This window comes from Podarcis melisellensis (genome assembly GCF_964234715.1).
Source record: "Podarcis melisellensis genome assembly, chromosome: 3".
NCBI classification, from domain to species: Eukaryota; Metazoa; Chordata; class Lepidosauria; order Squamata; family Lacertidae; genus Podarcis; species Podarcis melisellensis.
The window spans coordinates 79521653-79807745 of record NC_138530.1 but is presented as its reverse complement, the minus strand read 5'-3'; the positions used below and the strand labels follow the sequence as shown (position 1 = coordinate 79807745).

General features: G+C 42.3%; 11 protein-coding genes and 4 long non-coding RNA genes across 34 annotated transcripts; 8 read left to right on the top strand and 7 right to left on the bottom strand.

Moving 5' to 3' along the window:
* The first annotated feature begins 12260 nt into the window (after positions 1 to 12260).
* On the top strand, positions 12261 to 37540 carry HTR1E (5-hydroxytryptamine receptor 1E). Of its 2 annotated transcripts, none has more exons than XM_081905411.1 (2): positions 12261 to 13106; positions 34061 to 37540. In XM_081905411.1, exon 2 carries the CDS (start codon positions 34235 to 34237, stop codon positions 35327 to 35329), a length of 1095 nt encoding a protein of 364 aa, XP_081761537.1. In that variant the 5' UTR covers positions 12261 to 13106; positions 34061 to 34234; the 3' UTR covers positions 35330 to 37540. The 2 variants fall into 2 exon arrangements, with proteins under 2 accessions (XP_081761537.1, XP_081761538.1); XM_081905412.1 differs by lacking the exon at positions 12261 to 13106 and adding an exon at positions 13719 to 13824.
* Positions 37541 to 51166: 13626 nt separating this feature from the next.
* On the bottom strand, positions 51167 to 59814 carry CGA (glycoprotein hormones, alpha polypeptide). Its single transcript, XM_081905617.1, is given in 7 exon segments — positions 51167 to 51793; positions 52561 to 52751; positions 54604 to 54710; positions 57297 to 57322; positions 57325 to 57361; positions 57871 to 57908; positions 59590 to 59814. Coding segments are annotated over 7 exon segments (513 nt in total). The 5' UTR covers positions 59620 to 59814; the 3' UTR covers positions 51167 to 51709.
* Positions 59815 to 63516: 3702 nt separating this feature from the next.
* On the top strand, positions 63517 to 95664 carry ZNF292 (zinc finger protein 292). Of its 2 annotated transcripts, XM_081905594.1 has the most exons (9): positions 63898 to 63992; positions 67025 to 67140; positions 69344 to 69498; positions 70319 to 70397; positions 72347 to 72482; positions 81148 to 81350; positions 84599 to 84735; positions 85933 to 86074; positions 87593 to 95664. In XM_081905594.1, exons 5-9 carry the CDS (start codon positions 72347 to 72349, stop codon positions 94736 to 94738), a joined length of 7764 nt encoding a protein of 2587 aa, XP_081761720.1. In that variant the 5' UTR covers positions 63898 to 63992; positions 67025 to 67140; positions 69344 to 69498; positions 70319 to 70397; the 3' UTR covers positions 94739 to 95664. The 2 variants fall into 2 exon arrangements, with proteins under 2 accessions (XP_081761719.1, XP_081761720.1); XM_081905593.1 differs by lacking the exon at positions 67025 to 67140 and having other exon boundaries at positions 63517 to 63992.
* A 7731-nt stretch (positions 95665 to 103395) lies between these two features.
* Positions 103396 to 111685, bottom strand: GJB7 (gap junction protein beta 7). Its single transcript, XM_081905616.1, has 2 exons — positions 111534 to 111685; positions 103396 to 104526 (listed from the first exon to the last, which is right to left on the bottom strand). The coding sequence occupies exon 2, from the start codon at positions 104496 to 104498 to the stop codon at positions 103704 to 103706; it is 795 nt and encodes a 264-aa protein (XP_081761742.1). The 5' UTR covers positions 104499 to 104526; positions 111534 to 111685; the 3' UTR covers positions 103396 to 103703.
* Positions 103766 to 115262, top strand: LOC309366791. The gene is made up of 4 exons (XR_014166878.1): positions 103766 to 103902; positions 104371 to 104445; positions 113562 to 113691; positions 115045 to 115262. It is a non-coding gene; the product is annotated as an uncharacterized lncRNA (long non-coding RNA).
* Positions 115263 to 115282: 20 nt separating this feature from the next.
* On the top strand, positions 115283 to 127029 carry SMIM8 (small integral membrane protein 8). 6 transcript variants are annotated; one of them, XM_081905610.1, is made up of 5 exons: positions 117819 to 117995; positions 120875 to 120969; positions 124086 to 124193; positions 125430 to 125632; positions 126492 to 127029. In XM_081905610.1, exons 1-5 carry the CDS (start codon positions 117956 to 117958, stop codon positions 126910 to 126912), a joined length of 867 nt encoding a protein of 288 aa, XP_081761736.1. In that variant the 5' UTR covers positions 117819 to 117955; the 3' UTR covers positions 126913 to 127029. The 6 variants fall into 6 exon arrangements, with proteins under 6 accessions (XP_081761738.1, XP_081761740.1, XP_081761737.1 ...); XM_081905609.1 differs by lacking the exon at positions 117819 to 117995 and adding an exon at positions 118338 to 118996; XM_081905612.1 differs by lacking the exons at positions 124086 to 124193; positions 125430 to 125632; positions 126492 to 127029 and adding exons at positions 115283 to 115431; positions 116848 to 116989 and having other exon boundaries at positions 117807 to 117995; positions 120875 to 121357.
* LOC309366788 lies at positions 126630 to 129011 on the bottom strand. Of its 3 annotated transcripts, none has more exons than XR_014166869.1 (3): positions 128853 to 129011; positions 126866 to 126989; positions 126630 to 126768 (listed from the first exon to the last, which is right to left on the bottom strand). It is a non-coding gene; the product is annotated as an uncharacterized lncRNA (long non-coding RNA). The 3 variants fall into 3 exon arrangements; XR_014166870.1 differs by having other exon boundaries at positions 128814 to 129010; XR_014166871.1 differs by lacking the exon at positions 128853 to 129011 and adding an exon at positions 128743 to 128818.
* A 557-nt stretch (positions 129012 to 129568) lies between these two features.
* Positions 129569 to 138813, top strand: LOC309366782 (uncharacterized protein C6orf163 homolog). Of its 2 annotated transcripts, none has more exons than XM_081905608.1 (5): positions 129569 to 129768; positions 132662 to 132756; positions 135873 to 135980; positions 137214 to 137416; positions 138276 to 138813. In XM_081905608.1, the coding sequence occupies exons 1-5, from the start codon at positions 129729 to 129731 to the stop codon at positions 138694 to 138696; spliced, it is 867 nt and encodes a 288-aa protein (XP_081761734.1). In that variant the 5' UTR covers positions 129569 to 129728; the 3' UTR covers positions 138697 to 138813. The 2 variants fall into 2 exon arrangements, with proteins under 2 accessions (XP_081761734.1, XP_081761733.1); XM_081905607.1 differs by lacking the exon at positions 129569 to 129768 and adding an exon at positions 130126 to 130783.
* Positions 138414 to 140776, bottom strand: LOC309366790. 4 transcript variants are annotated; one of them, XR_014166874.1, is made up of 3 exons: positions 140637 to 140776; positions 138650 to 138773; positions 138414 to 138552 (listed from the first exon to the last, which is right to left on the bottom strand). It is a non-coding gene; the product is annotated as an uncharacterized lncRNA (long non-coding RNA). The 4 variants fall into 4 exon arrangements; XR_014166875.1 differs by having other exon boundaries at positions 140598 to 140704; XR_014166876.1 differs by having other exon boundaries at positions 138650 to 138770; positions 140598 to 140683.
* CFAP206 (cilia and flagella associated protein 206) lies at positions 140630 to 156866 on the top strand. 2 transcript variants are annotated; one of them, XM_081905604.1, is made up of 13 exons: positions 140630 to 140769; positions 142459 to 142567; positions 144073 to 144156; positions 145427 to 145517; positions 146293 to 146481; positions 147993 to 148151; positions 149032 to 149240; positions 150376 to 150495; positions 151410 to 151608; positions 153432 to 153572; positions 154354 to 154547; positions 155867 to 156010; positions 156597 to 156866. In XM_081905604.1, exons 2-13 carry the CDS (start codon positions 142460 to 142462, stop codon positions 156825 to 156827), a joined length of 1869 nt encoding a protein of 622 aa, XP_081761730.1. In that variant the 5' UTR covers positions 140630 to 140769; position 142459; the 3' UTR covers positions 156828 to 156866. The 2 variants fall into 2 exon arrangements, with proteins under 2 accessions (XP_081761730.1, XP_081761731.1); XM_081905605.1 differs by lacking the exon at positions 140630 to 140769 and adding an exon at positions 140859 to 140984.
* Positions 156867 to 157538: 672 nt separating this feature from the next.
* SLC35A1 (solute carrier family 35 member A1) lies at positions 157539 to 169753 on the top strand. 2 transcript variants are annotated; one of them, XM_081905586.1, is made up of 8 exons: positions 157539 to 157683; positions 160743 to 160920; positions 164037 to 164196; positions 165169 to 165321; positions 166084 to 166150; positions 167428 to 167604; positions 168834 to 168968; positions 169295 to 169753. In XM_081905586.1, exons 1-8 carry the CDS (start codon positions 157668 to 157670, stop codon positions 169423 to 169425), a joined length of 1017 nt encoding a protein of 338 aa, XP_081761712.1. In that variant the 5' UTR covers positions 157539 to 157667; the 3' UTR covers positions 169426 to 169753. The 2 variants fall into 2 exon arrangements, with proteins under 2 accessions (XP_081761712.1, XP_081761713.1); XM_081905587.1 differs by lacking the exon at positions 157539 to 157683 and adding an exon at positions 158207 to 158260.
* Positions 169754 to 171009: 1256 nt separating this feature from the next.
* Positions 171010 to 190697, bottom strand: RARS2 (arginyl-tRNA synthetase 2, mitochondrial). 2 transcript variants are annotated; one of them, XM_081905563.1, is made up of 20 exons: positions 190561 to 190697; positions 189972 to 190045; positions 189350 to 189455; positions 187603 to 187686; positions 186023 to 186120; positions 184921 to 184976; positions 183753 to 183836; positions 182776 to 182852; positions 181876 to 182031; positions 181558 to 181664; positions 180278 to 180364; positions 179566 to 179626; positions 178958 to 179034; positions 178253 to 178377; positions 177776 to 177843; positions 177579 to 177688; positions 177174 to 177272; positions 176007 to 176081; positions 173632 to 173695; positions 171010 to 171563 (listed from the first exon to the last, which is right to left on the bottom strand). In XM_081905563.1, exons 1-20 carry the CDS (start codon positions 190561 to 190563, stop codon positions 171477 to 171479), a joined length of 1698 nt encoding a protein of 565 aa, XP_081761689.1. In that variant the 5' UTR covers positions 190564 to 190697; the 3' UTR covers positions 171010 to 171476. The 2 variants fall into 2 exon arrangements, with proteins under 2 accessions (XP_081761689.1, XP_081761688.1); XM_081905562.1 differs by lacking the exon at positions 190561 to 190697 and adding an exon at positions 190315 to 190485.
* On the top strand, positions 190584 to 226803 carry ORC3 (origin recognition complex subunit 3). 4 transcript variants are annotated; one of them, XM_081905558.1, is made up of 20 exons: positions 190584 to 190707; positions 192085 to 192136; positions 194095 to 194192; positions 195675 to 195819; positions 199146 to 199250; positions 201164 to 201315; positions 201969 to 202105; positions 205699 to 205858; positions 206047 to 206160; positions 207063 to 207196; positions 209209 to 209272; positions 212141 to 212257; positions 214215 to 214294; positions 215587 to 215720; positions 218359 to 218438; positions 219699 to 219796; positions 221011 to 221152; positions 223669 to 223785; positions 225301 to 225374; positions 226445 to 226803. In XM_081905558.1, exons 1-20 carry the CDS (start codon positions 190684 to 190686, stop codon positions 226548 to 226550), a joined length of 2133 nt encoding a protein of 710 aa, XP_081761684.1. In that variant the 5' UTR covers positions 190584 to 190683; the 3' UTR covers positions 226551 to 226803. The 4 variants fall into 4 exon arrangements, with proteins under 4 accessions (XP_081761684.1, XP_081761683.1, XP_081761686.1 ...); XM_081905557.1 differs by having other exon boundaries at positions 218356 to 218438; XM_081905559.1 differs by lacking the exon at positions 190584 to 190707 and adding an exon at positions 190918 to 191192 and having other exon boundaries at positions 218356 to 218438.
* A 2056-nt stretch (positions 226804 to 228859) lies between these two features.
* Positions 228860 to 243107, bottom strand: AKIRIN2 (akirin 2). Its single transcript, XM_081905590.1, has 5 exons — positions 242408 to 243107; positions 231659 to 231799; positions 230788 to 230937; positions 229808 to 229879; positions 228860 to 229539 (listed from the first exon to the last, which is right to left on the bottom strand). The coding sequence occupies exons 1-5, from the start codon at positions 242613 to 242615 to the stop codon at positions 229529 to 229531; spliced, it is 582 nt and encodes a 193-aa protein (XP_081761716.1). The 5' UTR covers positions 242616 to 243107; the 3' UTR covers positions 228860 to 229528.
* A 13541-nt stretch (positions 243108 to 256648) lies between these two features.
* Positions 256649 to 262698, bottom strand: LOC309366774. The gene is made up of 3 exons (XR_014166867.1): positions 262617 to 262698; positions 260445 to 260607; positions 256649 to 257080 (listed from the first exon to the last, which is right to left on the bottom strand). It is a non-coding gene; the product is annotated as an uncharacterized lncRNA (long non-coding RNA).
* Between the last annotated feature and the right edge of the window lie 23395 nt (positions 262699 to 286093).

The following is a 286093-nucleotide window of genomic DNA, read 5'->3' as shown; positions in this document are numbered from 1 at the left end:
ATGTAATGCCTACTAGGGAGTAAACCCCATTGACTTCAGTGCATGACTGGGGTCCATGATGTTTTGAGTGTGTGCCTAAAATGTAACGTGCAAATGCAGCAAAGGTGCTGTGACAGACATCTTCTCCCCACTCAGTGGCAAACCTCAATGAAACATGTGTTTGCCCCTGAGACTATGTGTGATGCAGATAAAGGTATGTGATGGAGCTGCTGCTGAACACAGCATCCCTATATTGGACAGTCCCCTATCTGCCTGCAGGGCATTTCCAGACAACCTGTGTATTGATCATGCATGCTGATCTGTTTTCTAGGAGATTAAGTGACATTGGCTACATAACGAGCATTCATTCCAATTTGCTTGCAGGGAGTTTAGATGACGTGACCTCAAAGCAAGGGTTACACCTGCACATTCCAGGACTTTCCCCCTCTCTTTCCTCATCGCAAAAAATAAATAAATGATATTTTGTGGAAGCAGGTGTGTTGCACAAGAGCTGCAAATCAACTTTAATTGCACAGTCTGAGTTTGCTGGGATGTGGCTGAATCCCACCCACAGCTTGAAAACTGTAATATTTACATTTCTCTGCTCCCTCTCCCCATCACCGACTGCCACTAGTGGGTGTTAAGAAATGACATGGGTTTGCCAACATTATATTACTGGGCTATAGGAGTGGGAGAAGGACTCCCCACAGCACTGCCATCAGTAGTGGGTGGTGCCCATTGGGTCTGGTGGGGTGGAAAGCAGGAAGGCCCACAGTAAACAGAGCCAGAGCCAATGAGGTTGGTGAGGCAGTTCCCCATTTGCCTCCACTGACTGCCACTCTGCGCAGCAGTCCACCTCTGTTTAACAATATGCTTCTTTCATTTTCAGATCTTGGAGAGGAGAATGAGCATCTTCCTCAATGCCCTTCTGAAATGGAGCAGCCATTGTACAGTGGCACTGATGAATGAATGCTAAATGGAATTATTTTCTCATGGATGATGAGTTCACTGAAATGTAAGAATAACATTCAGCATTCACTATACACACGGAAACCCAAACAGCTTTGTTTCTGCAAACCTCAAGTGAGGAATTAGTGGAGGGGAAGGGACTTCCATGGATATTTGACGCTGAAAGCTGAGGAACACTGAATGCTGAAATGATGCATTGTTTGCTTAGCCTGCTAGTGTAGCCTATGCCAATTAGATTATGCAAGCTTAGCCATCCTTTGGCATTTCTAATGTCTGTAAGGCATATCCTAGGAAAGAAGATCCTCCAGGGAAGAAAAAAATTCAGTGATGCAAAAGGTACAGACAATATGGAGCACATTCATGCAACAGATGATAGCAACCATGTATTGGGGTATGTGCTCAAGCATGGCCTAAATATCCATTTTGAATTCTCCTTTGCAAATTTGATATGGTATGGTTGCAGTACTGCACAACACTTATCTGGAAGTAAGCCCAATTGAATATAATGGGTAAATGGACCTAGGATCAGGCTACCTACCACCACCACTGAACCAAAGGAAGTCAAAGGCTATTCTTCTGTGCCTCAGCTGAAAGAGGAACCAGAGCTAGTCATATGAATGGATAGGCAAATATGCCGGCTTCCATTTCTAGCAATTGCTCGTTTTTTCCTATCTTAAATTCACTTGTCCACATTTCCACATCAGTTTGTGACTGTTTTCTTTATAAAGAAGTCCTCGTGAAAATCCATCAGTATTTGATGGTGAATTGGTACCAAATATACACATTGTTGCAAAGCAATTTCCTTTAATATATACGTGCTATTTTCACGAATACACATTTTTATGCACGCTTTATCCTAGTATATAGGTTTTCTATGCACATTGAGGATTACACTGCAAAATTCGGAGAAGTACAAATTTCAAAAGGATAGCTGTGTTTTGGTTCACGTATTTTTTTGGAAAGTGAGATCAGGTAGATTTGCCTTCAAATGTGACCAGAATCAAATTTCTCCCAATCCCTCGTGGTATGGCCCGTGTTCTGCATGTAGGAGTTCCTGGGTTCAATCCCCAGTGTCAGATGGGTAGAACCACTATAAAGAATCCCTCTTGGCATTCAGCTCAACTCCTCCATTAAGAGTCTTGATAAAATGCTCTCCTTAACTTAGAGACCCTTGGTGAGAAAAAGAGGCCTTTAAACTCTTGAAAGACATCAGTCATCACATTTATTGCACCCAAGTGTCAAGGTGCAAGAGGCATTCACAATATATCATTTTCGTTAAATCTTCCTTATGCATTAAAGAATCATCTTAGAAGCTAATGCCCAATTAATACCTTGCTTAAAATGCCACCAAGAAATGAAAGCAGATCACTAATATTCCAACTGAGCAACAGTCATAGCTATTCATTATAATTAAACTTTCAAAATTATGAGCTGAAAGATATCAAAGTTTCATTCATTTTAATGTCAGTTTATCCACTAACCCAGAGCAGATGATGTTTTTAAATTTACAGGGTGGTGCTCACCTTGGGGCATCATTAAGGCAGATGAACATTCATCAAAGTGCACATGTCAGGGACACTGTGAACATTAGCTGTGAATATTAAATATAAGTACAGAGGTGAATTATTCGGAGGTGAGATTTTGTTGCTGTTTAGCAAATTCTATCATCAAATCCACAACACAGATAAGTTTGAAGTAAGGCTTGACTCAAGACATTTTGCCACCTGATTTAAAGGACAAGATGGCAACTCTCCATACCATTTGCAGAAGCCAATTAGATTGGCAGATGAGTCTTACTTTGACACTGGTGATAGGATGGCATCTTCTACCACACTAGGGGACAACAGCTTAGCTTGGGGGACTGCAGGGCAGATCATGTAGCACACATGGCTCTGTCCTCCAGTGCCTTGTCACTGGTCCCTGCCACTCAGCACCTGCTGCCCGAGGCAGCTACTTCACTCTACATAAAAGTAGGGCCAGTCCTGGCTGAAGTATTCAAACATAAGCAGACCAATAGCCATTGGCAAAACAGGTTGTAGGTAACAGTGGTTGTGTGCCAGGATAATTTCATAAACGCAGCTGTGGTGTGCAGGAGTTTAGAGAGAAGTGACATGGTTGGTGGGGGAGATATATACTGTTCCATAAGTTGGGGGGTATCTCCCCTCATCTCCTGACACACTGGTTTCCCTTGCCTGGCTGGAGCCTTTTCTCTCCACTAGATAGCTGTACAAAGAGACTCGCCCATCACTTTCAGAGAGAGATAAATTAACCTCATTCACATGAAACAATAAACCATGAGTTTGTGAAATAGAAATCTTTTGCATCTTTATCTTAGAATCGCAGAGTTGGAAGGTCATCTAGTCCAACCCTCTGCAGCCCAGGAATCTCAGCTAAAGCATCCGTGACAGGTGGCCATCCAACCTCTGCTTAGAAACCTCCAAGGAAGGAGAGCCCACCACCTCCTGAGGGAAACCATTCCACTATCGAACATCTCTTACTGTCAGAAGGTTTTCTTCACATTTAGTTGGAATCTCATTTCTTGTAACTTGAAGTCATTGGTTCGAATCCTACCCTCCAGAGCAGGAGAAAACAAGCTTGTTCCTCTTCTTGTAGATCTTTTAATATCTTATATACAGTATTTTATAAAATCATTAAACTTTTCTGTGTTCATAAAGCAAAATCCAGCTTGTGTTGTTTTATTTTTGGCTTCTGCTACCTCAACATCCTAATTATTATGCTACTGTAAGTATAGCTAAGGAGGGGATAGAAGTCCCATCTAAATTATAATCTTGTTTAGCCCTGAGGGACTCCCAGGAATTAGATATTTCATCCACAGTCAAGTGCGGAAGGAATTCAGGGGGGCAGAAGATACCCAGTAGTGCTGAAAACACCACAGTCTTCCATGGGGAGGATAAATATACAGAGCATTTAACTGAACTACTTCCATCAGTGGCAGTGAGATTATTAAACTATATCAGCACTGAGGAAATTGGGGTAAGGAGGATTTCTTTAAAAACCATTCTATCTGGAATTTCTCTCACTAGGTAAAACTGGACACATAAACCACATTTTACATATACAGTGGTACCTCAGTTTTTGAAAGTCTTGGAAGTAGAATGTTTCGGTTTTCTAACACTGAAAACCTGAGTTCAGTTTTCAAACACGCCTTGGAAGTTGAACAGAAAATGCTGATTCCATAGCTGTCAGCTATTGAGTTTTGGTTTTCGAACGTTTTGGAAGTCTAACGGTCTTCCAGAATGGATTATGTTCAAAAACCGAGGTACCATTGTATAGCATTTATGCATATTCTACCATGATTCCTATATGCTAATAGTTCTGAATGTGGCTTTGCTCTCTTTATAATTAGTGGTTAAAAGTGCATAAAGAATTTTGAGCGGCCATGATAGTTCACTAATATTCTCATTTATTGTTGAATTACAAAATGGTTATGTTTCATTGCTCAGGCACAGATTTCATTTGACATCCACATTCCAACAGAAGGCAGTGCTGCTTTTGCTCCTTAACAGAATAGGTAGCAAAATAAATTTCAAATGTCCTTCTGCTGTAACAGCATAAACTTGCAATGCAGCAGTCTTTGGGGCGGGGCTGGAGCGACTCCAGTGTCATGAAATAGCCCAGTTGGCACTCCAGAAACAAATAAATGAAATTTATAAATGAAACAAGGGTTGCAACCCAAGCAGCTAATTCACCTGGACCATCAACCTTCTGGTTAACATCCAGACACACTGGTCCGTTGTGCTATGGGTCTCTCAGTTACTACAGATCAGAGTGTAACACCCAACCCTAAAAACAAAGGCAATACACAGAGAAAAACCAGGTTGCAGTGATCACATCTTAGAATATTGCTTAAGGCTGCCAGTTCCTGGGGGAACAACAGTGGGAGAGGCCGTCGTGTCTTGCTTGTGAGCATCTTATAGGGATCTGGTTAGCCACTTCGAAGGCAACAAATGCGGGCCTAGATGGGCCCTTGGCCTCACCCATTGTGGGCCTCTTATTACATTATAATATTTTGGACTCTCACTTAATCACACAAGAGCCAGTGTGGTGTAGTGGTTAAGAGCAGTAGATTCGTAATCTGGGGAACCGGGTTCGCGTCCCCGCTCCTCCACATGCAGCTGCTGGGTGACCTTGGGCCAGTCACACTTCTCTGAAGTCTCTCAGCCTTACTCACCTCACAGAGTGTTTGTTGTGGGGGAGGAAGGGAAAGGAGAATGTTAGCCACTTTGAAACTCCTTTGGGTAGTGATAAAGCGGGATATCAAATCCAAACTCCTCCTCCTCCTCCTCTTCTTCTTTTTACCTGGGTGAGAAATTTTAACCACAAGACACAAGAGCAGAAGCAGAAGGACTTTGAAAGTCACTCACCCACTGTGATCTAGAGGAATCGCAGTGCTTGCACTATACACAGTATTGGAAGGGAATCGCTCGTCTCAGCATCCAGAACTTTCCACAAGCACAAAACTGGCTGGCTACGCAATGTTAAAGGAGAAGCTCAAAATGTGTTTTGCTCTGCTGTGAATCATCTAAACCTTGCCTAAATACCTCTCTTTAAAAGAGTGCCTTGTTCCCTTCATTCAAGCAGGGTTGTCTTGATTAGATCTTCCCTCTGCTACTATTTTTGAGGCTCAGTCATCACCTTATGATAAAAATAAAACTTAAAAATTTTCACTCTTGTAATGACTATATGTTTTTATCATCACACAGTTTGAGCATTTTGTCAAAATGACATCTCTGCAGAAATAAGTGACGGATGATGCTATCAAAACTGAATGGGGTTGTTTTTTCTCTTCATTTGAAATGCAGTTGTCGGAAGGTGCAAATCCATCTGATGCAGTGATTCTTATTTAAATAAGTAGGGGCTTTGCCACAGCTCATTCTGCATTCTAGCCCCCCTGCTATTCCCCATTATCCACCTAGAGTTTCCTCTTCCCACCCCATGCAGTGACTAAACTCTCTTTTCACCTTCCCAACCTCAGTCTGAAACTACTTCTATTTCATTCTGCAACATGAGGTTGCTCCCATTTTCACCTTCATGTCATCGGCTCCTCCCGCTCCTTTGGTGGAACCCTCTAGCCCACAAACCACAACCATCTCCTGCATCTTCCTCCTCCTGCATATTGGAACTGCCAAGAAGCCTTTCCCCCTTCCACCCAGTTATCAAGAGACCTTCTCCTCCTATTCTGCAGACCCTTCCATGCCGTGGCTTTATCTTCAAAATCAAAACCACCAGAATGCCTATGTTTTCCAATTGAAAAAACACTTATTAGAGAATTCTTTGACTTGTAATGCAAACTGACACGTGGTACAGTGTCCGCACTTTAAAAAAAACCTACTTTAAGAGTGAATGAACATGAATTATCTGCACCTGTTGCCTTAGTTAGTGTTCCCCCCTTATATTGTACTCAGACTTAGTGGTTTACCTCAACTGAGAAACTATTATGAATAAGTTCCATGTAGATGTTATATACAGTACCAGTATGTGCCTGGGCAGGCCAGGTCGTCCTCTGCTGGGATTGATTGACAAGGCATCTGACCCTCACCTGAATCTCATAGCTCTCCTGTAGCTGCCTCTGATTAGTTATCATTTAACCCTTGGGGAAAATAATTAGCATCGCACATCATGTGCCTGGAAGTTGCCGAACCAATTAACCAACTAGAAGGATTACTGTTAACAGCACCAGTTTTCCTCTAACTTGATATTGCTGGATAGTTTTGATGAACTGCAAAAGCATTTTTAGTTTGCTTTCTGTTGCCACCCTGGAACTTTTCTTTATTAGTGCCACTTTGTTTTGTACGATTCCTTGCAAATGAAGGGAAACAACTTTTCTGCTTGTATATGTTGATAATATAATTTTGGTTACTGAGGACAAACAAGATTGTACAAAAACAAGTTTGGGTGCAGGCCTGGCCAGGAATAGGTGCCCTGACTGTGATAAAGATGATCTGTGTGCTTGCTTGCTTGATTAACAGTTGGGAACTTCAAGGACCCTGCTGCTATTCTGGGCTTCTGGTGCACCAGGGTTTACACCAGCGTAATAGAGTTGGCCAGGATGCCAGAAGGGATACAATTTACAGCTTTCTCCATTATCTGCACAGCAGGGGGTATTCTGTCAACGGTGGAAGGCTGAGCTGAAGCGTTCCCTGCTGGTTACCTGCTTTCAGCAATAGGGGTCCCTGTTTGGTAGTACCCAATCGGTTAGCTGTCAAATTCTAGAGCTCCCTATTGGTGGCTCTTAGGTAATTCACAAAATACAGAGTCCATTCATAAAACACAGTGTTCATTCATAAAGCAGTAACATAAATCTCCATTGCTACATATTGGGTGTATATTTCAGCGGTTGAACGTACAATTTATGGCCATGCTATAGTGTAGTGCTTATGAGACTCTGAATAAAAGGTGGCTGGGCTCATTGTCTCGGGGTTTGGGGGGGAGAAGAGGTTACAAATCTGATTTCCAATAAGTGCCCCCCTTTCTTTCCATAACAAGTCCTTGAGTCTGTACTCTGAATAGTGACACCAGGGACTTAGAAGGTGCAGGGCTTGTCAGTCCAACCCCTGCACAGTCTCATCAGGGCTGACCTTAAGGCAATTGGGCCAAATTGGGCCCCGCGTGCTGCTCCTAAGGGGGCTCCTGCACCAGGGAAATCTAGATGGCTTTTATATATATCTATAAGATTTTGCAGACTTTGGCTGTGAACTGGGGCCCTACCAAAAAAAAAAGTTGCGCCCCACTGCTTCAAATTGGGCCCCACTGGCTAGCCCTGAGTCTAATAGTTGCTGGGCCTGAGTTGCCCTGCCCTTGCATGAAATCTTGGGTTTCCAATTTTGGGAGAGGGGAGACTGCGGCACTGGGGAGAGGGCAGGCTTGCAAGCAACCACATGCTGCAACCACAGGTGGGAGATGGAGGAGCAGGAGAAGCCGCCGATACCTTTTCCTCCCTATCTCATTGGGAGATCTGAAGGTACATGACTCTCCTCTAGCTTTCAACAGAGGAGGAGAACGTGTGGCCCTACAACTCCCATCATCCCTGACCATTGACCATGCAGACAGGAGCGGATGGGATTTGGAGTCCAACAATATCTGTTATTGTCATAGTGAGTAGTGGGCCCAGGTAAGCAAGCCAAAGGCACGAGTCCCATTTTGAAAATAGTGACTATGTGACCTTCGCTGAGAGCATTGCTATGGTGACTACAAAGCACAAGCAACAATTGCAACAAATGCTCTTAAAAGGCACTGTTTGGTGGTGGCTTTATTATTATTTTTAAATCGTGAGTACATAAAAGAAAAGGCACAGAACCCCCTCACTGAGCCCAGGGGTCCTTTCTCAGAAAGAAGTCGTGTGGAGCTCCACGGATAGGACTTCCAAGTAAGCTACGCATAGGATTGCAGTCAAAAGCAAACAAAGTACTCAGCATTTATAACCTGCATCCAGATGGCTTGCTCATGATACCGAATACTGCACAAAGCGATATTTTGATTGCAGAAACTATAGACTGCACAGACTACTTTCCGCCCACTTATTGACACAGGAAGTAAAAGCATTCCAAGCAGCTTGTTTTCAAGCTGCTAAGGGTTTTCTGGGAAGGTTTTAGATGAGGAAAATCTCCACTCTCAAGACTAGTCGAGTGATCATCCATGGACAACACTGGAGTGCAGTACAACAGGTTGGGACAAAGAGGGTGTAGCTAAGGAGGAGCCATGGCTCAGCAGCAGAGCCCCTGATCTGTGGGGTCCCAGGATCAATTCATGGCATCTCCACTTCACAAGGATCAGGCAGCAGGGAAAGAGAGCTCCCTGAGAGCTGCTGCCACTCTGAGTGGACAATAGTGGGCTGAATGGACCGATAGCGTGGATCTCACGCAGCTTCCCAGTTTATACCAAAATGCTTGCTTGCTTCTCATGTTCACATTGAGAGCCAATATAGCACAATGGCTATGAGACAGTTTATATGCCAAATCTACCACAAACTCCTCCAGAAAGCCACTGTTACTAGGCCCTTGCCTTGTTCTTCACTGCCTTAAAGATGAACCCGGGAATCTCCTGGGAGCATAATTAGCCCCCTCAACCCAGTAGTGAGCTCTGGCTTTTAATAAGAGTGCCAGTGGCTAAAGGTGGTTCCCTTCCTTGGTCCTGTTAGGGTGGTAAGAAATGAGTGTTTGGTTCAGCACCACAACGTCTCACCAGCCTACTCTGTGTTTCTCATTTCTCCCCACTTCCATGAACAGCAGTGGTGGCAAACCTGTGTGGCCGTCCAGTTGTTGTTGGACTACAATTCCCATCAGTCCCAGCCAGCAAGGTCAATGGCTGGGGATGATGGGTGTTGTCATCCAGCAATTGGATCTCTACCTCCTGCCCTGACCTGCCATGAAGCTGCCCTGTGTGGTCTAAGTAGATGCATTCTTGGCCAAAGCCAAATGACTCCAAGAAATCAGCAGAGCATCAAACTCTCCCTTTCCGGCTCCAATCAGGAGAAAGAAACAAGACTTTCTCCAATCAGGAGAAAGAAACAAGACTGGCTCCTCCTCCAGCAGGTCAGGTGAGTAAGTAGACTGCTGAGAGAGGGGCTTCCACATAATGCTAACCTGAAGCCTGCCTGCTGGCCAAGGGGTACAAAGCCACTGTGGGTGTGGCTCCACTGGCTACTCCTGGCACAGGGTGTGGGCCAAGTCACCCCCTGCAGGCAGCACCTTGAGGAGTGCTATTCACATCAGTCCAGTGCATCTCCTTCAGCTTGTGCTGAACTGAAGAACGACCATTCTTTTGGGGTTACTGGTCAAATGTGACTTCACAGTGTCTTAACGACACAATACATTTATTGAGGTCTCACAAAGAACAGTCCTCCGATGTCGCTGGATGCAATTTTTTGAAAATCAGGTTCTGTCTAAAACAGAAGCTGTTATCATATACCCTCCAACATTTCTCTGATGAAAATAGAGATGTCCCACTGCATAGTGATAATTTTACTATTTATACCCCACACATCTTATTGGGTTGTCCCAGTACTCCAGGCAGCTTCCAATGTATATAAAAACATAATAAAACTTTAAACATAAAAAAGCCCTTTCCTATACAGGATTACCTTCAGACAGCTCAGGGGTCAGATAATGCCATACACTCTAACATTTCTCCATTGAAAATAGGGACATCCTAACAGAAAGTGTGACATTCTGGGATCAAATCAGAAATGGATAGCTTCTCTAAATCAGGGGTGTCCCTGGAAAATAAGGATACTTGGAGAGTCTGTTATCAGGTATGCTATCCAAGTTGAAGAAAAAGTTCTACTCGGTCAACACACACAGTCCATGCCAGTAGCCGTGCCAGGGATGCTGAAATTGTACACAAAAGGGGAGGCCATCTTTAGGACATTTTGGCTCCTGGTCTGCTGCCATCAGAACTCCCCACAGATGTTCCAACAAATCCAGTGAAACACGCTCTGAATGCGGATTGGAGAAGCATCTCCACATTGTTGAAAATAATTTATCTGAATTGGTGTTCTGTCTGGTCATCGATTTCACATCACAAATTGGAATGTGTCATATGAGCTCAGCTCTTTAAACAAAACCCCTGAAAAACCCACCCTTTTTATCAAGCAGGGATTACAGTGGTCAAAAGCTCACTGTCATGCTGGTGTGTCACTTGCGAGAGAAGTACATTGCCGTCAACAGCTACTGCTTGGGAACATGTCAGGCCTTTGATGCAGAGCAGTGACAGCAACACGTCTCAGAAGTAGCGAGCTCTCAAGGGCAGAGTGATGGGTGGGGTCTGGAACGGAGATTCTTAAAAAGAATGTTTGAACTGGCAAGCCTGAAACAAGGCAAGAACAAACCTTACAATTAAATAAAAAACTTATTGCAATTTTTGACATTCTTGTTGGGATGAAAGTCGCATTTCATTTTTCCATATTACTTAGGGGTACTTAGAATTATTTTTTTGTCCTCACCTAACTCAGTGTTTGAGTGCAACTTCAGAGGTTGGGTTACCTCCGTGTATGTGAGGTGTTGGTTTGTACTTCACAGAAGGCATAAAGGTAAAGGGACCCCTGACCATTAGGTCCAGTCATGGCCGACTCTGGGGTTGCGGCGCTCATCTTGCTTTATTGGCCGAGGGAGCTGGTGTACAGCTTCCGGGTCATGTGGCCAACATGACTAAGCCGCTTCTGGGGAACCAGTGCAGCACACGGAAACGCCGTTTACCTTCCCACCAGAGGGGTACCTATTTATCTACTTGTACTTTGGCGTGCTTTCGAACTGCTAGGTTGGCAGGAGCAGGGACCGAGCAATGGGAGCTCACCCCGTCGCGGGGATTCGAACCGCTGACCTTCTGATCGGCAAGCCCTAGGCTCTGTGGTTTAACCCACATCGCGGATTAAACCATAGTTTAAAACTGACAAACTATGGCTTAAATTATGTACACATTAGTGGCTCAAAACACAGTATGGTTATTTCACACACACACACAACCACTGCATTTTCAGTTACATCTAGCTCAATGCTGTCTACACTGACTGGCAGCTGCTCTTCAAATATTGAAGCCAGAAATTGATTCTGAGAGAACTGTTGTGCAAAGCGTGTACTCTGACACTGAGCAATGCTCTCCATTTTTCTGACTCTGTGCTATAAGTTTCCATTATATAATTCTGTTATCTGATACACTAGACTCTGTATAACAACACGGAACTGAAAATCTTCCCTTAAGGAACACGGGGCCAAACATCTAACTGAAGTTTATTAATAAAAATGAGTGAAATGCCTGGGCATTTTTATTATTATTATTATTCACTACCTCCATGTGATTGGAGCCAGATTGTTAGGGCATAATAGAATCTGCATTCTGTACCTCTGGCATTTTGGCATGGAACTGAGAAATTTATGGTCATTATTGGGTAGATGTCACATGTTCCGTACCTTTGCTTTTGTTAGCATTCTTGCTCCAAGGATAATAACTCTGCAGGATTGTTTTGGAGACTATGGGTTCAAAATGATTTTGCATTTTGGAACTGGAGTTCACCATTGAGGCAATAATGAAAAAGCATAAGGATCCAAATTTGCAAGGGGGCTATTTGCATCCAGCAGGGCACTGTGAGTGTTCCATGCTGCTATAAATGTTGTCTAATCTGGAATCCATCACCTGTGAATGTTGATAAGGTGAGGCAGCAAATGGAAGAGAGCAGTTTTTAAATCAAGCGCACATGATAGGCAATGCAGCTCCCCACCCCCGGGAATGCAGAGAGAGAGAGAGAGAGAGAGAGAGAGAGAGAGAGAGAGAGAGAGAGAGAGAGAGAGAGAGAACATCTAATTTCCTTTAAAGACGTAGAGTAAGGCACAGTTGCCAAACCTGCTTTTGCAGGGGAAGGAGGGAACTAACGGTAAAGTAGTAAATATTTATGCAATTTGAATGTGTTCTAACTTCTAGCAGAGGACAGACCCGATCAACACGTGGCATAGGAGGGGCCTCCTCCGCACCCCCCTTCGTTCAAATCCAAGGCAGTTCACGGCGCAGGAGGAACGTGGGGCAGCAGTACTGATCAGTTGACACCACAGGAAGCGCTGCCGTGGACTTCAGTGCAAGGTGAGCTCCACTCCGCTTACGAGGTCTTCTGGAGGGGGTCTCCAATCATACCCTCCAGATGAAATGAGCCATACCGTCCAGTCTTCCTGTCTGCGGCGGCATTCGGTGGAAAGTGCTGCCCCCTAGCGCCCGCCGGCTGCAACTGGCCCAGACTTTCCAGGGCAGAGTTTTCCCTGGCCATATAAAACAGCCCAAGGCGGAGGAATCCGCGGAGCGAGGAGCGTCTTCTCCGTCCTCCTCCTGCGACCCCGCACCTGCCTCGCCGGCTCCTCCTTACTCCGCCTCCCGTTCCTTCTCCGTCGGCTGATCCCGCGCCAGGTTTTCACTCTCGCCTCGCAGCGCCCCTCTCTCCCTGTCTCTCTTCTCCCCATCCAAAGCGGATTTCGAAAGGCTGCCCGCAACAGGCGGAGGCGGGCTCCGCGCCCTGGACGGGTCCGGGAGGCGGCGGCGGCACATGGGGATGTGAGAGAGGGCGATGGCGAGGAGGAGGTGACTTTCCAGCTGCGCTCTGGATCCTGGGTCCTGTCGCCACCCGGAGCGCCCAGAGTGCCAAAGGCGGACTTCCCAAGGTGAGTGGCATAAGCCGAGGGCGAGGGAGGAGGAGGAGATTTGGGGAGGGGTCCTCAAAGGCGCTAGTCCTCAAGGCGCTCTCACCCGGAGTCCGTCCCAAGCAAGCAAATGGGGGGTGGGGAGGAAGCATGCATAGGATCGGGTTGCGGGAGCTATGAGCTAAGCCACCGGCTCGCGGTTCAAATCCAATCCCAGCCCCTCTTCTTTCTGCAATATAGTGTTCAAAGATGGGGGGGGCGAAGTGCTTTGGACCCCGTACACACTGGCTGTCCAGAACGTGTGCCTCATCCTGTCATACAAGTTCCCGACCCAATCGATGGATTTCTGACTTTGGCCGAGGTTTCCCGTCCTCCAAGATCCGTTGCTTCCCCTGACTTGGAGCATGTGCAGATATTTTTATTTTTATTTGGCCCTTGGCTCTCATGTGTGCATGAGGGCTGGGGGAACCTGTCTTGCTGGACTCCACATGTTGCCGGGCTCCAGTTCCCATCATTCCTGACCATTGGCCAGTCCACCATCCTCTGCCGGGCCAAGGGCTCCGCAGCTGGTGGCTGCAATTCAGAAAAGCGACCTTTCTAAAGCAGGAAAGGGGAAGAGCCCGTGGAAGTGGAGGAAACGGTTCTGCAGAAGCAGGCAGGCAGGGCAGCCGAATTCTGGCTCTCAGCAATAGGGGAAGCTTCCTAAGTGGTTTGACCATGGGCCAGGCTGCGTTGGAAGGTGGTAGGAATCCCTTCAGTATTGTATTTGTTTATTTATGTGAAATTGCTATCCCGCCCTTCCTCCCAAAGGTATTTAAAGAGGGGCTAGAAAACTAGCTCTCAGAGATGCTGCGGGCGGCTGCATCCTGCATTGCAGGTGAGCCCTGGGGCTGGGCTGGATGGCCTCCCAAAGTCTCCTCCAGCTCCATGATTCACTGAGTTAGTGTGGCCATTAAAGGAAGGACTTGGGCTCCCATGCAGTGAAATGAGCAAGAGCACCTCCAAACCCAGCAGGGCTGGCATATTACTGTACCACAGCTTTGAAGTCAGTGTAGTTATGCATAATTACTTTGGAAAGAGGATTGGGCAGGAGGGTTCAAAGACCTTTAAGTCCAGAGTTTAAGATGACCTAAATGTACCACTTCACTGTCATGGTTGTTGTCGTCGTTAAATTCTGTGATTGGGGATTGTGTTCGCTGTATGTAAAAGCGAAACGTCATTCAATGTAGACGGGGATTTATTATCTTTCTGGCCAAAAGGAAGCTGAACATAATACAAATCGGGGGAAGGGGTGGGGGTGGGGGTGGGGGATAGGCTCCTCTGTGTTCTCACAGCTGAGTCACTAGGCCAGGAAGCAATCAAAAGCAATATCTTCTCAATTTCAGCCAGCAATGCTACAAAGTGCCTAGTCGAGAGTGGAGCATCCGTCACCTCCTTAGATAATGCCAGAAGAGAGTTAGGCCACCTTGGAGGAGCCAGTGGGACTTCTTCAAAGTTTCTTTCACCTATTGATGAAGGAGGGGGCAGTTTATAGATTACATTGAAGCACCACCACTGGTCTCTTCCCAACTTCTGTTGTTCTTTCAAATATCTCCTTGGACATGACTTGCTTTGTGTACAAATCAATCAGCATCACTGTTTGCGTATAGCACCTCCCTCGTCCTATTCTGCAGTGGTCCGTCTAACTAGGAAGGCAAACTGTACCTGCAGGAAGTCCCACTGGAATCTAAGGAAATGCCTTGGGACTGTGAGGTGTGAATATCAGATTTTCCCTAGTTAAGTGGTAAAGCATCTCATTGTGTGCAGAAGGTCCTGGGTTCAAGCCGAAGTAGAACTGGGAGTTCTCCATTCTGAAATCCTGGAAAGTTGCTATCAGTCAGTGAAAACAGTACTGAGCGGGATAGACCCATGTGTAGGGCAGTGTTCCTATGTTCCTTTGGGAGAACCAATGTGGTGTAGCGGTTAACAGATAGGATGTGGGATACCAGGGTTCAGAAAATCCCTACACAAACCTCTGATAAATCACTGGGAATGTATTTATTTTATATATGTTTCTGTTGATACCCCACTTTGCTCCAAGAAGCCCAAATAAGTGTGTGTACTGTCTTCTTCACAACAACCCTGCAAGGTTGGCTGGTCTTCGAAAGAATGACTGGCCCAGTGGTCAGTTAGTGAGCTTCATGACTGAAGGGGGGGACTTCCCCAAGAGCACCCCAAGCCCTTGTTTGATACTCTAACCACACTCGCTTATGTGAATTCACCTTATTCCAGCAACATGTGTAACTGCTGCAGATTGAAAAGTGCAGATAGATGTAGATCTATATTCAGATGTTCATGCAGGCCCTGTCCAGAGGTGTCTTTTCTGAAGAAGATTAAGATACAGCTCCCCTTATAGTTCCACTCATTATTGCAGGTGGCAACAACTGGTTTGGGGCCAAGGATTGAGCAAGGTAGCATTCAGGATTTCTTACAGGTTGGCAAAGTGAAGCATATCATTGAATTTAGGTTGATTTCTAACTTTGTCAGTATGAAGCATGCATTTGGAAATGTTCCTATATCATACCACAAAAAGGCCGCCAGGAAACCGTCCCCTGTGAATGTGCAGTATTTCTTAAGGGCATGCTAGCCCACCATTCCTGGCCAACAGATGCTGGTAGTTTGGTTTCCCATGGACAGAACATGAAAGTCTGACTGTCGTCGCCACTAGGGACTAAGCTGTCATCAAGAACATTCAGACACTCCTCAGCTTCTCCAAGGAGCACTTCTGCAGTGTGGGTGTTGGCAGGGTTCCAGCCTTAGCCAAGCGAGGCAGCAGGCAGGCATTCAGCTTTAAGGTTATGGATGCTGAGAAGGTGGTTCTAGTGTTTTGCAGATGCTAGTTCCATTCATTGCACTGCAGAGCTGCATGGGGTGGAGGAAGAAGCCACTCTTTTCAGCCCAAACTTCACCTTAATTAGTGGAGACGCCAGAATCTTGCCTAGTCTGCTGATGCTACATAACTAAGGCTGCAATCCTAATCTCAATTACCTGGGTACAGGCCCCTACTGAGCACAGTGGGACTTACTTATGAGTAGACATGTTTAGGACTGTGCTGTTACTCTGTAAGTTAATATATATAGAGAGAGAGAGATGTGTGTGTGCGTGCATGAGTGCCAGCTAAAGGTAACATTTCCTATTTCTGATCACAAAGACTTCTAGTCTATAAAACCTTCTGCCACATGTTAATCTTCAGTGTCCTGCAGTCTGTATAGGCAGAGGCATGACATATAAATAAGAGACTCTGGGTAAAAATTATGCCAATGATGGCAGCTGCAGAATTAGTGAGCAGACACAAAGTTTTTTTAAAAAAATATAAATGTCTTCTAAACATAAAATATCCTAAGAAGCCTCTCTGCTGGAGAATATGAAGATATTTTTAAACCATCAGCTGTGCAATGGGTTCTAATTTATTTACCACCAGCAGCAGCAGCGCTTTTAAAAATCATTTTATCACTGGCAGCTACATACCTCGCTCTTCTTTCATCCACACGGTGTAATACCGTATTTTTCGCTCTATAAGACGCACCAGACCACAAGACGCACCTAGTTTTTGGAGGAGGAAAACAAGGGAAAAAAATATTCTGAATCTCAAAAGCCAGAACAGCAAGAGGGATCGCTGCACAGTGAAAGCAGCAATCCCTCTTGCTGTTCTGGCTTCTGTGATAGCTGCACAGCCTGCATTTGCTCCATAAGATACACACACATTTCCGCTTACTTTTTAGGAGGGAAAAGGTGAGTCTTATAGAGCAAAAAATACGGTAACTTCCAGAGTAAGCTGCCTGCATTTCCATCTGTTTCATTTTCCTTGGGTGGGGGAGCTTCGTAATATGCGTTCAGCTCTCCCTGAAGATGTCAAGGCAAAGTAAACTTATAGCTTTTAAACTAGAGGAGAACCTGAGGTGTGATTCCTCCCACTTTTAAAACGACCTATTTTCATCAAGTAAGGTCCGTATAGTTAAAGCTATGGTTTTCCCAGTAGTGATGTACAGAAGTGAGAGCTGGACCATAAAGAAGGCAGATCGCAGAAGAATTGATGCTTTTGAATTATGGTGCTGGAGGAGACTCTTGAGAGTCCCATGGACTGCAATAAGATCAAACCTATCCATTCTTAAGGAAATCAGCCCTGAGTGCTCACTGGAAGGACAGATCCTGAAGCTGAGACTCCAGTACTTTGGCCACCTCATGAGAAGAGAAGACTCCCTGGAAAAGACCCTGGTGTTGGGAAACATGGAGGGCACAAGGAGAAGGGGACGACGACAGAGGACGAGATGGTTGGATAGTGTTCTTGAAGCTACCAGCTTTGACCAAACTGTGGGAGGCAGTGGAAGACAGGAGTGCCTGGCATGCTCTGGTCCATGGGGTCACGAAGAGTCGGACACGACTAAATGACTAAACAACAACAACAATTTTCATCAAGTAAAGCCCATCAGTTTAGTCTCAGTAAATATGATTTCTTCAGCATCATAAGATATTCTGCATTCGTCTCAACGAGCATGTGGAATTATCCTGCCACTTTAAAAGTTCCCCAGTGGTAAATTCTTCTTGCAGGCGCTTCCAAGTACTACTTTCACCATCCCACATGTTACAGATGTAGTTGTTTTGTGCCTATTCATTTCTCAAAGTCTTCTACCTTTCACACTGAGTGTTGCATTAGCTTCGTAGAGGTTTCTTTTGTCCTCGAAAAAATAATGTAAGCACTTATAAAACAGCTCCTTGGAAAACAACTACAGTTTTTCGTAGACAAAGAGCAGAATACTAAGCACCGAGGAAAATCCGAAATGCTCTTGCTGCATCTTAATATTCTATATCTTCCATACCCTCCAACATTTCTCTGATGAAAATAGGGATGTCCTAAGGAAAAGCAGGACATTCCATTCCAGGGTCAAATCAGAAACTGGGATGGCTTCTGTAAATCCGGGATTGTCCCTGGAAAATAGGGACACGTGGAGGGTCTGGTGGTTCAATATACATTGAAACAGTGTAAAAAATAACTATATATCTTTTAGTTCAGGAAATAAGGTCCAAGAAGTCTCAGTTCTGCACACAAACCAAATAAGTAATTGCCAAGCTACCCATGCAGCTAGCACGATTTTATTTTTTTTAAGTAAGCTGCAAGCGTAGGAACGCAAACAGGATTTGGTCCCTGATAGCGTTGCCACCATTGTTCTGTACAAGACAGTGCGGGGGCTGCTGGGAGGCGATTTTTTTTTCATCTGGTGCTGAAGTAACTTCAAAGCAATCCATTACAATCTATTGCAGCCGAACAGAATGGCCCCTCTAGAATTTGTCATGCATGCACATGCATATACATGAATTTGTAAATCTGTCCATGCTTGGTTATCCAGATCTTAAATGCATGACCTTTCACACACCTTTTCAAACACATGCATTTGGAGAGGATGCCTACCATATTTTTTGCTCTATAAGACTCACTTTTTCCCTCCTAAAAAGTAAGGGGAAATGTGTGTGCGTCTTATGGAGTGAATGCAGGCTGCGCAGCTATCCCAGAAGCCAGAACAGCAAGAGGGATCGCTGCTTTCGCTGCACAGCGATCCCTCTTGCTGTTCTGGCTTCTGGGATTCAGAATATTTTTTTTCTTGTTTTCCTCCTCCAAAAACTAGGTGCGTCTTGTAGAGCGAAAAATACGGTAATTTAGCAGAGAGAGGGCGGGAGAGAGGGAGGGAGGAAGATGGAGAGAGAGAATACCTTAAATACAGGACAAAACTGTTTCTGTTAATGATATAGCATTCTACATTGAAATAAGGACATCCTGTATTATACAGGACAGGTGACTTTAACTTTCCCCCTTGCTGCGACCCCAGTTTAGGTTTGTCGTCTCGTGTTTTCTATTTGACACATACTATTTGACCATAAGTTGGTATGGCTCATGATTCTAGCATCTTTACTCGGATTATTCACTACTTTTATAATACTTCAATACTATTATTCAATACTATTGTAATACTTCTGTCCCACTTTTGAGTATTCAAAAGTGAAATCTCGACTTGGGGCAGTTTACAAAAGTAAAGTGCATTATTGTATTAGTTGTATTAGTTGGTGGTTTTAATACTTAAGTCATTAAATGTAGCCTTTGTTAACAGCAGTGGCACAACAAATATTAATTAGTTTGTTTAAATGAATAATTATAAACCACTGAGTCATTTTGTATAAAAAAGGCTATGTACAAAAAAGTAATTAAAATATCATAAAGCCATAAAATACAGATTAAATGACTGCCAGGGGCATGTCCACACTTGTCCCATGCCTAGAAAGTACAGATCTGAGCAGTTTCCTGCTTGTTCTGCACTCTCCATCCACAGGTCCAAGCAGTTCTGTCTTTGTCCCACCTCTTTCCCTTGGAAAACCTGCTCTTTAGCGATAAATTGGCAATCTGTGTAAAACCCAATTGTTGTTTGATCCGATTCAGTGCTAAAAATCTGGTTTCCCCAGGGGAAAGCAGTGGGGGCAAACCGAGGTGTCAATAAGCCCTGTTTCAAACTAATTCTCTAAACCTGCTTGGTAAAACAAGAATAAGCCCAAGACATGGTGAGCTCACAGAACTGGCAGAAGCAACCATGGTGGTGGTTTCTTGAGCGATGCAAGGTTATTCTAAGGCTGCAGGACCAGAGAAGAGCAAGGTCACCTTCCTACAGGACCTGTTACTATTCTGCAGCATGAAGGGTGGTTTGCGGCTGCTTTTTCTTTGAAATAGACACATTAATTGACTGATTAAGCAAGAGATCCACATGTCTGTCATGGATGCTTTAGCTGAGATTCCTGCATTGCAGGAGGGTTGGACTAGATGAACCTTGGATCCCTTCCAATTCTATGATTCTATGTAAAGAGTTGGGGGGGTCCATTCATCTGAAATCATTAGATCTTCACTGAACTCCTGTGACACAAAAGGCATCATCACTCGTAGGAGAACACTGAACTTCAGTGGGAATGTGAGCTACTATTGCCTTGGCAACCTGAAGGCTTTCAAGAGATTATAAATCAACATGACAACAGTTGTATCTTAATAGCATGACAGTGAAGGTTTTATAATAATTAAATCCAATTTTGTTTTCTTGGATGGAAAATGGCTCATTTGGTGGGTGGGGGGTGGATGTTGTCAACCTAGGCACTACAGATCCTCCTGGTGTCCCTATTTTCCAGTGACGGTCCCAGATTTGGGGGGACCAGTCTAGCTTCTCTAGGGAGGGAGTTCTGAAGTCTGGGGGCAGCCACTGAAAAGGCCCTCTCCCACATCCCTATGAAGCATGCCTGTGAGGGTGGTGGAACCAAGAGAAGGGCCTCCTCTGAAGATTTCAGAATCTGGGCAGTTCATATGAGGGAATATGATCTTTCAGAGAGCTCAGACATAAGCTAAGTAGAGCTTTATAGGTCATAACCAGCACTTTGAATTGTGTCCAGAAACAGACTGGTGGCCCATGGAACTGTTGAAGCAAGGGAGTTGTAGACTTTCTTCCTTGCTTGATTGGCAGCGCCTGCAAACCCTCTTTTGGTCTGCCCACATCTTTACCTGCTCCACACCTGACTTCAGGTGTGGGGCAGGTGAGCCTGGCTTGTCCAGAACAGCCTCACAGGCCAAATGGGAAAGGCAGGTAGATCAAATTAGGCTCAGAGACTGAAGATTCCCTTGCACTACTATATAAGAAGGGCCAAGATCTCCAGGTAGGGCTGAGGGAGATTTTGTGTCTCATACCTGGAGAACTGTTGCCAATCAGTTTAGACGGCACTGAAGTAGTTGAATTGTTGGTCTTACTTGGTACAGTGGTACCTCGGGTTACATCCGCTTCAGGTTACAGACTCCGCTAACCCAGAAATAGTACCCCGGGTTAAGAACTTTGCTTCAGGATGAGAACAGAAATCGTGCTCCGGCAGCGCAGTGGCAGCAGGAGGCCCCATTAACTAAAGTGGTGCTTCAGGTTAAGAACAGTTTCAGGTTAAGAATGGACCTCCGGAACGAATTAAGTACTTAAGCCGAGGTACCACTGTATAAAGTAGCTGCCTAAGTGCAAGGTCCAACAGGCTTGTATATCATAGCCATTTTAGTAGTCTTTGTTCCACAATTTTAACAAGTCCAAGATAACATCAATGATGTTCCCAGGAGCAGCTCTAGCTACAAGCATCCTTTAGGCATCAGAAACAGAGAGGAGTGAGCTACCTGATAGCCCCAACCTTTCATACAGATATTGTTTGCATTTGGCAAATAGTGCCCACCAGAAATGCAGATTTGAATAAAATATTGGGATGCAGGCAAGCCCGCACCACATAACCAATCACATGGTGCGGTACATGCACGCCATTTGAATGACAATGCCCATCAATTTGGGGGGGAGGGTAGCCCCCTCAAATATTATATTGGAGGGCCCAAATGGACCTCACCCCCTAGGAGTTGGCTCCTGTGAGGTCCACTGCCCTGAAGACATGAGCCAGTGGATTACTGGCAAGTCCTCATAAAAGGTGCAAGACAAAAGGCTTACAAGAAGCTGTTTAGATAAACTTTGCTAATTTGAGATTTCTGCTCTGCCTGCTAATTATTGTAATGGCTGCAGGAGGGATACCAATTACCACCTCTGCAGGCTACTTTGGCAGAAAATGGGGACATTTCTTCAGAGTGGTTCCCTGACGTGTAAGAGGTGGTACCACAATTAACTAGCAGGATATAAGGGGTGAAGGCAGAGGAAGCTTTGACTGTTTAGTGACAGACGCCGACTCACAAAGGAAACGAAACAGATATATATACAGACTGCTAGGATCCAACCATGTTGGCAGTGCGGCCAGCTCCTACTTTGGAATTTGAATCCTAGAGAAAATGGAAGGTAGCCAAGTCAAAGGAATTATGGCAATCATATCTCATGAATGTCCTAGTTTGTGAAAAGCCTTCGGATCAAGGAGCAGGCTCACTGACTTAGTGCTATGTTACATGCATCCCTTGGTATAATTGTCAGGGCTCAAGCCCTTCTAGCTATGCAAAGAATTCAGAACCATTGAAATATGCTTTTTAACCCCTTTACCTCTTTACTTCAACTAACCCTTTCTCTCTTGCTGCTTTCTGCCTTACTATCGTTACTCTCTTATATTTCTTTTCCCTTTCCTATGCTATAAGCTGGTGTTTGAAAGCAGTGGAATACCCAAGGTGTTTTGACCATTAGATTTTGCTTGGAGACAGAGGGTCTTCTTCTGGTCTACCAAAATCAAATCGCTGGCTGGCAGAGGCTGGAAGTTGATGGGGTCTCACTTCCACAGCCCCAGTGTTTGTGCCACTCAGGGCAGACGTTGAGGGAGGCAGAGGAAAATATCCATTCATTGTGCGGGCTCTCAGGTTGGTGCAGCAAAGAAGCCCAGATCAGATCCATTGGATGACAGTGTTTACACTGCCTTCCTGACACACACACACTCAACATCCCATTTCTGGGTTTCCCACTGGTTGCTGTAAGGGGGAACCTCACTGGATGCAACCACTACCTGCCTCCCATTTGGGCAGGTGCAATGAGGTGCTTGTCACTGGTGGGACTTCAATGCCACCAGCAGCGTGCCCTGATGGTGGAGTCTGGCAGAACCACCCCATCCAAACCCACTGCAGCGTGATGGATCAGGAGTTCAGATTGCTCTGCCCTGGTACTTTGGTTTAGTGATTCAGTTTATTTATTTATTTATTTAAAGCATTAAAAACAGGAACATGGAGAACCATCTTTTATTCCTTCCCTCCCCCATTTCTCATCCAGTCCCCCAAAGCTTCACGTTATTAATGTCTACAGTGTGGAAATTACTTTTCCCCCTCAGCCATGGTTCCACACAAAATAACTGGGGGCAATTCTCATCCAAATCATTTTCTTTTGGCTACCCAGGTGTAGCCAGTACAATGATCTCCAGATGTTGTTGGATTACAACTCCATCCAGCATGGCAAATGGTCAAGGATAACGGGAATTATAGCCTACAGTGATGGAAATTATAGTCCACATCGGCTACCATTTCGCTTAAAATTCAACACTGAAGGCCACTCAGCACGCTTCAATTTGACTGTCTAAACAGAAGATTTAAGTGTCAGCTGTCACGATACTTTCCTCCTGTGGAATGTTTCTTCCCCTTCTTCTCCTTGCTAAATCACACGCAGAGAGAAAGGGGCTGACATTTAGTAACTTGAGCTTATTATTAGGAATCTCCAGCTGCTGAAATCTGTGTGAAACATCATCCAGAGTCTGACAACCTGAAATACAAAAAGCCTCAAGGCAACAAGACAATTTTCTTTACTTTGTCACATCACTATGAGGAAATGATGGCATTAATGTAACCTTTTTCAAGGCAGCAATATTATTGAAGAAGTATATAACTGAGGCGAGCACTGGTGTTAAAAAGAAGGTCTCAGGGGCAAGAACTTTTCATTCAAGGAAGAAGAGATATTCATTTGTTCATCCATTCACCGTCTGAACAATTCCACCACTCACAATGTTAGCCTTAGCTGCCTTTAAGCATTTCTCTTGTTCTGGCATTGCTTTTTTTTTTAAGAGCTGGATTACACAATATGTTGTGGATACTCTGTGACACAAAGGTGAAGTTTTAATTCTCAGGAGAACTAATTACTTTAACTCATGCAATTGATAATTTTTCTATATTTCACTGAAAGAAGTCTTCCCAACTGCGTATCTCCTTAATATTAGTTGAAATTCAGGGGCTATTACTGAGGGCTAGAATCCATGTCTAGCATGGAGCCAAAGGAGGGAAGAACAAACTCGGGCTCCAAATTGTTAGGGTTATATTCTTATAATAACCAGCTGGGATGGGAACAGGCTGCTCACAGATCAGAAACAGGCCCTGGGAGTTCCTGAGAAATAGCTTGGTGTCCTGACATTTCCTGGAAGTGGCTTCAACATAGCCAGAGCTTATTGACCTTACAGAGTGGGGCCTCAGCCTTCTAAGGCCTGTTTGGAATCTGTTGGTTTCTTGTCACTTGTGTTAGTTGGGGTCTAGTTCAGGCTTCCTCAACCTCGGCCCTCCAGATGATTTTGGCCTACAACTCCCATGACCCCTAGCTAGCAGGACCAGTTGTCAGGGATTATGGGAATTGTAATCTCAAAACATCTGGAGGGCCAAGGTTGAGGAAGCCTGGTCTAGTTGATACTATCAAGGCCAGAGCAGATAGTATGGGTCTGAAAGAGTCAGTCGGGGTAAGGAGGGCTCACCAGTTGTTGAAAGCAGCAGTGACTTGAGATGGTGATTTCTCAGGAGAAACATCTGGCATACATGTGTTAACTCAGGATGCCCTCCAGATGTTGTTCAACTCCCATCATGCTTGACCATTGGCATGCTATCTGGGGCTGTTGGGAGTTGGAGTTCAACAACAGCTGGCCCAGAGGGTCATACTTATTGTGCAATCCTTGAGAATGTGTATTTTGCTGACAATGAAAGAAAACAGGCTTAATAGCTGAAAGTCTGGTCTGCAAATCAGGGGAGTCCTGCTATGAATAGCTTTCCACACTTGGCTGAATTGCGGAAGGCCTCTGAGGCACTAGAGAGGCAAAACACACGCCATGCTGAAGAGCCTGCCTTTTCTTCTGTTTTTCAGTCAGCTAATACAAAGATGGTCTTGTTACAGCATCCCTAGTGAAAGCCCTTTCTAAAGATTTTAAAAAGAAGTTTAATGAAGGTAAGGAAACAATGCAATGCAGGAAGGCAGCACATTCAAATTTTTATATTCATTGAGGAAATAATTGTCCACTGCCAGGAAATGAACAAGAATCCATTTTATAAAACATCTTTAGGCTGCAGTACTATACTCACCTAGGACTAATGTGACAGTAGAGATAGAGAAGGAATTCAGTTCACATTTAAAGGTGAACCTACTTACAGGTAATTCACACTTTATTAAACAATTTGAGTACCAAAATAAAGCCATCATTTGAAGTTCACACCTCTCTGAATTTTTCAATGCAGTCCTCCAGCCAGTGTTGACAGAGATGCATGTATTAAGGGGAAATCTGCATTAAAATGAATATATTCATTAGTATAAAACACAAAAATGCATTATATTAGTGGAAATTGGTTGCAAAAATATGTACGTTAGTCAAAACTGCATGAAAAAAATTGTTTATTACAGAAAATTCACACTAAAATGCCAGCAAATTTTCAAAGTAATGTGGAAACTGAATTTAAGAATGGGAAGCTGAGAGAACCGGAATTGACAGATCCATCTATTTCTATGTCCCATTGTACTTAATGAGGCTTAACATCTAGGTACAGTAGATGGGTAGAGGACTGCATTATACATTGGACAACTTTGAATTCTTACTGTCCGTAATCCTGCAAATAGCTTTTTAAAAATTACAAAACTTAAATTTCACATTAAACTGTACTCTCTGTCCTCACAAACACTAAGATCACTTTTTCCAACTACCCAAAGCTAGCTGAGGTATAGTTTTCCAAACCCACCCACCTTACCAAAATTCCTGGTTGACCCAAACATTATTATATATATGTAAGAAACTGTAACTTTTCCTCCTAGAGGAGTTGCTCCATCCCATTGCCCTTTTCTGAAGTTTTTCCAGCTCTACACTATATATATTTTTGAGGTGAGGGGACCAGAAAGGTACAAAATATTCCAAGTGTGGTTGCATCATCAATTTGTACAACAGCATTTAGATATTAGCAATTTTATTTCCAATTCATTCGTAGCATGGAATTCGCCTTTCTTTCACATGTTGGGTGCCCATACATACCGGGCTGAGGTAAGGTCCTTCTGTCAACAATAGCAGATCCTATAGCAGATCCTATAGCAGAGCAAATGAGACAAGGTGTAGTGATAAGACTGATGTAAGGCCACCTGATATTTTTGACCCATGAATGCAGAATGGTTTGCTAGGCAAAATTGGGGGGGGGGGTCCTTGGGAACTTGGTCATTGACAGAACTCGAGTCTCATTTTAAGGCCAGAGTGTGAGGTTTAGTTTCAAAGCGCATGTTCCTGTGACATTTCACAGTTCCTTGAGAGATGTGATTCACTAGCCCCCACAAGCCCCATGTGCAGCATGTATCCAGCACTAATAAGACAACTTGCTTTTCCTTGGGGCACAGAGTCACTCTTCTAAAAACAACCTACTCTTTGGCCTTCTTTGACTGGCTGCGAAAAGGAACTTGCTCAGTTTCTGCATTCTTGAAGATGACATTTAGCATGTCTAAGAAAATTTCGACTAAAGAAAGAGGGGGCTCATAATATACAGAAGAGGGCTGAAGTGATCTGGCATATCGAGGAACATTATTGGATTCGGGACAGTAGTTGTGAGCACACATGCGCGCGCACACACGGTAGATCTCAGAAGTTCCGGTACTCAGGAAGGTTGGGCTGAGCAGGACACACACATTTTTAACCTGTCCCCCCCCCCCCCGGAACTTGGAGCAGAAGACTTGTGTGTCAAACATTTTTTTAAAAGAAAATAGCTGCGCACACAGATAAACAAATGTATGCCTGTGATGGCCCTTAGGTTTCTGGGAATCGAGGTGGGTTAAGGAGTACTAATTTAGGGATGGGGACAACAGTACACAGGACAGATACCTCCTCTCACGTGCCTCCTATCAGCATGGATGGAAAAAGATTGAGACAGAGTTCAGTGTTTATGTGTGGGTGGACGTGCATGAAAGCACACATGGAAAAACGGGACCTGTGTAACCCATTTGTGCATCAACACTCAGGTGTGTACACAGCCATAGTCCCAGCTTATCCAGTTCTCTTTCTTTTTACTGAAAGAAAACAACAAGCTTCTGATCTTTGAACAGGGCAGGTATAAAAACTTTATAACAGAAGCAGACAGGGGCCTGGATTGTTTGTTTCCTTTTCCTCCCCCCCCCCAAAAAAAAACTGCACCAAGAGGTGTTGGGTTGGGAAGAGTGTTACCTATTTCACACTTATCCCTCCGCCAACATGTTATGACTGTTGGACGTACCTAAATTTTTGCATCAGCCCTATTGTATAGCTTTCACACGTATGCTCAAAAATGCACAAGCAAGCATTAAGAACAACAACAAAGGCAATATTCTGGCCATGTTAAGCACATTATGCCCCACTGGTCTCAATGGTGCTTAATTCTCATTTAATGGACCATAGGTTAAAAATCTGAACCCACTTACCTGGCAGTAAGTCCCATTAATCTCCATGGAACTTGCTTCTGAGTAGGCATGGGTGGAGCAGCACTGGAAAATGTACATCTCTGGGTTTGATAGGCATAAATTAACAAGTTAATAAAATTCCCAGTCCTCCTCACCTAGCCAGTCTCTAAAGATTCCCCCTTTAATGGCCATTTAAGCCATTGTGGACACAGTTAATCTTTCTTCTTCACTTCCTTCATTTTAACTAACACACACACACACACACACACACACACAACTTTTAGCTCAGCCTCCAAAGTGAAGGCTCAGGTAAGTTGATATCTGGGAACTGTATGGTTGACAAAGTGGTAGCTTGGAAGATTAACTGTTTCCAGAAGGACTTATTATTGCAGCAAGTTGCTTTCGGCTGTAAAGACCATGCCCATGATTTATTTGCTTGTTTGCACCATATTAAAAGGATGATTCATAATGTTTAACTTGCTAGAGGTGGTTGTGGCTAAAGGTTGCTGTGCTTTTCAAAAAATTAAGCACTTCTAGGAAAAGTGTCTGTACAGATTGTGCCATCTTACCGACAAGCCTGCTCATTGATCTGTGCTGGCTGTGAGCGGACTTGCAATGAAATTTGCTGTAACAAGAGAAAGTGGAAGAAGAAAAGTATAAATTCTTTATCCCCCCACCCCAATCTCACTGCTTCAGGACTGCTATTCGAACTCAGTTTGAGGCTACAGTTTCTGCTTGTCTTAGTTTTATGCTGTTCTGCCCATCCGTGTCATTTCTCTGAGTACAGTCGTTAATTTCTGAGGAGAGAATTGCCAGTGCTGAAACAATGTTTGGTGGAAGAGGTTGGCTGTAGATATTCTGGGGTGGTCCAAAGATGTCCTCTGGGAAACTTCAGAGGAGGTTTCCTACTGGTTCACATCTTCCAAGGCATTCAAAATAGATTCTGGGCATACAGAGATCCCATCCCCTAGCTTAAGCTCGAGCCATTTAGAGTCTAAATCAAATCCAAAGGAAGGCCATTGCCCCATTCAGTTTGGTGGTGATTAATAGCACAATCCTAGGCATGTTCACTCGGAAGTAAGTCCCAAATTCCATAGGGCTTATTCTCAGGCAAATAGCTTTTAGGTATATATTTATTCATTCCCAAAATTTCTAAGGACTATAGTCTTCCCAAGGTGGGTTACATTAATGCATTAATATATGTATTTTTAAAAAAACGATCCTCAAGGTTTCAAAACTGCCTCTGTAGGGAGACATGCTACAATATTGTGAAAGCAGAGTTGAAAATATCTCAGCTGAGAAGTAAACTTGCTTTCCTTGCAAATATGCAAAAAGTCATCCATGCGTTTTTGTTTGTTTTTTAAATGTTCATACAATTTTGGGGGTGCAACTGCAATCTGAAATTTGAGGTTGTGTAAGGCAGAGCCTACAGTTCAGCTGAGCTTTGTCATTATTTGCCCTCTCTGGTTTGATTACCGAGTTCTGTCTCCCTTTTGCACAGTCAGGACAAATAACGGCTGTTGGAGAGGGTTTTTTGCTTTTTTAACAAGCTTTTTTGGCGGGGAAACAGTCAGTGCAGAAAATGGAAGGGGACGCTTCAGTGGAATGACTAGGAATTAAATGTATGCATCTAGTTCCATGGGAAACAGGGGTGTATGGGTGTTTAGGGCATGTGACAGTGTGGATCTGGGCCTGCCCACTACTGGAACATAGTCTCTGAAAGCTTTCTGCCTGAGTAATGCAGTCCTTGGTTCTCAAAAGTTTCCCAAGCCTGGTCAACACCAATTGTCAGTGCTCTCCACAGTCTCAACCAGAGGTCTTTCCTGTTATATATTGAGGTTCTCACCCTGGCCACTAGGGGTATTGTGTATATAGTTTTCACTCAAGTCCACATCAGTTAATTTAGGCGGGAAACCCCGGGGTGTTGTAGTTACAGTGTTGACAACCGGCTGCCTATAAAAGCAGGCTGGCTGAGCTGTTCAGTTCAGTTCAATTCCAGCTTACTTGGAGAAATCTCTGTGTCGTCTGCTTTGTCAACCCGCTACTTGTTACTTCCCATTGCCTATTTCAAGATCGTTTTAACTGGAAGAACCTTCTCTATGCAATGCATTTGCTTTATCACTGAGGTATGGTCCTCCTGAGAGCTCACAAACAGGGCATAAAAATTATGGCTGCCACCACCACCCGGTCATTTGCCTCAGCACTTACTACACAGAGGTTTGAATGTGGACATTCCATTTAACAATCATAGCTCATAGCTATTGATTGATGTCTTTGTATATCAATATGTCTATTTTTAAGAGTCACTTAAGCTGCTAGGAAGCATAACCACAGTGAATGTTTTTTAATGGTTTCCTGCCACACATCTTATAGTTAGCACTTTGTGAGAGCTGAATTCCTGCTGGGAAGGGAGATAGGAAGAAGACCCCCACCTAACCCTCAATCAGCTGATCAGTGATGTCATACATGACAGTGCCAGGCATTGTTTTGGTAGTGCATACAATAGAAAGTGCAGAATCTCTGCATGTACATTCCACAGCTGCTAATACTGTCTGGGGTATCCTGCCTCCCACCTCCTCCTCCTCAGCTTTTGGGCTGCTCATGCTAATTTTTGCCACATAATTTCACATTCTGATGCAACAAGCAAGGATTCAGTTCACGAATCAAGCTGTCTTGACTTGGTTCTTTTTTGAAATACAGAATAACATGTAAATAAAATCAATACATTTAGAAAGCAGAAGCCAGAAGACCCCTTTTAACAGAAAAGTCATAACCAAGATGTAAATATTGACTAATGAAAAACAGTGTGTGCCTGGGGACCTTGAACTAATTTGGTACGATTAGCTCTAGGTTAATTCAGCTAGCATCATTTCCCTCAAAGCTGAATATGTCAGAAATAAGGATGAAAGGTTTTCTGTGAACGAAAACTCTGTGTGTTTGTGTGCAGTAGAACTCATAGAGCTCTAGATCTGAGTATTTAAATAATTATAATGCTACTGTTTTAATAGCCTCAAGTAACAAGGCAGAAGTTGGTTCCAATTTCTTTATTTTTTACCTCATTTACTGCATACTTCTCATTCAGTTCTTTGATTTTATTCAAAATATGGGTCACCCTGTATAGATTTTATAAGAACAGACAGCAGCAAGATTTTTAATCATGAGATTTAAATAGCGTGGGAGACAGAGCATGGGAAAATTGTTTAGGAAATGTAGGTCAGATTTGAGAAACATAGATGGTATTCACCTAAGTAATAAGTGTAAGTGAAAAGACTTCTGTTTGCACAACAGAACTTCTGTCCTGTCCTCCCCACATTCATGCCTCATGTGATCCTCAAATCTGCTCTAGAGGTTTGGTGGAACCCCCAGAACAGATGTAGGGGCTGCACAGGGGAAGAAGAAGGGTAGAAGTCCCATTGTGGAAGCACACAAGGAGCTACTTAGCACAACCCATAGCCAATTAAAGAACTTGAGAAAATCCACATTAAAAAAGAGTTTGTTACAAGATCAAGTAGTTCAGGACCATGGAGAGCAACCCAAATCAATATCTGAACCAGCCATCCACAATCTGGTGGCCTTCAGGTTTTGGGACTACAACTCCCATCAACCCAGCCCATTGTGGTCAATGGTCGGGGTGATGGGAGTTGTAGTTCAACAACATCTGTAGGGGAGCAATGCAGGAAAGTCCAATTTGAAGAACACAAGAGAAGACCCGTACCTCTTTTTATTTATTTCACAAAACTGTAAAAAAAAAAAAACCTCAAATTGGTTTACAAAGAGTAACTAAACATTATGTTAGCTGTGCCTTCAAATGCATGCTTTTAAAAAAAAAACATTGCCACTGTGGGGACCCGGTCCAGACTAGGAGTTCCTAATGTGGGGTGAGGAGGGTGGCATTCGAGTAAATGAGATTTTTCCCCCCAATGCAGATTGCAGGTGTGGGAATGCAATCCAGTTTGGGATCATAGCAGGGTACAAATGATTAAACCCCATCCGGCCACCCACACTAGACTCCCTGTCTGAATTAGGCCACCGCACTGTCATTTTGTGTTTTAAAAAGTTCCTGAACTTAAAAGTGCAGCTGCATAACTCATGTGATACTTGCTTTCCTCCTAAAAATCCAGAATTACATGTTTAAAGCAAATGCTTAGAAAAGTGGGCACGTAAGTAATATATTCAGTTGTCTATACAAGATCCATATTAGCCTACCAGCTGGAATGGTTCACCTATATCAATTACATAAAACACACAGAGGAATGATGTGTGACCATCAGGCAACCTTCTTTTCCTTTTCCAGATCTCAGTAGTGTTCAATGTGTAAAATATTCAGTGCTGGGAATCTATGCCCTCTGAACTGGAAGCCTTTTCCCATGACCCCAGATATATGTGTTGTTCTAACAACTCATATGTAGACGAAAAGCACTCTGCACCTGTTCAGAGGCACGATCCCATTCTATCAGTGTATATATTCAGAGAAAAAACACAATTAATGACTAATTTGGAAGACTGGGATCCCACCTTTTTAAAAAGATTCCTGCAGCCTATAACTGGTGAGTCACAGAAAATTAAGCAGTGAAGCTGGTTCTGCCTGCTGTTCTTCCTGTGACATATGGCACCATGTGACCAGAATATGTTCCTTAGGACGGGAACTAACCCCTTGGGAGTGTAAATTCCAATCTACTGTTGTAAAATACAAAATAGTAGGGTTCTAGAACATTTGCAGGGAAGAAAGGCGTATTGCTTTTCTTTAGAAAGAACTATTAATTAAAGTACACTACATGTTCCATTTTGTGTTTGACTCCTTAAAATGAACAAAATTCAGCGCTTCCTGGTTTGTGTGTGGGTAGACTACAAGCAACTCTCTGATTTAAGGTCTGACCCTCTGCACATTTCAAACATTCCCACACTTGGTCAAAGGCAATTTATCCTTTTTATTTATAAAATGTGATGTTTCCTAAAGACAGTGCTTCCCTGGGGGAAAAGCAGAACCATTCCAAATGTGCTGAACTTCAATGAATCTCAGAGGCTTCTGTTTTTTTTAACAGGATGCTCCTTGGGGAGTTCTTTGGTTTGCCTCCATTTTGCTTTGAATGCTTGTTGCATGGAACCTTTCTTTGGGGGAATATCTGAATCCACAACCTATAGAAATATTGCCATGTATCAGGACTTGGACGTGCCCTGACCCCAGAGCCTAGGAGTTGTCGGGTGGAAATTCAGTCCATGCACCACTGATATCTAACTCAGGCCAAAGGAAGGCACTGCGGGTCTGCCTGACCATCAATGAAATCTCCTAGCAGCTATAGGCCAGAGCAAGTCAGGTGATGTGTCCTGGCCTCATTGTGCTTTTTGGCCTTCAGGAGCTGCCTGTCTTCGTACCTCCACCCCCTAAGCACAAAGTTGTGCAAAGCCTGATATAATTATTTCCTTCACAGGAAGCATGTTGTTATTAATATAATAATATAGCCGTATTCAAATCTCTAAATGGCTGTCAAATGGAAGATGACGCAGGCTTTTTTTCTCCTGCTCTGAAGAGTAGGGCCCGAACTAACGGCTTCAAATTACAAGAAAGGAAATCCTGACTTAACATCAGGAAGACCTTTCTAACATAAATGAGACTCTCCACAAGCTGGCCTTTCATTTCTCTTGCAGCCCAACAAGTTCCTATATCTCAAGCTATAAAGAAGCTGAAAGTCTAAACATCTTGTTACAAATGATCATCCAAAGTCATGTACAAAGACTAATAGTGAGTGAAAGAATAGTTCTAAAAACATGATTAAAGCTCTAGTGCTTGTTAGTGAACTCTCACAGCAGTCGTCTGCATCCAACAAGGAAAGCAGCAAAGTCGCAGGCAAAAAAAGTACTTATGGCTGTGTGTGTTGCAAAGACTTACTCAGTGGGATGCATGGCACGTTCACAATAATTAGAGCACACCACATAAGCTCTGAAAAACAGGAATGGGCTGTGTACACAAAAATTTATTTTTGAGGTGAAAAATCATTAAAACTTTGCTTGACAGCATCTTATTATAAAGTCTGTATTTTTAGACTGTTCAAAAGATTGACACCTAAATGTGAAAATATGTTATGAAAAGCTAGCATGCATTAGCTTAAGTATGGCTTTTCTGAAACATTTTACCTCTTGAAGACACCACTTGAAGTAAGTCGATTAATTTGCTTGTATTACCACAAATTTTGTGTAGCCGTGAAGAATAAAGTTCATAATAATAATAATAATAATAATAATTTATTATTTGTACCCCGCCCATCTGGCTGGGTTTCCCCAGCCACTCTGGGCGGCTTCCAACAGAAATTCCAGAGTTCAGATTTGACTCTGCTATGAATGTATTAAACATCAGATTTATCTGAGACAGAACTTACTTACAAAAATCTCTAACACAACCTAAAGTTCTTAGGAGAAGCTTCCCATTTTATTTTATTTTATTATTTTTGGAATCCCTATTAAGGGTTTGTCATCATGCGAAGTTTGTTCTGAAGATACGTGAAGCAGTGCCTTTTCTGTTGTGGCACCCCGGTTGTGAAATGTGCTACTTACAGAATTCCACCTGTTTACATCACTCCTTAATTGTAGGTGACTAAGCAATCCTTTCTATTCCTTCTGCAGTGGGTCGCTAAGGAGGTCTTTGGTTGTTTCATAATTTAGTCTGGGTGTTCAATTTGTATCTTGTTTCAAATATTGCATTTTTTTAAAAAGAATCATTTTTTGCTGTTTTGGGTATTCTTTAAAACAAATAAAGAAAAGCCGTCTTTAATACTTTATAAATAAACCAATAAATTTGGAAGATCTGCTATTAAGAAACATCCTTTTATCTTCCAGGAGCAAGCAGCAAACTGGAGGGGAAAGCAAACTGGATCTGAGGGGAAATGTGACATTAGGATTTCGTATTCCAACGCCGAAGTATCCTTAGTGATCTTCCAGAATGGAGGAACTTTAAAGCTTGGCACTGCCAGGACCTAGGAGGCACCGAACAGTTTGTATTGGTCTGAAAAGATGAATCACACCAACTTCACACCAGAAGCCGACGTGGCTGCCCGATCCAAAACTATCACCGAAAACATGCTTATTACCGTGTCTCTGTCCATCATTACAACCTTGACAATGCTGCTGAACTCTTCCGTCATTTCGGCAATCTGCCTGACGAAGAAGCTGCACCAGCCTGCCAACTACTTGATCTGCTCGCTGGCTGTTACGGACCTGCTTGTCGCCGTTTTGGTCATGCCCTTGAGTATCACATACATCGTGATGGAACGGTGGACTTTGGGATACTTCCTGTGCGAGATATGGCTGAGCATAGACATGACCTGTTGCACGTGCTCGATCCTTCACCTTTGCGTCATCGCGCTGGATCGATACTGGGCGATTACAAATGCGATCGAGTACGCCAGGAAGAGGACGGCCAAGAGAGCTGGAGTTATGATTGGCACAGTGTGGACAATATCTACGTGCATCTCCATGCCTCCTTTGTTTTGGAGAAACCACAGCGCCGACACCAATTCCAGCGAGTGTCAGATTCAACACAACCACGTCATCTACACCATTTACTCTACGTTTGGGGCCTTTTATATCCCTTTGACCCTCATATTGATTCTCTATTACAGAATCTACCACGCGGCAAAGAGCCTTTACCAAAAACGAGGGTCGAGCCGGCACCTCAGCAGCAGGAGCACCGACAGCCAAAACTCATTTGCGAGTTGCAAGCTCACGCAGACCTTCTGCGTCTCAGACTTCTCCACATCAGACCCGACCACGGAATTTGATAGGATGCATGCTTCGGTGAGGACCTCCCCCTTTGACAACGACCTGGATTTGGTTGGAGACCGTCAACAGATTTCCAGTGTGAGGGAGCGAAAGGCTGCACGCATCCTGGGCCTCATTTTAGGCGCCTTCATTTTGTCTTGGCTGCCATTTTTTATCAAGGAGCTCGCTGTGGGCCTGCAGCTTAGCACCGTATCGGCGGAAGTGGCTCACTTTCTGACGTGGCTGGGTTATGTGAATTCTCTTATCAATCCTCTCTTGTACACTAGTTTTAATGAAGATTTTAAACTTGCCTTTAAAAAACTCATTAGATGCTGGGAACACTCTTAAAAATGATTATGGACAGCTACCATGTGACTTATTGGCCTTAAATATGAGCTGTGGGGGAGGGAGGGGATATCTGAAACTGGAAACCTGTTTGAGTTTGTTTATTTATTAGCTTCGTTTGGAGGTTTTTTGCTCATAAAAAAGGGCTTTGTTTTGCTTGTCTTTTTAACTTAATTGCTCCTTAGCTTGTAAATCTGTACTGCTGTTTTCTACCTCTCTGTACCATGAGCATATGAGTTTCTATACTATGAGTCTGAAATACATTTAATTACACAGGCCTCTTCCCCCCACACCGCTCTCTTATTTTAAGGCAACACATGCAAAATAAAGAGCCCTGTTCAAAAGTTGTATTGCTGCCACTTCTAATAAATGAATAGCCCTATCCCCCCTCCCAGGCACACTGACACTTCAGAATAGCAGCCGTTATTTACAACAGAGGGCCTAGTACACAGACCCACTCCTCGTTCTTGCTCAAACTAGCCTAGCCTGAATGTGATCTGGTGCCTCTCCCTGTAAACATTGGCTGACATGCCATGGGGGATGGGAATGAACCCACTTCTAAAGCACAGCTGTGCCTATGAGAGAGAATACCTTATAATTTCTTTCAAAAATTATAACTATACAGACAGGCATGCTGTATATGTGGTCATATCCAAAGCAGTCAGCCTCTTCGTGCAAAGACTTTCACCTGTGCAATGGAGCTTCCTGTCAGGACTGGCTCCAGGTTTTGGGGGGCCCTTAGCCCTCCTCTTCCTCTTTGACCCCCCTTTCCCTCTTGGCCCCAACCATGTGACCAAACTTTATACTGGCAGGAGAGAGTTTTAGGACACGATAACTGTACATTGATTAACATTTCCACATGCAGTGCTATTTTTCTAGAAAAAGAGGTGCCAACACTCACCCTGAATGCCTCGCTTGTTCTCTTAGAATGCCAATGGCACCTACCTGAGAGGTACCAGAACTTAGTTCTGGCGAGTTCCAGCAGAAAAAAGCCCTGTCTGCACAGAAATAAATCCCTCTGCATATCAAGGGCCTGAGGAGCAGGTACAAGATTGCAGCCAAAATTGGTTAGTCTTGCAGGTGCTAGGCAGGACTGTTCACAAGAAACCTAAAAAGCTTCTAGAGTATCCCCTCCACCCCAGGCTGTTCACTTCCACATCTTTTTTCAAGAATGTGAAGTAAGGTGAAAGGATATTAGTGGCTTAGGACCTCAAAGACCAGGGTCCAAATCGCCACTCAGTAATGAAGCTGACTGGGTAACCCAGGGCTAGTCAGTGTCTCTCAGCTGAGACCTCACAGGGTTGTTGCGAGAATCCAATAGGGGAAGAGAAGAAGCATGAATGCAACCTTGAGTTCCTTGGAGGAAAGTTGGGGCATCAGTATAATAAGAAGCAAATAAATAAGTCTGTCTCTACCCCGCAGGTCCCAAAAGCCTAATAATGGTCCCACTAAATCCAGTAAGGCCAAAACAAGCTGGGGATAATAATTTAATCCTAGAATTTAAAGAGACACGCCTTTGAAGAGATACACATAATTGGGCGCATAACAAGAAGAAACGAAACAGGTGAGTTCCCCCTGGCCCATGAGGCTCCAAACCAAGCATATTGCCTGCCAGTAAGCCTCATTCAACACAGTGGGAGTTACTTCTAATTCAATATGCATTGGATTATGTAATGATAGGTAGGTTTCACCTTAACAATGTCTTCTATGAAGTAGTGAACGCAGGGAGGAGAAAGAGTTGTTAACCAAGAATGCATGCATGCTTGTTTTCTCCCCAGCAAGTGAACCAACCGCTCTTCAGCTCTCTCCAATGGGTTAGGAGGAATACCTGGAAATGGGGGTTGATGCTGGAGGGCAAAAGTAGCAAAAGGTTGCTAATGGGGAAGAGGTGTAAGGCTGCTCAGATCAGCTTCCAGCTAACAGTCTGGCTCTCAGGTCATGCTGGTTTTCCAGCAGCAGCAGCATTTAGCAGGAATAAGTGCACGGCTTGTGTATGTCCCCCAGTAGCTGGAGGAACCCCTAGAACAGATTTGGGAAGTGTTAGGGCACACACTGAGAGGACATTCCATCATGCTGGCAAAAGTCTAGGGCAACTTTGTTGGATACAACCCATTATTGCTACATAGGGCTGATTTTTTAAATACTTCTATAAATGTATTTTGGGATCATTACTGAATACTTTAAAAATCCCAGTCATGGGAATTATAAAGCAGAAATTTGGGGGCAGCAGAAGCAACTTCCCATTTCTGTTTTGTAATCACCACAGCTTGGGTTTTCAACGTCTTCCAATAATGACCTTTTCCCTGAAGAATTACATGTCTCCTGCAGAATTAAGGAGCTGGTACACAGTAGTAAAAGGCCACGAGTGATCCTTACTCATTATGAGATATGCTACTGCAGGTTCAGAAATGGTGCTAATTGTTCTTTACAGCTGCTTCCACATCTGTGCTGGTTGCTACATAAACTGTAATATTCAGTACAACATAATCTTTGATCTCTCTCTCTCTGCCATCCGTACCTTCTTTCAAATTGTCAATTAGCATCAGACCTAAGGCTGTACATAATTAAAACAAAGAAGATGTTTATTCTTTGCCAGATGGCTTGAGATTACCCGATTGAAATATTTGTGAAGCACAAAGCCACATTTTCTAAACAGCATGACGAATGAAGATGCATGTGTCTTCCTAGCCGCTTCAATGCCAGCCAGGGATGAAAAGCAAAAGTGCTATTGAAGTATAATCTCAAAGGTTCTTAGCCAGATGTTTTCAGCAAAAGTGTCCCTCTGTCAATTTCTGCAAGTCCTGACTCAAAGGTAATAGCAGAATATCTACCTTTTGCTCACAATGGATTGGAGGGTGGCCTTGCAGCTGGGGGCGCAGCTATGTTGCTAACTTTACAACTGGGGACAATGTCTGACTTGGCACGTGAGGTTTGCACAAGAAGAGGTGAAACAGATTAGGCTCAAGGCAGAGTCACAGAATCACACAATTGTGGAGTTGCAAGGGACCACGAGAGTCATCTAGTCCAACCCCCTGCAATGCAGGAATATTTCACCCAACGTGGGGCTCGAACCCGTGAGCCTGAGATTAAGGGTCTCATGCCTTGACCCCTCTATCCAGGCTGCAACTTCTGACTGGCTCTCCTCTCATGCTTTTTTGTCTGGCTGACTGGCTGGCATGTGCCCTTGAACTGCGATCATAGGAGAGAGCAATGTAAGCTGGAATGTAGGCTACAGTACAAAGGTAAAACGCACACCTGTTACTCTCTTGCTTCTGGTCACAGACACCCAGGAAAGGACCATCTATTAGGCAATGTGAAGCCATTTGCTTCAGGCAGCAGATCTGACCCCTGTCCCAACCCCACCATTGCACTGCTGACTTGGTTTGCAGAAGGTGGCATTGTGGGGGTTATTGAGCAGCATCGGGGCACCTTGCCTACAGTGGCAAAGCATCTTTGGCTGAGCCTGCACCCACCAGTGGCATGCAGCCCCTTCCTGAAGGTTGTGCGGCCCTCAGGCTGACAAACACACCCACCGTGTGAAGCATCTGCGGCTAATGCCTCTTGGCTTAGCTTGTATTATTACAAGGGATGAAAATGAAAGCCAATACAGTGGTACCTCGGGTTACGTACTTAATTCGTTCCAGAGGTCCGTTCTTAACCTGAAACTATAAGAAAGAAGATTCCACCTAAACATTAGGAAGAACTTCCTGACAGTAAGAGCTGTTCGACCGTGGAATTTGCTGCCAAGGAGTGTGGTGGAGTCTCCTTCTTTGGAGGTCTTTAAGCAGAGGCTTGACAGCCATATGTCAGGAGTGCTCTGATGGTGTTTCCTGCTTGGCAGTGGGTTGGACTCGATGGCACTTGTGGTCTCTTCCAACTCTATGATTCAATGATTCTATGTTCTTAACCTGAAGCACCACTTTAGCTAATGGGGCCTCCTGCTGCCGCTGCGCCACCGGAGCACGATTTCTGTTCTCATCCTGAAGCAAAGTTCTTAACCCCAGGTAATATTTCTGGATTAGTGGAGTCTGTAACCTGAAGTGTATGTAACCTGAAGCATATGTAACCCAAGGTACCACTGTATGCAGTTCCATATCGGGACCAGGTTCCTGTAGCAATAAGAGATGCGTATCATTCCCAAGGTAAAGGAGTTCTGCCCTTGCCTGCATCTGACCAGCAGCTTCATACCTGAGGCTTTCAATTTTTCCCCTCTCTCCCCTAGTTACCTAGTCATTCCCCCCCTTTTTTTTTACTGCCTTCTGCTCCCATGCTTTTCACAGTAGCTTAATTTGCAAACATTTCCAGGTAATAATGCTTATCTCCATTCTGTTAAAAGCTTCACCAGTTGAGTTCTGCAGAATCGCTGGTGAAAGCCAGGCCAGGCTTTGCTTGGCTTGGCTTCTTCATTTGACAACCCAGCTATTAATTCAGTGTGGAGTATAGGTAGGGAGCTCCACATTATGTCAACAAGAAACATCAACATGCTTTAATGCGTTTGCAGACTGTGGCAATACCACGCCAGATCAATGGCTAAAGAAGTGATGGTACAAGAACCAACAACCACAGAGAAACGCAGTAGCTAACAGTGGAGGGCAGATGGGTCACTGCCTCATCAAGCTCAGTCTGCCCTCATCCAGCCCCCTACCCCCTGCCCCTCCCTGCCTTCTTACTCAGAACCAGGCCAAGGGGTCGTAATGCCTGTCTATCTTCTCCCTCAGTGTCTCCCTTGTAGAGCTCAGGAAGGAGGAGAATGGGGACAAAACTGGAATTGATTGGCTCTTTCTATCCTTAGCTCTAGCTCCACCTACTGTTTGTCTCCCTGCCTTCCTCCCTATCAGTTGCAATGGGTACTAGCCACCACTGTTAGCTATCTGAAAGCAACAGCACAGAAGAAGAAATTAAATCAGAGGAAAACATGGAATGCTATCTTCTTTCATTATTCTTAAAAGGGTTTTACAAGCCCAGAGAGCGACAGAGTTCAATTGTATAGATGACAATCAAGCTTTTGATACCTGCCCCCATCTCCATGGCATATAATGATAAGATAAAGAACTAGGGTTTTTCCCCCTTTAAAAAGGTGAATATATGAAAGAGGACGCTAACATGGAAAGAAGTGCTTCCATTTATTCCACCTTGAAGAGAGCCATTAACCCAATACAAATAGCATCCTCCATTAGTTCAGACTAAAGTGTTTATTGATGACACACCTTCAGAAGGTAATGAGAACAAGCGCCGGTCCTATTCAGTGAATGAGAGCAAACAATGGCAGCACCAGTTACTACTCAGAATCCGGTCAATTGAAATGTTGTGTTGATAACAATTAAGAGAGAATCAATGCATCCCTTACAGTTTGTAGCCATTAAACCCAGAATGCAACAGCTGGGATTTCTCCTTGGGGCTGCCTAAGCCATCTCCCATGAGTGGCCACAATTCACAGCAGCTGTTGCCAAGAAAATGATGTATGCAAAATCCTCCGAATTATATCCAGGCTGGTAGCTGGCCTGAGCTAGACATTCGGCAATGCATTGAGAACAAAGGAGAAGAAATGTGCTCCCTTCAGTAAAATGGAGAATTGCTCCACAAGAAGACCCCGTAAGTACTGAAACTGCAATAGAACCCCTTTGCCCAAACTGGTTAGCATCCCTGCAAGAAGCAGGAAACATGGATCCTTGGAAGCATCTGACTCCTTGGTTCACAGGTGGAGGTATGGAAAATGCATGCTTAAGCCGAGCTCCAGGGATTTCTCACAACCCCATGTTCATCCATGTCCTTATTTCAAACTGAAATCCAAGCAGGTGGATGAGACTGGCAGCATTTTGTCTGCACATACATGTGTTGGATGAGCAAGAAACATCATATTCGCTCATGCCCTGCTTGTGGGCTTCCCACAGGCATCTGGTTGAGCACTGTAAGAGCAGGATGGGCCCTTGGCCTGATCCAGCAGGCCCTTTTTAAGTTATTGTATGCCACAATTTGTACTCCCTAACTAGCTGTAGAGTAAGCCAGCGGCTTCATTTGGATGTTGAAAAGCATGGGGGAGAGGATGGAACCCTGATGCACCCCACAAGTGAGAGCCAAGGGGTCTGAACACTCATCCCCCAACAATACTTTCTAGACGTGCCCCAGGAGGAAGGAACAGAACCACTGTATAACAGTGCCCCCAGCTCCTCTAGACGGTACAGAAGGATGTTATGGCCGATGGTATCAAAGGCCATTGAGAGAGCCAGCAGAACTAGGAAACAGCTTTCACCTTTGTCCCTAGCCTGCCGGAGATCATTGGCCAGTGTGACCGAGGCAGTTTCGGTCCCATGATGAGGCCCAAATCCCAATTTGAAGGGACCCAAATGGTCCGCATCCTCCAGGTGTGCTTGGAGTTGTTCAGCAACCATCCACTCAATCACCTTGCCCAAGAATGGAAGATTTGAGACTGGGCGGTAGTTGGCCATATTGGCCGGGTCTAAAGATGTTTTTTTAAGAAGCAGTTTAATGACCGCCTCTTTGAGTGGGTCTGGGAAGGCTCCTTCACAGAGGGAAGCATTCACCACCCCACAGAGCCCATCGCCCAGCCCTTCCCGGCTTGCTTTTATCAGCCAGGATGGGCAAGGATCAAGGAGACAGGTGGTCAGTTTCACTTGTCCAAGCACCCTGTCCACATCCTTGGAGGTAACAGATTGGGATTGATTCCATGCAACTTGACTAGACAGGATTCTAGCATTCTCTTGCCCCGGCCCTGCTCCCATGGTGGAGTCTACCTGTTTCTGAATCTGAGCAACTTTATCTGCAAAAAACTTTGCAAAATTGTTGCAGGAGATCTTGGGGTCTTTACATGGCCCCGATGGCAAAGGTTGTTCTGTTAAATTGTGAACCACCTGAAAGAGTCTCCTGCTGCTGTTTTCTGCAGATGCAATAGAGGCAATGAAGAAGGTCCTCCTCACCATCGCTATCACCACTTGGTAGGCTCGACGTTGAGCTCTAACCCGTGTCCGGTTCGATTCAAAATGAGTTTTCCACCACCTGTGCTCTAGCCATCTCAGTGATTGTTTCATCACCCTCAGCTCCATGGAAACCACGGGGCTGTCCAGGCTCCATGCAATCGGAGAGGGCACTTCGGAGCCAGACAGTTGATAACTCTTATTAACTCTGCATTCCAGCGGGCCACCAGGGAATCAGCTGAAAGGCCATCAACATGGGATAAAGCATCCCCTACCACTCTCTGGAAACCATTTGTATCCATTAAGTGGCGGGGGCGGACCATCCGAATCGGTCCCACCTCCCTGCAGAGGGGAAGGGTCGCGGAGAAGTCCAGTTGCACCATCATCCCTATTGCACAGCCTTTTGGCTCTCTCCATCTGATGACCAAATGCAAAAGAGGACAGGGATCCCTTGCTTCCAACAGTGGCACGGAAGATAAAATTCCAGTAGGCACACCTGTCTCTTCCTTCCTGTCGCATGTAGCAACATTCCTGAACTGTGGAGCAACGGAGGTCATTGTGAAAGTGGCCCAATAGAGCTTCTTGATTTCAACCAACCAGCCAAAACTTTAGGCTGGCACAAATTATCACACAAAATGCTTCTTTTTAAAGCTTTGATTATTCCGGAAAGTGATCATTATCCCATTTCTACATATAAGGGAAAACATGAAAAGTTTGGGTGAAATGTCCTAACATCACATATAGCTAGGTGAAAATAGAAGATGGGGGAAACACATTAATTCCTTGCCCATGGCTCCCCCTACAGTCCAATTGAGGATGCTGCAAGTCATCGTCTCTACTGATCCTATCACACAAGAGCATTTTGTGGTTACAGTGCTTATTTGTGATGCTTGGAGGTTGGTTGTAACATAAATGTGATGAAACAATACAGCTTGGGACTTTTTCTGTGGCTTTATTTCCTATCAGGAACACATGAAACATAGTTTATATGTCCTTTTCTCTTCCTATGTAAGAGCCACTTAGAACCAAATCTTAAAACAGGTGGTGAACACATGTTCTGCTGACAGGCTAACAATTCTGCAAACCACTTTGAACTTGGCTCATGAATCAAATGCATGACCTTATGGCCCATTTCTGTGTAGTTCACTAACAGCAATAACATCCAGCTTCCCAAAGAGCCATACAGCAGAAGGAAAATCACTTTTTCCAGAAGAAGAAATGGTATCCGTGAATCACATTCTGTACCATTCTTTCCATTCATCATAATGTAATATATTAAGAAAAGAATTCAAGATGTAACTGCAATCACTTCACACACACACACACACACACACACACACACACACACATTTTAAAAGGAAAATAGCCTTGAAAGATTTCATAATGTGCCCCTGGAACTTAGATTTTTAAAATAATAAACAAAAGAACCTGAAGGATGAAACAGAGTGTAAACAAGAAATCTGATTGCACCTAGAGAGGTGTTGTGGGTTTTTTTTAAAAAAAATCTTTATTTCTATTGTGCTGAGCGGCTGCTGCAGTTTTTGCCACAATAACATTCTCTTTCTCCCTCACTGTCTTTCTTCTCAGTGCCATTGTGCAACCCAGCATGCCAAAAAGCACAGAATGTGTTCCTTGAAATAATGGAGAATGGTTAGAATGGTTACAAATGCAAAGAATATACCTGTTGTATGCTGAATATCACTAAGCCAACCAACCAGGAAGGCTGTAAAATATATGGATCCATCCTTTTGAGGAAGGACTTGTCAACCACGAGGAAACAATGGGTGAGATTATCATTAAGTCAGTCTCAGAGTAAAATCATGGAAGTCTTCAGTTCAGTGGGTATGCTCCAGGTATGACTGAGTCAGATACCACCCGATATATTTATTTGTTTTAATTGCATTGCTTATATCCCACATAATGGTGCCAAGTTCTCCAGGTGTCTTACAGCATAAAATGTATTCAGGTATAACAACAAAATAATAAAGTGCAATGCAGCATAAAAACTTGAGCAGCAGAGAGCAAAACACCCTATCAGATTTTAACAGCCAAAAACTCTTTAAAAGCTGGGATTAAAAGCAAAAGGTCCTTCTCTTCTAGAGCAGACGACAAAGTATGTTCAGGGGAGACTCTCTGGGGAGAGCATTCCACAATTAGTGTGCCACCATTAAAAAGGTCCTCTCAACAGTAGCCACCTGTCATACCTTACTTACAGAGACACCCAGAGAAGGGCCTCTAAAGATGATCTGAGGAACCAGGTAGGTACATATGGAAAGAGGCCATTTTGAAGCACTGGCACAATACAATCACCCAGTCCAGGAGCTTCTCTGCACCAGCATTACATGTCCTCAGACTCAAGTATTCCTTCCATGGAGGCTCCCTGGACTGACTCACATGTGAAGCACAGTGGTTTAGACCCAAACTAGTAAGTAAGCTGCACTTGGTTCCTTTTGAAATCACTGGGGCTTCCGTCAGGGCTAACAGGATTTCAACTGGACCTAATTGCAACTAACTTAGTCTGGATCTAACCCAGTATAAACATCCCACCCTACCTGCCCCACATTTGTAGCGGCTTCCATGTGGGAATTAGAGGGTTGTAACTATTCTGGTTGCACTAACACAGAAGGGACTAAATTTCCTGACCTTGTGTGTGCGTGGCTTACATTTTAAATTTACTGACACTTGCTGCCTTACACATTTTTCTTTCCCATTACAAAACCCAGAAACAATCATGAGTGTATTTGCTATTATTGATCAATGTTAACCATGTTCGCCCCAGATAAAATTAAGAACAGCTGATCCTTGTATCCTTCAATGATCTGGTCAATTCTTTATATGCTTGACACAGGGATGGATATCCCTGCTGCAGTTCTCATTAAATGCAACTTACTGCATGAGTCACGGCCATCTTGAGTCATATCTGCACTGTATGTTTTAAATGACATCACATCCACACCATACATTGAAGGCACTCTTGTTCCTCTTTAGAAGTCATGGCTTCCCTCCAAGAAACCTGGGAGCTGTAAGTTTGTGCTGAGAGTTGTTATGGATTTCCATGGCTACACAAGTACAGCCTGAAAACCTAAGATTCCACCCCACACCTCCAGAGGTTCCCAGAAGAGGTGTTCTCCATTTTGGCATAAGGCAAGAAGCACTTCAGAATGCCTTGCAAAAGGCTCCTTCAAAGCACCAAAGGAATGAAGTACCAATAAAAAGAAGGTGACAATGTGTATTCACTGACCAAAAATGCACCTGCAGAAGGCAGCTAATACACTGATGTGGCTCTGTGTATACATGCCCAAAGCTTGACCACATCGTCTCCAATTCTTAGTGGTTTGAGATGCAAAAATAATTCACAGATTGACTTGAAAGAAGCCTCAAATCTCCACAAGGAGATTTGGACTTTGGGGGGCTTTGTTGCGGAGAGAAGTAAACACACCTCCTTCTCCAGGGCTCCTTCTGTTACAGATGGTAGGCAAACAGAATGTCAAAACACACACGTTCTCATTCAATTTACTTTTTTAAAGGAGATTATTTAAGAACCGAATCTGTTGTCGATTTCACCACTAGATGGTGGTCTAAAACTAACAATGAGCCCTTCTGGTGGCAAGGAAAAAGACCCTCCACTGTAAGATGGATAAAATAGTTTTTGACTACTTTGATGCTCTCCGGGAATTGGGAAAGTGAATAGAACTGTTGTCATAAAGATGAACTTCACTGAACACATGGCAAGAGCATATAATGAAAAATTATTCATGTTCATTTTCTTTTAATAGTAATATCGGACTTCTTGCTGTTTATGTTTCGTTCTTTCATTTCTCTCTCTTTTCTTACTGAGTGTTTAAATGGTAGGATGGGAGCTTGCACTAAGTTCTGGATGAGGTTGCACTAAGATCAGGTACAGAGTCTTAGAATGGTATTAGGCTAAGGTGGTGGCCAGGATCGCTGTTAAGCAGCTTAGGTTGGTAAACCTATCCAGAGATGTCAGCCCTAGCTTCATTTCTACATATTTTGGTTATATCCAGACTAGATTACTGTGATTGCCATGAGACTGGCGTTGAAGATGAGCCAGAAACTGCAGTGGTTCAGAATGCAGCAGCAAGGATGCTGTTCTATTATACCATTTTTGTATTGGTTCCATGGTCTGCCTATTCCAGACTCAATTTAAAGTGCTGGTTTTACCATTTAAAACCCTAAACAGATTATTTGAAGGAGCACCTGCACCCACATGAACTTCTCCTAAGCTGAAATTGGCATCAGATGCCTTAGTCTTGGTCCTACCTGTAAGGCCGATGGGGATTATGAGCTCCTTTCTGGCTGGGCTCTTCTCCATGCTACATATGCCTGACTCATTTCATCTTTCCTCATAGGTAGGTCTGCAGACCTTCTGGACACAATCAAGTTTGTTGATATTGTACTATTGGCTTGGAATAAAACACTTGATTAGAGACCTGGCAGTTAAACTGACTGCTCAGACCTCCAAAACAGAATTGCTCTTTATAGGAACATTCCCAAGACAGCACATAAGACAAAACAGAACAAGATGATGAGAACCTCAGTTATGCACAAAGGATATGAAACAGCACCACCCTGTGCTAGGTGGTGTTACATATATAATCATTACAAATCTCCCCGCCTTTCTCTCTAAATTAAGCAGATAACTGCATTTTTATACGGTATATAATCTGCCAACCAGAAAGTTTATTATGTTTGTCTGCTCGCTGCAATTCCATTTTCAAAGGATAAGCATGTTTCACGGATAACTGAGATTGTGTTATCGGGCCATGCTATACCAGTACTGTCTGTTGAGGTTGTGTCATTTGCCAGTGGTATCATTTCAGAGTCATTAGAATTTCCTGGCAGTCCTTCTTCAAAGTCTGGACCCCCTTGAGAAGAAACAGGTTCTAGCTGCAGTATCTCCCCCAACACTTCCTTGGGGTTATCCTCTGGAGAATTTAGCTGACCCATGGCAATCAATTCACTTCCTTCTCTTTCAGTGTATCAGTTCTCTATGTTTACAAGGACTCATGAATGGCCTTTCTATAGTAGTAAGGATAAGTTGCTAAGTTTGTTAACCTCTGTATAACCCCCATCCCGCGGAGAAAGGCTTATCCTCTAAACATAGAACTCGTTTGAGCAGATGAACATAAAAACCTTTTTGGGTGGCAAAGAAAGGTTTGGATTCTTTCCTGATGGTTCTTCCAGTTGCAGAGCCGCACTTTCTTGCCTTCCTGGATGGCAACAACATAGGCTCTAGTTCCTGATTCTAGTCTCCTTGCCTTCCTGTGTTGCACCTTGCCTGACTTCCCTGTTAAATTGATCTTGGAGTGTTTTCTGACCTTTTTCCTGGATCACATTTGGACCTAGGCTGATTCTTTGAGCTTGGCATTAGTTTGTTTGGGCAGTACTGGATCTGCAACTGTATCTTCATTGGTGACTGATTTGGTGGAGGCTAAGATCTCCCGTAAAGGGACGCAGGTGGCGCTGTGGGTAAAAGCCTCAGCACCTAGGGCTTGCCAATCGAAAGGTCGGCGGTTCGAATCCCCGCGGCGGGGTGCGCTCCCGTTGCTCGGTCCCAGCGCCTGCCAACCTAGCAGTTCGAAAGCACCCTCGGGTGCAAGTAGATAAATAGGGACCGCTTTCTAGCGGGAAGGTAAACGCCGTTTCTGTGTGCAGCTCTGGCTCGCCAGAGCAGCGATGTCACGCTGGCCACGTGACCCGGAAGTGTCTTCGGACAGCGCTAGCCCCTGGCCTCTTGAGTGAGATGGGCGCACAACCCCAGAGTCTGGCAAGACTGGCCCGTACGGGCAGGGGTACCTTTACCTTTACCTTTAAGATCTCCCGTAGGGACACGTGTGGTGCTGTGGGTTAAACCACAGAGCCTAGGACTTGCCGATCAGAAGGTCGGCGGTTCAAATCTCCACGACGGGGTGAGCTCCCATTGCTTGGTCCCAGCTCCTGCCAACCTAGCAGTTCTAAAGCACATCAAAGTGCAAGTAGATAAATAGGTACTGCTCCGGCGGGAAGGTAAATGGTGTTTCTGTGCATTGCTCTGGTTCGCCAGAAGCGGCTTAGTCACGCTGGCCACATGACCCGGAAGCTGAACGCTGGCTACCTCGGCCAATAAAGCGAGATGAGCGCTGCAACTCCATAGTCGGCCACGACTGGACCTAATGGTCAGGGGTCCCTTTACCTTTACCTTTAAGGTCTCCCATAACTGGAACCTTAGCCACTGAGGGAATCCCCTGGTGCATGAAAGAACAGACGGTCGAGAAATTAAAACTGAGAAATAAGGGAGATGAAGACCATAAGGAACTCAAACAGTAAGGACGATGATTCTTTTCTTGTATATAGGTTAGCCTCAGAAGAAGGGCATCACATATTGAGAATGTGAACCACTGTTTTAGCTGGGAAGATAAGGATATTTTGCAGTGCTGTATTGGGAGAAGTGACTCATCCAGCCCTGACTGAAATTAGAGAGGAAAGAGGAGATAAGAATCAATGGCACAGCAAATGCCAAGGCTGTGTGCCTCATCATCATGGTGGCTGCTGAAGCTGTCAACAGGAAGGCGTGGGTGGCAGGACAAGTAGTTCAGCCTTGGACATGCTGAGTTTGAAATAATAATGAGACCTTCAGGTAGGTGACAGGTAAGTTGAGATGCAGAACTGGGCAGTAGCAAAGAGGTTCTGTGTTAGAGAGATATAGCTGGGTACAATCAGCAGATCCAAACCCTGAGGATAAAGCCAGTAAACTAGAAAAACAATATTATTACCGTATTTCTCGCCCTATAGGACACACTTTTTCCCCTCCAAAAATTAAGGGGAAATGTGTGTGCGTCCTATGGAGCGAATGCAGGCTCCTTGGCTTCAGCAATAACAACGCGAAGCCTCCGAAGCACAGAGGGAACGCTCCCTCCGCGCTGTTCTGGCTTCTGGGATACAATTTTTTTTTTCTTGTTTTCCTTCCTCCCCCCCCCCCCAAACTAGGTGCATCTTATCCTCTGGTGTGTCCTATAGAGTGTCCAAGCGGATGAGTTCCTTCCTCCCTGGGTTGAAAACTTGGATTTTTCATATGAGAAATGAGTTGTAAAATAAGTGAAGAACACAGGAACAGGAGTTAGGGGTAGTATAGCTTTTTAAGAGGGACGCGGGTGGCGCTGTGGTCTAAACCATTGAGCCTCTTGGGCTTGCTGATCGGAAGGTTGGTGGTTTGAATCCGTGCAACAGAGTGAGCTTCCATTGCTCTGTCCTAGCTACTGCCAACCTAGCAGTTCAAAAGCCTCTGGGACCATATAACACCGGTTCTGAGAGATCTGCATTGGCTCCCAGTATGTTTCCGAGCACAATTCAAAGTGTTGGTGTTGACCTTTAAAGCCCTAAATGGCCTCAGTCCTGTATATCTGAAGGAGCGTCTCCACCCCCATCGTTCAACCTGGACACTGAGATCCAGCACCGAGGGCCTTCTGGCGGTTCCCTCATTGCGAGAAGTGAGGTTATAGGGAACCAGGCAGAGGGCCTTCTTGGTAGTGGTGCCCACCCTGTGGAACGCCCTCCCTTCAGATGTGAAGGAAATAAGCAGCTACCTTATCTTTAAAAGACATCTGAAGGCACCCCTGTTCAGGGAAGTTTTTAATATTTAATGCTGTGTTGTTTTTAACACTTGATTGGGCGATGCCCATAGTGGCAGGGGAAACTCAGCCAGATGGGCGGGGTATAAATAATAAATTATTACTATATTATTATTATATAAATAGGTATGGCTGCGGCAGGAAAGTAAGCAGGGTTTCCGTGCGCTCTGGTTTCTGTCACGGTGTTCCGTTGCACCAGAAGTGGTTTAGTCAGGCTGGCCACATGACCTGGAAAGCTGTCTGTGGACAAATGCCAGCTCCCTCAGCCTGAAAGCGAGATAAGCGCCGCAAGCTCATAGTCGCCTTTGACTGGACTTAACCATCCAGGGGTCCTTTACCTTTACCTTTTTAAGAGGGATTATATAATATCCCTTTATCACACACATTTTATCACACTGTATATTTCAATGCAATAGAAGCAGTAATGTGTGGTGTTAGTTTCTCCCCATCTCTGTGCTTTTGTGGAAGCTTTATATCTTATACCCCAGGATTATGTTAAGAGAACAACAGGTTTGAATTTACAGCTACCTCTGCTGACCCAGTGTTTCAGTGTAGCAAGATGTAGTATGTGACAGGGGAGTTCTTAAATAGATCCCAGAATATAGCAGGACTGTTTGGGTAGCAAAGTCCATTATTTATTATTATTTTATTATTTATTAAATTTCCATGCCACCCTCCATAACGTAGTAACAAACAAAAACCATACCCTTCACCCCATTTTAAAAGGCCATAGCCTAGGAGAAGAATGTCTTTGCCTGATGCCCGAAGATATCTAACGAATGTGCCAGACGAGCCTCCCTGGAGACAGCACTCCACAAGATGGGAGCTACTGCAGAAAAGGCCCTTTGTGTTGCTTCCTTCTAGAACTTTCACGGAGGAGGAACACGAAGAAGAGCCTCAGATGATGATCACAGGGTCTGGGTCAGTTTGTTATAGGATACTGGAGGAGTGTCAAACATAATGTCCTGCGGTGCTATCATACCCTCAGGTTCCCTATAATTTCCCATGGAACCCCTACATCACTCATGGCAATTTGAAAACTGCTGAGGCCAATGGTTTTCCTAAGTCAGATGTGTTGGCATATGGGAATGTAACACAGGTATTTGCTGAGTATGGGTTTTGGCACTCTGGTCGATTTGAGATTTCCCTAGAGTCTTATTGCAGCATGAACTTTCATATACAACAACCTACTTTGTCAGGTGTAAGGTTCAAGCATCTGTTGAAAATATAAAATGTTTCTGAAATGGCAATACCCATACCCAAATTCAAAGTATAATTGGTTATAAGAGAAACTTGAAAATTATTATGAAGCTTCTTTTCAATTGACATTTTTTCAAGGGGTTGAGAATCATTCTTTTCTATGTCTAGCACTGAAACAATGTTATTCAGTTCTTCAACAGGGGAAGAAGATAATCCACAAGTCATAATATATTTAACTGGCTTTTTTAAAAAAGAAAAGAATGCAACATATTTCTCCACAGATGGAGTGAGAAATTATTTCAAATTAGTATAGCATCCTTTTTCTCGGAGAAGACAGTTATACATTAATTCACACCTTACGTACAAAATAAACAAGACTTTGGTTGTCATGCAAAATTCTATATTTGGTTTCTAAGAGAAATAATGAAACATATTTGTCAGTTTCACTCAATGTGTGATGAAGTAAAGAGGAAACATAACAGCAGGGAATATATCATAGTAGGTAATCTCAAAGCTTCCTTCTTTTCAATCAGAAAAGTTATGATCTTATACATGCAAATAATGCAAATAATGCAAATAAAATCAAATCATTCGTTGTCATCGGCGGTCCATTCATGAAGGTCTTAAGATTTATGATAGTAGCAAGTACTGCAGTGACAATCGGTGTGATTCTCTATCTTTGTGTGTTCATGATTTGGAATGGGAGCCTGGATAAAAGAAAAGAAAAAATAGAATTATACTTTCATTCATTGCAAAAATCAGACCCTTTTTGCAAAGAACACCTTAAAGCTTTATTTTCTCACTTAAAATAAAAGCTATGTGTTTATTATGCAATTTCTTCTTCTATATTGTGATTTGTTGTAGTGAAGTTTATGGTACTGTTTTAATTGTACACCATTTTGATACTTTCTCTCTCTCTCTCTATACATATATGAATAAATGTAAATAAAGAAACACCGAGAATTAAGTAGATAGAATCCTAAGGAACACCCCACCCCCAAATGCAATTAGTTCCATATGCTCAAAAAAGATTTTTCACTAGCATTTCTTGAACAGCAGCTGCTCATCTACAGGGCAAATACGTTGTAATGTAGTTGCAACACATTGCTAACTTAACCTTTGCAGAAATGAGGTTGAGGGTACATTCAAAAGCCAGCTACAAGATAATGTGAGGAATTTTCCTGTTCACCCACCCTTAATCTGGTTTGAATGTTGTGATACATATATTGCTCACTTGAATTATACAAGAGTTCAATGTCAATACCAATAGATCTGATATTGCTATATAAGGGTTGGAGCCATCTGGATTTATAAGAGACCTTAAGTAAGTCAGAGAGCAGACTGTGGACTTAGAAGAATGGAGTTGCAGCTTTCAGGCACAATCTTCAAGCATGCCTGAGGATTCCAATATTATTCCAGGGAGGAAGGGTAACAAACACATATTGCATAGGTAGGGGTTTAGTAGCCTCATTACCTGTTTGAAGGCTCTTGCCACACAGCATGTTGCTTCTGATGTGATGTTCTTTGGGACCGGCATTGTCTTCTTAGATCTCATGGGAGTGGGATAAGCCCTTGAGAAACAGCATCCTGCACACTGATAAATAGGTCGCCCATTGAACAGCTCCGTCATGCGTGCGTTCAAGATCAGTTTACATTCAGGGCAGCCTTTCAGATACACAGAAAAGAATATATTTAGATATTAGTGTTGTTCTTGGTTCTACTTGTACTTCACATTGCAACATACGACGGGCTGGGCTGCATTCCAATCTTGAGCTGAACTGGTAGGATGGGCTTCTCACTGTGTGCCATCAATTCATGAATGGCTAAACTCACATCTAACTTTGAAGACAAAATGGTCTACAGCAAGACATGGGAGCCTTCCAGATACTGATTGGACCACAATTCCCATAATCTCTTACCATCGGCCATGGTGGATGGGGCTGTTGGGAACTGGATCCCAACAAGTCCTCCAGGCCCTAGTCTACAGGAAATAAGATAAACTTTCTGATCTGATCTTGGCCCTCTTTCTATCAAATGTTTTGGAACTAGCTAAAGCTTGCTTAAACTAGTCACCTCCCAAAGACCCAAAGGAAACCCCCCTCCCCACTTCTTTCCTTTTTTAAAAAATAAATAAATTCAGTATGGTGCCATTAGCTTAAATGACTATATGGGCCAAAATGTAGCTAAGGCAAAAACTGTGAAATATTCACTGGGAGCTACTAACAAGGTGCTCTGAAGTGGGGTTTTCAAGACAGAACATGCAATTTCACTCCTTGAACATGCAGCACATTTTCAGAAAAAGAAATGCCAGTTGAAAGAATTTGTCGCATACAGGGCACCAAAAACACTAAGGTATTCAAAATCACAAGTCAAGCGGGTAATTAAATGCATGGCAGAAAATAGGGGTCATCTGTTAATCAGATTATTAACAAGTAATGTAGTAAATCATCTTTTGATGTTAGGGAAGCTTAAACAGCTGCAGCTCTTCATTTCCCACATTTGGAGATGCTGACAGATAATACTGCTTTAAAAAACAACTCAATCAAAAATATTATGTGGAAAGCCCCCAATCAAAAAAGCACTGTTAGTGTAAAGTAAATTAGTTAATGTCATATCCATTCATTTTTCATCTGTTTAAAAATTTAATTTGCATTAATTGCAATGCATATTGGTTTTTTTTTGTGGAAAATATTAATAAAATTTATTTTTTAAAAAAGAAAGAAAAAATATAGAAAAGAAAGCATACACATGTACTAGCAGAAAGCTTTCATTAGTTTAAAAAAAATGATTTCTTATGATTATGGGAAGAAATATAATGCCTTTTTGTCAATGAGATTAAATGTGCTACCTATCCAATAATCTGCAGTATGAAATGGTTAACATTTACTTTCAGGGGTGTAATGTACAAAGTGCTATTCAGTCAGAAGATTCTAGAAGTGGCACACAGCCCTATCTTTTGCACATTTACTCAGTATAGGTAAGTATACTGAGTAAGTACAGTGGTACCTCGGGTTAAGAACTTAATTGGTTCTGGAGGTCCGTTCTTAACCTGAAACTGTTTTTAACCTGAGGTACCACTTTCACTAATGGGGCCTCCCACTGCTGCCACCACACAATTTCTGTTCTCATCCTGAGGTAGAGTTCTTAACCTCAGGTACTATTTCTGGGTTAGCAGAGTCTGTAACCTGAAGCGTCTGTAACCCAAGGTACCACTGTATAGGTAAGTATATGTAAGTATTCCTCTTTGTAAAGCTTTAAATGCAATGATGCAATCCAGCAAGCTGCTAAATAGTTTTAACAAGAGAGAGAGAAAATATTTTGCAACTTCTGTTAAAGTGCGGCGAAGAGGACCACTTCCATTACACCTCTCTTTTCTTTCTTATTTCACAATTTCCCATGCCAGGAAATGTCATTTCTTTTCATGGTGCACAGATGATGGGAGCTTAACTGGTAAGTTTTATTTATCCAAATCACTGTCTGCTTAAAAAATAATAATCCAATATTTAATGTATCTCACCTGGAGCGATGAACTCTCGCTCCGGCACTGAATGTAGAATACTCAGTGACACAGACAATATGGCAAAAGCAACAGCTGCATACTTCCCAAAGAACACCATGGCCCTCCTGCAAAAGAGAGAAAAACAAAGGATTTCCCTTCTAGTCATAAGCATGTTTATTTGGAAATACATCCAGTTGATTCCAATTGAAAGTAGCTAAGGAACACAGTTTTCATTGTATTCTTAAATTCTACCCATGGAGAAGGCGCAGAGCTGTAGGACTGTTGGTGGTGCTGCAGCCTCAAGAGACTAGTGACTTATTTGGATTCTGGTCTCTGAATGTAATATGGGATAAAAGTGTGGTTAGCATCTTGAATTTACCATGCAGCTTTAACATACATGCTAAGTCAGTACAGATGCATAAACAATGCTGTCACTTGGGTCAAAAGTTTGGGGTCTTTGTAGAATAAGGATAAGATGCCTTTCAGATGTTGTTGGATCTCAGCTCAAATCGGTCCCAGTCAGCTTGTTGAATGTTCGGGGAGTTACAGACCAACTGCGTCTGAAACTAAGTAGAACACCTATGAGTTCAGAAGTGGCTAATGTTTTGTGAGCTAGCCACTCCTGAACTACAGGGTGTTTCACTAAGGCACTCCACATGGCTTGACTTGCATGTTAGCCAAAACATCCTATTGGCTCAGATAGACTAAATGTTTTATAGGACTGATGTTGTTGCATAAGTTATCTGAGCGGTTTCCAGTGACATATGAGAGCTATGTTCACAAGTGGTGGTTGTTGGTTTTTTAAAAAAATATTGTACACATCATGGTTGTGGACCAAGAGCCAAACAGCTATCTCATGTCATAGATAGATGCAGCACAGAGAGTACGTATGCCTCTCACTTCTTATGAGGAATACCTTGCGTAAACTTGACATATAGGCACGTGCCCAGTATCTCAGAAACACATGAAGTGATGCTAAGCAATAGTTAAATTTAACATTTCCCCCTGTCCATGGGAATACTTTGATGTACCGGTAACCCTCTAGACTAAAATATCTAAAAATATGGTATCACTTTCCAGTAGATCAGGAACAAGCTACAATCTAGCATCCTGCTCATGAATGCTCCCTGCAAAATCTACCAAAATATTTATCTAGGATCCAAAAACCCACAAAAGCCCGACTGGGAAAATGCTCAGCACACACACATGCCACAAAAAAGGTATGGGAGCCAGATCTTCAGAGAAAAAAGTGTCAACAATTATCACTAGGCGCATGAGACAACTAGACATAAAATTTTCCATGCATCTTTATGAGAATCACACTTCCCAACTGTAAAAGCACTATGCTGGAGCTGGCCCTAAGCAGCTTATAAGGACAGTATTTTTATTCATATTTATTCTAAACAGAAAACAAATAACAGAAAAACTACTTTCCAGAAATAACAATGCAACACAAAAAATGCAATCAGACAAGAAGATAGTGCTGTTTAGGCCATGTACACACAAAAATGTGGAAGATAAAGGCAACTGACAAGCAAATCATTCAAAGGAATTAAATTAATAAAATATTAACAATATATCATATTATCAAACACAATTTGTTTTTATATTTTTGTTATAAAGTAATAATGCTGATGAGTCTGTTATATTTATGTGATGATTTCTAGTAAATTGGCATTTAAAAGGAGAGGACTGCCTTAGGCTGCAGTCTTAAGAACACTTAACACGGAGTAAGACGCACTGAACACAATGGGTTTTCTGACTAGACTTGTGCAGGGTTGCACTGCAAGCCTTTGCAGAAATAATCCAGTAAAAATATGTATTAAGGTAATAGCCATTTTTCTCCCTTAATTTTATAAAGGGAGGACAATTTTATTAAGTTTACATTTAAAGCTGAATTTACCAGATTCACACTTTTTGAAACAATATGAGAACTAAAACATAGCCATCCTTTGAAATCCGTACTTACTTAAAATTTTCAAGGCAGTTTCCCCAACAAACCAATGTTTACCAAAAATGCATATTTTAGGTAGAAGGGCGCATAAAAATAAATATATTAGTGGAAATAATATACAAAAATACATATACCAATAGAAATTGCTTGCAAAGATGTGCGCATTAGTCAAAATGACATAAAAATTGTTTATCAGGAAAAATTCACACTAAAGTGCTTAAGAATTCTAATGTGGATTTTTTTTAAAAGAAAAATTGCTGCAGGAATATGGAGAATCCAATTTAAGATTGTGAAAAATGAGAAATTAGCAGATCCTTCCTCTGCTAATGCAGTATCAGAGATCTAAACGGGATAATTTTGAGAAAGTATATGTATTGCTCTCTTAGCTAAATCCTCACTAGTCAAGCCATTTCCAACACGATATGTAAGTAACACAGGCTGGTGTTGTTTTTACCCTGTCACATAGTTGCAACCAATGCCCAACCTGTTTGATGCGTAAGTTTGTTGCATTCACACTTTACAAGTTTAGATGTAAAATATAATGTGTGAAGTAGTCCAAGGGGATTGTTACTTATTAGCCACTATCCACCCAAAGTTGCTTTTTCTGATCTCTTTCCCTGATCCAGAGAACTATGGCTTGTATCAAAAGAACTTCAGGTACAACAGAGCTTTCTCACTCCGTTCCCATTGCAGCCTTTTGCCCCTCACCAAAAAACAAACCAACAGAAACCCCGCTCCTGAAAACCAGGGGACTCACCAGACAAAGAAAGCATGAGAAGACTGCACATGGCCACTGATGTACTCAGGGTTATGTGGCATAAGCTGCGCAAGAGAATCAAAATGAAAAGCTTCATGTGGCTCCACTTGCATTATGCCTATCCCTGGAGAGAGTTCTCCCTAACAACAACACTCTCAAAACAGTAACATGTTATACCCCTGCAACAGCAAACACAACATTTGGTGTTTGGGGCTTTTTTTAAAAGCCAGAATTTTCACCTTCAGGTTTTTATCTAAACCATGCTCCCATTTCAGAGACTGAGATACATTGCACACAAAGAGCTGATCACCATTTGGCTGACACGTTTTTGTGTCTTCATCAAATGATCCCAACGCATCTCGCAAAACAACCCTTATCCATGTTACTCACAAGTAAGCACTACTGAGTTCTGTGGAGTTTACCCCCAAGTAAGTGGATATAGGATTGCAGCCTCAGTCTATGAAGAGAATCACAGTACTTGGTCTTTTTACAAAGAGTCTGCTTTAAAGAAAAGAGATTATATTAGATTTCATATTAATAAACATATCTAAACCATTTTAACAAATAACCTTACCCTTCTTCTTTTCCAGCTGAGGACAGTTGATTAAGGGTCTGAAAAAAATAGGGTTAGGAAACTTAGCGGCAGCTTGTCTTTCGACACTGAGACGGAATATACCCTGTGTTTTTCTTTTATACTAGGAAATTCAGTCATATCTCCCACCTAGATCTAAGCCAATGGATCAACTGTGATGTCTCCTCATTGGCCAACTATTGCTTGATGTAATTACTATTCCACCATACTGATGTTATCTCGTCCTTGACTCTTAAAGAGATCACTTCCTGCATTGTAATATTAAAGAAAGGTCAGATGGTGGGCACAAAAATCAACAATGTTTACCATTTAGTTTTCTCTTGCATTGTCAACCACAGTTTACTGCCATTTTCAGTAATTGCAGCCATTAAAAAAAGAACAACAAAGACAACAGTGGCTTCAGCAGATTTCCTACCAGCTTCTAAAATGGCACAGGGGGAGAATGTTCATTCCCTGTACAGTGGTACCTCGGGTTACATACGCTTCAGGTTACAGATGCTTCAGGTTAAAGACTCCGGTAACCCAGAAATAGTACCCCGGGTTAATAACTTTGCTTCAGGATGAGAACAGAAATCGCATGGCTGAGGCGCAGTAGCAGCTGGAGGCCCCATTAGCTGAAGTGGTTTTCAGGTTAAGAACAGTTTCAGGTTAAGAATGGACCTCCAGAACGAATTAAATACTTAACCTGAGGTACCACTGTAGTCTCTTTCCCCTTCGCAACATTATATTAAGAGCTGAAAACTAGAAAATAACATTTAAAAATTTAACAATGGACCTGCAGTATCTTGATAAATAATAGAACCAAGGAATTGGAGGGAAGTCAATTTGTTTTGTTTTGTTTTTGCATTGTTGTGGTTGTTTTTTATTTTTGTTATTTTTGGAAAATCAATAAAATGTTATTGAAAAAGAAAACAAGAAAATAACAAAATACAGTGGACGCTTGGGTTGCGAACGTGATCCATGCATGATGCACGTTTGCAACTCACAGCCTTCGCAACCCACGTCTGTGCATGCGCGGGTTGCGATTTGGCACTTCTGCACATGCGCAAAGTGTGATTTAGCACTTCTGCACATACGCAACTGCCGAAACCCGGAAGTAACCCATTCCGGTACTTCCTGGTTTTGGCAGTCTGCAACCCGAAAAAACGCAACCGGAAGCGGTTATAACCCGAGGTATCACTGTAGGAGGGAATAGCTCAGTTGGTTAGAGCAGGCTTCCTCAACCTTGGGCCTCCAGATGTTTTGAGACTACAGTTCCCATCATTCCTGGCCACTGGTCCTGCTCAGTGGTAGCGTGGGGGGTGCAGGGGGGCCGGCCGCACCGGGCGCAACATCTGGGGGGTAGGGTTCGGGGGCGCAAATCCACGGGTTAGGGGGCGCAAATCCACGGGTTAGGGGGCGCAAATTACTTGCCTTGCCCCGGGTGCTGACAACCCACGCTACGCCACTGGTCCTGCTAGCTAGGGATCATGGGAGTTGTAGGCCAAAAACATCTGGAGGCCCAAGGTTGAGGAAGCCTGGGTTAGATAACCTAGCCCAGGCTGTGATTCTATCTCCATGTGAGCCACTTGCATATTTCTACATTGCAGTGGTTTGGACTAGGTGACTCTCAGGGTCCTTCTCAACGCTACAATTGTATGATTTTATGATGCTAAAATGATGAAAAATAATGCAGTTTCAAACTATCCTTTTTGCACTCACCCTGTTTGATTCATATTGCAACATTTTCATTTCATATTCATTTCATTCATGGAATGGCTGGTGGTCCAGAGGTTGTCTCTGACAGAAGGGAAGGGGAAGCAATTATCACCAATTCCTCCTTCCCCCTACAGCATCCTCCATCACCTCTCACATTGTTGCAGAGACATCCAAATGGAGCTGCAGGAGGGAACTGCCTTTCCTCACTTCTGTGGATGGGAGATTATATGAGTGGAAAGCTACACACAGGGTTCAAGCCACTATTTCTTTGAAAGCATTATTCGAGTACGGTAAATTATTCAGACCTATTTATATTTAGTGCATAGTTCTACACATGTGCACACGAGTCCCACAGATTTTTGTGTCAGGCTGTGTCATGTCTCTAGTCTCAATCTCCCCATCTCCACTCAGAAGGGGAAGAGGTATTGCCCAGGGATCCTTCATCCCACACTCCAGAACCTTCCAAACCTGAGGGCTTGACTTTACCTGACACCTCAGACACAGAAGACCCACACACGGAGACCTCACCATAGTTTCCAGTGGTTGCAGGTTCAGGCAATTGGCCTTTAGGAAACACAGTTTTTTTCTGAATGGGTGAGGTTAACAGCAGGTGAAAATCATGGCATCTTGAAAAGGTCACAGCAGGCTGCAGAAACAATAGCTCTCTTTGGGTGAGTTCCAACTAATGTTTGCCTTTGTGATCTGTCCAGGGTCCTGGCAAAAGATACTGCCTTGCCTTTTGTGATCCACCATAGCTTACCATAATTCCATTTGCTCTTCTAGTAATTGCCACTTCTTCAAACCAGCCCCCCCTTGGGGCCTTGAGGCCACAACAGGTTGCAACGTAAGGCAACTTTTAAAAAAATAAAGTGCCAGGTAGCATGATAGCACCATTGCAGGGAAGCCTATTTTCTGTAGGTTACAATAGACCTGTATTTGAAGATAATTTCAGACCATATGGAATTCTTATACAAAATGTGCATTATATTAAAGACAGATGTTTGTGTTAAAATAAATTTTAGTACGTATTAGAATAATTGAGTGAAGCATTAAGCACTTTTATATTCCATTTACTTCAGTGAGAGTTAAATGCATGCTCAATTTTCCATCTTTAAAAATCAAATCAAAGTGCTAAACTTTGCGTGAAGTGCACCTAATGGTTATACTCGCAACATTATGTTACTCCCTTTGCTAGAATAACTTAATTTTAGAATCACTTATTATTTTCTCCATTTTATTCTAAAAATCCACTTGTGAATCAGAAATGTTATTATGCATCTAGCTTTTCATATGCACTCCAAGTAATTTTGTTTTTCCCTGTTCAATGTATGTAATACCCCATTCAAATCAATATTCTCGTGACAGCAACTATACCTGTAGTTTGCAATCAGTGATGGAACAGCAGGGGACTTCAATTCCCTCTCAAGGCTTCCAGCTACCAATATTAATTAGGTGGGAAATACAAGGATATATATCTGTGAACAAACAATGCTGCAGTAAAAATGCCAGGGCAGAGACCATTTTTATGTACCTTGTATAGTTTTATGTTTTTACTGGTGAAAGAAGATCTACTCAATAAAGGCCAAATAAAAGACATATGTGGATAAAGAAATAATATTACAAGGCAGAGTCTACCTCTACTATTTACTTTACAGCTTCTGAGAAATGGAACAACTAATAGGGCCTCCTCTGCCCCCTGAGGGGGTCTGTAGGGCTTTAAACGCTAATGTGAGCATCTGGATCTAAGCCTGGAAATGAACTGGCAACCAATGCAGCAGTTTTAAAACAAGGGTTATGTGAGATCTAATTGGAAGCCCAGGCACTAATCTGCTTGCTGCATTTTGAACCACTTGACATTTCCAAGTCATCCTAAGTATGTAAGTTACCAGAGAATGTATTACAGCGGCCAGGTTATTTATGTCCAAAAGGGGTTGTTTCTGGTGAACCAGAAAGATACTTCTGCTCCAGAAGGCTACTGTGGTCAACAGTATCAAAAGCCACCAACAGATTGAGAATGAGCAGCGTTGCATTCTCCCCATCTCTCTCCTGATAAATATCATCACCCAGGGTGACCAAGGAAATTTGAGTGTCATGACAAGGCCTGAAGCCAGAGTAGAACAGATCCAAGTAATTAGTTTCCTTCCTGAAGCTGGACCACCATACCTTCTCAAGCACCTTGCCTCAAAAGGGGATATTTGCCACCAGACCATAGTTGTTTTAACAATTCTGGATCCAGTGAGGTCTTCTTACCAAGGAGACACACCACTGCCTCCTTCAAGGCAGGTGGCACCTTCTTCATTAAAACATTAATCACTTTCTGGACCCCCCCCCCCCACAAGCAACCCCCTGAAGAAGCCAGAATGCCAAGGGTCAAGGTGGCAGGTGGATGGCCACATGTCTTCAAGCAGGTTGTCACATCCTCAGGCTGCAATAATGTAAACTGATCCAGTAGCGATGGAGCAGACAGTGCTCTAGACAACTTTCTTAGACTTGAGTTGAATGCGATCCAGCTCTGTCAAAATCTGAGTGATTTTCTCCCTAAAGTGCCTTGCAAAGTTGTTACACAAAGCCAGCAAGGGTGTCAGAGCCTTTTCATTTGTTTCTATCTCTTTGGTATTTCTGTTTAGAGAAACCAGTATGCCCATTTTGTGGGAACAAAGGCCTGTTAGCAGGATCTATTAGCAGGATGACCAAAATAGATCTCATACAGGCCAGCAGATTCAACCTCTGCCACTGCACCGCCATCAGCCCCATTGTGGTGCTTCCAGCCCCTCTGTGGCTTTGTCTGTGTCACAGTACCCTTGTCCTCACAGCCATCCCTCACCAAACTGCTACAGCATCGTGGCAGTTGCAGTGGCGGGACTGGCAGCAGTACAGGTGTGACGGTGGGGCCAGGGAGGGGCCCTGGTTCTGCAGGATGGTGAATGGTGTTGCAAGGGCGACAAAATGTCCGGCACCACCCCCAAATATAGGATTCATAATTACAACTCCCAACTGTTTCCCCACCTAAAAGCAGCTGTGGGGAAGGAAGTTTAAAAAATCCTCTCCCTCATACCATTTTCTAAATCTAAATTAGCCCTGAATATGCTAAAATAAAAAGCTAAATACCTCACCCCTACACCTGCTGCTTCAAAATTCAACGTACCTATAGAAAGCAAAGGTAATATTTGCAAAGGTGAATGTTTTTAGCACCCACCTTTGCAAGTTTAAAATTGTTCTCAATGCTGTTTTTATACTTTATCTTGCTCTGGGACCTTAGGCATAGCAGCCAGCTCCTAGGGGCTGAGGTTCCTTCGCCCCCACCCCAATACAATATTTGAAAGGGCCAGATCCCCACCCCCGAAGTTGATGACCATTGCCATTCAAATAGTGTGTGGGCTGCATCACTGGCCCTCCTGCCTTAGGGTGGAGGGCGGGAAGTAAATAAATTCGACGCATGTTTGTTCCTTTATTTTTCTCAAAAGGATAGTTTGTATTTAAAATAATTTCCCCAAAGCTTAAACAGCTGCCGTGTCGAACAGTTTCGGAAGTTGCGGACTAGCAATAAATGCGCGTCGGTTTTTGGATTCCTAGCTGCGTAACACCTGGTCTCCCTCGCAGACGGAGGGGCGAGAAACTTTGCAGCCAGGTGCGCGTGTCCAGGGAGAGAAAAGAGGGGCAAACGGAAGCGGGCGAGAAGCGCGCCGCCTGCTCGTTGAAGTTTGCGGTGGCGGCGCCGCCTCTTCCTGTGCAAGGGAGCGAAGCCGCTCCAAACCAGGCAGACCGCGAGCGAAACTGAAACACTTCTTCGGTTGACGTCCTGCCTCCTTGCCGTCTCCCCCCCCCCCAAAAAAAAGTCCGCGAGGCGCGTCACGGGGCTGTTTGTGCCACTAGGCGCGCGCCGGCAGACGCACGTGACAGGACTAGCCCACATTTCCCTGCCTCTCTATGAATACTAGTGGGGACGGGGGGGGGACGACGGGTAAAAAGCGGGCGAACTGCCTGTTCGAACTCTCCTCCCCTTCGATCCCGCACGTGATTCCCCCTCCCCGGAACGTGTTATTGTGTAATCACGTGACCCCCCCTTTACGGGGCTCGCGCCTGCGCGCGCGGGGAGAGTTGAAGAGGGGGGGGTAGGTGGGCCGTTGAGGGAGGGCTGGCGAGTGCGGTGGCGGTTGGTTGGTTGTGGTTGGTAGTGGTAGGGTGGGGGGAGGGGGGCTGCGTACGCGACGGAGCGGGGTGCGAAGATGGCGGACGAGGAGGCCGAGCAGGACAGCGGCAGCCGCGGCCCTGGCGGCGAGAGCGGCCTCCTCCCTCTGGATATGCGGCGCTTGAAGGGGCGGCTGCTGGAGCTGGAGACGGGGCTGCGGGAGAGCCCGGAGCCCGCCGTGGAGGCGGCCGCCGAGTACTGTCAGCAGCTCTGCCAGGTCAGGACGGGGCCGGGGCGGGCAGGCGGGAGGGTCCTCTCTCTCCTTGCCTCCTCCTCCTCCTCCTCCAGCGGGAGCAGGAAGGAGCTGGGCCGCGCTGCTGCTGCTGCTGCTGCTGCTCTCCTCCTTGAAACTGGCTCTGAGGGAGGGAGCGGGCGAGCAAAGTGGCCCGCCCCCCTCGCCGGGAGGGGAGTTCATCGCGGGCCCGAATCCCCTCCCCCCACAACCTGTCTTCCCGGCAGCTCCCCACCCCCCACGCGGCTCCCTCTTCGGCTCGGCCCCTTTGTTTTGCTGCTGCCGCCGCCTCGGGTCTGGAGGGGCCTTTGTCTGCTGATGGCGGCGGCGGAGAGCCCGTGCCCCTGGCCCAGCAATAAGCCGGAGGGGAGGGGAAGGGTGGCTTGTTCCAGCGGGAGGAAGCGAGGGAAGGGGCTGGCTATGAGGGCTCCCTCGCCCGCTCGGTTGTGCTCCAGGTGCCAGAGAAGGAAGTCCTGCCCCGCTTTCCCCCTATGCCACAAATATTTCAATATAACCATCAGCTTGCCCATGGGAGCTAGCGCGCATCTGCCCCACAGTAGCGCACCGGGAAGTCGTAAGGCTCCCTTCATATGTTACCCCCATAGACGAGCATAGGAAGAGTCAGTCCAGTGATCAGGGTTTCCGGAGTATCTTTGAGCCAGTGTTGTTGTGGTTGAACGATCTTTCTAACTGCCCTTGGGTTTTGTCAATTAAATCAGGTTACCCTAAACTAACACGGTATTTGTAGTGTTTGCTCAGGATACACACTATTGCTCTTTCCACAAATGTCCTGCCCATCAAATGTCTGTTTCAGCCAATTTGTTCATTGGGAAACTGTCATTCCAGAAATACACTTACTTCAAAACTTATATTTGAATGGAAGACATGAACTGCTTTAAACAACCATGCTTGAAACAGATACTTTTTGATACAATCACACAAAAATAACATATTGGCCTGGTTCTCGTGTCACTTAAAGTATCATTCACCTCAGTGGCATGCTGTTGAAATGTCTTATTCCGGCTGCTAAGCCATAGTTTGGTCTTAATGTTATGTCTGAACCCGAACTCATGATTGGTTTCTTTCTAAACTATGAGTAGTAAACCAAGGTTTGTGTTTTGTTTACCACTCGTGTGTATGGCTGACCTGGTATAAGACAGCTTTCTATTTCTGTGCATGTTTGCTCAAAAGAAAATCCCGCTGTGTTGGGTGGAATCTAATTAATTGTTATTAAGTTTCTTTTTCTAGGTCAGAATGTTTTTGTTTTTTTTTAATTTAGGCCTATAACAATGGATCACATTCAGTTTTTGTCCCTCTGTATACATAGTCAATAGGGAGTCAGCCTTAGGATTTACTCCTCACCTCTGTCAAACCATTTACAACCATCCCATCGTTTCCCACGGTTTTGTGTTGCAAGTTCACAGGTGCAAGCAGTGGTTAACAAATTAAGATCCTTTGTCAACCAAAGGATGAAGGATCCTCGTTTTTTGTTATCCATAGTTTGCATCAGTGCCATTTAACAATGACAATGAAAAAAGTCCCAGTATTCCTACAGGCTGGTCCTCTCTCGCTTGTCTAGGATAAAAATTTCTGTAGAACAACTGCCATAGACTAAATTCCCATCTTCTTTGACATTATTCATTATACTTGAGCTAGAAAGAATAAGATGTTCCTTTTTGCCTATTGAGAACTCCTGAAAGTAGGAGTGAATAAAATCAACAGTGTAGTTGAGCTCTTGTACATCATCTCAGTGTCTCTTGATCATATATCTTAATTGAGATTTGAAATTGTGCATTTTTGAGAGAAAGGGAGTCATGCTTGACACTCTTTTCAAGCATGCCTCAAGCCATGGAAGGCTTCAGTTTATGTATTTCTAAAATGTATCAGGCCTTGTTCATGTGAACTAGCTATGGCATTTAAGTTTATCAGTTGCCTTTAGGAAAAAAACACCTTTGTTCAAGTTGATGTAATAAAATAGATAATCCTGATTTTATGAGATGAAATTATAATTATTTCCATTTTACCTGTTCTTATTCCATTCTTCCACCTTTTCTCTTACACACAATCTAGCTCTTAATTATAAGTTTGTGTGTGTGTGTGTGTGTGTGTGTGTACACACACACACACCTACCTTATTTGTTGTGTATATGTATATCTTAATATTTACTATGATTTATTCACTATTATGGATATTGATGTTTATGTGATTAATAATAATAAAAATCAGATTGTGTAAACAAGATGGGTGGATGGGAGCGTGCCTTGCTGGATCCAAGGAACAGCTGGGAACTTTGGCTCCTGATGGTTCCTTTGGAGTCCCATCTTTACCCACACCATATCTGATGTCATGCATGGTATCAGGTGTGGGATGTGTGGGTATGACTTGCTAAAAATGGCCTGGTGGGCCATGTTTGGTACATGGGTCTGAGGTTCCCCACCACTGTACTATCAGTGACAAGAGTGAGAATTCCTGACTCCCTAGCTGTGTATGCCCCTTTCTATGATAAGGCGTGTTCAAACTGGCTCACGGCAATGCCAGAATAGGGTATAATAGTAGGAAAATCTATAGCATTTCAATTGATAGGCTCCTCCCCTTTTCTAATACTTAATTTATCCTTCAATTTTAAAACAAATTTTGTGATGGGTGTTTATGAAAGATGTTACATCTAGCTAAAAGGCAGTCGTATCTTATAGCTATGCCTCTGTTGCAATCAAAGAAATTTGGGAGAGTCGAGTACTTCTTAGCTTTATAGAAGCTTGGATAAAGAATGGTATACCGTGTAAAATTAAGGGGGGCTTTCCTTTTACCTGCCTTTGTATTCTCTCAAGTCCTTGCATCTTCATTGTAGTGGCAGGCCAGACACCGGCCTGCCTAGTTAGAAGGGAACTCATCAAAAACTCTCCACCACAGTGTGATGGTGCTTTAACAAGTGAAAATGATTTCCAGGGCTAAACTCACCTGGTATCTTTCATGTATTAATGTAATTATTTAATTATATTTTTATTTCGCTTTTCAGACAAATATTGTATCCCAAAATGGCTTACATCAATCAAATGTTAGATACTGGCCCTGCCCTCAGACTTACAAACTAGAAAGACAAGACATACAAGGGAAGGGGACTGGAGGGAAAAGGTAAAGGAGGGAGATCAATTTAACAATGCCAAAATAAATTGATTAGTTGTAATCAGGCATTTGTATCCAGTTGAGGTTAGGTGATCTTTCCTTACTGGTGTTTTTGAACAGATAGGCATGGTGTGGCAACCTGGCGATCCTTAGTTCTGACATTAGCAGAAGCCAGGTTGTCCTTCTCACAGTCTCCGGGAAATTCTTTGGGTGCAAAAGTCCATAGTGACTCTGAATTTGCACTTGGCAGTACTGCTTTGGAACAATTGGCCTAGCTCTCATAAAGAAAGGGAATAGAGAGAGGGCCAGATTTGTCCTTCTTCACAGGTGTTTGATACCCCCTCCCTAGGTGATCCTGCTCAGATGTAAAATGAAATTTATTATGTATAAATTATTGCACGTTAATAGATAATACATGCTTTCTGCCACACTTCAGATTCTTTGAAGAAAAGGTCCAATACGATGTTCATGTATTATTCTCTATGTAGAAATATTCTCCTTTGGGTTTTTCCCAATTGAAGCCTCTGTTTCATGGCATCAATCTATAATGTTCATAAGGGTTACTTCCCATTTGGTAACTCTGGTTTTTTAGAATTAAATGATTCTTCACACTAGTTGACAAAATATTCTAATATCCCCCAGAATTCATTCAAAGTTCAGTTGACAGCATGTAGTTCTTTGTGATAGACCACATTAGTTTTGGGCAACAAAACAAAAAGGTCATGGAAACATAATAATTAAGATTTTCATTTGAGTGTGCCTCACTGGCAAAGCGTTCATTGTTATCTGTGCTAGGAGAATTCTTTGTGATTTATATTTGTGTCTCTTGAGTTATTCCTATCCTCCTGCTATTCTAGTGGATTAGGAGACAAAAATCATTATGATTAATATTTCATTTTTAATTGTATATAGAATAGTCTCACTTGCTCATGGCACAGTACCAATCATTAGGCAGATTTTGAAGATACCCCTTGTCTACAGTAACATTACCAAGTTCAGCTCTAACATTACCAAGTCTAGATCTGCATTTCTATGCACCCATAAATAGGAGTAAGTTCCATTCAGTGGGACTTGCTTTTGAGTAAACATGCATCACATTTCAGTGCATACTTTTTTAAAGCTTTATTGCTTTGTTAAAGAGAAGGACATTTTTAAAAATCATTCTACAGCTAGGCAGTACCTGGAAATCTCAGAAGTCAGAGGGGGTTAGACAGTACACAGAGGGTTTATTTATCTTCTACATATCATGTTGAGTGAACTGTGAGTTTTCCGCAGTTTTCTGTCACTCCAGGCCCAGCTATGCTTGACTGAAAGCTTGAACATCATGTACCTCAGAGCCTCTCCTTCTCCAAAATGGAATTTTTGTGCTCTGCATAGCTCTGTACTATTACAAATTGGCTGACGAAAGCTGAGTAACAAAATACACAAATACATGCATAGTTGCATACACTGGTCTCATCAGGAAATAATGAACTCTTCCAAAAGCAAGTGCAAGAGATATTTCTTAGTGTTTCTACTCTCCTCTGTCTCTTGTCCCTAAGGTAAGGCTAATAGGTCATTTTCCAGCTCACAAAATTCCCTGTAGAGTTGTAGCACTAGATCAGAAATCCAGTCTTTTCTGCTTGTCCAATGGAGCTGTTATGAAGGGTAAGTGACATTATTTCAACCAGCTACATCATGCACTACTTTAATTGTCCAGTCCTGCTATTAAATAACTCCTTTCCCAAGAAAGCTATGGCCCGAATATAGTGTTCTTAAGTACCTGCTACCATAATTGGGATTAAAGAATCACATCCCAGTTGCTGTGCAACAACTGGTAATATGTCTGTGGCTGATTGCAGCAGTTGCAATAGCTACCAGCCAGGGAATAGGATGCCACATGCTTGCAGCTTTGTGTTGGAGCTGTTGCATTAATAGTGGTGCAGAGCAGCTGTGATGTGCGGTCTCTCAATCCCATTTGTGTCTGAGGTTTGCTGTGTCTGGTATGTCAGCAGAGTGCTTTGCGACATATTGAGGTTCAAAGCACATAAATGTTCCTTCTCTTATGCTCTTTGGTGGGACATGGAAGAGAAAAGTCATTCATTTGGTAGATTCTAAAAATGTACAGTATAATGGTGAGGAAAAAATGGTGAATGTGTCGTCTCATATCAGTGAATAAAATGGAAAAATGGACTCCAGTCTTGATTATTCCATCTTCGTGTTTTCTCAACAGACGCTTCTTGAATATGCAGAAAATTGGAAGACATCTGAGGATCCCTTGCCTTTGCTGGAGGTATACACAGAGGCTATCCACAGTTATGTTAAAGTGCGATCTTACCTTACCTCTGAATGTGAAAATGTAGCCTTGGTGCTTGAACGCTTAGCACTGTGAGTATACTATAATTAATTTTATGTACACTTGTTTGATATTTTCAAGCTACTTTGGAACATAATGCTGTATATAGTGATGGATAGTTCTTTTAGATAGTAAATGAGGGCCTGACTTACATCTTTAATACATTGGTGAGAGGAAATGGGACTAGATTCAGCTAGTGTTGGACTAGGACCTGGGAGATCAGGGTTCAAATACCAACTCAGTAATGAAGCTGGGTGACCTTGGGCCAGTCACAGCCTGTTAACCTACCTCACAGGCTTGTTGTAGGGTTTAACTGCGGGGGGGGGGCACACCATGTACTCCTTGGAGAAAAAGGTGGGATATAAATGCAGTAAATAAGCGCTTCTGCTTACCTGCTTAAGAAAGCTGGACAGGCCAGCCAGATGGAAATGTCAGTTTCCAACCTGGTATCCAGAGATCTCCACGTGGTTGCATTTGGGCCCGCACTAGTCACAAAAAGCGCCTGGCACTAGCTGATTTCGAACATTGCATGCTGGCCAGCTTTGACAGGTGGGACCACTGCCAATCTCCTGACATCATAACAGCATCAGGTGATTGATACCAGTCAAAGTTTAAAGGTGATCATTTACCACCAATCAGCTCACTGGCAATTACAGACACCTTATTATTGGCACTGGGAATACTTGCCCCATAGCTGACATCACATATGACATAAGGTGAATGTGGTTTGTGGGACGCTACCTCATGGGCCAAATTAGGATCCGTGTCAGACCCAATTACTGGAGTACTGGAGGTTCCCCACTCATGTTATGAGCAGTGAGAAATTAACTTGCAAACTTATTACATTTTCAGAAGCTATGCTGAACTTCTGCTATCCCTGCCTCTTGAACTGCCTGAAAACCAATGGAAAGAGTTTCAGTCCTTTATTCAGGTAAGAATTTGGTTTCTTAACCAACCTATTCATCTGGAGTCATAAATATATAATTTTTGGTGCCTCCTGTTTCTCCTACAATGATGAGTTATGTTGTGTGTCAGTCTCTCATATTTATTGTGATCCAAATCTCAGTGAGAAGATGGTTTATAGTTCTGCCAGGGAAAAATTGTTCAGATGTAAAGTCTGGTTTAGTTTAGCAGCCTTCCATTTTTTCAGGTAAGTCACATAGCTACTCACCCCTTGTGTTTTGGCGAGGTAAAGAAACTTTGTGATAAAGGAGAATTGAAAATTTGAAGCACTCCACAGTTCTTACCATAATCCTCCATAGTCTGAACAAGAATTGTATTGACATACTTAAATCTGTATAAAAATACGAACAAAATAGTGCAAGAACTCTCTTTGATTGTGGTACCTTTTTTAAAAAGTATGCTTTCTATCCCACCAAGTTATTTTGCTTAGTGTATGATCCTGCTTCATGATCTGTTAGCATAACCCCTTAAGTTGTAGGTTTGTTAGTTTTTTTAAAAAAGAAAAGTATGATTGGAAGTGAGTTGCAAAAGCAGATAGCAATGAACACTTTGAAAACTCAGTGTTCTTATCTCTTCTTAGTCCGTTAGATGCTATCCAGCTCATGTAGTTTAGAGACCCATTTCAATCCCTGCTCAGTTTATTCAATTTAACAGAGAAACAGAGAAGATTGTAATTTGGAATTAGGCGGAATGGTACAAAGATATGATTATGTGGTCAGAAAATTAATGGGAAGTGCTTCGCTTTTACTCTTCAGTATTAGAGCCTGCACTCTACAGATGTGAAGTGAAGATTTTATACAGGGTCCACCAGACAGGACATTGGAACATCCTTTGAAATTCCTTGTACAATACAGCATTGATCATCAACTGGAGAAGCCACCCATGCCTTTTAAAAGGTGGCGTATCAGGCAGAAATTTAAAAGGTGTGACTATAACCCACTGTTGCATTTATTTAATTCCTACCTGTCACACAGCTTTAAAAGGATATGACTCCTTTCATCTCTTTTCTCCCATCTTTTAACATATTTAGTTTGGTTTGCACAGAATGCTTTCAAAGCTCTCAAACAGAAGAGAGTACTGTGTCTGGCAGATGGACTAGGATTTCCATTTTTGTAGCCTACAGAGACGCTTCTGCTGTATGAAGCTGCATTCCCTTTCTTCATCTGTGGTTGACTGAGGAATACCATATGATTGCCAGCTTCCTATCATTCAATGCTGTGATTGCATACATAGTACACTGGTGCCTGAATAGAAGAGTATGTGAGTGCTTGGTAGCTTTTTCTGGTGGTATTATTCAATTGAAAAGATAGTAGAGCTTTAGATAATTAGCAGTTAAACTCCGACAGAAGGTGACAGGGCACTGTCTTATTTTCAGAGCTAACATTCATTTTGGGTTGGTTCACACCAAATGCTTTTAAGCTGTGATTTAGAGCTAGGTGGATGAGACTCAGCAAGCCAGAGCAAAGAGTTGGACTTGTATGTTTCCCTTTGCTTCTCCTGCACATCCAGGAATCCTAGCTTAGGAACCAGGAAAATTGCAGTTGCTAAACAAGTCAGCTTCAAACAACAGCTCTCTGTTTAGAACAGCATCCTTCAACTTAAACATGCTCCCTCTTCTCCTATCATGCAGTGTGATAAAGGCATTGAAAATGGTCACAATTCAAAAGAGCAAATAGAACTGGCAGAGAGAAACTATAAAAACTAAAAGAAGCTCTTTTTCACAATGTTTTCAGTGTACTGCAAAATCTTTCTTCAAAAAAGCATGCTGATATGAATGTATATTTAATTTAAAATTGGCTTCCACTTTGCTCTTCATGTTGCAACGTGCTTAGTAAAAATTACTAAGAGCTAGTATGAGTTTTATGTAATTTGATGTACATATACTTGTTAAAACTACTTTGGTGGTTTTTTTCCTAGATGGCACACACAAAATTGATGGAAAGCGGCAGCTGCCAATTGCATTTCTTATCTCTTCTTGCTCAAGAAAATGGAACTTGGAAGAATCCAGTTCTTTCTAGTATCCTTTCCCAAGAGCCTCTGGATCAGGATGAGGGTAAGTTTACAAAGGAAATGTAGGCTGAAATGTAGGCTACTGTACAAAGCTAAGAGTTGCATCCATTAGTCTGCTTGCTTTTGCCCCTGGCCCATGCAGTCTTTGGCTGATTCATCACAAGGGAGTGTGGTTTTTGAGCTCGAAAGGTTCTCCAACCCTGCTATTAATTCTTTGCAGGATAAGGCACTTCTGCACTTCAGTTTCTGCCCCCTGTCCAACACGTAGTATAATCATTAGGTGAAGGTGAATTTGCAGAAATCCTCACACTCTGTCAGGTAGGCTACAGCTACATGAAAAGACTTGTGAACTGAGAGATACTAACCAACTTTAGAAGTTGACAGTTATGTGTATTTAAATTAGTTCTTACTATAAAATAAAAGTGTAAATGTATCCTTATTTACCAACTGTTATATCTTCCTGTATTAAGTGGAAATGGGAAGACAGAGAATTGGAAATAAGCAGAGAGCTTAAAAGTTTTATGCCTTGCACGGGGGAAAAGCCCACTTCGTGTACTGGTTCCAGAAAGGTAGAGATAGTTATACAGGGGCTGGTTCTGGGGTTCTGACTAATAATAATAATATAATAATAATTTATTATTTATACCCCGCCCATCTGGCTGGGCCTCCCCAGCCACTCTGGGCGGCTTCCATAAAAACAAAAAAATACAGTAAAATATCACACGTTAAAAACTTCCCTGAACAGGGCTGCCTTAAGATGTCTTCTGAATGTCAGGTAGTTGTTTATTGCTTTGACATCTGCTGGAAGGGCGTTCCACAGGGTGGGCGCCACTACCGAGAAGGCCCTCTGCCTGGTTCCCTGTAGCTTCGCTTCTCGCAATGAGGGAACCGCCAGAAGGCCCTCGGCGCTGGACCTCAGCGTCCGGGCAGAATGATGGGGGTGGAGACGCTCCTTCAGGTATACTGGACCAAGGACATATGTGCAATTTCAGCTTAACACACAGTCCCTGGAACCTAACCCCTGTGCAAGTTGTGAATCAACTGTATAGACAATAGTGTTACGTTTGTTGCCCAATTATTCCACCTTTCTTCATGGTGTCTAAGATACAGCATTTTTAAATCTCTTCTCTCCATGAGAAATGGCATTAGAGAATGCAAGTTAAAGAAGAAAATTCTTCGTAATTCCGTGTATAGTGATTAGTTTATACGTGATCATTAATGACGGAGAAAAAGAAATGCACCATTACTTTTGAGTCAATTCTTCTATGGTAAAGCTTTATTGTGGAAGCACCCATATTTTAAGATTTGTGAGTTAATGCTTACCATGGCAAGCATCCAGAGGGCAAACTATTTAGCTCTAGTGTAATCATGTGTTCAATACTTCCTTGGTGTCTCGTCTCATCTTTAAAGTAAGTTTCGCGCTCCCCATATCAGTGATCCATGTGTTCAGCTGGATTAGCTGGTTGCATGCATGAATTAAGGCAAAAATAAATAACAATGCTACCCGTGCATTTAATTGGCATGGCACAGAGCTACCTGCATACAAAATATTAAGATTTGTCACTGCCGTGTTACATGGCTGCAAGGGCCAATTTCTTTCCCTTCTTCTTTAAGGACTACTTGGGCTTAATGGGAGTATGAAGACATGCATAGCAGAGATATGACGAATGCTCCTACTGCCTCCTTTGGGAAGCAGTGGTTGGAAAACAGTTTAAGTGCTCATCTGGCATGATGGGAAGGCATGTAAAGAATTTGATTTTGCTTTGTATTTGTAAGCTTCCTTTGTCTTAAGAGAAGCAGGATGGTGATGTTTGCCACACCCCAATAATTGCTTGCAAAGCTATTTAATGTGTGGAAATCTGGGAATTAATTGAATATTTTATTTTTATTTTACTTATTAAGTGCATATCTCACATTTCTTCCCAAAGGACCAGGTGGCAAACACTTCAAGTAATAAAAACACAATTAAAAATGAAATACTGACATAGAGTTGTGCTATTCATGCAAAGGCAGATTCCTCCTCCTTCCCCTTCTTCCCAAAAATCTGTTACAGGGGTTTCCCCACACTCCAGAACATTTTAGCGGGGTACAAGGAGAGGGTGGAGAATTTTCATTGTAGAAGTGGAAATCCTTGTGCAAATTGGACAGCTTCGTCGGATACAACCCATAGAGTCTGGGAAGACTGACATAATGTTTGAGATGGTGTCCTTGACACTTTCAGGGTTACCAAGGTTTTAAGGTACTTTTAAGAGTTTAGTCCCTTGGTTATAATGGTCTGAATGAAGTTTGCATTAATTTCCACGCTGTTATTAATTACCATCTACAGTACATACAAATGGTATGCTTATGAATAGTGCGGCTCACACTAGAAATTTAGTTAGCACAATATTAAATCTTGAATTGAGGCCTCTTGCCAAATAGGGGTTGGGCTTAAGTTTATTTATGTAACAATACAACTAAAACTATGATAAAACCATAATAAACACAATTTAAAATGTCCTGCACGGCAGGGATAGCCTTTAGGAGAAAGGAAAAAACATCATAGGGGGGAACTAATGATTGAGGATTTATTTTGATAAAGAATTGTATTAGATGTGGTATGGGTGGGTATCTGAGAGATAAATATTGGGTTTCTATTGTTCATTGAAGATTGAGCAGAGTGAAGTTTATAGTGGCTTAAAATTTATTTTTGTATTCTAAAATAGATCTTGTTTCTGCATTGACTGTGTTATTTGTGTTATGGTTGTGTTTTTGTAGCATAACTTGGTCTTGTGATCATCCTTGCTCACAGGTTAACTGTACCGTGAAATTAAAGGTTGCTGTGGATTTGCAAGAGGAAAACTAAAACCTTGACATTAAAACTCCAGATGTTAATAATATTAATGTGACGTACAGTTCCGATTCATGAGTTAAAAATGGACATTTTTTTAAACCTCAAGGTCCTTCCGTATCTTATTTCAGTGATAGCAGAGAATGTTCCTCTGTTAATGCAAGACAGGTTACCTGAAATGATAAACACTGTGGTTTAAAGGATTATTAGGGACCGTGGGTGGAAGAGCAAGGCTAAAAAATAAGAAATGTAATTAGTCACTGAATCATGTGGAAGATGGAAAAGAATATGAATGTTTTGGATTGGGCATGGAAAATGAACATTGAATACATGCATCATTTTGTGTTTAACAATGAACAGTACTAAACCTTTGCATATACAGAACTGTCATCTCTAGTTATTAAAATAACTTTCTCCCAGATTTCACAATGGCCTGTGTGTGCATTTCTTGTTAAGAAAGCACGCCTGTGTTGCTTAGTTTAGGAAAATATATTCTAATTTCTTACTTAGCTTGTCATTATCTTTTTTAAAAACTTAAGCTGATTTTAATAAGTTGCACAATTAAATATGCAAAGTGAGGCAGTTACTCTAATCTCATAACATGGAGTAACTTCTCAAAGTATGATTTGATTATCAGGAGCGCCATTGTGAACTGAGACAGTCTGCTCTTCTCCCCACCCCTGCCATGGTGTCAAAAATAGTTAAGAGTTAAATGTCACATTGCTTGACTCAGGCAAATGATGGTTACTACTAACCCCAGTTTGTACCCAGACCAGATACTGAAACCAAGACGTGGTACACTGGACCGTTGTCTTGCCTTAGTAATGGACTGGACAAGAGCCAATAAACTGACAATCTACATAAGACTGAGACATTGTTATTGGGTGGTTCCCTAGATCAAATGGATGGGAGTGTGTTGTGGACACTTAGTCTAAAAATTGTAGACATGAGGATTAGCTAGGTAAGTCTAGGTAAGAAACCTGCCAAATTGCAGACAAAGGTTTGTGTATTAGCCACCTGTAAACTTGATTGAGGGGACAGAGAGAACTAAAGGTGGTTTGCTTTACGCCCTGTGGTTTTGTGAACAACTACTTTTTAAAATGGCATATGTCATAGAGGTGCCTATAAGAAAGGAGCGTGCAAAATTTCAGAGCAATAGGGGCAGGGGCTAGTGACTGACATGATTGAAAAAAATCACGCTTGTGTTCTATTCACTTGGCACCAAAACTCCAGAAACAATGCAAAGCTGATAAATAGGAGTGGATGTGTAGCACAAAGGCAAAACATCAATGTCCGGCATTTTCAAGTGAGCACTGCTAGCAGAACTAGCAAAGAACACAGAGCATACAAGAACAAGGTGATGCATCAACATCTGTTCTCCAAAGAACAGTGTTTAAAGAGCTTGTATAAAGCAATTCAAGGTTTTTCTGTGGATATGACACAGTAAATTTGCAAGACATTTTAATGTCTGAATATCGCTGTGTTAAAAGTTCTGAAACATAGCAGTTTTGCTACAATATAAACATTGGTTTTTTTGTTTAGTGATTATAAAGTAATGGTTTAATAGTGGCAAAACAAAGCAATTTTGTGTCTCATTTGCATTCTTTTAAGTGATCCTGATAGTTTACTCTCTTTTTCTATTTTAATTTTAAAGAAACGTTTATTCAAAATTCTGCATAACACAGTGTTATCAAACAGAATCTGATTACAATATACATAGTCCACATACAATTATAGATCACTGTTCAACAAAAACAGACATAAAATAAAACCAAAATAAATAAACCTCCTCCCATCAGATGTTAAGGAGATAATTAATTACACAAATTTAGAAAATATTTGAAGGTAGCCCTGTATAGGAAAGTTTTTTAATGTTTAATGTTGTATTATGTTTTTATATATGTTGGAAGACACTCAGAGTGGCTGGAGCAACCCAGTCAGATGGGCGAGGGTACCAAAAATTGTTGTTGAAGGTAGTGACTGGAACTATTTATAACATAGACATAATTGCTGAACAAGACAGGTTTACAAACATGGACTCTATTATACCAAGGGAAAGTAATTAAAGTGTTCTGTTGTCCTAAGTCACTATCAGCCATATTCATTCATTACTGCTTTGTTTCATTGCTCTTTATTTGCCTATTTTCTTTTTCTTTATTCCTCATCATCCCAAAACTGTCTTAATAATTTTATTTATTTATTTATCTTTATCCAATTACCTTCCCCATTTTTTTCTCTAATTTGGGAACCCTCCAAACATACATATTTTCTGAGTATGTTTTATTTAGCCCAGTGCCTTATTTTATGTCAGCCTTCTTCAACCTTGTGCCTTCTAAATGTTTTGGATGACAGTTCCCATCATCCTTGACTGCTGGCGGTGTTGGTTGGGGCTGGTGAGAGTTACATTCCAAAAACATCTGGAGGGCTCTAGGTTGAGGAATGCTGTTAGTTGAGCAAGCTATAAGTGTCTATTAAAAATTAAGGCTGCAAATCAAGGAAGCAGTATATGATTGTCGGGGAGAACTACATGTGCAACCTGAGTAGGATTATAGGTGGTGCCATTTTGTGTGTGTCCAATTGACGCACAACCACCAATGTATGCATCATTTTTGGCCCTGGAATGGAGGTGGAATGGGCTTATGGTGGCCCAGAACACAACTCCTGCGCAAGCGGGGAGTTGCCTGTACATGTATTCACTACAATTGTTGTCATTGCCAAAGTCACTGTTCAGTATAAGAAGAGGCTTCTCTTCTGCCATTGGGACTGCTGTACCAAAACATCAAACAAAACTAGATGTACATGTACCGTAGTTCTCTCACCATTCCCATGCAGGCACATCACTTTGTTGAATTGCTGCTGCAGTTAGTGAAAAATATACCTTGACATTTGGTTTTGGAAAGCATTGCCAAAACATTTCAAGTCAGTATAGGGAGACTTATTGAAGACTGTTATTAGTAAGTTTTTGCCTGTTACATATTTGTTTGACCCTTCCAAAATTACAAAGTTACAATTGCTTTCCATGCTTACTTAAGTTAAAACTTTGTCTTTCTTAAAAGGTATGGGAAAATAATACACATACTGTTTCACTTACGATATAATTTTAAGTTACGATATAATTCACAAATTTAATTTACAAAATTTAGAAACTTAATTGTGAAGGCTTTATAACAAAAATACAAGTACATAGTTAAGGTATAAATACTAGTTGTAAATATTAACTGGTCTTTACTGATTCACACATACATTGGTGTTAAATATTTAATGGGCAGTTACTGATCACATATTGTTGTTTCGCCCTGTTTGCCTTTCACATTTACAAGTGGAAAGTTCAATCACCTTACAGTTTGGTCTGAAACAAGTCTAATTGAAAGTATGCCTCATTGTTATCAGTGAAGCTTTCTTGCTTTGCAGCATTAATGTAGTAATGTTCTAGAATGTAAGCCAGTGCTTAGCTGCATTGGACTGATACTGTATTACTGTAGTAATTTTAACACTTAATATTGGGTTTATACCTTTTTATGTGCCTGAGATTCAGTAACAAGAACGGACAAAAGGCAAGTTTGTCTGTTGATGAATACATTTTATTCTCTGGCTTCTGAAATTTGAATTATAGGGATATTCAGTAATTGCATTTAAGTCTCTTTCCTAAGTTGTAAAGAGCATTCCTAGCAATGTACCTAATGTTGGAAGATAGTATAAAATGTGTTTGTTTCTTGTATTTGAAATTATTGTTGTGAGTTGTATTATCATTCAGTGGATATCACTGATAAAGCCTGTTTTTAATCAGTGTGTTAGTTAAAAATATTATTTATTATTATTATATAATATATAATATAATATTATTATACTGGAAAGTATCTTTGTAAATAATTCATGGCTGAATTCAGATGAGATTGACCTCTGAATCATAAATCACAATTGTCTTTTTGTAGCCGTAATAATACTGAATCTGCCTCTTTCGTCCCATTTCATCAGCTTGCTCCGAAAAGTAATTAGAACGATTAATTTATCTGCAAGAATATCTGTTTTCATATTATAAAGCTACTTAATCCAGACAGGCTGCAGTGACATTGATTTTAATCTATTTCCTTAACCTTTTCGGTGGACCTTTTTTAATTAACTTTTGCATCTTAGCTTTATTGATTTATTTTGGTTTTTTACCTTTAGACTCTATAGATGAGTCATAATTGTATATATAAAGCCATCTGGATTCTTCTCCAATTTCTCTCTCATTTTACCCTTCTTCTAAAGACCAGTGTCTAAAATCTCTTTGTAAATATAAAAATTAGTGTGTGCGCATGTGAGAAAAACAAGTAGGTTTTAATCAGGTTCTGTTTTTGTTTTGTTTAAAAAAACATTTTAAACAATTTTAAATTTGGTTCTTATATGTGCAACTTAAAATATATCTGGAGTGTCTCTCTTGATGGAACCTAGCCTGGCCAGGTGGGTTTCAAGGTGGGTCACAATTTGGTCCCACTGCAGCGTGCACCCCAGTTCATCACTTCACTTGTTCACATAGGTGTGCATAGCAGTCATTACCCTTCACTCGCGCTGCGACTGGCTTTGGGCTGTTGCACAAGGATGCTGCCACCCAGTGATAGAAAGGGGTGTTGCCACCACCTCTCCAACATTTCCGCCTGTTGGTCAAGCTTGACCCCGGGGGTGTCTTCCTGTGTTGGGCCACACACAAGGAAGCTGTTTCCGCAGATCCCTCATGTGCCAGATCCCTCTCAGCTGGCCCTAGAGTGGCCCTAAAGAGAAGGAGCCACTGCCCTCACTTCCCCAACCCCAAAGGCTGGGCTTGGGTGCGGCTTCCTTCGATGAGGGAACCTGTTGTGGGGGTGCCTAGTTGGACACCCTCAAAAGAAATGTGTCTGGAGCTGCAACCCTCCCCGTCCTGTCGTCGTCCCCCCCACGCTATGCCACTGGCACTGGCTCTTATATATGTTCATTGCTGCAGCTTTTTTTGTAAGTGCTAGCTTGAGAGCCATAGGTGATAAGGAACTGCATGTCAGAGGGTGCATGGAATTCCATGCAGTGAACGAGCTAGTGGAGGAGGAATGGAACACTGTTCCTACCGTGCGCCCAGTGTAGAAACCAATAAGGGTGCCAGAATCTGGTGCTTAGCATAAAAGTACAATGAATTGTTGCAGGAAGGAAATACTTCTTTGTCTCCGTCTGTAGCCCCTCCAGTCCCTCTCCTGTTATAAAAAAAAATACATAATTGCAGACTAGTTTGTGGTCTTATTTATTAGGATTATTTGTTGGTCCTACCAATCCTGTAATCATATATTTGTACAATTGTGTGCCGAATGAAATCTTACCTTGACACCATCTAGTATAAATTGTTCATTAAGAAGGTTGTTCAGCCCCCTCTACCCTCATTATAACTTGTGTTCTATGAAGTAAATTATGTTGAAATACAAATATTACTGCAAAAAAGGTAATCTCACTTATTTCCCATACCATAATTAAGAAAAGTTGGTATATCATAGGGTTTGTTCAGAAGTTGTCCCTGAGAAGGAATCAAGGTAGAATTTGGGTTTATGAACACCCTTACCCATGTTTCTACTTCTCTTTTCATGATAACTGGTGACAGAACAGGAGCTTCTATACTCTTATGGTGAGAGGGATTGAGGAGGGAATGTACAGCAGTGAAATCATGTCCAAGCTCTTAACCACATTGATGATCAGAGGGAAGAATTGAAGCTCTGGCTTGCTTTTTTAAAATTGAAATAGGTTTACTGTAGTCAAGTTGGGCCCTTTCAAAATCCTTCTAACAGTTAGTGCCTTTGCCTTTCATGATAAATACTGGTATGTAGACCTGTGTTAACACTTAGTGCATGGTGAGCTAACAATATGTCTAATTGTCTTTCAGTGAATCAGTTTTTAACCTTTGAAGGCCCTATGCTACTGGATGTGCGCATTAAGCATTTGATGAAAACAAAGCAGTTAACTCAAGCAACTGCCCTGGCAAAAGTGTGCTCTGACAATCCAGAAATCAGCAGCAAAGGCAGTTTTAAGCAAACCTATCTAGTCTGCCTTTGTTCTGGGTCACCAAATGAAAAGCTAATGCAGGAGGTAAGTATGTTTTAGAAATATGCCTTGTGACTTTCTCAAAGCATCAGTAATAAGAGTATTGGGAAACATGGTTCAGAAGTGCATGTTGTAACATTCTCTGTAGAAAGAGTTAAGCTTGAGTCAGTGCAAACTGTAAGGTATAAAACATCTTGGGCCAGATTCAACTACCCCATTCATGGAACCTAGCACAAGGACTCCAGCTAGCTCAATGGAGCTTTCCACCTCTCTTCCCCTGTACCTGCCCCAGATCCTCCCTGGAGAGTTGGGAGAATGCCCAGAACAGCATGGCAGGGAGGAGAAGGAAGATTGTTTCATCTGGCAAGCAGAAATATTCTCATTGGTGGTATATTTAATTCCACCCATTGACTCTTATCCCTTAAAAAAGAATTGTTGAGGTGTTTGCCATATTTTATTTAATGGGGTTCTATTCATTAATGTATAGTACCCAGTACTATACATGGTGGATATAATGGCCTTTAAATTGGAACAATTGGGGACTTCCGGGTTGGCGCCATCGCCGAATGGCGGGCTCCCTCCGTGCTCCGGAGGGAGCCGGCTCGGCAGGGGTTGGGTCCTACCGCGCCGGCGACGCGGGGACCCTCAAAAACCATGGGCACGGAGCCCCATGGACATGGTGACTCGGCTGGCACCTTTGCGCCCCTCCCCGGCCCGCGAAAGAGCCTTTTTAAAGGCTAAAGAATGGGCGCCAGGAGGAGGGGTGGTGCTTTGAGTCCTCCGCTTCCCCTGCCGAGCGAAGCCGCATGCCATTCGGTGGAGAGCGCCAGCTTCTTCTATTGAGAATTCGGATCTAAAAGAAGAACCCGTGAGTAATTGGAGTATGGACTAAAAAGAGGGATAAATTTTTAAAATTTGGAGCGAACGGGGGAGGTGGAAAAAGGAAGTCAGCCCCCCCTTAATTGTAGAAGAGCCAAAACAAAGGACTTGACAACTAAGATCGAGAGTAACCTTATCTTGATGAATCTGCAACTTCGCGAGGGGAAAATATAAGATTGAGCTGGAGGAGAAAAGTGGAATTTGAATTAAAAAGCAACCCCCCCCGGAATCCCTGGAGCGATTCGTGAAAATGCCTGGAGAAGAGTAACGGAGGTTTTGACAGCTGTCAAAGAGCTGTCAAAACGGAAGAATAAATTGGAGTCTTTGTTACGAGGACTTTGCCGGTTACATTTGTCATAAATTGGAGATAAATTGTTTCAAATAAGGATCAACAAGTTATTTGGACTGGTGGATGTGATTTGGAGGGGAGCTCAGCTGCTGTGGTCCATCTAGAGGAGCTGAGGGATATTGCATGTGTTTTTGACAGGAAACCTGGATAGTTGAACAGAGTTTTTAATCTCCTGGGAAACTGCAGAAATGGAACACTATTTTGTCTACAGAGGTCTACACACTATAGGAAACAATGGATTTATCTGTTGGAAAATGAAAGGGACATGACGTAACGTTTGGTTCCTGAATAACAAGCCTCTGCAGAGGAACTAGAAGCTTTTGGAAAAAGAACATTCCTGCGGGAGAACAGGGAAATAAACAAAGAAACAAAAAGGAACTGGAAGTGGGAACATTTGGGATATCCAGATTTGACAAGCTTATGGAAATAAAATTGGAGTTTTCACTCCTGGATACAAAAATCTGGATGGAAGAAATGGGCCCCTTTTTGAGATAGACCTCTTCTATGATTGGACACTCGTAACTAAAATTGTACACTCGTAATTAAAAATGACTGGCAAAAAATTAGAGGGGTATGAGCTTAGTGAAATGTGGGAACTCCAGAGAGATACTAGAAGTGGAGGGATATGGGGAACGCAACAGGGAAAGGGAGGAGGGAAATTTGGAATCCAAAAGTTGTAAAATTGTTCTCTTATTTTTATTTTATATTTATCTGCATTATATTTGAAAAGGGGGACCTCGTGGAAGGGATTAGATCGATCTTAGGGGATGGGAACTTGTAAAAAATTTGGGTTATTGATGATGAGTGTAATTTGGGGATAAGAATTTGTTGAATTTAATTGTTTATTTGGAAGATTTGGAATACAAGAGGGGGTGGGGAGGGGAAGTCCTGGTTATTGGAAAAAGTTTATAAATTGGATTTAATTTGTTTTAATTTGGAAAATCTTAATAAAAATTATTAAAAAAAAATAAATAAATTGGAACAATTGGGCATAGAAAGGTTAGGAGGGAATTCATGGTTTTGAATAATTCTGGGAGATGAAGGTTTTCATGGAAGCTCTTAAGATAAGGGGTAATTAAATATGCTCAGTGGTCAGTCTTTGAAACATTCATATCTGTTAGACCCTCTTTGGCAGTAATCAGAAAGGAACTGACAGCCTTGTTCGAGCTTTTGAAGAGAAATGACAGAATGACTCCATTTGGCATTAATATCTTTTAAAATGCCCTTCCTCTTTCAGCATTAACCACACTACCCGGTGAATGCTAAGCTTTTGACTACCTTCAAATCCTTTAACCATGGCTGGCATTGACCTCGGCGCAGATGCTCTGCTGCAGCATTGTTAAAGTTGAAAAGGGTTAGAAGAAAGGGGTTCTAGTACTGTATAAGGAAAGGAAGGCAGTTCATGAACTTGCTGAAGCCAAGAAGTTGCTCCCAGTCTCTTAACCAAAATTAAGTCCTTTGGTTCCTGGAGTCCTTTCACTTGGATTATTTTATATTTGGGAATGATTTGTCCAGGTCCTTACAAGCATAGGGTAGGATTTCCCTAACAAGACCTATCAGCAGAAGCCCTGCACAAAACATTTTGCTTGCACAGTGGGGGTTTTCCCTTCTGCCCACCCATGCGTGTTGGTAAGGCGAATCCCCAGAACAGTACTCAGAAGGTGGAGAGGTGAGTGGTTATTCTGTTTGGCAAACAGAAATGTTTGCACTGACAGAAGGATCAGAAGAGTGTGACGTTAAATTCCTCCCATAAACTAATAAAACATATACATAGAGACTTAAGTATTTTTGTCTGTGTTAGCAGTATTTTCAGTCTCTCTGGATAAGTGTAATAGAAGATGCTGGCATATAAATTTAGGAGATCATTGAGATGATTTATGTAATGTATAAACTGTACAAATTAGATTTTTTTCTTTTTGAAAAATAATCATGGTTTTTACATAGACTATCAATGTTTAAAGCAATTGCTTAAACTGCTGATATGTACTATGCATGTTTTGATGTAATCGGATTTAATATTTTAACTGAAAACAAATTACTTAATCTTTTTTCCTTCACTCTTCAGATTGCAGCTATAGACTGCAAAGATGCTTTAGAAATGATCTGTAATCTAGAATCTGAAGGAGATGAAAAGAGTGCTCTTATTTTATGTGCAGCATTTTTATCTCGTCAACTGCAGCAGGGAGAGATGTATTGTGCATGGTAGGTTTGAATCCTTTGAACTATGTTAGTTAGAATATATTATACAGCAAATATACAAATGGAGTAATGGAACAGAAATATTATAAAATTGAGTATTTTGTCATAACTTGTGATAGCTAGTGCCATTGGTGTCCATAATTTATCCTAATTAAGGATCAGATAGGAGATCAAATATTACAAAGCAACCGTAGTTTTACCTCTGTAGGAACCAAATTCTACAGCTCTTAGCAGACTGATGTAATAAAAGTTAAGTTAATATATCTAAAATTCTTACCTCATCATTGTGCGATTTTATTATACCAGCACATTTCCAAGTACTATGCAGTGAAATGACTAGTAGACTGCTCCTTGTGAACATAAACCAGAGCATATTTAACGCTGAAACGTGTGTCCTTACCATATAAGATAGATATTGAGTGTTAAGTGGGAAAATATAATACTTGGAATGAAATGCTTAGTCATGAAAATGTTAGCACATTTAACATTCAGGATTTTTCTGTAAATTTTATTTCAATCACAAGTTCAAGTAAATTTTATTTCAATCACAAGTTCAAGAATGATGGATTGTAAATCACTCTTAGTTTTATGCTGCTCAAGATGCATTAAGCAAGCCAATTTCCCCATCTCAAGAAAGAATGACTTGCTTTCCATGTGTCCAGGCATAGTTTAGGGTATATAAATAGAAGTGTACTTCATTTTAAATGTACTGTAATCTTTCTCCTGTTTTTGGCCAAAATATAATGCAGGTAGGCTGCCTCTGAAGCTATTGCTTTTCTTTGTATTCCAACTGTTTCCAAAATTTCCCAGTAAGTAGAAGCTGCAGGGAATTCCCAAGGTGCCATACTAGCAATTGTTTACCTTCATTTATAGGGCATGGGGCTGCCACCTCTGTTGCATTGCTTGCCAAATCCCAACCCCCTCCCTCCACCCCTGCCCACTTGCTACCCCTGCCAACACACTACCCTCCCCATTGTGAATCCCCATCCCTCCACATCTCTCACAGCTCACCCCAATCCACTGTGAGAGGGTGAGAAGATGAGAAAGTCTTTCATCCCATTCTGCCAGAAGGAAGCGTGCCATTTTGAAATTCCCATTTCCTTCCAGCAGCAGTGGAAAAAGGAGAGAAAGACACACACCTGCTTCTAGTGACTACAGTGTTTCAATGTTAGTATAAACTTTGTAAATCTTGATTTTCAGGGAACTGACACTCTTCTGGAGCAAACTACAGCAAAGGGTGGAGCCTTCTGTACAAATATATCTAGAGAGATGTCGTCAACTTTCTGTGTTAACAAAGACAGTGTACCACATTTTCTTCCTAATTAAAGTAATCAATTCAGAGGTAAGGATGTGCAGTAAGGTTATTCGTGATGCTGTGAATTGAAATCCACTTGGTAGTGACTTGCAAAGTATAGTGCGCCTACCACATGAAAATACGGTTCTTCGCACTTCCAACTATGGTATCTACATGCGTAAACTAGCAGTCAGAAGTTCCTGTGAAGCATAATTTACTCTTGTCTCAGAGAATGCTGGCATGACAGTGTGCACTTTGCACTTAGTATCTCTGGCTGCCAAAAATGTCCAAAACATTAACATTTGCTTAGAACATCTTTTAAAGAAAGGGAGGGAGGATGAGCCCATCTGTGGGAGCTTGTGGTTGCTTTTGACCATTCTAGATGGCCTTGACTCCTACATCAGTTTTAAGAAATAGAAAGATTGCATTGGGTACAATACAGCCAAATTTTGCTCACTCTGTTTCAATAGCATCCTGGGTAAAGTATTTATTTTCCTGTTATGTTTATATTTCTAGGCTATTTTCCTGCCCAAAGGCCAGTAAACCAGGTTACAAATAAAAACAGCTCAAAATTTAGAAGTCAACAGCTAAACAAAATAAAGAAAAAAAGTCAAATGCAGAGCAGCAGCAAAACAACCTCCAACTGTTAAAAAGCAAACATCAAAATACAGCAAGAAACCAGGCCAGCATGAAATCAAGACCAAAGGAACAATGAAATAATAAAACAGTTGTAACAGAACAGCCTATAGTGTGGAGGTAATACAAGTATAGGGGAGATAGTTCCACATCCTGTTTCAGGATGATGTGGGCAAGTGGAAGTTCTTCCAGGGAATAGGTCTTAGTAGGTCAGTTGTATTAAAAAATTAGTTTGGGACCTTAGTTTGCTTGACTCTGCCTTAAATTGTATAGTGATGTCTGCCCAAGAGTTGCTAAAGATACTAGGTTGGATCCAGATAAGAGGACAAGTAGATTTTCTTCATGTGTCCTTCACATGAAATGCTATATGCTACTGCTGTCTGATTTCAGCTCATTCATTCCCATTCCAGCATCTCATCTTCCAGCCATCAGAAACATTTTATTTGATGGATGTAGGTAGCTGCAGTTTGGGTTGGGAAATTCTTCTCATGCAAACATCCTTATGCTTACGTTTCTCTGGATACAACCCAGAGATGTTTGAGAATGGCATTTACAGGTAATAGCTCTGATAAATGTTGAGCCTTGCGGGACACAACTGAATTAAGGACAAAGAAGTTGCTCTTTTCCCCAGTATTATTTTTTGTGCTTCTATATATTGTAAGGCAGTTGCTGGTTTCACTTAATAATTATGGGGTTTTTTCAAGAGTTTGCAACAGGACCATATAAATCAAAAACTGTTCCTGGAAGAAGTGATTTATTTTGACAAAATGTAGACCATTATCCATTTAATGCAAAAATATGGGTTTTTTAATTGTATGTTTAATGTTCAGATGTAAGGGAAAGAGTTTGAATAATCATTTATAAAATTTACTGAAATCAATTTTAAGCATTACATGTTTGAAATTACTTTTTAATTTGTCTCTTTTACAGATCGATGCTGCTGGACTTGCAACGTGCATTGAACTTTGTGTGAAAGCATTGCGTTTGGAAGCCAGTGAGAATACAGAGGTCAAGATTTCCATTTGCAAGACTATATCTTGTTTGTTGCCTGATGATTTGGAGGTTAAACGTGCTTGTCAACTGAGTGAATTTCTCCTCGAGCCAAATGTGGATGCATACTATGCTGTTGAAATGCTATATAATCAGCCTGACCAGAAATATGATGAAGAAAACCTTCCAATACCAAATTCATTACGCTGTGAGCTCTTACTTGTATTAAAAACTCAATGGCCTTTCGATCCAGAATTTTGGGACTGGAAAATGCTAAAACGTCAGTGTCTTGCATTAATGGGAGAAGAGGCATCAATTGTATCATCAATAGATGAGCTGAATGACAGTGAAATGCATGAAAAAGCAGAGGACTGCCAAGATGAAAACAAAGAAACTTTAGTGAATGGACTTTCTGGATGTTTTGATGAAGCTACAAACTTACTTAGAAGCATTAGAGATAAAAAGCAGAAAAACCGAGAAATAAAGAAACTGAGAGAGCGAGGGTTCATATCTGCTAGATTCAGGAACTGGCAAGCATACATGCAATATTGTGTGCTGTGTGACAAAGAATTCCTTGGACATAGAATAGTAAGGCATGCACAGAAACACTACAAGGATGGAATCTATAGTTGCCCGATATGTGCACAGAATTTTAATTCTAAAGAAACATTTGTTCCGCATGTCACACTACACGTTAAGAAGTCTAGTAAAGAGAGACTGGCTGCGATGAAACCACTGAGAAAATTAGGAAGACCACCTAAAACAGCAACCACTGGTGTGAACAAGAAGAACAATACTGTAGTTAAGCAGGAACAACGGCATATAAAAAAGAACAGCCTTTATGCAGCAGACTTCATTGTTTTTAATGATAATGATGGTTCTGATGATGAAAATTTTGAAAAAGACAAACCTTACATTCCAGAGATAACACCAGTTCAGAAACCATTGCCTGTCAATGAGTTTACATGTCCTGTTAGCTTGTGTAAGAAAGGCTTTAAATACTTTAAAAATTTGATTGCACATGTGAAAGGTCATAAAGACAATGAAGAAGCTAAACGGTTTCTTGAAATGCAGAGCAAAAAAGTCATTTGCCAGTACTGTAGACGCCATTTTGTAAGTGTTACCCACCTCAATGATCATTTACAGATGCATTGTGGCAGCAAACCCTACATCTGTATCCAGATGAAATGTAAATCTAGCTTTAATAGTTATGCTGAACTTTTGAGTCATCGGAAAGAGCACCCACTCTTCAAGGCAAAGTGTATGTTTCCGAAATGTGGGAGAGTGTTTTCAGAAGCATACTTACTTTATGATCATGAAGCACAGCACTATAATACCTTCACCTGCAAATTTGCAGGTTGTGGAAAAGTTTACCGCTCCCAAAATGAATTAGAAAAGCATATTGAAGACCATACTAAATCATCTGAAAAAATACAGCTGTCTGATGGTGAGAATAATTCTTCCCAACCTTTAGAAGAAAATGAGAATGCAGAAGAAATCCATCCAAAAGAAACATTTGTTTTACCACCTGAAAATGGTGTAAATATCTGTGCCAAAGCAGAAAATTATGTCTCAGATCAGTTCAAAGATGAATCTCTCAGGACTGAGGGAACAAAAATGCCAGCTAGTGTACTGGAACAGATTAATTCAATCTCTGTAGAAAGTGTGGAGCAACCTATACCTGCTCCTCCTGCAAAGGCAGAACCGGTAGCTGTGGCCAGCAGTGTTTTGATGCCTCTTCTAGGCCAAAGAATTAGAGAAAACATGGCAAGAAAAGGTAAATTACCTGCTTTGAGTAGTAAAATAGATACTGGTGCATCTGTAGTCCAACAGTTATGCCCAGCAGTTGAAGATACTTGTAATGATCTTGCAGTGTTCCAGGAAGGAAAGCAACATGACTGTGTTGGTGAGTCCCAAACAGTTTCCATGCATTCAGTTAAACTTGAACCTGAAGTTCTTGCATCAAAAAGCCCTGAAAAAGAGATAAGTCTTACGTCCTTCATGCCGAATCAAGTAGGCTGTCAAAATTTACTCTCTCCCAAACTTCCCATGGAAGAGAACATTAAGACTGCTCCCAATTTTTATAATTTGCCTCTAAAGACTTTAGAAGGGATTGCACTTGCTCCAACCCAGAGCAGCCTCGGCACTCCTTTTGTTCCAGTCATACCACTGGCAGCTCCAGTTCAGAAGTTCACTTGCCAAGTTGATGGATGTACTCGAGTCTACAATTCTTGCCAAAGCATTGGCAAACATATGAAGACAGCCCATCCTGATCAATATGCTGCATTTAAGATGCAGCGCAAGAATAAAAGGAGTAAAAAAACAAGCAGTTTGCAAAACCTGTCAAATGATAGCAAAATTGTTTATTTTTTACCATCACAAGTATCTACTCCCACTAGTGATGCTTTTCTTCAACAAGCCAGGACCACTTCAAATCCCCCTTGTACAAGCCAACTGCAGCAGCTGTCTAACGCCCTTTTTCCAACACGTCTGGAAAGTATGACTAATTCCCTATTACCCAACATGGAAAATGTTATAAATATAGGTCTATCATCCCATATTAAAAGTGAAACAGAGAATACATTAGGCGCACAATTGGGAAGTTTGTCCAGTGCAACTTTACCTTCACAGCTGGACGAACTAGAAAAACCAATTATGCCTCTGAACATTGACAGTGGTTCAGATCCTTTCCTTCCTTTACCTTCAGAAAATGGTCCAATTTCTCTCTTTCCTTCTCTTGCTGATAATGGTCCGAGTTCTGTTTTCTCACAAATGGAGAACAATACCAGTCACTTTTCCTCCCTAGAAGGAAACAATAACTCTGCTTTTACAAAAGATGAAAGTGTTGATGTGCTCTTCCCTTCACAAGTAAATAATGAGAGTAACTTCAGTGAAACCACTCCGCAACTCCTTGTTTCAGAAAAAGTGAAAAAGGTTCGTAGGCGAGATCCAGATGGAAAAGAAAAGAAGCCAAAGCAAAACAAGCGGGCAAAATGGCCAGCAATAATCAGGGATGGCAAATTTATTTGTAGCCGATGTTATAGGGTTTTTTCTAATCCTAGATCACTTGGTGGCCACCTGTCTAAACGCTCCTATTGTAAGCCCCTAGATGAATCGGAAATTTCTCATGAAGCTCTACAGCTTAATGGACAGTCTTCTCTTCTTGCCAGTATGATTCTTTCTTCAAATGCATTGAGCTTACAGCAGCAACAGGAGCCAACTTTTAATCCAGAAGTGTGTTTTAAAGAGCCATCATTCCTTCAGCTGCTGGCTACTGAAAATCGGTCAACTGCTTTTTTCCAGAACTTGTTTCCACGGACTAATACGACTACCTTCAATGCAAGTGAAAATGAAGAAGGAAATGAAATTATCAAACAGGCTTTGGAAACTGCAGGCATTCCAAGTACTTTTGATTCTACAGAAATATTACCACATGTAATTACAACTAGCTGTATCACTGGTACTACTGAAATAAATGCAACAGTTTTGCCAAATCCAGGTGTCTCACCTTCGTTACCAACTACCTTGCTATCAGACCAAAACAGAACAATTAACACCAAAATTTCCTCAGTAGAAGAATGCAACAGCTTACCAGTATTTCCAGATGACTTAATACTTAAGACTATTGAAAATGGCCTATGTTCCAACTTGGTTTCTAATTCTACTGCTACAGCACATAATTTTGGAAATAATACTTCACGTATTTCAGTCATAAGCAGCATCAAAAATTCAGAATTGAGTAACTTAAAGAAAAAGGGGGTCGGTGGTTCAAAGAAAAAGAAGAAAACTGCTGCTGACATTTCACAGAAATTAGTAATTAATGATTTGTCAACATTGGGGCTTTTAGCCAGAAATGCTGAAGAAAATGTGCAAATATCGACAGAGAATCTCCAGTCAAATGTATTGACAAAATATGAGTCTCAAGTGTTAATGGAAAATCTTACACAAAAACTGAGCAATGTGGACAGCGAGTTAATTGCCAGTGTCAAAGAGAACTTTAATACTAGTCATGACACTCATGAAGAAACAGTTTGCTTATCAGTGAAATCTGAAAATGACAACTCTCAGGTCACTCTAGATTCCTGCATTCAGGAAAATTCCAATTTGGAGATTTCAGAGCAGAATGTAATTGAAAACTTTGAGAAGACCCTTGAAATAATTAAAACAGCTATGAACTCTCAGATGGTAGAAGTTAAAATGGAAAACCAGGAAGTGTCGATTGAGTCATTGCAGAGTCAGCAAATCAGTACTCCTGAGTGTACATCAGAAAACCCTTCACAAACTGTTCAACCATCCAACCTTGCGCAACACATAGCAGACGTACAGAATGTCACCCTTGATAAAATTAGCCCTTCTAAGTATGACACCTCGCACAAAGATGATATTCAGATTATGGAAATATTAGAAGGTCTGAAAAAGCTGAAGTTAGAAAGTGAAACTTCAGGTCAAGTGTTTGACAGTATAATTCATTGTCTTCCAGCAGATTCACTACCACAGATTCTTGTTCCATTTGTAACAACTGAGAGCACTTCTCCTGTCCAGCCACCTTCAGAAACGCATAATCGGTTCAGTGAAAAAGCCCATAAACCTTTTATGTGCCAGGCCCCAAGCTGCAGTTACAGTGCTATGACCAAGGATGCATTATTTAAACACTACAGCAAAATACATCAATACACTGCAGAAATGATACTGGAAATTAAGAAACACCAGTTGAAATATGCACCCTTTAAATGTGTTGTAGCTACCTGTCCAAAAACATTTACAAGAAATTCTAACCTCCGGGCCCACTGTCAGCTGGTACATCACTTTACAACAGAGGAAATGGTAAAACTAAAACTAAAAAGACCCTATGGGAGAAGATCCCAAAACAAAACTGCAAACTTAACACCAAGGCCTGTTGAACTAAAGAGTATACCTTGTGTGCTAATGGAAAGTGCACAGGAAGCACAATTGACTAAAGATCTTGAAATAAAGAAAGAAGCATGTATAGAATCTGTGAAAGTGCCTGAAATAGTGGTGCCAGAGAGGGTGATCCCAGAGGAGGTGGTGCCAGAAAGTACACCAGATGTTTCTGAAAAAATGGAAAAACCTCCACAAGTGGTTACCATTCCTCCTGAACTTTATAATGTTGCCACACTAAAAAACATACAGGTACAACCCAAAGTACGCAAAATTAGAAGACATAGGAAAGAAAAAGAGGAGAAAAAACACCCCAAACCAGCATGTAAAACTTTAGAACTTCCTACTAGTTATAGTCCCTACAGACCTTACAGATGTGTACATCAAGGTTGTTTTGCTGCTTTTACAATACAGCAGAATTTGATTCTTCATTATCAAGCTGTACACAAATCTGATCTGCCCTCCTTCTCTGTGGAAGGAGAAGAAGAAAGTGAGCCGAGTAAAGATGAGGAGTTTTGTAAAGAAGAAGACTGTGATGAAACTGAAACAAATGTAGTTGTAAAAGAATTCAGATGTGAGGTGAGAAATTGCTCAAGGATATTTCAGGAAGTCACTAGTCTTATTCAGCACTACATGAGGCTTCACGAAATGACTCCTGAGGAAATTGGAAGCATGAAGTCAGCCTTGGATGTTGGAAGATTCCCTTGTGATCAGTCTGAATGTAAGTCAACCTTTGCAATGTATATTAATTATATTACTCATTTAGAAGTGGATCATGGAATAAAGATAAAACAAACAAAAACAGAGGATGGCATGTACAAGTGTGATTGTGAAGGCTGTGATCGTATTTATGCAACAAGGTCTAATCTCCTACGACATATTTTTAATAAGCATAATGACAGGCATAAAGATCATCTGATAAGACCGAGGCGATTCTTGACACCAGGTCAGGAAAATATTTCAAGTAAGGCTAATCAGGAAAAACCCATGAAAATTAAGCATAAAGGATTAAAATATAGGGCAGGAAAGCATGGAAACAAAATATCAATTAGGACTAAGCGAAGGAAACTTATAATTGTAGAAAACAAGAACTCAAAAATGGGCCAGATCCATGAAAATAAGGCATATACTTTGAAATGTGGGAAGTATGTGTACTCAATAAAGAGTAGGCATGATGCTTTATCAGAATGTTCAAGCACTTTGGTCACACAATATCCATGTATGATAGAAGGCTGTTCGTCAGTTGTCACAAGTGAAAATAATATAATTAGACATTATAAATGTCACAAGTTGTCTAAAGCATATACATCAAAACACAGAAATATCCTAATTGTCTCAAACAAACATCCTGATTTAATGGAGAAAGAAGTATCTTCACAAAATGAGGCAATTGAGGACAAAACGTGTGATGCAGAATTGCAGCCAAATTTGTCTGAAACCCCTGAGGACTTGAGAGCCTCTACACCAGTGGCACAAAAAGAACCTGAAAAGAGTGAGAAGGATGAAGTGGATGAGCTTGCAGAAATGTTCATTACCAAACTTGTTAATGAGGACCTCACAAGTTCAGAGAATCATGGAAAGCCGCCTTCTGATGTAAATAATGACTGCCAAGAAACTAGTTCTCCCCTTTCGGAAAAGCAAAATGTAAATGGTAACTTAAAAAGAGGAAACAAAGAAAAAAATCCTCAGATTAAAAAGCGGAAAGTTGAGAAACAGGAAGAAATCTTAGCTGTTGAAGTAAGTAGTGTACGGAGAGAGGAGGAAACTGCTGTCGCTGTTCAAACTGCTGAAGAGCAATCCGCATCTTTTGACTGGAGTTCATTTAAACCTATGGGATTTGAAGTATCTTTCCTCAAGTTCCTTGAAGAGTCTGCAGTGAAGCAAAAGAAACCTACAGATAAAGCCTGCAATAGCTGTGGAACCAGAAAAGGTTCTCATTCAAACTCAAGAAAATCTAATGACAAGTCCTCGTTTGCAAGAACACGATCATGTTCTGAAAGTGAAATCTCTGTACAGTTTGCTAACCCATCACAATTTCAGTGTAGCGGTACTGTAAAAATAGTTTTAGATAAGACTTTTAAAAATTGCACTGAGCTTGTGTTGAAGCAGCTTCAGGAAATGAAACCTATTGTCAGTCTGATAAGACTTGATGGACATTTGGAGAAAAATCCAGAGGTTACAAAATAATCGGGTAATATGTGTGGACTCTATGTTCTGATGATTAATGTCTAAACATGACCTGTACTGCATTTTTTATTTTATTTTAGTAGGAAGCCATTGAGCATGAGACTATTTCTTAAGGTTTTCTGTTGAAGTGATTTAACCTAGCAAAATCATGACAGTTGTCATGTAAATTTCTTTGTTTTTATCCCTATGGGACTTGGAACAGAATCATTGTTTCAGTTTTGTAAATAATTGATCAGAACCTCAATTTTTTATCAGATTTTTGTCCTTTTCCATGACTCAAATATTTGTGTATTGTCTGTGGTATTTTTCACTGGGTCACAGCTCATATATAACAGTACTTTTTATTTGTAGATACATTTTTGTATATATTTATTATTGTAAATCATTTGCTGCTGTTAGCAGTCTGTAAGTCTGAAATATTAAATGACACGTTTATATTCAGAATTTTAATTTGTAACTAAGTGATCCAGTTTTTAAAATGTTCTTTTAAACTTTTTAAAGTAACAACTAGGTAAGTCTACCATATCCAGTTTCGTTTTGCATAAAATGTGTGTACAGGAGAAAAGATTGATCAGATCACACTTAATTGGTTAAAATACATACTGACACAGTTGTGTTTGTAACTTGAAACATCCAATATCTTTGGATGGTATTCATATGTACTTAACTCAAACTTTTTCCTATAACTGCATTTGCATTGCTTTTAATTGGATCGAAATTCTTCCACTTCCATAATATAATGGAAATGTAAATTTTAAATAGTTTGCTGACACTGAAGATTTTAAACAACATTTTGGTATTGAATAACCCATCGTGAATGTGGTAGAAAATTAGTAGTGTGGAGCAGTGTATATTTTTGAGGTGGTGATTTGTGAAGTAGCCCAGTATTGCCTTAAATAAAATCACATTTCATTTCTTGTTTTATACATGTTATCTTACAAAGGTCCTTTTTTGTTTTTGAAATTTAGATTTATTTATAGGGTAGCATCTACAACACAGCTTTGGAAACAATCTTTTTTAATGAATGCATTTTTACACTACTTGTTTTGATATTACCACCTTGGTATCTCTTTTGTAAAATATATACTATAACAGCATTAGAAACACAATATTTGCTTTTTCAATGGAAGATGAGAGTTTGTGCTCTTCCGAATATAATTACACAGCTTTCATAATAGATGACAGCCTCTCTTCTCATTCACAGTTACAGTAGAAAATGTAAGTGTCCTTATGCCTTTTTTAGAATTAAGTTTCCTTGTCATTTGAAGTTTACATTACATGCACGCATATATACTAATAGCACATCAGGTTGATGCAGGGTAGTATTAAGGCAGAGAGACCACTGTCTCATCCACCATATTGAACTTCACTCAAGATGGCCCTGCTACTGAGGCATCAAACAAATGACTTCAGGCTCTGTCCTAGTATCTCAAAAACTTCTTTCCCAGCAAGGGAGCAGTAGGTGAGAAAGAGGAATTAATGATGAGCTGGTCCAGCATAGACTTACTCCTTCACTTGACACCAGTTTGAGACAGATTATTAGCAACCCAGTACTTGCCATTATGGTAGCAGTAAAGATTTGTATTTGAGCTCAAAATACTTGTTCCTACTTAAATGTTTTATGTCACCAAGGTCAAAATAGAAGTGTGATACTGCCATAATAAAGAGTACATGTACACACAAGCCACAAAAAATAAGCACAACTTCCTTTTCATATATAAATATATGGCTGATGCAGCTGGAAAAGGATTGAATTGTGTTGGGTCAAATGGATTCTCTTACTGATTGTTAGACTTCAGTGAAGCCTATAGTAGATAAAACTGACTAATTTATCTTCTGCAGGTTATCACTACTGCGTATTTCACTTGATAAGTTGAATTTAAATGTTAAGTATGGATAACATACCTGTTTCTAATTTTAAAATGTCTGTTAAAGGAACAAATATGCAACAGTAACCACTTTCTCTCCCCCCACCCCCCTGGTTGTGCCCGGACTCTTCAAGAAGCATTGTTTGGTCACCATACTTCTCTCACTCTTGCTTCATGAAAATACTTGAGGGATTAAAAGGAGGAAGAGGCAAACATGAAAGGAGAGGCCCTCCTTTTTTCTTCTTTTGTCCCTCCACAACAGAGTTTGTTAATATGCCCCTCCAGATACTGTTGGCACTCCCAACATTTATGAAACCTAGCCAGCTCCAGTGATTAGAGGTAATGGAATTTGTAGGTGAACAACATCCGAAGGGGTTAAAGTTCCTCATTCCCAACAAGCTCAGATAATGTTGTCTCAGCCTTTTTTATGCTGTGTGATCTAGAAACGGGTAAGAACATGAGAGCTTCCTGGATCAGGTCAGTAGCCCGTCTAGTCCATCTTATTATCTCAGTGGCCAATTAGATGCCCATAGGAAGCATACAAGGTAGACCTGAGCACACAATAGCACTCCCCTGCAGTTTCCAGCAACTGGTATTCAGAAGCATTCTGCTTCTGATTATGGAGATGGAGCATAGCCTTCATGGCTAGTAGCCATTGATAGCCTTATTTTCCATGATTTTGTCTAGACCTTTTTCAAAACCATGCAAATTGGTGGCCATCACTTCCTCCTATAGGAGTGAATTCCATAGCTTAACTATGAAGAAGTACTTTGTTCTGAATTCTCCCAACCTTCAGCTTTGTTGGATGTCCACCCTATTCCTGTGGGAAGCCCAAAGAAAGGACAAAGCTTTATGAGACGGGGAGAAAAACTCCTCTGCCCACTTTCTCCATGTCATGCATAATTCCATGCATTTCTATCATTTCTCCTCTTACATGGCCTTTCTCTTAACTGAAAAAAGTCTGAAGTAATGCAACCTTTCCTTATCCGCTTGATAATTTTGGGTGCCCTTTTCTGAACCTTTTCTAATTATAATATCACCCTCAGGAGGTTATGGACTCTCCTCCTTTGGAGGTTTCTAAGCAAAGGTTGGATGGCCATCTGACATGGATGCTTTAGTTGAGATTCCTGCATTGCAGGGGTTTGGACTAGATGACCTTTGGGTCCCTTCCAACTCTACAATTCTATGATTCTATCTTGTTTTCAGGAGACCAGAGCTGTATGCAGTATTCCAAATGTAGTCATACCACAGATTTGTATAATGTAACGGTATTGGTAATTTTAGTCTTATTTTCTTTCCTAATGATCTGTAGCATGGGATTTTTTTCTACAACTGCACATTGGATTGCTGCATTCTGGCTACCTGCTATGACCCAGTTCAAACCCCATAAATGTATATATGCAGTTAAGATACTTTGCTCCGTTTTTCACCTTACACTTCTTTACGTTGAATGACATTGGGCATTTTACCATCCATTCCATTTGGAGAGGTCCTTTTGGAGCTCTTCACAGCCCCTTTTTGTTTTAATGACCATGAATGATTTTATATCTGGCAGATCTGGCCACCTCACTGCTCACCCCCAACCCAGACCAAGCGCAGGTGTGTTTAGACGATAGGACACAAAATTGCTCTTGTGGACAACTTATGAATGGCAATTTGCCTGACAACCCTTTCTCCCCGCCCCCTCTCATCACAGTTCTTTTGTAGAACCCAACAAATTGTCCAGCATAGGGTATGAATGCCCCTCCCCATCCTTCTGCAAATAGGAATCCCTATTGGTTACCCTCTGAGCCCTGCTCTCACTATCACTGGCCAAGCATCCACCCTTAATAACAATCATTCTATCATAGTTGATGTATCTTCATTCAGGAGCTCCCCCCAGTTTTTGGAAAGCAATCTATTCAGGGGGGCAGTTATCTGTTCATTAGGCAGTTAGAAAGAAGTTAGCCCTCAGAAGAGTTGGGAAAATTGATACGTAAGTCAGAGGCCTTGCTTGTTAGGAAATTGTATGGGTGCAGACCCCAAAACCCACTTTGCCCTCAGCTATTGGATATATCATGTTGATGTCTGTGTTCCCTTCCAAAACATCATGTAGGAAAAGGCCCACAGACATGGCAAATAAGATATGCTTGAATACAATTAGAGTGGTGAAAATGCAAATCTTTTTCACTTTAATAAATGGTAGTTTTTTTAAAAAAAATACAAAACTGAAGTCAGTGTTCACATGGAAATAACTTTAATGTGTTTACTTATTTCATATTTTATTTCAGCAAAAATTGCCTTGATCTAAATTTGCTGACATCACACTGTTGCTCAGAAAAAGTGGAAGCAACTTGCCAGCTAGCATTTAATATTCTGGGATGTGTTAAGCTTATTTCTGTAAAAATGTCATGAGAATTGTATATGTATGCTTTGTAACAAAAAGGTAATTGATTTAATAGCCTTCAACAGTGACCTTTTTTGTTTTTTGACATTTTCTCATGTCAAATTCTCATGCAGTGCTTTCAGATGAGCTTTACCAAAGCCATAGCTTAGTGGTTGAGCATGCAAGAAGGTCACAGGTTTTATCCCCCAAACCTCTGGATGGAGCTGCGAATGCTCTTTGTCTGAACCCCTGGAGAACTACGGCCAGTCAGGGTGGATAATATTGAGCTAGATGAAGCAATGGTCTGGCTAGTTATAAGGCAGCGTTCTGTGTTCTTGTGCCCTTGGATAAACTACTTGTAACACCACAAATCACCAATAGCTTATTGTGTTCTAAATCTTGGTAGACGTTAGACTTAGCTGCCTTATTTTATTCCAGACACATCATTTTGGATTTCAAACTTTAGCATTTGATTCTCCTCAGTGTGTTTATGCTGCTTTTCTGCCCAGAGTGGCTTACAAAAATGAAATCCAAACACAGGCAATTAAAACACAAGAAAATTAACTTACAAAATTAACGAGAACAAGTTTTCAAATTCCAACGGGTGAAGTGGGAATTGATCACAAAGAGCCCATCAAAGAAAGAAGATATTTTAACAGTCAAGATTAATATTGTGGGAGCCAGCATCATAGCTGTCAACTTTTCCCTTTTCTTGCGAGGAATCCTATTTGGAATAAGGGAATTGCCCTTTAAAAAGGGAAACTTTAAATGCTTTTGACGCAAATCATTTTAGGTGTTCAATGATAATAAGCACTTAGAAGTGACCTCAGAAACTAACGAAACCAGTGCAGGTCAGCCAAAATTGGAATTATATCCTGCATGTTAAGGGCTCTGCTCCTGCTCACTCCTCTAACCAACCCGCTGCCATTCCTCCCACATTAACACAGCAGAGCTCCGCCTTCCCATCCCATGCAACTACTAAGCTTGCTTTTCACATACTCAATCCTATTTCTAAAGCCACTTTGCTCTTCTGTTTTCACCTTCACCTCCATGTCCCCCCACATTTTGTGCAACCTTTCCTTGCACACTAACCACCCCCATGGTTAACTCCTGCATCTTCTTACTCCCAAACATTGCAACTACAGTGGTACATATGCTTCAGGTTATGTACGCTTCAGGTTACAGACTCCGCTAAACCAGAAATAATGCTTCAGGTTAAGAACTTTGCTTCAGGATGAGAACAGAAATCGTGCTTCGGTGGCGCGGTAGCAGCAGGAGGCCCCATTAGCTAAAGTGGTGCTTCAGGTTAAGAACAGTTTCAGGTTAAGTACGGACCTCCGGAATGAATTAAGTACTTAACCCAAGGTACCACTGTACTAAGCACCCTTTTCCCTTTCCACCCAGCTATGAAGCCACCATCTCTTCCTATTCTTCAGACCTTTTCATGCCCCTGCTTTCATCTTCAACCCTATTCCCATGCCTCGTCCTCTTTTTTGGGGGGGGCAACCCCTTTTGTACCCCCGTTACATTCCCCCTTTTCCACCCTCCTTTTTCAACTCTCCTACACAGATCACTGCTATTTCCCTACCTCCTTTACAGTGGTACCTCGGGTTAAGAACTTGATTCGTTCTGCAGGTCCGTTCTTAACCTGAAGCACCACTTTAGCTAATGGGGCCTCCTGCTGCCACCGTGCCACCAGAGCACGATTTCTGTTCTCATCCTGAAGCAAAGTTCTTAACCCGAGGTAATATTTCTGGGTTAGCGGAGTCTGTAACCTGAAGCGTCTGTAACCCGAGGTACCACTGTACTCTCCTCTTCTGCAGCCTCCTGTGTGTGTCTGTGCATGTGCTGATATAGGTTACCGTAAGAAGAGCAAATCTTAAGAGCAAACCTGTCAGCATGTTCAGTTAGAGAAGGTAAAGTTCAGCTGGTGAATGTTGTACATGTATGGGTTTTTGCTCCTTAACAGCACCAATTTTTCTAAATTACTACGTGGAATCTGGAACTTCATACTGAAGACAACAGATACCAGAAGTGAAATACATTGTGTGAAAGTACTATGGGATATTTGAGAGCTCTGCTTCAGTTACCTCTGTCGCATGAGGCAGATGAGGAATAGAAGAGGGAGAAGTTTAAAACAGCCAAAACAAAAACCCACCCCTTACAGTGTTGCTCCCTTCTTGCTGTACTCCATGGCAGAAGTTTGAGTAAAGTAGGGGTGGAGTTACACTGAGGGGTGTTCTTTTTTTAAAAAAAAGCAAACCAGTTTTAACATGGAGAAATGAGCAGGGATGGGTACAACACAAAAGTTAACGCAAAAAAGCTGACACAAATCAGCGTTTTCCAACTTCCTTCTCACTGTACTCTAATATTGTTTCAAACTGCCCCTTAACCCTGCCTGCTCTACTCAAACCTTTGCCATTGTTTAAAATTGCCACTAAGTTTCCCTGCTTTATTCAAACCTCTGCTGTTCTTTAAAACGGTTATTTTACTCTGTGTCCTCTAGTGTTTAAAACCACCATTTCCCCCCTCTTTGTGTTCCTTCCATAGCTACTGCTGTGGTGCAACAGTTCCTTTTTGCTCCCTTTCGCTACTCCAACTTCATGCAAATCCAAGACTGTGATGAAACACAACCAATCCTCCAATGGGGGCTGCGTGATGACAATCTTATTTATTTGCATTTATTTTTGTAGGAAAATAGAAACCTAGTTTTAGGGTGCTTCCAGACAGGTATTTAATGTAGTATTTATTACGTACTGCTTAATAATATTTTTACAAAAATGAAGTGGTTAACACGAGATATAATTAGAAATAACAATGACGTAAAAAAAAATTACAAGAACGTTCATATGTGCAATTAAGTAGAAACAGAATTAAACTCTTATCTCATAAGTAAAACGGGGCAGTACATGAGGCAAGGACATGCCAGAAGCTTCAGTTGCAAATGCAATGTGTCAGTACAGGGATGGATCTGAGAATGGTAACCGGAGTCTTGCTTACACAGTTAAGGCTAGTAAGTTACTATAACCAGCCAATGGCAGAGTTGCATTAATAGGTAAGGTCAGGTCTTTGGGGCTTGAAAAAAGAAAGTGGGCTTGAATCTTATGATGTCCATGTATAAGTGGAACAGTTATTAGCTCATGACCCCTCCAAAATCTGTTTCAGATAGATGGGAGACCAGAGCAGATCTAGAGCAGTGTTTCCCAACCTTTTTTGGGCAAAGGCACACTTGTTTCATGAAAAAAATCTCGAGGCACACCACCATTAGAAAATGTTTAAAAAATTAACTCTGTGCCTATATTGACTATATATAAAGTAACTCTCTTTAATAGGCATCAAATAAACACAAAGAAAGTATTTTATAATTACTTTATAATGAAATAGTAAGTACCGTATTTTTCGTCCCATAGGACGCTCCGTCCCATAGGACGCACCTACTTTTTTTGGGGGGGAAATAAAGGAAAAAATTTTTCCCTTTATTTCCCCCCCCAAACCAGGTCGGGGGACAGTGGGATGGCGGTGCTGCGCCTCCCCGCTGTCCCCCGAGCTTGTGGGGCTGGCCCATGTCTGCCTGGCGCGAGGGGCGCTCTGCTTCAGGGCGCCCCGCGCGTCGGGCGGCAGGCTACAGTCCGCAGCATGGGGAACCCTCTGTTTCAGGGCGCCCCACGCGCCCCCCGGGTGCGTAAGGCTTGCCAACACAAGCGCAGAGCACGGGGCGTCCTCCGAAGGGCGCCCCGTGCTCCGCGCTGCCAGCTGCCGCCCGCAAGCCTTGCACTCCTGGGGGGAGATCCCCCGGGTGCGCAAGGCTGGCCAACACCAGCGCGGAGCACGGGGCGGCCTCCGAAGGGCGCCCCGTGCTCCGTGCTGCCGGCTGCCGCCCGCAAGCCTTGCGCTCCCGGGGGGAGATCCCCCAGTGCGCAAGACTTGCCAACACCAGCGCGGAGCACGGGGCGTCCTCCGAAGGGCGCCCCGTGCTCCGTGCTGCCGGCTTCCGCCCGCAAGCCTTGCGCTCTCGGGGGGAGGTCCCCCGGATGTGCAAGGCTGGCCAACACCAGCGCGGAGCACGGGGCGTCCTCCGAAGGGCGCCCCGTGCTCCGTGCTGCCGGCTTCCGCCCGCAAGCCTTGCGCTCTCGGGGGGAGATCCCCCGGGTGCGCAAGGCTGGCCAACACCAGCGCCGAGCATGGGGCGTCCTCCAAAGGGCGCGCAAGGCTTGCCGACACCAGTGCGGAGCACGGGGCGGCCGGCCGAAGTGAGCGGCGATGGGATGTGGGAGGGAGCTCGCTCGCCGCCCCGCGTGTGCTCGCCGCCGCCGCCCCGCCTCTCGGCGCCCGACTCGCCCGCCTCCCTCCCACGGCACACCAGGCAACGTCTCACGGCACACTAGTGTGCCGCGGAACACCGGTTGGGAAACACTGATCTAGAGGACACCTGGGGGAGAAGGGGAAAGCCGGTTACTCTACTTACACAATCTTGGATTTCACCCAATTAAATTGTCTTTTTAAACTGAATTGTTGTGCGAAAACAATCAAAGTGACTATTGAATTTACTGTTCTTTTCAGCATTCTATATCATAAATATCAATATTGATGCATCTTGAGGAAATGTCAGGTTTTGCATCTTAAACTTGGTGAACCTAAATAACTCCCAAGTCTGGAAAACACAGCCTGCTGATTAAGATCCCAAGCTGTCCTAAACTCATTAAAATGCATTTTAATTAACATTGTGTGCCTGTTATTCTTGCTGTTGGCTGGTGGGCAAGATTCTTCCATCTCCTTGGATACCGAAGATAGTGACTTCATCATTGCCCTGAAATAAGGTGGTTCCATTGTGATTCACAGAACTCGACTTTTTGTCTTCACGTTTGGATTCTTGAACTCTCTCGATGTAGCCTCTGAAACAACACTTGATGGAGTACTTGAAAACCAAATAGGTGAGTTCGATTACATTTAAAATGATGCACAAGGAGGACGTCACCACGACAATGTACAAGAAGACTTTTTTCTCTGTGGGCTTGGAGATGTAACAATCGACGGTGTTGGGACATGGACTCATGTCACATTTCACAAGGCGGGGCACGTTGAATCCACCGTACAGCTTGTAAAACAAAAAGAGGAAGCCAAGTTCAAATCCTGTTTTGGAAAGGAGACTAATGAGATAGGTGCATAGCAACCCTCCATCCATGCTTCCTGGGTCCTTATACAACTTCTTTCTGTGTCTCTTTTCCCTGCTTTCTCGATAGGCAACATGGAGAACAACAAGAAGGGATGGGGTGGAGACCATGATCAATTGTAAGGCCCAAAGCCTCACCTGGGAAACTGGGAAAAAGTAGTCAAAGCAGACATTTTCACAGCCAGGCTGCCTAATGTTACACTCAAACTCCTTCTGTTCATCCTTCCAGACTTGTTCTGCAGCCACAACGTAGACGAGGAGGCGGAAGATAAACACAATAGCCAACCAGATTCTGCCGATTCCAGTTGAGTATTTGTTCACCCCGCTTAGGACATCACGGAGGAATGACCAGCTCATTGCTTCCACTTCAGAAAGGGGAAAGGAACTGTAACAAAACAAATACACAAAATGAGAATGCCCTCACTTTATTTACACAACACCCAGGACATCCAAACTGAATTACATTACTTGTTAGATTGTAAAAGTGATGATCAATCCAATTATACAATAACTCACGATTATAATTGGTTGTTCAGGGGGACCAAGTGCTGGATTTGAGTTTAAATTCCATCTGTAAACTGGAAATAACAAAACTTTCCTTAACTCCTCTCATTAGCTCCTCCCATTGGAATGTAGATGCCAAAGGTATTATTAGGTGCTGGGAACAGTTCATTATCACCCCATACATGAATATATATATAACATACATGTAATATATATAACAGGGATGCAGGTGGCACTGTGGGTTAAACCACAGAGCCTAGGACTTGCCGATCAGAAGGTCGGCGGTTCGAATCCCAGCGACGGGGTAAGCTCCCATTGCTCGGTCCCTGCTCCTGCCAACCTAGCAGTTTGAAAGCACGTCAAAGTGCAAGTAGATAAATAGGTACCGCTCTGGCAGGAAGGTAAACGGCGTTTCTGTGCGCTGCTCTGGTTCGCCAGAAGCGGCTTAGTCATGCTGGCCACATGACCCAGAAGCTGTACCTCAGCTCCCTCAGCCAATAAAGCGAGATGAGCGCCGCAACCCCAGAGTCGGTCACGACTGGACCTAATGGTCAGGAGTCCCTTTACCTTTACTAATATATGTAACATATATATAATTCCAGTTACAGATAGGTAGCCGTGTTGGTCTGCCATAGTCAAAACAAAAAAAATTCCTTCCAGTAGCACCTTAAAGACCAACTAAGTCAGTTCTTGGTATGAGCTTTCGTGTGCATGCACACTTCTTCAGATATATATAATGTAATCCTACCAGTTATCACAATGCAGAAACAGTGTGGGGAGCTTTTCCACCATTGCTCTGTCCCAGGTGTGTGGAACCTGTGGCCCTTCAGCCATGGTCAGACTCCATTATCTCATCCCTAACCAATGGTCATGTAGTATGGGCCTGAAGGGATTTGGAGGGGCACAGGTTCCCCAATCCCTGCTCTGCCTCTTGCCAGCCTTGGAATGCCTGAAGCTACAACTGAAGATGGGAAGTACCGGTAACCATGTCCCAAGGGCCTCCCATGTGATCTGCCTTAAACATGGCTTGGGTGAGGTGGGATGGAGCCACACGGAAGCAACAGCACCAACACTCAGGTAACATATGAGGCAGTTCTTTTTGTCATGCATGATTTTAATGAATAAAACCAAGTTCAGATTTGGGGGTTGTAGCCAATGCTAGTAGTTCCAATGACTTCAGTATCCACTCCTCCCCAGTGCCACCCCCAAAACTGCTCCATGTACCCCAACCCTCAAGAGCTGGCTTTGGAGGGTGCATGGGGTGCTGGAGGAGACAGAAGAGGAATCTGAAACTCTGTGGCATGCATGAAAGTGCATGGCGCCATCAGAGCTGTAGCACTGGATAAAGCCCTCTTATTATTTTCTCATGTCCATGATGTCTTTGGTCATTCTAGATTTGACTAGTATGGTTACCTAGTTTCCAAACCAGTAGTCTTACTAAACTCCCCATTCCCAGTATTTGCTTAGGCCAAACACACAGTGTAACGGTTGGACTTGTCAAAGGCTTCAGGGGTGTAGAGGACAGCTCCAGGTCTGAGGGGCCCTACAAGTCCTTTTGGGGATAATTATTATAATTATGAAAAGACTGATAGGGATAGTTAAGGTAATAAGGTAATATTTAATTTAATTTAGTTAAGGTAATAAGGTAATATTTGTAGGCCTCCTTGTACTTCAGTTTACATAATATTTTATACTATTGTGTTCACGCTTGGAGATATTTTTGATGAAACGGTATATAAATCTGACTAAGTAAATGAAATAGGAATTTGATAGCATCATTAAGTGTCTACAAAATTGCTTGATGATGACCTATTATTTACTATTCATTAATCTACTTCTGCCATCTGCTTTCATATCATTTTCCATGTTTTCTCATAGCAAAGAACTCCTTTCCATTACCAGACTTCCCAAAATATGAGCGAGTGAAATGCCCCACAGGTTCTAGCCTACAGCATTAGCCTGAGGGAACAAATGATCCTCTGGGTCCCTTCCGACTCTACAATTCTATGATTCTCCCATCCTTGCTGTATAGTCTGCACAGTAGACCAACTTTCAGTTCCACAGTTTTGCTGAGAGGTGGCACTGTTCTCTCACTTTATCATTAGTCTGTGTTACTTTCTCTTGCTGTATCACAATAAAAGGCCCCAGAGCAGCATCTATTCTACGGTAACACCTGTCAAGTCATGTACTGTGGAGTCGAGGCCTTGATTCAGAACAGATTGCTGCAAATAATCAAGGGGGAAACAGATACAAGGAGAGAGCGCATCATGGCAGGATGCTTAAGCCCATCACACGCGGAGGCCCTTTGCATCAGTGGACTGGAAACTTTCTAAATCTTATTTATAATCAATTAAACGTAAAGCACAGATGCAGCCTGGATATATAGCCAGCCAGGCAGATCCAAAGAACTTAATTAAGCCAAGGAACCATTTCTCTTCTAGTTACTCCTTAAGTTGACCTTTAATTATCTGTTGTCATGCCTGCCTGGATAGCTCAGTGGTGCTGATAAGGCCAAAGTTACAGGTCTGATCCCTCTGTGGGACAGCTGCCTATTCCCGCATTGCAGGGGGTTGGACTGCATGACTCTCCGGGTCCCTTCAAACTCTACAATTCTGTGATTTTACACACTCTCTAGGCTGTGGATACTTAAAAAAAGAAAAGGAGGATTCTATGAAAGCGATTGGCCAAGATTCTGACAACGATTCACAGAACATCACATGCACTCCATTGTTTTAACCCTGCCTCCTGACTTCTGCCAACTTTAGCTCCCCAGGGTTGTGAAAGCTACTCATAAGGACTGAGGAAGAACCTTTAGATAAGGATACTGGAGGAGATACTGATCCCAATGCACATGCACAGTGAAATTGCTAGCTGTGCCTTCCGCTAAGAGAAATGAGCAGGCTGCTGGTGGAAGGCAATAGGGTAGGAGTGGCTAACCTGTGGTCCTGCAGGTGTTGTTGACCTGCAAGTCCCATCACACCCAGTCAGCATGGGCAAAGGTCATGGATGAAGGATGTTCAACAACATCTGGAGGGCCAAAGATTAGCCTCCCCTATGGAATACATCCATGAATACAAGTCCCCGCCCCCCATTTTTTTAAGAAATCACGTGATGGGGGGGGGGGGGAATTCAATGAAGAAGAGGAGCAGGTCAATGCAGGACTTATTTCAATCAGCTGCAAGGTTTGCACCTTTTTAAAAAACTACCAGCTTGCATCCAAAGTAGCCTGTTCATGGAAGGCGATATAGGCTGTGTACACGTGACATTTGATTCTAGATTCAATAGCGATTGAGTAGTTGTTTATTCTACACAGTCCACACACAATCTAGATATATTGCATGTTTTTTGCTCCTGAAAAGTGGGTTCATAGAATCGTAGAACTGGAAGAGACCATGAGGGTCATCAAGTCCAACCCCCTGCAATGCAGGAATCTTTTGTGCCCAGTGTAGGGCTGGAACCCACAAGCCTACAATTAAGAGTTACATGCTCTACCAACTGCGCTATCCTTTCCCAAAAGTTCATTGCAGATTGATTCTGCATTACCCCATAGTGCGCCCATTTGAAAATGGATTTAGGCAGTCCCTGCAATTGGTGTGTGTATCCACACCCATCCAATGTTGTGGTGGGTATGCTGAGATTACAGTCATCATGTGCAGTGGCGTAGCGTGGGGGGTGCAGGGGGGGCCGGCCGCACCGGGCGCAACATCTGGGGGTTAGGGTTAGGGGGCGCAAATTACTTGCCTTGCCCCAGGTGCTGACAACCCACACTACGCCACTGATCATGTGCCTTCTTTATGCATCTGGGGCATGTGCAGAGTGCTAAAGGCATGGATAACCTAATCAAGGGGAGGGTTTTTAAATGTGTATCAGGTAACCACAACCACACTTGTGGTTCTAGTAGCAGGCTCTAGTACCTTGTTGAGGAGGAGCATGAACAATTGCAGATTGAGAAAAAAACATTTTTAAAATGCAACGCTACAAACAGGTTAGCATGTGCACAGCTGCAGACTGCATCACTTCCATGCATACATTTCTGTAGAAGACCATTTCTTTATCATTGGTTTATTTATTACATTTTTATTATCATGACCTTCCTCCAGAACACATTGGCTACCCTCACCTGGTTTGGCCAGCCAGTCAAAGCCATTCCCAGGGTGTGACCGCTGTCGCATGCTGACAGCTTCTAGGAGCCACAGGTGAGAGATGAGTGCAAAGTGGGGGTCAAACGACCCCAAGAGGAGCATGACATGTCCCCCATCAGAGGTACTACCCCTCCCCTAACACCCCATACCCCCTTCGGAAGCATACAGTGGCATGAGAACATTGCCATCTTGGCTAGTAGCCATTGACTCCTTAGATCCATGGAACTGTGAATCAAAAACAGCACTGTCCACCAAAATGGGAAAACACTGACAGGTAACTTGGAGTTAAACATTAAATATTCCACAGCAGCTGCCGCTCCCATCATAGGAAGAAATGTAAGTAGACATGTCATTTGATGGAGGCTCTGGAGACTGCTTTCCTCTTTACAGGTGATCATGTTTGCCACAGGTACTGTTGCAACACACAACGCAGAGAACACTGCTCACATTCCAGGGGCATGTATCAGACTGGGGCACCCAGTGGGTCTTTTCCTTTCTCAGCACAGCAACATTGCAAGCAAGGGAGTGGCTGCTGCATCTGTGCTAGTCTAGCCTGGCGGTGAAAAGGTGAAGCATGTGTGCCACAGGGATATACAATACCCTCATTAGGGTTAAGGACATAACAGACCAATCCTGGGAGTTGTTGTATGAGCAAAGCAGCTTGTAAGATCAGGTGTTATGACAGAATTCTGCAGATTAGCCTTCCCTTCCTCCTAAAAATTTTAAAACGACTGCCATGTAACATGGAGAGAAATCCAGCAAAAATCAACCCTTTTCTGCCTACACCTCTTTGCCCTTTCCCCCCAACGTGTCTCCTCTGTACGTGATGGCTATATACACCCCACACACCTAAAGCACATTGACAGGGCATAGCTTCCCCCAAAGAATTCTGGGAAATGTAGTTTAAGGGTGCTTGGAATTGTAGTTATTTGAGGGGTGAACTACAGTTCTCGGGATTCCTTGGGGGGAAGTGATGCGCTTTAAATGTATACACGAGAGAGAACTGAAACATTGAACGCTTTCATATATGTTATTACCTTAACATCAATCTTTTCATAATTATCAGTTGTGAAATTCCATCCTGCTAGTACTTAATGCTAATACTTAGGAGAAGCCACAAGAACCACTTAATAAGCTAGATTCAGTTAGGTAGCCGTGTTGGTCTGACATAGTCAAAAAAAAATTTTTTTTTTTAATTAAAAATTGTCCAGGAGCACCTTATAGACCAACTAAGTTTGTTCTGAAAGAAGTGTGCATGCACACTAAAGCTTATACCAGAACAAACTTAGTTGGTCTATTAGGTGCTACTGGAAAATTTATTTTATTTTATTTTTATTTCCACTTAAAAAGCTGTTCAGTGCAATGTCTTGTCAGGAACTAATTGTCTTTATATTTTATAATGGCCTTTAATGATCATGTACATTGTGAAGTCCCATATGCTTTAAGGCAGGCATGTCTAAAGTCCATTTCGGGGGTCTAATCCGGCCCACCAGTTGGTTTAATCTGGCCCCTGTGGCAGTTTATCTCCTGGGGTAAAATCCTAAATTTTCCACCTACAAAATCGGCCCTCACGCATGTTTACTTCATCAAATCTGGCCCTCTTTGAAAGAAGTTTGGGCACCCCTACTTAAGGAAACTATCCCCTTGGGTAGTTCAGTAGGTTCATCATTAAGAGAACTCCAGCAGATGCAAGTTCTCCTACCACAATGCAGGAACAGCTTATCTTTCTACCATATTCCCTCCTAAATCATTTCCAAAGGCACAAAAGCTCTACCCCACATTGCAAGGGCCTCCATCCTTCCCATACCTTGGAGGAGGGGCATTTCACACCAGCCTTCAACAGGGGATTCACATCAGAACTCTTCATCTTAGACATTCTTTGCCAACCAGAGGATTTGGTGCCACAACTTCCAGTGCTGGTCAGACACCAGGTTGGTGAAGGCTAATTCTCACCTATTCCTTCCTAGATCTGCCCTCCTATTGCCTTAGTTTTACGTTTGCATCATTTCTCTTTCGCTTCCTTCTCATTCTCCTTGTTAAAAAAAGCTGACATGGTGACCTAAGGCAGGGTGTGACCCACCCTAGGTAAGGTTGGTGGTGATGCACTGGTAATTCTAAGTGATGTGGCCCCTATTAAATTTGCTCCTGCAATACAGGATTAGCCTTTTTAATTCTCACTTTGTCTCTTTATCCTTAAAAAAAATGTTTTTATTGAAAGATTTTCATAGATGACATTAGATTTCCTTCACAAGTAGATTTCCTTCACATTCTTGGCTACAACTACTAATTTAATCCTTTCTCATCATATTTTCTGGTTAGTTATATTGGAAATATTTTTTTTTCTTTTGGTGAGAGTTAATAGAGTGTAAAGAGAGTCCCCAGAGTAATTGATAATCAAGTGGTCATCTTTACAAACGCTAACATTTTTTAAACAACCAGCACAGTAAGAAATGGAGAAGGTTTCGGGATCCAAGCTTTAAGTCCCTCGTAACTGACCATTACAGAGCGACAGTTCTTCTTGCTACTTATGATGGCAAAACATCCACCCACTTCCACAGCCAGCTTTCCCTCCCCCCACTCCTATTCCATGAGCATTTGTACATTTCTGAGCAAAACACTTTTGCTTGGCCGTATTCTGTTGCTGCTGATGCTGCACTTAAGATTTTAAAAAGCTGTTATACTTCCATCCTGTTTAAAAAGAACACACATATACGCACACTTTATCATAAGTGGAAAACAGACTTACCTTGTAGAGCAGCAGATGGCTTTCAAAAAAAAGCACGCAGCAGGTTTCTGGTACCATTAAAAATTAATCATTTGCTTTCCCAGAAACGGAGTTTTACAGCGTCAAGCGTTGAAAATGGAGTATGATGGTTTCCTAGGCAGTGTAACCTAAACAGGTGTAACCTGATCATTTGTTCAGGCATACTATTCAAATGAGGGTGTCTAGAGGAGTATCAGGGTAAATAGAAACTAAGAACAAATGCTTTAAGCCATATATTGCCGCTGTGCTGTATGTATGTACACACACACATATATACACAGTACATTCAGATTCCCAAGACTGATGTATAATTTGGAAATTCTCATCAGACAGCATGGTATAGTGGATTGTGTATTAGGCCTGGGGCAGGGCAATAGCTCAGGGGTAGAGCATCTCTTTGCATGCACAAGGTACAAGGTTCAACCCTGGCATCTTTAGGTAGGGCTTGGAGTGTATGCTGCCTGAAATCCTGGAGAACCACGGCGAGTCAGCATGGCCAGTGCTGAGCTAGTGGCCTGACTTGGTAGAAAGGCAGTCTCCAATGTCCCTGTGTCACTTGGTGACTTTGGGCTAGGCAGACATTCCTAGCCATTAAGACACTGTGACACAGGAGAAAACTGCTCTGAGTCCATCGGAGGAATGGTGGGATCCCAATACCCTTAAGATACACCCCAACCTCTGTTGTTGCTGCCATGCATGTGTCTTGAGAGATAGAATGGAGTGTGCCTCCAAAGTCAAACCGTTAGCAACACCAAAGTGACCTGTAGGGGGTGCAAGCCTGGGCAGTGTGTGTGGAGGTCCTGGGATGCCAGATAACAATGCGGTCCAAAGGGAAGCAGGGCAAATGTTTGGCACCAGCTTGGCTGCAGGAGTTGCCCGAAGGAGGCACGCAGGGCGCCATCCAATTGTTTTAGGGGCTGCACTCTGGTTCTGTGTAGGTTTTACTCCTTAGCTTTATCTTCTCCTGAAGATTCCCCACAAGGCAGCAGAGGTTTAGGATCTGAATTTTTCTTTTCTGTGCTTAAGTTATTGTCATGCCGATCACTGTGGGCTTTCCACACCACCCACCCACCCAAAAAATGTTTGGAAAGTCTGCTTAATCCCCATCTCTTTCTAAACCCAAAGCTGTCTAGTGATTGTGTGATTCACTACCCTAAAATTAGGGGACGCGGGTGGCGCTGGTGGGTAAAACCTCAGTGCCTAGGGCTTGCCGATCGCATGGTCGGCGGTTCGAATCCCCGCAGCGGGGTGAGCTCCTGTCGTTCGGTGAATGGGTAGAGGGGGGTGCTGGAGGAGAGTTGGAAAGAAGAGTTGATTCGTCCGTGGCTAGGGGGCACAATCTGGACGGTTCAGACAAGGGCGCAAGATCACCTAGCTACAGCTCTGGCTGTATGAAGAAGTGTTTTATCTGTCAGTCCTGAATCTTCCAATATCTGGTTTAACTGGATGTTCCCAAGTTCTAATATAATGAGCTCTATCCAGTTTCTCTACACTCAGCGAGATCTTACTCTGTCTACACATTACTACTTACAGCACAGTTAGGAGGTTTATTTTCACAAATCAGATCAAAACTGGTTTTGGGGAAATTGCACCAAAAAGCAGTATTTCATCAGAAACGGCCAGATAGATACAGGATGCTGATTGTGGCTAATGTCATCCAAACCAGCAGTGGAAGTGCACTGAGTGCAGAATAAACAAGAATGTGTATACAACCCAATGGAGTTTCTGATGTCTCAAAGCATCACAAGCGCATCATCTACCAAGGGACAAATTCTGTTATGTAGGAATGGCTGCCTGGATTCTTGCTTCAATTTTTAAAACCTCTCTAATTTAATTTCCTATGTTTGGTAGAAATCAGACTCTGCTCTAGGAAAGGTTTTTGGCTGTGGGATGCAGCCATTACTTTACAGCATTGTTGAGTATGACTAGACCATATTACAATGAAGGGAACAAAACACTATTTGCCTACCGTGTTCTCTTCCTCTGAAATGATTCATTCTGTATTTTAAGGTGAACAATTGCTTTAATCTTTGCTGACAAAGGGCAAGGTCAAGCAATCTAATCCACCTGCTTCATACAACAGATGATAAGATGGAAACAGCAGGGCTTTACTTCTGATACGATCTTTCATTTTAAAAATGTAAGTATTCACTACAATTGCTTTTTAACATTACCTTTTTGAACTCTCACACATATGCAAAGCTTAGTTCTTTTATATATCAGAATTCTTGTTAATAGAAAGATACAATAGGATAGTAGCCAGTCTTTTGATACAGACTAGATACAATGGTTTTTTAATGGTGCTGGGATCTGTAGCTCTGTGAGGAATAAACTACAGTTCTCAGGATTCTTTGGGGTAAGCAATGTGCTTTGAATGAGTGAAGGCATAGTTGCATCTAGCAAAAGGCTCTTGATTGTTTTTTACATTTATAGTTTATTTTAAAGACTTTTTTTACATTTATACTTATTTTTAAGTTAAGAGGAAAATGGTCATTTGCTGGTGTGGTTTGAATCCAAGCCACATCTGCAAATGGACTTCAAAGGGGTCTACCAATCAGCTGATTGACTGTTCAAGTGAGCCCCTGCCCACCTTTAAAAGTTCACCTATGGGAAGGGAATGGGATCATGTCTTTCGGATGGATCCAGCCACACCAGAGGTAGACAATACTGAGCTAGATAGATCACTGGTCTGCCCTGAAATAAGGCAGCTTCCTACATTCCTTTGTTTTAAATAAAAAGTATCTACAATAACAGAAAGAGTGGGAGGGGAAGCAGATGTTAAATATGTCTGTTTTATAACACTGTAAATATGAATATAAACCTCAAATTATAATACAAAGTGATTTTTTAAATAAAATTGGGTGTGACCCAGTTTAAAACTGAGCATTTCTAAGCCCCACTGATTTCAACATAAAAGAGAAAACCAAATGCCTAGCTCTTTCATTTAAATCCGTCAGCCGCAAATGTCCTTAATTTTTATTGTCTGTAATTGGAGTGAGGAAAGTTTTGAACCGTGTTTTGATTTTACTCCAGATAATCACAACGGCAACACACACAAGGGTCTTTTGAAAGCAAGCTTTTAATCTCAATTGCACATTATATGATGCAACACAGCAGTACACAATCTTGTCTGTTGACTTTTCATTAGCTCAATATCTGTGATCATCATTGTGAATATGAGAGGGACAACTTGTATGCTCCTCCTGATATTGCTGGAGTACAAATTTCCTAATCCCTGACCACTGGCCATGGTTGTAGTCCAACAATATCTGGAGGGACACACAAGTTCTCTATGGCTGCTATAGGAGGTTTTCAGCATCTCTGCATATGCACACTGGGCCCCACATAAAAAACTTCTCTTCCCAGTTTCATCTCTACGGGGATATAGTCCTCCTGCTGCATTAGTAGGCAACATTTTTAACAGGAGCTTTCCTAGTTATATGGAAAATAATGGAATCCAGCTAATATTATTTCTTTGTTTACTTCTCTGCAGATTCATCATAAAAGCTGTTGCCACAATAGCTACCAGTACAGCAGTTGAAGTGCGAGTTAAATATTGACAGAAAACACAGATGGCCCATTCAGTTCTCTAGTACCAAAGTAGATTCTCCGCATTTCCTACTTTCTAATATTTGCAAACTAGTGATGCACGTGAATTGCATTAATAGTGGCTGGCGAATTCTCTTCCTTTAAAGTTCTCTTTCTCTTAATCCAGCAGTTGTGTAAAAGAAGAAGAAAAAGGGGAAGAAAAAAAACACCCCAGCAGGTGTCGCTTCTTCTTACACCTGTTAAAGGCGCAGGAGGCCCGCTCTGGCGTTTGAAGCCAAAGACATTTTTGGCGTCCGCTTTACAGAGCAATCTCCAGCACGTTTACTCAGAAGTAAGTCCTGCGGCTTTCAACGGGTCGCCTCCTTAATTTCTTCCCGCCTTTTGCATGGTTGGCCGCATAATAAGCTAGATTATTGTCAAGGGTCCCACTGTGGTGAAGGCCGAAGCTTTCACAACTCCTGCATTTATTTCCACCCTCCTCCATTCCCCTAATGAGGAAACAAAGCGGGGTGGTAATTGGGGGGGGGGGCTTAACCCTTCCTCTGAAGCGGCCTGGTGCCTTCCAGACGTTTAGACTTCAACTCCCATCAGCCTAAGTGGCGGTCCAAAATGGCCGGCCTTACCGGGGCATGATGGGAGTTGTAGTCAAAGACGTTGGGAGGACGTTGCTTAGTAGAGCAGAGTGCCGGCTTAGGCTTCGGAGGCGCGAGAGCGAGCGAGCAGGAGACGACTTTCTCCTAGGCCGCCCCGTGCGAGGAGCAGATCCCGAAGGTGCCCCGCTCCCTTCTTTCTTTCAGGTCGCCGCTGCAGTATTGAATGCGGTGCCAGGTTGAGGGAGGTGTGGGGCTCTAGTTAGCTGGCTTTGAACTTGTGGGTCTGGGGGTCGCGGCACTCCTGGTCCCAAGGAGGCGCAGTTGGGGTGGGGGAGAAGGGGGAGATCGGTTGAATAAATATTTGTGCAACTTGACGACCCACAGCTAGTTTCCCCCTCTTTTGTTATGCCTGTTCTGCAAAGTGTGTAGCGAGCCACTTGTTTTCACTGCCTAGAAAACTTGAGGTGAGTTATATATAAGTTTTGAAAGTTCTGGTAGTGAAACGCCCACAGCGTGAGGGGTGAGATTATATTTGGTGGAAGATGTAAGGCCTGCTGCTGCTCACATTTACCTGGAAATAAACTGCTCTGGGCTCGGACAGATTTACTGCCAGGTAAAGTATGGATATGAACAGGCTATGCAACATGTTCCTTCCTGCAGTCTGGAGCTGAAGCTGGGACCCAGATTTATACACATAAATAATATGCTTTCAAAGTGGTGGGGAAAACTCATTAACTGGCTAAACCAGGCACCCCCAAACTCGGTCCTCCAGATGTTTTGGGACTACAATTCCCATCATCACTGATCACTGGTCCTGTTAGCTAGGGATGATGGGAGTTGTAGTCCCAAAACACCTGGAGGACCGAGTTTGGGGATTCCTGGGCTAAACACTCTGGCTGTAGTTGTGGCAGGGTTTGTAGGAGTTGAAATGCATGTGCTGCTGCTATGGTTTATTTACACATATACTACCTGGGCCTAAGAGGAAAGGGCTCACAGCATAATACCCTAACAGATCTTCCTTCTCCCTCAGTCACAGCCTTGGATTCCAGCACGAATCAAGCACAAAGCTGTGTATTGTACATGTTACCTTTATACATGTTTTTAGAAGAGAACCCCTAAGCGAGCACTTACCTAAACCAAACTGTTTTATGCAGCAGTAAGATGTCTTCAGCACCTCAGCCTCCAGATTTACAACATGAAGCACCCAAAGAGAAAGACTATCGAACTCCCGGATTCCGAAGTGTCCGAACTACCACCTTGTTCCGTGCTGTGAACCCAGAACTTTTTATTAAACCTGTAAGAAACTTGTTAAGAAATAGCCATGATACGTGTGTGTGCATTCATTATATTACATATTACATCTAATTATAGGTTGGGTTGGTTTTTTTATTCACAAGCAGCACTTGCTTTGATGCAAAAATTTAAGTTGTTAACTACCTAATCAGAAGTGTGTGGCATATTTGGAGGTGGGGGAAACCAGACTATCTCCAGTGTGTTTTTTAATGTTCACAGAATGGGGAAATTGTTATGGTGTATGTACATTCATGATCTAATAACTAGCAACTGTCTACATTTAAGCATTTTATAAATACCGGTACATGTTTTTACTATCGAGTTGGGTAAACTTCATTAAATCTATGAAGTAAGGCGGAGCTAAGTGCACCAAGATTTTGGTTGCAATAGTGATGTAGATATACTTCAAAAGAGCAATGGCTATCAGAGGCAAATGGTCTCCTTGACAATTTATTTATTAGAATTATATCCCACTATTTCATGGGTTCAGAGTTGACTATAGCAGTTTTTCCAAATACAAAAACTTCATCCCCAAGTGTCATGCAATCAAAGTAATCAAAATGTTTGAGGGATAAAAGAAGTCAAATCAGTCAACATTTTTACTTTTTATATACCGGTATGTTGAATTTTAACAGTGGTTAAACAGTTTGATTCTGTACGTTTCCATTCCCCATACTGAAAGCTGAACAAAAATGAAGAAGTAACTGAAAAGTTGATAGCCCCCACCCACCTGTGCACATACAGATGTTTGTATATGAACTGGATTAAGTACAATATTTTGGATTTTAATACTAGTATGTATTTTTTCTTATCTTCACAGAACAAACCAGTTATGGCTTTTGGGCTTGTAACGATTACTCTTTGCGTAGCCTACATTGGATACTTGCATGCACAACAAGAGAATAAAAAAGATCTTTATGAAGCTATTGACAGTGAGGGAAAGCGACATATGAAGCGGAAGACTTCTAAATGGGACTAAAGAAACGCATGACTTGCACATGTTCTGCATGTAAGGCGACACAAATAAGTGGTATATTTAGTTTTCTGAATTGTGACTTTTCAGGATTTTGTGTGGAAAGCCAGCATTTTTCTTAGCAATAATGGATGTTTCTTTTGAAATACAATGCCTTTTAATAACTAGGAAAAATGATATTGCCTGTACTGAATAAAAAGCCAGCATTATTAAGAAATGTAATATTTGTAACAACTGTTGCAGATATTCTAAGAATAAGCACCTCTCTCTCTCTCTCTCTCTCTCTCTCTCTCTCTCTCTCTCTCACACACACACACACACACACACACACGCCTGTTCTGTGTGTGTGTATGTATAGAATGCTACACCAACTACAGAAAATCAGAAAAAGAACAATACATGATAATAAAAGCCATACAATAAATAGCCTATAGAATAGAGCCAATTAAACAGCAGCAAAAGCAAAATAATCTGTCTTATTATCTGGAAAATAACCTAAGCCTTTATTAAATGCTTGACTATCCTGTGTAAACTACTTGGGAGAGCACACAAAACTTTTTAAAGTTATTTGTTTAAAGGATCTAAAATGCTTTTGTGAGCAAAGCTTACCCAGCCTAGCAACAGTTACTGGGTGAGAAGTTAGCCTATATTATGAGACCTCTCACAGCCACATGATAGGCAGAGCTCCTTAACACCAGGGCTGCAGCTGAAGCGGGTATCATCTTGCCATCAAATAATCTCACCAAACAATGGTGAAACCTTTCTCTCTCTCCCACTAGCATGCACTGTTTCTAAGAAGACAATTCAGTTTAGGCTATGAGAACTAAGATTTCGCTTCCTCATCTAGTCCTCACTTGTCATTGGAGGAGGAAAAATCTTGACTGCAATCATGATTAGGAATCCAGATTTTGACACATTTGTTTGTTGTGCTGTTTGTTCAAAACTAATTCCACCACCTCCTAGACCAGAGACTTTTGAGCGGATCCGAGAATACAAGCCTTACAAAACTCGGTATTATACACACAGAGATATATTGGGTGAGTAGATAGTTACTTTATTTAATTCTAGATACTCACGCCTGTCCACCAAAAAGCCAATATATCTGGTGCTCATTTGTTTTCATGCAGACATTGATCGCTCAGATACACTTAAGGTGTATCCACACATATTACAGTAATTACAGTTCCAGTAATTCCCATGTTAAACAGGATAAGAGTAAAATCTGGAGAAAATGCAGAAAGAAGGCCACAAACACAAGAGGGTAGAGACCTTAGTTAGGTAAAAATACTTCTGTCAGTTAGGAGAAGGGCTTTTAGCTTATAAAAAGATGTAAGTGTGTGAGGGACATGATGGAGAGTTTATGAAAGTTTAGGAAGAGTATAATAATTACTTGTCTCCCTGTCAACACAATCAATATAGTCGCATGACACTGGTTTGGGACAGACCAAAAGCAGTGCTTTATACAACGTCTAATGTACCTATGGGATTTACTGCTGTAGGACAGAGAGAATCTGATGGCCTCTAGAACTAACCTTCAAAAATTATTTGTTGTGAATGCATTTTTTCTTGATAAATATGTTAATGGATGAAAGTTTGACCAGTCATTTGATTAGCTTGTCTTAAGATCCGTGGGCATGTTAGCAAGAGCCAGGACCCGCTGCCCTGTGTGGCGAATCACCAGGGCTACAGGGTTTGGAGCATTCCTAGACTCTCGAACTCTCCTGCCCATTCAGCCACTGCTTTCCCCAGCTAACAGCCGAGGCTGATGCTTGATTTGTGACCACCAATTACTGGTTCCTGGATCCTCCCAGTGGTCAAAAGCCAGTCTCTGACAAAAGCCCAGTACCAGTTGATGCAATGTTCATTCATCGCCCTATAGTGCCAACTGCTGGAACTGCACCCTTACCACTGTGCTCCATGTTGCAGCTGCTCATGTAGGTGCCTGGTTGGTATGGTCTTCCCTTCTGCTTTTTGAAAAGGAAGAATGGGCATCTGCACTGTGGGGTGGGAATGCAGAGTGCCTGCTTCAACTGGGAAATTGTCTTGCTGGTGAGGGAGTGCTGCTGCTGCTGCATTAGCACAGAACGTAGGAAACTGCCTTATACTGACTTAGACCGTTGGTCTGTCCTAGCTTAGCGTTGTCTATTGCGGCCCTCCAGTATATTAAACGAGTCTCTTCCAGCCCTATCTGGAGCTGTCAGAGATTGCACATGGGGCCTTCTGCATGCAGAGCAGGTGCACTACCAGTCAGCTACAAAGCACAGCTGGGCCCACCAGTTACCGACACAGAATTTGTTCATGCCTGTGTGGGGCACTGTTGTGTGCCCTGTGGAACTCCTTGGCTTGTGCTACATGGTGCAGATTGTGGCCTGCTTTTTTAATGCGCAGGCCCAGAGAGCAGCTGAATCCCGCAGGCTTACTACGTGTGAATCCTACAAAGGCTCTCCTGAATGGGGCCAATGCATGCCATCACTTCTAGGTGTAAGCCTAATGTTAGTGCTTGCTTGTGTTCTGACATAGCTCACTTGGTAGAGCATGAGACTCTTAATCTCAGGGTTGTTGGTTCAAGCCCCACATTGGGGGGAAAGATGCCTGTATTGCAGGAGCTGGACTGGATGACCCTAGTGGTCCCTTCCAGCTCTACAATTCTAAGCAGTCAAATCTGCTAGCAAGTTAATCTGAGTAATCATTTTTTACATACTGAAATCAACCCAGGTCAATAAAAATGATGGGGGTGCACCAGCCTTCAGGAAATTATACATGGTTGAATAATATTAAATAAAAATACCTTAAATCTTAAAGCATCTCTCTTAAATGTTCAAGCAAAGGAAAAGGTGGCATGCGTAGTAGTTTATGTATAACCTGTAGCGTTTTGTTCCCCAATTGTGGTTTGTTTGTTTTTTTGGCATACGTAGACTTGGGAGCTGACATTAAGCAAGCAGAAGCAGATAGAAGAGAAGCAGAAGTACAACAACGAATTGAAAAAGTGCAAGCTAGACTATTGCTTCAGGTACAACTGTTCTGCTGTCATCGCATTATCCAATCTGTTGCACTGGGGCATTTCTGTGAATATTTACTGATGTATAATGCAGACAGCAAATTTTACAGAAATATGTGATATATTGGGTGGGGAACCTGTGACTCTTCAGAGGCTGAGGGGCTCCAGCTCCCATCAGCCCTGGACAGCATAGCCAATGGACTCAGGGATGATGGGAATTGCAGGCCAACAATATGGGCTATAACTTGCCTAACCTTGCTATATATGATTACATGAGTTTTATAGGTTTTACAATGTTTTGCTTTTAATGTTTATTTTGTAATCCACACTTTCAAGACTATATTCTTCAATGTGGGATATAAATATTTATTTACGTAATAAAATAATTGAATAAAAATAACATTGTATGGATCAGTTCTGTATTTATCTTTCTGATGTGTTAATTTGGGTATCTAACTCACCAGTGTTACAGATCAGGGTTCAGATTTGCTCATTAGCAACGCAGTATGGCAGGGAATAAAGCATAAACCAGTGCCAAAGACCACAGACTCATAATTGAACCAAATCAATTGATTTATCGGTACTACAGTGTTTCATTTAAGGCACGTTATTGTCTTCATGTCTGGGACGCGGGTGGCGCTGTGGGTAAAACCTCAGCACCTAGGACTTGCTGATCGCATGGTCGGCAGTTCGAGTCCCCACGGCGGGGTGCACTCCCATCGTTCGGTCCCAGCGCCTGCCAACCTAGCAGTTCGAAAGCACCCCCGGGTGCAAGTAGATAAATAGGGACCGCTTACCAGCGGGAAGGTAAACGGCGTTCCGTGTGCTGCGCTGGCTCGCCAGACTAGCTTCGTCACGCTGGCCACGTGACCCGGAAGTGTCTGCGGACAGTGCTGGCTCCCGGCCTATAGAGTGAGATGAGCGCACAACCCTAGAGTCTGTCAAGACTGGCCCATACGGGCAGGGGTACCTTTACCTTTATTGTCTTCATGTAGAAAATGATATTTTGAAATTAGAGCAACTTAAAGATAGAGCAAATTAAAGCAATGTAGTATAGCAATATAGTACCTTTAGAAAATAAATTTTCCAAATGACATATAGCATAATAAATAAATTGACAAAACAATGAATCAGTGTCTTCTTCCTGCCCTTCTAGTTGTAACCTAGAATTTCTAAGTTTTGCAGCGTATTAGCATTTTGGAATAAAGTTCATGGTTACCCAGCCAGTGCTGTGAGCTAAGATCTTGTGACCTTTGAAAGCAGAGTTAGATAAACTGCAAGCAGAGAGAGGGGGGCGGATTCTTTAACTCAGCAACTGGACTGCGAGGATGGAATTTCCCACTTTATCGCAATTTCATTACTCTATCTTGGAGTAGGGAGAGGGAGTGAAACTGCAGCCCTTGCTTCTTCATCGGCTCTTCACTTAGGACAGGGATGGGGAACATGTGGCCCTCCAGATGTTGGACTACAACTGCTGGGACTGACAGGAGTTGGAGTCCAAGACATCTGAGGGGCCACAGGTTCCCCATTCCTGGCGTAGGGCTTGTGAGCCATGACACATCCCAGCACTTGCTTCCCAAAACAGTTCAGTGTTCTGATCCTACATTTGTTTAGGCATTGTAGCTCGTTGTCTTTAAGTTCCTTAACATCTCATTACACTGATGGTATGGTGTTTCCTTTTAATCTTCTCATCCAGGATGCCAAGGTTTCCCATAGACGGCAGAGAAACATGGCATAAAGTTCCAAGCTGCCTTGGTATAGTGTCACAGAAGCAAACTTTTCATCCCTTTAGTGCATTGTGGCTGCTCTCCTGTGTGCTTGACATTGGTCTGCTGGTGCAACAGGGTCCTGAGTAACACAATCTACTCCTGGGGAAACTACTGCCACCAGCCATGTAGAAACAGCAGCAGCTGTCTTTTCATGGCCGCAGTTGGGAATTTGTGGCCTTCCAGATATTGCTCTCTTCCCTGACCGTTTGTCCAATGGCTCTTGTGCCAGCTCACCACCTTTCCCAGAAAGCTCTGTTTAGGGTTTTCCACTGGCTAATGCGAATTCTTCCGGTGCCATTTCTGCCTGCCCATTTGGAAAAAAAAGGTTTGGATCATTCTGCCAACATGTTTCTGGGCTGTACCACTTTCAGACTGCAGGTGGGCATGTGCACAGTTGAATGGTTTGCTGTAGAAATAAAATCTCTGCACACAGGTTTGCTGTAAAAAAACAAAAACAAACCCACAACCCTTCACATAGAAAACCTAGACATTTGACGAGGCCCAAAGCCTTCTCCCTGCTACTTCTCTGTACAGTGGTACCTCGGGTTACATACGCTTCAGGTTACATACACTTCAGGTTACAGACTCTGCTAACCCAGAAATAGTACCTCAGGTTAAGAACTTTGCTTCAGGATGAGAACAGAAATCGTGCTCCGGCGGCGCGGCAGCAGCTGGAGGCCCCATTAGCTAAAGTGGTGCTTCAGGTTAAGAACAGTTTCAGGTTAAGAATGGACCTCCAGAACAATTTAAGTACTTAACCCGAGGTACCACTGTATAGTGGTACCTTGGTTTACAAAATTAATCCATTCTGGAAGCCTGTTCTTAAACCAAAACCGTTCTTAAACTGAGGCATGATCTCCCTAATTAGGCCTCCTGCCGCCAGTGCCCTTCCACCGTTCGGATTCCGTTCTTAGACTGAGATAAAGTTCTCAATCTGGGACACTATTTCCGGTTTTGCGGAGTTTGTAAACCGAATCGTTTTTAAACCGGACTGTTCTTAAATCAAGGTACCACTGTACAGGGAACTGTATGGAAGAAGAGACAGTTGTGTAAGCTGCCACCATTAGTCTGGAGTGGTAAAGCCCAAACACAGGCATATCCTCTATTCTGCTGCTTATGATAACTATTGCTGTGCTGCTGCTTTAAAAAAGAAAATTAAATTAAATATATAGGGTGATATCCAACTAAGTCATAGAGCAGACCCATTTAAATTAAGGGACTTGTTGCTTAAGGTCATTGATATTAATGGGTCTTCTTTGACTATGACTTAGTTGGATATCACCCAGAGCAATCTAGCTGATGTGCAGCATTAGAATGCCCTCAGCAAAGTTTTCTTCATGGCTATGCCTTTTTTTGTAGGCTGCAACAGAAAGAGAGGATGCTGTGGAAGATGCCCTCAATCGTGCAGCTGCTCTACACCAGCAAGATATTGAAGCCCTTAAAGAGAAAGACGAAAAAGCATTGCAAGTCAGTAGTCGTTTTATTTTTGTTTGCAACATCTCAAGAGACAATGCCTTGCATTTGGAGTTGTGTGGGGACGGATTCCCACCAATTGACACCCCCATGTCTGGATCCCTCTACAGTATGTCCTGCACCATTCCCAAAGGCCACCCCCCTTTCTTGGGGAAGGGAGTATGGGGCTGCAGAGGGAAGGGTGGAAGAGGCAGAAAAAGTCCCACTCCATGAACTGAAATCTGCTTTATTTATGTAATGGTTCTAGGGGTTGCTTGTGCGTAAGTTGCCGCCACTCCTGGCTAGGTTACCTGGTTGAACCCTTTCTGTCTGGACAGCCTTTCACTTCGTGGCTGTCTCAGTCGCTGGCAGAATCCGTCAGTGGGCTGATTTCCTTCCCCAGCAGATGGGCTACCTCTCTACCTGCTGGGCCCTTCTCCGGCATCGCTTGGGAGCCTTGCCTCCACCTCTGGCTCCGATGGCAGTTCCCTGACAATTTATGAATGGAATTTTGGGTCCAAACCTACATAAACATGCAGAAGCTGCATGTGACACAATTTCTTTTGTAACAAGTAGGTGGATGGGGGGGGGGGGGTTGTTCTTGAAAACTCCACTGAATTAAAAAACAACAACACTATGAATGAAAATCTAGGGTGTCAAGGTAAAGATTCAGCTGAAACCTCTCTGACATGGAAGGAGGGTTTGTTTGTTTTTTTAGGTGGGAGCAGTGCTTTTTTTTGTAGGGGGACGCAGGGGGACACATACCCTTAAACATTTTGTGAATCTAAGTTTGGCCTCATTGAGGGGCAGTATTTCAATATGACTAGGAAAATTAGAATACCCCTTAACATTTTTTAGAAAATAAAGTACTGGATGGGAGAGTTTAAAACTGATTTATTACTGGCATTTTGACATCCTTTCTAGTCTGTGTCTCATTCTATTTCTACACATAAGAGCTGGCAGTAAAACTTTATTTTAGAACTACATTTATCTATTTATTTAAAATGTAAAAGGGCATTTCATTTTTCATAAATATATAAAACTTAAGTGTTCAGTGCACTGGTGAGACAGTCGCCAGAAAGATAGCCTCAGCAAGCTATGTGGCTGAAGCATTTGAACTTACATTTTCTACATCCAAAGTGGTTTATAAAGCATGGTGCATTCTTTCTAGGCTCGTCTTGTTTAAAACAGGGATGAAGCAGCCTAATCCCTCCCTTCCTATTCTAATTTGTTTTTCTAACGCTGCTGCAGGAGGCTGTGAAGAACACAAGGATAGAAATGCTCCATCACCTGGAACTGGAACTGAAAAGAGAATCGGAAGCTGCTGAGCAGAGGATGACACACAAACTTCAGCGACTCATGCTGGAGCTCGCAATGGAGAAGTCGAAAGCCGTTGCTGAAGCTAGACAGGAAGAGAGGAACAAAATATCTGGAATGCTTGACAAGCAAAACAAGTACTTGGCTTAACAACCCCATTTCATATTTTAAAGCAGGGATGGTGAAACCACTGGACTATGTCACCCATCATCCCTGATAGTTGACCATGCTGGTTAGGGATGATGGGATAATGAGTTCATTGCCACCTGGAGGGACTTGGGCTTCCCATCCCTGTTGAATATAAGGGGATGGGTTTAAGAGAGCTGCACCTGACCTTGTTTGCATCCAGATATCTGCAAATAGAGTACTTTCCACCACCAGTGTTCCTCCAACTGATCTGCAGGAGCTGGATGTCCACTGGGTGCTTTCAAAAGTGGGACTGGTTTGCTAATGGGTCACTGAGATATTGCAAATGGGACATGGGCAGCAGTAAATCTGGATTAAATTGATGGGTATTTTGATGCCAATGGCATTGTGTGGATGTAGCTTGTGGTTAGTGAGGAGAGCACTTAAGCACAAGCCGAGGTTCAGGTGACATGCTAAATCAATTCTTAGCTTGGTAAAAGAGCCTCTTTTAGTTTGGGCTCCTTCTAGAAGCCTGCATGTTGATACAGCCCTGGTAAGCCATTGTTGGGCTTGTTGTGATTTGCAAACAAGGCTGATGTGATCAGTGGAGTTAACTCCCTGTTATGTGTGCTGTTGGATAGTACCAGATTTAATAGAATCTGATAGTAAAGATGGGCAGGGTGGGGGTTAGGTCTTCAGACGTTTTGCTATCTGGTTTCCACCTACAGATTTAGTCCAGTTTATTGGAAGGCATTTCGCTTTGCCTCTAGCTGAAAGAAATGTGCAGTTCACACAAGACTGGCTTTCAAATTGCCAGTAATGAAAAATTATGTTGAAGTTATCATATGATCTTTTCTCTCACCCCCCTAGGAAGTTTTTGGAACAATTCCGGAAAGCTGGAGAGATTGCCAATGAAATTTATCAGAAGAACCTGCAGCAGTTGTCCGTGGAGAAAAAATATGAAATGGAAATGGCCTTTAAAATCTCCCAGAAAGAGTTTCAGGAAGAAACTGAGAAACTTCTCAAAAACGCAGAAAATCTCCGTGAGGCTCAGTTGGAAGAGGTGTCACACGAGGTGAGCAGGAAAAGTGGGGAGATCCTGACTCTTAGCCAGCAACTGGAAAGCATGACAGACTGGAAAGATAGCCTGGAAGCAGAAATATTAGAAACAAGAGAAGCATTTCAGAAATACATTAACCTCACATTTCCACAACTTGCACCAGGGCAAGCAGACTTTATCTTACCATTCAGAAAAGTATCTCAGTTTGTTGACTCTGGTGTAGAAACGTAAGCTGAATGACAACCAGGAAGGAGTTCTGCCTGTTTGCTGCAGCCATCCAGTCTTGCTGTAGAGGAGTTGCTTAACTGCTGGGGAAGGAGGAGAAATAAATCCATCTTCTCTCACTAAGGTTTAGCTGTGTGCCTGTGTCTATATTTCCCTTGGATAACTCATGAACTCCCCTGTGACTCGGATTGTGAAGCTGTGCTCTTTGAGGGGTGGATGGAGAATCTCGTTTCTGTATACTAAAAGAGAGCTGCTTCTGTAAACGTTAGGGAGCACGGATGTCTCAATTTGAGCCCTGAAACTAGCAAGTGTTCCTCTGGACATGTGCAGAGAGCCTATCCCACCTTGCTACTGGGTTAACTGTAAGCTGCCTCCATACATATTTTATTTGAAGATGATATACTGCCAACTCAAGAAGGGTGGCTTCTAACAACTGCAAGCACCAGCACCTTAAAAAAAAATGAAAGGGGATGGAGGAGTTATGAAATTGCCCCTGATTTACTGCGACACATTCTAAAGCTATGAGTACCTATCATAAAGGTGGCAAAGCTGTGGACTTACAGGTGTTGCTGGACTACAACTCCCATCACCAATAAGCTCATTGGTCTTGCTGGCCGGTGCTGATGGGAATTGGAACACAATCAGATATAGGTGTGCCCTATTAAAGTGCATGCTGATGGGAATTGGAACACAATCAGATATAGGTGTGCCCTATTAAAGTGCATGGAAGTGTTGAGGCACAATAAATCAATCACCCCATGACTTTGCAGTTAGGAAAGTGATGTGGAAATGCAGTGAAAGATGCAGAATAATGATTGATGGACACAAAATGAAAGCTCTATAAGCTCAATAAAGAGCAGACACTGTATAGTCTCTGCATCAGCGAGGCTGGGGGTGAGGTCTTGTCACCTGGCAGTCCAGGACCTACATACACCCTGCCCAGACTTGCACATCAAGAGTTCGCTGCTGTGCTGCTAATGCAGCAAAAACGGGGGTTACCAGCCTCTACAGCAACAGCAGTGCCGTGATTCTCCAACAGTTTGACTCCCCCCCCCCCCAAGGTGTACCCCATTGTCTTTTGAGAGACGGGTGCCAACTATGTTGTCCTGTGGGATTGTCAAAAAGCAGACTGCATTAATTAGCATACAAATAGTGTTCCCTTGCTCAGTGGATTCACTTTAGGAAAGTCCTCCCATAGGCAGCATGCTGAAAACAGTTCTCACAATCTCTGGTGGCCCAACAGTAACCAGTGTGTCCAACACAGTAGTTCCACAGTAGAGGCTATTAAGAGGGGTGCAGAAAACAGCTTTCAAATGCCTCTTAGTTGGATTTGGGAAGTCACAATGTCTTGTGTTTTGTGTGTTTTAAAACCTAGCACATAGCTAGGATGAGATGCTGATTTGAAGGACATTTCCCCGGCTGCATTTCCAGCAAGAGCAACAAAGAATGACAGGCTGACGACGCATCCTCCAGCAGGATGGGACGCATGCTTGGAGACCCCAGTGGGCTATTACGATTCGCACCGTGTCCTGTGGGATGCAACCATAGGCATAGCCAGGGAGGACAGGGGCAGCTGCCCCCCCCATCAAGTAAAACAATAGAAATAGTTAACTAACTGACCAATCATGTCGGTCCTGCTCCCCCTCAAAAGTCCTGCCTCCCCTAACCAAGTCCTGCCCCCCACCAAAAAACAACCCTGGCTGCGCCCATGGATGCAACAGGTGTGTGTATGTGAGAAACAGCTTTCAGCCAATATTGCCCTCATAAAGTGGGGAGGACAGTGGGGTAGGCAAGCGTGGGGACAATAAGCTCCGCGGCGGGGAGGCAGGAGCTCACAGAGGTCGGGAGGTGGGTTAAGTCCCCCAGCGAACACGTGTGCACCCATTCCGAAGACCGCTGAGCCTGACCTAAGCCCGCGCCGCCTCCGGCCTTCTAGCTCCGCCTACCTCCGAGGCCCCGGCGGTCTCCATGGAGACGCGGCTCCTCCGCGGAAGCAGTACGCGGGCGCTTCTTCCCTTTCAGGGGCCGAGAAGACAGGAGGCTCTGAGGGCGCCGCGTGAGGCGGGAGGGGAGAAGCAGGTAAATCCGTGCTCGTCTTGAGGGGGAGAGACTATTGTTATTTACAGAGACGGAAGAGGGGGGGGAGGGGGAGAGAGTTTTACTGGAGCCAGGTGAGCGGGGTGGCAGATCACATATTGTTAAATTCCTTCAAGAGGGTCGCACCAAGATTTTGGTTGCAATAGTGATGTAGATATACTTCAAAAGAGCAATGGCTATCAGAGGCAAATGGTCTCCTTGACAATTTATTTATTAGAATTATATCCCACTATTTCATGGGTTCAGAGTTGACTATAGCAGTTTTTCCAAATACAAAAACTTCATCCCCAAGTGTCATGCAATCAAAGTAATCAAAATGTTTGAGGGATAAAAGAAGTCAAATCAGTCAACATTTTTACTTTTTATATACCGGTATGTTGAATTTTAACAGTGGTTAAACAGTTTGATTCTGTACGTTTCCATTCCCCATACTGAAAGCTGAACAAAAATGAAGAAGTAACTGAAAAGTTGATAGCCCCCACCCACCTGTGCACATACAGATGTTTGTATATGAACTGGATTAAGTACAATATTTTGGATTTTAATACTAGTATGTATTTTTTCTTATCTTCACAGAACAAACCAGTTATGGCTTTTGGGCTTGTAACGATTACTCTTTGCGTAGCCTACATTGGATACTTGCATGCACAACAAGAGAATAAAAAAGATCTTTATGAAGCTATTGACAGTGAGGGAAAGCGACATATGAAGCGGAAGACTTCTAAATGGGACTAAAGAAACGCATGACTTGCACATGTTCTGCATGTAAGGCGACACAAATAAGTGGTATATTTAGTTTTCTGAATTGTGACTTTTCAGGATTTTGTGTGGAAAGCCAGCATTTTTCTTAGCAATAATGGATGTTTCTTTTGAAATACAATGCCTTTTAATAACTAGGAAAAATGATATTGCCTGTACTGAATAAAAAGCCAGCATTATTAAGAAATGTAATATTTGTAACAACTGTTGCAGATATTCTAAGAATAAGCACCTCTCTCTCTCTCTCTCTCTCTCTCTCTCTCTCTCTCTCTCTCTCTCTCTCTCTCACACACACACACACACACACACACACACGCCTGTTCTGTGTGTGTGTATGTATAGAATGCTACACCAACTACAGAAAATCAGAAAAAGAACAATACATGATAATAAAAGCCATACAATAAATAGCCTATAGAATAGAGCCAATTAAACAGCAGCAAAAGCAAAATAATCTGTCTTATTATCTGGAAAATAACCTAAGCCTTTATTAAATGCTTGACTATCCTGTGTAAACTACTTGGGAGAGCACACAAAACTTTTTAAAGTTATTTGTTTAAAGGATCTAAAATGCTTTTGTGAGCAAAGCTTACCCAGCCTAGCAACAGTTACTGGGTGAGAAGTTAGCCTATATTATGAGACCTCTCACAGCCACATGATAGGCAGAGCTCCTTAACACCAGGGCTGCAGCTGAAGCGGGTATCATCTTGCCATCAAATAATCTCACCAAACAATGGTGAAACCTTTCTCTCTCTCCCACTAGCATGCACTGTTTCTAAGAAGACAATTCAGTTTAGGCTATGAGAACTAAGATTTCGCTTCCTCATCTAGTCCTCACTTGTCATTGGAGGAGGAAAAATCTTGACTGCAATCATGATTAGGAATCCAGATTTTGACACATTTGTTTGTTGTGCTGTTTGTTCAAAACTAATTCCACCACCTCCTAGACCAGAGACTTTTGAGCGGATCCGAGAATACAAGCCTTACAAAACTCGGTATTATACACACAGAGATATATTGGGTGAGTAGATAGTTACTTTATTTAATTCTAGATACTCACGCCTGTCCACCAAAAAGCCAATATATCTGGTGCTCATTTGTTTTCATGCAGACATTGATCGCTCAGATACACTTAAGGTGTATCCACACATATTACAGTAATTACAGTTCCAGTAATTCCCATGTTAAACAGGATAAGAGTAAAATCTGGAGAAAATGCAGAAAGAAGGCCACAAACACAAGAGGGTAGAGACCTTAGTTAGGTAAAAATACTTCTGTCAGTTAGGAGAAGGGCTTTTAGCTTATAAAAAGATGTAAGTGTGTGAGGGACATGATGGAGAGTTTATGAAAGTTTAGGAAGAGTATAATAATTACTTGTCTCCCTGTCAACACAATCAATATAGTCGCATGACACTGGTTTGGGACAGACCAAAAGCAGTGCTTTATACAACGTCTAATGTACCTATGGGATTTACTGCTGTAGGACAGAGAGAATCTGATGGCCTCTAGAACTAACCTTCAAAAATTATTTGTTGTGAATGCATTTTTTCTTGATAAATATGTTAATGGATGAAAGTTTGACCAGTCATTTGATTAGCTTGTCTTAAGATCCGTGGGCATGTTAGCAAGAGCCAGGACCCGCTGCCCTGTGTGGCGAATCACCAGGGCTACAGGGTTTGGAGCATTCCTAGACTCTCGAACTCTCCTGCCCATTCAGCCACTGCTTTCCCCAGCTAACAGCCGAGGCTGATGCTTGATTTGTGACCACCAATTACTGGTTCCTGGATCCTCCCAGTGGTCAAAAGCCAGTCTCTGACAAAAGCCCAGTACCAGTTGATGCAATGTTCATTCATCGCCCTATAGTGCCAACTGCTGGAACTGCACCCTTACCACTGTGCTCCATGTTGCAGCTGCTCATGTAGGTGCCTGGTTGGTATGGTCTTCCCTTCTGCTTTTTGAAAAGGAAGAATGGGCATCTGCACTGTGGGGTGGGAATGCAGAGTGCCTGCTTCAACTGGGAAATTGTCTTGCTGGTGAGGGAGTGCTGCTGCTGCTGCATTAGCACAGAACGTAGGAAACTGCCTTATACTGACTTAGACCGTTGGTCTGTCCTAGCTTAGCGTTGTCTATTGCGGCCCTCCAGTATATTAAACGAGTCTCTTCCAGCCCTATCTGGAGCTGTCAGAGATTGCACATGGGGCCTTCTGCATGCAGAGCAGGTGCACTACCAGTCAGCTACAAAGCACAGCTGGGCCCACCAGTTACCGACACAGAATTTGTTCATGCCTGTGTGGGGCACTGTTGTGTGCCCTGTGGAACTCCTTGGCTTGTGCTACATGGTGCAGATTGTGGCCTGCTTTTTTAATGCGCAGGCCCAGAGAGCAGCTGAATCCCGCAGGCTTACTACGTGTGAATCCTACAAAGGCTCTCCTGAATGGGGCCAATGCATGCCATCACTTCTAGGTGTAAGCCTAATGTTAGTGCTTGCTTGTGTTCTGACATAGCTCACTTGGTAGAGCATGAGACTCTTAATCTCAGGGTTGTTGGTTCAAGCCCCACATTGGGGGGAAAGATGCCTGTATTGCAGGAGCTGGACTGGATGACCCTAGTGGTCCCTTCCAGCTCTACAATTCTAAGCAGTCAAATCTGCTAGCAAGTTAATCTGAGTAATCATTTTTTACATACTGAAATCAACCCAGGTCAATAAAAATGATGGGGGTGCACCAGCCTTCAGGAAATTATACATGGTTGAATAATATTAAATAAAAATACCTTAAATCTTAAAGCATCTCTCTTAAATGTTCAAGCAAAGGAAAAGGTGGCATGCGTAGTAGTTTATGTATAACCTGTAGCGTTTTGTTCCCCAATTGTGGTTTGTTTGTTTTTTTGGCATACGTAGACTTGGGAGCTGACATTAAGCAAGCAGAAGCAGATAGAAGAGAAGCAGAAGTACAACAACGAATTGAAAAAGTGCAAGCTAGACTATTGCTTCAGGTACAACTGTTCTGCTGTCATCGCATTATCCAATCTGTTGCACTGGGGCATTTCTGTGAATATTTACTGATGTATAATGCAGACAGCAAATTTTACAGAAATATGTGATATATTGGGTGGGGAACCTGTGACTCTTCAGAGGCTGAGGGGCTCCAGCTCCCATCAGCCCTGGACAGCATAGCCAATGGACTCAGGGATGATGGGAATTGCAGGCCAACAATATGGGCTATAACTTGCCTAACCTTGCTATATATGATTACATGAGTTTTATAGGTTTTACAATGTTTTGCTTTTAATGTTTATTTTGTAATCCACACTTTCAAGACTATATTCTTCAATGTGGGATATAAATATTTATTTACGTAATAAAATAATTGAATAAAAATAACATTGTATGGATCAGTTCTGTATTTATCTTTCTGATGTGTTAATTTGGGTATCTAACTCACCAGTGTTACAGATCAGGGTTCAGATTTGCTCATTAGCAACGCAGTATGGCAGGGAATAAAGCATAAACCAGTGCCAAAGACCACAGACTCATAATTGAACCAAATCAATTGATTTATCGGTACTACAGTGTTTCATTTAAGGCACGTTATTGTCTTCATGTCTGGGACGCGGGTGGCGCTGTGGGTAAAACCTCAGCACCTAGGACTTGCTGATCGCATGGTCGGCAGTTCGAGTCCCCACGGCGGGGTGCACTCCCATCGTTCGGTCCCAGCGCCTGCCAACCTAGCAGTTCGAAAGCACCCCCGGGTGCAAGTAGATAAATAGGGACCGCTTACCAGCGGGAAGGTAAACGGCGTTCCGTGTGCTGCGCTGGCTCGCCAGACTAGCTTCGTCACGCTGGCCACGTGACCCGGAAGTGTCTGCGGACAGTGCTGGCTCCCGGCCTATAGAGTGAGATGAGCGCACAACCCTAGAGTCTGTCAAGACTGGCCCATACGGGCAGGGGTACCTTTACCTTTATTGTCTTCATGTAGAAAATGATATTTTGAAATTAGAGCAACTTAAAGATAGAGCAAATTAAAGCAATGTAGTATAGCAATATAGTACCTTTAGAAAATAAATTTTCCAAATGACATATAGCATAATAAATAAATTGACAAAACAATGAATCAGTGTCTTCTTCCTGCCCTTCTAGTTGTAACCTAGAATTTCTAAGTTTTGCAGCGTATTAGCATTTTGGAATAAAGTTCATGGTTACCCAGCCAGTGCTGTGAGCTAAGATCTTGTGACCTTTGAAAGCAGAGTTAGATAAACTGCAAGCAGAGAGAGGGGGGCGGATTCTTTAACTCAGCAACTGGACTGCGAGGATGGAATTTCCCACTTTATCGCAATTTCATTACTCTATCTTGGAGTAGGGAGAGGGAGTGAAACTGCAGCCCTTGCTTCTTCATCGGCTCTTCACTTAGGACAGGGATGGGGAACATGTGGCCCTCCAGATGTTGGACTACAACTGCTGGGACTGACAGGAGTTGGAGTCCAAGACATCTGAGGGGCCACAGGTTCCCCATTCCTGGCGTAGGGCTTGTGAGCCATGACACATCCCAGCACTTGCTTCCCAAAACAGTTCAGTGTTCTGATCCTACATTTGTTTAGGCATTGTAGCTCGTTGTCTTTAAGTTCCTTAACATCTCATTACACTGATGGTATGGTGTTTCCTTTTAATCTTCTCATCCAGGATGCCAAGGTTTCCCATAGACGGCAGAGAAACATGGCATAAAGTTCCAAGCTGCCTTGGTATAGTGTCACAGAAGCAAACTTTTCATCCCTTTAGTGCATTGTGGCTGCTCTCCTGTGTGCTTGACATTGGTCTGCTGGTGCAACAGGGTCCTGAGTAACACAATCTACTCCTGGGGAAACTACTGCCACCAGCCATGTAGAAACAGCAGCAGCTGTCTTTTCATGGCCGCAGTTGGGAATTTGTGGCCTTCCAGATATTGCTCTCTTCCCTGACCGTTTGTCCAATGGCTCTTGTGCCAGCTCACCACCTTTCCCAGAAAGCTCTGTTTAGGGTTTTCCACTGGCTAATGCGAATTCTTCCGGTGCCATTTCTGCCTGCCCATTTGGAAAAAAAAGGTTTGGATCATTCTGCCAACATGTTTCTGGGCTGTACCACTTTCAGACTGCAGGTGGGCATGTGCACAGTTGAATGGTTTGCTGTAGAAATAAAATCTCTGCACACAGGTTTGCTGTAAAAAAACAAAAACAAACCCACAACCCTTCACATAGAAAACCTAGACATTTGACGAGGCCCAAAGCCTTCTCCCTGCTACTTCTCTGTACAGTGGTACCTCGGGTTACATACGCTTCAGGTTACATACACTTCAGGTTACAGACTCTGCTAACCCAGAAATAGTACCTCAGGTTAAGAACTTTGCTTCAGGATGAGAACAGAAATCGTGCTCCGGCGGCGCGGCAGCAGCTGGAGGCCCCATTAGCTAAAGTGGTGCTTCAGGTTAAGAACAGTTTCAGGTTAAGAATGGACCTCCAGAACAATTTAAGTACTTAACCCGAGGTACCACTGTATAGTGGTACCTTGGTTTACAAAATTAATCCATTCTGGAAGCCTGTTCTTAAACCAAAACCGTTCTTAAACTGAGGCATGATCTCCCTAATTAGGCCTCCTGCCGCCAGTGCCCTTCCACCGTTCGGATTCCGTTCTTAGACTGAGATAAAGTTCTCAATCTGGGACACTATTTCCGGTTTTGCGGAGTTTGTAAACCGAATCGTTTTTAAACCGGACTGTTCTTAAATCAAGGTACCACTGTACAGGGAACTGTATGGAAGAAGAGACAGTTGTGTAAGCTGCCACCATTAGTCTGGAGTGGTAAAGCCCAAACACAGGCATATCCTCTATTCTGCTGCTTATGATAACTATTGCTGTGCTGCTGCTTTAAAAAAGAAAATTAAATTAAATATATAGGGTGATATCCAACTAAGTCATAGAGCAGACCCATTTAAATTAAGGGACTTGTTGCTTAAGGTCATTGATATTAATGGGTCTTCTTTGACTATGACTTAGTTGGATATCACCCAGAGCAATCTAGCTGATGTGCAGCATTAGAATGCCCTCAGCAAAGTTTTCTTCATGGCTATGCCTTTTTTTGTAGGCTGCAACAGAAAGAGAGGATGCTGTGGAAGATGCCCTCAATCGTGCAGCTGCTCTACACCAGCAAGATATTGAAGCCCTTAAAGAGAAAGACGAAAAAGCATTGCAAGTCAGTAGTCGTTTTATTTTTGTTTGCAACATCTCAAGAGACAATGCCTTGCATTTGGAGTTGTGTGGGGACGGATTCCCACCAATTGACACCCCCATGTCTGGATCCCTCTACAGTATGTCCTGCACCATTCCCAAAGGCCACCCCCCTTTCTTGGGGAAGGGAGTATGGGGCTGCAGAGGGAAGGGTGGAAGAGGCAGAAAAAGTCCCACTCCATGAACTGAAATCTGCTTTATTTATGTAATGGTTCTAGGGGTTGCTTGTGCGTAAGTTGCCGCCACTCCTGGCTAGGTTACCTGGTTGAACCCTTTCTGTCTGGACAGCCTTTCACTTCGTGGCTGTCTCAGTCGCTGGCAGAATCCGTCAGTGGGCTGATTTCCTTCCCCAGCAGATGGGCTACCTCTCTACCTGCTGGGCCCTTCTCCGGCATCGCTTGGGAGCCTTGCCTCCACCTCTGGCTCCGATGGCAGTTCCCTGACAATTTATGAATGGAATTTTGGGTCCAAACCTACATAAACATGCAGAAGCTGCATGTGACACAATTTCTTTTGTAACAAGTAGGTGGATGGGGGGGGGGTTGTTCTTGAAAACTCCACTGAATTAAAAAACAACAACACTATGAATGAAAATCTAGGGTGTCAAGGTAAAGATTCAGCTGAAACCTCTCTGACATGGAAGGAGGGTTTGTTTGTTTTTTTAGGTGGGAGCAGTGCTTTTTTTTGTAGGGGGACGCAGGGGGACACATACCCTTAAACATTTTGTGAATCTAAGTTTGGCCTCATTGAGGGGCAGTATTTCAATATGACTAGGAAAATTAGAATACCCCTTAACATTTTTTAGAAAATAAAGTACTGGATGGGAGAGTTTAAAACTGATTTATTACTGGCATTTTGACATCCTTTCTAGTCTGTGTCTCATTCTATTTCTACACATAAGAGCTGGCAGTAAAACTTTATTTTAGAACTACATTTATCTATTTATTTAAAATGTAAAAGGGCATTTCATTTTTCATAAATATATAAAACTTAAGTGTTCAGTGCACTGGTGAGACAGTCGCCAGAAAGATAGCCTCAGCAAGCTATGTGGCTGAAGCATTTGAACTTACATTTTCTACATCCAAAGTGGTTTATAAAGCATGGTGCATTCTTTCTAGGCTCGTCTTGTTTAAAACAGGGATGAAGCAGCCTAATCCCTCCCTTCCTATTCTAATTTGTTTTTCTAACGCTGCTGCAGGAGGCTGTGAAGAACACAAGGATAGAAATGCTCCATCACCTGGAACTGGAACTGAAAAGAGAATCGGAAGCTGCTGAGCAGAGGATGACACACAAACTTCAGCGACTCATGCTGGAGCTCGCAATGGAGAAGTCGAAAGCCGTTGCTGAAGCTAGACAGGAAGAGAGGAACAAAATATCTGGAATGCTTGACAAGCAAAACAAGTACTTGGCTTAACAACCCCATTTCATATTTTAAAGCAGGGATGGTGAAACCACTGGACTATGTCACCCATCATCCCTGATAGTTGACCATGCTGGTTAGGGATGATGGGATAATGAGTTCATTGCCACCTGGAGGGACTTGGGCTTCCCATCCCTGTTGAATATAAGGGGATGGGTTTAAGAGAGCTGCACCTGACCTTGTTTGCATCCAGATATCTGCAAATAGAGTACTTTCCACCACCAGTGTTCCTCCAACTGATCTGCAGGAGCTGGATGTCCACTGGGTGCTTTCAAAAGTGGGACTGGTTTGCTAATGGGTCACTGAGATATTGCAAATGGGACATGGGCAGCAGTAAATCTGGATTAAATTGATGGGTATTTTGATGCCAATGGCATTGTGTGGATGTAGCTTGTGGTTAGTGAGGAGAGCACTTAAGCACAAGCCGAGGTTCAGGTGACATGCTAAATCAATTCTTAGCTTGGTAAAAGAGCCTCTTTTAGTTTGGGCTCCTTCTAGAAGCCTGCATGTTGATACAGCCCTGGTAAGCCATTGTTGGGCTTGTTGTGATTTGCAAACAAGGCTGATGTGATCAGTGGAGTTAACTCCCTGTTATGTGTGCTGTTGGATAGTACCAGATTTAATAGAATCTGATAGTAAAGATGGGCAGGGTGGGGGTTAGGTCTTCAGACGTTTTGCTATCTGGTTTCCACCTACAGATTTAGTCCAGTTTATTGGAAGGCATTTCGCTTTGCCTCTAGCTGAAAGAAATGTGCAGTTCACACAAGACTGGCTTTCAAATTGCCAGTAATGAAAAATTATGTTGAAGTTATCATATGATCTTTTCTCTCACCCCCCTAGGAAGTTTTTGGAACAATTCCGGAAAGCTGGAGAGATTGCCAATGAAATTTATCAGAAGAACCTGCAGCAGTTGTCCGTGGAGAAAAAATATGAAATGGAAATGGCCTTTAAAATCTCCCAGAAAGAGTTTCAGGAAGAAACTGAGAAACTTCTCAAAAACGCAGAAAATCTCCGTGAGGCTCAGTTGGAAGAGGTGTCACACGAGGTGAGCAGGAAAAGTGGGGAGATCCTGACTCTTAGCCAGCAACTGGAAAGCATGACAGACTGGAAAGATAGCCTGGAAGCAGAAATATTAGAAACAAGAGAAGCATTTCAGAAATACATTAACCTCACATTTCCACAACTTGCACCAGGGCAAGCAGACTTTATCTTACCATTCAGAAAAGTATCTCAGTTTGTTGACTCTGGTGTAGAAACGTAAGCTGAATGACAACCAGGAAGGAGTTCTGCCTGTTTGCTGCAGCCATCCAGTCTTGCTGTAGAGGAGTTGCTTAACTGCTGGGGAAGGAGGAGAAATAAATCCATCTTCTCTCACTAAGGTTTAGCTGTGTGCCTGTGTCTATATTTCCCTTGGATAACTCATGAACTCCCCTGTGACTCGGATTGTGAAGCTGTGCTCTTTGAGGGGTGGATGGAGAATCTCGTTTCTGTATACTAAAAGAGAGCTGCTTCTGTAAACGTTAGGGAGCACGGATGTCTCAATTTGAGCCCTGAAACTAGCAAGTGTTCCTCTGGACATGTGCAGAGAGCCTATCCCACCTTGCTACTGGGTTAACTGTAAGCTGCCTCCATACATATTTTATTTGAAGATGATATACTGCCAACTCAAGAAGGGTGGCTTCTAACAACTGCAAGCACCAGCACCTTAAAAAAAAATGAAAGGGGATGGAGGAGTTATGAAATTGCCCCTGATTTACTGCGACACATTCTAAAGCTATGAGTACCTATCATAAAGGTGGCAAAGCTGTGGACTTACAGGTGTTGCTGGACTACAACTCCCATCACCAATAAGCTCATTGGTCTTGCTGGCCGGTGCTGATGGGAATTGGAACACAATCAGATATAGGTGTGCCCTATTAAAGTGCATGCTGATGGGAATTGGAACACAATCAGATATAGGTGTGCCCTATTAAAGTGCATGGAAGTGTTGAGGCACAATAAATCAATCACCCCATGACTTTGCAGTTAGGAAAGTGATGTGGAAATGCAGTGAAAGATGCAGAATAATGATTGATGGACACAAAATGAAAGCTCTATAAGCTCAATAAAGAGCAGACACTGTATAGTCTCTGCATCAGCGAGGCTGGGGGTGAGGTCTTGTCACCTGGCAGTCCAGGACCTACATACACCCTGCCCAGACTTGCACATCAAGAGTTCGCTGCTGTGCTGCTAATGCAGCAAAAACGGGGGTTACCAGCCTCTACAGCAACAGCAGTGCCGTGATTCTCCAACAGTTTGACTCCCCCCCCCCCCAAGGTGTACCCCATTGTCTTTTGAGAGACGGGTGCCAACTATGTTGTCCTGTGGGATTGTCAAAAAGCAGACTGCATTAATTAGCATACAAATAGTGTTCCCTTGCTCAGTGGATTCACTTTAGGAAAGTCCTCCCATAGGCAGCATGCTGAAAACAGTTCTCACAATCTCTGGTGGCCCAACAGTAACCAGTGTGTCCAACACAGTAGTTCCACAGTAGAGGCTATTAAGAGGGGTGCAGAAAACAGCTTTCAAATGCCTCTTAGTTGGATTTGGGAAGTCACAATGTCTTGTGTTTTGTGTGTTTTAAAACCTAGCACATAGCTAGGATGAGATGCTGATTTGAAGGACATTTCCCCGGCTGCATTTCCAGCAAGAGCAACAAAGAATGACAGGCTGACGACGCATCCTCCAGCAGGATGGGACGCATGCTTGGAGACCCCAGTGGGCTATTACGATTCGCACCGTGTCCTGTGGGATGCAACCATAGGCATAGCCAGGGAGGACAGGGGCAGCTGCCCCCCCCATCAAGTAAAACAATAGAAATAGTTAACTAACTGACCAATCATGTCGGTCCTGCTCCCCCTCAAAAGTCCTGCCTCCCCTAACCAAGTCCTGCCCCCCACCAAAAAACAACCCTGGCTGCGCCCATGGATGCAACAGGTGTGTGTATGTGAGAAACAGCTTTCAGCCAATATTGCCCTCATAAAGTGGGGAGGACAGTGGGGTAGGCAAGCGTGGGGACAATAAGCTCCGCGGCGGGGAGGCAGGAGCTCACAGAGGTCGGGAGGTGGGTTAAGTCCCCCAGCGAACACGTGTGCACCCATTCCGAAGACCGCTGAGCCTGACCTAAGCCCGCGCCGCCTCCGGCCTTCTAGCTCCGCCTACCTCCGAGGCCCCGGCGGTCTCCATGGAGACGCGGCTCCTCCGCGGAAGCAGTACGCGGGCGCTTCTTCCCTTTCAGGGGCCGAGAAGACAGGAGGCTCTGAGGGCGCCGCGTGAGGCGGGAGGGGAGAAGCAGGTAAATCCGTGCTCGTCTTGAGGGGGAGAGACTATTGTTATTTACAGAGACGGAAGAGGGGGGGGAGGGGGAGAGAGTTTTACTGGAGCCAGGTGAGCGGGGTGGCAGATCACATATTGTTAAATTCCTTCAAGAGGGTCGCTAGTATCCCCTTCCCCCATCTGCTCAGGACTCTGGTGCTTTTCCTTGCTATAGAGAACAAATTAATTACACAGGTGAAGTTTTCCCGCTGCTGCACTTCTGGAGGGGGGGGGGCGTAGAGAGAATTAAGCACCTGTTGAATTTCTTCATGTCTGCCGCACAGCTGAGGGGCAAAGGAACACCACCAAGCGGGAGGAGAAAGGGAGGGACAGAGCACTGTTTATACCAATAATAATAATAATAATAATAATAATAATAATAATAATAATAATAGTAGTAAATTTGTATACTGCCCTATACCCGCAGGTCTCAGGGCAGTTACAACATAAAATCACAAAACAGGTAGCAAAAACAACACAATAAACCCACAGCCCTCCACAAGATTTAAAAAGGGCATGGGCTGTAATTAACTCTGGAAGCCCAAATAATGTAATGTGGATCCCAAGGACGGGACACAGCCAGGCAACTCTGCCATGAGTGCCAACATTTTTCTTGTAGCTGTGTAATATTTTGGCTTAAATTGCCTGTTGTTGCTTCAGTTTTCTGTACACTGCTTAGATATATTTTAATGCATTAAGCAGCATAATCAAAATCAAATGGTAGCTGTGTGAAAACACAGCCCATGCCCCTTTTAAACGCCTTATCACAGAAAGGGGCATACACAGCTAGGGAGTCAGGAATTCTCACTCTTGTCACTGATAGTACAGTGGTGGGTAACCTCAGACCCATGTACCAAACATGGCCCACCAGGCCATTTTTAGGAAGTCATACCCACACATCCCACACCTGATACCATGCATGACATCAGATATGGTGTGGGTAAAGATGGGACTCCAAAGGAACCATCAGGAGCCAAAGTTCCCAGCTGTTCCTTGGATCCAGCAAGGCACGCTCCCATCCACCCATCTTGTTTACACAATCTGATTTTTATTATTATTAATCACATAAACATCAATATCCATAATAATGAATAAATCATAGTAAATATTAAGATATACGTATACACAGCAAATAAGGGGTGTGTGTGTATATATACACACACAATCTAGCTCTTAATTATAAGTTTGAGAATAAAGGTGGAAGAGTGGAATAAGAACATGTAAAACACAAAAATAATTATAATTTCATCTCATAAAATCAGGATTATCTATTTTATTACATCAACTTGAACAAAGGTTTTTTGTTTTGTTTTTTCAAATGCAACTGATAAACTTAAATGCCATAGCTAGTTCACATGAACAAGGCCTGATACATTTTAGAAATACATAAACTGAAGCCTTCCATGGCTTGAGGCATGCTCGAAAAGAGTGTCAAGCATGCTTCCCTTTCTCTCAAAAATGCACAATTTCAAATCTCTATTAAGATACAGGTATGTATAATCCCTAACTAAAGTATTATATAATATATTGTTTCTTTATGCAGAAGTAGGCAGCTTCTTGAAAACTTAAAAGATTGAGGAAGTTTCAATTGAATGTGCAATCACAATACTGTCAGTTATTCTGTGAAAAAAATGTAACAACGTGAGCCCTTCATATCTTGATAATGCAGAATGACTCACTCTCAAGCTGAAAGTGTCATAAAGAATATCATCCGTGAAATAGGACAAGAATGTGCCATGAAAGGTCAAACCGTATCAGAAACTCTGGTGGCATTCATGGTAAGTGCAAAATACACAATTTGCTAATGTGCTTCATTTAAAAGCTCTACTTCTAGCAGTGTTAGAAACTGAAATATGAAAGCTAGGAGCTAAATGGCACCTTAAACATAGGTTATGGGTACCACAACAGAATGTCTAGGCGCGCTTTTTAAATAACAAGAATACCAAGCTGAAAATGAATGAACTGCAGCTAAACCTATCAGCTTGGATGACGCTGCAGCAATTGCTTGGAAATCGAGGTGGGGGGAATTTCTCCTCTTAGGCCCTCAGCGCCAGCAGTGGCAGTTTTAATCTGAAATCTTAGATGCGGTACTGTGCCCAGAGCTCAGAAACTGCTCATGCAAATGAAATTCCCTGTCGCAAAATGCGCCTAGAACAATGGGAGTTTCAAATGCTGCTTTCTAGTCATGTTAACATGTCACTCCTGTGGCATTAAAATAGTGTTAAAGGAACAGAACATCACAAAACATTATTGTCTCGGGGCTAAAATGCAAGTACAGTGGTACCTCGGGTTACATACGCTTCAGGTTACAGACTCCGCTAACCCAGAAATAGTACCTCGGGTTAAGAACTTTGCTTCAGGACGGGAACAGAAATCGTGCTCCAGTGGCAGGGTGGCAGCAGGAGGCCCCATTAGCTAAAGTGGTGCTTCAGGTTAAGAACAGTTTCAGGTTAAGAACAGACCTCCAGAATGAATTAAGTTCTTAACCTGAGATACCACTGTAACACAAGAGTTACGCAGGTAACCCTTGGAACTCTAGAACCCATGGACAACTAAGGAAGCTGAGCATTGAAAGTTTCAGGGGACACAAAAGAAGATGCTTTTTCACGCAGCACATAGTTAAACTGAGGAGCTCACTTCCAGATGAAGCACCAACCTGGATGGTTTGAGAAGAGTATTCATGACTTTCAGTGGCTACTAGCTGCAATAGCAGTGCTCCACTTGCAGACTGGGAAAGACTCATTGCTTCTTGTGCTTTCCACAGTAGTACACCTACTCTAGCATTTTGCTTCTTGAGCTGGTCAGGTAATGATGACATTTGTACTTACTTCCCCAAATGCTGGGAATGCAGCCCCTGTATTTGTTCTCTGGAGCTCACAACCACACTTCTCCAAGCAATGTTTTAAAGGAGGCTAGAACTGAGAGCAGAATAAAACCTCATACTGAGTTGCTTCTATCTAGTGCTGCCATAATGACTGTACTTTTGGGGCTCTGCTCTATATATTATTTAACAGAATGATAAATTAACCACACAACCATTTATTGCATATTTAAAAATCATTTTTAGTTCCCATTGATTTTGCTAAAATTTCCAAGTAAGTATGCTTGCTAGGACCAGGAAGTTAGTCCTCATGCCTATTAAATTAAACTGGGAAATGCCATTTAGTGGGGAAACCTTGAGCAGTTGGGACATTTAATTTGTTTTATTCTGCGGTAAGAGCACAAGATAAATATTTAACTGGAAGCCTGGTGTTTTTTTGTTTTTGTTTTGTTTTACTTATAGGTGAAAGCTGTAGTATTGGATCCAAGGAATGGATTTAATGTGGACAGGACCCTTACAAAGGCTGATGTGCAAAAACTTATTAAGGTAATTTTGTGAATCTAAACATTTGTTTAACTATTTTTATACTGATTTCAATGAACTTACTAAGACTTATCAACAAATTAAAGCAGTCTCTCAAGCAACTCATGAAGTCTGTGGGAATTGAGCAGCCTAACTCTACTCAGGATTACAGCCTAAATTATTGTTTTGTGTATAGTGTTTACCAAATTAATAAAAAGCTACGTTTCAGACCACAAAATCATTTAAAGCCTATGCTCTCAGAGTCATCTAAAGCCACATATCTCTCAATGATAAACCTTTGACTGCTGTCCATTTTCTCATTATCCGTTGAAAACTCCCCCAACTGCTTCTCCAAACCTGCACAATTGGATCTTAATTTTGTATACCCAGTTGATGAACACAAAATATAACGTTTGATTTAAATGTAATGGAAATTTGGCGAGCAGATGACACTTAATGCATTCAGCCATAATAAGTAGAATTTAAAATATGCCTCACATAAATGGCTTTATAAGCACAGCTACATACATATATCATTGCTTCAAACTGTGATACATGCCATTTTGAGGTGTGTAGGACACCTGAAAGATGAAAAGGCTTTGTTCTAAAGAAAGCCTCCTGTGTGTGATTTTGAGGTTGTTAGATATGTTAGATAGATTTTAAGAAGGTGGTTAGACTAGTTCATTGCCACTAGTGAACTAGTATTTCAAGCAACAAATCTCTCTGTGTGTCCGCAGCCTAGTGCTGCTTTATTATGCAGCAACAGGCTGCATGCAGTGGTATATAAGACTGCTTGTGTAGAAGGGATTATTGGTTTCAAGGCTGAGGGCTGCATATTTGCTGCTTTATAATGTGTTGAGCTGCTTGCCTCCTCTCTGTATTGAGAATGAGTAGCTTCATGAAGCTATGTGCACTTCGGAGTTCCTGCAGCCACCTGGAATCAGGCAATAGCAAAAAATCTAATCCATATTATTCAACTCCACGCAGCAGTCCACTTACTATGCTATTTAGGATCAAGTAAATTACAAAAACTATGAATGTTTTGTGTCTTGAAGCTACATTATGGCAACGCAACATTTTGTTCTTGCAGTGGTGCTTCTCAGCCCCTTAATTTGTTTTCTCAAGTAATGTTTAAGCAAAGGGCACCTTATTTTTTAAAACCATTAAACTGATGGATTCTGTTTCACATGTATAAATTCTGTAGCATAATGTTTCCAGGTGCCCAACGGTAATATTATTTTAATAATTAGTTAAGGGGCTTGAAATAACTTACATCAACATTTTCTCTTTTTAGCTTTCCATTGAAAGACTGCTTGACACAAGCAACCCATCCCTGGACACTATTAAGATGCAAGTTTATTTTGATATGAACTATATCAGTCGAGGTAATCAATGGGTGGAGTAATTTAATGTGAATATGGTGATGGTACAATCCTATGCATGCTTATTCAGAAGTCACACTGTGTTCAAGAGGACTTGCTGTCTAGTAAATTTACATGGGATTGCAGCCCCAATGTATCTATTCTTGCTACATGTGAAAACTTATAGTACTGTAATACAATGAAACAGCAAATCCAATAATATGTGAACATGCTAAGAGATGCAATATTTAAGGAGGTTATAAATTAAATTGCCTCTTTAAAAAATATTCAACAATTACTTAACATTACTTCTTCTAAACTTATTAGAACAGTTAATATTTATTGTGCATTTAAAATCCTGGAAGTGCATTTGTGGTTTTTTAAAAGTTATATCCTATACCAAATAAATGGAACCGATACATTCCACTGTCTCAATTTACCTACAACTGAGTTTGTGCAATTATGTTACATAGTGCAGTCCTATGTGTGATTACTTGTATGTAAATCTCAGCATGATCACTAGATAATGCCTTAGGATGGCAGCCCTAAGGTATCAGAATGAGAAGAGCATGGGAGGATTTAAGCATGTGAAATATGGGCATTTTCAACTAGCTAAGTTGAAAGTCTGTTGATGCCTATGCATGTCTTTTGGCTGTCTGTGCCTTGGGGTTACAACTGATGTGTAACTGAAAAACTATCAAGTCTAATGAAATCTGCATCACTATGTGGTCTGCTGAAGCATGCAGGTGGTGCCAGTGATATAACTTGCTTTTGTATCATCCTCTGTGTTTCCTCTTAGTTGAGTTAATCAAGGAACAGCATCGTGTTTTGGATTCTCGCCTTGCTCCAGTGGGCAGAGAAATTACAGATAGCCGTGCTCGTACCAGAGAGGAATTGGAAAGTGTTTATCGAAAAATTGTCAGCTATGTCCTGCTGCGCTCTGGCCTTGGATCCCCTACAGACATCAAGGTCATTAGAGAGGCAACTGGTTGGTAACTGTTTCAGATATATGCCGTGAAGAGTTTTGCCAATATGCACTTTACTGTGGTAGTCATTGCATAGGAACTGAGCAACAAGCGGCGGCTAGTTGGGGGACTGTCGTTTTACTTTCTTTTGTTTTGAAGTATTTGTATGCTGCCTTTGTGCCTCAGTATGTACCTGTGGCAGTTCACAGCAAATCTAGAAACAATCCAGAGTATGTATACCTCCCCGGTAAAAAAATTCAAAGAAAACACTCAAAAGCACGTATACAAATATCTGCTCCAGATAGCAAAACCAGTCTGAGAATAGAACATAATCTGAGAGCCAGAAAAAGACACTTCACATATCCAACAGGTCAAATGCAAGCAACCATCCAACCCTTTCCTAAAGATATGGAGATCTTCTGAAGCAGCATTCAACACAGCAAGAAGGGATGCAGACAGAAGGACACAGCCCCTGTGCTGTGTATTAACCAAGCCACAAGTATTGTGTCAAGGGAGCAGTGGTGGGGTTCTTGGCACTTGACAACTGCCCAAGCTGGCCATTCACCTCCTTACTCACTGTGGCCTTCCATTCAAACTAATTGCTGATAAGGGCATTATACTATTCTGCATACAAGATTCTATACCTGAGATTCTAGGTAGTTCATGCAGAACTTGTAGTCTGGTTGTCTGCTTTAATGCCTTGCACAACTCCATACTTCCCTCCAAGCCTCCATCCCCCTGATGATATTCCTTGACCACTTACTTTTGCATGTCATTCATCTCCATCCTAATCCCTCCTTACACTCTTCAGGTCCTTAACCCCCTCAGTCCCCAAGTCCAAATTATTCAGACTCTTACCTCTTGGAAGGAGAATTAGTAGCGCAGAATTAGCAAATGTCACCCAATGGCCTTATTCACTGACATTTATACTGGAGGGGGAAAGTGTGTTAAGAGTCTCTAAATTCTGTAGAGGCTCTTGACACACTTTTTTTTTTTTAGAGAGAGGGGGGTGGGTGGGGCAGTTTAACACACATAGCTTTGTCCATAACGATTTCAGTTTATGTTGCGTGTTAGTTTATTGATTATCCTCTTCAGCCGTCATAAGATTTAGCATTTTATAGCTCTTGGTAAGTTAAAATACTTTCTACTTAACTATGTCCAGAGGAGGGGGGGGCATGCAAAGGGGGCTGCAACAGGAAGAAAAAGATTGAGAAATTCCCATTCCACAAACAGAACATTCACAGTTCTTAGGATTCAAGCAATGATCTCCAGCATAGTGGGATCTCAAATGTGAATAAGTATCTTACTATACTAGGGGTGTTTCCATGGAAAATCCAGTAAGATACGCCCACACCAGTTACCTGTTGGTGATACCTAAATGATTGATTTGCAAAACGAAGCCCCGACTGGAAACAACCCAATGTGAACAAATTGTGGTCTCGTCCCCTCACCTTTCTGTTTTATTTGATGTTACAGCTGTTGTCTGCCTTTTTTTTTTTTTGGTATGACATTTTCCACATTTAATATTTTACAGCTGCCCTGCAGAGTGTCTTCCCTCAAACAGAACTTGCTGCTTTCCTCTCCCTTTCAAAGAAGGAGAAAGAGAGGCAGTTGAAGGAGCTCACCATGATTGTCACAGGAATTCGGCTATTCAACAAGGAGTGCGGGAAGGGAGGAGAAGGCATTGATGAGTGTAGGTATATACTAGTAGGTGCTAAACTTGATGATGTGTCTGCATTAGCCATTTAAGCCACTTTAAAATGTGCAAAAATGCTCAGTGCTGGCTGATCACCAGTAGTCCCATCTGAATTGCTTCATGCAAATACAGCATTTAAGTTGATCTTCCAAATGAGATGTGATAACATGCTGTTCAGCTGCAGGTTAACTTTACTGAATATCTTCAAAATTGATAATCTGTACTGTATTATCTATTAAAAACTCTGTTAAATTGGCTTGTTGTAAAGACTTTCATAGGATTTTTATATATTTATATAAAATAGAAAGCCGTGTTAGCCCCCTGAGAGAAAAAAGAAATGTTTTTTAGTCTCACCATGAGACTAACTTTAAATAAGTTTCGTATTAGAAAAATAGTGTGAGCTTTCAGAGGTGACAACATACTACTTCAAATGCTTATTTTTGGAACTAGGAGAAGCAAGGTGGAAAAGTCAGTTAACATATGATACTTTATTGACTAAAACCCAGTACTTTTAAAAGGTTATTGACCCAAACCAGGATCCAAAGATGCCACCAATGTGTGCTAAGAGTCCTTTTGCAGATGCCCAGTCTTGTCTGCAGTCGTTCAAACTATGTTGGATGCTCTTCTGAGGTTCTCTCAGTCCTCAGGAGAGACCTTTCAGGGCATGCAAGGGGCTTCAAGTGGAAGGGAACCCACAAAAGCCTTGGTGTGCTCATATGGAAGGCTCCATGCATCTCTTCAGATGTCAGCCCTGTTTATTTTAGACAGAAATAGGTGGGGAAAATGCTTGTGGTTAGTTACTGAATTTGAGGTTGGCATGCTTAGTAATTACTGCCATGCCCCTTCTATAAGTTTCAAACCAACCCTGTATCAACAGTACCAGCTATTCTGAATGAAGCTATCCCAGCAGCCAACCACCATATAGAAATAGAACTGCAAGCTTCCAAGGATTTGGCGTACCAATACACAGCCTTGATTGAAATGATGCACCTGAGTCAAAATGCTGAGATAGAACTTAAAACGACAATGTTGAAAGAAGTCCTGTACAACGTGAGACAACACGAGGCTTTCCTCTGCATCATTCTGGTAAGATTGTTTTATACTTTGCATCCCTTCTAGAATGCTGGCATATACATTGATTGTGCCCGTAAGCTTTTTGTATACTTATAACTATGCTTATTAAATTCATATACAGTATTGCCCTTCATTTGAAGATCACAGATTTTTATGTCGCAGTTTGCAACATAACAAATAAATTAAAAACCCAAATACAAAACAAAACAAAAAACCACCCACTCCCCTGAGACATTTAAAAGGCCACAGACTGTTTAATCAGTGAATGGCCTGGTTGAAGAAGAATGTTATCGCTTGGTGCCTAAAGATCTGTAATGAAGGAGCCAGGTGAGCCTTCCTGGGGAGAACATTCCACAAACAGGGAGCCACCATAGAAAAGGCCTGTTTTCATGTTGCCACCCTCTGGACCTCTCATGGAGGCTTCAGTTGATTATCATTCCTTTGGTACATATCTTTAGACACTAGGCAAAAACATGCCTCTTCTCCCAGGCCTTTGGCTAATTAAACAATCTGTGGCCTTTTAAACTGTGGCAGTGGGGAGTATTGTTTTCGTTTGTCACTTTGGTATGTATTTTTGTTTCTTATATTGCAAACTGCCATGTGATCTTTGGATGAAGGGCAGTATAGAAATTGTATTATTATTATTATTTTATTAATTCGCCTCCCTGGCACAGCTAGCTGCCCCCTCCCAACTATGTTGCCACCAGATGAAGAAGAGCCAAGTGGGGAGGGGCAGGTTCAATTTAAGAAACCAACTTTTAGTTGGTAGAGAATTGTACAAGGTTCCAAGTTGGACTGAACTCTCTTTCGTGCACTTTGGAAAAGAAGTGTCATTCTCTGCAGTACATAGCAATATAGGAGTACATGTCCAGATGACTGAGAATCTAATTGGAGATTGTCAATATGTGTGTGTGTGTATTCCATCCCGTATTTCATTTAAAGAGCTCAAGATGGCATAAATGGTTCTCTCCCTGCCCCTGCTTTGTCCCATTATTTATCCTCACAACAACCCTGGGACTTTGGTTAGGCTTGGAGATACTGACTGCCTCAAGGCCACTCAACAAGCTAAGGTAGATGTGGTAGATTCAATGAACTGTGGAAATGTCCTGAATTTCCATTGGTAATCTGCTGTATGCTGTCTTTTCAGTCTGATGTGATCACATGTGCACAAGAAGTTGATATGATGCAGAAGGAGTTTGCAGCACAGATGGAGCACTTAAAAAGTATTGTTCAGGCAAAGACAGCAGTGCCTACGTCTCTGGTTTATGTAAGTTCCTAAATTGCTAGAATGTAAAAAGGACTAGCTTGTGTTTGTGTGCTGAGTTAGTGACACAGACCTCTTTTACACCGAGAAACAGAGAGAGCCTGGATCCTTGCCTTTCTGTTCAGCTGATCCAAGGGAGTTTTGAGCTTGTTGATAGTGCTGAGAGAGGGGTCCTGACCCTCCCCTCCCCTCCCGATGTTTTCCCAATTTCAACTGCCCCCAGGAACTATTATTTGCTACATACAACAAAGCATACAGGTGCCCATATGATACCATAGAGCATATTGGGGTGGGGTATTCAGATTGGGAAAATAATCCATTACAGGGACAGGGGAGAATTAACCCACCCAGCATCTTCATGCAGCTTTATTTAAAACAAAAAACCCTGCAGGACATCGGATCTCCTGTAATTGTAGCAAGTTTGTCTCTAGGATTTTACACAGAGCTGCTAAAAAAGAAAGTACTGTAAGTTCTGTAGGTTTGTACAGATTTGTGGGTTTGTACAGAGCTGCTAAAAAAGAAAGTACTGTAAGTTCTGTAGGTTTGTACATGCTGTCAATTTAACAGCATGAAAATTCCCTGTTCTCTGTTTAACTTTCATCAGAGGAATCTATTGCTTTATTGTATACAAGGAGTATATATCCTGGCACTGTGATAGTCTTTGGTCCTATGCTGTGCTAGAAATAACAAAAAGAAATCAGGGGTGCATGTTAAGGAGAGGAGAGAGTGTAAATATTCCTTCAAAAATCCTTCACAATTAAAATTGTTAGGGTTTAAGATCATGAATTGCACCCCCTGCTTTTGTCTCCTCACCTGTGGAGTATATATAAAGAACAGCAGACTACATATTTTTGGCAAGCAGGCAGCATAATTTTGCAAATACAACTTCAATTTCTTTGTTTTTTCCCCCCTCCCAGCCTATATTTATTGCACTTTCTAACCTTTGGACCAGTTTTCAAGACGAGATCCTGGTGCTGAGTTTCCTCAATAACTTGACTATCAATCTCCAGCAGTTCTTAGGAGCCCACTCAGTGATTTTTCCAGAAGATGTGATGGAATCTCTTCTTGAAGATATTATTGTAAAAACTGATGAGGAAAGGTTAAAAGAAAGTGCTGGTACTAAAACCATAATTATGCATTTTGAATTAATGTATAAAGCCCATGGAATACTCTTGCTACCTTCAGATTCTTAGCCCTTTGAGAGCTAGAGCTTCCGTTTTATTGCTAAATAAGTATCATGTGCCATAAAAACCACTGAACCTCTTACTGATTGGAAGGTTGGTGGTTCGAATCCCCAAAACGGAGTGAGCTCCCATTGCTCTGTCCCAGCTCCTGCCAACCTGCTGTTCAAAAGCACACCAATGCAAGTAGATAAATAGGTACTGCTGTGGTGGGAAGGTAAATGGTGTTTCCGTGTGCTCTGGTTTCTGTCATGGTGTCCCGTTGTGCCAGAAGCGGTTTAGTCAGGCTGGCCACATGACGCAGAAAGCTGCGGACAAACGCCAACTCCCTCAGCCTGAAGCAAGATGAGCGCCATACCCCATAGTTGCCTTGACTGGACTTAACCATCCAGGTATCCTTTACCTTTTGCCTTTACCATGTGTCATGCACTTACGGCTATATATATATATATAGCTGCCCTTGAGACTGACCCAGAAACTCCAGCGGGTGCAGAATGCCATGGTGAGACGCCTTACGGGGTCCTCGCTGTGGGATCGCATTCACCCGGTGCTATACCAGCTGCACTGGCTCTCGGTGGAGTACAGGATCAGGTTTAAGGTGCTGGTTTTAACCTTTAAAGCCCTATACGGCCTAGGACCCTCGTACCTACGGGACCGCTCCTGGTATGTCCCACGGAGGACCATACAGTCTTCAAACAAAAACAGCTTGGAGGTCCCAGGCCACAGGGAGGTTAGGCTGGTCTCAACCAGAGCCAGGGCTTTTTCGGCTGTGGCCCCGATCTGGTGGAATGCTCTGTCACAAGAGACTAGGGCCCTGCAGGACTTGACATCTTTCCGCAGGGCCTGTAAGAGAGAGCTGTTCCATCAGGCCTTTGGCCAAGGCACAGTCTGACCCCCTGCTTTGGTAATCCTCATAGAACTCTAGCCCAATGGTTGCTATTAATTTGATTCTGAATTGATTTTAGAATGAATTGATTTTAGAATGTATTTCAATTAATAGATTGTGGATTTTATGTAAATTGTGTTACTTTTACTGTTGTTAGCCGCTCTGAGCCCAGCTTTGGCTGGGGAGGGCGGGATATAAATAAAAATTTGTATGGCTGCCCAATAACATATGTTCTCTGGGTTGCTCTCAGAAAATTAAAATAGAAAAAATAAAATGCAGTATCAAAACCTCCTGTGCTGCAAACTGTTCCTAGGCCACACTATAGCCTCATCTTTCTAGATGAATTGTGTTATTGTTTTTTTGGGGGGGGAAATGTTTTAGAATAAATGTTTTGTGAGCTGTTCTGAGGGCCAATATTGTGGATATAAGTAATAAATAAAAGTTGCCCTGAACCTTCCCACCTAATATGAAATACTAGATTATTCAGTACCTCACTAGGTACTTGTGCCATGGGATTCAGTGGTCTCAACCTTCCCCAGTAACCATGTGCATACATGGGTATGATCTGGGGTGTTTCTATGTGGGACCTCAATGTTGCAAATGGGTTATTGAGATACAGCAAATGGGTCCTTGGCAACAGGTTTTTAACATCATATTCCCCCCAGAAAGGGAACATCTTGATTAAATGCTGGGGGGTGGGGGAAATATACTCTGTCATTTTGACACCAACAATATTGTGTGGACATTGCAACTAATAATAATAATAAAAATCTGCATGCATAAGCAATTTTCTCCTGCAATAAATACCTGTCTGGAAGCACATTTTCTGATACTGAAAATATATCCTAAGCTGCTGGTTTTTTTTATTTCAGAGAGCAAAGTAAATCCCGCTGACTTTACCGTAGAAGAATGGCTCTTCCCAGAAACCACCATTAATTTCAGCCAAGTGCAAATTCAGTACCATGGGTTTTGTGCTTACACTTTTGCCGTGAAAGATGGTCTTCTTATCCCAGGTTTGCCATTTGTAGATAAGTCCCGTTTGCTTTTTAAGAGCATCCTTACTGCTTCATATTATGTTTTAAGTTGTAGACTTCCTTGCTTTAGTTTTATAGAAGTTTGGTGTATAAATAAAATAAAAATACCTGACATATAAGGAGCTTGCCACCCAAACTACTGGGGCTTGGCTTAAAAATGGAGATGGAGAAGAATTTGAGGGAGTAGGAATGTGGGGGGTGAGGAGGGAAGGAACAGTGACAAGCATTTGGTAGGCGGGAGATAAATCTGAGGAAGAGAATTAGAAAATTGGTATACACAGTGATCGATGGTAGCTGGGACAGAGAAACAATCGAAAAGAAGACATATCAACAAGACAAAAGGGCAAAGACAATCAGTGCCAGAAAGAGATCTATTGGAGACTAATTTTCTTGGTTGGAGAGAAGAAGGATGTCGGAGCCTCCACTGCTTTAACAGCACCCTGTTTAGAATTCCATTCAAAGCATAAATTTGTATTTGTTTGTCCAGCAAAGAAACTAGAATTTAACAGTGCAATTTTTAAAAGGGTATTACTATTTTTACTGATGTAATCCACATCATGCAGGATTAGCTACGAAATACTTTAGTCTTGTTCTTAGTTCATAGAAAGTGATTTGCTGGGGGAGAGCATGATTTAAAGTTGACTGAATTTTCAGACAGGTTAGACGCTAGAGCCATTCTTAATTTCAGAAGTGAAAACACTATAATCTGCATTAGGAATGTCATGAAGAAATCCTGTGTTCTTTTGCGCTTTGTTGACAGCGAACCTTGCTGTTGGAATCCTGAAGTTTCGGGAGAAATACTATGCCTTTAGTTCCAAGGAAGCGGCATATAATTTTGCCAAGAATCCAGAGAAATGCGTTAAGATGATTGCAGAAAAAGCAAAGGAATCTGCAGAGCTTATTCAGCTGCTTGAACTTCATCAGCAATTTGAATCCCTTGCCCCTTATTCTCAGGTATTCAACACATTTATCCTTTACCTATTTAGGCCACTCCAAGAAAGCTTCATTCTAGAGAAAAGCCAAATAAGAGGCAATATGATAGAACTTACGCATAGCATGGAGAAAGTGGATAGAGGAAAGTTCTTCTCCCTCTCAAAATGTGTAGATATCCAAGGAAGTTGAATGTTGGAAGATTCAGAAGAGATAAGAGAAACTACTCCTTCACACAGCACATAGTTTAACTATGGAGTTCTGTCCCACAGGAGGTAGTGATGTCTGCCAACTTGGATAGTTTTAACGGGAGTAGACAAATTTATAGAGGACAAGGCTATCGGTGCCTACTAACCACAATGGCTATGTTCTTTTTCAACTGTTGGATGCAGTATGCTTCTGGGAACCGTAGGAGAGGAGAGTGTTCTTGTGCTTGGTCCTGGTTATGGGCTTCCCATAGGTTTCTGGTTGGCCACAGTGAGAACTGGATGCTGGACTAGATGGGACATTGGCCCGATGAAGCAGGCTCCTGTGTTCTTATGCTCCAAAAGCAATATACCGTATTTTTTGCCCTATAGGACGCACTTTTTCCCCTCCAAAAATGAAGGGGAAATCTGGGTGCGTCCTATGGGGCGAATGCAGGCTTTCGCTGAAGCTTGGAGAACAAGAGGGGTCGGTGCGCACCGACCCCTCTCGCTCTCCAGGCTTCAGGAAGACACCCGCAGCCTAGGCAGCCCTGCGGGAGGTCCCGCAGGGATGTCTACGCTGCGGATAGCAGCCTGCCGCCCGGCGGGCGGTGCGCCCTGAAGCAGAGCGCCCTGGGGGACAGCAGGGAGCTCGGGGGACAGCAGGGAGGCACAGCGCCGCCATCCCGCTGTTCCTCGACCTGGTTCGGTTTCCCCGACCTGCTTTTGGGGGGGAAATAAAGGGAAAAATTTTCCTTTATTTTTTCCTTTATTTCACCCCCCCAAAAAAAACTAGGTGAGTCCTATGGGACGAAAAATACGGTAGCTACCATTTTAATAATACAGGAAGTTGATCAGGAAGTATCTCAAAGAAGAGGTACTTCTTAATGCATAAGGTTGGTGCCACATTTCTTGTTTTGGCAGTGTCTTGTCCTTACTAGTTCATTGTGGGTTTAGCTGCAGTTAGCATGGGGAATAGCACAGTTCCAGAGTGGCTTGTGGTAGTTGGATGCATTGGTTCAGTACACTCAACACTCCAAACAGCCCCATCTGGAAGTGTGCTAATATATCTTCCCTTTTAGTTTTTATCTAATGCTTGGTTGGAAGGTGAAAATGTGGAAATAAAAAAATAGCTATTCCTTTTTGTTGTTGTTACAGATCAGAGCCAAAGACAAGAAGAGTATGAAACCCATCACAAAATGTGACACCAGTACTCAGACGGACGTCCATCTTTTGCCACCAAATATTGTGAAGAACTATGAGTGGAATGAATGGGAACTGAGAAGAAAAGCCATCAAACTGGTTTGTGTCAACATGATTTGAGAGACTAGTTCAGACAAACTACAAATAACTACATTATCTCTCAGATCTTTTCAGACTTAACTCCATGCATTTGACCTTAAATTTTTTAGCCCCTCCATCTTTTGTTCTCAGCTTTGTTTGGAATAGCATAGTGCAACATTCATGCTGAAGCTTTTACTTTGTTACTTTTAAATGTCTAAACTTCCCTTCATCGTGTCTGGGTGGTGTACAATAATGATAATATATATAAATATATAAATATCACATATCCTTCATAATAATAAAACTGACAGGTAACAAACCTATGAAGCAGGCAGTGGCAGTAAAATGAATTACTGTAAAATGCCTGGGCAAACAAAAAGACGACTTGATCTTGCATCAAAGAAATGGAAAGTGCTTTCCCCTTGCTAGTTGTCGACATAGGCTTTATACACATCCTAGAATTTGATCAGTTTATTCAATCCACCCTTGATAAGAAAGTATAAATCATTTATAAGTCTTTCAGGCAGTGCAATCATTTAACATAATCTCACATTATGTTAAATGCAACTGTGATTATTCTTTTATCTTTGTTTTTTATATTCAGGCAAACTTGCGTCAAAAGCTAACTCACTCAGTGCAGACCAATCTAAGTCACATGAGAAGGGACAACTGCAGCCAGGTGTACCCACTGAAGGATAATGGCACACAGACCAAGCGAGAAAGCAATACTAATGTACCCAAACCTCAGATTTTCCTGGCTGGTCTCCGTGGAGGAACACCTCCAACTACCCGCATGATCAAAATCAACTTAACAAGAGCAGTTGATGAAACATAAATGACAAGTCCTTCAATAAATGAACTTTAAAAACAAAAAAACAAATTCATTGTATCTCATTCTTTGTTCTATTATTTCAAAGGCAATCTTTGTATCATTAATGGGGCCAGATGAAAGGTATCATGGGTAAGTTGAGTCTTCTATCCCCAGCCTTGTCCCATTGTAGCGTCCTGTATTGGAAGGTGCAGTACTAGCTATATTTGTGGACTGCTATTCCTCACCATGCAATGCTCCCAGGCCTGACTGTAGTGAAGAAATCTAGAATTTTAATGCCGGTGTTTCCTGCTTGGAAACCAAAGGCAGCGGCAAAGTCCCGACTTTTCCTAACTTGGGTATCATTTTGCATTGAAAATATTTTGCGTATTTATTTGAACATTTTAAGAAATTACCGGCAGTACAGCCCTTTATCCGTATATTGCTACAGCAAGCTGGAGGCGGCAGTGAGTGGAAGAGCGTGGCTTGGGGGGTTAAAAAGAAAACAAAATTAGCAATTACATATAAAAGCTCTTTATATATGTGTGAGAGAGAGATCTATAGCTATATACAAATCACAAATTAACAGCGCGTACGTATGATAGTGCAGAGTAACGTGCTATATACGTGAAAGTATCCACTATGAACTCATGTAACGTTTCAAACCGGGGCAGGCTGCGCGCGCACGCGATACCCTCCTCCTGCATACATTCCCTTGGCTTCCGGCGGAAGTAACGACGCATCCTGCGCTCCAACCATAGAGCGGCTAGTCCGCTCTAGCCTTCCGACGGTTGCTCTCTCTGGTATGCTGGGAGGCTTGGCGGGGCGGGCTCGAGCGCTTGCCGAGACGGATTCCTTTTGGATACTATGGCGCCTCCGAAAGGTGAGTGAGAAGCAGCCTGCCGCCGCCGCCGCCGGTTTCCCCGTTATGCGTAAATGGAACAGTCCGTTCTACTGAGGCAAATAGCCAGGCGTCGTCCAGTTACTTGGAAGGCGGGGGGGGGGGATGTGAAGTGGGGCGGGGGGCAGTTTGGAGACCTTCTGCCTGAAAGGCGAGCGCGGAGGTGGCTGGCTCCGGGGGCAACAAAACCGGCCCGGCTGCCTGGCAGCGCTGCAGGGAAGCGGCTGTCGCTCAGCGTCTCTCTCTGCTCTTGTGTCAAGCAGGCGAAATAGTATAAGGGTTCCTCAATGGAAGATAATGCTCCCTCCCCTTCCTGCCCCTCTTTAAAGACATGGCAGGTCGGGGTCTCGCCAGGATTTGGGGAGGGGGGCTGAACCCAAAATGTTAATTAGAACGAGTTCCCGCTCCCCATTCCCTCTCCTTCAGGTTGATTAGGCGAAAGAATAACCCCCCTCGAACCTCCCTTCGAGCATGGAAATAATTGCAGACTTTGTCTGTGAACAAAGACTTGGAAAGCTTTAAGCAGCCGCGTCTGGCATCATCCTCTCCTGCAAACGGTGTACGATGATGCTCTTGTGTCACTCACTTGGCAACGTATTGTAATGGCTCTTCCTGTGCAATGACCCTGGTCCAGAAGGCAAGCTCTTCCTCTAGATCCATGTGTACAGTGGTACCTCAGGTTACATACGCTTCAGGTTACAGCCTCCGCTAACCCAGAAATAGTGCTTCAGGTTAAGAACTTTGCTTCAGGATGAGAACAAAAATCGTGCTCCGGTGGCGCGGCAGCAGCAGGAGGCCCCATTAGCTAAAGTGGTGCTTCAGGTAAATAACAGTTTCAGGTTAAGAACTGACTTCCAGAACGAATTAAGTACTTAACCCGAGGTACCACTGTATTTATTAATCGGTCTGAAATGCTAGGACAGATGTTTTCACATTAGAAAATAAATGCATCCAGGGATACATGAAATTGTAATGCAAGAAGTGGCTTGCCTATCGTGGTGTTAGAAACGTGCTTTCTCCCGTTTCTGAAAAAATGGGCCGAATAGACTTATTTACGCAAGCACTTTTGTGTGTGTGTTGTCATAAGGATGTTAGATGATCTCTGTTGGATCAGGCCAATGGACCATCTATTCCAACATCTTGTTCTCACAGAGGCCAACCAGATGCCTATGGAAAGCCTGCAGGTAGGACCCAAGGGCGACAGCACTCTTCTCACGATTCCCAGTATGATATTCAGAGGAATAGTGCCTTCTACAGTGGAGGTACAATAGCTAATAGCCATTGATGGGTTTGTCCTCCATGAATTTGCCTGTTCTTTTTTAAAAAAAGCAATCTGATATGGTGACCATCGGGTTACAAACGCTTCAGATTGCAGACTCTGCTAACCCAGAAATAGTACCTCGGGTTAAGAACTTTGCTTCAGGATGAGAACAGAAATCGTGCTCTGGAGGTGCGGCAGCAGTGGGAGGCCCCATTAGCTAAAGGTACCTCAGGTTAAGAACAGTTTCTGGTTAAGAATGGATCTCCAGAATGAATTAAGTACCACTGTATATGTGCTGCCTGAAGAAGTGCTTTCTTTTGTCTGCCCCGAAGCTTCCAACATTCAGCTTCCTTGGATGGCCCTGGGTTTCTAGGATGAGAGAGGAATATGCATAGTGATAATTGCATCTTTTGCAGATAATTCTGCTGTTTGCATTTAGCTTGATATACACCCGAATTAGGCTGAAGGAAATAGAGGTATATCTCTACCAGGGTGTACTCAGTTTAAATTAATGCAACAGTGCATCTATAATTGTACCTTGCAGGGATGTTTACACAGGCAAGGTGATAGTATGAGTAACAAGATTTAGTAATTCCCAGTCATATCATAATGTGGTGTAATGATTCAGACTGTTGAGTTAATAAAGAAATAAAAGTTTATACAGATAAAGATAAATTGTTTAATCAACAGTCTGATTCAACTGTAACTATGTTATTTTTGGTGGCCAGAGACTAGATGATGGCTGTTCTACTATACATCTCTCCTATGAAGAATCTGAAGTTCCTTTATTAGTAGCTTCTTATTTGCTGATCCTAAAATCAGCATGTGGAAATAATTTCATTTATTTCTGTTGGCCTTTGGTTTCAAGTAGAGTTATAGGTGCCATATGAGGTACCATTTTGAAAATAACCTACATTTATCTAGACCAGCGCTTTCCAAACTGTGTGTCGTGACATGTTAGTGTGTCAGCTGCAGTGTGTCAGTGTGTCACGCAAACACTCCCCACCCCTCTCTCAGGGCTGGAAAGGGGTTGATTTAACCTCCAGTTTGCTAATAAAACTGAATTACTGTGTCACAAAATGATGCATATCTAAAAAGTGTGCCACCAACATGAAAAGTTTGGAAACCTCTGATCTAGACAGCCAGGAGTAGCATAAAGCACTCTCCTGCACCAGTTTGAAGGACCTTTGAGCTCTGGCCCCACATTCGCTCTTCTGACGGGATGAGCAAGACTACTTTGGCATGCTAATCAATGAATCAATCGGTTAATGCTTATCAATTAAACAATTAATTAAATGTATATCCCTCCGTCCCAAAGGAGCCCAGGGCAAACACACTAGTGATAAACCAATACAGTTAAAAATAAAACAAAACATGTTTAAAACATCCCAAACCAATTAAAAACATCTGAAAGCAGTAACATACTCTCACAGCTAATAATTTCAGAGTTGCCACGAACAGTATCTTTTGGCCATCCTTGGTAAACAGGAACATTTTAAAGTTCCTCCTGAAACTTAATTGTGAAGGAGACAGATGTGCCTCACCAGGGAGGGTGTTCCACAAATGAGGAAACCACCACCAAGAAGGCCCTATCATAAGTCAGTGCCTTCTAATGGTTAACCGTAATGTTTCTGCAGCAGGCCTGCCATAGCTTTTTGAATATAGAATGCTCCTGTTTTAAAACCTGTTTTCTAAGAACCAAACAGCAAACATAACTTCACTGTAGTTGTCAAGGTGGTTCACGTCTTGTGTCCAATAGAGCGATGCTTTTGTTTTTCAGAAAATGTCAGCTTGCTTTTTAAGTTGTACTGCTTGACGGTGATGACCTTGGTGGCTGCAACGTATACAGTAGCATTGCGGTACACGAGAACAACAGAAACAGTTTTATACTTTTCAACTACAGCTGTCTGTATTACAGAAGTTATCAAGCTATTCCTAAGTTTGGGCATTTTAGCAAAGTAAGTATAAATGTCGATGAGTAAATTGGAGTGGCGTATTTGCTCTTTTTTCTGATTCTTTTATTTTACTTGTTTTGTTTCTTGCTATGCTTCATGTGGACTGTGTTAGGCTTCTGTGAGCAGGTGGTATCAGAGGAGTCCTTCTTGAAAAGATTGGTTTTGAAACAAGTGAAAACATGCACATTTTAGTTTCCTAATCTCTCTTATGAATAGGTGTCACTGCCTTGAGTTCATTGCTTTGGATAAAGTTCAGAAGTCTGTGTAAATTAAATATGTATGCTTGGCTGGCAGGTTTCTGGGTTGGTGTAGGCAGGAGTCTTCAGAGTCATTCAAGAAGAACTTGTATTCTCCCTAAGGCGGTATTTAAGGATTAGAAGCAATCCTCTGAACCATGTTGACCTGTCCTCCCTCAAATATGCCTATGATGTTCTAGAAGGATTCTCAATCAGAGGGTACTTAGGATTTCTTTTAGCCTACACAGAAACTATTCAAATGGCTTCTCCCCCATGCTGGTAACATATGAATAATTGACTTTTTTTTGTCTTTTAATGGGACCCCAGGGCTGCTGCCTCATCTTGTGTAATGGTAGAGCTGGCCTTGAGCCTCATGGTGGGATGCTTAGGCACTTTCAGTAATAGTCACTGTTCTTGCTGCATCTTGTAACATGGTACAGTGGTGCAGCCTTGGCTAGGAATTTCTCTAGCCTCTCTGTCTCTCAGAGCCTCAATATTTCCCCAAATCTGTGAGTTTATAAAGGTTGTTTATGAAACTCTAGCTTATTCAGTAACATGCTCTGCAGCAAGGGGCCCTCCAGCTCCCATAATCCCTGGCCATTGGTCATTCTGGCAGAGGCTGATGGGAGTTGTAGTCCAGCAACAGCTGGAAGGTCACAGGTTTCCCGCTGGTTACCACCCATCAGCTTTTTGCAGGCACTGGGTGTGTGGGTGAATTCTCCGCAGGGAGCTCAGTAAAGCACAGCCTTATCCAACAAGTGAAGAGCGGTAGAGTCAAAATCTGATTTTTCTTTTGCCAATGCACAATTGGGAACGCATGTTAAGGCTCCCAAATATGAATTGGCAGCTGTGCCTCTATCCGCCCCACACCTGACAACACAGGTCATGTCGGGTATGAGGCAAGCAGGTGAGTGTGCTTTTGGGGAAAACTGCCTCTAAGGCCAAAATTGAATCCCCGGGGGGCAAAGTTTGGCCAATGAGGTAGAAGTTGTCCACCACAGAATATGGGACAGAACCTGGGAGAGAGTTTAGTTCTGCAGGCTGATATAACCTCTGGTTTGTGCTAACCTTGGTTGAACTTTTTTTCTGAATTCAGCATTTGTCTTTTTGAATAAAAATCAGTTTGCCTTTTTGAATAAGCCAGCAGTCAGTCAGACTTAATCTCTTCTCCTGCAGTTGTCTTTGCCGCCCTCACCTCTACTTTCCAACAGATGTAATCTAATATGCGTAAATGTTTTATTCCCCTTCTCTTGCAGTTGTGTCCCATTCACTTCCTTTGTAAAGTCAGCTGAGAAGCACACGTTAGAACGGTGGGGGCTGATATGAGGGAGTGTTTAATCCCGGGTGTTCTCTGTGTTCAGAGTGAAGCAATCTTCTCCTTAACACTGCTAGATCCCAGAGTTGAGTCTCAAGGGGCAAAAAGTAGGTCACCAGTTATGAGTATCTTTTCTGAGGCCTGGTTTCAGCTGCATAATCACTTTAGTCACCCTGTAATTATGAGGGCCATATGAAAAAAAAAGACATTTCATGCTGTGCTGACTCCAAATATATAATTACTATCCTATCAAATTCAGAAATGACATAGATTCTTGAAATTGGGTCCCAGGAAAGCCCAACTTCCCTGGCAGGTATAATTTAAACAAGCAAGTCACAAGCAATGGCTTGGACTTTTAAAATATAGAGATAGCACTGGCACGAAGAGGCTGTCCTCATTTTAGTCACAGGAGGTAGATTTAAGGGGAAACGGCTTTCTTGCTGTTTCATAATACTTGGTGACATGTCATACTGTACTGGATTTTGTGAGATTGTGTATTTTGCAATTTTCCTGTACATAAGTGTATGTACAATGCCCATGTACAGGCTCTGTTACTTTTGTTCTCCCAGATCTGGTTCTCATACGAGGTAATTTCACATGCACAGGAGTAAAGACAGTGTTCCTCTGCCTCCCCCCAACCTTTTTTTTTTTTTTTTTGCCTACACTACGAAATCACGGAGGCGGATAAAATGCATGTGTGAAGCTGTTCCTTTTTGCAGCAGGAACAGGACTGCTGACATCTCAGGTGGCTAAAATTAGGCCATCAAAGTGGTGTACTGTATAAGATAAAAATCCTGAGATTCACCTAATGTAGAGTTGCCATATGTCCGGAATTTCCCGGACAGAGCCAGTATTTGGGTCTCATAAACAGTGTCTAGGCGGAAATCACTTAAATGTCTGGGAAAATCCAGACGTAAGGCAGCCTATGTCAGAAGTATAGATTTTGGCAAATTTCATTTATAACAATAATAATAAATTTCATTTTTATAAAAAGCTCAATAACTTTGCCAAAAAAAGCTCACTTTTTGAAATATGGCAACCCTACCTGATGAGCCACAACAGAGGACAGCTGCACAGCTCCTGCTGTTTTTATGGTGCCTTGAAATGGTATGTAAAGGGTGATACATAAATTTAATTAATTAAGTACGTTAAAAATCTGCCTTACTGCAACATTTAGAGGAAGTTTTAAAACCAACCAACCCAACCAAATGTTGTCTTCATTCCAGCACTGCCAACTGGAATGTCTGGTTTGCATTCTGTCACCGTCACGGCGGTTACAGTCTTTGTTTGCCTTGCGGAAGGAGAAAGAATGTGGATCTTAAGCTTTCCAGGAGACGCAGCACGACTCTCCTTCCTCTAGTTGGCTTCTGCTTTTCTCTTTTTTTGGAGGGCCTCAAGATTGATACAGGATAGGAAGCGGGTGTTGTTGACAAGCTCATCCTGGCAGCTGAGAGGTTGTGAGGCTAGGCCTCTGTTGGGCTATTTCTGTTCTTGTTCTGCTGTACTATTGTCAAGCAGCTACAGTCATATTTGTGCTCAGAGCTTCTTCTTCTTTAAATGTTTTCCAGAGAGACTGGAAGCCCGGGTAGACTATTGACATCTTTAAAAGAAAATGTCTTGGGCAGCCCTAAAGAGCTACTCAAATTAAGCGTTCCATCTCTTGTCTATGCCATCCAGAACAACATGGCCTTCCTGGCTCTTAGCAATTTGGATGCAGCCGTTTACCAGGTAATGGTTGATGTTTGGAAGCTAGATGCAGACTCCCTAACCTTACCAGGCCACATTGGTCCTGCTTTGTAGCCACTGTGAGAGCCCTGGAACTCTGACCACTCTTTGTGCTTGTCTGGGAGAGAAAGATTTTAATGTGCCTGGAAACACACCTACAGTACAAAGGTGAAATTAACATTCCATCAATCAATCTTTATTGCGGTCATAGTCCAGGCAATAGAAAGAAATTAACATTAGTTTCAATGGCCACTGGCATGTGGCCCCTGAAGCATTGTCCAGAGGGGGCTGTGGCCCTCAGGCTGGCAAATGTTCCCCGTCCCTGAGCTATGATGGATGAGCTCATGCAAGTGTGCCCATCAACTGGCGGCTGCAACATCGAGCAACAGGTTGAGCGTGTGAAACAGCTATCACAAACAGAACACCCCAAACAGAACTTCTGCATTGTCTGATAGGAATTCAGGCGCAGTATCTTTTCGTGGAAAATGGTTCACACTTTCAGCTGCAAGTCACGGAAGGGAAAAGTCGTCCTGGGCGTGTAACTCTTTCCTGAGAGGAAGGGGATTGTTCACCAAGGAAGATCCTGCCATGAGCATAACATCCTTTACATGAACCAAGTAATGATGTTGGATGCAAACCAATATGCTTAGAACATGGGCGATACATTAGTATAATAAAATCATAGAATCGTAGAGTTGGAAGGGACCACGAGGGTCATCTAGTCCACCACCCTCTACAATGCAGGAATCTCAACTAAAGATTCCAATCTCTGCTTAGAAACCTCAAAGGAAGGAGAGTCCACAACCTTTTACTGTCAGAAAGTTCTTCCTGATGTTTCATTGTATTACATTGTTGTTATAATGGTTGTGATATATTGTTGTTATTAAATAAAGCAGGTTAGATATTAAACAGATTGTCTTTCTGCCCTTTTCCTAACAGCTAAATGAAACATGCCCTTTCTTTCCGGCTTCCTAGGTGACCTATCAGTTGAAGATCCCATGTACCGCTTTATGTACAGTCTTGATGCTGAACCGCTCTCTCAGCAAACTGCAGTGGTTCTCAGTCTTTATGTTGTGTGGTGGAGTCACGCTTGTTCAGTGGAAGCCAGCTCAAGCCACAAAAGTCCAGGTAAAGTTGATTACTGGGAGCCTTTCTCCATACCTGCTTTATGAAATAAGTTTCTCGTGCATCAAGTTGCATAATCTTACCCTAAGGGCGTTGTGGAAGAGTATACTGCAGGGGTGGAGTAACTGCAGCCCTCCTGATGTTTCTCTACAGCAGCTTCCATCTTAATCAGGATGTCCTTTCCACACTGTAGAAATTGGGCCTTCTGCGTGTTGGCATCTGCCTTTCGGAAGCCCCTCCCTTTGAATATGAGGCACTGTCTCTGTTGCCTTTTTGGTGCCTACTGAAGGCCTTCAACAAGTTGAGACCTTTCCCAGTCTGCATCTGTATTGGAACCATTTTAAACAGATTTTGTTTTTTCGCTGTTTTAGCACTTGTTTGCCACCTTACGGTCCTCTGGGAGAAAGGGTAGTATATAAATATAAGCAAGTAAGTAAGTGAATGAACGAATGTCCTCATTGCATTTCAAGAATTAGCTAAGCTGTGGTATCCTGCAGCAGCTGGTTGAATAAGCAGGAGAGGAAAGGAAGGAGAAGCTCTGTTGAGAGATGACCTCCTGTGTTACATTGGCTCTCACCCTCTTTTCCCCAGAGACAATTGAGCAGCCTGGGAGTCAAATTTTGTAGTTCTGCTTGCATAGCACTGGCAGATGTTGCCAGATGGCCTAAGTCATCTTTTGTTGTTGCAATAAATAACAATCTGGCTTGGCTTCCGAAAGTGACTGCAGCTATAAATAAACTTCCTCTGTTTTTATTTGTTCTTTAGATGGAGCAGAGCCCATTGATAGGCTTCGGTGCAATAGCCATTGCTGTTTTATGTTCAGGATTTGCAGGTAAAACCTTGTAGTTAAAGTTATCTTCAAGTAGCAGGCATTTATCTGTTACTGTGGCTAGTCCGACAGTGAAGGCCCCCTCTTACTTTACCTTGCCAGCTTAAAAAACACCATAGCACAGCTCCTTCCCATCCTTCTCAGGTAACATGGGAGAAGCTCTGGGGAGTGCCTTGGGTCACATCCACACCATACATTTAAAGCACTCTTATACCACTTTTGGGATGCTGGTGGCGCTGTGGTTTAAACCACTGAGCCTTGGGCTTGACAATCAGAAGGTCAGCAGTTTGAATCCCTATGACGGGGTGAGCTCCTGTTGTTTAGTCCCAGCTCCTGCCAACCTAGCAGTTTGAGAGCACATCCAAGTGCAAGTAGATAAATAGGTACCACTCTGGCAGGAAGGTAAACGGTGTTTCCGTGCGCTGCTTTGGTTTTGCCAGAAGCGGGTTAGTCATGCTGGCCACGACCCGGAAAAACTGTCTGTGGACAAACGTTGGCTCCCTTGGCCAGTAAAGTGAGATGAGTGCCACAACCCCAGTCATTTGTGACTGGACTTAACTGTCAGGGGTCCTTTACCTTTTTATACCACTTTAGCGGCCATTGCTTCCCCCAAAGAATCCTGAGGACTGTCAGATGTTTATTGTGCAGCTACAATTCCCAGCGCCCTGAACAAACCCAGTGCCCAGGAGCCTTGGGGGGAAACCAAAACTGTTAAGAGTGGTGTAAGAGTGCTTTAAGCGTAGAGTGGTACCTCGGGTTACATATGCTTCAGGTTACAGACTCCGCTAACTGAGAAGTAGTACCTCGGGTTAAGAACTTTGCTTCAGGATGAGAACAGAAATTGTGCTGTGGCGGCAGCAGGTGGCCCCATTAGCTAAAGTGGTGCTTCAGGTTAAGAACACTTTCAGGTTAAGAACAGACCTCCGGAACGAATTAAGTACTTAACCCAAGGTACCACTGTACATTGTAGATGTGACCTATGTCGTAGCTCAGGTCTGCCCAACCTAGGTCTCTTTTGTAAGACAACTCCTATCATCTCTGAGCATCAGCTCTACCAGTTAGGGCTAATGGGACTCAGGTGACAACACCTGTTGGAGGGCATCAGGTTGGGGAGGGCTGCTGTAGCTGTTCCCCACCTCAGCATCACCTCCCCCACAAACTTGTACGGTGGGAAGGTGGTGCAAGTTGACCCTGGGTTTTTTATCTCTGTGGTGTAAATTCCCTAAATCAAAATGTATGTACTGTACGTTGTTTCATCTCTCCCTTCCCTTCCCTTTCAGGGGTATATTTTGAGAAAGTGCTAAAGAGTTCGGATACATCTTTATGGGTCAGGAACATTCAGCTGTACCTCTCTGGGATTGTAGTGACCTTGGTTGGTGTCTACATGTCTGATGGCGTTAATGTAATGGAAAAGGGCTTCTTTTATGGCTATACCCGTTATGTCTGGTTTGTCATCTGTAAGTATCCAATTGCCTTTTATCTTCAGTTCTACTTTTTTCTTCTTCAAGCTGGGGCCAGAGGTGTAGGAGATCAGCTTGGGGAACATATGGGGCAGAGACATCAATGAGCAGCAAATTAAATTCACAGTGGTCTACCGTCCTGCAGGAAATAATTCGGAAGCATGCACTTTCCAGGGGAGTCTGAATATTGGCAAGAACTTAAGAATCATGGGGTGACTATCAGCTAGACTGCCTGAAAGGGATTAGGGATACAGGAAGACAGGCCTTATTTCCTGGGTTACAGAGAAATAAGTATTTAAGGTTTAGACTAACTGCTGTGCTGGCTTTCCAAAGGGACTTTGGGTAGCATAAGAAATGCAGGTAGGGCAGGTTAGTCACACTGGTTCCATTCAGAGAATAAGCCAAGATGTAAACCAGCCTTTTCCCTTGATATGCAGACCCCTTACCTGTCCAGAAATCAAACCAGGACATTGCTAACCATCATTTCCTATTTTGTCTGAAGTCCAAAACTTGAGTTACAAGCTTCAGAACAAGCCAGGATCCTAAGCCAACTCCAAACCATGGTTCTGAAGCACTGTTTCCCAGTTTGGACATGGGGAACTATGATTAATTGGACACTTCCTGGTTTGATTGGCTGTGCCATGTGCAAGTGCCAGTGTGTATAGGAAAAAAGGCTTGTTTGGACCTTACTGTAGACTTTGATCTTGCCCATCCTTGCTTCCTGCTGTCATATGTTGCTGAATCAGCCGTTTATGTTCCCATACTGAACAGACGGGAATTAAAAGTTCTCTTAACGGCTTGTACTCGAGACTAGCACCAGCAAATATGGGCTCTAGATGTGCTGTGTTGAATCTTGCTGGGTGATGTCCAAAGATAGCCATATTCAAGAGCAGACCCATTTAAATCCATTGACTTAGTTACTTAGGTATTGCCCCATGACATTTAGGTCAATCTTGTAGGGATGTAAACAGCATTGCTGGTGCAAGCTAATAGGTATAGACTAATACCAGGTTAGGTGTCCCATGAGATAAGGGTATGCCATACTGGAACACAAATTTATTCCCCTAATGAGGTTGTGATACATGTCCCAAATGGACAGTATTTCCATCCTTCAAAAGTTTTGCTATATAAGGTTTTTTTCCTATTCGTTTCTTTGAACCCATGTGGTAAATAAGAAAAAGATGCCAGACACTTCATTAACAGGGATATCTCCGTTTGCTGTCTAGTCCTTTCCAGCGTTGGAGGTCTCTACACTTCAGTTGTTGTTAAGTACACCGACAACATTATGAAAGGTTTTTCTGCAGCTGCTGCCATCGTTCTCTCTACCGTTGCCTCGGTCCTCCTCTTTGGCTTACAGATAAGTACGTTGCTTTTGGCCATTATCCACAATCCTAGGTGACGCTCCTTTGGCGCGTTTGTTTGGCGTGGGCTTGAATAACTGCTGTCAGCTAATTGTATTATTGTATATTATAATCTGATGTTGTTGGCCCACAAATTAATTAGCAAGGGTTGACATTTCAAAACTGGCAGCATCTACTATTATTGCCAAATGGGGTGAAGCTTAAAGGTGAACTTAAATATGAAGTACACAGCAATCTGATAACGAGTTTCATATAAAAAAAGTATTATGGAGTTTCTGTTTGGATCAGTGTGCTTTAAACCATGTGCTTTATGTTTTTCCCTTTAGCCATCACCTTCTCTCTCGGTGCCCTCCTTGTATGCATCTCAATATACCTGTATGGACTGCCTCGACAAGACACCACCAAAATCCAGCCAGCAGAAGTAAAAGGGTCAAAAGAAAATCTTATTAGTGTGTGATGTTTTGCATCATGAAGAATAGAAAAAGACAATCTAAAGACTTGACATGAGTGTTCCCTGCTTTTTCTTTTTTTTAAAAAAGCCTTAAACTGGTAATGCAAGATTGTTTGAACTAAAAGTGAAGTAACTCATTAGTGAAATGAAGGATTACACTGGAGGAATGGAAACTTGGCTAAATTGTGAAGCACTGCTTTTCGTGTAACGTTGATCTATCTGTGTTGGACTATGAAGAGTCTGTTCACCGAGAAGAATGAAGAAATTGAATGTGCAGTTTTTAAATATATATATATATATATTGTATATAAAATAAAGGGGAATGCCATTGGAATTTACTTTGATGAAACATGTATAATAGGGATTCTCTTCACATGTTCTTGTAAGGAAAGGTGCTACATTTACTAACTACATTGTTGATTCAGTCTTAAAATATCTCAATCAGATTCTCAAACACATAGTACAACACATTTCCCAGTACAGTGGTACCTCGGGTTACAGACGCTTCAGGTTACAGACTCCGCTAACCCAGAAATAGTGCTCCAGGTTAAGAACTTTGCTTCAGGATGAGAACAGAAATCGTGCTCTGGCGGCGCGGCGGCAGCAGGAGGCCCCATTAGCTAAAGTGCTGCTTCAGGTTAAGTACGGACCTCCAGAACGAATTAAGTACTTAACCCAAGGTGCCTCGGCTTTGATATTGTCGGTTGCTGAACTACTCTGATAATCAGCTAGCTGTCATAGCCAAAATGAAACCAAGATGAGTGTTGTGAGGGGAAGTAGGGTATGTGGGAACAGAATGCTGTCATCTGATTGTTGAAGTGAACATAGGTGTAGCTGAAATGGATTCAGTTTCTTTTAAGCTTTTGATCTGCTGAATCCACTCTGCGAAAGCAGGAAGAAAAAAAAATGAAGCTGCTGCTCGTAAGAGGATTTTTTTCTATTGTGACTGGGTTTTTTAACACCATTTTGTATCATATTTATGCTTTTGTTGCACATCTAATATTCTGAAAGTGCTAAATAATTTTTTGTGCACGTTAGGTAGTCCAGAGGCCATTTGGGTTTGAGCCCTTTGTTCTTGCATCAAATAAAACTTAATGGGGGTGGGACAGTATTTAATGCTACTTAGATGTAGTTTTTCATTTTTCTCAACTTAATCCAACACTGAAATTCATGAAGGACAAGTGTTTTGATTTAGCTTTTCTGCAGCTTTGTAAAGTTGATAATTAAACAATTAGGAGTGTGTAAGCTTCTCAAGTGGAGAAACTAAGACTGGTAAGGAGGTCCTAAATTCTAGACATGGCAATCTAAGGGGCTAGAATCTTAATTTTTACCTTGACATTCATACAGCAAACTTGTGTTCCTTGGGTTATGTTATAAATCCTTTTTGTTCTACACCAGTAGTCTTAACGCAGTAGTTCTTGTCCAGTTATGCAAGATGGATTGTACAGGGACATGAGGGCTGCTCCTAGACCTTCTCTGTGGCAGACTGCCCAACTCTGCTCTGCTTGAATCAATGTCCTATCAGCGGCTAGGCACTTACTTCATTTCTTGGCTCTGCTGGGCACTTAAAACAAAAAAGATGGAAAGGTCTTTAGATTTTAAGACTGCTTTATTGTGCACAGTGCACTGAACTTGCTGTAGCTGCATTTGCATTGCTGTGGGTTTTTTTATTTGTTTACATTTTACTGTGACATTTCTTTTACAAGGGCAGCAACCTCCTCCCCATGACATATTTTGAAGAAAGGGGTGAAAATGAAAGGACTAGCTCCTCTCATAAGAATAATACAGACAAAATAATACAATGGCAGAAGGGAATGGGATCTGCTCTTCGGTGGCTAATGCTGTGTGTGTCCAATGATCTCGTCTCTAGGTACTGCCAGACTGCAACTCCTTTAATCTCTGATTCATTGTCTGGGGTTGGTGGGAGTCCAAAGACATCTTAAAAGTCCACACGTTTCCCACCTGTGGTCCAGGCAATATAGAGAAGCAAGGACAGAATAACAGCTAGTCTTCAGAACTCGTATAGTTTAGAATACGGAGTGCAGGAGATCTTCTCTTTACATTTTATTGACAGGTGTGATTCCTAGAAGCTTCATTCCATTAGCCAGAACGGAGCGAACAGCCTGGAACAAATAGAGCCTTGCCTGGAAAAATAAAAGGTGGGGAAGAGGAGGACACTAATCAATTTTTATCCTTAGCTCCCTTAAACAGAATTAATTCAGTAAATCTTGAATGTTTGGTGCATGTTCAACCATAGCAGAATTACAAACTACTAAAAAATAACAACAAATGTTAAGATGCCCACTTTGCACCAACAGCCGTTTCTTTCAGAGTTTAATCCTAGTAATGCTGAAAGTCTGCTATTATCTGTTTCACAGACACACGCCTATATTTGTATCCTTGTTCCCCATGCATAGTAAGTAGTAGGTTGAATGCTATTTCAGCTGAACATTACCTACCTCTCTGCAGTGAGTGTATTTTTAGGGCAGCAAATACACTACGAAGCGTATGATGTGAAGTACATATGCGTGCGCACACCCTGACTACGGAAATGCTGCATGGAAGACATGCTCATGCATAGCGATGAAGTCTTAATCTAAAATTACAATACATGAAGTGGTCCTAATACACCTAGCTCAGCCTTCCCCAAGCTGGTGCCTTGCAGGTGTTTTGGACTATCGCTTCTATGCACCCCAGCCAGTACAGAAGGCTACTCTAGCCAGCGATCTACGCGGTCTATGGCACCAGGAAGAAAAAAGTGAAAATACTTGTTTCAGGACAATGGCCTCTTGATGAAATACAAGGATATCCTACATCCTGCCTCGCCTACATCAGTAAATATACCAAAGGCAATGTGCTTTTATGTTTCACAAATAAAGGTGGACAGAAGGCTCTGGTGGGTGCTGTCAAGTTGAAGACAGATGAAGGGGAGAATTGACCACATACATTGGAGCAGTTTCTTTTCAGCACACTTGCAAGAAATCTACCTGGTAGGTTAAATCTGCTCCAGGTTTGTGATTAATTAATTTGCCCCGAGTAACAGTGCAAACCCTATTATGTGTCCACTCACGTCTTTTGAGTACAAGGGGACATACTGCCAGCAGTCGTGTGTAGTATTGCAGCCTAAACAGATTTATTTAGACTGCAACCTTATTTGGGAGTTAAGTCCTACTGAGCTCACTGAAGCTTCTGAGTAGGTATATAATTTTGCGCTGTTAAGCCTGCAGCTGTATTTTTAGTTGATTAAGCAGCCGGAGCTTATTTTAAAAGGTAAACTCAAACATTAGTGCCACACGTTCTTTGTCTTAACGCTGTTTTGATTTGGTGCACTACCTTGGTGTGCTGCCAAAATAGGGAATAAAGACAAGCAGGAAATAGTCTTTTCCAACAAGGATTGGTAGAGTTTATTAACTCACTAACCCCGTTTCTATCATCTCAAAAGGAAAAACAAAACCACACCAAACCAAACCAAACCGCTTTTCACTCTGCCTCTGTTTAGAACAGTTCCCATATCTATAGTATTGGTAGTATTTTGAGTGGCACTATAAGGGGGGAAGTAGGTAGATTTATTGTCTCTGGCTACAAAAAGTACAGTTTTAAACTAAACCAAAAAAATTATGTACCGTATTTTTTGCTCTATAAGACACACTTTTCCCTTCCTAAAAAGGGGAAATGTGTGTGTGTGTCTTATGGAGCGAATGCAGGCGGGAGGCTCTGCTCAGTGCTCCCTTTAAAGAGCCGCGTGGAGCGTGACACGGCCTGTCAGTCCCTTCTCCCTCCTCGGGGAAAAGCCCCCAAGAGCTGCAAACACACTCCGTGCGCTCTTTAAAGGGAGCGCGACTCTTGGGGGAGCCTTCCTCCTGCTGCCCAGGAGAGGCTGCACTGCGATCTTGCTTGCTGTCCTGGCTTATGGGATAGCCGCGTGCAGCCTCTTCCGGGCAGGGGGAGCCTTCATTCCCTTCATATCCCATAAGCCAGGACAGCAAGAGGCTATCCCAAAAGCCAGATCCCTCTTGCTGTTCTGGCTTCTGGGATTCAGAATATTTTTTTTCTTGTTTTCCTCCTCCAAAAACTAGGTGCGTCTTATAGAGCGAAAAATATAGTGCTTATTTGATATATACCCCATCTTTCAACAGACTGCCAGAATGTACTTCTTTGTAACACATCTCACGAGTAACGCATTCTATTCAAATAGCATCTCTTTTACTTTACCTCTGCTAGTTCCGGAACACTGCCTTTCACAGGTAGCATTTTGTGAGCCACAGCTGCTAAGTGACTGAAACAGAAACAGAGATATGAAACAAACTCTTTAAAAGCTGCAACCCTCAGTATGCATCTACTTACTGGCATTTGCTAGGAATGTGCAGTGAACCCAAGATTTGCATTGCATCTAGTGTTTTTAAACAACCCAATCTGTTTGGATCAGCTGTGTGTTGTTCTGATTCAATTCCATTTTAGGGGCCCAAATCTGATCCGTTGGATATGAAACTCTGTTTTATCCACCTCCCCATTCACTCTCATGGGGAAATCTATAAACTGCTATAACTTTATTTACTCCTCACATATAAGTGAATGACATTTGCAAGCAAATGACCCCTCAGAGTGGATTAAACCTACCAAATGGATCAGACATCATGGAAATTAATGCATTTCCATGCAGGGAACCTTTGATGTTACTTTTTAAAAAAAGTTTGAAACTTTTTCATTCTCTGCCAGAATTGGATACAAATTTCAAACCTAGTTGCTCCTACTTGAGAGGGATGGAGTCTGCCAAATTTCCAAGAGAGAAATAAAGCAGTTCTCCTGTAAAGGTGGAAGTAACCATTTTGGAGTGGAAAAATAGACATCACAATCCCTTCTTTCTTTCTTTTTGCGGAGGAAGCAATTAGTTTGATAACTGGGTACATGAGGAAGGTCCCCTGGGTAAGAAACTTGTCAGAGTTCAAACAAACAGATCCAGGGGCTATTCTGCTAGGTGATCTGACTTTTGCAAGCCACCCCAATTTGCCTAACTCTGGCACTTGCATGCTGATCTCGTAGCCCAAACTCAAGAGAAAACATGACCTAGGCATTTACTTCAACATCCCTCCCTCAAATCACGGTGGTTGGAGTCCACTGTGAAAATAATCTACTCTGTTTTAAAAGCTAGACCTGTCCATTCGAGCTCTGGGCATTTCCCCAGTCAGGTTGGTTTCTGTTTCTCTGAAAATAAAAGGGGTTGCGGGTGGGTTTATAGCCCACTGGAATTTGATAATTTACTCACTATGTTTCTCATACTGTAATACGGAGGGAGAAGAAAGAACATGTGGCTTCCCAGAGGTTGCCTGACTCTTAAACTCACATAAGTTCCAGGCAGCGTGGCTAATGGCCAGAGATGTTGGGAGTCCAGAAACATCTGGAAGGCCACAGGTTCCTCAGCCCTGATTTAACGCCATCCCCAGAGCACTGCAATCCTTCACTGGAAGAACTATTGCCTTGCCACACTTGCACAGGAATGCACTCAAATAATACCACAAATACATTTTTTTTAAAATTATACTTGTGGATCTCTGAATCCACAAGGAATAATCAGCAGGCTTGGAAAAATCTTTGCCCTTGTTTTTAAAGGAGGGAAACCTTTGCTGAAGTAAAAACAAAAACAAACCCACAACTTTAGGGGGCACAAAACCAGGGTGGGAGCACCTCAACACAGCCACCATTGACTGAACATGCTCAGCGGCCATAAGATACTTTTGCAGGGAGTGAATAAGAAAACCAGACTGTGCATTCTGGGAAATGGAAGGACACCACCACACATCTGTTTGCAGATCCCACAGTTAAAGTTATTACTGATACAATGGCACGAAACAGTCACTAATGCATAGCTCTAGCCCTCCTGCAGAAGTTGTACATGAAGAGCCTGCTAATACTTGTGCAATACATTGAAGAGGCTTCTGCAGAGTCTTCCCCTCACCCCCATAAAAGCAAATAAGCTTGAAATGTCATGTACATTTCAGTTCTATTGACACTATGCACTGTTGGCCTCAGTCACTGGACTGAAATCAGCTCATGAGGTGCCTCGGGGCAAAATGTCTTTATCAGACTCAGATGATGGACTTAACAGACCATTAAAAGTAACTGGTTTTTCCAGTTGAGGCAGATTCAAGTTCTATGTATTTGCACAGGGTTTCCTGGACAGTGCGCCAGAAAGAAAGGGGTGGCTCATTAAGGGTGGGAAATGAAATAACACTTGACAGAAGGCACATTTCAAAGTTTTCAAGCCTGATTCACAGAATGCATTCTCTTCTGAGGCTTATTATTATTATTATTATTATTATTATTATTATTATTAATGGAAATGCAGTATTAACATGTGAAACAATGCTCAAATGTTCAATCTAAAGAAGTTCATTCTTCAGTGAACCACAAGTTTAGGTTCTAGGTATAGATTTGGCTCTAAATAAAGCCTAAACTTCCTCAAGTTTGGAATGAGGGTCTGTGAATCTAATTATATCAAACTACTCCTTATCAAGCCTGATTTTTTAATTTTTTTAAGTAGGCTGAATTCTTGTCAAAGGGTAAAACGTTTCTCTCATCCACTCACCTACCTTAGTTTAAGGAGATAGGCAACAATATGCTTTGGCTGGAGATCTTGAGAAGACTTGTAAAGAATCTCATCATACCTGAAGAGAAATAAATAGAATAGCTGACACATACTTCAGAATCTGATCATAGCTAGGGTACGCCCAGGTCACATCTATATTCCCATACTTATTCTCATTTAACACTAATGGAACACATGTGATTTTCTAAGCAATGTAGGTATATTAAAGGATGAGGTAGCCTGTGCCTGGAGTCTCACAATCTAATAGACATGATGCACAGTCTGAGCAGTATAGTATAGTATAGTATAGTATAGTATAGTATAGTATAGTATAGTATGGTATAGTATAAGTACCTTGGGTTACATACGCTTCAGATTACATATGCTTCAGGTTACACACTCCACTAACCCAGAAATAGTGCTTCAGGTTAAGAACTTTGCTTCAGGATAAAGACAGAAATTGGGCTCCGGTGGCACCAGGAGGCCCCATTAGCTAAAGTGGTGCTTCAGGTTAAGAACAGTTTCAGGTTAAGAACGGACCTCCAGAATGAATTAAGTACTTAACCCGAGGTACCACAGTATAGTATAGTATAGTATAGTATAGTATAGTATAGTATAGTATAGTATAGTATAGTATAGTATAGTATAGTATAGTATTAGTATAGTATAGGTCCTTCTATCACCTTCCTATACTGGCCACCAAGCTATATCCCCCCTGAGTTGGAGAGCGGTGTCTCTCTGAGGCCAATTTGCCTCTTCTGATGTTATTTATGAATTGCCTCTCCAGTCAAAAATGCCTGAGGTTATATAAAATTTAAAAATATCTCCAAAACTTAGTTTGCAGTCACAGCAAATCACAAGTTAATCATAAGTCATCAAGGAAACCATGTCTTGTTTCTCACAGAAAAAAGTATGTTTTGTTTTCCAGCTGTTGGGTTTACACAAAACAGAAGGCCTTAATTAAACTAAAGTTTATATGCCAAAAATAATTATTTCCGATTATGGCAGTAAAGAAATCATAGTTAAGATGCTGGGCAGGGTTCACACATAACAATAAGCTTTAGTTTAATAAAACAATGGAGCCATTGTATCTAATGGGACTTCAGCTCTCAATTAAGCAAGCAACTAAGTGAACAAGCAAGCAGAAGTTTGCAACCTATATTCTGAATACCTGAGAAGATGCTGAATTAGTGAAATAGCCTGTGGATCTTGTAGGCATGCAGCGTTTATGCGAGATGCCTGATTGACTGCTCCACACATCTCTTCTAAACTGGGTGGAGAAAAAGACAACAGAAATATTAAACATCTAAAACGTCTACACAATTTTACTGAATGGAAAAGAGCCACATTGCCTTTTCATGAATATTTTCATTGCATTCAATGGAACAGTTTTGCTAAAACTGAACAAAAAGCACTTGAGGAGATTGGGAATCCTAAATCCCAAGATTAAGAAACAGTGGCTGGGATCTAAAGAGTTGTTTTAGTTGTGGCCAAGGCTTTGGGTTGGCCCCCTGAGGTTTCCTTGGAACAACAGACCCTGACCTAGACTCTGGCCATTTTCAACTGCACCTCTTACCTGTGCAGTCTGGCGTGTGTGTACTGCAGGAAGACACCAGTATCACCTCGGCTCTGGAGAATACGATCCCAGCTGAACTGATAATCAGATAACAGGAGGCCCCTGAAGTCCTGAAATGGTAAGTTATTCAAGCATCTTGTAAACCCTGAGAGCATCACTTTACATTTTCTCATGAAAGGATGACAGCATCAACAGACCTGAATGATAAACGCTGCGAGCCCAATCCTCTCAGCTGTCTCAAGAGGGTTGTCCAGTTCTTTGGTTGCTAAGTAGATAACAAAAGGTGAGGTGGGGAGAGTGCCAATGGCTGCATTTCAATCTCACACTAAACTGTGGATTGGCGAAGCATATATGAGCGTTCTCCTGGGCTTGCAGATTCCTTGCGAACTCCCTTATGCTCCTCCTGCTTAAGTAGCAGAAGGAGTTCACAAGTTTTCACATCTCTTTTTGGTTAACCGCAGTGCCATCTGAACTGGCACACTGGTCAATGCCTATAGGGAATTTTAACAAGTCAGCTTAGAAACCAAGGTTTGAAGTTGTCTTGTTTGAAACTAATTGTAGCTAATGTTAAGCACCATTTGTTGGACTTGGAGGACACAACAAAAATGCTAAGGCCAGGCCGGCATTTCCATTTGCACAAGCATTACGTTAAGAAGAGAGAATGATCAGCTAACTTTTTGCAGAAGCACTTTGTTCTATCACCATGGAGCGAGCTTCGTCCAAAACATCGTCAAGGAAAACCACTTCTCCTTTCCGTGTCCTCATTCCTTGAACTCTTCCAAAGGGCACATGCTGGCACCTGCAGGAGGACAGGGGACCAGAAACTTCAGTTGTTTTATTTTATCACCTTAAAGGGAAAAAGTGGCATTTTCCAAAGTGCATAAACTAAAAATGTTATTCCTTCTGAACAGAAATAATGTCAGCGTATTTTGGGATTCACAACTGTGCCCAGAAACAAATTACTTTGTAGTTCTTAATATCTGGGCACATGTACAAACATGAGGTGGAGGAGAAGGGAGATCATTCTTTCTGGCAAACATAAATGCTTGCACTGACTGAGCAATCAGAAGAAATAAACACTGAATTCCTCCAATAGGGCACCTTCAAAGCCTTAGTATGCCATGAAGGTGCATATATATATATATATATATATATATATATATATATATATATATATATATATGTTGCCATATATTTCAAAAATCTGGATAGAAAAGTTGTTGAGCTTTTACTAGCGACATGGACCATATACCATATGTCCAGATTTCCCTGGGCATTTCAGCAATTTCTGCCTGGACGCTGCTTAAGGGGGTTGAATATAGGACGTATGGCAACCCTGCTATAGATATATAGATATAGATAGGCAAGTACACATTTACCTTTCTGCCCATTGGTAACCCATTAATTTTAGTATCTGGAAGACCTGTTGAAAATGAGGGATCTGGCTTTTATCTGTCTTGGAGAAGGGGAAAAAAGAAAGAATCATTAAATGTACATTCAAACAGACACACAAGTGGAAATGTTCATATCCAAGGTGGGACAAATAATGGAGATGAAGTGAGGATGAAATTTGTGAACATGATCTTCTAACATGATGACCTTTGGAAAAGCACTCAGGTATGCGAGATCAAGATCCAGTCTTGAGACCACCACCCACCTCCAAAAAAGTGTCAGAAAAACTCCACCCTCACAACTTTGAAAGCTTGTCACCTTTTTATTTGTTCAGGCCACAGGTTGTACCAGAGATTATGGGCTGTAGCCAATGGCGTCCCTCCATTGATGGAAAGCTCTGATCCAGCAGAAGCTTCCATACCTGCCCCGCAAGCTAATCTCACCCCAGCACTATATCTACTTTCATTTATCTTTCCTTTTGCTGCTGCCAAAGTCAGTGGGGTTTGAGGGCCGAATCAGAATTATGTGTTTGACGGGCTGGGGAGCTAGCCAGCCCTGCTGTACACCCACCAGTCTGCAGGACAGCCAGACTTACCACATATATCATAGTGTCAGGATTCCATTTTTCCACTCTGTCTATAGCAGCAGCAAGATCTCTGGAAAAGAAACACAAATACAGTCGTACCTCGGTAATCAAACGGAATCGATTCCGGAAATCCATTTGACTTCCAAAACTTTCGGAAACCAAAGCGCAGCTTCTGATTGGCTTCTGGAAGCCGCAGAAGCCCTGTCAGATGTTCAGCTTCCAAAAATAGTTCGCAAACGGGAACACTCACTTCTGGGTTTGCGGCATTTGGGAGCCACAATGTTCGAGAACTAAGCTGTTTGAAAACCAAGGTATGACTATAAGACCAAACGAAACTTTCCAAAATTAAACAAACTTTAACTTACTCATTGTTAATCCTTTTGCGATTATGATTTGCCACTGGTCAATATTTTGTCATGTCCGTCTAACAGAGGATAAGGCTGGCTGCAACTCTATACTGAGAAGCATCTCACCAGGCAGGCTGGAATCCCATTTAACTCAACAGGTCTTACTTTGGAGTGGATAAGTATAGGATTGCTCTGTAATAGCATCAGAATGCTGGGCCATTTCTATGGATAGAACTCCTTCATTTTTTTATTTCACAGAGTTTTTAGTGTGGGTGACAGTTCTGGGTGTGGTTTTTTGCCAAATTCTTTTATGTTTTTCTTTTTATTGTATTAAAGTTACTGCTAAACAATCAGGCAAAAAGAGTAACACTTGCCTCGTTAGGTAGAGCGAGGTTCCATCACTCCGCATCACAGCAGAACAGTCCTCCTTTTCCGATAAGTAAACTACTCCTGTTCCTTCTCTAGAAAAATGGAGAAACAGAAAACAATGAAGCAACCATATGCGATACACAGATGAATAGTCATAATCTCACAGCACACTTCTAACCATAGTGTACTCAAAAGTAAGTCCTCTTTAATTCAACGAGGCTTCCTCCTAGGTGCATGGGTTAGGACTGCAGCTTGTGATCACAATTCTACGATCATACTTATTTCTCAGTAATTCTCCCCTCACTATCCAGAATTAAGGTTGTTTTCAAACAAGGATGATTAGGGCAAGAGGGACTTTTCACAAAAAGGTGATTACTCCCTTTCCTCAGCAACTTTACTGTACCCTCCAGCTCACTCTCACACCTCACTGATCACCTATATGGCAAATGTCTATGCTTCTCTCTCTACGAACCAGGCCAGATCCTGTACACTGCACACAAGAGAAGTATGGAGGGTAGTCACATGAGAATGGGCCTTTTCTATGGAATGCTATTCCCAGGGAGATATGCTTGGCGCACTCTGTCAGTTTTTAGGCACCAGGATGAGACTTTTCTGTTTACTCAGGTCTTCAATTAATTAATACTGCCCTCTGTGGTGGTGCTGATCTTTAGGACTTTGTTCTCATTAATTCATTGTTAGATGTGCATTTTATGCCTTTTGTATTGTTGGCTTTAAAAAAAAAATCATCTCTGGTTTTAAATTGTTTTTAGAAGCTGCATTTTTGATAAGTGACGGATAAATTAAATAAAAATAATAATGAATTCACCACGTTTACATTACCTTCACCCTCCCCATTCTCACCTGCCTGCAGACTGCCAACCCTAACAACCTAGAGCAAACTTTTCACTTTGTTATGAATATCAGTATCAATTCAATACATGGTCCTTCCCTGCACAAAGCATGGGTAGGGAAACTGAGGCCAGGGGCCAAATGCAGCCTTCTACACCTCTCCACCTGGCCCTCAAAACTCTCCTTAGGCAACATCCCTCTCTGGCCCTGTTTTGCTAACTGCTTATGCCTGGCTAGAATGTGCACTTGAACCATGATAACACCTTTTGCTTGTCTGGATGGAGATGGGTGTGTGAATGGGTGTAGAAATCAGCCTACCGTACAAAGGTAAAATTTACATTAGTTGTTCTGCCCCCAAAACCCAAAGTTCAGATAAGCAGGACAGGTGAGGATGGCAGATGGTTCAAAAGCTGTAAACAGAAGAACCTGTTCGTACTGAGTTTTCTTAAGGAGTCCTTTCGCGTCCAGCATCTTTAAGACTTCTTGGCTTTTCTCCTGGTAGAATGATTCTCCAGAATATTCATCAAAGCACACTCCCAGGCGCTGAATGGCCCCACCAGGACAAAAGGAAAACAGTGTTACCATGAGACAAAGACGACCTTAATTTCTGTACGTGCGTCATTCGGAATCAAGGTGGCGAACTGAACTTTTGAAACCATACTGATTTTGTGTGCTTCTTAGAATTCCCAAGCAATGCCAGATGTGAGGCTGCTAGTGATATATAAATACTGAAAAAATGGACCTGAGTTAGCACCTTGTACATCCGGGCATAGTCGTCAATGCTAATGTCTCTAAAATGTTGCCACAATGACACGGCTTGTTCTTCACGTGCCTCCAATCTTCTAAAGAAATCTTGCGCCAGCTTTTTAATGTTTTCCTCTTCTGATGCTTTATTGGCCTGTACATAAACCTAAAGGAAACGAGTGAAAAATATGGGTCAGTATTAACTCGGGAGAACTCTCTCCAACTAGGAAAGGGACATAAGGCAGTGGTGAAGCACAGCTTTGTACCGAGATGGTCCCAAGTTCAATTCCTGGTGATCATGACTTGGTGCCAATGATCTCAGGAAGTAGGGAAATATATCTGGCATGAGACCTTGGAGAATTGCCATGTTAAAGGAATGAATGGTTTGAGTCAGTATAAAGGAAGCTTCAAGATAAAACAGAGTCTGAATTGTCCACAAGGTTATCTAAAACACTCAAATAAACAGTACCACTATTAAAAAGCTATCAGATGCTTGTAGCATTCATTCCACACAGGTGCTCAGTTAAAAGAGGGCACGTCTGTGCTAGAGATTTCTTAATAGTCATTCCATCTTTCCAGAAACCCTAGTTATGTATGCCTTCCGAGGAATGGTGGTATAAAAAAAAAAAAGCTTCGGCTGGGGAGGGCGGGATATAAATAAAATTTATTATTATTTATTATTATTAAATAAACGTAATGTGAAAATAAACAGTATTTTAAGGCTCAATTACTTTTTTATAAATAAAATACTTATATACTGCAATTTCACTTAAAAATAAGCAGTGTGCAACACACAAACATACACAATTTAAAAACCACATTTCACCTTCATTTTGGAACATGCACTCTGATTAACCTCACTCTTTCAGATTCAAGCTCTTTCAGACTATTTAACTGTGGATTAACGTACCTCAAAAAGATGCTGCAAAGGATTCGATTTTAGCTTTTCTTCAGAGCCAAACTGCTGGAAGCCAGCTCCCAACAAACCTGTGTTATTGTAGCCAATAGAGTATTTGTTAACAAAATAACTGCATGAACTGCAAATTAATGACACAGTATTTTTTGACTACTTTTCTGCAATAGAATCTTACCAACCTGTTAAGCAAATATCAAGGGTAGAATAGGCAAGAGCATAGTGGTAGCCAACACCTGTGTTGCACCTCACAATAAATCCCTATGTCACACTGATGGTGGGAGGCCAGGTCACAGCGCTCCTCCTCACCAGCTACCTCCGTACTATACCAGAGATCCTCAGGCTTAGAGTTCGAATACAGTCGTACCTTGGAAGTCGAACGGAATCTCTTCCAGAAGTTCATTCGACTTCCAAAATGTTTGGAAACCAAAGCGCGGCTTCTGATTGGCTGCAGCCAAGTGGAAGCCCCGCCGGACATTTGGCTTCCAAAAATAGTTTGCAAACCAGAACACTCACTTCTGGGTTTGCGGAGTTCAGGAGTCAAAATGTTCAAGAATTAAGCTGTTTGAAAACTAAGGTACGAATGTATAACCTTCCAGGACTCTCCTTCAGGCTCCTAGAGCTCTCTCCCAAGGCCACATCCCTCACTGCTCCTGCTCTAAAACCTCCTTTCAGGTGTGTTTTGTTTGTTTGTTTGTTTTGTGTTTGCTAAGATGGAACATGTCCCTGGACTGCTCCAATGCCTTTTTCCTGCCTGACTAGAGGTTGGAGGTTTCTGAATGTAAAATTCTCCGAATACAGCCTATTGTGTCAAGTGAAGCGCCATGTTCATGGCTCCACTGACTTTTGCCTCTGGCTCCCACCAAGGCTGGCATGTACCTGCCCACAAAGGAATGCACCACGTGAACTGAAAAGGGTTCCCCACTCCTGCACTATTCATATCCTGAATGAGAAACGGGGGGAGAATTACTTACCAAACTGCATGCCCCAATCTCCAAGGTAATTTACTCTTGTAACATGATGTCCCGTTGCTTCTTTGATATTTGCTATGAAATTTCCTGAAAACAGAACGTGACAATTATTGATCCCAACGGCACACTTCATCCCCAAACACTCAGTTATATGTAACCCACTCTCTGCTTTTCTCCGTGACAGCCAACAAATATAATGACTCTATAAGGACAGTTTCCTGCTGGATCTCTAAATAGTCTGAATGTGCTTTTCCAGAAACACTATTTCTTCTACACATTTAATTCAATGTTAAAGAGCCTATGTTTGCATTGTGTTCCATTTATCCCAGAAACACAGTAACTTGACGCCTGTAACTGTGTAAATGTTATTACTCCCATGTTACATATAGGTAAAAAAGGCACAAGGAGGTTAAACTTGGAAGGCAATGAGCATAACAGCTGAAAGAGAATCCCAAGAATGCCATCCTTGTGCAGCAACGGTTTCTCATTAAACATGGAATCTCAGTGTGATCCCACTGGACTCTATCCAGAGTTGCAATTCTTCCCTAGCTGCACTCAAAAGGAGGTCATGTATCCGTATCTCAAAGTTGTGACCCACCTGTTACTGCATCTTCTGTGAATTTGTCTCCTCCCCTCTGTATTGCGTACGGGACCCAAAGCTGGGGAAAGTCATTCCCCACATGATACAGAAATTCTCTCTGGTCTATGTCACAAGTTTTTTTTAGGATAAATGTCTTAACTTGTTTTGTTAAGTGCCTGTCTCAATCCTGACATGACTGACTTTTCCTACGGCTGACCTTTGATTTTGCTATTGCAGAGAGACTCAAATTCCTTATGAACGCCTACATTACAAAGGGAGAGAACCAAATAGTGCAACATCAGGATTATTGATTAATTGATTGCCTATTACCTGTCTCAAGGCAATTCATAAGCAGACCATTAAAAGAGCTAAGAAGTGCTTACAATTATACACACCCACCCACCCCGAAGATAGGTTTAAACAAAATTAACACCCACGTCATATAAGCCAGAGCAGGGTTGGGAGCCTATTATGGTGCCAAAGGCAAACCATCCATACTGTGACACCAGAAGTTGGGAGGGTGGGGCGGAAACACCCACAGCAAGCAGGCCAGCCACATGAGCATAGAACATAGAGCATTGGCTATCTTACCTATTATTGTAGAGCGCAAATGACCCACATGAAACTTCTTCGCAATGTTGGGTGAACTGCAAGAAACAACAACAGTTACCATTTGAAGTTTATTTTCCCCCTTGTCTGTAAAAGGCATACGTGTAGACACACATGCTGAGTCCTCACAGAACCATCTCCCAAACAAAATAGTTTCTATGTTTACCCCACACAATGAAAAATGAAAATACAACTGACATGGTAATCCCCCAAAACAACCTATTAAAGTAAAAACAAAGCCACAGAGTGGGATCCTGGGGAAAAACCCCATTCCAAAATGCACTGGCAAGTTTTTTGTTACTCGAAAACTAAATGTACTTTAGCAGTTCCCTTTGCACGACAGACTTCTATGCGCGCGACAGAACTTCCCCTTCCTCTCCTGCCACCTGCAGCTCCCCACACAGCCTGAAAATGTGCTCCAGAGAGTTGGGGGACCTGCAAGAGCATATTTTAGAGGCACACAAAGGGAGGAGAAGAAGAATTCTCACTGTGTAAGTAGAAAACTGATAGCACAGCAATGGCTACAACCCATTACCTTCAGAGATTTATATGCTAATCCATAGCTCATTCATATACTCTTCATGTGCGTATTCTTTCATATATTTCACTAAATGGGAAAATGTTAGTGTCATAGCTGAGTTGAGAGGAAGGGAGGATGTAGCAGGTATGCTACAAGAGAGTATTTAATATGTTTGAAAACCTGCAAGCATGGAAACACACAATCCCTTAATAGAATTTGAACTATAAGCTGTCATTTTTGATGCGGTAAGACCACCAAACTACCAGTCTACATAGATCAAGCTAGATATTTCCCAGGCCACAGTGGGACACAAACCAGAGCCGTCACTTTGGAGAAAGGAGCAAGAAGATGACTAAAAAAACTGAGTCAAGCATCATAGTGCATGGAAATGAAAGAAGCAAACAAAACCAGACTCAGTCCAGTGAATCTATGTTGATCCATAGCCAAATATATTTGTGTAACCAGACTGCAGACTCCCAAGGCATTTTAGAAATATGCTTCAAAATAACTGAAGCTGTAACCTGCATTGAGTAAACATGTATATGATTGTGCCTATGAACTCACCTAAACTCAACCAGAATTTTTCTTTTTGGCAATCCTGAGAAAAGTTCACTCTTTATCCCATACACGGAGCCATCCTCAAACACTTGCTGCAACACTGTCTTAGAAGGCAAAATATGTATACAAAGAAAGGCATTCATCAATAATGAAGAATTTCAGAAACAGGTTGATATCCCTTTCACAAAAAAGCAATCAGTTCCACTTGAAAGTAAACTTCAAGCATGTTAAAACTATAAACCATCAAGCGCACATCTCCCACTCACAGGTCTAACCTCAACAGCAGCTAACTTCAGAACTTCAACTCACCACTTGACACTGTCCTTTTCCTGCCATTTGTCTCCCCTCATGTATCCTGTCTTCTTTGCTTGTAAGCCCGAGGTTTGCATCAATTTAGTAGGATTGATGTGAGGTGCTTTGGAAGACAATACTTGTCTGAAAATGGGATCCAGGCCCAATTGCTGCACCAACCCCAGGCTGGGAAAGTGTCGTCCTGCCCCTGGCCAGCAGTCTCAACAGGGCTGTGCATGTGGCTGTTCTGTAAAGCTCTGCTGGGCAGTAGCCAAGTTAAGATCACACACTTACCTTGGAACTCGATGGGCCTTCCTTTCAAGCAGACACATACAGGATTGCACAATAAAAGGAGCGGTTGGTTCTCACTTGAGTGTTTCACCGAGTGTGTGATCCACTACCCAGAGAACTGCTGATTCTCAGAATTTTACCACACCCTTATCTATACTCACGCTTTGCTTTGAAATCAAGCCTGCTCATTTTAAGAGGCCAGAGCTCCAGCAGCTTTGAATCTCCAAGCATCTGTGACACTACACAATGTTCTCAAATATCTGTGGTGGGCTTGGAAGATTGGCAGCAGCCAGAGCTTATTTCGGATTCTGCCTTGCGGTTTAGTTTCCTGTGCCCTCCCTTGGTGAACTGGGAAAGGCGGTTTGTTTTGCAGCATATTTCAGCGCTTCAGGCATTAAACACCTCGTTCAAATCAATGTTAACTAAATTTCTGTTTCCCCAGCTTTTAGCTAAGTAAAATGAAAACCAAATGGACTGTTGTAGTTTTAAGTTTGCTGTGTTAGTTGTATGCTTCACTCCCCCTCCCCTCCTGATTTTATTGTATTTCAGTTGTTTTTATTTTTTTACCTGCCTTGGAACAAACATTTGTGTAAATAAAGACTGTAACCGTCAACGTACAAGGTATTAAGCCCCACTGAAAATAATAATAAAAATTTACATTTATATCCCAACTTTCCTCAAGTTCTCCTCCTCATTTTATCCTCACAACAACCTTGTGAAGTAGACTAGGCTGAAGGTACAGTGATTGACCCAAAATTACCTAGTGAGTGTCATGGCTGAGTGGAGATTAGAATTCTAGTCTCCCAGGTCTTAGATCAACACTAACTGCTACACCACACTGGCTCTCATAATGGGACTTACTTCTAAGAATACATGTATACGTTTACAATCTAAATGTTCTAGAGTAGTATCCACACTGGAACCATAACCCTTGATTTAGATTCCCCCCCCCCCCATAGCATTTTCCAATAGCATTTTCACTGCTTATATATATTGGGTCTTACCTTTGCTAATAATTCTCGATTTATTGTGAAGTTCACTGTTCCTTCACCTGCGCTGATTTCACTCACCACGGGATCACATTTTAACTAAAATGAAAACACATTGACAACAGTGGATTACACAATCAATGAGTGGCACAGTGACGCTGTTTTGTTATCAGTATTATCCCATACATATATTTTGAGAGATTTCAGAACTACTATGTTGTCTTTCACTGCTGCTGAATGATGAGAATAGCATGTCCTTTACACAATTAACAATGCGAACACTACCAGCAGATGGTGCTTTTTAGCACCCATTACATGTCATTTGCTAATGAGCATTACAATTAAAAGTTTAGACTTCCAACCTGACATAGAATTTGCATAAGTTGTTTAAGCTATACGTTTAAACATGTAACTAACACACACAGTTAGCAGCTTAGGGCCCCACAGTTAACACACACAGTACAAGAGTGTTCAGGAGTAGAGCATTAGTAAAGCTTTCCAGATTACAATTTTATATAAAAATTGGTGATCGTAAAACCTTTGTAGAGCGTTGTCCAGAAGACAGTCACTGATGTTAACATGGAACAGGCAGACATAATCTGAGGTGCATGAGTTGTGGGGTTGCAGTATCCAACACCTGATCATTTGCAACCTACAAAGGTGAAGGCAAGCAACCATTTTCCTGCCCACTCCCCGTATGTACAGTAGAAGCACAAGGAGGAAAAGAGAACATAGGAATCAGCCTTTAGGCCAGAGGTTTCCAACCTTTTTGAGTCCATGGCTCCCTTGACCAACTATATTCTTTCTTCGGCAGTGGGGCTCATGAGCCCTGTTATGTCACCCCTTGCCTGCAGAGCTGGCAGCCTCTCACCCTATTTCGAACACCCTCCCTTGTGGAGTGTTCCTTCAGCCTCCTCTCCTCTCTCCTCTCCTTGGGAGTCCTCCAGGTAGCCACTGCTGCTACCGCCTCTACCCCAAAGAGAGGTGCCTCCTCACACTGCCCCACAGCCACCTGGGACTTGTCTGTCCAGACTCCATTCCCAACAGAAAGGACTGAATGACTGGACTCCATTGCCCGCTTACTCCAAGGCCACCTCAGCTTCTGGAAACCAGCTCCTCCTGACCAGCCCCAGAGGCACCATTCACCTGGGGAGCTTAGAGCCAGAGCTGCTGCAACAAACAGCCGTGTAAGCCTTTGGGAGGCAGAGAAGTGAGAGGGCATCAAAGGAGGGCGGGGGGCGAGGAAAGAAGGATGAATGCCAGTGTTGCCTGCAGCACTCCTGACCATCATTCAAGGCACCCCAGGGTGCCACAGCACACTGGATGAAAACCACTTCTTTAGGCTATATCAGGGACGGACAACCTCTGGGTCTGTTTAACCGTTATGTCTATGCTATATAAATAGTCCCAGTCTCTACCTTCCATGCATTCACATACCTATGATTTATTTATTTTGGTTTTATGTCTGCTTTTATTCAACCGTGATCTATAGCTGTATATGGACTATGTATATTATCATTAGATCCTGTTTTGATAAAACTATATCATACAGGATTTTGTATAGCCTTTTGTGGGGAAATTAATACAAATTGCTATTATTATTTTTTAAAGAAAACCTTTGGCCCACCAGATGGTTGGACTCCACCTCCCATCAGCCCCAGTCTGTATGGTGAGGAATGATGGATGTTGTTATGTAGCACCACAAGCTTCCCACCCTGGGGCTATGCTGCCCTGTTTTTAATTGAATAAACCCATTACATACCTTCTTTGCCAGCTTCTGGGCTTCAAGCTGAATATCCGACTTTGAGTAATTGCTGGAGCTAGCATCCAGCACAGAACTCACAGAGAGTTGGAAATCACACACCTGCCTAGGGGATGAATAAAAAGAAGCAAGAAATTAAGGGGGGGAAGCTTTTATTTTATCACTGCATTCTGGCATAAAGACCTTTATTTATTTGCACACTTTACAATACAATTACCAAACACAGGGAGTGGTCTTCCAAGACAAATACACGTACAGATGTTAGGCATTGTATGCTATCATCCACATGGTATCCAAGCAAACTTGGAAAACCTTTTACATTACAGATTCAGCTCACGTCTACAAGGTATACATTAATTTAAATTGTTAAGATAATTTCTCCATAGTGGCTGCTGCAACTGTGATGAAAGGGAGAATACTGTGCTGGTGTTAATAAATGATAAAATTGAGACCATACAGAGTCAAACCCGTCTTCGTCATTTCTCTTATCACCCTTCATATCAAAATAGCTAATGTTTATTTGTACTGGATTTCTTTTGAATACTAAAAGAATTACAACAATTCTATTTTAGTGATTTTAAGAAATTAAAATAATTAGAATAAAAATTAGAAATAACTCTACCCTTTTCTTGACACTGGAACAGCATATATTGACTTAATCAAGTTTTCTGGCGGCGTCTCCAGAATATGTGAAAGCTAGATTGAAAACAGATGATCCATATTAGTTAGGACAAAGTCAAGGCGCACTTCTGAGACCAACAGTGTCCCGCCCCCCAACTTGCCATCTTTCACGGGGGTGGGGTTGTTAGCGAGCTGCTATCCTTATAGCTAACTGCTCTCTGCAGTGAAGCTTATGCAATCCCAGCAACCTTTCCAGGAACATTGTAGCAAGGAGGAACCATGAACCAAGGCCGGGGCAGGACGAAAGCCGACACCCTGGATGCAGAATGAAGAGGGAGTGGTACCTGAGCAGCTATGCTCCTCCGAAATCGACACGCCGCCATGGCGCGCCCTCCACCCCCTGCCGTGGACGCGGCTCTTGGGAGGAGGAGGAGCCACTCGGCTCCCGCCGCCAATCGGATTGTACCACTTTCCGTCCGGCAGGGTAGGCGCGAAAGATTCGTCCCCGCCCCCTCCCTCTCTCTAGCCCGGCTATGGCGGATTGAGGGAGTCACATGACTGGGAGGGGAACAAACTAGACCGGCTCGTACCATTCTCAGAGAAAGGGGGGAAAGGAAGACTACAAATCAGGTCCCGGAAGTGGCGGGAAAGGAGGCTCGAGTCCCGTTCGTGGAGTTTGGCCGCTGCATGTTGAGCGGGCTGGAGCCGCAGCTATGAGCACGTGCTCAGTCTCCAAGGTGAGTCAGGAGGGGGAGGGTGCGCCGCCCCGCCCGCCCTCCGCTTCAAAGAAGAGCCCCCCCCCCCGCACCCGCGCGCGCCTGGCTATCGCGTCGCCACGCGGAGGGCTCGCTGAGCCCCGTCGACGGCAACGGCGGCCGCGCGTGGTTCGCCGCCCGTTCCTCGGAGCATGCGCGTAGAGGACCCCTGAAGCCGTATCCTCGCGCTTTGCCAGTCCATACGTCGCGGTTGTAACGCCTCAGAAGGGGCTGGACTGCCAGGGTGGTTGTCAGAGACGCTTCTTCCCCTTTCCTGCTCAGCTGTAATGAAGAAAGAGAAGCGCAGGAGATTGAGTCTCCTTTGACCCCCAAAATGTGGAAGGAGAAAACCAGGAGGAGGGACAGAAAATCTTCTCCCTCTAGAGCCTTATCCAGAAATACGGCTGTTGTAACATAGAGCATATTGCACATGCTCTAATACACCCAGCAGGTGGAATATTTGAAAGGTGCAGCTTTTTGTCATCTGGAGATGCAGTGAAGGGATGGGAATTTCCACCTGTTGACTGTCTGACAGGCCTACATCAAGTATTTATTATACTTATTAATTATAAATTTATATCTTGCCCTTCCCCTGATGATCACTTGGTGGTTTACAATATAAAAGCACAAAAATGCATAACATAGTAGCAAGCAAAAATAATAAACACCCCCCAGCTTAAAAAGGCCCTAGATTGTTTAATTAGCCAATTAAAAGAAGCAGATCCTCTCCATGGTGGGGGTGAGGAAAGATGGCAAGCCAGTTCGCAGAATAGACTATGCCTGCTCTAGCAAAACCAACCACTTGTCAGCCAGGTGCTGGCATGGACTCCTGTCTGAATCGTCCCCACCTTTTTTTTGTTTTTCATAAATTTACCCTGATAAGTGTTAGCACTTACCACTTCACTCTGCATATGGATGCAAAGAAGTTTGGCTTGGATAAATGGAGGAAAGAAAAGGATTGGGATATATCTGATTTTCCACATACAAACTGGTGTACACTGCAAAAATTAACCTATCGTTTGAAGCCAGGGTTGTTGTTAACCAGGGTCTGTACCCAAGGTTTGTCCTATGGTTACAGGCTGTGGTTAAGGAGGAGAAACCTTAACCATGAACCTAGGTTCAGATGACATGTTAAATCCAACCTTGACTTTGCTGCTATGCCATGCTGAGTTAAAAGGATGGGGAGGACCACAGCAATGTGAGCTCTTATCTGAAAGCCAGGAAGTTTGGCCAATGCTGATAACCCATAGTTTATCATGATGTGCAAACCAAGCCGTTATATTTTCCTGCCAATCTGGAATTACGGTAAAATATTCAGTAGTTTTAGTCTTCCTTCCTTCCTTCCTTGTTACTCTTTAGGGCTGCTTTGTGTTCAAGCCAGATTCTAAGAAGGCGAAGGCATCTTCAGCAGGTTAGTACACAATATGTGTTATGAAACTCCACTTCCTAACAGTAAATTCAGACGGAATTTATATAACAATGCCATCTTTATTTTCCCATCTGTTCTGGACATCCTTTGTAGTAGATATAACATTTCCTCCAGTATCTAAAAAATCAAGGTCTTGAGGGATTCTTTTTTAAAGGATCAGGTCATATTGTAAATTCCAGATTTAAAATTCTGCACTTGACATTTTCATTGTTTCCAGTGCTGGTATAATATTGAAAAACAGCCACTCTCCTAGCTTTACACTGTGAATTTATTGACTGCTATGAAGGTCCTTTGTATTTTTAAAGGCAAGGATAGTAGGACAGTATGTCTATCTGTTTTCAAGGTAAGTAAAAGTGAAATAGTGTTCTTTTGAGTATATGAGGGTGCTTCTTAGATGTCATTTTGCTCCTTTCTTGTTCAGTTCAATCAACTGCAACTCAGCCTTTGACCTTCCTCTCTTGTCTGACCATGGTCAAGTCCATTGTTCATCTTCATAAACTTGAAATGAGCCTTGGGCTCATGGATGGGTGTTGAAGGATTTTTAGCCAACATATGTATGGTCTCATCCTAGGCAAGTCATTTTCTGTGAGTCTCAGTTCCCCATCTGTAAATGGAAATGATACAGTGGCTATGTCTCAGGAGCAAAGGCAAGCATACAAGGATAGATGTGCAGCAGCAGTGAAAAGGTGAATTCTGTGCTAGGAAACATTAGGAAAGGAATTGAAAATAAAATAGCCAATATTATAATGCCAATATTCAAATCTATGGTGCAGCTACATTTGGACTGTATGTATTTTTAACTAGGGAAATCTTTTTAAAATGGAGTCGTTGCTAAAATAATCCAAAGGATTATCACCATTCTTGTATTGATTATTTTTACCTTACCCATATTCTGCTAGATTAGATTTTTTTAAATTGCCCTCCATCATTGGGAACAATACCTGGAAATAAAAAGCAACATATTTCAAAGTTGAGTGCTTTTCTATAGCATGCATTGAATAATATGCAAGGAAACCAGTTCTGCATATGTCTTCCATGTATATTCTCTTTACTGTTTGCCATGAAAATATTTTGCAGGGAGGGATAGGGTTTACTGAATATATTATTTATTTTTCTTCAAATTTTAAGCTACCCTCCTTCATTAAGTTTACAAAAAATGCAACAAAAATGATCAAACTAAAATATATTTAAAATATAAAGCCATTCCATTTAAAATGATATATTATCAACGGATCACTAAACTACAGCAGCAAAGAACCCAATTATACTGACCACAGACATCTCAACCCCAGAGACTTATTGACCAGTTCATGAAGCTTGGGCTCAATTTGGCTCTTCACCATTGGGCAACTGACAAGAACCACCTTGTCTTTGGAAAAATTGTTGTGTGAATCTATCCTCTGTAGAGGGCTTATTCAAGTAAATATGATACAACATTGCTCAAGATTTTTTATGGGCAAACCTAAATACTTGGATCCTCTTTTTCTTCTACACGAAAGTCGGAGTGACACAGAAAACCTAAAATGAGGGTGAGAGATTATGGGAGTTGTAGTCAGTAGCATCTGGAGGGCCAAAGATTTCCCATCTCTGACATAAAGGAACATGGTGGTAAAATGTAATTAGGGATTCTGGCTACAATTTTATACCTACTTAGCTGGTAATAAATCCAAATGAACTCAGCAGGACTTCATTTGGGTTGACATTTATAGATACAGCATTCCATACAGAGGCTGTATAAATCTTACATCTTTCATAGCTATTGGTGGGGGTTTCTTTCTTCCTGAGCTTTGTCCTGACACCAGTTGCAACTCTCAGTTAATTTATACCTCTCCTGTGAAAAGAAATCTTCAGTATTTTGTTACACTTAAGTTTTTTGCTTGAGAGGAATTTTGTTTTATAAATATTGAGTGTGAATGTCATTTTCCTCCTTGTTTTTGTAGCTGACTATTTTAGTAAAGGCAATACTGACTCAGAGGATAGTGAGCTACGATTTGATACTTGTCAGTTGTTATGGAAACAGATTAAATGTGAAACAGAGGTGAGTGTTGCTGCTTTTAACATTAACCATGAGATTTACTTAAGTCAGTTGTGTCTTGGGTGGGGGAAGGAAGCTTTGAAAATGCTTGCATTGAAGAAATAATGTGATATGCAGTCTTTTCTTTTACTTAGCCTGTACAATGGGTGAAACAGCAAGACTTTGAGCAATATTTTATACCCAAACTACTCCTTAATCTCTTAAGGTACCGTATTTTTTGCCGTATAGGATGCACTTTTTCCCCTCCAAAAATGAAGGGGAAATGTGTGTGCGTCCTATGGGGCGAATGCAGGCTTCAGCCTCCAGGCTTCAGGAAGCTATCCACAAGCCTAGTGAGGCTTGCGGGCAGCAGCCTGCAGCCCGAACCACGGGGCGCGCTCCGGAGCATGCTTCGTGCTTTGGGCAGATGTCCGCAAGCCTTGCGAGTCCTTGCAAGGCTTGCAGGCAGCAGCCTGTTCTGGGGTCGGGGGAAGCTCGGGCTTCCCCCGCCCCAGCCTCGCGGCTGGGGAATTTTTTTTTTTAAATCCCCCCCCCAAAAAAACCCCTAGGTGCGCACTGTAGGATGAAAAATACGGTACTTTTTGCAGGCTATCTGTATAAATTGTGGGTATCTTTCTACAATGTGTGAGCTGTTAGGAACGAGCTTGTACAAGGAGACAGATTGGACATCCCTAGAGCAAACCAAGCATATGCTTTTTCCTGTCGAGAATGAATTCCACATTCTTGGTCATCAATATGCATGTAAATTCCCCATGGATAACCTGGTAGAGAAGGTTTTGTAATTTGAAAGAGGGTTTTATTTTACCTTTTAGACCGTTCATGTAGTGCTGTTGCTTCAGTCTTCTGCCCTGTTGCTATCTGTAAATATGTAGCAGTTGACCTAAACATATTTAGGCTTGAACAGCCCCCCTTCCAACAAATATTGAAGGGGTCAAAGACAACTTGGCCCCCTAGAGTTGGCACACCTGCTTATGGCTGACAGAAACAAGTTGGATTCTGCTTGTACATCTTGTGGTATGGCCTCAGCATGAATTCAACAATGTCACTGTCTCAGTTACTACTTAATTTGTTCCTTTTTTTGCTGAGGAGCATTTGAACATAAAAGCTACTGTGGAATTTCTGTTGTCTTTGAACTGCTAAAGGTATCAGATCTTTGACTTTTTAGGGTCATATCTGTCTTAAGTAGCAACAAGTAAGGAATTGAATTTTTCCTACAACTGATTCCCCATCCCCCATATCCGTCTAAATGGCTTTAAGAACCCCATACTCAAATAGAACATTTAAATCTGAATCATGAGTTGACTGAAACAGCTATGGAAACCACAGAAACAGTGTCTATAAACAATTGCCAGGAAACCTAAATAATTATGTGTTGTTGTATCTTGATTAACCTTTGGGGACTGTTCTTTAAAAATACATGGAATAACAATACGTCTCTTCATTCAGGCAACTAACAAAGTTCTGTGCATGTTATCTTTTTAACAGCAACTACAAGAGGACTTGAATAAAAAATTGTTTGATAACCTCATAACATTTTTGAGACAATCTCATTCAGACTTCCAAAAGAAGAAAACAAAATGGGCTTGTCGAATGAAGTCCAGTGAAATTCCCACTGCAGCTGTTGTTCTAGGTAACGTTTTATCTGGCATTTTTATTTATTTATAATAACTGCCATAACTTGGTATGAATCCTAAAATTAAGAAAAAAGAGAGATTGGGTAGAAGACTTAATACAGGCGTGGATCATAACATTAAGAATTGTTAATGGGCAGATTAGACATGTTCGCAACATATTTGCCAAACAGGCAACATCTTAATGCTAACACAGGCTTTTCAGCAGTTTGCAAAGTATAAAAGCCAATTACACAAACATTTAAATATAAATAGCTATAATTAACATAGGCAATAATGCAATCCTATTAAAATGCAATGTTGTATCCAACATCATAGTTCCATGCATGCAGCATACTTCTGCATGTGCAATGGAACTTCCACTTCCTCTCCTTCCACCTGCAGCCCCCTTCCAAACCCCATCTGCTGCAGAGAGTTGGGGGACTGTGGAGCAGATTTGGCAGGCATATACGGAGAGGAGAGGAAGGGGAAATCCCATTGCACTAACGTATCTATTTCCAGTGTTAGATACAACCCACACCAATTAATCCAGAAGGCCTGGGTCAAAAGATGAAAGGAATATCTGTATAAACAGGTGCATCTTCTACAACTGGTCAATTGCCAGTACAGATGGGTCCTTGGGTTTCAGCAGGGAGTGATAACACCGGTGTTGCCAGTGAAAACTCAAGTCTGTGTTACCATAAGGCATTAATCATCAGGCCGTAACAAGACTAATTAGTTCCATTTGTTGATCTTAATGCTTGTACCAAGCAATTGAAGGGTATTTGGTATTTTAGTAATGTCATACAGAGCAGAGTTGTTTGGGGCTTCTACTTTTTTTAGATCAGTATGTCGGAAACGGGATCTGCCCCGGTCACATAAGGTGAATCATTCACTTTTAACAAGAAAAGGGCACACAGGCAGATGCACATTGCAGAGAGACAAACCACAAAGAGCTTTTCTCCTCAGCTGAGCTCCATCCAGTACTCATCAAGTCTGCAATGCTAACATGGGAGTAAGTCAATTAAATTCAGTAGGACTTACTTCTGAGTAGACTCGGTTAGGATTACACAACTCCCTTGCTCTGGTAAGAGATACTGCTTATATCTGAGAGGATCACTTTTTCCACAGTGTTGCGTTCCTAGATTTACTTCCAATAATCCTTAGATATTTCTCAGTAGAGATGTCCTAGCAATTTTCTAAAAGCATGAGTGAGGAAAATATATTTTCTTGAAGATGGTGGGGAAGGTATAGAATATACAGACCAGATTATGTATTCAAACTGATGAAACTGTTATTAAATTAATTTTGGTGTCATCCCAGACCAGAGTTTATTGTCTGAGTAAAATAGTTTAAACATTTTGGCTCATGTTGGTAGCTAGCAGAGATTTGTGTTTGTCACAACCAGCTGGTGGAGGGGCCAGGACTCACTGGATGCCATCCTGTGATTGAAGCTCAGGGCAACTGTGTGGCCTTGCTCTCTCCTCCCAAGCTTCTGAGCTGGGAAAGATGGAAGGATAGCACTCATCTTTCCTTTGCTGATTCATTACATTTAATGTGTTTGCAAATTATTGTGTATGTGCCACCTTCATTGCCAGACCCTAGTTATTTCAGTTTTGTGTCTACACATTCCTTCTAGGGTGTAAATTATTTCTTTTGCCTTTGCTTTTCTATGCCTTTTCTTGTTTTGTTGCTTCTTCACTCAAGCTGCAGATGCCTTTGTTATATTGCTAACTGCCTTTGAACTTCGTCTCAGTTTTAATATGGAGAGCTAAAACAAAGGCCCAAACCTCCCTTGGGCATGCATTACTAGTTGCATGACCTTTGGATCACAGCCGGTGTGAGGGGAGGATGTCCTTTTGGATTTTTAGCTCTTTGCATTTTTGCATTTATGTGTAGATTTAACAGTATGTCCTCAGTTCCTTTGTCTAAGAGCCAGTTCTCATGTCAGCCTCATAATGAGGCATAACAAGTACAGAAGCTCCCCCTCTGTCTGAGCAATCTACTTCCAACACCACAAATGGTTGTAGATTCTAATGCACCCTCCCCCCTCCCATTGTCTCATTCAGTCTGTCAGCATCTGTTTTCTCCTTGAGAGCAGGACATGAAAAAGGGCAAATGAGAATGCTGGAACTGCAGCAATTTAAGTGTGTGTTGAAATTAAATACAAAAAAATAATAATCCAAATTGGCTACTGGTAGTGTTCTTGCTTAAAAAATGAGATCTTTATATTTTTAAAAAAAGGGTTTCCTTATATTTTCCACCCACCCACCCACCCCAAATAACGCCCTGGATATAGATTTTTAAGATAGCAGGCCTATTGTTCCTGATATTCTGTGAGTTTAAGCATTATATTGTTGTGTCTGATCAGTTTGGACATCTCCTGTTTTATGGTAATAGTTAGTGGCTTAAATGTCTACAGCCAGTTCTTTGCCACAGAGAAAGTATATCCTAGTTTAATTAAAAGTAGTGAAATACTATTTAAACAGCTCTTTAAAAAAAACCCTGACTTCTGTCCTTCACATATTATAAATAGTGACTCTGCTTATTACTTGGCAACGATTAATTTCTTCAGAAGTTTTGGAAGGGAAATAGGCACTGAGCAGTTAAGATTGCATCTTCTGACAAAAGTTGATTGCTTTATTGATCAGTCAGCCCACAGTTTGTTTATCCTTCCTCCTACTTCTGATGTACTTGTAAATTTTCCTTTCCCTTCTTTCACTAGAGAAGAGGAGAATATATTGACCTTTACAATAAATTATGATATGCAAGGCAGATAAAGTGGTTGTTCCTGAGCTTATATATGGAGCCTTCCCTTAAGTTAAAAATCTTTTTGTTAATCACTTTTTTCTAATTCAGGCTGCAATTCTACGGATGAATTTCCTAGAAGCAAGTTCTAGTTGAGACTTGCTGTACAGTGGTACCTCTGGATGTGAACGGGATCCGTTCCGGAGCCCCATTCGCATCCTGAGTAGAATGTAAGATGCGTCTGCACGTACGCGGGTTGCGTTCCACCGCATCCGCGCATGCACGTGACATCATTTTGAGCGTCTGCGCATGCGCGATTGACGAAACCCGGAAGTAACACGCTCTGTTACTTCTTGGGTCACTGCGGAGCGCAACCTGAAAGTACTTAACCCGAAGTTACTTCAACCCGAGGTATGACTGTATATATTAAAAGATATATTTAACTAGTACAATGTAGATATAGTTCAAGATAGTCAATCCACATTACTACTGTTTTACCTCTACAAATGTAAAATGACTATATGGTAAGCATGATAGAAAAGTATATTTTGTCATGTTTAAATGCAAACAGCACAATTCTGACTTGTCTTACTCCTAGGTGTCAATGTTATGGACCATGATCTGACATTTAAAAGCCTCTCAGAAGTTCTTCATGATGATGTTACTCCTTTTGTAGTGTCCCTAAGGTCCAAAGAATGCCCAGGTAAATACTGTAATAACTTGAAGAGGCTTTTTAGTAAAGTAGCATGTGGAATATGGGAAGTATCCCTAGAAATACAGTATATTTAGGCCTTTCCATCATTAGCCCTGGCAGTCAATGTTTGCTTTCATCAAAGTGCTTATTATTATTATTATTATTATTATTATTATTATTATTCCCACCCATCTGGCTGGGTTTCCCCAGCCACTCTGGGTGGCTTACAGAATATTTAAAGCTGAAGAAAACATCAATCATAAAAACTTCTCAATATAGGGCAGCCTTTAGAAATCTTCTAAAAGTTGTACAGTCATTCCTTGATTGACGAACGCCTTAGCAGTTGAACATTTTGGCTTCTGAACACCGTAAATCCGGTAGTCGGTGTTCCGGTTTGCGAACGTTCTTTTGGAAGCTGAACGTCCAGTGGGGCTTCTGCAGCTTCCAGTTGGCTGCTGAGAAGGCCCTCTGCCTGGTTCCCTGTAACTTCGCTTCTCGCAGTGAGGGAACCAGCAGAAAATCCTTGGGGGAGCAACTCAGTGTCTGGGCTCGGTGATGGAGATGCTCCTTCAGGTATACTGGGCTGAGGCAGTTTAGGGCTTTAAAGGTCACACCAACACTTTGAATTGTACCTGGAAATGCACTGGGAGCATTAATATTCAAACACGACTAGTTCAGTGGGTTCGAAGCCTTTCATTCTATACTGGGTATCAATTTGTAACAAAGCTTTTGTATATATAGCTTACAAAATTGGTTTTGACTGGGTATTTATTATCTCTGGAATGTACACACTAAGTGCAGAGATCTGTCTTTAGTATTAAAAGTTCAGAAGCATTTATTAACTTTGAGGCATTGTTGTAGTGGATAAAATCACAAGCTATAACAATACCATGGGTGATATCCTTCTAAGTCTCATTATTCAGAGTAGGCCTGTTGAAACCATGACTTAAAATGCAATCTAGTCTCTCTTGCTGCCTTCCAAGTGTCAAGAGATGATAGCCCAGAATTCAGTCATTTTGCACAAGTGAAATTTCACACGTTTTGCAGTTTCAAGAATCTGCTTCTACTATTTTTAAATATGGAAGGCAAAGGGAAAGATCCATTTCTTTCAAAAAAATATAACTGGTAAACTTACTTTGAATTCCTTTCTAGAAGTGAAATAAAATATTTTGCTTAAGTTGGAACTGGGCCAGAAGGACAATCTGATGGTTGAATGGTAGTGGATGGCTTATTCCAAACAGATCAGCAAACTGACTCCTTTCTGTTCAGACAAGTTGGTAAAGATGCTGTTCAAATAATACAGAACACAAGAAGCTGTGGGGGTATCTTGAGTACAAAGGACAAAGCGGTTTTTTTGCAAGGGGGTCAGCATGGAGAAGAGTTATTTATTTCATGTACTTACACATAAGAGAGTCAAATGACTTTTGTATGTATTATGTGTTTTATATAAACACATTACAGGTTTGGTAACATTCCAAACAAAAAACCTGAAGTTTCCCTGACCTCCTGCACTGTGTGATTGTTTTTTATAGAGATGCAAGTGGTCAGTGCATATTCAGTGCTTCTCCTATTGCCAGCTTGAGACCTTTAACTGGAGGTGTCACAAATTGAATCAGGCAAAGCATGAATTCTATACTTAGTGGTGCTGTTTTAAACTATGCAAAATAAGCACACTTTATTCAGTTTTCTATATTTTAAGAATCTAGGCTGAAGGACTTGGTTTACCTTAGATGTAAATTTGATACAGGATTTGGTTGGTTGGTTGGTTTAGTCCGTGAATGAAAATGAGTGAAGTGAACAAGTCTTAGTCACATAATTCCTTGAAAAATACAGTTATTTATATTTTTTAACAAGATTGCTGAGAAATATAGCATTTTCATTATTATTTTAAATATTTGTGTATGTATATTTGTATTGTCAAGGCATAAAACAGCTTCTGCAAAAGCTGATGATTCAGCTGATGGGCTGTCATGTAGATGTGGACTCATCTGAAGAAGAATACTCCAAGCCTTCCTCAAATAGGATACGCTGCTCCGTGGCATCTCTTATTGATTGGTATAGGAACATAACCAAGGTAAGCTTCAGAATTGCCTCTTGTAAAGTGTCACTGTTTTCCAGACTTAGTTCCCACCAGAATTTTCCCTGATTTGCCCCATCTAGTTAAATAGCTTTATTGGTGAAGTGTAGATTACATGAAGATAAATCCTGTGTTGGGATAGATGCAAAGTACTTTAATGGATAATCCCTCTTCCTAGGGAATTCTGGGAATTGTAGCTGTGTGAGGAATAGGGGTTTCCTAACAACTCACAGCACATTCCCCAGGAAGCTGTGGGGGAAGCTGTGATTGTTCAAAGTTTTATGATGATGCTTTAAATCAATAGCGCAGATGGTGCCTTGGTCTTGCTAAGGTAAAAATTTGCACTGTCAGTCTTAACACAAGCTAAGATAACACAAGTGAGGGTTTTTGTTTGTCCTCCACTCCACTCTGTGTGTGTGTGTGTGTGTGTGTGTGTGTGTGTGTGTTAATTACATGTATATTCCATCTCTCATTCACCATGAACTCAACAAAATCTCCTATCCAGGCACCGATTTTAACCCTATTTAGCTTCAGCAAGGTTGCTGCATCATGTTGCTTTCAAACCATGCCCCTGGGGCGTTATGTTCGACGAGAGGTTTAATTTTCTTTTTGTACTCCCCCCCCCCCCCAACATGCACTATGACTTGCAGGAAACTGATACCGAATCTCCATGCAGAAAAAGGATGTTCTCTTCCAGACATCTGGAATCTCCTCCAGTTGTAGTTATTTTCAAAGACTTGGAAAGTTTCACAACCAAAGTTCTGCAAGATTTCATATTTATTAGCAGGTAATATGATAGATTACATAAGGGGGTGGGGTCTGCTCTAATTCATGAAATCAACTGATAATCTTGACTTGTGCCTGCATTATTATTATTTTTCTGTTTCATAGTAAGTACAAATGCAGGTTCGGGTTACTCTGTAGTGTCATTTGAAGGTTAAATTATAGGCTGGGGGCACAGTGATGTGTACAATTCAAAGCAGAGTTGCAGCCCACTCCTATGCATTCCCCCCACCCCAAAAAAGTAAGCCAATAAGGTTGCAATGCAGTGCATGCTTACCTGTGAGTAATATATCTCATTTAACTCAATGGGACCTTTGTTTGAGTAGTCACAAATGAAATTGTGTGGTGGATTTAGTTTTAAAAAAGAATTCCAGGAGGTGTGCATAGAATAATAGCCAAAAGATATTTAGAGAACAAAATAGGAAAAAAATCTCTGGGATTTCTGAACAAACACTGGCCTGACGTAAAGTGGTGGAGCTAGCTGAGAAGTGGTCTAGAAATCAAATAAGAGCCTCAGCATAGTTTTACATTTTCTTTTGTTTGTTTTATTGACGCAAGCACGACAGTAACAAAGCCAGGGGCACTTGTTTGTTTTAAATATAAAATTAGGCACAAAAGTCAACCTCCTAATTCTGTGAAGGTAGGCTTGAAAGTATGAGTGCATTAGTGGGTGGAATCTCAAAGCCAGGAGGTCTCTGAGCAGCATCTCCAGGAGCAAGGACTGTGTTTGTGCCCTGCACCACACTTTACCTGTCTTTGTACCAGCAGAAGTAGAATAAATTATGCAGATAAACAAACATGTGAAAGTTGTCTTTGTCTGCATAGTGTACAAAAAATCCAGCCTTTCTTGCTGTGTAGTACAGTGGTACCTCAGGTTACATACGCTTCAGGTTACAGACTCCGCTAACCCAGAAATAGTGCTTTAGGTTAAGAACTTTGTTTCAGGATAAGAACAGAAATCATGCTCCGGTGGTGCGGCAGCAGCAAGAGGCCCCATTAGCTAAAGTGGTGCTTCAGATTAAGAACAGTTTCAGGTTAAGAACAGACCTCCGGAACAAATTAAGTACTTAACCCGAGGTACCACTGTACTTAATTTTTGCTGCACACAAACTTGTGTGTTTCCTTTGTTCTATATATCACTTTCAGATATACAGTGGTGCCCCGCAAGACGAATGCCTCGCAAGACGAAAAACCCGCAAGACGAAAGGGTTTTTCGGTTTTTGCGACGCTTCACTAGACGATTTTCCCTATGGGCTTGCATCGCAAGACGAAAGCCCATAGGGAAATCTCGGGGACCTTTTTTTAAATGCTGGCGGTGGGGAGCAAAGCCTTCCCCCCCCCCCTCCGGACTTCAGAAGAGGTCCAGGAAGGCCGGCGGGGGCGAAAGGCTTTGCTCCCCACCGCCAGCATTTTAAAAGCGGTCCGGGATAGCAGGGAAGCGCTTCCCGCTATCCCGGACGGCTTTTGAAGGCAGGCAGGGGGGGCAAAGACTTTTGCCCCCCCTGCCTGCCTAACCGGGGGCTTTTAAATCGCCCCGGGACTGTCCGGGGCGATTTAAAAGCCCCCGGACGGCTTTTGAAGCCTCCCCCCGCCGCCCGGCTTCGGGGCATCGTCCCGATGCCGGGCGGTGGGGCAGGAACGCCTCCCCCAGCCGCCCGGCATCGGAACGATGTCCCGAAGCCGGGCGGTGGGGCAGGAACGCCTCCCCCAGCCGCCCGGCATCGGAACGATGTCCCGAAGCCGGGCGGCCGGGCGGGAAAGCCTCCCCCCCCGCCCGGCTTCGGGGCATCGTCCCAATGCCGGGAAGTGGGGCAGGAACGCCTCCCCCAGCCGCCCGGCATCGATGCCGGGCGGTGGGGCAGGAACGCCTCCCCCAGCCGCCCGGCATCGGAACGATGTCCCGAAGCCGGGCGGCCGGGCGGGAAAGCCTCCCCCCGCCGCCCGGCTTCGGGGCATCGTCCCGATGCCGGGAAGTGGGGCAGGAACGCCTCCCCCAGCCGCCCGGCATCGGGGCATCGTCCCGATGCCGGGCGGTGGGGCAGGAACGCCTCCCCCAGCCGCCCGGCATCGGAACGATGTCCCGAAGCCGGGCGGCCGGGCGGGAAAGCCTCCCCCCGCCGCCCGGCTTCGGGGCATCGTCCCGATGCCGGGAAGTGGGGCAGGAACGCCTCCCCCAGCCGCCCGGCATCGGGGCATCGTCCCGATGCCGGGCGGTGGGGCAGGAACGCCTCCCCCAGCCGCCCGGCATCGGAACGATGTCCCGAAGCCGGGCGGCCGGGCGGGAAAGCCTCCCCCCGCCGCCCGGCTTCGGGGCATCGTCCCGATGCCGGGAAGTGGGGCAGGAACGCCTCCCCCAGCCGCCCGGCTTCGGGGCATCGTCCCGATGCCGGGCGGTGGGGCATTAACGCCTCCCCCAGCCGCCCGGCTTCGGGGCATCATCCCGATGCCGGGCGGTGGGGCAGGAACGCCTCCCCCAGCCGCCCGGCATCGGAACGATGTCCCGAAGCCGGGCGGCCGGGCGAAAAAGCCTCCCCCCGCCGCCCGGCATCGGAACGATGTCCCGAAGCCGGGCGGCCGGGCGAGAAAGCCTCCCCCCGCCGCCCGGCATCGGAACGATGTCCCGAAGCCCGGCGGCGGGGCGGGAAAGCCTCCCCCCGCCGCCCGGCATCGGAACGATGTCCCGAAGCCGAGCGGCGGGGCGAGAAAGCCTTTGTCCCCCCTGCCTGCCTTCCCAGGGGCTTTTAAATCGCCCCGGACAGCGGAGAAGTCCTCCGCTGTCCCGGGCGATTTTAAAATGCCGCCCGCCAGAAGAGGTCGGGGGAAGGCGTTTTCCATAGGAACGCATTAATTGATTTTCAATGCATTCCTATGGAAAACCGTGCATCGCAAGACGAAAAACTCGCAAGACGAAGAGACTTGCGGAACGAATTAATTTCGTCTTGCGAGGCACCACTGTAATTTGAACTTGAGATATAGTTAATCTACTTTCAAATCTATATTTCAGCTGCAACTCTGGCTGTCCAGATGTTCGCTGGACTCCCAACTCCCATCGGCCCTAGCCAGCACGACCAATCCTCGTAGATGATGTAGTTCAAGGCTGCAGGTTCTCCGTTCTGCCTGCGGTCTTGAACTACAGATAGTGCACTGAGCAGGGAGTTGGACTAAGTGGCCTCCAATCAAAACCCCATGGTTCTGTGATAAATGGCACAGCACAACATGTACCTATTAAACTGAGCACAGTGTAATAGCTGTGTTACACTAGCCAACACAGGACTTGACAAAGCTCCTCTTTCTGATGTCTTCCTGGGAATGTCAGCCCCTGACAGGCCACAATATGCAGCTGATTAGCTCCATTCTCTTTGGTATGAATCAAGTTGTACATGCCAAAACTAGGATGGCCAGAAGGATTTAAAGGCCACATTCCACATGAATAGAGGGTGTGAATTGTAAAATTATGTTTTTGCTTCCTTGTCTAGTTAGTATTGACACCACTGTATTGTTTAATGCCAGGGTGGGTGGTGGTGGAATGGATTGCCCTCTGATCATGATATGCAAATTTAATTTTCCCTTCCTGTCTTTTTCTCTTATGTGCCATAGTCATTGTATACAAGAATTTCCACTGGTACTTATTTTTGGAATTGCCACCTCTCCAATGATCATCCATAAGTTACTTCCTCACACAGTTTCCTCTTCGTTATGCATAGAGCTCTTCCAGTCTCTTTCATGCAAAGAGCATTTGACAAAAGTAATTGACAAGGTAATTGCCTTTAACTACAAAGGAAAAAGTAGTTTTTATTAAACAATATGGTAAAAGTAAATGTAGATTTTTGAATGCAACACCCTTTTAAATGTGTCTTGTATATGTTGGGAGAACCCGCCAAATTATGTAATAAATTGAAAGGAGCAAGGTTTTAATAAATGCTATTTACTTCTTTTTTACTTCAGCTACTCCTGACAAGCCAGTTTCCCTTTAAACTTAATGAGAAAGTTCTGCAGGTGCTAATAAATATATTTTTATACCATGATTTCTCTGTGCAGAACTTCATCAAGGGATTTCAGGTAAGAACAACACGGTTGATGAACTTTAGATGTTACACTTCTAGCAAACTTAGGTTTACTACTTCACTGTGAAAATTAAGGCAAATAACACTGCAGACTGCAACTGGGTTTCATATTATTGAGTACTTCAACTTACTTCCCTGCACAAACAGAACTGGCATGGAGAGGAGAAAAACCCTTCTCTTTGATGTCTGCTTTCTGTGTACAAAATCCCCACATATGTAATGGCACTGTTTCATCTAGAACAGATTGATAGGTTACAATCGCTCATTTAGCTGGGGACCATGCATGTGTCTTACAACATTGAAATAAAACAACAGTGGTTTGGCTGATTGATTTCACTCAGAAGAAAAAGGAAATAGGAAATGAATGGGTGGGAAGATAAAATTTGTAAACTTTAACAAAATCTATTGAGCTATTCCTTCAAGAAAATACATGGAGTCAGCATGATATCTTTCTGTAACACTGCTGTCCCAGTGAATAAATCTATCAGATCAGTTATGTATACACTAATGGGCTGGTTTCATAACTAATCCATCCGGTTGCATATTGAAAATGTACTCTACAACTGGCATAATTGCTATTTGTTCAGAGTATATAATACTTAGCAGCAGTGGTGTTGGTTGCGGTTGCAGAGCAGGGAGGAATGAAAAAAGCAAAGTGGTTGATTATTGGTCTCTGTGGATAATTATTCATTTGCCTTTTAGGGAAGCAAGTGATTTCTGTAACCTGATTTACTGCCATATTTTTAAAAATGCATTGCACATGGTTTCAGCTTGATGCTAATTATTTAACAAAATAGATATATTTTTCCAATTGCTAACAATAGTTCTGATATTTTGAAAAATAAAATTTTGAAATCTCAGCATCGATATGCACTGTGATTACCTTGTTGCCTGCAGCTCTCTCTTTTGGAGCATTGTTATTCCCACCCACTCAGTGTGCTGTGCTGTGAACTCCAAGAAGCTAGGAAGAGAACAGAAACATTATCACACAGTCAGTGTGAAAACATTCGAAGACTGCCATCTTTTAGAAGGTAAAAGATGAAAATAAATCACTGCCTGCCTTTAAGTGAATTTCTTTTCAAGTTTAGCCTTTCACATGTGGTTATATATGGCTTGTATAGTTGTGTGTAATTTCATATGAGACTGCATGCATGCTGTGCAGAGAGGTCTCTGGAACCTGGTCTTGAAAATGACCATAATCCAATGGATCTATGAATTCATGGGAGAAAAACTGTGTTTGCAGCTAGAGGGTACTTTTGCCATTTTTGCTGCAGCCACTTGCTGTGCTGAATGTGCAAGCTCCATTTTAAACTGAAAATCAACTTTCCTTGATAGCAGCATGCAATGGAGTACCATTAGCAGGATTTCTGGAAGTCAAAAAGTTGATCTTCCTGTGCCTTTCCCTCTATCAACTTGCTTTAGTGTAGTTCCTTTTTTTAATACTTCATTTCCAAGACTGAGCTTCCTTTTGTTGCTATTAACCATCCAGACCTTTATTTAAGAGATTCTAAATGAATGGAATTCTAATGGAAATTCTGGTTGAAATGAATTAAGTGAACACAAAATTGCACATGGATATATTTCCCCCCCTGAGTGCTATCTGTCTGTCTGTTTGCCACCTGGCACACATAGCCTGGAAAGTACTGTGTTAGATCCAGATCTCAACTTTTTTGAATGAAACATCTTCTGTCCACAAAAGGCTTTTGATCTACAGTGAGGGGGGAAAGTATTTGATCCTCTGCTAAATTTGCCCATTTACCCTCTGATGAAGAAATGACCAGTCCATAATTTTAATGGTAGGTTTATTGTAGCTGTGAGAGATAGAATAACAACAATTAAGGTCCAGGAGTGGCCTAGCCAGTCTCCAGACCTTAATCCCATCGAAAATCTGTGGAGGGAGCTGAAGGTTCGAGTAGCTACACATCAGCCTCGAAATCTTACTGACTTGGAGAGGATCTGCAAAGAGGAGTGGGACAAAATGCCTCCTGAGATGTGTGCAAACCTGGTGGCCACCTATAAGAAATGTCTGAGCTCTGTAATTGCCAACAAGGGTTTTGCCACCAAGTACTAAGTCATCTTTTGCAAAGGGATCAAATACTTATTTCACTCATTATAATGCACATCAATCACTGACTTTTGTCTTCTGGGTTTCTGGGGTTTTCCCTGTTGTCATTCTGTCTCTCACAGCTACAATAAACCTACCATTAAAATTATGGACTGGTCACTTCTTCGTCAGAAGGCAGACGGGCAAATTTAGCAGGGGATCAAATACTTTCCCCTCTCACTGTAGCTGGGAAACGCCATAGTGGAAAGTGGGTGGCATAAGAAAAACCTACTGCATCAGGCCAATGGCCCACTTAAGTCCAACATTCTGTTGTCCCAGTGGCCAACCAGATGCCTATGGGAAGCCTGCAAAGAAGACCTTCTTTGGTTTCCAGCAACTGGTATCCAAAAGCATACTGCCACTGACTATGGAGGCAGAGCATAGCCATCATGGCTAGTAGCCACTGAGAGCCTTATCCTTCATGAGTTTGTTTATTCCTTTTCTAAAGCCATCCAAGTTGGTGACCATTGCTGCCTCTTGTGGGAGCAAACTCTGTAGATTAACTATACAACTTTGATGGTATCCTTTCCACCTGCAGACCCCCACTCCATCTCCAACACTATTCCAGAGGATACTCCAACACTATGGAGCAGATTTTTGTAGGGTACAAGAGAGCGCAGAGAGAAGGGAGAATTTGCAGAAGGTAGTTTTTCCACCCCTTACGCCAGCAAGTGCAAAGTCTAGATCCAAGCCATAGTTAGTTTCTCTTATGTTTAGGAAGATAATATGTAATATCCTTTATTATTATTATTATTATTATTTAGAACATGCGTATTCCAGATGGGACAATAACAACAACTCATCTAGTATAAGCTGGTAGATTCCTAAGGTTCCAAAATACTGTAATGAAGTCACTTCCTTAAAAAAATGAAAGAAATTATATTGTAAGGTTTGGTTTGGCTTTTCATTTTTTGAAGCACACTTTTCTTTTCTCTTCAGGTTTGTTGAAAACCAAGTATCAAACAAGCAGACAGTTCTGCTGACAGATGATGAATGTTTAAAGGTAAAATGTAGGCTGAAAAACCCCCTTAAGCTTTTAAACCCCTGAGTTCAAGCATTCTTTCCTATGTGCTAAACAGCACAGAGTGAGCAGTGGGACCAAGGAGCAGCCCTGCTCCCAGCACTGCTTGCTCCATCTAAGCCGTCCTGCAGTATCCATGCATACAGCATGTATGTTTGTAGGGAGGGGGCCTCTTCACATGCAAAGGTTTCCCCTAGAATCTGGTGATTGTTCAGGGTTTGATGAACACGCAGTCAACAAAATGCATGACAAATCTTTTGGCTAACATACATTTCTGTGTAAAGCAGGAATTGGGAATCTCTCTCAGTAGAGAGCTGCATGGTGGTAAGAGGCAAAAGTAGGCAGAGCAATGAATGTGAATGTTACTTTGGTACAGTAGACATGTTTCTACACACATGTTCGTGGGCACGCACGCACGCACGCACACCCTTTTTATCCTCCACCTGGCCAAGTAAGAAGAAGCATTGGAGTTTGAGGACACCTTCCAGCTGGGCAGAAACACTCAAGGAGGGTGAAAAGGAGGAGGAGTGAGGATATGGAGAAACCTAGAGGGTTGCATTTGGTCCCCAGCCCTGATATAAAGCAGCCAGATGTTGCAGAATTAGATTCCATTGAAGTCTTTCATATTACACATTTGATAATGTGAGCCAAACCCATATTTTCATGTGTTATGTGTAATCAGCCCATTCACTCACTAAGTATGGCTTGTCTCTTCGACCTGAGCATGCATAGGATTATATCCTTCCAGCAGCACTATGCTACTTTTATGTATTCAGAAGTCAATCCCATACAATTTAGTGAAGCTTACTGTTGACTACGGAATGAATTACAGCTTCAGATGTTTATATACAGAAATTCATGAGTCTTAGAAAAGTCAACTGAGGTCCAGTTTTTTATACAATATAATGCAGAATGTCCAGAAAGACGTATACCTGACATGCATTAAAATGCTGCTCTGTTGTCTTGGAAGTGAAAGATTCTCTTTGGAAGATCACCCTCCTCAAGTCATCTTTATCTGCTAGAAATCATTCATCAAATGAGAGACAGAGTGGCAAACAAGGGCAGTGAAAGCACCAGTGATTCAGTGCTGCATCTTTCCAGCTTAGATAAGGCTTTCATAAAACTGAAAATAAATCTTCCTCCTTTGGGAATTGTCAGACTTTATTTCAAAGTTATAACAACAGTTGAACTTAATAGAAAAACCTGCCAAAAACAACCCAATATCATCAAATAGAAGGCCATAGCACAAAATTATCTGTCAGATGCATCCAATAAATTTAGCAGAACTGGCACACAAATGGATTTCCTCTGTATATCTGTAAGGGGCTGAAGATCTCTAAAGTAAATTTTGTGTGATAGGAAGATATAATCTCAGATCAAATAATTCTGCTAGAATAGAACAAATGGAGTAACTTCTCAAAATACTGACTTCCATCTGTAAATTATAAGAAAATTTGTCAGGCTTTGTTATGGCACTAAGATTTCAGTCTTTGCCAGAAATTTATGTAGTCTGCTATTCCCTATTTGAAGGCAGACATTTAGTGTTTGACTACATACACACATAGTTTTATTTGTTGGCTTTTATAGGTAGAACAATGAGGTTCATTTTAGCCAAGAGATAAGAAGTTTCAGCTTCAGACACACACGGGCACAGCTTGTTGGAGTTGTAAGGCAATCTCAAACACAAATGAACTTCCTACAGGAGATCTTTAGTCACAACTAATTTAAGACACATTGATTTCAATGGGTCTGCTCCTAGGTATAGTTAAGTCTCAATCCAAACCATTAAACGTTTAAGTTGCTCATATAATTTTGAAGATTCACTGTTTAAGAAGTAGTTGCTTTATTGAAGACTCTTTATTTTCTGCCACAGTAGTGGATTTCTTTTAAGGGAAGAGAGTCTGTTATTCACCTCTATACCAAATTGGTGTAAAATAATAGTAGTAAAATGGGGAGAATAGAAAAGGTCATTGCTTTCTCTCTGATAGTTGCCACCCACTGCCCTGCATATTGTGGGTTTACAACCACTAGGAGGCAGATTCTTTGAAGAAAGATTGCCCAGGGATTGGTCTAGGAAGCACCTCTCACTTTCACCCTAGAGCCAGTCTTTCTCCTGCCTGCACAGTAGCTTTACTTCTGTTACAGATGGTTACTATTATTTGTTCATTTTAAGCTAGCTAGCACGTATGAATACTCCATTTGCGGAATATAAATAGCAGTTCTTTCTACTTTGTGTGTCTCTTCTTCATAGGTATTAAAGCAACCTTTTCCTGATTTGTCACTACAGAATAATTATTTTGAATTAATTTGGTATTGAATACACAAAATATTTGTGATGGTGGTCCGTATGAAAGATGTTTCAGCCAGCTTTCTCCCCCAACCCTTTCTGTGCAACAAGTTAATATTTATAAACCATTATCAGAATAAAAAGGCATGCATCAGAAGTAAAAACAGTTTGTAAGGTGGGGGTTTTGAGGTTTGTTTGTTTTTTAGTAGATTGAAAATGCTAGGCTGAGTCTGTGTTTAAATGTAGATGATGGTCTTTTCTTTTCAGGCTTAGGGAACAAACTTTATCTTACTTTGATCCAATCAGCAATAGGGTGGGTGGACATTTTCAAGATTATTTTCTTGAGGACAAGAAACTTTAAAAAAAACAACCCTGATTATTGGCATTCCAGCACAACTCCTAAGACTGTAACCCTATACACACTTACCTGGGAGTAAATTTCATTGAATTTTCAGTAGACATGTATCAAATTGTGCTATAACTTGTACAGTTGAACTATAGGCTCCCAGTTGCTTGCTGTAGCAAGTAGTAGGCTAATCAGACATTTTCCTTTATCGATTTAGGAAACAACACAAGAATTGCTGCAAGACCTACATACTTACCATGAAAATTATTTTCCAATTCTGTGTTGTCTTCATGCTTTCACATCTTCTCTTCCCAAGTATCCATTAGGCAAACAAGTATGTACAAATCTTTTCTGCTTCATGTTTTCACATCTTGAGGAGTTTGAATTCATTTTGCAGTCCTGCTGCTTCACTATCTCTGCAATAGAGCCCAAGCACTATTGAGTTCATTTTTCTTTCTTTTTACTGTTAGTATCACCCAGTATCTGTGCATGTACATTCATCTCAGTGTCTTCTTCACTCTGAAGCAAACACTTAGGTTTTTTGGGCCTAGTTATATTGGGTTGCATCTTAACCTGCTGGCCACAAATGGAAAGGCTCCAGCTGTACCTGCAGAGTCCTCTGTGAACTGGATACTTATATGGTGGGAGGAAGAGGTGACTTCTGCTTATCTTTTCTCCTACCTCCTGTCCCCCAGAGCTACCTCCTAAACTGTTCAAGATGATCTCCCAAGTGTCTCAAGCAGATTTTCAGAGAGGGGAGATTTAGCAAAAATCATCACCCATGCAGGAAAGCATTCAGTTCATGGAGTTCTGTTCTGAGTAACTCTGGAGGATCAAAGATTTGGAGCCATCTAATTGCTTTGGCATCCTTCTGGAAGTCAGAACAGTACTTGAAGGAGCATCTCCACCTCCATCATTCTGCCCGGACCCTGAGGTCCAGTGCTGAAGGCCTTCTGGCGGTTCCCTCGCTGCGAGAAGCCAAGTTACAGGGAACCAGGCAGAGGGCCTTCTCAGTAGTGGCACCTGCCCTGTGGAACGCTCTCCCATCACATGTCAAAGAAAACAACAACTACCAGACTGTTAGAAGACATCTGGAGGCAGCCCTGTTTAGGGAAGCTTTTAATGTTTAACAGACTATTGTATTTTAATATTTTGTTGGAAGCCGCCCAGAGTGGCTGGGGAAGCCCAGCCAGATGGGGGTGTATAAATAATAAATTATTATTATTACTTATTTATTTATTTATTTTATTATTTTATTATTATTGAAACTGCACTCTAGTTAAAGGGCTGGGAAATAATAAAAGATACATTTCCCAAGGCACAGTTAAAGTAGCTTAAGTCTGTAGCGTAGATCTATGCATATCCCATATCACACAAGTGTCCTATTTGGGGCAGGACACCCTAGATTTACAGAAGCCACTTGGCTTCTGATGCCAGTCCCGAAGTCCCATTTTGGTTCTCACCACCGTTGCTGCCACAGCCACCAATATACTTCTGGAAGCCAGTGCCGCATTCTCCTATTCCTCTGGCACTGCTTCCGGAAGTGTGAATGTGTGTGGCAGTGGGCAGTGGTGGGTAAAGGGCTGCTGTTGGCAAGATGCGGTGGGGAGGCAGAGGCGGAAGTGTGTAAGGGCGGTGGAATGATGTGGAGGGGAAAGCAGCAGTGGTGCATACAGGCAGGCAGGGGCGGAATGGTGCGGGGGCAGCGGGGGGGGGGGGAGGCCAGCAGAATGGTGTGGCAGAAGGGAGGTCATGTCCTGATTTGCACTCCCAGGATTTTTGAGGGTATGATATTCGTCATTTTCCTTTTCCTTACCATCATTTTCACCTGAATTGGTTTTCTTTGTAATCTGGGTCTTGGGCTACAAACACTCCCCCTGCCAGTGGTGGAGCTTCATACTCTGGCACCGGGTGGGGGGGGCAGAGAGCAGGCAGGGGCGGGGCTGACACACGTCTTGGGGGTGTGGTGCACATCCTGGGGGCGTGGCACTCTGCCTGAGGGGGCGTGGTGGCCAGTGCAGGCAGGGGGGGCAGCCGCGATGGCACGCTGCCAGGATCATGCTGCCGGGGGTGGTGCGCTCCCCCCGCACTCCTCTTCCTCCACCAGTGCCCCCTACCCCGTTTTAAAGATCTGAATGGTGTTGAGTCATCCACATTTGAGGTCAGTGAGTCCTGAGGACTTCCAGCTTTTCATGAAAACGGTGACAACTTAGCCCTTTGTGTTTTAGATTTTTTTAAATGCTAAATTTAGTTTATTCCGTGCTTGTAAAATGTTCTCTTCTATTTAACAGATCAGAGAGTTATATTGCACATGTTTGGAAAAGAAAGTGTGGGAAACAGAAGAATATGAGTCAGCTATTCAGCTGGTGAGGTAGCCTTCTTTCCATTTTCTTCTTGTGTTTTAGATATTTTAAATGCCTCCATCTGCTATTCAAGAAGAACTCAAGAATGTTGCCAAACAGGAAGCTTTTTTGTAACTGACCGCATTGTTTCTCTTTGATAAAGTGGATGTTTTTAATTTACATTTCTATCCTTTATAGTGGGGTTGCCAGCAGGGATACAGAGCCAAACTCTAATTTTTCATTCATGCTTAGTAACGCTGTGAGGAAAACCATTGAGCTCTTAGTTCTGTTCACTGTATCCTATTACATTTCATCCCCACCCGTTTTCTCCAAGGATTTTGGGAAAACAAATATGGCTCCCTCCCCCATTTTATTATGTGAACAAGGCAGGGAAGCAAGTAAAAATGAGTAATTGGATTAAGATACTGAGATTTTGAACCCAGAGCATCCTGTTTCAAGCCTGACACTCTATTCTCACTACATCATTCTGGCTGTCATTGGTGTGTGCATTATGTATATACGTACTTTCAGCTATAGATGTCAGGATTTTGACATCTATAGCTGTATGGTTTTGATTTAGAAGTTTTTGCTGTGAGCCTACCCATCAGGGCTTTCATTGCACCTAGCTATCCCAGGTGACATTTCTGTGTAATTTCCCATCTTCACAATGTTCTGACAGTAGCCCTGAATGTGCTGTGTTGAAATATCTTGAGTTTGAATGAAGAGATTTTTACTAATGGAGAAGATTCAGAATAAAACTATTTGAGATTTGTAGATTATAAAGAGTGGAATCCAGATTAAGTTAATTGAATGTAGTTACCTTTGAAATCACTAGGAACTAAGTAATGGCTAAGTTAAGCGTATCTGTGAGCTCTTAGAGTTGCATCATATATAGTGCACAGTTTTGTAACTAGCCAAGTAGGGAATAGTGGGTTATAGCCAATGCTCAACAAATGACATTCCACTCTCACAACAGGATGTTCCTTTTCTCTCCTCTCCCTGTGGGCCCCCAAAATCTGCACCCTCTGGAACAGATTTTGAGGCTCCACAGGAGAGGAAGAAGGAATTCTATTGCACAAACAGAAGTCTCTCATGCAAATGGAACAGCAGCATTGAATACAGCCCAGATACTTAAATGGTTTTAACTTTGTTTCTTAATAGTCCACATTCTTAAACAATAAAACTGGTAGCTTGAAAACCATTATGAGTTTTCCATGCTTTTGCAAAAATGCTAGACAAAAGACCAGGCATTCTGCTAAATGCTTCAAGCAGTTTACTGTGTCTATAATAAGTTACTAACATTGTTGGGCTGTTTTTTCAGGATGATGGCCAAGGATGAGTTGGTGGTGATTCTTGAAAAATGTGTGGAGATTATTACTTCTTCTCCTTCAGAACATCTTAAAATCCCTTCAGAGAAACTGAAGCAGTACCTGGACCAATTTAGGAATCTTGAAGGTATTTTTGTACCAGTTTGTGTTAGAAATTTAAAGTCCATTCCCAGCATCAGTCACCATTCTCACTGAAAACTTGGAAAATAGCTTCAGTATACTGGGCACTGTTATAAGAAGAAATTATTGGCAGACAAGAGAATTATTGAAATGTTTGTCACAGTTACAGCAGATGAGGAAAGTCGATAGTCATGAAGTCTGTAGGCTTCCCGACTTGTCTGAAATAAGTCAGCAGCAGGCCTGTTTAATTTTAGAAAATGAATTCCTGAAGTAGTAATGCAAATAAGAAAGTGGCTCTGGGTGTTTTTTTGTGTACAGCTAACATGCAGACCTGCAGCAACAGGTCATTGTCATTGTCCTTTTTCTTCATAGGGGTAGCCTAATTTATTTTACTGTACTACACGATTTCTAGACAGACAGCCTATGATAATACCACAGACCAGCACTGCTTGTTAAGATAAGGCAGACTGTCTTTTGCTGAGCATTACTCCAATTAGATCTGTCCTTATCGTACACGGCTTAAACTAAATAGGAGAAATGTTAGTTTTCAGGCCTTGCACTGCCCCTGCATTTGGCCACCTACTCCATAACTGTTGCTGAATAAAAAAATGAATCCGGTGTTTACGAAGCAGTGGTTTCATTTATGTGGTTTTTGACCTATGCCCATTTACAAAGGTTTTGCTTGTCTGCCTACCCACATTGATAACCACAGTAACAAAAATGGCCAAATACAGGCTTATCTTTGGATTTCTGGCCCGTTCCTTAGCAAAAGATTTTATACATTTCTTAAATGATACCACTTGAATAAAGAGAACTTTAACTTCAGTAATGTTTACTCTAACTGTCCAGTGTAGGTTGTAGCCAACCCACTCTTAATACTTAAAGAGGACACCTTGAAATCAATGGAGTTTGGTTACTTCTGTTCATGGTTTTCAGTGGGCCTCCTTGGAATATGACTTAGTTGGAGTAAGCACACCACAATTCAGCTGCTGACTGAATCGGTTCACCTCAGTATCCTCAAAGTGTTTATAGCTCTTCTTTAAATGAGAGTTGTGTGGTGAAGTGGTTATTGTCAGATTAGAACTTGGGAGACCTGGGTTCAAATTTTCACCCAGCCGTGAAGCTCACAAAGACCTTGGTCCAGTCACTCTTTCTCAGCCTAAACTACCTCACAGGCTTGAGGGAGAACTATGTATGCCACTGAGTTCCTCAGAGGAAAGGCAAGATACAAATAGGGGCTAGCAAGACTGCTTAAAATTAGCAGTCTGCAGATGTTATTAAAATGTATTATCCTTGGAAGCATTATTTGCTGTTTTCGATGTTCTGAAAAAAGACCCCAGATATTTAATACGCTGCATTTGGAAGAAGTACAATAACCTTTGGCTTCATTGTGAACAAATTTCTTTCTGATGCTGATCAGTTCAACACATGTTGCTTATAAAACCTCAAACTATGTACAAGACAGAAATATGAATGCTAGATCAGAAAGTGAATGAGAGCATTTCTTTCTGACTCTGAGAGAAATGTAGGGGAATTGTGCAAGGCACTAATTACAAGGCAAGCGTGAGGGTCCCAAACTCACTTTTTCCTCATTATGCTAACTTGGGGGAGAGAATCAGCAGTTGAAAAGGTGTGAGTAACCCTTCCTTTGCCTGCAAATTCACCCATCGTTTTCCACTCTGCCAACTTGAAGTCCAAAATCAACCAGTGACTCTTTTCCACCTGTAAGCTCATCAAAGGGAAATACATAAACAGAGGCGAGGATTATTTTGATTTGTAAGAAATAGAAGTTTTGTGCGAAGACTACATGTATTAGGCAATTGGCAAACATGAGCTTTAAATCTTAATTTAAGGAGCTTAATTTAATTTAAGAGCTTAATGCTGAAACCTCATAATCAAGGGCTCAATAGATGTGAGAATAGAATTGCAAATATAGGAATATGTGAAGATTTTGAGAACCATCTTATGCGTGCCGTCAATAGGAATAGGTGGAAATTATCCAAATATGAATCAGAAAGCTGTAGTTGAGCTCTGTGCTTTATTTTTGTGTACTTTTAATTCCATAAATCTTTGGTGCTTGAGGCAGTAGAAAATAAGCCTCTTTTCTTTCTAAATATTTTACATAGGGGCAGTGGAGCGGAGTGAGATTCAAAACGTTGTATCCAGCTAAGTTATGCTAAGAGTAGACCCACTGAGATTAGTGTAGCTAAATCAGTTGCAGCCATTAATATCAGTGGGTCTACTCTGCAGATGACTTAATTGAATACAGCTCCTAAAAGTATACATGTGTGTGTTTAACAATAAACGAAAGCTCTGGAAGGCAGTGGAACAGAGCAGTTTAGTTTCCGCGAATGTGCCCAATAAGATTTAATATGGGATTAAGTGGTGCACAGGGATTTCAGTCTTGATGCATCTTATCTCTTATTCTTCTTTGAATAGGAAGTTCTTAAGCTGTCCTGTTTGAATGCAGGAAATTGATGGGGGCAGGGAGAGAAGGGGATTGCAAATTTCTCAAAAACATATTCTCATCTGTTTTCCACTTAACTGTTTGCACCTTTCTCTTCCTTCCATGGACAGGCAGTAGCAGTTCACATAGCCCACACAGTTTTCTGACTGACTGACCCCTGTTCTTATTCTGATAGCAGAAGCCAATGGTGGTCAAGAGGAGCCCATCTCCTCACTACAAGAACTTCAGAAGAAGACAGATCTTTATCACCTGCAAAAGGTCAGACTACCTAGGAATGAAAATATTATTAGCTAGACTGATGGCCGTATTTTAAGCACCTTTGGAATACAAACCAGATAAAGAGAGCAGTTTCAGCTTCAATACAGTGTGATCTTGAAATTCTGACACAGTCCAATGTAGCGAAGGGACAGGGTCCTCCCCAACCCAGTGTTTTCCTTCTTGGTCTGCTCTTTACCATGTCCATTCTTGTCAAAATATACTGAATTCTCTGAACACCCAGATGTTACAACTTGTGCAGAAGTGGATGATAATATGATTTGATTAATCCCGAGAGCAGGAGTTGGGTTTTGCTTGGCACAAATGTTTTACTCTCCCCTGTGCAAAGTATCACAGGTACTAATTGAATTTTGCATTATTGGTAAGTTTTAATCTCAAGGTGCTCCAGGGCTCGGGTTTTTTTCTTCAAAAGTGAATGATCTGAAGTTATACCAGTAAGAGGCAGCAATTTATGGCTCTTCCTTCACATCATAGCAATAGCTGACCTTGGGCCAGTCACTACTTCTCAGCCCAATCAACTTTGCAGATTAGTTGTAAGGACATAGTAGCATGGAACCATGTGCTGAGTTCCTTGGATGAAAAGTATAATTCAAAGGAAATACCTAGTCAGAGAGAGGCCCGTCAACATAAACAATCTCCATTGTTCAAGCATGTGGTACTACATATTCATTGGGAAGGAAGGAATTGATGGAAAAAATCTTGCTACAAAGATGTAGCAGTCACATAAGCACTGGCAGTAACCTCAGATCCTGAGTAATTGAGGATCTGCCATGAAGAGCTAGCCCTTTGGCTCAGCTTGATTGGTCAATCTAGCTGCAAATCAGGGTTGAAGTGTAAAGCAGATTTTAAGAAAACCCAAGAGTTTCACTTACTTGCTTGCTTGGATTAGTATATTATTCTTGCTCTTTGCTGTAATAGAATCACAACTGATGAATTTTAGAAGGAAAGAATTACCTGGAATTTCTGTATCAGGTGGTCATGAATTTGTGGAAACTGTTAGTTCTAGTCCAATAAAATTTCACTTACATGATAGTTGTTAATACTTGTAAAAGTGCAACTGTACTAGTTAAGGAACACAATACTATTTTGTCATCAAGCTAATCCTCTTTATTATTTATCACTGAAATCCACAATAATAAGCTTTTTCTTTCTCATTTTAAAAAAATCTAATAACCTCATTAGCATTGCCAAGTGATTTACTCAATATAATTACTTGGAAATTCCTCTTTTGTTTTGCTTTAGACCCTACTGGAGATGAAGGAATCAAGAAAGCTTAAGAAACTAACAAAATTTGAAATGCTTCGTTTTGAAGTGGTTGACTTTGTAGATGGCCTTGTAAGGTTAGCTTTGCTTTCTTTCTGACTTGGTTGTACAACTTTGCGTAACAAATTTAGTTCAGCAGTAGACAAAGGCGCAGTTCAGCTGTGATGAACCATGGTTTGTTCAACCAAGACAAATGTGCACACCTTCCTTCCTCTCATTCCCTCATCCCTGTGCAATAGGAGGGGAGGGAGGTGCACACACAAAGTTCATTCCCAATCCAACAAATCTGAACTAAGCCCAGATTGGAAATGATAAAATTGGGTAAAAAGTATCTGCAGAAAACCACTCTGTTTCATGCCAATACATTGTGCTCTTAACTTGAACTTGAAATTGGCCCAACATTGCATCAGGAACAAAGAATGTTGTCAACTAAATAGCAGTCTGGCAGGATGGAGGGTCAAGGGCAAAAGGAGGGAGTAGCACATGATGATAACTGATGGGTGTCTATAATAAGACAGCTGTGGAGTGCAGTAGCATTAAGTATGGGGGTTGTGGCTGAATAGTTTATAAACATGGCTTATTCAATAAATCAGGGTTTTTATTTGCTTTGGATGTTTTTCAGTTTCACTTTGGTTCATGGAAATTCAACTAAGATTGAAATACAGCTTTAATAAGGAAATCACCTACAGAATGTTGTGTTAAGTAGCTCTCTCAAAAGGAAAGATTGAAATACAGAAGAAAAAGAAAACAGGCAGAGAAGTTGTTAAGTAACGTCTCACTACAGACTAGGAGACTTTCCATCCTCCTATATTTGATAGGGCACACATTAGCAAACTGATATTGGACCCAAGTCGCGTTTTTTAAAAGCTACTGAGGTGCGTTTTACAACTGCTGCAAATATGTAGAGGAGTTAAATCTGCACAGATCACATTTGGGAGGAATCTGAAAATGGGACAAAATGTGGTAAATGTTGTTGGTAACAGTTGATGGCTTTAGTAGTTCTTCAATTGCTGGTCATTTCCATAAAGTGAGATTGCCAGTGGTGTGTGCAGATTGTTTGTAGCAACTTGCGAAAAAGAGTCAGAACTTTTCATTGCCAAAATTACAATGAAAAGCCCCCAATAATTTCGGTTTATGGCATCTAGCCATTTGTCTACATAGTATCAGAGTTCATTGCAAAATGTATATGCTTGTTGGTTGATGAACACTGTGATCGTAGTAGGAATTAAGAAAGAAATCCATGTGTAATACTAGTCTCTCTCCTGCCCTTTATTCATTGGTGGTTTTTCAGAAATTACCTTGCGCCTGCAGAGATGCAGACATTGCATGAGGTGATGTATTTCAGCGCAGCTAATACCCTCCGTGAACATTTGAATGCTGCCCCACGTGTTGCTCTTCACACTGCTCTCAACAATCCATATTTCTACCTGAAGGTAAGAAATGGGCGGCTAAGCAATGTGCCCACACCCTCCTTGTACTTGGCGATCCCTAACTATGTTTAATGCTGTCCTCCCCGGCTTCCCTCATTGGGTTCAACATGATGAGCCCCCACAGCATCTTATTGCTTGAAATGTTGCTAAATGGTATTTAGAATCTGTTATGGGTCGTGGAGTGTGTTCCATAATGTAATCATTTGAAAATCATGGCACTGTGTTTGGATCATGCAAAACGATCACAAGGTGGCTGTTCTTAAATAGTTGTGAATCATTTTTTTGACTTTGTGAATTGAGTAATCCTGTCCCATGATCACTCCCATGGCTTTTATTTAATAAAAACCTAGATTTTGTAAGATCCATGGACAAGCCTGTCACAAGATTTTTCTCTTAACCTCCTGAGATACTGAAAATGGTAAAACTATACAATATATTTAACTACCTGCTAAAATATCCGTTCCCTGTTGCCTGTTGTTATTGAATTTTTCAACGACAGATCTTCCACTGAAGCACTTTTGATCAGTTCCTTAATAAAAGTATCCACATGCTGACAAAGAAAAAGGAGGAGACTTTAGCAGGCAGATAGCATTTCCTTTTTTTAAGATATATTATAAAAATCAACCTATTTTTATTTGCTGCATTGAGTTAAGTCGTGGAATATAAATTGACAAGAGCCAGGTTGGGAAAACAATGTAAATTGTGTATGTGCCTGTTTTATTTATTTGATCTTATCAGTTATCTCATTTTATGCAGTGTTACACAGTTTAGATGGGAAAAACAAGCTTAATTCAAGTTCCAATATATTTGATAAAAAGCCAAGTCTTTGGCCTGGCATATCTGATTAATTTCTTATGTGCTTTGGGCAACTGTTTCGGGTATCTATGAGTAGTAATCTCTGTTATTCCAGTGCACTACTAGTATTTAATTGTGTTCTGACAGAAAAAATAGCTTTTCATAGTATGAATTCAGTACATTCTGTTCTTTCATGAATTATAAAACTAGGATAAAAAATTATCTTGATAAATATAACTATAAAAGATGTAGGCTGTATAAAATCTAGACATTACTGATTACATAGATACCATTTCTCCTGGTAATATTATGTACCAGTCCTTGAAGAATGTTAGGATCATGTTTATGCTAATCTCTCCATCTTTCCACAAGTGTGGCTAAAGCATCAACTGGGCAAATCCCCAGCTTTACCCACCACAGTGAACCTGCATTACCCCTTTAAGGGGCTATCAACCAAAAATGACTCGCCTCACCTCACCTTTCATTCTAGGTCTAAATTCACAGTCAAAAATTTTCCTCCTGGAGTGCAAGAGGACAGCGTCATAAGTAATGTCTACAGCAGGACCTTGTCTTGAGGATTAATGGGGCTGCAGAATGTTGCTTGTATTAGATTAGCCTTATTTTTAGGGTTTTGTTTTTTACAGTCAAGTAGTACATACATTTTATGGAATTAAATAAAAGACAACTAATTAAGTAAAAACAAGAATGCTTGGAGATGATTTCTGCACATTTTTATCATCGCATTGATTCTGTAAGAGGCACAGCAATATGTGGAATTTCCCACTATGTTTCCTCCCAGGTTGGAATGCTGCTAGAGGCCAAACTAGATGTCTTGTTCAGTTCGTCTGCCGGCCTCCTTCCTAGCCTTCGTGCATAGCGTTGTCATACCTAGCCCTTCTCTGACCATCCCGGGTGTTCCTCCTTTAATCTTTTGTCAGGCTGTTCTAGGTCTTTAAGTTCATTATCTACCCTTCACCAAAATGTCTCAGGGCATCTTACAAAACAAAAAAAGAACAATGGTATAAGTCACAAGGTGAAAAAAGGGTTTAAACCATAGACAGTATAAAATGTCATGTCCCTTCTTTGGGGTCTTGCTGTGTGTGCTGTGTCTCATGTCAAGAAGAACAATCTACTGCAGCTGTTGGTTGCACTAGACTTTCAAGTAATAGGGCCCTCACTCCCATCTTGCAGCCCTCTTGAATGATCAGGTGGTTTTCAAAACCACTCTGTCAGCTAAGAAAGAAAAGCTTTTCCTTTGTGCTTGGATCCTCCCTAACCCTCTTCTCTCCCAGCTGACCTTTTCCTAACTGCCTTCTCCTCCTTAGCAACCTTTCCCTAGCACCTGTTGCCATGACTCTTGCCCTTCCCAATAGCTCCATTTTCCTGACTGCTGCTACCAGGCACAAATGACCCTATTTACTCTTCATCACAGTTGCCCTAAGGAAAATCCAGGGCTGAGCTGAGAAAAAAGTGAACTGTGTCGGCTACATACTGCACTTGCAGCTACTGTGCCTGGTGTAAGAGCAAAGATGAGTAGATTAATATTTCAGAAGGCTGGATGAAGTTAACAGCTTTCTGAAATAGTGGCATACGTTATGATTGTGATGTCCAGAGGTTGGGAAGTGGCTTAGCATAACATTTGCTTGGTGGGTCTGGGATGATGGCGTTATTAGCATATAAATGAAATGTACATGCATAACTCTCATTCTCACTATGAATTTTAGAATGAATCCTTGAAAACTGATGCAGGATGCATTTCTAATGCGGCTCCCGATATCTGTATAGCATACAAGCTTCATTTGGAGTGTGGCAGATTAATTAACCTTGTTGACTGGTTAGAGGTATGTGAACATGAATCGATTGACTGTTTCTGTGCTTTGCTGAATACTTAATCTGCTGTTTCTTTCTAAGCTTCACTTGTTTTGACAGCTAAATTGCTGCTGTATAACACTGAGAGTCCTCTTACTTCTTATTTTTCCATGGTCCCAAAATCAGTCCACATAGCCTTCCCAGCTTATACTAGGACCAGAGTTAAATACAGTAGAACCACTTGCATCTTTGGTAGTGCCAAGGGTCCCCAAGGAACAAGCATCCTAGTGTTCCCATCAAGCCTTGCTTTTATTAGTTTCTCTCCTTTTCTCTCCTATTCTCTAAGTGTGAAAGGCGTGCTCTCTTCTGCAAGCTGGGCTGTCACAAAAGCACCTACACCTTCTTCCCATGGCTTTCTACACAAACCAACAGGGAGAGAAATAGCACCCCTTTTCTTCCCCATAATGGAAAGAAGTAATCCCATTCCCTTGCTTGCAGTTTTTCAGTAAATGGCAGCAGGGTGCTGGTGGTGCATTGTAAAAGCCAACCTGTTTTTCTTCCACTGAGAATGGAAAGAAGCAGCTTCTGTCATGCAAGCAACATTTGAAGGAAGCACCTCTCATTCCTCACTACTGATTCTTCAACCCCCAACTAGTGAGGCATGGATTGCACGTTCTGCAAAGTCCAGCTTTCAGGATAGAAGCCTCCTTTCCTTCCTTCCCCCTTCACTGTGGACAAAAGCAGTCCTGATTTTGTTCCCACTTATTGGATTTATTTCAGAAAGTAAGTCATGCCTCGCTGCAAAAGCCCAAGATGGGAGAGAAAGAAGGGGAACTCACTTCTTTCTTGTTTCTTGTTTGTCATCTTTGGGGTTTTTGTTTTGTTTTGTTTTGTTTTGCAAGAAACAGTAGTTAGGTGTGGCTGCCCCTTTCTTCAAAAGCCCAAATCATGGAAGCAAAATTGCATCTCATGTCATCCTCCGAGACTGCGGAAAAAGGAAGTGTCTTCTGCTAATCAGGCTTTTGTTGGGTCTTGTTGCTGCTACCTCCTGTGTGGTTTAAGTGATCTCTCCAAAACAGGATATGAAATCAAAATTAAACTGATGTGGAGGTGGCAGTAACAAGGTGTCACATGTACCTTCTGCAAAATTCCAGCATTCTAGGAGAGGTCATTGGCAACACTACAAATGGTCTTTACTAACAAGCTGAACAGAAACTTGTTGGCCACTGGCTGAGACCACCCCTGCCCCCCACCAAAAAGCCATTTGTGCTGATCCTAAGTACTGCAACTCTCCATGCTGTATTCAAAACTGTTTAGGAGGCCCCCAAAGTCTTCAGCTGTTTTTTGGTGAAAATTTGTTGTAAGTGGAAGTGCTCTTTGCTAGTGCAAAGCTATCATTGGATTAAACCCTCAGTTTACAAGGATCTTATTTCTCCTCTGTGCTTTGTTAGCATGTCGATATCAAACTCTTTCAGCGTATATATTAATTTGTGACATTTATTACATTTACAAAAAATGGTATAAATCAATACGGTGTTTCCTTCTAGGCTTTTGCTACAGTTGTAGTTGCTGCAGAAAATCCAGATTCCAGTGTCAAGGACCAGATAGATGATGCTATCCAGTATCCTTTTCTGATTCTCTTCTGATTTAGCACCAGCTAGCAAACCAAAATATTATCTTCTTACAAATAACCTGAACAAATCTAAAACGGTCTAGCAGAACATTTTGGAATGTTTTTCAATCCACGTTAAAACAGGGCTGATATTAGAAAGGAAAAATGAACTTATCTAATTTAGACTGATAATCTCCCTGTGTAAGTTGTGTGTGCTGTGCCCAGACACCGTTGTTCTATAAAACATTGTTTATCAGCATGCCTGCCTTGTAAAGACTGTTGATGTTATTTCCAGAGAATAAAGGATGCAATTATTTTACATAACAAGTAACAGTGGGTGGTATGCAACTAAGTTTCACTCAGAGTAGACCCATTGAACTAAATTAACCTTAGTAATTGTTCATTAATTTCAGTGGGTCTACACTGAGTAAAACATAATTGAACACCACCCAGTATGTTTAAGCTCCATCAAATTTTAGTGAGTCTGGAGTTGGTCCTGTACTGACTAATCTGGAACAAGACCCATGAAACTTCTGAGATGACATGTATAAGATTGCAGTGAAAAGCTGTGGTTCTATGCATATGTTGAGATAAGCCCTCGTGGAACAAGAGATTTATTTCTGCATGCAGAGGGTTGTGCTGTAAAACACTTATGACAGAGCTGTGCAGTTTAGGACAGACCTTAGATGTGTTTAGGTGACAAGTTAATTTATAACAAGTCTTTGGAAGAACATCAGCATATCCTAGTCTTTAGAAAAAGAAGCCATACCTTGGGTAGAGAATACATTCACCCTGATCTTTGAGGCAGATGTCTCACCTAGACTAAATTTGTTCCATGTTATTATATGAGCCATATCATGTGTTAGATGAAGAGTGTACACACAGCTGAAAGTTTTACAGCTGCCCCTAATGTGTGTGTATATGAGTGATTTGTAAGCATGTGAAAGCAGTGCTTCAGTGAACTATGCAGAATACTTATCCTATTAGCAAAAAATATATAGTTCTGTATGTTTAGCCCATCTGTGAATGTCCCCTTTGGTAGAGTGAAATGTATTTTTCCTTGACTGCCACTCCCCAAGTGCTCGTTTCATTAGAGCAGTCTCAGAACTGGAACTCTTGGGATTCATAAAGCCTTCCAAGCAGAAAACTGATCATGTGGCGAGACTGACATGGGGCAGCTGCTAGTATACTTTGTACTCAGAGAAGGAAATGCTCTGTGCACTGTGAACAACTGTGGTAGCACTTTCATAATGAGAAGTGCTGTTTTGCCACTGTAACATTGACAAGAACAAGTAGCTTCATGGATTTTGTTTCTTTGCATTAAAGAACAAGCTAAATCCATCCATTTTAGAGAGAGAATCCAGTTGATGTTTGTTTGAGCATTTTGACATTTTTGTGCCTTTTCTACAATGCATGTGAAATAAAACCGAACTTATCACTGATCTCTGTCCTATCTACAGAAAAGCTGAAGAAAATATTAATATTGTTCTGAGCTGAGCAAATTAATATGACTGCACAGTGCAGACTAGACATGATTGTTGAGGTGGGATGTGAGACTCCCTGCTGATGTTTCTTTCCTACTGTGGGAGGGTATACTCTAATGTGGTGAGTTAACAAAGCTATTCAGAGAATGGTGATCAGCACCACTGTACTTAAGTAATTTTATTTAGGAAAAAATTGTAGAAGCTACCTTATTTTCAGTATTTGCAGTGTATTTGTTATTTTCTAAGAAAGTGAAAAAATGGTTGCTTATAAGTCTGAAGCAAGCTCATCATCAAAGGAAGACTGATCAATACTGGCCTGCTTGGTACCAAAGCTGTGCCTAATGCATTGTTTCTAAGAGACCAGGAAGATATTGAAGACTTTATGCATTCAGTATGACACTTTGGATAACAGTATTCGTCATTTTTTTAGCTGGTGTTTGAACAGTTCTCTTTAATCTTAAACAGTTGCAATTTCCTTTAAAAAACAACAACCTTAAAGTGAGGAAAAATTCAATCAAACCTCAAAGTTAAATTTAGGTTCTTATGGAGCAAACATGAGTGGGGAATTGCAAAACTCTAACCCTCTTGTAGCAGAAGCCTGGCTGAAATTACAACAGGAGGAAAGAACACTAGCAAAATTCAGGCTCAGAATGTTGCAGTGTGGCCATCCAAATGCAATATAACAGAGGCTCCCAGAATGTAAAATTGCTTTGAACAATTTCAGCAGCATCAACAATACTAGAAAAAGAGATTGACATGAAAGCCAAATGAGCAGTCATGTCTTTCAAGTTAAAATCAGGGATTTTAATCCAGAAGCTTAAGAATCTTCAACATTCACTGCCCCCCCCCCCAGCATGAAAAAGCTAATTCTTGGCAGCTGTGGTAGCAAAAGCAATGATTACTTCCAAGAAAAAGTAGTTTATACAAAGACTTGGACCATACATAAAAGTTTAAAAGCTATTTACGTGTGGTAGCTATTAGGAGTGTGCACCAGATGTTTTCACAGAAGTGCCTGAAATCTGCAGATACAGCAGCTCATTCATAGCGAATTAAGCTTTGTAAATTGTAGGCAGATGCATGCAGTAGTTTTGTGCAGCACAGCTTTAAAGTATGGTCTAACTTTCATTTTATGCCAGAACTGGACATCTTTTGCAAGTATGATCACTCCTTCTGACTCTACAGAGCCATATGGAATCTTGAGAGTTCCTAATGGCACTGAAACACTGTATTAATGGCAGTTTGACTCAAAAATATGAAAAACCTTCAAATCACACTGATTTGTCTTGAAATATTAGTTCAGAGCTAATCAATCCCCCACAGTGGCTATGAATATGCTTTTAAAAAATTAAGATACAAGTATTGATACAAACTAAGGGATGTGAGTGGCGCTGTGGGTTAAACCACAGAGCCTAGGACTTGCCGATCAGAAGGTCGGCGGTTCGAATCCCTGTGACAGGGTGACCTACAGTGGGAAGGTAAACGGCGTTTCTGTGCGCTGCTCTGGTTCACCCGAAGTGGCTTAGTCATGCTGGCCACATGACCTGGAAGCTGTACGCCGGCTCCCTCGGCCAATAAAGCGAGATGAGCGCCACAACCCCAGAGTCGGCCACAACTGGACCTAATGGTCAGGGTCCATTGATACAAACAGGAATAGCAGACCTTCTAAAGGGGGAATATGTTCCTCTTGGCAGTGCTTTCTACGTACTTGTGAGTAGTTTTTCAGACAGGGAAACCTTCCAAAAAGATGAAGGCAGGTTCTTCTAAAGTCCTTATAGAAAGGAACCTTGGCTCATCTCAGATTTCTGAGGTTCAGTGAGTCATCCCCAAAGCTAACAGCTTCTGAAAGTCTGCCTCAGTCGCCAGCAGGCCAACTGACTATAAAAAGGAAGCTTTCTTGACCTCTGGTATGGTCACTTTTTCTTCCTGAGCTATCAGCTAACAGCTGCTCAAAGTTTCACTTATTTTATCCAAATGGTGACAAAATGCCACCTATATATTCAAACACACAGGTTAGAAGTAAATGTTTATTCTTTCAACTAAATTCCAGTACTACAAGGGCAGTAAAACAATGATACACTGAAAAATTGCAGCAATAAACATTTGTTAAAGACTGATAGAATAAATAAAACCTACAAAAATGAGAAATTATATAAACCCATTCTTAACCCCCCAAAAAGTCATGGAATACAGAAATGCCCTCCTTCACTATTTCACAGGCAGTACTGTGGGCTATTTGCTTTAAATTTGTCCAGGAATTACATTCTAATTTAACTGTGAATATAGCTTTGCAGTGCACAGTTATGAAAACCACACTAACTTCAGTCAGAAGTGTCATTCTACACTTTTATTTACACAACCAGTGAAGGGCAGAGTTCTAGTACACCAGCTTTAATCCTTTTACTTTTCAAACTTATTAACATAAGCCAAATTGTAATGATACAGCAAATGAGACCACTGGTATTAACAGGTAGCAAAGGTCCACATCCAGGTGGTACTGACATCAGGGAGCACTCCAAAACCAGTTGCTGCATAAGAGTGGTTGCCACTGACAAAAGCTTGAAATAACCAGTGTATACAGAGGGGGGAAGGGGGAATATGGCATTGTTGCAAGTCTTTAAAGGACAGCTTGCAACAATAGAACAGGGTTTCAGGGCTGCCCACATATGCAGAAAACATGATTCATGAAACATCTGAAAAGAGAAAGAAAGAATTGCATCAGGGAGAACAGCACACAAAATTCTACAATCAAACTCTAGCACTAAACTGCAACTTGCCTCAGCATACAGAAAGCCAATGTGTGGATCCTAGATTCCAGTGAGCGGAGTTCTGCTCACAGGATTCCCCCTACCCCCAGCCTAAGAAGTGGAGGCAATTTCTGTGGCTCCCCACTCCCAATATGCTCAGCGATGGGGCGCTGGTCTCTCTGCAACAACATGGGAGATAGCTCAAAATACTTACAACTTGCAGGCTGTTCTCCATATCGTCGCATGATCTGGTCATGCGTGAACTTCACAAATGCGTCATACTGTTCTATAAGCAAGGAATATTCCAAGTGAATAATCAAATGTAACAATCGCTTGAACAGACTCTACAGAACACAGCCAGTACAGGAAAAAGGAAGTACTTCACATTAAGCACACTATACTCTATTTGTGTGTCAGTTGGCGCTCTCTGCATTGTGCCTAAGCACCTTCTGACTTACTATCCCTTATAGCACTCTGTCTAGATGTAATAAAAGGAAGTCAGAGAAGGCCTCACACCCTCCCTTTAACTAGAAAAACTCATCATTACATGTGGGCACAGATATTGTGGACTAAACAGGTGGCACCCAGCACACATGCCCTGATATCATCTGCCAGTAAAGTGACATATTATCAGGTCTAAGTATTATCATTTAAAAGCAAGCAAAGGATCATCAGATCCAAAAGTCAGCTTTCTACACAGGCAGTTAACCTGAACTAAAGCCCAGAGCAAATTGTGATAAGCACTTATGTTGGGAATGTTTAGCGCAACATGTGAGAACTCAAGTGGCTCAGCCAGGCCAAGTTACTTTTCCTGCTCAGCATCATGGTGCAGGAATACAACTTGGTTAGTAATCATTTTGTGACTGTCATCCTACAGCAGGGGTGGGCAAACCAGATGCTGGACACAAACTCCTACCAGTCCTGGCCAGCATAGTCCATAGCCACAGATAAGAGCTGTTGTCCAGCAACATGTGGAGGATCCCTTCCTCCACATGTAGAAATCCCTCCCTACAGTAGAAATATTTTGCAGGAAATTAAAAGGAACAGGATCAGCCCTACCTCCTCCAGATAGAGCCAACTCACAAGAACTCGGCTACAATTATTACTCAGAAGACAGAGATTTATTTGTAACAGCTCACTACTGACTAATGTATAATTACTGCAAGTTTCATGCACTGTTTATTTTTGTCATACCTGCAAGTTTTGTGGTCAAAATTTCTTCATACTCTTCACGGATTTTCTCTTCACGTTCTTTGAGCAAGCGTTCACATATCATTCCAACTTGTCTGAGAGTAAAGAGGGGCTGTTCTTTTTTCAGTGGCGATGATGCTGCAGATGAAGTACCTATGAAAAAGTATTTTCATAGGTAATTAAGGTATACTTTAGAGATCCTAATTACTGATGAGTGCATAGAATACACTTGTAGGTGTTTTGAGGATCAGATTTTTGACCAGTGAGTGCAACCTCTGTCACAATCCAAAGCGAAGTCAACTGTGCTTTATGTTTCCATAGATTTAAGTGTGTAACTTTCTCTGTATGATGGCTTTTGAAGACAGCAGTCTAAGTTAAGTGCCTGTCAATTATTTACAACAATATGTATTGGCAACATCTCAGAGTATCCACAAGGTAATTTGTCTGCAAACATAAAATATGGCTTGATGTCCCATTTGCTAGTTACCCTTAAAAGTCAGGCAGAGGAATCTCTGCTGGCTTGCCAGCATGTATGTTGGCCTGTTTTGTTAAAATCTCCTCTCAGGCTGAATGAGATTCCCGTCCCTGGTATATAGTATGTCGCTCTTATTTTATACTCAACTTTTGGCACCCTTTTCAAAAAGGGTGGGCAACAGCCCATTTAAAAGTATATTATCTCAATGATTATCTGGAAGACAGCAGATAAAGTTTCTTATGAATATCCTCTTATTTGTTTCCACTGTTCATACTAACAGAGTATATCTCCTCTTCAAATAAAACCCTTCCTTCCACAGAATTTTTTCATAGTGACACGCATAACTTACTTAGGATCCAAATTATCAAATGTTATGCAAGTTTACTTTAAAAATTTTACCTGGCAAAGCTGGTCCAGTAAGGAGAAATGCTTGTGACTGTGCATCAGTAGAACAACAGGGATCTGTTTGCTGAAAGTTTTCTAGGTGTCTCCTCTTCTGCATGCGTTTGTACTCCTGTTTTATATTGTACAGAATTTGCTCTAGAAAAAGGAAAACACATTCATTATGTTTCTGCTTATTAGTCTAGCAAAGATTTCAAAACCCAAACATGTTACATTGACTATGTATGTTATAGAAGTGCTGATTTACTATAGTACGCATCTTAGAAGAGCATATAAATAATTTTCAATGAATTACACTTTTTAAGAAGTTAAATTTATGCACCACAAAAGATAAAATTTTGTATTATAAACCCCAGCAATGTTCTTTCCCACACAAATTTCTAAGCAGCAGCAGGTAGGGGGCCTAAATGGTTACATCTAGCAGAGGTCTCTGTTAACAGAAAAGGAAATGATTGGAGATTGGAGCAAGGTGGAATGCAAGGGAGGGAATCAGCAAAACTTGCCTCCACACCCCTTTTGTTAGCAGAGAGGAACACTGAATCAAAGCTCCCTCAGTAGTTGCACTCCACTCCACCCAATGTGGATCCACTACCAGCCTACTATGACCTCCACTTTGTCCTAAAAGAATAGTGAGAAAAATGACAGGTCACAAGCGTTAAATTGCGAACCATTGTTCCACGACATAGATTTGGTGGCAGCTACATTCATTCCACCTCCCTGATTTAGTCCTGCTTTAAAGGCACTAGACAATCAAGGACAAGTTCCATGAATATGTCGTCAGTACCTCCTTATTTTTGTAGATGTGATGTTTCTACTCTCCTGCATACTGACTCTATGACTGGGCCACATATGCAAAATAATCTGTGCTGCTTTTCCAAAGTAGATCTGAATAATTATGCATCACATTATCTCATTAAACTTAACTAAGTATTACCATTAAAAATGTACATCACTGTATTAGTTATAATCATTTCTGAAATACTGCTGTACATTGAATGCACTACTGGCTTAAATGTGCACCATCCCTTTCCATTATGGCTTCTCTTGATCGTATGATAATATTCTCTAGACTGCTGTCTGGTGGGCAAATATGCATGCTCTCCCTTACAGATCTGCACTCTTCCCTGCACTTCACCAGAAAGAAACAAAAGGGGAAAGCAATCAGCCCCATCTACAGCACTTGCATTGTGGGGCAAATGTAGTGAGACTGATTGTGTCTTTCTCTTCTATCCCATGCAGAGGGGTATCCACAGAAGCATCTTTCTTAAGTCTCATGCAAGCACTTCTACAGAAATGCATCCCCAACACTGCTGGCGGGGGAGGAGTAATCTGAGTGCAGATTCTCTCTCCTCACCCCTTCAATTTCAGCTTGCAGGTCTTGCAAGGTAGACTTCCACATGTAAACTCAGAACACCAAGATGCACATGCCACCTTTAATTTCACCCCGCCCCCACATCTGCCAGAATTCATCCTACTAGACTGTAGAATAATCTCCTTGCCACCAAAAGCCAATCTAGATTGCCCAGATTCTCTGCATGCCAGACACCATGGGGTATACTACTACCATCTCCTTTAAGGCAGTTAATATAGCCTCTTTTGCCTCATCTAGCCAGCTTGCAAATACCAACTGAGTACAGTGGTACCTCAGGTTACATATGCTTCAGGTTACAGACTCCGCTAACCCAGAAATAATACCTTGGGTTAAGAACTTTGCTTCAGGATGAGAACAGAAATCGTGCTCCGCCGGCATGGCAGCAGCGGGAGGCCCTATTAGCTAAAGTGGTGCTTCAGGTTAAGAACAGTTTCAGGTTAAGAACGGACCTCCGGAACGAATTAAGTACTTAACCCGAGGTACCACTGTAAATATACAGAGTCACTCCCATTACTTGGGCGCGTTTGCTCATGTCCAACCTTGGAAACATTCCCAGATGGTTGTCTCATTATGGTACTTTTAAAAATGATTACTGTATCTCTTTTTTGTAAAAACTTTCACTCTAAAAATCATAGAGTAACAGTAACTTCCTGATCTGCTATAAAGTCCCATGTAAGATGAAACCTGGCACTTTGCTAAGGCAACAATGAAAGAGTAGCAAAATCTGTTCTCTTGGAAAGGACAGCACAGTATCTTCAACACCTCAGCTAATAAGTGAAGTGGCACAGGATTCAAACCAGTTTAAGATATACAGTACAATACAGATCCATTTCTCCTAATTTGTATACCGCCTTTTTATTTTACTATACCCACGGCTGTTTACAAGCTGAAGAAACAAAGTATGTACACCTTATAACAATCTAATCCAATACAAAAATGTGATAATAAAACATAACTTTAAAATAAGCAACTTATATCAAATAAAGTAATATTCAACAATTCATTAGAATAGTCATTCCAGTCTACAGCAAGAGTGGCTAACCTGTGGCCCACCACAGGCTGGGACTCCCAAACCCACCAGCCTGGCAGTGGTTAGAAATGGGAGTTGTAGCCAACAACATCTGGAGAAACATGGGTTAGCCAAACCCTGATAAGAGCGGGATTTGAGAAGTTCAAGCTATCAAGTATCTACTAGTTATGACAAAAATTAAAATAAAATAATGGAATGCTTGTTTCATTCACATTAAGAAACGTCCTTTTTTTTTTACATTTAGCATCTAATCCCTAACTCCTTCTAAACCTTCAATAGATTGAATCCATGCCTAATCTTACACTGTGAAAACTATCCCCCCCCTTTTGCATTCAGTATTTGTTCCCATTAAAAAAATAAATAAATCCATATATTGCTTTTGAAAAATGTCAGATAATACCTGTATGTAGAAGAAGTGAAACTTAAAACTGTATATTTTCACTTTTTGGGACACTACACAGAAAATATCAAGAGGCTGCATTAGTCCAATCCAGGGGTGCTCATTTTTCCCCCAAAGCAGGCCGGATTTGACGAAATGAGCATGCGTGAGGGCCAACCAGACCTTTTTAGGATTGAAGTTGTTGAGTTTTTTAGGATTTTACCCCAGGAGACAGGATATAAAAGAAGGTGTCATCTAAAGAACAGCTAACAAGCATCCCTGAATCATGCCTTGGAGGCAGAAACCAAAGGAGGCTGTGGAATGCTGGTCCCAGTAGTCTAGTCCTTTTCAACAACCAATAGTACATTATTTCTTTCTTTGGATTATGCTTCTCATATAGGAAACTATCATCATTAAAGAAGCATATTCATTTTCAATGTTGTATTTAAAGCTAATGTTGTTTAAATAATATTTAAATCAAATTTTTAAATTGTTAGCTATTTCCATACTTAGTTTCTTGTCATACTGTAAGCATAGTTTCAATTTCATGGTAGTATTCCTGACACAAGGCCCAAAATACCCAAGGTATTGTCACTGTCAGCCAAGGTAGTGTAGTAGATAAGAATGTTGGGAGTAAGACCTAGGAGACCAGGTCTTATAACCCCCCACCGAGCCATGAAGCTCAGAGTCTAGTTCACATCTACTACCCCAAACTATAGCTTAGTGGGAACCTGCAGGCTCCCACCAACTTGCAAAAACTTTGTTTTTCCATTATTATTTTTTGCCACCATGCTGAGCTACACCAAGGTTTGCCTGACCATGTTGTCCAAACAATGGCTTGTAGTCAAGCTTTGTCTTCACCAACCACAAACTAGCCACAAATAAATCTAAAGACAAATAATCAGGACTGCCAAAAATCTTAGATTGGATTTGAGTGTCAAGGAATTATAAAGTACAGTATTTACATTCAAATGCTGAGAACAACCATTATGATTATCTTTGAGTTTAGATTTACCACCACTGCTGGGTTTGACAAACCTGGAGTTCAAAAGCTAGTCACTTTAAACAAGGTACTGCCAAGAAAGGGAAAAAAATATTCATATCAACAGCCATGATCCAGAGGCTCCACCTGCCACTGATCTGAGCCCCAAAGAAAAAAGAAATTATCCACAAACGGAGCAGCAGGTAGACAGTGCATTCAAAGACCTGTGCTGGAATGAAAACTATGTGCTGATGAGAGTCCTGGGTGTAGGGAGCAGTCTCCACACACACACATTCAGTGGAGCAGCAATCCAGAGCATCCAGATCAGCCCTTGTTGGATTAAGGTTCAGGTGACCAACTTTATGTTGAAAGAAATATTGCAAATTACAGTTTTCCATCTTCCTTTAAGTTCTTAAATGTCTTGCCACTTCAAATTGTGTTGATCCAATAAAAACAGACAGAAGTCTATTGTCCATTATACAGGAATATGAACAGAATAGTCCAGAGGGTGAGGAGGAAGTAAAAAATCCACCCCAACCCCCAAAAACAAGCAGAACTGGGAAATCCCCAACCAAAGATTCTGCTAAAAGCAGTAAATCCTAAGGTTTAATCCAAAACTGTCCATGTGCAAGCCAAATGGATTTCTGCTTGCGCAACAAGACTTCACTTTCCTTTCCTCCCCCTGCAGTTCTCCGCATGCCCTCAAAATCTGCTCAGGGGAGTTGGGGGAGTGCTGGGGGCAGCAGATGAAGCTAAAGCCCAATTGTGCAAGTGGAAGTCCACTCACACATTGGATTCCACCCCTAATCTCCCAAAAGAATAATGTGGATTATATTCATATTTCCACTCTGACTCAATAACCTCTGTTAAACAATAGAAGATGATGCAACAATAATTGTTACTTCTATTACACTAAGGGCATTCCACAGAATACGGACTGGATACATGGTAGCAAAACCTTTTTAACTGGTGGGCTCAAACTCAAGTTGATCACACTAGCAACATAAACCAAAAAAATTCCTTTTTGGGTTAGTGATATTTTTTCTTCTTTTAAGCAGAGAAAGAGGAAAAACAGAAAAGACCAAAAAAGTACTAAAAATAGTTTTCGTGGTTTGCTAGTACACTGAGATATTAAAGATATTTAAAATGTTTGGAATGTTACAGCTACTGAAAGCTGCCACTGATATATCCACATGCTTCAAGTTCTCACTAGTGTTACCTCTTCCTGTAATTTAGGAATAACATTATACCAGCACATCAACTGTAGCAGCTCTGCCATCTTCGTATTTGTGGTTTGAAATGTAGGACAGTTCAAAAAGGACACCGCAGGATAAGCATGGATCATATCATATGAAGTCATATTTTAATTTGCTCAAAAAAATATTATGGTTAGCATTGGATAAATGCCCCAAATGTACTCTCCCAAATGCCCATATGTACACCAAAGGCTTCGTGAGTAGCATCTAAATGTATAAACATTAAGGAAGTATGTGTTCAAGATGACTGGGCAAGTGTGTTGCTCAGTCTAGGATGGCTCTGTCAGGCAAGCAGGTCATCAAGTGATGGATAGGCACATGGGTAGGCAAACTAAGCCCGGGGGTCGGAACCAGCCCAATCACCTTCTAAATCCGGTCTGCAGGTGGTCCAGGAATCAGCGTGTTTTTACATGAGTAGAATGTGTGCTTTTATTTAAAATGCATCTCTGGGTTATTTGTGGGGCATAGGAATTCGTTCATCCCCCCCCCCCAAAAAAAATACACAAGGTCTGAGAGACCTGCTGAAAAGGTTTGCTGACCCCTGCACTTACATGTGAACCACCTTAAGAGGCAGAGTATTAGCATTGATCAAAGTCAGAAACTACATACCAGATGACCCAACTATTTAAAAAAAAATTGCAATAGCATTGTTTTAAGCATCTATTCACTTAGTTTTCATTAAGGGGACAAATTTGTGTCTGGGCTGTAACTTCTTTAGACTGTATGACTGACTTTTTTTTCTATGGAGATGCAATCTTAGGACCTCTCGACAGACAAGACTTACCGGACTTCAATCAAAGTGTGGCAAGTCCCAGGTAAGTGTCTATATAGAGCTAAGGAATCTATGGCCCTCCAAATGTTGTTGAGCTACAAATCCCATCACACCGACCACTGGCTATGCTGGCTGGGGATGATGGAACAGTTGGAGGGCCACAGGTTTGCCACTCAAATGTAGAAGATTGAAGGAGCAGGCATGTGATTCCTTAACATTAATCTCTACTGATAAAAGCCCAGACAGAAGTTTAGTATCAAGATGCTACTATGGCAAGTGATCTTATACTTCTTTAGTTATTTGGATTTTATACTAAAGTCTATGAACAGGAATGCTACAGGTGTCTGCATTGGTATTAAACCTAGATGTACAAACAGATCATTTAACGAAAACATAGCTAGAAATTCCCAGATGGGAAAAAGCTCTATAGCTCCCCAAGATAAAAAGTACTTTTCCCACCATGATTGCTCCAAGTAAATACACTGCACACCAAAATTACATCTTTGTCATACAGGTTTTAAGATATGCAATTTCTTTCAGACATGTACAAGTAGAAAAATCATAGAGAAAAGGCCAATTCAGCATGAATTCAGCAACACAGCAGCTGTCCAAACAATGTTTAGAACTCTTTGATACAATATTTACTCTGAATGTTTCCCTTCTCCTCTCCTACCAATAAAGCACTTATTTACCTATTCAAAACAGCTGGTGGCTCATTTTTTTAGTGACACACCCACCAACTCCAAAGCTAGATTTTCTTCCTTAATTAAGCTAGATTGGCAAAGCTAGATTTTCTTCCTTAATTAAGCTAGATTGGCCCAAATCAATGTTTACATTGGCATAGATCCAAACATGCCTTGTGTGAACAGAAAGGTATTTCTGCTTGTGCAATGTACCCCAGTAATTCTTCTGTTTCCTCATCCTGTTACAAGCCTATATGCCCCATTCCAAGCCATTCTAAGAGGCTCTGTAAACCCTCAGGAACAGCTTGGTTGGGTGTGTGCAAGGGGTAAGAATGGGGAGAGGGGGGAGGGGAGAGACAGAACACCCCATTGCACCAGTCCACTGTTCTTCTCAAGATCCAACCTCCTAAATTCAGGGGGAAATTGAGACCTGAAATGCTGTACATTGAACTGCTTTTAACAAACCAATTCCTATAGCCAATTAGATTACTCAGACTACAGTCTGATGCATGAGCTAATATGCTGACACAGCAACTCTGAGAAATAAGCAGAAGATGACAAACTGATGTAAGGACCCAACCTCTCTTGCTAGGCTAATGCAGCAACTCGACCTCAGTCCAATGCAGCTGATGGTGTGGTGTTGTAACATTTTTATACATGAAAAACCTATTGTTACATTTTTCAAAAACTCCACTTTAAGAATGTATTCATAGAATTAGTTAGTAACATAACTAATGAATACAATACAAATTCAAATCTGCCAACTAGAATGGATATACCAGTTTAAATCTAAAATCCAAGTTGTAATTAACTTTTTCATGTGGCTATTCCTAGACAAAATATTTTATGTGCATAATTATTCATGCACGCTGAAACTTAATACTTTACAATGCTTTCATTTCATTTATTAAAATATAAATAATGCAAAGGAATTATATGTCATTCAGCTATCATGCCAGAATTGAAGTAAAAATAATTTCCAAGTAAGCCAGGGGTGGAAAACCCTTTTCGTATTAAGGGCCACTGACCCATGGGAAAAGCCAACCATGGAGGCCACTGCTGGTGATACGGAGTTAGCACTTCATTATCTTTCTGCCACCCCATCTCTACTTCTAGATTTTGTCTTATAAATCTACCTGCACTATGTTCCACTAACTCTGGGAGTGCACTTGCTGGGGACAAGTGTGCGAGCCTTCTTGGTGGCAGCACTCAGATAATGGAAAGCCCCTCTAAAAGAGGTTGATGTTTGAGTTTTAGGAGAGCAGTAATGATTTCAATCTGTTCTAACAAGCCTTCCTGTTGAGTGATGTATTTAGACTGCCCTAGTTGTTAGATGCCCTTTCATGCTGCAGTTTGAACTTATTTAATTAAAATACTGTATTTTTGTTGTCATGTTTCTGATCTAGATGCCTCCTTGGGAGCCCAAAGGCAGGGTAGAAAAGATCTAAAATAATATTTTTAAAAGCTTAAGTCAAATAAACACACAAAGTCAGCTTTCAATCAATTAGGGCAACAAAAAAATTACCAATAAAACCCACATCACTGAGTACTGCCACTACTGATGGCAACACACATGTGGTACCTGTGCTTTGTATAAAATAGCTCTATTCCATGAAACTTTGTTGCCCTTAACAGAACAAGCAACAACTAACATTGCAGAACACGAAAGTCATTCAGGGTGTCTCCTGAATGTAAAGGTATTTAGTACCCTTATCAATGCTTAATAACCAAACCCACATCCTATTATGACAGCATTGCAACCAATCCTTACATCACACCTATGTAAGAAAGTCTACTTAACTGACTTAACAGTTCAATGTTCTTGAACTGTACACATATGAATATTTGTTGTGCTACCTGATCTTTTAAATCTTTTGCTAAATTAGTATAACCTAAGGTTTGCTAAATTACTGTAACTCATCAATAGACAATTTAATTCATCCTCTTGCATGGAAAAACAGGCACATATCTTGAGGCCCTTATTGTCATGCTTTAATTTACAGACTAGTTAGATTAAACACATGCCTGTTTCTGAGACCGGAAACATACAATAAATAAATTTCACAAAGCATTGTATTTCTTGTGGAGTAAGACATTACAAATCTAGGTTATTTCATCCCCAAGTTATTATTGGACAATTTGAACAAAGTCATAAGAATTTACACAGAAGCCCCACATTGTGATGATTTAAAGCTAAATACCTCTTAAAGCTAAATAGCTCTGAATGACAAATCTCCAAATAATTTTGAGACAGACCTCTATGTGGAATTATTGGTCTTTAGTCTCAATTAGCATCTAAGGAAGATCATCTAAGTGTTTAAATACCTAGTTTTATATTTTTTCCTGGGTTTCTCAGCGGCACTGCAATTTTCAAGAGGTTTGTGCTCCTAACCACTAATGCCTTCAAACTGCAGCTCCTTGACATGCCCAGCTGTTCACATCACTAAATCAATTTTAAACCCACATTTACATTAAATATTAATTGCATGGATACTTCTACTTCCAGTGAAGTCACCAATCATAAATGTAGCATTTAACTAACACAACCTTGGTTCCTGCTTACACATTTAGCAATGTTTAGCTACTTTATGATTCAAACTAAACTGCAATCCTGAATACATGCTCCACTAACATAATTTACTAATGAGAAAGGTGTTAATTTAACTACCACACTTTGTTAACCCTATTCAAATCAAATGTAGTCCACCAGGGTTTAACAGGAGATGGCTATGGTCCCAGACATTTCAGCATATCAGCTCTCACCAGTGAGATTATCTATACAATGGGAAGACCAACATAATTTGAGGCAAGTTATTGTAGACATACCAAGATGCAAGATTTAAGGGCTAATTTAAATATTCATATTTTCATGTGACAGCAAGCATTCTGTAATTAATGTGGCTTACACAGATCCACTTCTTACTATATGAAAACACAAGCTCTTGGGAAATGAAAGCTTAATAAAAACCAGCAAATTACTATGCCTGCTATCTCAGATAATCTTCAGACCCAAATGCCACATCCATATATGCAAAATAAACTGAAGATAATGGTCCCTACATTCATTAATTACTTGAGAACTGGGGGAGGGGGTGAAGAAGACAAAATGATTGGGGGAGGATGAACTCTATATATGGAATAAGATTTCGAATAGATCCAGTTAGTGGAATCCACACTCTGGGCCAACCATGTAAATACCTTCAGAGGTGTAATTCAATGAAACCTGATCCTGCAATTTATTCATTAGGCCTTGGGGTGCAGGAGGAAGAAGAGACAGGTTATCACTTTAACATTTCTGGTGAAGTGACACTGAAATGCATTCTCATCCTTACTAAGAGATGTTCAACAGCCACTGCCTTATTACAGCTTCTTCTTACAAGAACGCCTTTATTGATTTGAGCCCCCGCGGAGACGTGAACAATACCCGGCTCAATACTGGAAGGGGGTGGGGTGGGGGAGAGAAATGCAATTCTTATCGTGGAACCGGCCCCTGCCTTCGCCCAAGCAGTCCACCTTGGGGTGATTGATGACAGCCCCCGCTCCGTCCCTCTCCCTGCCCTCCCCCGGTGTTTGAACGGGAAGGCGGAGGCACGGCCGCCTCGGCTCAGGCAACATACGCCCAAGAGTTTAATGGCTGCAACAAATCGATCGCCTGCACCGGGGAGGAGAGAAAGAAGGGCAGAGAGACGGAGAAAGAGACAGAGACACATTTCTCCCGGCCAAGATCCCGCCTCCCTCGCGATATAATTTCTCGGTTCCTCTTTCTCTCCGCACACATACAATTACCCCCGTCAAACGACAAGGAGCCAAGCAGCCCTCTCCCCCCCCCAAGGGGGGGGAGGAAGGTGCGGTGCTGAATAGAGAAATTCCCCTTTCCCAGACGCAGCCCGGCGGGGCTGAGTCTCCCCGCCCCTCTTCGCCCATTACACCGGCTCAGCCCCATTATCAACCCCCTTTCTGCGGCCTCTCCCGTATCGCTGCCACTTCCCCGCCCCCACCGCGGCGAGAGCGGCCATTTCCATTGTGCCGACTCCGCGGCGAAAGCGAAGCCAAAGGAGGTGGGGGGGGGGAGAAGAAAGGGGGGGCAGAGAAGGGAGGTGGCTGGGAAGAGAAAGCGGGGCGACGGGGGAGAAGCCAAGCGGACTCATGAAAAGCAAGCCGAGAAAGGGGGGAGGCGACGGAGGCGGCCTTCGCCCCTTATCCTAGAGTCTCTCTCTCTCTCCCCCCCCCCCGCCGTGCCCCGCCCTAGGCGCCCCTCGAGGCCCCGCTTACCTGTGGTGAGGCGAGTGGACACTTCCCCGAAGGGCGAAGGCTCCATGCGCAGGTATTTCTGCGGGGACGAGGCGAAGGAGGCCGCGGAGGAAGAGGAGGCGGCGGCCGCCGAAGCGGACAAAGGGGCGCAGCGCCGCCGCTTCGGCGAGGCCGGGCTCAGGAGCGGGTCGAAATCCAGAGTCCTTTTTAGGGTGGCGCCGCAGGCCATGGCGGAGGTGGAGGAAGACGAGGACCAAGAGGCTGAGGGAGCGGAGCCGGCTGGGCCTTCGCCACCGAGAGAGAGAGAGAGCGGGGCCGGAAGGAGCTGACGAGACCGGGGGGGAAGGAGGGAACGGAGGAGGAGGGGGCGGAGGAGGCGCTTCAGGCGCTGCCTCGCCGCGTCAGGCTCGGGGTCGCCACTGCTACGCGCCTCCTGGGCTTTTCTGCTGCCTGCCGGCCGCCGGCTCCGCCTGCGTCTCCAGGGAGCGGCCCGGAGCTCTCGGCCCGGCTCGGCTGGACTCGTCGGCTCCGCCCGCGGAAAATCCTCCCCGGGCCGAATCCGGGAGGGTGTCTAGGCCGGTGGGAGCGGCACGACGGGAGGCTACCCGGCCTGAGGCCGCCGATGACGAGAGATAGCCGCGGCGGGAGCTGCCGTGCGCCTCTGTGACTCTTCCACACCAGCAATATGGCGTCAATAACAACGCCGCTGATTCAAAAAACCATCCCTCGCCGACGCGCCTGCGCGGCACGGGGGTGGCGCCCGCCGCAAAGGTTCAGGGGAGTTGTGGTTCTCTCAGGGTCACCTCCCGGCGTTTGAGGCAAGGGCGCAGGAGGGGAGCGGGGAACTACGCTTCCCGTCGTTCTTCGCGCTAAGGACATGACTTCCGGGTGGAATTTAAATCCCCGCAGAGAACCCTGTACCTCAGGAATGCGAGTGAAACGGGGTGAAGGAATGGAAGCGGTCTTCTTAATATGGGGAGTAGCAGGAAAGGAGCCGGGCAGCGGGGAAAGGAGCTTAGTTTGCGGAAATTATAAATGGCTGATGGTACTTAAATATAACATCAGCCATAATAACACCTGGTCCAGAAGAAAGGGCGTTTCGTTCAGCTATCTCTGAAACACTGAAGTAGATTGTGGGGAAAGATGACTGAATGAAAGAACAAGAAAAAATCCCCGAAAGGAAGAAATTCGCATTTATAATACTCTTCTTGACTGTGCTCCAGCTTGTGAGGTGGGGAGAAAAAACTCGTGTCTAATGGCTTCACCGTTCTAGACAACACTTTGTATCAAAGGAAATAAATCTCACATACAGCTCTAAAAATGTTTGAATTTAAATGCCAATAGTGACTGAAATATATCCAAATATACGTGAAAACAAACATTTGATTCTCAAAAGCATTAATAATTATACAGATAGAAAACCATGGTGTGCCTCTAAATTGATTTCTTTGAATGATAACACAATGGTGTGTTTTTTAAGGCCAGCCAAGAGCAGCAGATCCTCCACCCCCTTCCGGAGAAACATCACTCTGTTTTGGGGCTCTAGTGAGTGATTATAGAACCTACAGCCTCACTCTGGAAAAGATGATAGCATGTAACAATTGATCACATTTTACAAAGGCTCTCTCAGTAATACAGTAAACCTGAAAAGTAGGCCAAAATTAGCGTCCCCATATTGCAGTTGAGAAGTGAATATTCTGATTTGAAGAGTTAATATCTATACCACTTTATGAGAGAGAGTGGGAAGCTTCCCCATGGTCACGTAGTGAATTTAAGCTGGGGAAAACATTTTAAGTCAGAGACTTCCTGGTTCCTGCCCACCATTCTATTCAAGGAAAGAGCTATGGTTTTCTGAAGTGGAATATAGAAAGGGCCACTTAATCTTCTCAAATCAAACTAACTACATAGAGTGCATCCGTTGCATCATACCAGCCAGGCTGGAAGGCAGTGTGGCAAGCCTGGAGCTGGCACAGCAGTCGGGCTTGATGCTTTCAAGAGGTGGCCGTGGGGCAGACTTGAGATCCAGCAGTGCCTAGCTCAGTCCCCACCCCTGGAATCAACATTTTTTCCCCTCCCTCTCCCATGCCACTAGAACTCATAGAATTGTAGAGTTGGAAGGGATCCTGAGGATCCTCTAGTCCAACCACCTGCAATGCAGGAATCTGTCCCATATGGGAACTGAACTTGCAACCTTCGCATTATCAGCACCACACTCTGACCAACTGAGCTATCAAACTGGCAGATTTTTATTTTATGGTGTAAGCACTGATTATTGGGGAAACAGTAAGTAGGCCACGATTAGTCTTGAGCCACAAGGTCTAATACTCAACTAAATATTGCACCAATTCTTGAGCAGCTGATTTTATTTCATCATTTAATGGAAAGAATACAGAAGATGAGCAATATGAACAACATGTTGAGAGATCAAGAAGCTTGGCCTTTGGCATCTAATGCCAGTGGAGGGAGCCCTGATGCCAGCAGATGCCCCTTCCTAGCTTCCTGTATAAATATTAAATATCCGTACAGAGATCACTGTCAGAGTTAAGCAATCGCAGACAGTGATAATTAGATCTCCCATCTCCTACATTACTGGAGTTTCCCACACCACTACCACAGAACTCCCAAGGGGAGGCAAAAGTCCAGATGGAAATGTGACATACACGAGCCATCTTCCTGCCAGTGTGCTGGCTAGGATTCTGCACAAAGAAGCACAGCTACCATTTACCCTTTACACAAGCACAAGCCTGTCTGAATCAACCTTGTGCTAGTCAAAGAAGGTCTGGCTGTAACTGATGAGTTCCAAGTATTGTTCACATGGGTTTGTTCTTCAATCAAATGAATTGTTAAGACATGTTCTAGCATCACATGTCCCGGTATCAGGTTCTGGCTAAAGGCCAGGCTTTGGCCATACACTGACAAAGTGTAATTTCATTGGGGTGCTAACAACATATTTTATTTAGGCATTTTTGTACTGCTTTATTTGTTTCCATGAAAGGCCATCATAAAAAGGAGCATAATAAAAACATAAAGCATAGCAATAGACAGCATTGGTTGCCATCTGTCTCAGGAGGCAATGGAGGAGTGAGTCTTTGGGGTGAGGTCAAGCATCATAATAACAGCCCCCTTCTTTTAATAGGGCATGGATTATTTAATGGCCAAAGGCCTGAGTATAGAGGTATGCTTTTGCCTGGCACCTAAAAACATGTAATGATGGCACCAGGAGAGTCCCTCTGGGGAGAGCATTCCACAGACAGGGAATTATGACAGAAAAAGTTCATTCTTGTGTTGTCACCCTCTGAACCTCTCAGGGAGTGGGGACATAGAAAAAGGCCTATGATTACAAGCGCAGGGTCTGGGTTGGTTGATATGAGAAAAGGCAGTCCTTAAGGTATTGAGGTCCTGAGCCATGTAATGCACATTTATAATGCACATGTGACCTCAAAGGAAAACTTACATTTTGGCGCCACAAGTAACTCCAAAGTTATGTCTAAGATATTCTTTGTTGAAACAAAATCACGAGGTCGTGCTCACTTCGGCAGCACATATACAAAATCAGAGGTTGTCAATAACCATTAGGTATGCAGCCAACTCCCCAGTTGCACACAGTTGAGGCATAAGTGACACCTGGAGCGGTATTATGCTCATCCTGCTGAACACAACCCCTGCACAAATGGGGAGTTGCCTGTAGTTAAACCATATTAGGCAATTTCTGCCTTTAAATTTGTATAATTTTCCAATTGTGTTTGCAAAGTATGGTATTTAGAACTAAAAGCTTCAACCTGATGGGGCTCTGGGAACTACCTGATATTCAAATTAATAATAATAATACAATTGGTATCAGTTTAATTAATAAGCACACTATAGAGCTGCAACTACAATGTAGAGCTGTAATGTTTGCAAAAACCTAGCAGTGATACTTGGAAAGCATAGTAGAATAGTGGTTGTGGACAATCTGTATTTCTTGTCAAAGTTCAACAAGATGCACTGGTATAAACAGCCTTCACAATTTTTTCACATGGAAATCAGGCCTTTGGGAAGGATAAGAAGGACTGCAGCCTTATGCATACTTCTGAGAACAGATCCCACCAAATTCTTCTGAGTAAACTTGCATAGCATTGCACTGTAAAAGTGTGTGGGGGGGGGACTTTCAGATTCACTTATGGCCTTGTAAGAAGAAAGCTGTGTCCCTTTCCATTATTATACATTAATCAGCTCTGCCTGCTCTCTAGACTAGAACAGACTTACCATTAAAATGAGACAACCGAAGGCAACCTTTACCATAACTCATCATTTTAAAATATAACAGTGGCAAGTTAGAACACAGAGTTCTTGGTCTTTGTTCACACAGGTGCTTTGGGGAGAGACATTGAAAAATGACTTTAAATGCACAACATTGTGCTATTTAAAGCTGGGAATTAAAAACCAGTGAGCATTGCAGCAATTTTTCCATTGTTAATCTTGCCCGATGGAAGATGCTATGGATTGGTTTTTTGCTTTAAGCTCCTATCATGTGCCATTTAACCTGGCAGCAAGCCCCCATTGTACTTAGCGGAACTTACTTCTGAATAGACATGGGCAGGACTGCACTGTTAATGAATTTTATGTAGTGCTTTGAAAATGTTTCTGTGTCTGGACATTTATTATTTTTTTAGCCATACCAGTCTCTCAGGAAATTTGTCTCCCAATTCTAAGCCAGCCAAGAAAGTGGATCAGCCACTCAGTCCGATGAACACTGATTTTACAAGCTTCCTAAAAATACTATCACCTTCAGAGCACTATCACAAGGCATGAAACACTCCTTCCCAAGTACTAAGTCCTAAATTCAGAAGACTCTTGTCTTCTGTGCTGACATTTCCTCTTTCTGCCTCTCTTGCATAGAGCTTCATTGACCCATCTGCTCCCAAAGTCCTTACCCCTTCTTACAACCCTTTTACTTGACTAGATTTTCCCCTCCCAAATGTATCCTTCATGAAAGGAACAAAATGGTTTCTCATCTTTATTACTTTGTTGATCTGGTTTGTTGTCTAACCATAGTTGAGTCACTGCTCTTGAAGATATGGTGCCTCCCTGCTTGAGACTTCAGGGAGTACTATAAACACACAGTATATAATTCAAAGAGATGGGATGAACAAACAATGCAGGCTCCTTTATGAGCAGGCTTAGAACTGCTTAAGATGCCTAAGGAAATCTTACTATTAAGAAAGGTTTGATGATGCGGCCTGAAAATGCTGTGTGAAAGATCTGTTGAGAGTCAGTAGAGTCTTGGTATACAAATGTCAGGGAAGACAACAAAGAGAGGCTAAGACTATGTGGCTAGCTTTAGCAATCACTACTTCATAGCTATGTTTTGAGATATCAGCAAGTTACCTTCAGGAAAAATAAATATTGGTAAAGTTTGAGGTGTGAAGATTACTTTGTTGGTATTTTCAAAATAGACATTGATTCAAACATTAAAATCAATACAAACTTATACCACTAATTCATTAGCATCACATCTATTCAACTCAGAGTACATCCACTGAAATCAATGGACCTAACTTAGTCATGTTTATTTTTTATTATTTTTCTCTCCCTCCCCCCCCGGCATGTTTATTAATTACAGTGGGTCTACTCTGTGTAAAACATAGTTGAATACCAACCTAGTTATTTTCTGTAAGCCATTCTTGTACCACTCAACTGTGATCAAGTAACAGAACCCAAGATGGGCCTCTGCAAATAAGAAATGGCTCTTTAGCAGCTCAGATTTCTATTGCCAACACTGCAAGAACAAGCAGGTGCATGTGTTTGGGTTGCATGTTCCCCTTCTATTTTGCATGTAATAAAATGAAGCTGTTTTGGACAAACCACAGTTTCCAGTTATGAAGACAAGAAACTGTAGCTTGTTCTAATCTCAGCTCAAATAAACCCATTTTCAGCTGTGGTTTCAGATCCTGATTTGTTAACCAACAAAGAAAAACAAATCCACTTCTCATATTCAGATATAGCACTGTGGTTTGTTTGTTTTTAAAAGTCATCAGAAGCCTTAAGCTTCCTTATCTTGAGAGGAGACTGTGCGAGTCTAAGATTTGCACTTGCTCATCCCTGTATTGTAATCCTAAACAATGCTTTATAATCAATGACAACTGCATGGTGGATACGGCTTTTAGTGGCAACTAACCAGATGGTTACCGTATATACTATCCTCTATTATCAGAAACAACATGCCTCCGAATACCAGTTGCTGGCGTACAAGAATGGGAGAGGGCTGTTGCCTGATTATGGTCTTCCCATAGGTGCTTGGTTGGCTACTGTGTGAAACAAGTTCTGATCAGCAGGGCTCTTTTAATGTCTGGATCAAGCCGTTGCATTTATGTAGGAGAAAGTAGAAGAGCTACAAACAGGGACCAAGGTTCAAATCCCCACAGCCATGAAGCTCATTGGGTAACATTAGACATGTTACAATCTCTCAGCTTAACCCACCTCACAGGGTTGTTGTGAGAACAGTATGGAGAGGGAGAGAACAATGTACTCTACCATGAAGAAGTGTACTTTTCCTTGGAAGAAAGGTGGGATTTTAAAAAGTTTTTTTTAAAAAAAGTAAGTAAAAAGTCACCATCTACAAATTAACTATTTCAATTTAATTATATTTTAATGTTCAACAGGACTATTCCAGAGTATGTGGTATGTAGTGAGAAACCTCAGACAATTCAGTATATATAGTATATTAAATGTTCCCTTACAGCACCCCTATACCAGGTAGATTTTATGTAAAAGTTAAAGGCAGAGGAGGAACTTACTAAATGCCAAGGATGTTTGTTTAAGATCCGAAGCATAAATTTCCTCTGTGGGTCATTTATTTATGGGTAACTTATAACCTTTGCTTGATCATTTGTTTGCTAGAGATAACCATGCACATCCTGGATTCATCTGGGAAATCTTTTCTAGCTAGTAGGTCTAAAGGGTCAAAATATGCCTTGTGAAATTCACCATGATTCCCCATTGCAAGTTGGAGGTACCCAAAGGTGAATTTGGCTTCAAGAGTCTGGTTTACAATAACATTGGCCATCATTGCACTTGCATGTTGCAGCTAGGGGTAAGGCCTAGCATCTGAACACCCATGATCACCAGAGCCTTGACACCAACATCTTAAACCCAGTTCTGTGTGCCATCGAAGGAACTCAAGAGCCTGATGAATCTTAGGCCCAAAGTAGACAAGACACAGGATTCCATGCCTCTTTTCTGCGACGGACTTTTGCTTTGAAATGAAAAGCATCCTTGGAAGGCTGCAACCAGGAGTTGAAGAACAGATGGAGGAGTTACTTAACCCTCCGGCAACTTGTCCACCTGCGATTACCCTCTAGCTGTTTTCTTACCAACAGCAAAATGGTGGTGATTTTGAGTAGACAAATGGTAGGAAGGGATAGAGTTAAGCAGAAGCTGCAAGTCTTCCTCATCCACCACTACTCTTCTTTCAGGTGCTACTTTTCATTCTTTTAAAAAAGGTGGTAAGAGACAGGTAACTCTTTTCACATATATTTTGGCTATTGCTTACAAAAATGGCTAGCTTTTGAACTTTGAAGCTCATAGGAACCCCAGGCATTAATCTTCCAAGAGTTTTCCCACATACCAACCATTTACTTCATGAAGCTTTGGTGAAGGGTGATAGCATACAGGTATAAGGTAAAAGGTAAAGGTACCCCTGCCCGTACGGGCCAGGCTTGACAGACTCTGGGGTTGTGCGCCCATCTCACTCAAGAGGCCGGGGGCCAGCGCTGTCCGGAGACACTTCCGGGTCACGTGGCCAGCGTGACATCGCTGCTCTGGCGAGCCAGAGCCGCACACGGAAACGCCGTTTACCTTCCTGCTGGTAACAGTGGTTTCCTGTTTTTGTACATTTGAGAGGATCTGGTGGCTTAAATGGCACAGAGATGGTAAAACAACTCATCTACCACCCAGGTAGATGTTTGGAGTAATCAAGAAGTTACAGGGGGGAAAAACAGTCTCCTTTTCCTCTGTTTTCCTCTCTTCAGTCAAATATTGCTTATCTGTTCTGGTTATGGAAATTTGTTGGGGAGATCAAGCTACTCATCTGCCCTCCAGCAAAGCAGTCACAAAATGCTTCACACTTTTAATAAAGGATCTAGGTTCCTAAGGAAAAATGTTCACTGCATGTTATCTTTTTTTAAAAAAGAAAGAAAAAAGAGTAGTTATTTTCCAGGTGTGGGCACTTCAGTGAGGTAGTTTGGGGCAAACAAAGGAAAGGAAGGAATAGCTTCTCACCTCCACCTCTGGCTACTTTCCATTTTAAGATGTTGGAAGGAAAGAGACAAATCATCTCAAATTCAGCTCTAAGCTGCATGCAAATGAATGCTGAGGAGGCAGTAGGAGACATTCATTCAGCTGAACTTTGTGATGGAAAGAGAGATCCACAGCTGGGAATGCCTCCCCATCATGTGGGTCAACCATCTGTGCTTGGCAGATAAGCCTCCCTGTGAAGAGGTTGTGCTTGGCTAATTGTGGAGAATGCACAGGAGATGCAGGAGGAGCGGGTGGCTCTTAAAGTTGCTTGCAGGGCAGAAAGTCTGGAGAAATGAGTGTAAAGGCTGGTTCTAATTTAAGAAAATTTTAAAGGGGGCACGTGTGCTATGATGCCCTTCAGCATACTTGGAACGTAGCAGGGCAAATCTAGGGGTCATCAGATGAGCTCTAGTGTGCATCTGTCCATGAGTCATTTGTTCCACTGCAGACAGAGGCAGCCTGTGTCATGACAGGAGTAACACTTGTATGCATTTTATCCATCCCACATTACTCTTGTATAAAAAGAGGCAGGAAGTTTTCTTGCGGCACTTCCCACACCTAGCAGTATATTACATGCAAGCAGAAGAGAAGGGGGGAAAGAACACCTGTTTTTATATAATGCACGTATGTGTTTACTGGGGAACATCTGAGTTCCCATAAATACCAAGAGCTTGGTATTTATAGCATGGTGGCTATTGGTTAAACTACATGTTACACACAAATCTGTATGGTAGAGATGGGTGTCATTTAAAAAAAAATAAAAGATCTATGGAGGTGGCAACTGAGAGCAGAGAAGTGATTGGGAGAAGGTATGTTTCATCCTTCCCCCCCCCTACCATTTTCCTGCTCCAGTTGCCCCCAAATGAATTTTCTTTCTCCATCCTCGAGTTTAAGATATATGCTTATAAGGGCTGAAGGGATAAAGCTGAGTTCAAGATTCACAAGTGAAAATTTAGCACATCTGGAAAATACAATCCCCACAAGGTACAATGCTCCCCATTTTTAATGAGTTGAAGAAAATGAAAGAAGAGCTTGTGTTCACCAGGCAACAAGAAGTTTAGTTTTTAAGAGCTCAGAAACACCTTGTCAGACTCAGAAGAGTACTTCCTGGCTGATCTGCAATGAATCATCACTGTTTATAGGGCTCCAGCATGCGGTAAGCCCTGAGGCAATCTGGCTGGAAAGGATGTGAATGAGATAATTATGTTGCCTGTCTACTTGAGGAACACCTGCTTTTCAAAGGTATTTCTATTGTTGAAGAAAAGAATTTGCATGTGGGTATAGCAACACCACACATTTAAACTCTGTAAATTATAATTATGTGTCTAGCAGAACATTCTCAGCACTGAAACTGAGCCACACGTCCTAGGATTCTTTGGAGGAAAGCATAGACAGTTTAAGCTAGTTTTAAAAATAAGCGTAGGTTGTAGGTCTTGCCATATAAAGAGTTCCCATATTTGATGTTCACTTGTTTCCCCAATTGTATATTTCTGCCTAGGATACAGTAGAAAAAAGAAAAAGAAAACAAAGTACAGTGGTACCTCGGGTTACAAACTCTTCAGGTTACATATGCTTCAGGTTACAGACTCCACTAACCCAGAAATAGTGCTTCAGGTTAAGAACTTTGCTTCAGGATGAGAACAGAAATCATGCTCCGGCGACACGGCAGCAGCAGGAGGCCCCATTAGCTAAAGTGGTGCTTCAGGTTAAGAACAGTTTCAGGTTAAGAACGGACCTACGGAACGAATTAAGTACTTAACCTGAGGTATCACTGTATTGTTTCTCATCATTTTGATGACTTGAATGGATATCATTCAGGTAAAAAAGGGTGTGGAAACCCAGTTGCCTCACAGGTACTATTTACTTCATGTTAGAACATAAGAGCGTGCTGGATCAGGCCAAAGGCCCATCTTGTCCAGCTTCCTGTTTTCCCAGTGGCTAAGTGACTAGATGTACAATATGAATCAGTAAGGTGTCAATTACACCTTATATGTTTTCAGGTCCCTTTCTTGGGGAGGGAAGTTGCATCACTGAGAAGCTTTCCTGACTCTACAGTGTAATCTGGCCTGCAAGGCTGTTTTTCCTATAGCCAAGCTTATCTGTCCTATGCCTGACATCATCTAGGACATCAGGTGTGGGGCAGGCAAAGCTGGGGCTCTCTGATGAAATGGGGAAAACAGCCATTGACAGCATTCATGCCTTTGTCTCGTCCTCTTTTAAAGCCAAGTTGGTAGCCATCACTGGCTCCTGTGAGAGCAAGTTCCATAGATTAACCACAGTGTGTGAGGACCAGTGCGGTGTAGTGGTTAAGAGCGGTAGATTCGTAGTCTGGGGAGCCGGGTTCGCGTCTCCGCTCCTCCGCCTGCAGCTGCTGGGTGACCTTGGGCCAGTCACACTTCTCTGAAGTCTCTCAGCCTCACTCACCTCACAGAGTGTTTGTTGTGGGGGAGGAAGGGAAAGGAGAATGTTAGCCGCTTTGAGACTCCTTCAGGTAGTGACAAAGTGGGATATCAAATCCAGACTCCTCTTCTTCTATGTGAAGAACTTTATTTTCTCTGTCTGGAATCTTCCAGTGTACAAGTTCATTGAATAGCCTTGTATTATGTTTGAGGATGAAAAAAACCCTATCTTTATCCACATCCTCCACATCTCTATCATGTCCCCGCTGTAACTCACTTTTATTCTAAATTAAAACATCCCCAAAATTGTTGCCTTTCTTCATAACCTCTTGATCATTTGGTTTGACCTTTACCTTTTCCAATTCTACAATATCCTTTCTGAGACAGGTGACCAGAACGGTACATAAAAATGAACACACAGAGACACACAAAGACTGAACAGAGAGGTAGAACCTATTGCCCTTTCACAGCAACTGCACACTGGATCAACACCATCCTTGAGCTGTCTGCTAGGACCCCAAGGTCAGTCAATGTCAGTTCAGATCATACGTGTGTGTGTGATAATATAATTTTTTTTGTCCAATGTGCCTCGGTGGTGATCAGCAGGGGTGCTCACCTGACCTCTCATCACCGGCTTACTGGGATGGGGAGGTACAAGGCGGGAGGTCAGTCGGTGTGGTGCAAACACAATAGCAGAGCCATTTCACTGCTCCCATTGGTGCGTTTGTACCACACCATCCTCACTGCCATTTCACCCCTCCTAGGAAGGTGCAGTGACTGCAGTTGCAGAAGGTCAGATAAGCACTGCTGACTACTACTGGTGTACACTTGCTGACGTTGAACAGCATCTGCTGTTTTACTGCCCATTTATGCAGCCTGGAGAGAGATTTAATATTTTGTTGGAAGCTGCCCAGAGTGGCTGGAGAAACCCAGTCAGATGGGCAGGGTAACAACAACAACAACAACAACAACAGTAATATATCATTATCATTATCATTATCATTATTTATTATTAAGCTTTTGCCACTTCTTATGTGTTTCAACTTCTCTGAACAGCTGGGCTTAATCAGCAAACTTGTCTACATTACTGCTCATTCCTAACTCCATATCATTTATGAATATGCTAAAAAGTACATGTCCCCAAGCCAATCCTTGAAGGGCTCCACTTTCTTCATCTCTCAGTTGCAGCCCCCACCCCACCATGACACAAATCTATTCCAAACCTTGGGGAAGTTTTGAAAGCAGTTTCTAATGCAGCATGATTCTATTATTATTTTTGATGCTATGCAGAATTGCCTGTTGGAAGGGAGATGAATAAAGTCAAAGGCAGAGATGGCTCTGCACATGCCTTAGGCCCACCCAAAGGCTCAGAACACACTTTACAGTGGGCCTCCATACAGTGGCCAGTATGTTTTAAGATCAGGGTGCAGAAGGCTCTATTAACATGAAATCTATGCGAATATGATTTTTTCCATGAATACATTTTAAGGGAAGGCAAAATTATATTGTAATAAATGTCTTTCAAAGTATATTCTGGGCATGAAAATGACTGTGTCTTCCCTTATATCCGTGTTCCTTTTGTGTGATTTTATGCCCAAAGCAATAAAGTGAAACTCCAAACATTGCTGCTGCATCAATATATACTGCCCATGGAGAAAAGCAAGAAGCCAGTGAATTGCAGTAGGTTTGGCAGGGGTGGGGTGGGGGGGTAGGGGAGTAGGGATGAGGGAGGCTGACAGTAGTGATTAAAGAAACAAGTTTCTTACAAGCAGACATTCATGTTGCTAAAGGATGTTCATAAATTGTTTCCATGTAACTGAGCAAGTAGGAGACTCTGGAGACAGCAAGAAACAAGAATCCAGGCGATGCAGATATTGTCACTCACACCGCCAGCATCTTTGTGCTTAGTAATAGGGCTATTGGGATAAAATATAATGCACCATTATTGTTCCTGGCTAGCTGAAAGTATTTAGCAGAGCTAGAAGGAACGGATCAGCATTTTATCAAGGGTACAAGCAGTACCTGCTGGGGTGAGGGGAGTGTTCAAATGCAAGGCACTGCAGCATGTTCTAATTGTAATGTCAAGACAAGTATACTTTTAGGCAATGGGAAAGTGGAACATTCTGTCCTCTTTTGTACATCACAAATGTTCTTATCTGCAGCCTTGCAGGAGTATTAAAAAAAGAAGAAGTTTGTGACAAATACCATGCCCCTCTCCCCAACTCAAGAAACATTTTCTTCTGTTTGTAAGGGAATTAGCAGAACTACTTCCTCAACAACTTATCATGACCAATGGCCAAATTCTTTGTCAGGCAAAAGAAGATTAATGGTTGTTTGATGTTCCTCGATGGCTAGTGAATGTCTCTTTAGGAGAGGTGATTGTCACAAGATGGTTTCTTGATATGGAGGCCTCTCTGGAATGTTCTGAACACAGGAAGCTATTAGCTTTCAGAAGATCCCATGTCATGTTTAGGGCAGGTCCATTTCTTGAACCAGACCATGATCCCAGAATGCTATGGGCTAAACACAGAGACCAGGCCATCTTGGAACATACAGTAGGCAGATGTGGCGTGGTAGGGGATTATGGAAGGAAGGACCTCAGTTTGCATATAGCTGTAAGCCTGCTGTCTGAAAAGCAGTCTTGAATCTAGGTTTTTATTTTGAAGAGTCTCAGGCCTCTCAGGACAACACCTCTGACTGAGGGAAGAGCTTTGTGTTTGGGAGAGAGAAAAGCAATGAATGGAAGCAGTAGCTTTGGAAAAGACCCTTTAAGGGCTGCCTCTCTGAGGTAGCCTGCAGGACAGTGGAATAGCTGCCTGTAGTAAACAGAAATTCTCAAGATAACAAACTGTGCCACATTTAAGATCTGCTCTGCATTGATGGGTAAATGTGTGTGTCCTTGATGGGTAAATGTGTGTGTCCTTGTGTATCATTAGAGGATACTTTGTGGAGTGTATTGTTATGAGTTTGGGCAGGGGCATACCTAGGGACCCTCGCACCCTTGGCAAGGAGCTGTATCAGTGCCCCCGCCCACCAAAAAATTACTTTACCACAATAGCCACATTATCTGTCTAAAAATTACTGCTAAAATGAAATTAACTACTCTTGGTTTATATGGGAATGCTTTAATTTCATCAATTAAATGCTCCAAGTAATTTAATGGAGCAAATAATAAAGTACACAACTCAGTTATGCACTATAAGCAGTAGATCAATGTACACTATATGCATAAATCAGTAATATCCTATAATACATTGACTTACCTTAACCCTGGATTACTAACCCTGACTAAAACTTATATTACTAACTCATCATATTCTTTTATGACCTTTTTTTAAATACTTATTTTCCTGTTCCTATTTATTTTGAAAAAATTACATGATCTACTTTGGCATAGTATGGAGATGCAGGATTAAAAGAAACATCTGGTCTAATGTGTTTAAACAGTATTTTATTACTTATAAATCTATGTGTATGAACAAGTTAAAATTTCACTTTTCTTGCTTTGACTGAAGCAAATTTGCTATGGCATCTACAATAATCTGTGAAACCACTTCATGTTTGATTGATAATAAGGCAAGGCTGGTCAATCTTTCTTGGTTCACAGTACAACAGAGACTTTATCAACTTGAGCTTGCTAAAGCTGCGTTCGCAAGATGCCACAGTCATTGGTAAGGTTACATAAACTCGAAGTGCAGTCTTGATGTTTGGCTAAATTTCATCCAGAGAGTACTCTTATATACACTTGTTTGATGCAACTCAGTATTCTTCCCCATCTTTGAAGAAGGCAGAACAAAATGTGAAGTCTATTTGTCTGATCAAATCTTGTGCTCCAAAAGCTGTTCCATTGCTACAATTTCTGTGATCTGCCATGTCATGCAGTACTGAAAAAACACAATTTACTGACTTTCAAAAAGCACTAATTGCTCTCTGTTTGCATGACCACCTCGTATCACTGTGACCTTTTAAAGAAACTCCAAGTGTGTCCATTAAAACTCGCTATTTTCCTGTGGAACCACTGAAAAAAATTGAAGAGTTGTTGTACAGTTCCAAAAAAATTACAATCATTGCTCAAACATTTGCAGCCTGGTATCCAACAAGATTTAAACTGTGGGCAGCACAGGGTATGTATCTCACCAAATCATAAACCTGAGATAATCTTGCTTGTTTGCCATTGTATTTTCCAGCCATGCTGCTGCCATTATCATACGCTTGACTATGGCAGCCATTAATTTTCAAACCATCTGCCTGCAGTTTTAATAAATTATCATTTGAAATGCCCTTTCCTGTTTTTTCATTGGCGTTTACAAAATCATAACCATATAACTTGGCTCATCTGCTCCATCTAAGTACTATTTGGGGTGCAGTTGAAGATGATAGAAAAATATTTTGCTGCTTTAATTTTTCCCAATATCTCTCATCCTTTGCTTTCCCTGCTATCAACTCATTTTCATATTTATTTTTTTTGGTGGGGGATAACACAGAACTTATTTACTTGCATTCACATAGGTCATGTGAGCTGCTAGCTGAGGTCTTATCAATTCCAAGGTACTGAGGAACAGTGCTTTGTTTTCTGGGGGGACGCATACCCCTAAAGATTTTGTGAATCTAAGTTTGGCCTCATTGCGGCGCAGTTTTTTAACAGGAATAGGAAAATGAGAGTACCCCTAAACATTTTTTTTTGGGGGGGGGAACATTGCTGAGGAATATACCAGGCTCCCATGAAATTTTCCTCCAATTGCCTCAATGAAGTACCAAGTTGTCTTGGGCACAAAAAATGATAACATTGACAGCAACTTTTAGAATGTTTTGCCATTTCTCAGTCTCTTCTTAAAGGCTGTTTTTAGCATCCAGAGTTTTACCAATTCTTAATCTTTCAAAGTCTTTCCACGTTGTCTATCAATGTCTGTGATGAGATGCATTTTAATGAATTTGTACAGAGGGATTCAAGTTTTTCCAATACTGAAAACCCTTCTCAAAGTCAGAAAATGTTGTGAGTTTTGGTCTCTTGAAGAAAAACAAAACACAATGGGAAACAAAAAAAGGGAGCATTTTTAGATTGGCTAAACTCGGATTGAACATTCAGTGCAGGAATACACATTTCCCCCAGAGCTGCACCCATTACAAACAATGCTACAGATTTCCTTCAGATGGCTGTATACTGCGCAGTCTAGGCAATGCCACTGGGGAAGATAGTAGTCACAGCCACAGAGAGACTGGGTATGTATTGAACAGTGCCAGGAACAGGGAAGACAGAGGAGAGACGATGTCACTCAGAAGGATCATAGATCCAGAATAAGAGCAATCAGCAAAACAGATTGCCAGCCCCCTGCAAAGTGGAAATGATCCCCAAAAGAGGGACTTCAACCCTGCTGCTTCATGTTCCTTCATGGCAGTGAAGGTTTACTATAAGGAAAGAGCCACAGGTGACTGACCTCTGTCCCTACATACTAGAAAAAGAACCCAGAAATGAGACTTATAAGGGCACAGTGGTATTTAGCAAACTGGTACCTCTGTGTGGAAAGCTTTGTCCTGTCTTGTACAGGACTGCCAAGTGATGCCAAGTTAGCTGCTAAATCTAGAGAGATGACAGGATGTCTGACAGACCTTAGACCAGGCATAGGCAAACTCGGCCCTCCAGATATTTTGGGACTACAGCTCCCATGAACCCTAGCTAACAGGACCAGTGGTCAGGGATGATGGGAACTGTAGTCCCAGAACATCTGGAGGGCTGAGTTTGCCTATGCCTGCCTTAAACCTTGAAGAATTCTTAAACTGTGCTTTAGATTTTGATTATATAAGGCTGAAAGCCTGCATTCAATTGTGGCTGTTGGAATAATTTGATATGAAGGGCTGAAGTTGCTTATATGTGGGGAGGAAAGGCAGCGTTTTTATTCCCTGTGTTGCTTGTTTTATTTTTCCATTCGTTTTTCCTGGCAAGTGTTGGTTTGGGGATAAAATATTTTGCAAGGTGTAGAAATCTTTAGTTTTATCCATGATGAAGCAGAGGAAGCTGTCTTATGCTGAGTCAGGTCCACTAGTCCATCAAGTAGTGCAATATTGTAAAGTAGTGCCACATGCACTGGCAGTGGATCTCCAGGGTCCCAATAGGGAACACTCCCAACACCAGGGGAGGAATTAAAACATCACACTGGAAATTGCTATATTTTTTTGCTGAAGAGCTTTCCTTGTGGCAATGAGCTTTCCTTAAGCGAACGACAGACATTTCTTCTGTAGATATTGTATCAGCCTCTTTTTCTTTTATATATTTTTTCTTTTCTCGCCCCCACATGTGTCTCAAAGTATTTTTATCCCTCTCCTGTAAATTATTCTCCCTTCACATTCAGCTCATACTTATTCTCCTCACCACCACTATGCCAGTTTCTTTCCTCACTCCCTCCTACATTCACTTCTTTCTCCTACAACAGCTTTCCCCCTTATTCCTTTTTCAATTCCGTGTCTGTTTGGTTTGTTGCTGCCAAATTCCATACATTTAAGAATCTTAGAATTGGATGGGACAATGACCATCATCTAGTCCCAACCCCCTTCAATGCAGGGATCTTTCATCTAACCTGAACCCACAACCCTGAGATTAAAAGAGTCTCATGCTCTACAGACTGAGCTATCCCTCACCTTTTATTTCGCTTTCTAGTTTCCTCCATCACCTCATCCAGCCATTTCCCCTCAGAGGAGGGACACACACAAAGTCAAAACTCGTTGTCCCCCAGCCACTGTTACTTAGCATGGGAGAAGTTGCTGGCGCTGGCGTTGGTCTAGCTAAAGGGCTATAGAGTAGTGAGGGGGCAAGTGACAGGCAGCTGAGGAGGCCTTGAGCAAGATGTGGCGTTGAGGCCCACCTGAAAGTGGACCAAGGACCACTGGAAGGCCGCACTCTTTGAGAAACACTGTTCTAGACCAAAAGTATCATCAATGGCAAAAGTGAACAGGGAGTGGAGTCAGGGTCAAATTTTGCACAGCTAAGAAAGAAAGAAAGAAAGAAAGAAAGAAAGAAAGAAGGATTCATTTTTATTACAGAGTTCCTGCTTAATATCTGGAAATGTTATCTCCTTGTATCACTTATGGTCAATCTGAAAAACTTCCCCAAAGTTTTGGCATTTCACCAATATTCTAATTCCTGGTTGTGCTCGTTAGCACTAAATAAAACTGGAGTAGGTTAAGTGTCTCAGTGAAGGCGCTTGCTGAGAAAGGAAGGTGGTGTCAAAAATGTTGACACGATTTTGTAAAAAGATGCCAGGCATTTAGCAGATTCTGTAATTGGTAGCTCTCTTAGGCTTACATGCAACAACCCGCACACAGAAAGAGGATACTTGCAAAACAGTAAAGACCTAATGGGAAAGAATTTTCAAACCACCTAATAATACCTTTTCTGTTTCCCTGAAATGACAGGCAGGAAGATTGCAGAACATGCCCTGCTATTGATTCAGCTTCTCCTGTGTTGTCAGACTTGATTATCTCAATTTCTCCCAAGGTTTGACTTGATGGAGAAGGAATTTGGCTCATTAATACACCTCTTTCAATCAGGCACTGTGGGGAGCAGGTGGAGAACAGCAAAATCAGCAACACCCAAATGCGGGAGAACTCCGTGTGGTTCTAGAACTAAAATCAAAAAGGTTTATCCATGGAGATGGAGCGCTGCAGCTAATCCAGTGGTGGACTATTAAATAAGTCTGGATAAGGGGGGAAAGTGAGGCTTTCCTTCCATCAGGCTTTGAGATAAAGTCAGGACAGCACGCTGCAGCCTGTCCTTTCTGTGGGCTACACCCTTTATTTAAGCCAGTGACGCTGAAATGTCCTTCATCTCAGGTAAGCTGGGTGTGGTAGATAGAATACTGGCAAGCTTCCATTCACTGCAGCCTTTAAGCAGGGAGAGAACTATGAGTGATCTTGCCTTATTGACATGCCTCATCCTCATAGTCATCAGCAACCTCCCCTTTAATTTTTCAGGCCATCAGAACAGGATGAAATCAGGCAGGAGAAATTCACAATTCCTGAGGCCCTTCCTCCTATAAAGATAGATGTCCATGGTCCACTGGCTATAGTAATGAATGAAGAGTTTACACGCTGTATGAAAACAACATAAAAGTCACTGTTCTCTCTTCTTGCAAGCATGCTGCCAAGTTAACACCACAGATACTTCGTTGTCATCATGAGTGGTATAGTTGTAGACCAATCCAGGTGTGTGAAAATCAGTCTGTCCATCAGTCAACCTCCTTATTATGGTCAATCATTAGTATTAAAGAGAAAACAAACTTTGCAGAAATATGTAAAATAATACCAAACCAAACAAAATGGAGAACCGCGAAAATGAAATTGGTAGGGACTGTATTGTGTTATAAAACACCAGGCATGGAAAACAAAATTATAACTCTGCCAAAATCAGTCCCTGGTGAGCTTTACATGCAGCAACACAATATTTAGCCACACTGGAAAATGTGGATGCATTCTGATTTAAAAAGAATTTTTTAAAAGCACAAAATGCACCATATTGTCCTGAGAATCTCTGTGAAAAGAGCTCAGTAAAAATCTCAGTAAATATCACAATAAAAGGAGAAAAACATAAGAAAATGAGGTATCAGTTCTACCTTTCCAGATTTGCAGGGACATGTGGAAAGAAGAGATGTCATAAGGCTCCCCCGCCAATTTTCCTCAAATGCTGCAGTCAGTCTAGGCAAGCGTGTGATTGATGCAGTACTAGTGCAATAACCTTGCGTTCTCCTAAGATGTTGTCAAACATCTTTTCTAGGCACATTTGTATACATTTTCATGGTGCATGGCAGCTTAGATGGTCAGATCACTAGTAATCAAATGGGACAGATTCTATAGAGCAAGGGAGATGATCATAATCGTAATATGGCTTATTAGAAACAGCCGAAGCTGCCGTAGACCAAGTCCACTGGTTCACCCAGCTCTGTAGTTGTGTACTCTTGACTGGCAGTGGTTTTCGACAGTTTCACGCAGGAGTCCTTTTTAGGCTTACCTGGAGATGCTGGCGAGACCTTTTGCATGTAAAGCATGCAATGCATTCTAATTGTAACCTCCTCCCTTTTCATATCCCCTTACCCCTCCTGCTGGTCCCTTTGGCTCAACTTGAAACCACCAACATTTTTTGTACATTATACAGGGCAGCTCAAGTCAGGGGCGAGTATTGCGTAACCCGCCGTTCTGCCTTTTTGAGCCAGATGATTATTTGATATCTGCTCAGCCAAATCTTGTCACACTGAGTTAGTAGATTTCCTCTCCTAACAAGGCAGAGGCAAGTCACAATGGCGGCAGATCCTTGCACTGAAAATGTGCCTTCCCTAATCATGTAGAAAGACGAGGCTTCCAGTGTTAACTGAAAAATGAGGGGTTCAGAAGCCATGGGAGTAGCCGGGGGGGAGGGGAAGCAGGAGGGCAGCAGCCCCCACATCAAGTAAATCAATAAAAAATACTTAACTAACTGAGGTTCTGACCCCCCACAACATGAAGCCTTCCCCCCTCCCAACATAAAGCCTGGCTATGTCCATGGAACACTTTCTTCTGAAGCTGCTTACCTTTCCAACTACTGCCCCTCTCTCCAAGCACTTTTCTCCAGTCCAGCACTGGAGGAGGGAAGCTCCTGGTGCATGGGCAACTCCATGAGGAAGGGGGCAGGGCACCTGTTCCAGAACCGAGCTACCTGTGACGTGATCGGTCAGTTCCCAGAAGCCACGCCTATTGCTCAGTTGGGTTGCCAGTTGTTTCACTAGAATGTGCCACAACATCATCAAAGTGACCTCAGCAAGCGTTTCAATTTCAAATATTCTGATCACTTCTACTCTTAGCTAAGTAATTATGTTTATTTACCTGATTTACGGGGTGGCTGCCTCCCTGCCCTCGGGCCATGCCCATGCCCAGTGCTAGTGTATGTTGTGGGGCGGGCAAGCAGGCAGACTTAAGAAACTGCAGCGGGACGGCTCTGTACTCCTCACCTGTGTGACTCATTTGCTTAAAAATATGTACCCACTTTCTTTATGGCTGGGAGAAATCTGTGCTTAAAAATGTGGATCACCTGCCCTCTAGTTTAGCCTTGAGAATGCTCTGAAATGCAGTCTGATTTTCACATTTGGTACCTTAGTTCAATAAAAAACCATTAAATCTCTCTCTCTGTGTGTGTGTGGATTCAGGTGGAAATGGGAAGAAAGCAAACTGTTATTATAATTTTCCTGACTGTAACCTTGTCCTTTATGCATTCTAGCTATTGAATGATTATTTATTCCTATGGCAAAACTCTTTAACACTGAAATACTGCTAGGCAGAAAATGGAATTGATGGGAGCTGTACAAAGAACTGCTTTGCACTGGCTGGTGAGTGGAGGTGGAGGCTTGGCTTAGGAGTCTGCACTATGTGAATGCAATGATCTGGCTTTTCAGTGTGAAAAATTGGGTAATTCGACAATGGAGCGAGTGGGAAGCTTCTGGCTAGGTCATTCTGACTTGCAGTGACCCTTATCTTCCATGAGGGCAGTATGAGGAGAGGTGGAAAGATAATTAATACAGACCTGCTGAGGGTTTCTTTCTTTCATCCATTAATGCTTTGCAGCCTGCAGAGATGAAATGACCCAGGTGTCACTTGCCTGAGCCTTTGAGGACAGAGTTGATGTTCCAAATGAATGTTTAATTATCTGGATATAAATTTAATTGACATAAGCTTAAGCAGCCCTGATGTTGTGAAAAAGACTTAATAAAAATTAATCTTGCAGCAGCCTCACTTGCTCACATGTTGCCTAAACAGTTACCCGGCTCAAAGTGGTAATACAAACTTGTATGTTAAAATGAGCTGTTTAGAAAAGTGATGTTCTTTGGGGCCAGACTGCTAGTTACACATTGCACTTTTTGGGCCCGATTTATTTGTTATTGAAAAGATACCTTGGGGACTACCATAGAGAATACCAAAAGAGAGACTGTATAATCCTCTCCTTTACTGCTAGTAGTCTGCTCAAAGTTATCCCTCAAGCTGTTTCTCCACTCCCTTGGCAAAAGACACGGAGACCACACAAGCTGCCTTCTGTTCATACACAAAATATGCCCTTTTGACAGGATTTGAAGAATTTGTAAGCGGAAAGAACTATTAGGAAAAGTGTTTCCAAGATATTTCCTTCTGCAGAGGAAATATTTGGGGTCGTTAAGAGTCAAGATGGCTTCAGTATTGCTCTCCTATACTATTTCAAACATGTGGTTTATGTATGTGTTTTTCCCTTGTGCACTCATGAACTCATGAACATTCATTTTATTTATGACCTTAGATGTCTTATAACAATTCCCCTCTCTGGGGCTATAATTTTAACTAAAATTCCCCCCCCCCCCACTAAACAACCTGGTATCCACCCTTCCTTAGTATAAAACAAGAGAAATAGGCAAGGGTAATGGACAAATGGCTTCTGTAAGAGTTGGCTGTTGTAAGTGAATCTGATACTGTCAATCCACATGGGAACTGTGCCAATCTCTTTCGTGATTGCTAACAGCCAAATGGGCTAGCAGGACCACCGTAACTGGAACAGGAAATGTGACACGCAATCAGTAGCTTAAACTTCAAAGCTCTGTGCTAGTAGGTATCTTTTGTACAAGGTACTTCCTATTTGGTATTAATGTTGGCTGGGGGAAGCACTCTGTGACACATTGCTTCATCTCATAGCTTATTCAATATTTAAATTAAAAACTTAGTTAGAACCGAACCTGGATTTCCTCTTTGTTAGCTTCTATATATTTTTACAAAAGTTGGGTGCCACCTCCACTCTCAGCTGAGCAATAGAAAGATCACAAGGGGTTCCAGGCACTCACCCAGCGTGTGTGTTCCTTAAGAATTGAGACATGGTGGAGACTGTCATTGCTTTAAGAAACATGGTTCATCCACCTATTTACGCCCTCAGTCTGCATGGAGGGAGTCCAGACCTTACAGCATGGTCATTTCAAGAGGGGCTTGTCCCCCACAGCAGTGCAGCCAGCCCTCAGCCAACCTGCCCAAGATGGATCTCTGTCTTTCTTCTTCCTTCTTTTTCTAAGAACACCCTGCTAAAAACTCTCTTTTCCTGTCACCTCACACCTAGTTACCCTGGCAACCTTCTAAACCCCAGTCTCTGTTAACACCTCAGGGCAAGGAGGGAGGACAGTTCTATTGCATTGCCAATGGCTCTCAGTGGCCCTGTATTGTTTCTTCTTAATGGCCCTAGCTTGGCCAGGTCACTTTGCTAGGCTAGCTCAGGAATTCCTCTGTAGCTTATATCCTCCCTTCCCAAATAATCAAAATCCTACCATTTATTAATTTCTAGGCTTTAGGGGTGGGGGTCTCATGCCCTCATCAGATGTGTGAGACTTGAAGCGGTTTAGTCAGGCTGGCCACATGACCTAGAAAGTTGTTGGTGGACAAACGCTGGCGGTCTGGAGGTCTGTACTTAACCTGAAACTGTTCTTAACCTGAAGTATCACTTTAGCTAATGGGGCCTTCTGCTGCTGCTGCCACGCCGCCAGAGCACAATTTCTGTTCTCATCCTGAAGCAAAGTTCTTAACCTGAAGCACTATTTCTGGGTTAGCGGAGTCTGTAACCTGAAGCGTATGTAACCTGAGGTACCATGTAGTTGCCTTTGACTGGACTTAACTGTCCAGGGGTCCTTTACCTTTTACTATGAACATTTACTAGAAGTAAGCTTTTACTTCAACGGAACTTGCTTCTAAATGTGCCTGGGATTGTGTGGTAAGTAACCTTGAGTTGCTCACTACTTCTCAGCCTAACCAATTCACAGGACTACTGCAGGAATAGAATTGCCATTGGCTAACTAACCCCATGGACATAGACATGAGCTCATTCAAGGAAGGGTGGAATACAAATTTAAGTTTTCTTCTTTGACTGCTATTAATTTGCAGATCGTCTTGAAAATCTATGACCAGCTCTTGCATATCTTAATACTGATCAGTAGAATTTGGAATTTGGGTTTTACGGAAGACAAAGCACATTACTGATACTGCTATGTGATCCTGCTTTATCTGTAAGAGTTATCACTTTGACTTCTTCATGATATTATCCCAGTATCCTTTGTTCTAATCTCAGCTTTACACAGGCTCTTGGCAAAATGGCGAATGCTTTGTAAATCTTGATCGAAGTCAACTGGACTCTTCCCTCGGAGTTTTATATGCAATGTTCTTCTACGCTGCTTGAATATACAGTTTTGGCATCATGCGCTGGGGGTGGGGAGGAGCATGAGAAGGCAAGTGAGCTCAGAGCCTTCTTTTTAAAAAAGAAGAAAAGAAAAGAGAGAGAGAGGAAAGAAATATAGTATATTAATACACCAATTGTTAACAGTTAACAATTAAAAAAATTAACCTACTGCATTTTGTATAAATGAGTTCAATTCATTATACCTGTCCATGCAAAGTCAGTCTCTGTCTATAAGCAATTAGCTTTTAGTGGCAAGTGGAGTCAGGTCTTCCATCCACTGAATAAATGGAGCTGTACATTTATTTTTCCAGTGCAGTAATATCAGCCTTTCGGCCCTAGTAAGGGTATGGAGAACCCATATACATTATCTAGTTGTCAAATTCCACTTAGTAAGTATATAGTTCAAAAGAAGAATATCCTCTGGAAATTTTAGCTTTTTCCACAGTGTCATATTTATATAATACACTATTTTCTCCCAAAACTTACTAAGTACAGGGCATTGTAAAACATGTGTTTTAAAGAAGCATTATCTGCATTACATCTCCAATAAAATCATGGGATATTTCCCAGCTTGATGTGGAGACAATGGGGTTCAAACTTGGGATCTTTTGCATACAAAGCAGTTTCTCTGCCATCACAGCTGATGGTAAATAATTATGTAAGAATAACTGTTTGGAGGAATGTCAAGTGGGAATTAAAGCATGACATTCATTTGTTTTTGCTTTCACACTTATTACTTACTTACTTATTACAGAACATCCACTGTTCAAACAAGCAGTGCAAATGCAAAACACGATGCAGGCTAGCATGAGTTTGGAATCTGATCACCCTTTCCCCTTCCAGCTCACTCACATGGCCAGTTAATCTATAACCCCATCTATTTCCTTTGGACATCCTAACTATTATAATTGTAAATATCTTTGACAAGATTGCTTGAGGCTTGTACTGTATTCTCATTAGGATTTTTTTTAATGCTTTGTGTTGCAACAGTGCGGTCAGAGAAAGAATAAAAAGTCCACGCCAACAAAAGTAAAAAAAACCCTCTACACAGAATAAACACTTCAGTGCTCTCGCTTCTTTATCGTGCATGTAACCATGGTGATTGTTTTCTTTTCGAATTCTTCCTGAGTAAGTTCAGGGCTATCTTTTCATGTCATCCCATTTGACAAATTTGTTCCTGACACTGCCAGATTGTTTTGGCATGACCAGACTGGCCTGAAGAAGAAAAACAATGTAGTTGTGTGAGGACAGGAGTTGCTAATATGTATTATACCTGTTAAAATGTGGGAAGTACTTTCCTGTGGGGAGCTGGAGATTTGGTGATGTTCCCCTATTGATACATGGAAGAATTCAGACATTGTGCCTTCAGGGCCAAGGAGTTACTTTGGCCTTTGTCCAGTTTCATCGTTCCTCCACCTCCTCCCTCATTTTGTACAGTCAGGATTATGATAAATTATGCTTTGGTTCCAGAATAGTCCATACCCCTTTATCCTGGTTTACTTTGGGGTATATCCTGGATTTGCAACCCTAAAGTCCTAAACACTGCACTGAAAACAGGCTTATCACCAGCAGGAAGTTGACAGGACCCGAGCAAAGCCCAGCCTTGATGCTTGCCCTGCTCCCACACACCATTAAAATAATAATAATAATACGTACTGGATTGCTTAGTCTGGAAGCCTAGTCTAGATGACCCATATCACTCTACTGTTCTATGGTTTTAATTTTGCTTTTAATCAGGGTGAGGCAACCACCACAGGCTGCAGAGGCGGAGGGTGAGGTGGGTAAGTGGCAGGGCGCTGTAGGAGAATGGATCTGGGCACTAGCTGACGTGTGCCCACAGATGCAGAGGAGGATTCTGGCCCATCAGGCAGCAAAGTGACTTAGGCTGCTCCTGCATTAGGAAGATTGTGGCAAATTTAAATGGTGGCTCGCCACCAAGCACTGTTAAAAGCACTGCAGTGGTCTGCAAAGGGGCATCCACGCTGGAGGAGGCCCAATGTTGACATGTGCTTTCTCAGCATTTGTCAGGTCCTGGAGCTGAAGGGGTCGGTGGGTAGACTCCTCTGTACCTCCTTGTCCCTAAACCTTTCAACCAGTGGCAAAGGAAGGCTCTCCGGCACCCGCTGCGGGGTGTTGAGGGGCGGGGCAAACCACCCGGCGATGCATGTATGACGCCGATACAGTGGTACCTCGGGTTACATATGCTTCAGGTTACATACGCTTCAGGTTACAGACTCTGCTAACCCAGAAATAGTACCTCGGGTTAAGAACTTTACTTCAGGATGAGAACAGAATTTGTGCTCCGGCGGTGTGGCGGCAGCAGGAGGCCCCATTAGCTAAAGTGGTGCTTCAGGTTAAGAACAGTTTCAGGTTAAGAACAGACCTCCAGAACGAATTAAGTACTTAACCCAAGGTACCACTGTACGGATGGCGCTTGAGCGACACTGATACTGACGGCACGCATGCAGCACTGATACGGACAGCACTCGAGCGGTGCCAATATGGATGGCGTATGCGCGGTGCCAATACAACCGGTGCATGTGTTGCGCCCATACAGATGGCGCTCAAGCGGTGCCCATAACAACGGCATGCAGACTTCCGGAGAAGGCGCGAAACAGCAATGGCGGTCCTCTTCGCGCTGTGAAGAGGGGCTCCGCGGAAAAGGGTCGTCCGCTACGGCAAAGCGGAGACCCGTTAAGAAAAACCACAGGTAGAGTGAGCCTGTGGTCGTGGGACTCGGCGGGCACCAAGAGCGACCTCGGAAACGAAGAAGGGACCCCGTAAGGGGCTTCGGAACGTGGAGGGGGTAGCGGTGCTGTGAGTTCATCGCTCTTTCCGCGGGAGTGAAGCCGCGCGGCTGCTGCTGATGAGCGCTGACCTTTCTTCCTTGAACATTCGATTGGAATCAACTTACTCGTGAGTAAGATTTTTGAGATTTGGGACTCTAAATTTCTGAAATTTGGCTGAAAGCGGGAGACGTTAAAAAGGAAGTCCGTCTTCCGGCTCTGTTTAAACACCAAGCAAAGAGCTATAAATCTGAAGCGCTGAGAGGGACTTTTAAGAAGTTGGAGTACACCTTGCAAATTCGAATTAAAGTGCATGGAAAGTTAAGAAAAGTTGAGAACTTTCTTTTTACAAGAGGATATAGACAGCAACCTCTTCCTTTCCCTTTTGTGTGGATTACAAAGTTTCAAAACAGCTCTCGGGCTGTCTGGATACAAAAATCATCAGACTGCGGTAACTGTATATAAGACTTTAAAGTTACTTTGGGGCTACTTTTGTGGTTACAAATAAGGAACTGTTGCATGCACCACTGTAAAGAACACTTACTCTCTGCTAGTTAAAATGAACTTTTGAAGGTTCTACCCCTTGGTTTTTGGTTCCTTTTTAACTTTTGGAATTTCTTGGAACTTTTAAAGTGGGGAATTTAATGGTGGAAACTTTTCACTTTTTTTTTCCCTTAACTTTTGGGGAGCTCCCCCTACTGGATTGTGGATATATAGTCTCTGGGAACTGCAGGTTGTTTTTGTAAAGCTTCTGCCTGGATGTTTACCTTTCGGTTTGTCTTTCCCATGGGATTTACAATTTGACCTTGCTACATGGACAGCTGTGGAATGAGTGGAGCCGCAAAAACAAGAGCTGCCAAAAAAGCAAAACAATCTGAGCTAGTACAAACAACTTTGCCGGTGCAGCCTCGCAGATCATCAGTTCCAATAGTTACAGGTCTGCAAGAAGGAGAAATTAAACAGCCAGCTTTTCGGGACATGGCTGCAGGAGGACTAGATCCTGTATCTAAGGAAATTTTGGAACAGCTGGCAGCGTTAAATAAAAAGGCAGATGAGCAGGCCTCTAAGTTTGATCAGGTGACAGCCACAATCAACAAACTGACTGACCAAGTTTCTAAAAATTTAGAGGCCATTGGAAATTTGCAATCAACAACAGCAGAAAATCGCAAATTAGCCGAAGAAGCAAATTTAAAGGCAGACCAAAACAAAAAGAGGATAGAGGAAGTAAGAGGAGAAGTAAGACCACTGAGCAGACAGCTTAATGAACAGCAAGCCTACCTGTCCATGGCAGAACTGAAAAACCGGGAAAGCAACCTTAGGATCAGGAATATACCAGAACTTGAGAAAGAAGATTTGATCAGCTACCTGACGGCAGAAATATCAAAGTTCTGGGGTATTGCAGAAGACAAGGACTTTAAAATTGTCACCGCCTTCAGGCTGGGAAGAGTAGCAAAGAAGGACAAACCAAGAGATTGCTTGGTCATTTTGAGATCTAAGCAAGAAAAAGATAATATACTCGGCCTTCATTTTAAAAATACATTGGTGATTCAGGGAAGGACTGCAGAAATCTTCAGAGACATACCGAAACAGCTGTTGGATTTAAGAATTGTATATAAAGACCTCGCAAGCCTATTGAGAAACAACACAATCCCTTATAGGTGGGAATTCCCTCAAGGACTATCTTTCAGCATCAAAGGGAAAAAAGTGAGAATCAGATCAGCAGAAGACCAAGAAAAATTTTTGAACGACTACGGGGAGGACCTTCGGAAAGGAGTAGCAGGTGCCTGGCCACCACCTCCGCCTGGTGCAATACCTCCAGATCTGGACGACAAGAAAGACACTCCTACTGGCTAACAATTTGATTCAAGATGTCTCTGCAGCTATTTAGCTGGAACATTCATGGTGCAAATTCCCCTGAGAAAAGGAAAAAGATTTTTCACATATTGAGAAAGGAACAATTGGACATTATATGCCTACAAGAAACACATGTGACTAGGCTCCATAGGAGAGTTTTAATTAACAAAAGATTAGGCCAAGAATTTGTTTCCTCAGACAAAGTTAAGAAAAGAGGAGTAGTGATTTATGCAAAAGAGAACCTAGCACCAAAGTTGATATTTAAAGATGAACAAGGAAGAATTTTGGCGATTGAAATCCAAACACAAGGAGAAAAATTTCTGATAGTAGGAGTATATGCACCAAATGAGGGGAAATCGGAATTTTATAAAAAGCTGCATGAGATAATGTTGGATCATATAGACTATACCAACATCATTTTGATGGGAGATATGAATGGAGTCATCTCTACACATATGGATAAGTCACAAAACCAAAATTTGACTAAAGATGGCAGACTACCTAAATCTTTTTTTGAACTGACAGACAATATGGACCTGATCGACATTTGGAGGACCAAAAACCCACTAGGTAAAGAAGGGACTTTCTTTTCTGAGGCTCACCTATCATGGACAAGAATTGACCAAATTTGGATAACTAGAGGGCTGGCCCCTAAGACAAAAAAAATAGAGATCTGCCCTAAAACTTGCTCCGACCATAACGCATTGAAAATGGATTTGAGACTTGTGCCAGCTGGATCCTTCAGATGGAGAATGAATGACACTTTGTTTAGAGATCAGGAGATTGTGAAGAAGGCCCAAAAAACGTTGAAGGATTATTTTGAAATCAATATGAATACCCCGGTGGACAAGAGAACAATCTGGGACGCAAGCAAAGCTGTAATGAGGGGGTTTCTGATTCAACAAAATTCTATTAAGAAAAAACTCTGGAATGGGAAAAGAGATAAGATTTTAGAGAAGATACGAGAGGGTGAAAAAAGACTTAGACTTAACCCAAAGTCAAAAGAAGTGTTAAGAGAAATTAAGTTCCATCAAGCACAATATGCCAAATTGATAAATCAAGAAGTAGAATGGAAAATTAAACAAATGAAACAAAGATCTTTTGAATCAGCAAACAAATGTGGAAAATTATTAGCATGGCAGCTGAAAAAGAGACACAAATTGAATTCTATCACCAACTTGGAGGTTGATGGAGAAAGTATTCAGAAACCAGAAGAAATTAGAAAGTGCTTCCAGAGATATTTCAAAAAACTGTTTACTCAAGGTCCACAGGTGGAGGAGGAGATTATTCAATTTTTAAAAAGTAATGGATTGAAAAAATTATCCCAAGATAAACAAACAACCCTGAATTACAGAATAACACAGCAGGAAATAGAAAGTGCCATTCAGAACATGCAATTGGGGAAATCCCCAGGCCCAGATGGACTCACCTCCAAATATTATAAGGTTTTAAAAGATTATTTGATTCAACCATTGGTGGAGGTGTGTAACCAAATTATGGAGGGGAAGGGGGCTCCGGAATCGTGGAAAGAAGCATTCATCACTTTGATACCAAAATTGGAATCTGAAAAGACTCAACTTAAGAATTATCGTCCTATTTCACTCCTGAATGTGGATTACAAAATTTTTGCTGACATTCTGGCAAGTAGATTTAAAAAAGTTCTGAATGAAGTAATTCATAAAGACCAAGCAGGCTTTCTCCCTGGTAGACACTTGTCTGACAACACTAGGAACATTATAGATGTTTTGGAGCTATTGCAGACAAATATGAACACAAGAGCTGTATTAATTTTTATAGATGCAGAGAAGGCCTTTGACAATATATCTTGGAAATTTATGAAGAGAAATTTGGAAGGGATGGGAGTGGGAGGGGCGTTTCAAAATGGCATAGAAGCAATCTATTCAGAGCAAAAAGCTAAATTGATAGTGAATAATGTGGTGACAGAAGAGTTCAGAATTGAAAAAGGAACACGACAGGGGTGCCCCCTATCACCCCTGCTATTTATTTCGGTCCTGGAGGTACTGCTGAACTTGATTAGGAAGGATCGGGAGGTACAAGGAATACAGGTCGGAGGTAAACAATACAAGTTGAAGGCCTTTGCAGATGATTTGGTTTTAACATTACAGGAGCCAGAATCTAGTACTAAAAGAGCTTTAGAATTAATTTATGAGTTTGGTCAGGTGGCAGGATTCAAGTTGAACAAACAAAAAACAAAGGTTTTGGCGAAAAATCTGACTTCTTTAGAAATAGATGAGTTTCAGAAAGAAACGGAGTTAACGGTGGCTAAAAAAGTGAGATACCTGGGGGTGAACTTGACGGGGAAAAATTTGAACTTATTTAAAGATAATTATGAAAAATGCTGGATTGAAATTAAAAAGGATCTAGAAATCTGGTCAAGATTAAAACTTACCTTGTTGGGAAGAATTGCAGCTGTAAAGATGAATGTATTGCCAAAGATGTTATTCTTGTTTCAAACCCTGCAGATCGTGGATAGAGTGGAGTGTTTTGGAAAGTGGCAGAAGGACATTACGAAATTTGTCTGGCAGGGCAAAAGGCCCCGGATAAAACTTAAAATACTAACAGATGCTAAAGAAAGAGGGGGGTTTGCCCTGCCGGACTTAAGGCTATATTATGAGGCAGCATCCTTCTGCTGGCTGAAGGATTGGTTTCTACTAGAAAACACTGATGTCCTAGATCTGGAAGGGTTTAACAATGCTTTTGGATGGCATGCATATTTGTGGTACGACAAGGTAAAGGTACATAAATTATTCAAGAGCCATATTGTCAGGAAAGCTTTGTTTAATGTCTGGATTAAATACAAGGACTTATTTGAAAATAAGACGCCGAGGTGGTTGTCACCAACGGAGGCGAAGACCACCAAAGGACTTAACATGGAGAGTGGTTGGGCTAAATATTGTGAGATAATAGAAAAAGTTGGAGATAATTGGAAGCTGCAGAGTTTAGAAAAAATAAAGGACAAGGTGCGAGACTGGTTTCTCTATGCCCAAATTCAAGAGATGTTTAAAAAAGATAAAAAGATTGGTTTCCAGGTGGAAAAATCAAAATTAGAGACAGAACTACTTGAACCTAAGACGAAAGTGCTCTCAAGAATGTATAACTTGCTGCTTAAATGGAACACTCAAGATGAGTTAGTTAAATCTGCTATGATTAAATGGGCTCAAGACATTGGCTACAACATCATGTTTGAAGACTGGGAAAGGTTATGGAACACCGATATGAAATTCACGGCATGTAGTGCCTTGAAAGAAAACATTATGAAAATGATATACAGGTGGTACATGACCCCAGTCAAACTTGCAAAGATTTATCACTTGTCTGATAAAAGGTGTTGGAAATGTAAGGAAGCTGAAGGAACGTTCTTTCACCTCTGGTGGACATGCCCGAAGGTGAAGGCATTCTGGGAAATGGTTTATAACGAGTTGAAAAAGGTATTTAAGTATACCTTTACTAAGAAACCAGAGGCCTTCCTCCTGGGCATTGTGGGCCAGAGAGTGACAAAGAAGGATAGAACTTTCTTTTTATATGCAACTACAGCAGCAAGAATTCTTTTAGCCAAATATTGGAAGGTACAGGAGCTACCCACGCTGGAAGAGTGGCATACGCAGCTGATGGACTATATGGAACTGGCCGAAATGACAGGCAGAATCCGAGACCTGGGAGAAGAAGCAGTGGAAGAGGACTGGAAAAAATTTAAGGACTATTTACAAAAACATTATAAGTTATGTGAATGTTGAGAATTTGTTAAGTTTTTAAACAACAAGCTTCAGATTCCAAATTTTTGATATTGCTGGAATTTAAGTTCTGATTGTGAAATGACTAAAGTCTAGGGTAAAGTTTCTATATTGAGGACTGTTGGAATTGTGAACTAATAATATTTCCCCTAAACCTAATATACAATTGAGGAAAGTACAAAAACACAGGAAACAAGGTATTAATTTGCTGTAACTTTATTTTATTGAAAAGGATGCAGGGGACGGAAGATGTGGGGAAGTCCAGTAGATCATGAAAAATTGTTTTGCAAAGTACGATTTCTTTTTTGCTTATAACCTTTTCTCTTTTCTTTCTGTAAAACTGCCTTTGTTGAATAACTGACGATGTATTTGACCTTGGAAAAAAGCAAATAAAAACATTATTATTAAAAAAAACATAACAACGGCATGCATGTGCCCTTAACCACCCTACAGTAAGTGTAGCCCTTGGCCACCGCCATTTTGTCACCCCCCCCTCAGGGTGACACCTGGGGTGGAAAGCCCCCCCCCCGCCCCCTTCCTACACCCCTGCTTTCAATCAATCCAATATAAGCAGTGGCATAGGCCTTGGCCTCTGCCACTAGGTGGTGGCACCAGCTTTGCAAAATCTTTGGCAGATAGTTTGCAACACCTACTTCCTGGTCCTTTTAGCTGTGGGGGCCAGGGACGAAAACAGGAGCTTTTGCATGCAAAAATTTAAAAAGCTAGCACAGAGTAGCTGTATTAAGGGTACAGTTTAGCATGAAGTGTAGAGTCTGCTTAACCTTGTTCTTGTCACATGAACAGCCTTCTAATAAAGCAAACATTGAGCTCATGGCACCAGGATAGAAAGCGGATTTAAAAAATATTGGCAATGACATCACGTTGCCTAGCAGATGGCAGCTAGAAGGGAGCCAGAGGGGAGATTGGGCAATGGGGGGCACCTTGTTTGGGATCCCCCCTCAAGCCTAGCAGTGCCTGTGTCTGCACCAGCAGACTGACTTGGCTTGGAAAATATTTGATTTGGGGAGCATTTCTGTACCATAACCTTTCAAGGGACAGTGTATTGCTTTCTTTAATTAAGTATTTCAATTAGAGAGAGATGAAGGTTCTGTTCCCGCTCCTGGATATATTAGCCTAAACTTTTTTTTTTAATTATGTGGACACATTTATTTTTGATGGCATGATAGAGTGTTAATTGAAAAGCACATCATTAGAGCTGATAAACCAGACATAGTGTTATTTTGGTATTAAAAGCCAGGTTCTGAGCTGACATCCCTAGAGACTGAGATTTTCTCTAGAAAACAGCTGCCCTATTGTCGCCCTGTAAATTCCAGGAATAGTCATTTCTCTTTATTCCTTCAGACACCTCTTGCAATCCATTCTGAAATACTAATTCTTATTCTTTATATTTCCTTCACCATTAAATCCTTGCCTTTATTCCTGTTTTTCTGAACAACTTGGCTCTCAGAAACAAGCTCCTCCCAGGAATAGTGTGTGCCTGTTAGCCAGAGGTAGACCCCAACCTTGGTTTGTACCCCAATATGGCACTTTGGAAAACTGTCCCCTTCATTCCTAAGTACCATACTTCAGAGTCTGTCCAAGTCTGCTTTGGGAAAAATGAGGCTTAATTTTCTCCATTCAGTGTGGGAATTAAAAAAATTATTATAATCTATTATACTTTGGACAAAAGTGGATGAAATTTTCCAGAACAGGCACTAAGTTTAGCAATATAAACAATGATGATGATGATAATGGCTTAACAAGGCAGACTATGGCTTGGCTGATAAATAATACAATAAATAAAAATCACTTGGGACAGCCTAAAGAGTTTGTGGGTGGGAGGGAGAGGGTGTGTCTGAGAGAGAGACTAAGAATTTAACAATATAAGGCGTACTATGACTGAATATAATTACTTGTGACAGACTAAACGAAATAGACTATATGGAACTTAAAGCAAATTCCTTGGTCCAGAACTATTATAAGAGGAAAGGCGGTGTGCGCGCACGGGGGGGGGGGGAGAGCCAATGACTCTAGTAAGAACAAACAAGCAGCATAAGATTAAAAAACCTCTTCAAATAATGCTCCTGTTTCTCAGACAGCAAACTTGCACAAGAGCAAGAAGAAAAAGAGACCAAAGCTCTTTATTTACTTTAACAGCCCTCTCCAAAATGCACCAAGATTGAGGATTCCTAGGAAAATTTCCTGTGATTACAAGCTTGATCTGTCAGTCACACTCCCCGCCCTAGTGTTCGCTCACCACCCCACTGCTACCTAACCCCTCATCCCATTGTAACATTTTCCCCATCTAGTAAAATTAGAGAGAGACTCTCTAATTTCTCTCTCTGATCATTCCTGGCAAATTTATTCTGAAGAGTATGTTTAACATAGCTGTGTGTTAACAAGGAACTCCCCCCCCCCACACCTGGTAACTGTGTTTTTTGAATGGAACACCCCAGTTTCTTCAGCACAGGTACTTCTGGTCATTAGATACAACCTTAAAATGGCCCTTCTAGGACAGGATACCTCCAACATGACGGAACAAGCACATACACACCAGGCCGGACAGCATTGCAAAAGTTGCTTTGTCTGCTGATAGAAACAGAATCATTGACATGGAATTTAAGTAAGGCTGCAACTTTTCAAACTTGCTCTGTAATGAGTCACAAGAGGATGCTACAAGACTGTTGCAGAGAGGGGTGAGGGAAGCAATAGTACTTCCTTTATTTCCAGTGTGGTGATGAAACAATATCCCAGAAACAGTTTCTAAATCTACTTCTGCATTTTCCAGTAAGACTGTGTTATTTACAGTAAAGACAAAGAGCCGAAAGCCTAAAGGTTCTGTGTTAAATATTGTGTGTGTCTGAATAAGAACAAAGTAGTACAGCTATGAAAAGAAAGGCTGTAAGAACAACAGCAAGGTTGACAGGCAATTGCATTAGGCCAGAGATTAATTCTTTACTTCATTAGGATACAGGAAACATAGGCTAAACTAGTCTTGCTCTTGATAGATGATGCCTCAGCTCCAAGAGTTCCATCCAATTAGCATTCAGTCAGTAATAATGTGTGTGAATGGGAAAGTGCAAGGCTTGCCTGGCTGAAGACAGAAGAACATGCATAATACATTTTAACTCTCCTAGTGCAGCAGGAGATGAAACAATGGTGACTTCTCCTGCCCCATTTCTGCTCTCCAGCCTCCTCTCTTACCTGCAGCAAGCGATCAGGGCTCCAGGTGGACACATAACACAGCAAGTATGGGATATAACAGTGGTGTCCAAACTTTTTTCAAAGAGGGCCAGATTTGAGGAAGTGAAGGGCTGTGAGAGCCAACCAAAGTTGTTGACCTTCTTTTAGGATTGAAGTTGTTGAGCTTCTTTAAGGATTGAAGTTTTTGAGGTTTATTTTAGGATTTTTATTTTGAGGTTTATTTAAGGGACTCAGGTGGCGCTGTGGGTAAAACTTCAGTGCCTAGGACTTGCCAATCGCATGGTCGGCGGTTCAAATCCCCGCGGCGGGGTGAGCTCCCGTCTTTCGGTCCCAGCTCCTCCCCACCTAGCAGTTCGAAAGCACCCCTAAGTGCAAGTAGATAAATAGGTACCATTTTATAGCAGGAAGGTAAACGGCGTTTCCGTGTGCTGCGCTGGTGCTGGCTTGCCAGAGCAGCCTCATCACGCTGGCCATGTGACCCGGAAGTGTCTCCGGACAGCGCTGGCTCCCGGCCTCTTAAGCGAGATGAGCACGCAACCCCAGAGTCGGACACGACTGGCCCATACGGGCAGGGGTACCTTTACCTTTACCTTAGGATTTTACCCCAGGAAATAAACTGCCACAGGGGCTGGATTAAACCAACTGGCGGGCCAGATTAGGCCCCCAAAACGGACTTTGGATGTGGCTGGGATATAACATGGCCAGGGAAGGAAGGAGGGATCTTGCTCTATCTAGAGACTTAACAGCAGACGTTCCCAACTTTTGGCCTGGCAACCCTGAAAAGCAGAGCAGGGGAAACTCTGGCCGATTGGCCAATTGTGGTCCGTGAGGCCGTTTCCCCCAAGTCACACCCACCTGTTCATCAGCTGATATCTCTGGTGGGATGACATGGTTTAATTCTGCCTCAGCTGTCTGTCCTTGAGAAAGGACAGCACAGCCGAGGCAGCAGGATTTAATTTTCGCTCACCATCTGATAGCAGAGAATAAATCCTGCTTCAAAGGACTGTTTAAAGCAGGTTGTGCATTTCTTGTGAGCGGGCGGAGGGGATCAGCACTGGGGTTGGGGAGAAGAGTTTTTCCGTGAAAAGTATGCAATGGGACCAGAGCACTGAGAATGTGGAACTGCCACCCAGATGCCACATTCAGGAAAACCACTTCCATTCAAGAGAACTCAGAAGTCCAAACTCATGGAGCCAAATATGAAATAGTGGCTTAGAAAGAGGGGCGGAAACACACCCGGGATTGGGGAAGAGAACACTTTTGAGTGCATTCCCTCCCAAATATTTGCTTTCAGTTCCAGAAATGAGTTTATAGTCCACTTCTGGTTTTACCACAAACTTTCCTCCCCACCTCATTTCAGCAGCTGAATTTGAAAAAGAAGTGATTGTTCTTGTTAAATAGCTGAGAGTTGGAAATCCTGGGTGATCTGCTCCAAGTTACCCAGAGACCTATCAGTAGATCCCGATCTGCCCAATCCCATTTTAATATATTGAGAACCAACTGCCCTTACAACCACATCCAGCTCAAGTAATAAAATAAAATCCATTTAATTAAAAAGGTTCATGACTGTATTTTAGAATATTCTGAACAAAGGAGTCTTTGTTCACTGGCTTTGTTCTGTTTTATATGTTTGCTGTTAAATGCTTCAAATTCTCCCATTTAAAATCAACGAAAGAGCAGGGGAATGGGTGATGTGTGGTCAGACTTGCTTGCTACTCTGCTGCCCACCCTCTAATTGTCAATATTAAATGCCTGCCTCTTTTCTGCACCTCTGCTAACCCCCATTACCTCACCTGCCTTGTTTTAAACTCAGCTCATCTGGCCATATCCACTATAATCAAAAGCAATAAACCAGAAGTAGTAAAAGAATAGCCTGTGCCTGACCTCATCTAACTTACGAGGATAACCTATTAAAAACACCACGTTCCAGAAATTCAGACTTTGTCTTTTTGACACAGGTGGCCCTCAGCACTTTCCCAGCTTTTATGCCCACACTCTCTTTCACAATGGTCCTATATTTTGTGCCTGAAGCCTTGATTTATCAGTAGGGATGAAAACTTTCGTTTTTTATAAGTTTATAACAAAAAACATTGTTTTTATATTTTGTTGGAAGCTGCCCAGAGTGGCTGGGACAACCCAGTCAAATGGGCATGGTGCAAATAGTAGTAGTAATAAATAATAATAATAATAATAATAATAATGGTAAAGGTACTCCTGACCATTAGGTTTAGTTGTGGACAACTCTGGAGTTGCGGTGCTCATCTTGCTTTATTGGCCGAGGGAGCCGGTGAACAGCTTCCGGGTCATGTGGCCAGCATGACTAAGCCGCTTCTGGCGAACTAGAGCAGTGTTTCCCAACCTTTTTTGGGCAAAGGCACACTTGTTTCATGAAAAAAATCTCGAGGCACACCACCATTAGAAAATGTTTAAAAAATTAACTCTGTGCCTATATTGACTATATATAAAGTAACTCTCTTTAATAGGAATCAAATAAACACAAAGAAAGTATTTTATAATTACTTTATTATGAAATAGTAAGTAAACAGAAATATGAAAAATTATAAAATACTTTATTCATTTACCTTTGAGGTTTGTCTCATGAAAGTTGCCTGTTTCTCCGTGTTTTCACGCAGGCGAACAAAATAGTCCGCATTCTTGTTTTGAAGCGAAGGGTGTTTCGTTTGGAGATGGCGTTTAAGTTTGCTTGGGACCATAGCACTGTTAGCTAGCTTTTCACCACACACCACGCACAGTGGAGTTGGTTGGTTTGCATCTCCGGTGAAAGTAAATCCAAATGAAATATAGCTTTCGCTATATTGCCTTGTGCTGGAGAATTTGCTTGAGCTAACCATCTTTGCTTTCTTTTCATGCCCACTCATACTTGGGCTCTCATCTGGCTCCAAATTTTGTTCAGAGTCCAGTTCTTTTCTTTTCAAAAACTTTTCCATCACTGCAGTATCCGGCTATCCAATTGCCACTGACAAACGGATACAGACCCCTTTTTTTTACAGCACAGCTCGCACAAATGTACACGGAACACCCTTTTCGAATTAAAACACACAGTCTCACGAGAGCAAGGAGCAGCGATTTTATATTTTACAAAAAGAAGTCGCTAGTCCTCATGGTGACAGGGTGGAAAATATTTAAAAGCAGAACCACCTTGAGGAAGGTGGAGCCATATCACATCCGGGCAGGAGGCCTAAATTGGTGGAACGCTCAGGCCCCGCTTATTCAAAGAGGACACCAGGCAACGTCTCAGGGTATTAAGAACCCTGAGCTAGATTAATGTCCCCAAACGTCATGGTTTGTGCCAACCTACTGACACTCCACAAAGCTTCTTAACCATGTTTGTATGAAAAAAAAATGGGGTGCTGCGGCTCTCCCAACCCACTAACTACCAGCACGCTTCAACACAATGCCGTGCGCGGCAAGAGCCCAGGCTTTCTGATCCAAGCCGCTTTCCTTAGCGCTTCCGGGCAAAGCCGAGAACATGCTACGAAGCGCACACACGTGTACAAAAAGTCCTGGCTCAGCCGCGAGTTGGCGCAGGCAGATGCCGTCCTGGAGGCAAAAGCCGTCACATGGGGATTTTCTTCCTCCCTCCTTTAAATTTGGAACGTACGGCGCGCGCTCCCTTCACGCCTAGGGGGATTCCCCCCTCCCCTTCCCGCTCTCTCTCTCTCTCCCTCCCTCCTTTGGCGCGCGCTCCCTTCACGCCTAGGGGGATTCCCCCCTCCCCTTCCCGCTCTCTCTCTCTCCCTCCCTCCTTTGGCGCGCGCTCCCTTCACGCCTAGGGGGATTCCCCCCTCCCCTTCCCGCTCTCTCTCTCTCCCTCCCTCCTTTGGCGCGCGCTCCCTTCACACCTAGGGAGATTCCCCCCTCCCCTTCCCGCTCTCTCTCTCTCCCTCCCTCCTTTGGCGCGCGCTCCCTTCACGCCTAGGGGGATTCCCCCCTCCCCTTCCCGCTCTCTCTCTCTCCCTCCCTCCTTTTCTCCACCCACACGCCTCCCTTTACGGCTGCTCTGCGCGTGCGCGTTGCTGCGACGCTCTTCCAGTCTTTCCCTGCACCGTGGGAGGTAAGTGCTGGCTCCTGACGCGGGTGCGTGCGGTGCCCCCTCCCCCCCCGACCGCCTTCCTCCCACGGCACACCAGGCAACGTCTCGCGGCACACTAGTGTGCCGCGGAACACTGGTTGGGAAACACTGAACTAGAGCAGCGCACGAAAATGCCGTTTACCTTCCCGCCGGAGCAGTACCTATTTATCTACTTGAACTTTGATGTGCTTTATTTAATAAAGCACTTAATTTATTTATTTAATAATAATAATTTTTTAGAACTTGTGCAAAGTGCCTCTCCATTGTGAAAGGAAGACATTTCTGATTTAAAAAATCAGAATGAAAAAATAGAATGTCTCTGAATGTGTAGAGTGTTCCTTCTGAAAACTCTCTTCCCCAACCCAGCAACTTATAGCATCTTGTAGGCAACAATGAAAACGCCACAGACATCCTCCAGGATTTGCACTCTCTCCCCTCGGCAGCTGAACTAGAGGATGCAACACTAGCTGGGTCAGTTCTCGTTGACAGGGCTGTCTCAGGAATTCATCTCCGTGTTGATGTTGGCAGGGCTGGTTCAGAGAGATGTGAAGGCACCTGAGAACACAAGAAGAACCTCCTGAATGGCCCATCTGGTCTAGCATCCTGTTCTCACAGGAGCCAACCAGATGCCTGTGGAAAACCAGCAAGCAGGATTCAAGCACAAGAACACTTTCCCTTCCTGTGGCTTCCAGAAACTGGTTCTTAGAAGCATTAATGCCTCCAGCTGTGTAGACCATAGCCTCTGCTAGCTCTCTCCAACATGACTTTGTCTAATCCTCTTTTAAAGCCTTCTTGGCTTGGTGGCCATCACTGCCCCCTGTGGGAGTCAGGTCCATAGTTTAACCATGTGCTGCATGAAGAAGTACTTTATCTGTCCTGAATCTTCCAACATTCAGCTTCATTGGACATCTAGGAATTCTAGTGTTACAAGAGAGTGAGAAAAACTTCTCTCTAGGCACCTTCTCCATGCCTTGCACAGTTCTATAAGCTAGGAGGTCCAATTCAACCTAGAACCCTTAGACACTGCATCAGAATAGGCAATACCCAAATTCTGCTAGCAAGTTACAATTAGACCCTGTTACACTGATTTTGGCATGGGGCGATCAAAGGTCACAAATGACTAAGAGAGACATGTGTGTAAGAATAAGCAAAACATGCCTGGGAGATTCTACCAGCAGATCACACCTCTGTGCTACATGAAAAGGTCAGAAGGTGCCAGAGTTGCAAGACAATCTGAGTTGGGAAACAATTCCTTTCTGACCTCGGTTGACTCGGGATTCTGCCAGACCAATCCTGTCATTGCAGATCTCCCCATCTAACAATAGGGAAATTTTAGAGTCCAGGTGGAAGCTCTCTATAAGGGCAGCAGCCTGCTTGCATGTGCCAGTCCATTTTCAGTGTACAATCCTCCTAGCTAGTCAGGGGTTTTCATGCCTGCCACCATCTCTTGTGATTTATACGAACCATCTCTTGGCATGGAGAAAGCTATTTCAATATGTAGGTTGCCAATTAGGAGACTCGGGCTTAGCAGTGCCATCTTATGCAGAAGTGGCCCTATTATGTTCTGTAGAACTACCCGCTACATAAATGTGCATGATTGCAGCCTAAGTGTGTAAGAGCAGCTAAAACGCTAGGGCACTTGCCCTGAAAACTCCTTCCTTGCAATGGGGGTGGTGAGTGACAGAGGCATGGGCTGCTCCAGCATATTGGGAGGGGCCAACATGAGGTCACACGATGTTCTGAGGTCACATGATGTCATGAGGAGCCAGGGGGCTGAGCCCTCTGAAAAATTAAGGGGACTGGCTCCCTCAAAAAAATACATGGGGGGGGGGGGGGAGAGCCAAAACTGCTTCTGTGCCTTTGGTGAGACAGCTCAAATTCTCACTCCCTGGTTGTATTTATGATATCTATTTTGGAAAATGAGACTTATTTGGTCTGTAATAATAGTTCCATTTTAAATGTGGCACTTTAAAAAAATACACTCTCAGAGCACTGTAGCAGGAACCCCCCCACCCCAATCATTCTGTTTGTATAAACCACACACTCACACACTATATACACCACATTTCTGTTATAAATTCATAGAAAATCAACCATACATCGGATTTGCACTGTTCCATTTTTATTTTACTCCATATGACAAGAACTAACAAAGGGGGGTGGCTTAATCCTGGTCAGCCATAATCCCTTCACCGTCTCAGCACATCCACAGGAGCCCTGCCCATGCCAACCCTGATGATCCCAGACAGAGGACAATCAAGATCACAAAGAACTTGCATATGGGAGTGGATTCAACATGGACTGAAACAAAGGACACTGATCAGATCTTCCCTCAGGGGGCAGGAAACTGCAAAATTCCCTTTGTCTCCTGGAAGTTCCTGGAAGTGACTCAGGGGGAGGGGGAAGGGAAGAACCAGCCAGGTGACAAGACACTCAGGTTACCACCACAACTCCTCCCCCAACCCCTCCTTTCTGTAATGTATGCCTCCCTCAGCCCCTCCTTTCTGTAATGTATGCATGATGTCTCTGGGGGTGGGCTAGACCTAGAGGAGGGGAATTTCAAAAGTTTTTATAAGACCTTGCACACTATTCTTCTGGGTCTTTTCCTCTCTCCTGCACGTGAGGGGAACACCCTGTTGCAACAGTTCAATAAAGGCCAAGCCTACAGGCTGCTGTTTTGCTCCAAGTTATCCTGGTTGGTGTCTTTGTTTTGTCCAAGAGAACCCTCGAAGTTTCCGTTAACAGCACTCCCCCCCTTTTTCTTTCTTGTGCTTTCTTTCTCAGCCCCCCCCCAATTCTCTCCCCCAACCTGTCCCATATTTTGCCCGACCAAAGGTGATAACCCGAACCCATCCTCATCCTGACAAGCAGAATGTAACCATCACTGGAAGGAGGACATCACAGTCACTGCTCCCCACAAGTAACCACAAAGGGTAGCCTTAAAGTTCACTCAGTGAGGTTACCTTGGGTATATAGCTTATGTTTTGAAGAAAGACCTCTATATAAAGCCATTGTTTTTGCTCCCGGACCTCACAGTAGTTCCTGTCTTTTAAATGGTAATAACTGAGGGAGGCGGGTGTCTGATAATCCCAGGACCATACTGAAGGAAGGCAGCAAACTTTGGTAGCACCCACCATTATTTCTTTTAAAAGAAAATGAATTATTTTCCGTGACTGTTTTTAATTCAACCACTAGAGAGCAAACTTCTTCTTTCTATCAGGCTGTGATTTATACTCGGAAGGAGAAGATGAAGCACGCATTTGTGCAATACTTTCGAGCTTGAAAACTTCTTTAAAATAGAGAAATGTACATGTGGGTGACCTAGAAAAAAATAATTGTGTGTGTTTTAAAATTGGGTGGTCTAATTTTCAAAAGAAAGGAGAGCAAACTAAACAAGAGTGCCTTTGTGCATAGTTTTCAGAATATGGAGGTGCGCTAGGTTCTGTTCTAACATTTCCTTCTTCTAAACCCCCCAAACAGGTCATGTTTTTCAAGGTCCTCTCCCACAACTAGTGGTTCTCCATAGAAAAATATTTGAAAATATTCAGTGATGAAGGTATAGTTATAATGATTAGGGCTCAGACCTGCTTTATTTATGGCAGTAAAACTGCATAGAGAACCTCAAGGACCTCTGAGTGGACAATAAGTATTACCAGCAAGATTTTAACATGTTTGCCAGCCTTTGAAAACCCACAGTGATCAAACTGGAGTTTCACCTGTCTGATGCTCAAGTCCCTGTCTTGTGACTGTGTGTCATGCTGTTGGTACGGCTCTTTCATGTGCCAAATGAGCTTGTATGGGGGGGGGGAGATAGTTGTCAAGATCAGATATACAGATGGGGACTTTGGCATTTTCAACAGCTTCCTTGCTGATCTCCTTCCCAGCTCCCGTCCTGAAAGCAAACCTGTGCCAATATTCTTTAACGACACATCTGAGAACAGAAGTTCATACCCTTTTTGAGAATAACTGGCAGCAGGGTTTACAGCGCACAAAAGGCAATGAGTTTAATAGCGTTAATTGCAACCGTCTATTACCTAACTTCTGGCGATCAATGTACCATGCATTTAAAGTGCGTCAACTTTCACGATCAGACAGCTAAGGACCTGAAGTGACACGCAACACAATCTCTGCTCAGAATTAAGTCCTCCTG

Excerpts from the sequence above, each read along its gene's own strand:
- HTR1E (XM_081905411.1), top strand. The coding sequence starts at position 34,235 with ATGAATCACACCAACTTCACACCAGAAGCCGACGTGGCTGCCCGATCC.
- GJB7 (XM_081905616.1), bottom strand. The coding sequence starts at position 104,498 with ATGAGCTGGTCATTCCTCCGTGATGTCCTAAGCGGGGTGAACAAATAC.
- CFAP206 (XM_081905604.1), top strand. The coding sequence starts at position 142,460 with ATGACTCACTCTCAAGCTGAAAGTGTCATAAAGAATATCATCCGTGAA. Across the intron at positions 150,496-151,409 it reads TGCCTACGTCTCTGGTTTAT|CCTATATTTATTGCACTTTC; the intron begins GTAAGTTCCTAA and ends CCCCCCTCCCAG. Across the intron at positions 151,609-153,431 it reads AAGGTTAAAAGAAAGTGCTG|AGAGCAAAGTAAATCCCGCT; the intron begins GTACTAAAACCA and ends TTTTTATTTCAG.
- ZNF292 (XM_081905593.1), top strand. The coding sequence starts at position 63,813 with ATGGCGGACGAGGAGGCCGAGCAGGACAGCGGCAGCCGCGGCCCTGGC. Across the intron at positions 72,483-81,147 it reads GCCTCTGGATCAGGATGAGG|TGAATCAGTTTTTAACCTTT; the intron begins GTAAGTTTACAA and ends ATTGTCTTTCAG. Across the intron at positions 86,075-87,592 it reads TTAAAGTAATCAATTCAGAG|ATCGATGCTGCTGGACTTGC; the intron begins GTAAGGATGTGC and ends TCTCTTTTACAG.
- AKIRIN2 (XM_081905590.1), bottom strand. The coding sequence starts at position 242,615 with ATGGCCTGCGGCGCCACCCTAAAAAGGACTCTGGATTTCGACCCGCTC. Across the intron at positions 230,938-231,658 it reads TACTGGACCAGCTTTGCCAG|GTACTTCATCTGCAGCATCA; the intron begins GTAAAATTTTTA and ends ACTTTTTCATAG. Across the intron at positions 229,880-230,787 it reads TTTGACCACAAAACTTGCAG|AACAGTATGACGCATTTGTG; the intron begins GTATGACAAAAA and ends CCTTGCTTATAG.
- LOC309366782 (XM_081905607.1), top strand. The coding sequence starts at position 130,636 with ATGATTAGGAATCCAGATTTTGACACATTTGTTTGTTGTGCTGTTTGT. Across the intron at positions 132,757-135,872 it reads AAGCTAGACTATTGCTTCAG|GCTGCAACAGAAAGAGAGGA; the intron begins GTACAACTGTTC and ends CTTTTTTTGTAG. Across the intron at positions 137,417-138,275 it reads ATGCTTGACAAGCAAAACAA|GAAGTTTTTGGAACAATTCC; the intron begins GTACTTGGCTTA and ends TCACCCCCCTAG.
- RARS2 (XM_081905562.1), bottom strand. The coding sequence starts at position 190,353 with ATGGCGGCGTGTCGATTTCGGAGGAGCATAGCTGCTCAG. Across the intron at positions 189,456-189,971 it reads GTTCCAGTGTCAAGAAAAGG|GCAGGTGTGTGATTTCCAAC; the intron begins GTAGAGTTATTT and ends TTCATCCCCTAG. Across the intron at positions 177,273-177,578 it reads ACACACGCCAGACTGCACAG|TTTAGAAGAGATGTGTGGAG; the intron begins GTAAGAGGTGCA and ends TTCTCCACCCAG.
- ORC3 (XM_081905557.1), top strand. The coding sequence starts at position 190,684 with ATGAGCACGTGCTCAGTCTCCAAG. Across the intron at positions 202,106-205,698 it reads GATTTCATATTTATTAGCAG|TCATTGTATACAAGAATTTC; the intron begins GTAATATGATAG and ends TATGTGCCATAG. Across the intron at positions 223,786-225,300 it reads ACCTTGTTGACTGGTTAGAG|GCTTTTGCTACAGTTGTAGT; the intron begins GTATGTGAACAT and ends GTTTCCTTCTAG.
- SMIM8 (XM_081905609.1), top strand. The coding sequence starts at position 118,849 with ATGATTAGGAATCCAGATTTTGACACATTTGTTTGTTGTGCTGTTTGT. Across the intron at positions 118,997-120,874 it reads TACACACAGAGATATATTGG|ACTTGGGAGCTGACATTAAG; the intron begins GTGAGTAGATAG and ends TGGCATACGTAG. Across the intron at positions 124,194-125,429 it reads AAGACGAAAAAGCATTGCAA|GAGGCTGTGAAGAACACAAG; the intron begins GTCAGTAGTCGT and ends ACGCTGCTGCAG.
- SLC35A1 (XM_081905586.1), top strand. Across the intron at positions 164,197-165,168 it reads TGGATGCAGCCGTTTACCAG|GTGACCTATCAGTTGAAGAT; the intron begins GTAATGGTTGAT and ends CCGGCTTCCTAG. Across the intron at positions 167,605-168,833 it reads TTATGTCTGGTTTGTCATCT|TCCTTTCCAGCGTTGGAGGT; the intron begins GTAAGTATCCAA and ends TTTGCTGTCTAG.